The 288,358-nt window shown below is 32.9% G+C and overlaps 2 protein-coding genes across 2 annotated transcripts; both read right to left on the bottom strand.

Annotated features, from left to right (window-relative positions):
* Positions 1-82,082: 82,082 nt before the first annotated feature.
* On the bottom strand, positions 82,083-217,836 carry LOC123551385 (glutamate receptor ionotropic, kainate 1-like). The gene is made up of 13 exons (XM_053542115.1): positions 216,418-217,836; positions 103,505-103,660; positions 102,696-102,950; positions 101,691-101,869; positions 98,695-98,748; positions 97,085-97,237; positions 95,575-95,676; positions 94,902-95,003; positions 94,036-94,248; positions 90,921-91,481; positions 89,398-89,626; positions 86,977-87,236; positions 82,083-86,719 (listed from the first exon to the last, which is right to left on the bottom strand). The coding sequence occupies exons 1-13, from the start codon at positions 216,542-216,544 to the stop codon at positions 86,417-86,419; spliced, it is 2,694 nt and encodes an 897-aa protein (XP_053398090.1). The 5' UTR covers positions 216,545-217,836; the 3' UTR covers positions 82,083-86,416.
* Positions 217,837-224,582: 6,746 nt separating this feature from the next.
* LOC123524967 (DNA ligase 1-like) lies at positions 224,583-226,331 on the bottom strand. Its single transcript, XM_045303655.2, has one exon. It carries the CDS (start codon positions 226,329-226,331, stop codon positions 224,583-224,585), a length of 1,749 nt encoding a protein of 582 aa, XP_045159590.2.
* Positions 226,332-288,358: the final 62,027 nt, after the last annotated feature.

Below are 288,358 nucleotides of genomic sequence, written 5' to 3'. Positions count from 1 at the left end.
AGTAACTTACAGTTGATTACATATGATCATCTTAAATTTTCTGGAACAATTTATTTTTCAATATATGAATATTATACTGATAGATCTTTTCAAATAACGTGTCCATTCCACTTGGATGTGACAAAGGCAGATTACGAGGGTTGTTAAAAAATAACGTAGACTTTTTCTCTAGCTTTTATATACTTTAATGATCAAAACAAAAATATACCATCGTGATTTGCAATCTTTCTGCTCACTGCACTGCAAATTTGACGTGATTCTAATCATACAGTCAGGAGTTACGCCACTTCGAAAATAGTCACTTACACGAACCCAGCGCACGGTGATAATATGTTAACGCCTTCAACGAGATGCTTTCATTAGGTTTGCATTATTCAATATTTGTAAATTTATTTTATTAATTTTGATGAACAAAACCTAAGTCATAACGAGTTAATTGGAAATAGAATACTGAAAAGTATGAATACTTATGCATATCATCAACGTGAGTACTTGGTCTTTATCCAAGGCGCCATGCATTGAAGTTAACGCGGATTCACGGTGTTTTTGTTTTCTACCTTTATCTCCACTGTCTTTAAGCAAGTATGGGACAGTTGCGAATTGTTTGTACCACTTGAAAATCCAGACACAAATGAACGAACACTGTTGTTGCGTTTGCTTCATTAGTTTATAAATTTCAGTTGCTTTTTGCCAAAATTTTTACATAACTAAACAACTACCTGATTATCTATGCGAGCCGATGACGACATAACATGCATTATAAACAGTGATACTCGCTTAATTTTAATGTTGTTTACTTTCGCCTCCTACGTCCGAATGATGCCATACTCTCAGTGCATGTCGCCCTGACGTGTTGCTGCACTTTGACATATTTTCTGGCGAAAAAGTGTTCTATCAGTGCGAATATTAGCGATAATATTCAAACAATGAAAGATGAAACAGCGACTGCGCCGGTAATGCGCAGCTACGGTAGTTTAAACGTTCCACGCGCTTCACCTATCCGCAAAAATGTTACACAGAATGTATGACCAAATAAGAGAAAGATTGTGAATTACAATAATATATTTCACATTGCCATTTACACAATATGCGTCTTTTGACAACAAAAGTCTACGTTATTTTTGAACCGCCCTCGTAAAAACTTCTTTTTGAAATTTCATGCTAGTTATTTTCATGACAAGTAATCGTCACTGAGAAGTTAAATGCAAATAGTCAAGGACATAATGTTGATATACGTTTCCTTAAAAGGAAACGAAATTATAAAACATGGTGATTATCTGATAACACTGCATTAATTTTTGAACCATTGAACCACAAAACCTGCAACTTGGCAATGTGCCATTAAGTGACAGTTTCATTGACTTGTTCATTTACTGATATCATGTTTATTGTTTCTCACTATTTTAACCATGAACCGAACAGTGCTGCCCATCTAGTGTACGTTTGTTTGTTGAATATTCACATTGAGCTAGGAATAGATGATAAAACACTCGCCTCCACAGGAGTATTCCTGCTAAGATAGATAATGTTTGACATGTTATAAAATATATATAAATTGGCGAAAAACATATGTGGATCTTACAAGTAATTTCATGTACTGGAAGACTTTTATGTCAGTCTATACAATAATTTGTGTTATAAATCAGATCGAGTGATAAGGTTAATTGCATCTTTATGCTTCTTGTATAAACGATACCTTTAGAAATGATAGTTCATTAACTTGTAGGGAATTATGATACACGTAACATGCGTTAGAAAGACTGAACTGGTAATTCATGGTTCACCATTAAAAGTCACCCACTGACAACGTCAACATTAACATGATATTATAATACTTAAGACATGTTAATGAAATAAGAATTGGAGATTTCCTGCATTCTGCTGGTTCGGACTATAGAAATGTATCTTCCACAACCGTTATTGTTGCACTGATTTTCATAAACTATATACGTTATCTTCTGTAAGACAAGTATATAACAATAGAAAGCAGATGACTGTGTATTAATTCGGTGTGCTTCATCTATCATTTACGAAATAAATTTATAGCAAAACCGTGTTGGTCAATTAAAGTTCACTCACCTTCCTCTAGGTGAAATATTTTATCATTTATATTGTTCATCAAAGTTCACTCACCTTGCTCAAGAGAAGATATTTTATCATTTATACAGTTTATCAAAGTTCCCTCATCTTGTGGTGAGATATTCTATCATTTATACTGTTCTTCAAAGTTCATTCACCTTACTCAAGATGAAATATTTAATCATTTATACTGTTCATCGAAGTTCACTATCCTTGCTCAAGGTGAGATATTTTATCATTTATACTGTTCATCGAAGTTCATTCACCTTACTCAAGATGAAATATTTTATCATTTATACTGTTCATCGAAGTTCACTATCCTTACTCAAGGTGAGATATTTTATCGTTTATAATGTTCATCAAAGTTCACTCAGCTTGCTCAAGGTGAAATATTTTATCGTTTATATTGTTCATCGAAGTTCACTATCCTTGCTCAAGGTGAGATATTTCATCGTTTATACTGTTCATCGAAGTTCACTATCCTTGCTCAAGGTGAGATATTTTATCATTTATACTGTTCATCGAAGTTCACTATCCTTGCTCAAGGTGAGATATTTTATCATTTATACTGTTCATCGAAGTTCACTATCCTTGCTCAAGGTGAGATATTTTATCATTTATACTGTTCATCGAAGTTCACTATCCTTGCTCAAGGTGAGATATTTTATCGTTTATACTGTTTATCAAAGTTCACTCAGCTTACTCAAGATGAAATATTTTATCGTTTATACTGTTCATCGAAGTTCACTATCCTTGCTCAAGGTGAGATATTTTATCATTTGTACTGTTCATCGAAGTTCACTTTCCTTGCTCAAGGTGAGATATTTTATCATTTATACTGTTCATCGAAGTTCATTCAGCTTGCTCAAGGTGAAATATTTTATCGTTTATACTGTTCATCGAAGTTCACTATCCTTGCTCAAGGTGAGATATTTTATCGTTTATACTGTTCATCGAAGTTCACTATCCTTGCTCAAGGTGAGATATTTTATCGTTTATACTGTTCATCGAAGTTCACTACCTTGCTCAAGGTGAAGATATTTTATCATTTATACTGTTCATCGAAGTTCACTATCCTTGCCAAGGTGAGATATTTTATCATTTATAACTGTTCATCGAAGTTCACTATCCTTGCTCAAGGTGAATATTTATCATTTATACTGTTCATCGAAGTTCACTATCCTTGCTCAAGGTGAGATATTTTATCGTTTATACTGTTTATCAAAGTTCACTCAGCTTACTCAAGATGAAATATTTTATCGTTTATACTGTTCATCTAAGTTCACTATCCTTGCTCAAGGTGAGATATTTGATCATTTATACTGTTCATCGAAGTTCACTATCCTTGCTCAAGGTGAGATATTTTATCATTTATACTGTTCATCGAAGTTCACTCAGCTTGCTCAAGGTGAAATATTTTATCGTTTATACTGTTCATCGAAGTTCACTATCCTTGCTCAAGGTGAGATATTTTATCATTTATACTGTTCATCGAAGTTCACTATCCTTGCTCAAGGTGAGATATTTTATCATTTATACTGTTCATCGAAGTTCACTATCCTTGCTCAAGGTGAGATATTCTATCATTTATACTGTTCATCGAAGTTCACTATCCTTGCTCAAGGTGAGATATTTTATCGTTTATACTGTCCATCAAAGTTCACTCAGCTTGCTCAAGGTGAAATATTTTATCATTTATACTGTTCATCGAAGTTCACTATCCTTGCTCAAGGTGAGATATTTCATCGTGTATACTGTTCATCAAAGTTCACTCAGCTTGCTCAAGGTGAAATATTTTATCTTTTATACTGTTTATCAAAGTTCAGTCTAAAATCTCTCAATTCAGATAGGGGACGAGCAGACTACATCGAACCATATCATATCATTAACGACTACAACTTTGGCTCAAATAATACGAAAAATATAAAGTATCAGAATCATAGAAAGTCAGGAGTGTCATGAATATTGTTTTGTTTCTATATTTAAAATACTTTAAAGGCTACCGATCTGAAGACCAGTTATTGTCTCAGAGATGTAATAACTCATCTATTACTAGTATATTGTTGACTTCCGGTTGAATACGACAATAGAAGCGTGTATTATTAGTCTATCTTTTAAGAAATAAATTTATAGCAAAACAGTGTTGTAACACTACGTATATACGATGGGCGGTTATATGTCGGGCGTAATAATTTCACGAGGGCGCAGCCCGAGTGCAACCTTTTCGTACGACGTATTAGAGCCAGAGTGTATAAATAGTGTTCAAACACGGTTTTGCTATACACGCCAGGACCGGAAATGAAAATACGTCTTGCGTGGCAGTTCCAAAAGATGTTGAATTAATCTGCACAGCTAAAAACCGAATCCGCGTGTGCGTTAATTAATCAAGATAGTTGTGTTATGTGACATTTCGTTTTACACATACTTTTAATTAAAATATTTGATCAAAGTTGAAAGCTCTATTTCTTGATGCGTACATGGCGCTAAATATTACGTCGACGTGACGTCAACATAACATTGTTGCGATGATTTAATTATTGCTAATCATATGAGAATGGTATTTAGAAATACGAAGGCATGCAGATGTGAATAAACAACGTAAACGTAAATTACATGAAATCATACAGTTTATCTACTAAATTTATACATAGGTTGATACTTCTTTTATTAAAGCACAGTCCTAAGTTATAACGACTTTAAAAAAGGTAAATAAAATAAGAAATAAAAACGGTTATGGTCATGCTCTACTGACTTAAAGGGACTAACCAACACATTTTACTATATACAATAAGTGAGTTCTCTGAAAGTGACTAGTGGTACAAACGTATTGGCATATGATTTTTGTAAGATATTCTTATAAATAATAAAAAATATTGTACAAAAGGTAGTAAACAAATATGGTTCAAGTTCGTTACAACGACCGTTGCCTCAAACATCTGCACAAATACAGAATAAAGCCTTGTAAAGCCTTATATATCTGATTTTGGTACTGATAATAAAGTCAGTTAGTAATTATTGCTTTATATTAGACTACTTAGGAACATATTTAGTAAACCGTTGTAACGCTTTAGAAAAATGCAGACAATTGACATTCTTCTTACATTTTTACCAATATACAATATATAACTTTTATTTTTACTTACTTCCTTATTTCTTAGTGTCGTATTCATGCTAAACGTGGTGGAAATAAGCATGTTGAAAAATTTCCACCCAAACTGTAGGCGAGAAGCGTTTTTATGTTCCTATTTTGTCATCAAATATATAAAATGAAAAATGTCTATGTTCAAAACGCGCCAAACTGCTAATACATTTGATTACATTACATTACATCGAAATAGACAAGTTCTTCGTTTGCATTTATACTAAACAATTCAAGACAGCCCGATGACGTTTAGTTTACTGAAAACAAAAACAACAACAAAAACAACTCCATTATATCGAATAAATACCTATCTGCCTCAATAATTTATGCACACTTGATATCATAGGTAGGTAAACGTAGCCACTAATTGTTATTACGAATCTAAGTATAGAGCATTTTCCCAGTTTCTTCTTTGTTTTTTTTTCCGCATTTAAGTTATTATCCTCTTGAAGGATGGATGTGTGTATGGGAAGCTTAACGTTCTGTCCTTTAGCGTATTATCTCAATCCACTTACTATCATTGTCAGTAGTTGCAAGGTGGGTTGCAATTCATACTAAAGCATGAAATAATATAATAATAATAAAAAGTTGAAGTGAAACAGAGTTCCAAAACTGATGATGTTTGAAATATTCTGCATCTAATACATGTAATTATTATATCTGGGTTATTTAAGGACTTGAATTATAAATAATAAACTCAAATTCTGTGAAACATATGTTTTAGTTATTCAAAAATGATCCACATAAGCATATTACTTTGTGATTAATTAACAAGAATTTCTGTGAGGTCATTTAAACAAAAAGTTTGGATAATTTATAGCCACATCTTTCTGACTGAATGTCTTGCCTGAATTATGTCACATGAAATGACCCAGACCAAGACAATGTCATGAAAATTCTAACAATTGAGGACCAAAATTGCAGGCACCCTTAAGTAAACTTAAAATGCAAAAAATAGCTATATTTCTGCCGTGCACTTTACCAATACAATAATTTAGAAAGACTATAACAATATTTCTGCCGTGCCAAAATAGACCCATTCAATGAAGAATAATATTTCCGCTATACAATATGGACTATCAAAAATTCTACTGTGTACAATACACATACCACAGTTTAATAATAATTCTGCCGTGCACAATTCACGTACATTTATTAACTTAAAGCAGTATTTCTGCCCTACAATATGAACAGACAAGAACAATAGTATTTTCCCTGAACTATACCCTGACCGTATATAATTTAGCAATATTTCTGCCATATATTATGTCACGCACAATAGCAAAACACAATGTATCTGCCATGCATAATACCCGGACCATAACTTAGCAATATTTCTGCCATAGAATATGACCCGACAATAACCATTTTCCTGCCAACACTATATAAATATTCGGCAGTGGCAAGCACCCAGGAATTAATCAGGCACCAGCAATTGGTGCACAATAGCAAAAATGTTAATGGCAATAGCTATATTTGGCAGTGCAATATCCTATCCATGTAAAAAATATAATGCCAAAGAGACACTTTGGAGATACCAAGTATAGTAACAACTTGTGGGCAAATCCCAGTGCTCACAGAAAAAAACTAAATTTGAAATGTAATCAAGCATGTTCACCAGATTAAAGAATATTCTGCTAAAGCAAGACCAATAATCCAGTAAACCAATTGCTTGATTAATTATCTGACAAATGAAAGTATATGCAACAATCTGCTTCCATGAATATCCCACAAAGTATTTATAGACCACAGAAGAAGATGTTGATCAATTACACAAGCAAGACCGACCCTCGGCAGTCAGAATCTCCAATAAAGATGCGACAAGTACCTAACTTTAAACAACAGTAGAAATATGTGTTACAAATACAATATTTACAAAAAACACTCTATTTATTAAACTGTTTTTCTTTCTTTTTGTTTTTTTTTACAGTAATCAAATGCAGTAATAGAAAGTACAGTTGATAAATTTTCATTTAGTTAATGCTAGAATAGATGAAAGTATCAGCATTAAAAACAGGGTTTTCAATAAGAGCAGACCTCAACAGAAATAATAAAACACGCACATAATAAAACACAAAATAATAAACCACATGTTAAATGACTAGGCTTCAAAATAAATGTTCTCAATAGTATGTATTATGACTATCAAACTAATGAAGCACATGTTAAATGGCTAGTCCTCAAAATAAATGTTCTCGATAGTGTGTATTATGACTATCAAATGTTACATAATAAAACAAAATATGTATTGTTCATCACTCATTATCTCTCCATAATATGCCCTGATACTCTGTGTCATCTGCCGGTAACCACGCCCTGACAAGTTACCAAAGGCTGTTTCAAATCCACCAAAATGTTCACTCTCTAATGTTATGAAAACTGTTCTGCTGATGCCTCCACAAAAGGTTACGTTTACTGATATAATATGATAATTGTACTGTTAGTATCCCCAAGGAAGAAGTGATTATTTATGCCACGATCCAATATGGTATTCCAGCTAAAAAATTAGCGCTATAACGTATATGAAGTCTGTAAGATAACAATGCCCTGCGAAACTGTATCACAGGGATTCCAAATTATATGTTTATGTCCATACTGTTATGTATACTGCCGTTTAATATAGTAAAAACTGTTTTGCTGCTACAGTCCTTGAAAGAAGTTTGTTTTAAAGCTGCCATCTTATATTAAGCCTGATAAAGTTCAAATATTCTAGCTCAGAATTATCGATATAAAGCGTATGCGTAGTCTGTATTAGATGTATGTCCTCTGGAACTATATTTCTAGGATTTCGATTAGTGATCCGTGATGACCACAATTAGCTGACTGTGTGTAATTTGAAATCCAAGTCATTGAAATCGACAAGTCCCAACCAGTAGGACTGAATGTGTTCCATCAAGGTAGGGTTCATCACCAGACTACATATGACTTCACAATTTGGCAGCCTGAAAATATACAACTGACAGCAGTATCTTTGTAAAAGTAACAAGGCAGTCTGAAAGACAGCTAAATCCCCCGCCACTGCTATGGATATTGAAAGGGTAAAAGCTTTGATTTTAGCTGTGACCTTGACCTTGAACTGACATGGCTGACTCATGAATTCTGCACAACGTCTTGATGAGGTGATCATTAGACTAAAGATTCATGAAAATCCTTCAAAGGGTTTAGGAGATACAGAGCTGAAACCTTTGACCTTCAGTTGTGACCTTGACCTTGAGTTGACATGGCTGACTCATGAGTTCTTGATGAGGCGATCATATGACCCTAGTTTGATGAAAATCCTTTAAGGGGTTTAGGAGATACAGAGCTGAAACCTTTGACCTTCAGTTGTGACCTTGACCATGAACTGACATGGCTGACTCATGAATTCTGCACAACGTCTTGATGAGGTGATCATTTGACCAAAGTTTCATGAAAATCCTTCAAGGGGTTTAGGAGATACAGAGCTGAAACATTTGACCTTCAGTTGTGACCTTGACCTTGAGTTGACATGGCTGACTCATGAGTTCTTGATGAGGTGATCATTTGACCCAAGTTTGATGAAAATCCTTAAAGGGGTTAAGGAGATACAGAGTGGACACCAAATGGAAGGCTCAAACCTTCGACCCTTAGTTGTGACCTTGACCTTGAGCTGGCATGGTTGACTCATAATTTCTGCACATCGTTCTGATGAGGTAATCATTTGACCCAAGTTTTATAAAATTCCTTCAAGGGGTTTAGGAGATATAGAGCGGACACGAAATGGAAGGCTCAAACATTTGACCTTCAGTTGTGACCTTGACCTTGAGCCAACAAGGCTGACTTATAAGTTCTGCACATCGCCTTGATGAGGTGATCGTTTGACCCAAGTTTGATGAAAATCCTTTAAGGGGTTTAGGAGATATAGAGCGGACACAAAATGGAAGGTTCAAACCTTTGACCCTAAGTTGTGACCTTGACCTTGAGCCGGCATGACTGACTCATGGGTTCTGCACATCATCTTGATGAGGTGATCATTTGACCTAAGTTTTATAAAATTCCTTCAAGGGATTTAGGAGATAAAGAGCGGACACAAAATGGAAGGCTCAAACATTTGACCTTGAGTTGTGACCTTGACCTTGAGCCGGCATGGCTGACTCATGGGTTCTGCACATCGTCTTGACGAGGTGATCATTTGACCCAAGTTTTATAAAATTCCTTCAAGGGGTTTAGGAGATAAAGAGCGGACACAAAATGGCAGGCTCAAACCTTTGACCATGAGTTGTGACCTTGACTTGAACCGACAAGGCTGACTCATGGGTTCTGCACATCGTCTTGATTAGGTGATCATTTGACCCAAGTTTCATGAAAATCCTTCAAGGGGTTTAGGAGATATGGACCGGACACGATTTTGTTACGGACGGAAGGACGGACGGAAGGACGGAAAGACGGACGGAAGGACGGACGCAGACCATTTCTATAATCCCTCCGCCACGGCGGGGGATTAACAAAATCAATATATCATGTTGAAATATATAGTTATGGTTTATAAAGGTATATATACATATGTATGCACGTGAAGGGTGTGGCGGGTGGGAATTTTGTGTCTATTACACCAGCTGATCGATCAATCAATGCGAAGAACCGAAAGGACTCCGAATGATGTTATGACGTCATTGATAAAATATACAGTCGTAACCGAACGATTCCGAATAAACAATTCAGACTGTGTTACTTCCCTTGAGTTACAGCTAATTTATTTACGACTCATACAAGAGTCTGTTAAAATGACATCTACGTTAAAACCAAAATAATTCATGCCTAAATAAACACGATTTTATTTCTATTACAGAAATAATCGGTATTATTTCACAAATGAGAGTATCGGAAATAAGGAGTAATCTGAAATAATATTTTAACAAACATTTCATGCAAAAATAGGGTAAAATGTATCTAAAGTTAAGCTGTCAGGTATCATGGAAATAAATTCTTAAAGACCAACAACAACCTTGTGACCTATTTTTTCCTTCCACATGAACTTACAAGATGACAGGTGGACAATCTCTTTTCTGTATAGTTTTAAAAACATAGATGAATAACTGTCTTTCCATTTAGAAAGAAAGTGTGGTCTAAACTCAACTTAATACAACAATTACTGTACATACTGCTACATTCTTTCAATAAAATGTTTAAACATTAACCACAGAGTCTTGGCCTAATACATGTCACTGTCAATTTCTAACTACTAGATACTTGTGTTTCTCAATTTTGTCGACATGCAAATCATATATAGTTACTACCATGGAAATACAAAAGAATACAGTTATTCTGTGGAGCGTCTCTAATTTTTTTTTTCATTTTAGAAAATTACTTACACACTTCAGTGTTCTAAAATTGTAAAGTTGTAGTCTTCGAAACGAAACCGGAAACAATGAACAAAACATTTTGTATGTTGCATTAAATAAATGAAACCATGGATTTGTGTAGTAAGAATTATTTCATGCTAGCTCATCGTTACAAGACTACAAACAGGTAATTTATTAGTTTAAAAAAATATCGTTTGTCGTGATGATTCAATAACTTAGTGATACAAAACATCTAAATATGCTAAAATACATGCCTTTGCTATGACTGACGAAAGTATCTTTATTTATGCCATTTTTTAACTTATAATTAAAAAAATACTTGGATTTATAGCTAACTAGTTCCTAAAATATGAGAAACGACAAACAGAATGAGTTTAAACATCACAATGGTCTGAAGTTAGACACCTCATCGAGTCAGTTGTATTTTGACATACTAGTACTAAAATAGAATAGCATTGTCAAGGGTGTATTTTCACTTCGTATTTGTACGCATACAAGCATTCAATTTATTAGATAGCTTGTACTCAGATAGATAAAACTAAACAGTCAAACAAGTTTTCTTTTAAGACAGAGGCATAAGTTTAGTTTGATAATATTTTATTACATATCATACATCAAATTACAGCACAGGTATACATTAACATTCAATGGAATTACAGCAATAGGGTCGGGTCACAAATTCGGCGAATATTAGCAATTAAGAGGGCATAATTTCAACCATTCGAGCTCTCCTAGCAACATGCAATATTGAAACTTGCAGTAGTTTAAAGTCTGACATATTCGCTCTGATTGATTTGTTTAATTATTATAACATTTAACAAACCAGATAATTGTTATCTTAAACCTTCAATCAAACAAATATTGTCTTCATTCGAAGACTTGATATGTCATTAAAAGTGGAATTTACTTAATAACTTACAGTTCTAATACTGCAAAAATATGTTCCTAAGTAGTCTAATATAAAGCAATAATTACTAAACGACTTTAATATCAGTGCCAGAATCAGATATATTTATAGGTTATTAGCTTTGTATCGGGAAATATGCACGAGTTCTTCAGCGGAAATATTGCGCGGCTTTAGGAGCGCAATATTCTTCCGCTGAAGAACGAGTGCATATTTCCCGATGCAAAGATAATAACCTTTTTATTACATACGCATCTACACGTATAAATATAATGTAAATATCATAATTTTGTGCAACAGCCTGAATAGGATTGACAATACTGAACTAAATAGAAAAAATAGTGCAACAGCACGCACTGAATTACGTCACGCACCCGATATGAAATTCAGGCGTCAGTGTATAGAAAAATATTGACGTTTCCGGTACCAGTGTAACTTAACGGGGAAAAGAAACGAGTATGTAATAAAAGGCTTTACAGATGTTTGAGACAACGATCGTTGCAATGAACTTGAACTATATTTGTTTACTTATAAAAATTCTTTTAATGTTTGTATATTGCCCAAAATTTTACATCCTCAATGTCTTTTGTAAGAGACATAAATATATGGGGCTTCTTTGCTTGCGAAATCATGTAGTCATTGTTATAAATATTTCAACTTTATAAAACATTATGATAGATGTTTCTCTTAACTTGCATGATTTTATCATTGTTTTCTTTTCGGAATTGAATCAACATTGTTGTACCTATTTGGTAACGTTCAGGAATGATTCTACTTTATCCTACATGAGCTGTACCCTGAATTCTCTCGGGTACTATTCCAAGCAATGTGATAATGCGGATCACCAATGCATGTTCCCTTTTGTTACGTTTTATAAAGATATTCAGGGATAATGCAGCGTTTGCACTTTAAATTATTCAAATGTATTATTCTCAGAAATTGCACAGAGCAATTTACAAAAAAAGACCCCTAAAAACAAGAATTAATTCCATCTGTCAGAGTAATGTCGCATAGTAGGTGATACATTTTCATTTGTGTATAAGATTACAACAATGATTATGTGTTAAATCTGGATCATGTCTCCAGTGAATTGTGAGATATGGGAAATCCTTTGAACTCTCATTTGAAGGAAATAATTTAAGTCACGTGAATTTCATTAAACTGATAAAAGAAATAAAGTACAATTACATCTGCAATGGTTTCTTCAGATCTCTTTATATATTTTAGACAATGACCTTTTAAATGCAAATTCCTCCGTATCCTCATTATCTATGCGCTCCGCTATAATCGTTCATTAGTAGGGTGACATTCGAGTCAAAAGGGCTCTATTTTTAAAGTTACCCGGACCCCCCTGTACAACAAGATAAGTTATATACCAAAATGTTCGTAATAGACAGAAGTTTCCGAAACTACCGGCATAAATTGGCATAAATGGTGGCATTCTGAGAAATCCAAGATGGCGTCCAAGATGGCCGCCAAAAGTTAAAAATATCATTTTTTGTAATTTTGTGGACCCTTTTATAGCACATAATGATTTTGATTAATTTTATGTGTTAAATATGCAGGAATACATACTATAATGACCATTTATTGGTAAATTTTGTGAATTTTCTATCCATATTGCCCAAAAATAGACAAAATTTTGCCAAAAAATGGTTAAATTTAAGGTATGGGTGGCGTTTTTAACACCAAAACAAAGGGGTATAAGGAATTTGAATAGATTTGTGCTTGGAAGTCAACTGTAACCTTCAGGTAATAAAAATAGTTACATTACATAAGAAAAGAGGTTAAATACTTGAATCCATAAGCTTTCATAAGTGGGTGGGGTAATTTTGCATCCGTTTTAGTAATAAATGCGTACACTGGTAATTTTTATATTTTTCAACTATATAATAAACTTTACCTGTTAGCTTTGGTTGCTCTGTGTGCATAGAATATATATATGCTACATTTAGGCAAAAAGGAATGTACTATTTGAAAGCGAAAATTAAATATGGCTTCCAAAATGGCTGCCACTTACACTGAAAATGGTCCATTATATGGCTAAATTTCATTCATATGAGTGGAAAATGGACTCAATGACATAAAAGTAACGAAACATATTGTATTAAACAGAATTTATTCATATCTATTCATAATTGTTAGAAAACAGATATTTGATATCTTTCCATATGCTTTTACAACACCTGGGGTACTCTGACATGCGTTTTTACTTAACAGTACCTTACTGGTGTACCGATTTATTGATACACGCCCCTTGTGGTATTGCTAAGTTTATAAAATATATGTAACCATTCATTAATCCGAAACAATCACGGCAAGTCTATAATTGCTTAAAACAGAATAAATTCATCGAATTTTGGATATACTTCCATTATATCAGAACAATAGCCATAGCATCAAAAACAATACAGTCAGGCTCAGAAACACGTGAGACAATCAAATCAGAACCAGCAAGTTTCTCCAGCTTCTCACCAAAATCAGACTTCTTCGTTGGCATTATCCCTCCGTCATCAGAAAACAAACTAAGTGGTACAGGAGCATTTTCAAATGAAAGTACTCGTTCAAGTGGTACTTTCTTGAGAGCATTGATGGCCAACAGTCTTAAATACATTTCCTCCCCATTTATACTGACAACCTTTGAATTAACATTAACAGCATGATTTGAACTCCTAATTGTTTTAAGTTTTGACCTTGGCAGTGGGTCAAAAAACTCTTTGAAGGCTTGCAAGTGTCAGAATGAATGAGCCTTTCGCTTACAAAGTCATTCAGCATCTTTCTACCCTGGTCGTGACATGACAGTAAACTACTCTCAACAGCGTCAGGGATTTCAATACCTGTTGCAAAATTAAGCAACTTTGAGGGTGGACTGGACACAGAAAATGGGTCAATAAAGTTCTCATCAAACGTTTGAAGCATTTTGTTCACAGCCTCGTTGTATGCATTCTTGTGGAAAGGTGTATCAGTGTGATGCTTGTTGTGCAAGTTATTTCGATCATCATCAGAACTACAAGAGTATGAAACAGCATATTTTGCCGTCAATGGTCGAGACAGAAACCAGCGAACCAAAGCACTTTCAGTATGTGTGATGCAAATAATTCCGCCGGATGATTTCAAGGCTTTGTTTTCTGTTACCTCTAAAACATAGTCAAACCAAACAGCACGAACCACTTGTTAGTTTAGTTACGAACGAACCTTTCTTAAAACTCTCTGCTAACTCAATAGGGAGTCGATTCATTTGTAGGGCTAGATAAGGCATGCATGAACCTCGAGTACACTGTACGATTTGCAGCAAATAAGAATGGCAAAAGTTTTGCTTTAGAAAACTTGTGAACCTCCCAGAGTCCATGCCTTGATGACGCAAGGTAAAGTTTTAGTGGAAGGGAGACTTCTTGAAGATAATCGTCCCAAAATCTAAATAAAGGAGATACAGCTCTTCCTTCCAGTCTAAATTGCTCAACAAGAGGGAGAAGCTCAGAATCAATTGCTTCTAATATTTCTAATACAGTTTCGTCCTGAACCCTAGAAGTGACATTTGAAGCTTTTAGCTTATCAAATAAGACAGAAGGCAAAGGCTTTGAATTTGCTCCAGCCCATTTTGAAACTGATGAAAAAACTTACGATTTAGAACCTCATCAATAACTAACATTGATAGCATGGCTCTGTCAAAATCTTTTCCTGACAGAATATGTTCTGCTGTCAACCTTGCAAAAACATCAGACTCCACCATGAGGTTTTTCAAGCCAGCATCACCATACAAGTGACCAATACCAGCAAAAACAGACATCATGAAATGCATGCCGCCTTCAAGTGGGATTACCCCTTTCAATTCAGTTGGTCGGGCCCACACAATGTCAAGGGATTTTGTAAGTAACCCCATATCAAAAATAATTGGGCAAACAGATTGACCTAACGCATTGATTTGTTCTTTGGTTTGCTTTAGAATAGTGTACACAGTGTTGTAATCATTAGGTGTTGCCATTATAATGGGATTAAAAACTATTTCAGCAGTTTCACTAAAGCTGTCATTTTGTACATAAGATTGGAACACAGTCCACGGAGGTACAGTTTCTGCTCTGTCATCACAGAGATTGCCAAAGTGGCTCTTCTCATGTGGTACATTATTTCCTTCAGTCTAAGGACTTTTGCACTATGTGGTTCCGGGCAGGCGAGCTCTTCTAGTGTTACTGGCGGCTGAAGCAATGGACTAGGTCTAGTAGTAGGTTTACTGTATAATAGTGTCTGTGACAGTCCAGAACTTAAAAAAATAAACATGACGTGTAAGTAATAGAACAAGCATTGGAAACATGAGGCTATCTGATTTGTAAGATAGCTTTATATTCCAGTCACACATACGGCGCGGATAGCTATGCCACGGATAGAAACGTAGTAATCGTATTGATCCGTGCCTGAGCTGTACAGATTGGTACGGACTGATACGGATTACTACTTTAAGGTACGGCTAAGGTACGGATCGATGCGGATTACTACGTTTCTATCCGTGGCAAGGCGTATCTATCCGCACCAAATGTGTGACTTGAGTATTAGTTACCCTGCATGGCCACACTTAGGTGTACATGTACATTTTATACAGAACAAAGCTTTATTGAAAAAAGCAACCTGTGATACAGCTTTATAACATATACTATTGGAAATGGGCAGAATTGTCATCGATGAAAACTTTATAGAAAAAAGGAAGGCTCTCATCAAACTCGGATAGTGTGCATTATCTCATTATTTTGCAAGTTAAGCTACAATATGAGTTTGTAAAGAAGTACAATAACAATAAAGACAAATCTGTCTATAAAGACCACCCTTATTGGGAGGTGGTCTTTATTCACAGGTTAACATACACTGCAAATGTTAAAATGGGGAACAAAACATGTGGTCTTTAAAGCCAGGTGGTCTCTGTTCAGAGGTGGTCTATAACACAGGTTTGACTGTAATATTAAACATACCTGGAAGCAATGAAGTATCAACTGAACGATTTTGAACACGTGGGATTCTGACCGCTGTGGTTGTGTAGTAGTTGTTGAAACCAAGATACTAGTCATAGCGTGTGTCGATCTTTTACCGCTCAGTGTGTTTCGTTATGATCCCAGTTGTCTGCTGCGGCTACTAGAAGTCCTCTTGGACCATGTGTTTCAATACTGTGTACACTCAGATCAGACGGTACGATTCCTCCTGAATAAAAATATTTAGCTATTAGTCCTGTTTAAAAGTACATAACGTATACATTTGTACTTACCTGTCAGTAAACTGAATCTTAATCATCACCTTTTTATTATCATTGTAAAGTGTTTAAATTGAAACTGTTTCTTGAATATATTACTGGTATGTGTACATTTTTTTGTACATGTTGCATAACATAAAACTTTGGGAGGACATGACGTTCATAATTAGAACGAAACATCTTGATTTAAACATGAAGTGCGTAAAACAAACCTCAATAATAGGTGGAGCTGTATTACATATGTACTTATCATAAAACGAATAGAAAACAATAGCATACCTGATGGGGTCTGCTGTTGGTTAGCTGACAAATATATTGCTGCAGAAGTCAGGAAGTGTCGAACCTCAGTATAGGGCAATGTATAACCATGTGTATTTAAATCCTCTATGAGTTTCTTGCTCCCATACGAGTGATGCAAATACACTGTTAGTCCAAGATGCTTTGGTGTAATAACTGGCTTGACAAGTGTTGTTAAATCAGAACAAACAGCAATGGTCTTCTTATCAATTTCCTCATTTGCGCTATTTGTTTTACTTAACCAGGCCACAAATTTCAAAAGCAGGGGATCCAAGAAGTCTTTTTGATGTTCAATGCTTAGTTCCTGACACGAGTAGTATTCTCCCTTAAGACCCTCAGTCTTTAATAATCTGTTTCGGAGAATCATAGCAGCTTGGTGGATGACCGAAATTTCATCCTTACCCGGGTCAGTAAAAGTATTGAGCAATTCTGTGGAACACTCATCCTGCTCATTTAATTCAGTGAGAGATCTTTCAAGATCAAGATCAACATTCTTTGACAGGGCTTCAGATAGTGTATGCTGGTTTGAGCACAATAAATCTGTCAAACCAGGTCTACTAATGAACTTGACTTCTGGCCATATACGTTCTAGAGCTTTCTTTATGAATTTAGCTTTGACTTTGCTTGAACCTATTCTGTCGCCAGATGATTCACAAATTTCACTTATACGGCTTTTTAAATATGACATTTCATATACAGTTTTGTCCTCTTCAACTTGAGATTTAATTTCTGCTTTCAAAACTTCACAAGCCTTTATTAACTTACCATTATCTGCTTGACTTTTAAATGTGTTATTGTTCTTATCAGATATATAGCTAGCTAGACACCCTTTCTTCCTGTGATACCGGGCTTCAACTGCCACTAGATCGCCATTTGTAGTTAGTAACCTTGCACAGAGCTGCTCTTTATCTCCTTTCACTTTAGCTGTTTCGATTAATTTTGAGTACAATTTTGAATTTTCATTGACTGACCCCTCAACCGTTGACCACTTAGCTCTGTGCTTTGAATTACATTTTTGGCCACAGATGAAACAGTTTTCCTTCCAACTAAAATCAGGAACGTTGACTTTTGATCTGGTATATGCACTTTCTACATCAAAAAGTTTGGATTCAGTCAGGAGTCCATTATCTCTCACTTTGTTATAAAATGGATGGACATATTTTGCACGGCAAGCTTTATGATAGTAGATACATGTTTCTCCTGAACGTATTTCAGATTCAAAAGCAATGATACTAGCAGAAAATGCATCATTTCTGTCTCTGCATATTGACAGTAGAGAGTCACATTTTTCTGGGCCAAGTACTGTTTTACTGCTATTGAAACGTTTATTACAAAAACAAAATTTGTTAAAATCAAAACACAGTCTTCTTTTCTTGGGTTCAGATGTAGATGTATCCATTTTACTTACCTGGAAAAGGAAAACAATATAGGAAGAAATAGTGACAACCAAGCATGTACTCCTGTCATTATATAACAATTTACAGAATACTTAACGTAATGAAGAATTAAAAAAAGGTATGAAATGCTATTCTCTGGTCATTGGAGTGCATTAAACATGCACATTGACAGAGTCATCTCTGCACTCTGGTACGTGCTTTCAGTGCTTTGATTTTTTATCAGGCCTAAATATTAAAAGACTGCTTGCTGTGCAAAATTATGAGGGCGATGCATTTGCAATAGCATCAGTAGGCCGTTATGGTAAAATATTTTTTAGATATAAGTATTAGTGATACGGGATAATTGACACGGGGAATTATTTATATATGCACCGAATGTATTAAAATTTAATTTTATGAACAAAAACCAACAAAATCAATATCTGAATAAATTGTTCAGTTGAACAAATAATTCATGAAAGTATTTTACGCATGTCTGCTTGTTTTAATCCCATTTTTGAGACTGATTTTGATTCTTGTTTATTTATCAAATTTGACAAGGTCATGCATGCACTGTTTACATTCTGGGTTTCAATATTTTATCACATTGACATTGTGTATCATTGTAAAATCTATCAGGAACAATAATTGTAAAATATTCTATTCTCAATTTACCCTTTTTAGGCTTTATTAGTAGGTAATATTGTGTACATTGTTTACATTTATTCATTTGAACTTTCCCGCTTCCAAACTTTTACCGATGATGTGGCTATTTATACCTCAACAATTTGGTCCTACCCCAAAATACTATATGTAGCCAACAAAAATTGTTGCAGAAACAAAGTAAGTGTTAAAATGATAGTAAATGAAACAGAGGTGGACATATAAGATCAATAATACTTACCAGTGTTATCCATTCCCAGTAATCGACTATTCTTCGTCTTATTTCATAGGACAACATCCAAATGAGTTAATCTTGATCAAACAAGACACAGCACAGTTTGATCCATAAATACCGGTAGTTAAATATTCGAAGTAAAACTGATGTAATTTCTTATTAAATGTTTAATGTGTTTATGACAATAAAACATGTGTAGGTTAAGAATAGGTGACTTAAGTCAAAACAGATAACACAACATATGCTCAGTTCTCGTAACTCTAGTTATTTTCACTGAAAATGTGGCCATTTTGAAAGCAAGCATGGATTCTACATAACAGTTTACACATTCGTCTTACCCAAATATAACGTGTTTTCAACATTATATATACAAACATTGCTTGGAGCTAATAGGAAATGACATCTTGACATATAGACCATTTACATTTATTTCTAAAATTCATGTCAAATTACCCCACCCACTTATAAAAGTTTATGAATTAAGGAAAAAGAACATTTTTTGTTCTTTGTGTATTTATTTTCATTACCTGAATGTTACATTTCATATCTGAGCATAAACACTCACACTTTTTTGTCATATCCATTTACCTGCTCTTGAAAATAGCACACAATACCCTATATTTAACCAATTCTGAGGGGACAAATTTCTATTTTTTGGCAAAATTTACAGAAATATATATATAAAACAATTAAATAATGTAATTCCAATGTTTAATCGTGCATATAAAACATAATTAAAATCATAAAGTTCAACATTGGGGTCAACAAAGCTGAAAAAATAATATTTCTAATTTTGGATTTCTCAAAATGCCACTATTTATGCCGGTAGTTTCATAAACTTCAAACTTTTACGAACATTTTGGTATATAACTAAATTAAATATTTTTATACTGGGGGTCCAGGTTAATATTTTTTTAAGTCAGAAAGTCACCCTACTACATTGACACATTGCAAAAACTTCGATGTTATTTGACGTTCTAATAAAAATATAAGCAAAACATCTATTTTCAAAATTCAAAGATATCATTTTTAAACATTTTTTTTTCAATGTGTATATTAAAACAAATGCACCGGCATTTTATTAATTAGAAAATAACAAATGAGATCTTTACATTCTCTAGTAGCTCCAACATACATGTATTTCTATCTAAATAATCAATCAATTTTGATTTTCCAGCAAAGGCAGTCAAACATGGCCAAAATAAAATCCAAGTAGTATTTATTTACATTTGCAATATACCAACACTTGTTACAATTTGTCAATTAAAACAAATCTTTTTAAGGAGATATTGTATTTTTATCGGTAGACTTTACTAGATTTGACTCCAAGTGACTTCACTCTTTTCTGGTATATAAGAAATTTGCAAAAAAAAAAAAGATCCTTTGGAAGCAAAGAATGCAACCAAGAAGAATATGTGATAGAGGTAATGAAATGTGCAATACCTCTCACTCACTCCCATATATAGCACCGGCTTAAGCGGAACGATATTACACATATGGTGAATGGACTCGAGGATCCCAAAGGACAAGAAAATATAACAATACTGAATCCAGTTTAACAATTAATTGTTCGCTAGGATTTGGACGGCTACCAGTCCGCTACCGTTCAGATTGCCTTCACCCAGAAAAGAGCATATAACAACGCCTTAGACCATTCGACCAAGATGAATATTTTATACAATTATGTAGAATAGTTAAATTCTAAATTAAGTTTTGTAGATGATTCAATAGTATTGGCGCTTACGGTTCGTATGCACTGCACGTTTTTAATAAGTTCCTGATCACGTTTGAATTATTGTTTGCGAACCTTTTTAATAACTGAAATGAAAAGTGAAAAAGGGGAATATTTACAAGTTACTGTGTTAGACTTATAATTGCCAAGTATGCACTTTTTATTGCTATATCTACCTATATTGTCGGTATAAAGTTATTTTTGTAGCTTTTTGTTTTACTATTGACAAGCAAAGAATAAGAAATAATAAAAAAGTGGTATAATTAAAACCTTGTTTTCGTCAACCTGTATTCAAAATTTGAATATTTCTTGTTATGCTCCGGACAAACGGGGTAAAAGACTAGTAAATAAGGGGATAATTCGAAAGCGTTTTAGGTTTGAGTTATAAATATTGTCCACTACACTTCCCCTTGTCAGTATATACATATATACACGGTTTAAACTACATTCCTTACATTGGTTTTAAATTAAGTTTCGAACAATCGAAGTTAAGACGTACGAACATGTGCAGACTGGTGGACAGACAGACAGACAGACAGACCGACAGACAGACAGACCGATAGACCGATAGACAGATGAACGGATGGTTCGATAACTACATGCCGGCCTTTGGTCTTTGGAGATACGAAAATCAATTCTAGTCGTTCTGGTCTTCTCTTAAGCTGGGGCTTTCTAATCAAGTTCTCCAATGGTAAAATCAAATCAATAATTGTTTGCCCGCGCAACTGGGATTCAACCGATGCAGCCAGACGTTGTGTGTATTATTTATAATTACAATTAAAACTATAAAATTAGCAAATTATTGAACGTGTTCCCGCACAAAAGTGAATCAAAACATGTAGCCAGGCGCTCTGTGTATTTTAAAAGTACAAAAAAAATTTGGTTAACGTCATAAATTTCCTTCAAGAACAATCTTTCTCCATTATGCACCTGCTGTACTCTGAAATTCTCGTTTCTAAATATTTCTCAGGTGTTAGAGCAAGGCCTAATAATTGAATGCCATTGTTTTTACATAATGCGATTTGCCAGATATCTTATGACTAGTAACGTGCAATGATTCATTTAAAGAATTTTAATTTGTTTTACATTTTACGAAATATCAAGTAAAGCTGTAGCTGTGACAAATACTTTTGACAGAGTCTTTAACTTCTTAGCTTATTTATATCACACTGAAACGCTATGAAAATTAAGAACGTGTATATAAGCATGGGACTAAAGCAAGTTTTGAGAAAAATGCGAAGATAGTATCGTTAAGTAGAAATTATCCCTTGTTTCCTATTTTATAAAAAAAAGCAATTGCGATGCGAAAAGAAAGTAAATGCATTAACAATTCAGTTTGCGACACGTCGTCTCATTATCCAGAACATATGCGCCAAGTGATTTTAAAATCTCTGTTATAAACCGGGGACACGAAACAGACACTGTAAACATTTGACTCCCAAATGTGATCTAGATTTAGAAACTGGGGTTCTGGGTCTTGGACGCGATATGTCGTCTCGTTATCGGAAACATTTGTACGAATTAATTTCAAGATCACTTGGTGAAAAGTTGTTACAAACCGGACATGAAAAGACCCTGTTAACCTTTAACCATCAAGTGTAGAGCTAGGGGTCTGGATCTTACGTGGGGCACCGTCTCATTCTCGGAAGCTTTTGTACCATGTAAAAATCCCTTCATGTATGGCAGACATATGGACCGTACATGAAGTATGACGTACGTACGTAGGTACGGACGGACGGATGAACGGACGAACGCACGGAATGACGCATCCGATTTCTATGCCCATTTTGTTTTCTTCGAAAAATGGCGGGAAACAGTTAAGTGTTAAGTTTGACACCTACGTCGATCCAACAACATTTATTGATTTAAGTTTAACATTTTCTATAAAACGTATGGCCATTAAAGCCTCTTTCCAAATCATTCTATAAACAAATCAAGCTTAAAGGTAAAACTGGATGTTGTCAAAATGAATAAACTGCCTGTATATGATATTTATATAGTTCAGGCAGGTTTGTCTCCATCTGTCTGATAGTTATTCGCTCTGTACCCTTTCTTCGCTATATAACTCTTTAAAAAAGAGTCTGTAAAATTTATTTCATATATGATAAATGAAACAGGACATTATGAAATACACCCATTTTTCAAAACTGACTGGGTCATTGTTTTTGTCTATTTCATCTTATTGTGACGTTTGTTTTATATTCAAAGTCACAGCCGACCGCTGAGTGATGACGTTACGTGCAGACAGTGATGTTTGTTTTGCAATTATTTCTAGATTTGACAAGCGTGGGATAACAAATCTTATTCACACATACACAGTAATATGCTATCTTTGTAACTCATTTACAATTCTAGGTAGAAGAATGCGACCGTATTTCCGTTCTCTTTATTAAGTCCAGTGTTGCACGTTGGTATCAATTTAGACACAAAAAGTCAACATGATACCTGATATGCATATGCATTGAAATAACTGGATTTCAAAATGACAAAACTAATGACAACTTTAGGAATATTTTTGGTTTGTAATAATAGTACATTTGTAATGGTACCTGTTACATATTCAACAAATGTCCGATAACAACAATTTTTACGACTATGAGTTCCTGCTAATAACGAATTAACAGTCCAGGTTCAGATTATTTAAATGCTATAATAAGTAAATCTTATTTTCCTATCATCAAACTATTATTAACATTGTTTATTTTAAAAAAGAGACAATGAATCGTAGATTTAAAGCTAGATCACGAGAATATATCAGTGTAAGCTAGAAGCATGTGAATATATCAGAGAAACTCCGGGATTTTTAAGCTAGGAGCTAAGTTATTCCCTTCAATGTAAGGAAACTTAAAAGTCCATTTTACTACAAGCACAGGCAATGGTTTGATGCTGTCTAAAATATATGCAGTTCATAGATGGACCGTCGTATCAAAAATATTTTCCTATTATTACATATTAATTAAGACTTACTCGGCGTCGACGAGAATACTAATGATGTGTATCGGAAGACCGGATTTGACAACACTAGGCTTGTTTAAATTTTATTGCTCTTAAAAGTTTAAACGATTATAGATATATGTGTTAATGACTGCATCTATGATTCAAAGTATTTAATGAATGATATTTGAAGCTTATTTGCAAATAATTTCAAATATACAGTATAATATCATTGCATAATTTTCAACACAGCGGGAACTTCGAATAGTGTTTATGGTATTGTTGTTTATGATAAGCATTCGAATTTTCTTAATTCGTTTAAAACATAAACATCTCAAGGACCACACAAAGAGGAACACAAATCACGCTCGAATACTTCACTTTAGTAAATTTATCATTGCCAATATCATAAAAGCTCTTAAACAAAAGTTTGTAGATTTCATTATTGCAAATATCTGTAAATCCCACCCTTAGAAATGATTTAATCATCTTAACCAATTGAGGAGTTATTTGTGTGATTATCTGGAAGCTGTAAACAAAATGAATCTAAATGTGTGGAAATTGGCACAAATTAACATTATCAAGGTGAGAAACGCTCTAATTACTGTGGATTTATTCTATTTGCATTCTGAACACGCCCCTCTTAGGGGACCTTATAGCAACAACTGTCAGAACAGGTATCCTTTTAAATATAATGAAATCTTGATACTGTACAGAAAAGGTGCATATTTATTAAACTTTGTTGTTTACCTGTTAGTAATATAGCAAATAAAATGAATCATTAAATGTGTAGATAGCATATTAACAACAACTATATTGTATGTTAGGGACGTAACGACACCTTCGTTTGTGAGGTCAGTTTAAGGTTCAAAACATAGACATATTTGATAAACAAATAACATCTTTACCAACAATCAACCTGTCCATTAAATGTTCTGCCATTCTCTCTCGTATGATGGATACGTAAAATATTTTGAAAAAGTTGCCCCCCTTTAAAAATTAATGCCATTTCTTGTCAAGAAATAAAAGTATGCAACTGCTGAAAACTTCATTCAACCTAGTTTTGTGACATTTCAGCACTTGCACATTATTGCAAATGCATCAAAACTGAGATATGTAACAGTTTTTTCCCCCTAAAAATGTAAGGTTAAGCGTTCATCCTTAAAAAGGTGACAGCATATTTCAAAAGCCTGTATTGTTCCTTTTGAGTGTTAAGGTATACCTCTGGAACTTAAAAAGACGGCATAAGGGAAAACCATATTCTAGATGACAATGACTTTCTAAATTCATATTATAGTCTATTTAAAGCTTATACTTGACTCCACTCCTAGTCTTTGAATAATCATTGAAATGATAAATGACGCCCTTAATATGGACGTAAGGCTAATAACGAGACAAACCAATTCAGAATGATTTATTGTCCTTTGTATGTTATCAGATGCACCGACATTTATCTTGAGAGAGGCACTTGTTTCAGCATACAAATACATGTAAATGGAAATACAAATATGGTTTCGAAAGAGGACTTTTGTCCCTTTAGCAGATTAGACGGAAGGTTGTGACGATATTTCAGATTTCTTCAAGTTTTTTTTGCCTACATTTCGGATAAATTATTATTAAATCAAAGTGAAGCCAGTGTATATTTATAAAGAAAGATGGTGATATTGAATCATTAGAGAGTTTGAGATTTCAAACTTCGCCTTCCCCTTCAACGTCTCTCATATATATTTTGGGTAAAACGTCACCGATATGCGTGTATTTTATTTATATCACACGTTGCTACTAAAGTTTTCCATGTAATATCACGTAAGCCTAAGACTTCTCTTTATTACTATGCGAAATAAAAAGCTTAGTTTCAGGATTTCTGCTTATTAAGTTATTTGATTATCCATATATATAATTAGACTAAATTTGATGCGGAACACTATCAATAGGTATAAGAATAATAAAGTTTTGTATGGCTAATGATTTTAACTAAATACATTGAATTGAACCTGGAAGTATGAAGCTATCAACTGATTTTGAGAAACTTTGAGATTTTGTTCAAACTTTAACTTCTACGGCATATCTGTGTCCCCAGGCGGTATCGATTAAACCAGATTGGCCTTTTTGTCGTATGAAGTGAAGTTTTGAACGTCCGAAGATGTGATATCACGAAAGTCGAAACTTCATTCTTTTTACATCTACTCTGTCCACATACTCGGCATCAAAGACTGAAATCTGGATGGAGGCACATGGCATGACAGTCATTTTACTTGAAAAATAAATAATTACGCGCGAATATCATTTGGTGGAACATTTTATTTTCACATCCAAAAAAAAATCAATCTGTTTCTGTCGGACGCTTAATACGACAATTGCGTTTTAATTATAAACATAATATGGTACTAGTAAGGCGGAAAATTCTTCTTAAGTATCAGACAGTTTCAGATCTATGATATCATGATGAGAGACGTTTCCTGTTAGCCGTATGGGATAACTCCATTCTTTAAATGCACGGAACCAGAGCCTGGCAGAGGGACATTGCAGGTGAATTCCCCCTTTGATTCTTACATTTTACAAAGAAAGTCGGTCTTGAAACTCGGTGTGACCCTACTCTCCCTGCCCTGAAATGGGGAACCCGCCCTTTAATGTTGGTGTCCCTCTAACCAAAATTCCTGGATAGTATATTAAAATCATATTGTGCTGTCTGAGAGTTTGGCATTATACAGAGCCATACAGAGTGTCATTATCACGTTGATATGATCATTATAGGTTATTTACTTTGTATGTGGATATATGCACGAGTTCTGCAGCGTTAATATTGCGCGACTTTAGGAGCGCAATATTGTCCGCGAAAGAATGAGTGTATATATCCACATAAAATATTGATAACCTTTTTATTACATATCCACTGTCAAATGATTAATTTATATCTAAATTATCGTTCTGTCACGAAAGACAGGAAAAAATACGTAAAAAAATTCTCCGAAAACGCAATAAACAAATCAAACTGACGCGCATTAATATTTCTCGCGAAAATGACGTCAACTTGTTGTCGCAACGTGCGCGTGGACGCCATGGACGTCACGCAATTATTTCCATTACAACGTTAAGAAAACATTCCACGTCCTGTATTAGTCCAACTCATGACGTAATTCTAACTTTCATTTCATTTCAGTCTGATAAATTACTACGTGCCAGTATCTAATAGGTCAGATTAATCAAAATGTAAAAGTAAACAAAATGTTGCATAAATTACATATTAAACAAACACACAATACCAACAAAAATCTAAAGAAACGAGATTCACAATGGACGGACCGTCAGGGGAGGTAACTAGAATCACGGATTGGGACTAGTCCGAAATGAAAGCGTTCAACGTCATGATATGGAAAAATATTGCACGATCGCGGTCCACTGAAACCCAGTGGAAAATAATTTTATGTATGTAATAATCATTTTTATTTTTTCTCATGTATGATTTACAATCGTGCATTGTATACTGACTATACTGACATAATTTTATATAAAACCTAAATGTTTGGAGCAACACTAACGAGTTTTTATATTGTTCACATTGTTTTATCGTTTATCGTTTTTTTGTTTGTTTGTTTTTTTGTTTGTTTTTTTTATTTGGTAATCGCTCTAATATCCATGCGATGATTATATTAATTGAAATGTTTTTTATTTTATTTTCATTTTTTTATTTTTGAAAACCTCTTGTAAAATTCCTGCCCTTTCGGACGATTGGTATCAAAATGCACGAAAAAAACGATCATAATTACGGATAAATTGAATGGGCGGATTAAAAGAAGTAAGGTTCATTCTAAAGTTTGAAATCTCAAGGAATTTTAATCGAACTTCAACTTCATACGTTAACTTCGCAAGAGACGTTGAAGGGGAAGGCAAAGGTTGAAATCTCAAACTCTCTATTCATTAGATACACACCTACGGTGTTTTGTTTATATTTGTTCTCTTACTAATAAGTGAGTGACAAAAACGTTTGTCCAGGATTATATATTTTCTAAAACAGTTTGATAGCTTTTATACTTCTTCAGTATGATAGAACTGCAGATTTCACCACATGTAAATTAATGAATAGTTCCGTTATATTCCAAATGATGATATTTGCCATTGCAGTATCTTTGACTTTATATTTTTTCTATTGTTGCATCTGATGGTAAAGTTTCTTAAAAGGCAACTTTCTGCTCTTCCCTTAGAGGGCCTCTTAAGGCAAACTAAACTATTCATTTAAAAATAAATTCTATGTGAAGCTCCCTTCGAAGCAGCATAGTATGAAAAGAAGTAAAATAACCACACTGATTGGGTCTATTCGTGAGAGATAATGGAAGGTGCAATATACCACTGGTTATATTGAATTTTTTATAGTAAAACTGTATGGACTCCATCATCCAAATGAACCAGGAAATGGCTTAATTTCTTATCCCTGTTTCTTTTGTTTTGTTTCTTCATTTTTAGTCTTTTTAAGACGTTACCTTCTTGCATACAGGCATGTTGGTCCAATTAATGTTCTGAAAAAGATACTAATTCATCAATTATATCACTAGCTTCCTTTATCAGTAATTTGCATCATCAGACGTTGCCGTAAATAGGAGAATAGTTGAGTTAAATGTCATCTGTAAAAGGAAATTAAAAATCAGTGAGATGTGCGACTGTGACAACTACACAAGCATTTGAATTTACTGTAAAATCACTCACATTTAAAACCTACTACAGTAACTTTTAACAATTTTTCCATACTTTCAAACAAGGGCATTTCCCTAGAAATAAAACAAAGAAATATGAATCATACCCAAATTATATTTAAATGTATTTATTTGTATGATGTCTGAAATAAAAAAAAGGTATAACGGCAACTAACAGGGCCAAAATGTTTTTGATACTGCAAAGAGAGTTAAAATTGACCAGAAATGTTTCAATTTTTAAAAAAAAATCAAAGAAATAGTGTTACCGCTTTGTTTTATTTTTTCATTGTTTTTTTGTTTGGTTTAGAGTCACACAAACAACATTTAGGTAACATGGCGCTATTTCAAGCTTTTGGTGGCAGAAAGAGACCCTATTGTCTTCCGGCTATTGGTTCAGGCATGAAATGGGGCACAATGCTAGAATTGCTTCCCGACGTGAAGAATTCTAAATCCTAAGTGTGTTTTTAACCCACATCTCTATGTCGAATTTGGCAGTCTTAACCACTCGGCCTCGCTTCGGTTTACTCATTTACTAACAAGGATGTTTACCAAGGGTGAATGCTTAAGCTCTGATAGTTTTCATGAAAAGGAAATAACATTTTTAACCATGAAATACAGTATATATGTTATGACAGACTCTAACACGAACAAAATGAAATGTGGAATGGTTGTGTCTTGTATCTTGCTCATTTACAAAATCGCAATAATCAAGAGCGAGGTTAAAGTCTATTTCGTCGATTCAGATTTATCAAGATATTTAGAAAGGAATGAAAACTTCCATCACATTTAAAATTCTCTCTATGCGTTTAAGGACAACCATAATGTTGACTGAACACCTTCAAATGCTGAGTGGATGTGTCTGCAGGACAAATGTGTTTCTGTAGGCGGTACAGTGCCACGGACACTTAAATGTATATGCAATTTGTGGTATGCGCGGAATAATCTACGATTCTGAAAGCAAACAGTAATTTAATCTGACAGATAATTGCAAACGTAGATTGTACTAAAGTTGATTTTCAAACGCTTGAAAATTATTGAAATGTTTAATTTACTGTGTCTGTGTCTGTGATACGTCTCAATTGAGGGTAAGCAGAATTTATTAATTGTTTGAATTAAAATCTGAACAAACAATTCACACCAAAAGGGAATACAGCGAGTAAGGTAGCATTTCATCCCAAAATAAAATAAATCATTCTATTACTCATTCATTGTAAATAACTATCATGTGTCTATGCAGTTCATAAGTTACTTTTGTGACAGTGCATATTGTATTACTTCCGTTGTCTTCTATTTATCTTATTAAACTGTCAGTAGGTTCATACAGGACATTTCAGACTTGTTCTTCTTGCGCTGTATTCTTTTGTTTATTGTAAAATAATGGAGAAAAAAGTATAAAAAGCGACTCTATAATCAAGTGTTTTATAAAGCTAGCGGCCTCGATTGTTTTCCCCCCATATTTATGTGAAAAAGAAGACAAGAAACAAATCTATATGATAAAAGTACAAATGAGAAATTTTACACTAAGTTCAGTTTAAAATAAAAGTTTTGAAATATTGTGAAAAACTATCTAATGATTGAATAATTACAGTTCATTAATGAATAATTCTCCGTTAAGAAGGGTTAAAGATTTTTTCGGATATCAGTTCAGACTTTAGTGCGATTAACGACGAAATTATTAATGTAAAGTAACTTGTTAACATATGTATTTCATATATATAAAGCTAAACTGCATCATTAAAACTGTAAAAATATCTAGTAAATTCTGTGCAGCAGTTTGAAGTAATCTGGTTAAAAGATTGTAGTATTTTGTTATTTTGAACTGAAATTTAGTGAGCGCTCGATAAGCAAAAACGTATGTTTATAATTCAACGTACTTTAGAGAAAGTAACTCATTTCTACCATTATTCACATATTTTCCTTAACTAAATTTTAGTTATTTCATTACAATATGTTTAGAATAATACGTTTTTGGAATTATACAAAATGAGGCCTTTTACATTAACATCGTATTATTCAACAATAAAAAAACAGTGTTGCAGACAAAATAGCAGTTTAGTTTGCAGTTTACTGACGTAAAAGCTGGAAATATGTTTTCTGGAATTTTTACACTTATCTAATACAATGTTCTTTGAACACAGGTACTAGAGGAATACTGTCTTGAGGGTATTAAGTAAACTTTAAACAAGATGCTTTGAAAAGTATCCCTTTGAAATAGTACTAAAATAAATGGAAGGTTGAGATCCCAAATGGTTTTTACAGGGATGCATCTGCTCACACAAGTGTTCGTTAAGTTTGGAATCATGGAGTGTTTTTAATTTTACCGAAACAGAACTCCACTTACGTTAGTGCTAGAGGGCGTACGAGGTATTTATTATTTAATTTTTAGTCTGTTGTTTTACTTGGTTGCGTTTTGTGCTTTCAAAATTATCACTGCGTAACTGTGATTGCAATTGTCTACAGTCAAATGTTTAAGAGGCCGAATCGGAATATAAAGATACGTAATTCAACGTACATGTACCTATTGTGACAGGAATGGAAAGCAAAGTACTATACACTACGTACACAAGACGTCCTCACTGAAATAATAATACACTAAGTTGCGCAACAGTACTATGTGTCAATCAAGGTTGCATAGGCAACAATCAACAAAGTACAGTGACAGTAGGCTGCAACAATACCCTAGCCTTATCAAATATCAATCAACTGTAACTAGTGTTAACACTTTAGTGTAACAAATAAAACAAGTTTTATCCTAAGATAAAGTATAGGTTTAACACAACTGTGTAGCACTAAAACTTAAAAGTAGGTAAAAGTATATGCAAGTAAACAAGCTTGCTAACACACACAAATTAAAAAAGAAATACTGTATCTTGTATGTATACAGCACACTAATATATAATAGGATCACTGGGAGAAATAGGGCGACGCACAATTAAGAGTGAGTAGGATAACTATCCTTGTCAAGGGCGGTCACTCTCAGCACAGATATATGGTGGCTTAATCATAAAGTGACACAAAATAAACCCAAAAGAAAAATAAAAGGAACGAACTCACCCCAGAATCTAAGTGTCGTAAGCAACTGTCTATCAGTCTGTGACCACTAAAGCTGGTTAGCTGAAGCTATGGATCTGTCTTGTCTAGTCTGAGGTAAGCCGTCACTCTGAAAAATGAATAAAACTATTATATGTGTACCAACAGAACAAAACAAGAGGAATCTTTACAAATTATTGCTGCAGTTAAATGTGTGTTAATAATGTTCGAATAGCTACTGTGTCTGGTCGACCAATCCCACTTCTGACACCATTGTGACAGGAATGGCCGTACCGGCGACAGTAACCATCAGAACAAATCAACACCCTTTACAATATTTACAAATTTATTTACATAAGATGATTATTTACAATGAATAGATGATATGAAAAAAAACTGATTATAAGAAAAAAAATAAAAGTTCAGTATCACCAGATACAAAGTTCGTATAGTTCCATTCTAATGTGACGTGGTACAATTCTTTAATTTAATTGCGAACTTTAAGTAGCACAAACAAAACGTATCTCTAAATCCAGTCCCTTTAAACCGTGAATACGTTGATTCCGTGTTGGCTCCCTATGGTGGTAGGTGATTGCATCCCTGAGCTGACTTCAGAGGATAACAAAAATCATCGTCTTTGCGGTTTACGGCACAACCATGGGACGAAAGCTCTGCGCTGGGAATATCACATCCAGGCGAGTGAAGACAAGTGAACCTCGGGCATTGTACTTCCGGGTTATGACATCACCAGGTAAAATCGTCTGGCGGAAGAAGTTAAAATATATAACATATGGTAAGCACCATAGCAAAACAAATAAGTCAGGGCATAAAACTGCTCCTTTGGGTACACCATACATCCGTAGGCTCCCATAAATAATACGTGCTACTTATACAAAATATATGTGCTACTAAGTTCATATGTCACGTTATTAAAATACGTCACTAATTACTTCCATTATTACAAAAATTACTTACTTAAAAGACTAAAGCTAAAGTATGAAAAAGATATGAAAAGTTTATGATGAAAAATATAGAAATGGAAATGATAAACTGCAGCCATTATTTACAACTACAAATTAACAAAATTCAATGTAAATCAAACGTTATATGATAGTTGGCATCCATATAATATCTAATGCCATACACTACAACGGACATTAATTAGATGTGCTATAGACTGGCACACAATTACAAATTACAATAATATATTACATACATGGTACTAGACTTGCCATATAGATTTATACATAACAATACAATACAGTAATGGCGTTCCATAATTAACAAAATGTTTGACATATGTTTTTGAAACAGTGCTTTACAAATATCATGTTACAAGTTTCAATATAAATCTTACATCTTATATAAACGAAACGTTTAGACTCCTCTTTCGAAATAATTTACAAAAGTCTGAAAAATTTAATAAATTATCATAACATACCGAAACTAGCTAAAAATCATATGCCGAAAAGTAAATGTTACAGAATTCTGTAGAATGCACAAAAATTTACCAAATAAAAAATCGTAATGCAAAAATCATACAACAATCTAACAAATAAATTTCTTACCTCCATCGAGCATAAATTTCTAACAAGAAAATTAATCAGACATAGATTCGTCTATAATGTCGGAAGGTGGTGTGCGCAAGGCATATCTAGTCCAGTCTATTTTAAAGGGTAATGTCCCACCAAATACTAAATTTCATGGGATTCACGGCCCATGCGTAAACTCTTGACTATTTGTATTTCCACGGGATTCACGATATAGCCGGGGAATCTAACTACTTTGGCGCGGATTGAAATTGACAATTTGAGGCCCATTATAGTGGTTTTGGGGATAAAAACATAAATTACTGAAGTTAATAAAATATCAACTTCCTTATTACTGAACCGAATTTAATAAAATTCACATGGAAATTTAAGTTATGAAATACAGAAAAACATGAGAGGTATTTTATGCGTGAAATCTGAAATTTACCTCAATAACTCAAAAATTTACAAAAAGATGATGCAATACCTTCATTTACACAACAGATAAAATAAGGCCCGTATGTCAATTTGTGACACCTATAGAAGCTGGTTAAAATATTGGTAACGATGTTGTTCGTTTGGTGATATACTCCTAAACCTGAAATTCATCTTAGAAATGATTTTGAATTTGAAGTCATACATTAGTTTACATCTGTTTTGTTTATTTTATTAACATTGTAGGTTTATGCTGCATATACACATATTAGAGAACACGTGTAGTTAAATGACGACTGACCTACATTTTCACAACAACCAATCAGAATAGTTTTATAATCTAGACCAGAACTTCAACAGGGAAGTTCATCGAAGTTTCTTCTGTAACGTTGATGAAACTATAAACTACGCATTGTTTCTCTAAGATAAGAAATACTGAAGACGTGTGACAGGTACACAATGGAAGATAAATTATCACTTGTTCAATATCCATATTACCCATTTAACAAACTGCACGTTTTAATTGAGAAATGTGCGATTGAAATGGGTTAGTGTATTTTCTCGTTCATGACCATGGTTCTTATAGAATACCTAGGGGTAGGGTATTACATTTACAGAGGCACTTTCTTTCTGGTCTGGTGCCAGCGAACGAGGCTATAACTTATAAAAAGATCCAACGATAACGTGGTGTTTACAAACATAGCTTAGGGAATTACATTTTTGTAACTCACAAAAACTTCATGAAAATCATTCATATAATACAGGTAATATACAGCTATACTTCAAGTTTTCGGGTGGACAATTTAGGCCCTTCCTGAATAAATGTGTTTTCACAACTTAAATCGGCAAACTTATTTAGTCAATCACTTTTCAGAATAGTTTTGAGAATATAGACGAATATCCGTCTTACACTTTAGAATCAAAATGTGATTGAAATTTTCCTACATACACTGATTTATGTACAAATTGTTACATTAATTCAATAAAATTTTATACATTAAACACATTGTCTTGACCTAATATATGTCACTGTCAATTTAAAATTTAAAGCTTGTATATCTCATATTTTTCATGCAAATCATGTATAACTACTATCATGGAAATAGACAAAAATACAGTTATTTTTATTCATTAAACGGACATTCGTTTGAATTAATTATAAAATCACGTGATTCAGAAGAATTTCCGATCGGTTACGAAAAAACGATAAACACGAAAATAGGACAAAATGACCACCCATGTCAGTCTAACAAAATACAAAAATAATCATTCGTTTCTCTGCACATGTTTTGACTTGAAGGGAATATTGTACGGCTATCGTAATATTTAAATGTATATTTCAAAATGTGTAGTCTTATTTAAGATTAATTCTTTTTTGTTTGTCTTTATTTGGTACCTTTTAAAGACCTGCCAAGTACGTTTTTGTGCTCTGCTGAAGAAATGATGTTAGTGGTCATGTTTAAAGTTAACGGAAATGCAATGGAGACTAATAGAGAAATGAAAAAGTACCAGTCTGTCCGAAATATTGTTGAATTTAATTTATGAAAATTCCAAAACAGTCCGTTCAAAAATGGTAGGTAGGTACCAGAATGATATTGAAATAAATTTTCTATATTAAAAGAAAAGGAAATGGTCGGAATAAAATATGTAAAACATGTGTTGAAGTAAATTTTGATAAAAATAATCAAGAATAATGATCATCCGTCCGTAAATTTGACAGTCAACCATAATACTCCAACATCTACGCATCTTTCAAGTATTATAGACATGTGGTCCATGCCGAATTTTCAGGCAAGGTTAAAAAGCTGACGGGCAAGAGCATGTTAGCATGTTTTAAAAGACGTGTAGAAAATGGGAAGAAAAACTAAAAAATAAAAATGTTAGTTCCTTGTCAGTTTTCATTTATAAAATAGAATTAGAAGCATGCAATATAATGCAATTTACATTTTCCATACTATAGTCAAATTATTTCAAGATGAAATCTGAGACAAAGTGCCTTCCTGTCGCTAGACTCTATATTTATGAAATAGTTTTGAATTTGGATATCTTTATTTGGAAAAGGTAAAAATGGGTTTAAAAAAATCAGTAAGCCAGAGACTGCTTTTTTTTAATATTGCAAAATCGATAGATTAAGGGTTTTCGAAATTCGGCTGTTCCTTGACATTCTGTTTTTTTATTTCAATTTTATTATGCCTCAGGTGTTGATCCACTTAAAAAAGATGATAACTAGATAATTTACGATAGGTCATGTGCTATGATTCAGCGGATGGAATTTTTAACTAAGTGAATTACAAATTGATTTAATTTTACATTACTTTCTGTAGCTGTGTTCAATACTTTTTTCAGCAGAGCCTTTAATTCTTTATGTCTGGAAAGCAATCAAGTTTTGTATAATACATTGTTAAAGTTTACAAAAGTTAAGAACGTACATTGTTACATATTTAGAAAAAAACTGGTAAGGGTAGATAGAAAATTATATGCGAAAAGGTGAAAGAATTGCTCTTCTGATTATATTCACGTTTAATCGGAACTTGTCATCGTTTATCATAAAGTCATATATATAACGTCGAGTCCTATCTGGACACTGTTGTTCAGACGTTTCTGTAACAAAAGGAGTGTTCAAAAGAACATTAACAAAAGACATGACCCGAGTACGTTTTGAATCCGCCTTTATGCGTATGAATCTGTTTTGATATTTGGTGGTTTGGTGTTTATATAAACTGAGATGAGTTTTGTGTTGTGTAATATAAAAATCTTTCACTGGGTGAAGGTGCGGATGGAAATATCTGGCTTGAGGGTAACTGTTTTGACGGTAAAGAGGATCAACGAGGCTCTACTGAGTTACCGCAAACATTTACTAGAGCCAGATATTTTCCTAAGTACATTCAACTACTGATTCTTTTTCTTGCATACCATATATCTAAATTAATAAAAGAAAATAAAGTAAAACGAATGCCTTTCTTTTCAGCACTATTTTATTATATTAGCGAATTAATTTAATCGCATTCATTCATAAATCACTGCACGTGGGTCATCTTACACCGAGATTTTCCAGCACCAGTAAAATCACGAGAAAATCCTGTTCGGCATGCAAGAATAATAAAAAAAATTAATACCTTCGCAGAATTTCAAATTTACAAATTTCATCCTATTCTTTTTTTTTAATTTTCAGAATTTGCATATTTATCAACAGACCATAAGGTACAGTGATCTTTTCAAAATATTAGTAACAAGTGTTTAGTATTTTGTTCATTTACTGTCGAAGTAGAATTGGTATAAAATTCATATGAAATATGTAATTGTTTGACACTGTGACAGTAGATTGTATGTCCGGTTTTGTAACACGATGTTGTGTATCCAAAAAAAAAAAATCTAAAATATTTTCGGTTGCTTTTTTACGTTTAATAAGAATTTTTCGATAAAACATATTTTCATTGTTTTGCTTAATTAATTAATCCGAACGTACAATCTGCGTTTTCCATTCGATTTTGATTTCGGCATTTTCTGGTTGTTACCAGAAACAAATTTCTGTTACGACCGAACGTTTCCAAAATAGCATACGAAGAATCTAATCGAACTGACATTATCAAGTGTCATTCCGGGTCCTGTATATTAAAAATATTTATCAAAAAATGAAAACCGAAACCTTATTTATTAATTTTTTGATTTCTTCGCATTTAAAAAAAAATGTTAGAATCATTTCTTGGCAATAAGGCTGTAAAATTCTTATGAGTTAACGTTTCTTGTACAACAGTTTACGATATCCTATAGATGTAGTAAATGATAGGACTTTATGGTACATTCAAATCCCGAAACATAATCTGGTAGGAGTTTACATTGAAATCCCGAAACATATTTTAATCTAGTAGGAGTTTACAATGAAGTAAATGACAGTAAAGCCGAGAAAAAATACATGAATAAAGCACTTACATACATATAATAATGAAACCAATAGCATTGTTTCTCAATGTATGATATAAAGGTAATACGTGTTGATTCTCCTGAAATAAATTTTGATGAATTGTCGAGAAGCGTAAGGCATTGCTGTCGTTCAACAGTTTCCTGTCAAACACTGAATAACTGTTCAGGAACAAACTCATAAATTACTTCTGGCATAAAAATTAGAAGTACGTTCTTATATGGCATGTATCCGGTCAAATGAATTAGAAAACAGTTTGTTTGATACCGCGTTCATAACAAGTATATTGATCTACCATTACACTAAATACAAAGTTTAACTTGGTATTACCATAAAAGAGAATCTACTTACATGGTTATGCTATTGTTATCGAAATTGTAAATAATACTTTTAAATTGTTTTTTATGTGTGTTCTAGGTAAATATATTAGCTGAACATGAGAAAAAGGACAATTCAAGAATGTAAAGGATTCCAGTATTGCCCTTTAAACGTAAGAACAATCTCCAAGGTATGGACATTCCGTAAGAACCTAAATGTTTCACATAACAAAATCAAATAAACTTTATATGGCTTCTAGAGACTTTACTGTCTTCAAAAAGACTAAATACGAGACACAGAGGTTCCTGCCAAACATCATGATTTATTTCTTTTTTCCTCTTGTACAATGCAGAATGCAATACTGGTTCATACTATTGCGTTTTTTGAGTCCTTATTCAGATATATATCGACCTCAATTAGGAAGAAAACCTAATAACGAGAAAAGTCTATTGAGAATGATTTATTGTCCTTTGTTAACGAATTGACGGGCATTTGTCTTGAGATGGACACTTGTCTCTAACAAATATAGATTAAACAGAACTGGAGCTCTTAATGAAGACTGAATACACACATGGTACAAATAAATCTTTGTAAAGGATACTTCTTTAAGCGTGTATAATTCAAGCGCATAGGAGTCTTTGTTTATTTTGATGAATTCAAGAATCCTTCTATTACCCTTGCATACACCACCGATTAATAGAACCAATTTAATCAACAGGAAAGGTTGAACTAGTGATGCTAGTGTTAAGAAGGTTAGCTTTTTGTAAACACATATACATATATCGGTATTAGTATTATTATATATTGCAAAAGTTGGTCCAGTGCTTGCCAGTTCATTTGCAAATGCTGTCACAGAAAACAGGGAAAATGTCTCCATGGGATTCGAAAGCTATTAAGTATTTAGCGTTTCTTTGTTATGCAATCCTGAAAAAAAATGATGAATTTATAAACACTCAAACTGCTGAAAAAGTTAATGCAAGATTTTTAAACAGCCGATCAGAATCTATTAGCTATGATAGTTAGTATATATGAAATAATAATTATGTTTGCATAATTTTTGAACAGGCTGTTGATGCATAGGAATCATTCTCCTATTGCAAAGAGCCTGCAAAGAGCCGTATTAGGAAAATCAATCGCTTAGAACAAGATTTAACTGTGGATAAAGTCAGTAAAGATATACTATATACCTCATTAAAATAGTACAGTGGGCGAGCACCGGAATCACTATGAAAATCCGTAAACAAGTTTTAGGCTTCGTTATTTAATTTCATGGCGTCGTCTTACGCTAATAACTTCAGATAGACTGCCGTCGACATTGACTGTCGGGATATTGAAAAGTGTACAGCGTCATTTACTATCTGACGTTGTATTAAAGTAAGATATCACTCCATGTATTTAATAAAATAACAGATTTTCTTGCTACACTTGTACAGTATATAAAAATGAACCAAGATGTTTAGCGAATGTCTCATTAAACGTGATATAGTAAACACGTTCTTAAATTACCGACATAAATTTGTCAGAGCACGTAGAATCTCCACAAATTATTTTGTTAACTACCACGGGTATAGACATTTTGTATATGTGCATAATAAAAATACTTAACTTGGACTTTTACCTTCAAGATGTGTTCATAAACAACACCTGTATTGTTTTCGGGTTACTGTAACTTAAGATAAAAACACCATTTCCTAATTATTTTCTTATATTGAGGTTGTGGATAAGCGGACTGCATGCCTGAAATTGCCAAGTTTGCATTTTTGCGCGAAATTTCTATAAGCCTCAATGTGGTTTACACCTGTATAAACGTACAAAAATAATATTCAGTCCTTTATAAACCTCTGGAAGTATATGGGATGGCTAACATTATACTACTTTAGGATAAATGCCACAGTTGTCTATATAGGACAAAATATTTCCTACGTGCAGAATTTCTTTTAAACTTTCTCAGTCAGTACACAAAGTTTAAAGAAATTCTGCCCATAGGAAAATTTTGCCCTATCATTCATCAAAGCTTATTATACTACTACCACTTATGACTTGTACATATACTAAATAGTTTAGACTGTAAATATGGAAATCCATGCTTTCTAAATCAAATACACGTATATTCTGCTGTCAAAGCTCAAATAGCCGTGCACCGTTTTTCTATCTAATGGTATACTTAGGACGGTACAGTAACTAATTTCAATACTGACAAATTATTTCCACGATTTGTCTCGACAGAAGTGGTAATAATTCATGAAGTAGACCACTGTATTCGTTTTTCAGTATCATAATTTAAGCCATATAGAAGGAGAATGCTTGACAATGTGCCGTAAGTGCTTTATCTGCCAACACTAATTATAAATCATTAACATTGCTTTGAGCTCGTATGTGTTAACGTTGCAATATAGAAGCTGGAATGTTTCATGCATAAAGTTTTTGCTTATACGATGTGTAATTGATTTTAAGCAAACTAAGTTCTATTAACACTTTTTTTCCAAGCTTACTTATCAGGGTAATTAGTGTTTAAGTATATTTGATATCTGCTGACGCAGTTAAAATGCAAATAGTTGTATCACTACGTACTAAAATGCTAAACATCACTCTCCGTTTCATACCGCTCAGTTACAAAGCAATTTACATGCATAATGGACTGCACTGGCTTTGACAGAGACGCAAATTCTGCTTAATTAGAATAAAAGAAACATACTGAGAGTATATATAGTATACATGCACATTTGAAAACACAGCTTAGGATTCACTCAAAGGTGTTATATTTCAGAAGGTCCGGAAGTTTTGTGTAACTTTCTGCATTGTCTAATTGAAATTTATTTAATTTCTGTTTATTAATAAATTGTATAAGTAAGGAAATTTTTGCATATCAACGTTGGTGAGTACAACGTTGAAACCGTCAGATTAAAACTAAACTAAAAGAAAAACGTTTCTTATCGTTAGCCATCAGAGCCAACTAAATTTATTATAACTTTTTTCACCGAGCGGTATTATGATAAAATATATGTTAGTTTTCAAATATTACATTTCTTGAACAGACGTTGCTTAAATAAAACAGGTCTGCACTAACGATTGTCTCGAACCTAATGGTCTCAAACTCTAGTCTGAGTCGAATGTCTGAAACAAATTAAATGTATATATGAAGCTAATAACTACTTAAAAATGTATAAAACTATATATAAATTTTCCTTAAGCTACTTAGCTTTTCCTTAAAGACAAATGATTGACAAAAATGCTTGGCAATGTTTGAAAATAATTTCTGTTACATAGCTAATTATTTAACAATTTGTTTGGACCTATTAAGATATAGCCAGCGTCACGTTGCCTTTAATATTTTTTTTTAAAACACAGTCTGAGACACTCAATTATCAACCAGTCCTATTTTGAGTCTGCGACTCGAAAACACAATTAGTTTCAGATAACCCTCAACATGGAGCATACACCGTTTTTCTTGGGAGACCCTTATTGCTAATTTAACAATTTAAATTCCCAGGAATTTCCAATTGAACTAATACTTAAATTACTAATTACTTTCTGGATAACGGTAGCAGCATAAGCGCAGCAGGAGCCACACGCCGCAAAGTAGGTCTGCCACAAAAAGAAACTGTATTTGGCAAACAAGTTGCTTCAAATATCCGCCAACAAGTACATTTTAATGATATATTTTAATGATATAAAATGAGGGATGAGGATGCTGGGAGGAAGCAATACACACATGTATGCGCAAAAATCAACATGCACACCCACATATACACATACGCCCGCACACAAAGTAAAACTGATGGTGAAGTGAAAACAAACAAACACAGCGGGGCTCCGCCCATCATCACGACTGCGCCAAATTTCATCAAAAGCTTCTGTAATGTCACACTGGTTTTCATTGGACAAACTGGGAACAAAGCCTCAGGTGTTGAATAATTTTTATAGAAAAGCTTAATTAAAGGACGCCTTCGTTTTAACAGATTGTCAACTTTTAGATAACTTACGATACGAAACGAATCTTGATTCCGCGCAAATTATTGTAATAAATTACGTAATTACATTTTACGAAATCTCAAGCGTAGCAATGCTTTAACGGTGTGTAATACTCCCTGACAGAGAGTCTTTAATTTTATAACTCTGGGAAACAATCAAATATGTCTCGCGTTGTTAAAGGTTACAAAAATTAAGAAAGTGCTTATTGCAAGGAATTAAAATACATGAAATGTCCAAGAAAAAAATTTCAAAAGCAAAAATTATTTAACTGGAAGTGAAAAAGATTAACATGTAAAGAAAGTTGCCCCCCACCCCCACACCTTTATCTGCTCCAATACAAAAGCAGTTACGTAGAGAAACAAAATATCAACAGAAGACACGATAAGTCAACAATTTGGTAAAACTTAAGTTCGCTAAAGGAAAAAAGCAAGTGTTTTTAAACTGACATTTGGTATAAACTAATAAAACATATGCGTGATTGCAAGGAAGATACAGAAACAGTGAATTGACATATTGAAATGATGAACAAAGATCAGTATTCTGCAAGGATTTAGAAAAAACACGTTTTCATTAGTTTTATGTTATTCTGTAATTTCCAGACGCCTGAATGTTAATTTCAAACTAGTTGGACTTGAACGAAATATTTAAAACAAAACTTATTAAAAATTCGTTATATCGAAAATACATTATAAATAATTATATACAAATGTATTTGGAATAAATAAATAAACTGTGCCACATCAACTTCAACGGTCAATTTCCACTAGGCCAAAAGTTAACTCTAAACATAATTAAAAAGTGTGGCAATTGGTCTGCGAATGCGCAACGTGTGTGCCGTGATTTGTGCTTCACCTTCCGTTTCAGCCTCACCTGGTCTCATTGGCAAACTGGTGAACAAGGAGCCGAGTGGTTAGTCATTCTGCCAGAACATAGCCTTACTGCAGGACAAGCCCTTTTGCAGTTGCTCGAGTTTGGTCCACACGGTACTGATGCACCTTGCGCCAGGCAAACTTCAAGAGTACTCGGAGGAGTCTGCACCAGACATGTGGCATGCCAGGCCACGGTGGTGGACACGCCCTGAAGCCTATAACTAACCCAGCCTTGGGACAAATAATTCTCGGTGTTATTCCAGAATAGGTGTTTTCAAAACTCAAACTAAGGGTCAAGAAAAATTCCCGAAAGAAATCTGAGTGAGATTAAGACAGAGGTGGGGGCCATCAACTCTCTCCAAACAACACAGTACTAGCAATATCCAGACACAGCCATCGTTTTCAACAACGTTTGGTAATCTCTAGGGCCCTACAGGGCAAGTGATTATTGTCGACTCTGAGCCTCGACAGATCAACACCACAGCTATGGGGTCCCTCCATCAATTACACATGCAAAGTGAAGAAAGAACATACCAAGGATAAGAAACAATCCGCATCAATTTCGTGATGCATTGAAATCGAGCCCGATGTCTTCACAAAAGCTTGACTTGAAGAATTTAACCTTCCATGAGAAAGACATCAAAATTACTATTGCATTCAGGAAACTCACCTACAGCCAGAGAAATCCTTCAAAGTCAGAGGATACCAGTGTTTCCGCTATGACAGAATTGGCAGACGAAAAGGAGGCATCATGACATTGGTCAGGAACAACATCAGCGCTGTCCAGACCAACACGCATATGGATGACTCCGAGTTCCAAGTTTTGAGCCTCAGAAAGAACGAGTTCAATTTGAAACTTGTGAACATATACTCTCTAAATGACAAAGGTCTGTCCCTTGACAAAGTTACAACTGATGAAACCAGGTTCATCATTGTAGGAGACTTTAACAGTCACTCACAAAGCTGGGGATATGACCACCTGGATAAACGTGGAGAGAGAAGTGGAGACCGGCAAGATGATAACAAGCTAAACCTCATCACAAGCCAGATGATCCCCCAACTTTTTACTCCAGAAGCTGGCGAACAACATCAACCCCTGATCTTGCTTTATGTACTGATGACATACATGGACATGTCAAGCGGGAAGTCAATGAAACAACTAGGAGGTAGCGCCATCGCCCAGTCCAACTTACTATGGACCATATAGCCTCTACTTCACCTAACATCCCCACATGGAACTACAAGAAGGCCAGGTGGACCTTTTACCAAAGTCTGAGTGATGAGCTCTGTAAAGACATCAGAGTGGAAGGTAGAGACATCAACCGGGTTGTCAAAGACTTCAACGCCAGTATACTTAAGGCTGCTTACAGCGCCATTCCAAGGGGAGCAAGAAAGGACTATAAGCCATACTGGAGTGATGAGTTGGAGAATCTACAGGCAAAGTTATCAGAAGCCAGGGAGGAAGCAGAAAACAATCCCTCACAAGAAAATAACCTCTCTCTACAGCAAGCCAAGGCCAAATTCCTCAGGCACAAACGTGAAGCACACAGGAAGAGCTGGAGAAACAAAACAGCCTCGCTCAACCTAGAGCGGGATGGCCAAAAGCTGTGAAGATTGACGACACAGCTGAACGATGAAGAAACAGGAAGAGGCTCAGTAACTTTGGAAGAGATTGGTGAACTGTTGACGGGTAAACAAGCGGCAAACACTTTTGCCTCTAACTACAAAGATGTTTCCAACATCCCCATCAACAGGGAACGGCAAAGGGAAGCCCGAAGAGAAAAAAGGGAAAGGCAGACAAGCCAAGTGACACCAGAATGCATGAAGAAGGGTCTTAAACTGCATGAGCTACAGACAGCTCTTAGGCAGTTGAAGACAAAGAAGTCTCCTGGACCAGATGGAGTCACAAATGAAATGCTGACCCATCTAGGCACTGAAGCAATTAGCAAACTCCTGGAAATTTACAACTACAGCTGGACACAAGGACTGCTTCCACAGATATGGAAAGAGGCAGTCATGATCTCCATCCACAAGAAAAGGAAGGATCTAAAGAAGGCTGCAAGCTACCGTCCAATCAGCCTAACCAGTTGTGTTGGAAAGACCATGGAGAGGATTGTGAATGCACACCTGAAGTGGTACATGGAGACTAACAAACTATTTGCAACGCAACAAGCTGGCTTCAGACAATTCCGCTCCACTGAGGACCAGACCACTTATCTATCGCAAGAGATAGAGGACGCCTTCCAAGAGCAGATAGTCGTGCTTACAGCATGGATTGGTCTGCAGAGGGCGTTTGACAAAGTCTGGACTGATGGATTCCTCGTCAAGCTGATGAGGACTGGAGTAGGAGGTCACATGCTGAGGTGGATTAAGTCATACCTCCACAACAGGAGAGCAAGAGTCAATTTAGGACATACCAGCAGTAGGAAGTTCCTGTTGCGGTCATGGTGTCCCACAAGGTGGAGTCTTATCCCCTACACTCTTCTTGCTTTTCATCAATGATCTGGTGTCTGAATTACCGAAAGGAGTTAAGGCTGCTCTCTAAGCTGACGATCCGGTGTTATGGTAAAAGGAAGAACATGCCACTACAGCCACATACAGGATGCAAGAAGCCATCAATAAGCTTTCAGCTTGGGCTGAAGATTGGTGTGTATCGATCAATACAGAGAAATCGTCCACCACACTATTCTCCCTGTCGTCAAAGCAGAGGGCGGGTAAAATCAAGATGGGAAATACTTCGCTGATTGAAGCAGACAAGGCCAAATACCTTGGAGTGACCTTTGACAAACGGCTAACCTGGAAGCCCCACATTAGTCAAGCAGAAGGGAAGGCCCATAGAAAGCTTGCCATGATGCGCAAACTTGCTGGAACAACGTGGGGAGCGAATGAGCAAATACTCAAATACTATCAGGGAACAGTGAGACCCCATTTAGAGTATAGCTCAACTGCCTGGTCCACTACTGCCAAAACTAACCAACAGGCTTTAGAAAAGGTTCAGAACCAAGCATTGCGGATCATGACAGGTGCTACAAAGTCTACACCAATCTCCTTCATGGAGAAGCTAACAGGCACACAGCCGTTATCAAGACCATCCCACGAAAGCCAGGCTAAATGGCTACACAAAGAATCGGCTCAAACGTAGCAGCTTCGTACATGAGGCAAAGAAACTCAACCGAGAGTTCAAAACTGAGTTGAGCATACCAACGACTCCCCTAGGTAGTGAAGACATCACAAACCCGCCAGCGAATGATCTGTCCTCAGTGACTGTGAGACTTGCTGTTCCTCGTCTTGACCGCGGGAAGCAAGAGGATGAAGGCATTCGGAAGAGCCTTACACTTGCTATGATCAATGAAGACTATCCTCAGGAATCATGGACTCATTTCTATACAGACGGATCAGCCACATGCGCCGTCAAAGATCGAGGAGCAGGAGTTTTCATTCAATACCCATCTGGCAAGAGAGAAACACTACATGCAGCCACAGAAAAACACTGCAGCAATTACAAGGCAGAGACTGAAGCACTCATGAAGGCCGTCTCAATGGTTGAAGACTCGGCAGAAGAAAGCTCCTCAGTCGTCTTTCTCACAGATGCACTTTCTGTCATGGAAGCTCTGATCAACAATAAAGCTCCGCAGCTAGCCAGGAGAATGCAGAGCCTGAGTATAACCTGCAAAGTAGCACTTCAGTGGATTCCATCCCATTGTGGACTTGCAGGCAATGAAGAGGCAGACAAACTGGCTAAGCTAGGAGCTCAGTCAGAACAACCAACAGAACCTTGAGGTTACAAGGAGAAAGTCACCATCATCAAGGCACTAATTGAGACCAAGGATGGAGGAAGATGCTTTTCATCTCCTTGATCGGTCTGAACAAGTGATGATGGTCAGGCTCCGCTCAGGGCACAACAAGCTCAATGCTCACATGTACAAGAAATACAGACTGACATCATCGCCAACTTGTCCATGTGGTGAAGAAGATCAGACTGCGGAGCATATACTTCAGAGATGTAAAAGGCATGACCAGGAGCGAGCTGCGAAATGGCCGATAGATACCTCAATCCACCAGAAACTGTATGGATGCATTGAGGATCTTCGGCAAACCACAAGTTTCATCGAGGCTACTGGTCTGACAGTGTAGACGCGAACGACAAGAAGAAGAAGAAGAAGAAGAATTTAAAGAACACCTTTCGGTTTAAAACTGTAACCTTTTATTTCAGTTTATACATTTTAATGCTTCACATTCTTTCACAATGGTAATATCATTACAACTTTTTATGTTAATGTCCAAAAACCGTTTTTCTAATGGCGGTCAGTTTACATACATACCAATATGATAAAAAGTCTCACTACAACGTTACATTCAATCTTTCTAAATAGGTATCTGCTCTTAGATAATCACTATTTTCTGTTTCATGTGGCATCATGTCACCCGTATCACTGTCTTCTGTTATATTTTGCACGACGTAATGTTCCTCGATGTACCCCGAACGTAGATGTTCTCCACACGGAATGATTCAGTACCACGAACGTATAATGTAAATACACAACGGTTAGAAGCAGGTGACCATAACCACTAAGCCAAAAGGGATGTGACTGTATTGTGTCTGTTTTAACTGCTCTCGTGATTAGTTAGATCATGAACCGATCAGGAAAATCACCTTTTATTCAAACTTTGTTAGATTAGTTTTATACTTCTTTCATAACACTATAAAATTATCTAACATTACACGTAAAATAAAATCTAAACATCAATGGTAAACATCAATTTATTTTCAAAATATGAGAAATGTAAGTTTTTTGTTTTGTTGGGTTTAAAGTCACACTGACACAATCATAGGTCATATTGCAAAGTGGCTCGAACCCACATTGGTGAAGGGCAAGTGATTCAAAGTCAGCGACTTCAGCCACTCGGCCACGGAGGCCGCTAAAATATAAGGAAATATTATTGTCTGGCAATACGGACGAAAGTAAACATTTCAAATATAAAACCTTCTAATTTTAGGTTTTTGTTCAATCATATTTTCTGTAGTAAAAGAAAATATGCCAAGGACTTCGGACACTATCATATGCTTCTAGCCTACATTTTGAATACAAAATTCTCATTAAGTATTTAAACAATACACAAATTGTTTCGAGTCGATGATAAACCAATGTGTTAGTTAATTTATTACAGCAGAAACTGGTTTGTATCTGTTCCTATCAAGATGTTTTACTTATTTTATCTAGGCTAGGGTGTATTTTCTTGAAAAAATAAAATGTTTAATTTCCGTAAAAATACAATGTCATCACTTTACGGAAGTTTTAAATATATGAATTCCAGTCGAAAAAGGTGACAAAATCTGTTTATTTAAGGAAAAAATAACATTTTAAGATTAAAATCCTATAAATAAATAAAAAAGAGAACGATATTTTTGCAAATAACCTCTACGTGATTTATCTATACACTGTTCGTAATGTAAAGTTATTGATGCATTACATGTGTGAATAGGAATGCTACAGATATACATGTATAAGTGACCGGTCAGTTTTATTACAGTGGTTAAGGTATTTAAGTACATGTACATGTCTGTATAGCTCTGTTATAAGTGGTGGCAGATATTTGTGTGCTGTATAACATTAATACTAACAAAAGGCAGTCATCTTATCTAGGCCGTAGGGTGGGTTCTTGCTTGGCATAAATACTAGTGGCACAGGTAATATTTGAGCCGCGCCATGAGAAAACCAACATAGTGCAATTGCGACCAGCATGGATCAAGACCAGTCTGCGCATCTGCGCAGTCTAGTCAGGATCCATGCTGTTCGCAAACGGTTTGTCTAATTCCAATAGGCTTTGAAAGCGAACAGCATGGATCCTGACCAGATGCGCAGGCTGGTCTGGATCCATGTCGGTCGCAAAGCCATTATGTTGGTTTTCTCATGGCACGGCTCATTTGGCTTAAACATGTAGTAAAAATGTATCCGAAATGACAGTTTTTTGTGGGGCTGTACAGGAAGCTGTATCGGAAAATATTAAATCGGTATAAGTCTGACAACAACCCATTTAAAGATAATGTTTTCTAATCAGAGCTGAAGTTGTGGGCAAAACACATTCGAAATGTGTCATTTGTAGGGCTAAAGTAGAAGCAAGTCGCTGCACAAAAACTCAACCTGAAACTCGGCTGGACCTTTTAGTTCGTTTTCGCGTCTAGCCGTATTTGTATATGCCATCTGCATGGAAAGTGACTTTCATGGCATCACACTGAATGTGAAACCGCCATTGATATGGCCAGCCAAGAAGCTACTGTTTTTGACCTATGCATCACAGGCATATCAATGCCAAGCGTTATTTCTGTCGGATAGACTATAGTCAGGATCAGATTAACTACTGTGCACATATTGCCTCTTTTTTCTGGTGTTTGGACCTAGTCCGTCGCAAAAAAACAATCTTCAATTCAGTTTTCATAGAAGGAAGAGCATGAAGTAATGAATGCGTGTGGCATTTAGTATGTGTCTAAAAGAAATAAATATAAACGCACAGATGAAGATGAAAAATTAAAGAAATGAAAAGTATATAAAAAATACAAAAAATAATAAAAACAAAATGGAAAACAAATTACATCCTCATCACTAGTGGCGTGCGCGTCGCGAGGAGGGCATGCAGAAGATTATCTGATGTGTTGCTAGTATTTTACTGCAAACATTTGCCAATCTACTGCAACAAACAACCAGGATAAGAAAAATTTACCAAAAAATAAAATGATTAATTCTTCTCACCTAAATTATAACCAAAAAAAATATATTGAATTACACTGTATGTGCTTCACTTCAAAATAATAAAACATATGGTCATAATTTGAACACTGCTATTTTTTTTGTTAAGCTGTACCCCTGTCCTGTCAGAACATTGTATAGTAATTTGAGTGCAAACATTTGTTTTAGCACGGGGGGGGGGGGGGGGGGGGGGGGGGGGACAATGTTGTATAAGGCAAAATAGCTTTTATATGTATATAACAGGGTACGTAATTCTATTTAGAGCAAAAATCATCGTTTTATGAAACAAATATTGAAAATCTGACTTTAGGAAATAATCTCAAATATGTATTTTTATGGTATATGTAATTAAATACTTATTTCTTAGTGGTTTATTTTTCACTCTTGGAGTAGACAAATTCATATAGAAAGTGCCCGATAAAACTACACGTATATTTGATCGAACGCACATTTTTTGCTGAAGTTCCTCTTTTTATTGCAGAAAAAAACAGCAGACTAGGTTTAGTTGCCGAAACACAAACATACAGTTAATGCAACATATAATACCACCACTTAACGGTTAATACGAAACCGTCAGACACATTTTGAAGCAAAATGAGCGTTTGTGTGTTAACACAATAAACGTTTAACCGATATTCTTCTGTAACAGATTTGAAAGACATTTTGAGAAATGATATGAGAGAGAGATTATCTACATTCATGTAAAACAAATGGAAACAGTATATTCAACAGTTTTGATTCTATTTATTTTATGTGCCATTTCAATTTGATCAACGAGTAACAATAAATTGCCTATGACAAAGAAAATAAAGTACAATATTAAGACATAGTGTCTGGTGAGGTAAAAAAAGAGAATTTCAAACCAAGTCCGTTACAAATATATTAGACTAAGTATACTGTTACCGTTATAAAACTGGTATTACAATAACAAAGTTTCGTTATTGCTTGGTATAAATGTCATGTTGTTAGATTTCATTACATTAAAAACACTAGTTTTCTGGATCTACCTAATGTTTCTCTTATATCTTATCAATAACCAGATCAATATGATATCTTCCGACGTGAAATATCTCCCGAAATTTAGATGGAAAAATAAAGATTAATTTTTTTTTGTATTGCGAAAGTCTGTTTTACCGATACTCTACTTAATGAACAACACTATCTGAGTATATATGTATATAAATGGTAAAGTGGGTGTATATAATAAGATAGTAAAAGAATAAGTACAATTTAAGAATGTAAAAAATTCTAATGATACCCTATAAACGTAATCATTATATTTTGTGGAGCTGGCTTTATTATCTACAATTCGTGTCACAAAACAAAATTAAATATTCGTTGCCAGTAGCGCACCCATAACAAATCGATATTGTTTCTAAAGACGTTACATGTCTTTTTTAAAGGCGAATTATTAAAGCAGTTGTGTTTCCAAAAGTGCCTCAAAATGTTTAAACGCAGTACCTCGTCCGCAACAAAGATAATAAAAAATCGTCCGTCGGTTGGATTGAAACATTTAACTAACAATATCTTCCTGAAAAAGAGTTAAAAAGGTCTCGCACAAAGCTTCTATTTGGCACTTCTGTACCTGAGCATCCCGTACTTTCGTCAGTTTGTTAGGTGTCTCTCGAGTTCAAGTAGAAAATGTAACAAGAATTTCAAGATTTAAATATTTCAAAATACCTAACAACATGTAAATTAAATATTGTTTTCACATACAAAAAGTAACCCTTTAAATTTCAATGTCAAGTAGGTATTTCTTCGTTCTCCTGTTGTTTGAGGTAGTGTTTTGTGTGTGTCTTGTCAAAGCAGGCTCTTATCTTGCATCAGTTGTGTCAATTTGCTATTTTAATGCGTTTACGGTAAGCGAAAAAATGATATAAGACAGCGAACTTGATTTCAATAGCGTTGTATTCGATTTCTTTTTTTAATTTCGAGTTATCGACAGTCTAACTCTAATATATCTAAATCATGTCTTTTGAGATGCTAGTATATACATTTTTCAGGAATTTATAATATCACACATGGCTTTTCATATCACAGCGCATATAGAAAAAAGCAAAGCAATTATCGAATTTGTTCAAAGCAATTTACTAATATAACGGATCATTTTATTCAATGGATTATAGAAAATAGAAATAAATATCGGACAATATTTGATATTAAGGCCTAATAATTACTCGTTATTAACCTAAGGGTGGAACCAATGGAGTTCAATTTTTATAATTGCATAATTGTTTTGAATGGATTAAATAAAATAGAAAAAAAAGGAAAGCCTATGATCCAATGGTTGACAACAGTATTGTCTGTAATGTAAATAATATTAAAAACATAAAAGAAACATTGGAGGTCATTTATTTAACATTCCAGAATGGTATGTATAAAAAAATCATAAAACCAATTTTTTGAGCTGTTCAGTCATTTTCTGAGTGGGTATTATAAAACATTAGTTTTCGTAATATCATAAATTAAATGCGCAAAATTAATGAAGAATTTATATCAACAGCATGGTTTCGAAGTTTTGAATGATAGTAATGCTTCCTTCCGTTTGTGCGCTACTTAATTAGTTCTAAATATACAGGAATGTATTTACGTGTTGATTTACGTTGGCAAAGAATCCAGAAACAATAGATGAAAAGAATTCAGGAATTACTAGTTCTGTTATAGTTTTCAATATCAGTTGAAACGCGCTTTCTCCTCTTATAATTACTTCAGCAAACCTTAGAGCATCACACAATGCGAACACAAAAAGCTTTATCTGTGAACATTCAACAAAATGTTACGTGTACCGAGCGTTATTTTATCAAATGCTTATATGTTTACCGAGCGTTATTTTATCAAATGCATGTATGTTTAGTTTTAAATATTTGGTATAATATTTTTTTCTCAAGCTGCCTTGCTTCTGATTAGTTTGACCAATGATTCGAAAATGAATGTTTGAAACATAAATCAACAAAAACTCAAGTAGATAATTAATTCAATATTTGGTCCTTATTGTGCAGTAGCTGGTATCAAACAACCTAAATCCATGACCTTTTACCAACTATGTTTCAAACCGAACGCTTCAACACCTCGTACCGAACCACTCGTTCTAGAATGAGTATATGGATTGGAAACCCCTTCAAGTATGAGCATACACTGCAAGGATGAAGGACTGACCGTTCCAAAACCCATCTAGGTCCAAATCTTAACTCTGTTTCAAACCAAATGTCTCAAACACTTTAATCTGCTGTCTCGGACTTGAAACCTAACAACTTTCTTCCCAAACCTTTTCTCAAACACTACCAAGGTTGTTTCAAACCTTTTCTCAAACACTACCAAGGTTCAGCACTATCCTTAAACCATCAGCTTATACTGCGTCCCGGATCAATATAATAATATAGTTATCAAGAGGAGCAAGGATAAGCCGAAGCTGCAAATATAAAGGAGCATAGCCTAAATTATCTATACCAAAGTCCCAGTAATAATTATGGCTAATTATTATTTTTTTCCAGTATATCTTCGACGTGCACTCTTCGAATTCTGCCGACGATCTGCCAAAACTGGATGCGCAGTGTATATTTATATGGCCATATGACGTCACCTGCATACGAACTACATACACGTGGACCTTGTCATTTGCATCGAGGGATTTAACTGAAATGACCTTTCACCACACTATCAAGTCAAATATCGCCTATACTGATTACATGTACGAACTATTTATTGAACATCATTGTAGGTTATTTCCCCCTTTTTAATATTTTCAGTTACAAAAGGAGAGATAATAAATTATATTATCTTAACAACCGAATGTCTTAGCACGATTATCTTTTTGTATACATAACATAGAGTCGCAAACATGTGAAAGGCTGTGTTTTCCTACCAACGAATTTGTTTCAAGAGACACGACACATGATTACTAATAAATGTAATTTCCATCGAATACTTCGGCTTTAATTATGGCAGCATGACGGTATGTATTACTTGCTGAGAATTCCACAATCACCCACACGAGTATAGCAAAAATAACAGGGGACAGGTAACTCTGAAAATAACTAAATACGAACTTGAGGGCCATGTCTGTATGTCATACTTAAAAGAAGGTTGGTATAGCTACTTTAAACACTAATCGTCATGAATAGACAAGCTCAAATATACTGAGATATGAAAATAAATTTTTTATGCAAATATTCTTATTATAGAGAAGTAGTTAATGTAATATACACGACCAAACGTTGTGTTTACATTTTTATGTATAAAATGTAATTTTGTTTTAAAACCACCGTTACAGGGAATGTTGGTAGATGTTACAATATTTCCTCCGTTCTATCTTCACTGATTTTTAATACTACATATTTTCATTTACGTGTTGATTTATGTTTGCAAAACTTCCAGAAACAATAGAATAAAAGCCTTCACGTTAACTTCTTTTACAATTGTTTTAGCAAACCTCACCTGATGAAAGAAATTGTAAATTGGAAGTTGTCTCTATTAAAAACACGTACCTTTGCATTTTGCTTCCCTTTGAAAAACAACTGTGTTTTACACAACATATCAACATAGTTTCTGAAAAACGAATGTGTACTTTTAATATTATCTTAAGCTGCACAAATCTCTTGGTAAAATATGTTCAAAGATGTAGTTGTGTTGTGCAATATAAAGGGTGTAAAGAAAGTTCGTTCCGGTTAAGCAAATGACTACGTTATTTTACTAAGATGTAAGAGAAAACAGGAAAGGTTCATTCCATTCACTGAAAGACTACCAGTGACCATGTGTTGCGTTCTACTTTTGGATGAACTGTGATTAATTTATGGCATTTTGTGAAAGTTTTCCGTTACATAAATGTGTTTTGTAGAAAATGGCTTTTTTTTACTAAAACCTATGGGGGTAGGGCACTTCCATAACTAACAGTACACAATCATATATTGCTATGTATTAGGAAGTTATTTGTTTTGTTTTATATGACAGTGGTTGATGTGTATTGTAAAAATAACAACTCATATCTGACATGAAATGTTTTTGTTAGAATCATTGAAGGAAAAAACTCTTATTCGTTTTCAAAAGTTGAAAATTTTCTAACTTAGTGCATGAAACTAAATGTTTTTTTCTCCAAAAAGAAATTCTGAAATCAACAAAATTTATATAGGAGCATTATGTCAACATATCAGCATTTAATATGACATATATCTTAGTTTCCGTGTTTTCGATTATGCTGATTTACTTTTCCATTGTGGACGGACTTTGCATACACCCTTTAGATGTTTCGAGAATAAGGAAGCCACATTGTCATGTGAACTGGTCGAAAATATCATGTCAAAACGATTGTTAGAGCAAATAACCGAATATTATTTGAATTTGCTGTCATATGACTTTTGTATATGTAGCAGTGTAATAGGTGCAACGGTGACTTTCGAGCGTATTACACAGCGAAGGGAAACAGGTTGCTATTTCCACTTTCTGTTTACGCCTGCTATTGACAGTTTGTTCCAATTTAAATCTGCCGATCAAATGTAATTCGATGTTGCTACAGTACAATATTAGAAAACGCATCCTAAAGTCACTTCATTTATCAAACTCATTGCACATTTTTGCTTTGGCATTCGCTAATACACAATGCAAAAAAGTCTGGCTTAATATCAGTAATTTAGTCCAATACTATATTGTGCATGATAATGAATAAGGCTTACCTGTATTTGGCTATAAAGCAATCAAATGATCACTCTATTTTAAAATCAGATAAGTATCTTGAGCATGATAGTAAAGTTTTTATTAAAATATCTATGAATCAGATATTTGTTTTATTTTATTTCATCTCGAAAGATGAGCATGCAACATAATCGCTGACTTTCAAATATAGTTACACAATTTCAGTATTAAGTCAAAATTTGGATGCTTCAAAGTTGTTACATATTTTTTTATTTATTGTCCTCCATACATATACACATATGATAACAGACCGTAAGTGATGGATCAAAGAAATCACAGGTACACATATCAGCAAAATATATCTTCTTCAGCTATTAAATTCTATAGATGTACAAATATAGTTGAAATCCTGACTATTTCAAAATTATAACTTTCAATTATAGCGTGTTTGATTTTGCAATATATAGTATTTCAAACATCGGATAACTACATGTTAAAAATGGGTTAAGATCTTGTTCGGCCAAAGGCAAACTAATGCAAACATGATGTAAGTCAAGTCACGTCAAGACAACACTTTTCATAGTTTACATATAGTAAATACATGTGAAAAGATTTGAGCTATGAGGTTTTAATAAATGTTGTAATAGAACATAATCATGATTTAAACTGATTGTAAATTATCATTGTCAATAAGTAGAAATGATCAAAGCAACATGAAAAAAATATAAATTTGATAACAAGAAGTAGTAATTACAAGAAAAGGCTAACAAAATCGCTGCCATAAAGTCACATTCAAATGGTTGACGAAAAAAAGGCTAGCCTTAGAGCAGAATTTGAAATACCCCTCCCCCCAACACCCCACCCAAAAAACAATTGAATTTAACTGTTTAAACGTGGTTTTAGTAAAACATTACAAGCGTATACTTGCTTCTTATTGGTTGAGTTTGCATGGCGTACAACAATCCCATGGAATCCACGTGTGCAATTTATGAATCGTTATGTAGGATATAACTGAAAGGCACTTTTCATACAATATGATTATAAAATAGCAGATCAACACAGTATTTTGAACGTTCAGGATTTCAGTATGCGTGCATTTACATATTTTTGTTACATTTAGTATACCGGTATTCGTATATTTCGCAAAATTAACATGTAGTGGATACAAGAAAAGAAACGTATCTATAAAAATGAAGAAAAAAGGGTTAATTCTTACACATCATCAACTCTTAACATTTAAAAATATTTGGTCGGAAGAATATAACCGGTCACCGTGGCCCAGTGGTTAAGGCGTCCGCCTCTGGATCGGGAGGTCGAAGGTTCGAAGCCCATGGGGAGCGTTTGCCATGGGACTCGTTTCGTGAGCCGCAAGCTAGTTTAATGAATGGTCACCGACTTCTATCCGCCTGGCGCTTTGCATAGTGGTAGGATGGCAGGAGTTGGAAGGTAATTGGTACGCACAGTAAAGGTGTCTCATAAGCCAAATTGGCTGGCCCTTTAAATAGGAGTGACACTATAATAAACAAGACCTTTACCTTTACCTTTTATACTTGTTTCTTATTAAGTCGTAGAAAGGACAGATTAACAGGTAATGCATCTGGAGCATTTGCGTTCCTCATGTGCCACATAATATTTCCAGCACTGTATTCCTGAAGAAAATAGATGAGTTACTCTTATAAAATGAAAGAAATATAGTTCGAGCGTACATAGCAAAGGTATTACTAACAAATGCTTTTTTCATCAAACGGTTATCTTTAAATAAACTATACACTGTTCTTTTAGAAGATCCGTTTGAAAAGAAGCTAATCAATGCTGGCGTGTGTCAGTAAAATACGGAGTTCCGTTAGGGCCAGCGCCTGCTCCCTGTGAACGCGAAGCGCGAAGGTACGACGGTACGATGGCGAAGCGCGATAGTACGATGGTGACAACACGACAATGCGATGGCGAAGAGCGACAGTACGATGGCGAAGCGCGACAGTACGATGGTGACAGTCCTTCGTACTGTCGCGCTTCGCCATCGTAGTGTCACAATCGTACTGTCGCGCTTCACCATCGTATTGTTGCGCTTCGCCATCGTACTGTCGCACTTCACCATCGTAGTGTCACCATCGTACTATCGCGCTTCGTCATCGTGCTGTCGAGCCTCACCATCATACTGTCGCGCTTCGCCATCGCACTGTTGGCTTCACCATCGTACTGTTGCGCTTAGCCATCGTACAGTCGCGCCTCACCAAGTTTTCTTTGTTTACTTAAGGGCCGGCCTTAATAGAATTGTACAGTCAGGTGGAGGGACGTGTTTTGGATTTACTTACTAATAATCTTGTTTAACATAAATCTACATTTTTATCCAATACGTTTCTTCAATTAAAACTTCAGGGTCAGTGGTAAAAAGACAGGGACGGTCAGGTAAGCGGAAACAAACAACATGGCTTGAAATATATGAGCTGATTAATCAACATTTTCTAACAAAACAGTTAATTACATGTAAATACATTATCACTTGTTTTCACAGAGAGCTTAATTTTGAATACAGTGTTATTTTGTTCATAAATAACAATCGTTTGGATGATATTCGTTTTATTATCCCTAAAGTAAACAATGTAAAATAGCTATAGACCAACAGAGCCTATTTTGGAATAGTACATTTCAAACAATATTAAGGTATAATATCATCATGTAAGATGATACTCATTTTAGTGACACTCTGCCGGAGAATTTTCATTAGAATAAGATCAGGTCAGGTGATATTCATTTCAATAATACCCGTGCCGAAAAGCGTTCCAATTATTTGACCATTGGACAGAGTTGACAATACTATACAATACAGAGTTTAATTAAAGTTGGCCCTTAAGTAAACAGAGAAAAGACAGTACGATGGCGAAGCGCGACCGTACGAGGTGACACTACGATGGTGAAGTGCGACAGTGCGATGGCTAAGCGTGACTCTACGATGGCGAAGCGCGACAGTACGATGGTGATACTACGATGGTGAAGCGCGACATTGCGATGGCGAAGCGCGACACTGCGATGGTGAAGCGCAACAGTACGATGGCGAAGCGTGACTGTACGATGGCGAAGCGCGACAGTACGATGGTGATACTACGATGGTGAAGCGCGACAGTGCGATGGCGAAACGCAACAATACGATGGTGAAGCGCGACAGAACGATGGCGAAGCGCGACAGTACGACGGTTTGTCACCATCGTACTGTCGCGTGTCGCCATCGCACTGCCGTTTTGTCACCATCGTACTGTCGTGCTTCACCATCGTACTGTCGCGCTTCGCCATCGAACCGTCGTATCTTCGCGCTTCGCGTTCACAGGGAGCAAGCGCTGGCCCTAACGGAACACCGTAGTAAAACCCTTTTAAACAAAATATCGATACCTATGGAATTTAGTGTTGCCTGATTAAGACAGTAATAGGAGCATCCCGTAACAAGTAAAATGCTCTTCATTCTAAGTCACTGGGAAACGTTGATGCATGTAACTTATTTTCAACGAAGAAATGATGAAGTGTTAAAAAGGATGGAAAACACATAGAACTGTCTAATACTGAAAAGAAAAACGATGTCATATTCCTTTGATAATGTGTTTTATGATTTATGGGGGAATTCCTGGATGCATTAATCAAATTTTATGAAAGCTAATTTATATTTTTTGTTAATGAGAATGTAATGTATTGAATAACCTCAACAAATTATTTCCTTCAGATGGAATATATAGCAAGATAGTTTATAATGATAAGAAACTAACAGCAAAATTTCGAGGAGCCGTGTTTTCTGTTTTGGATAGATTTGCAAGTGAATCTATTAATCATTTCTATAAACGTACTATAAACAGACCTGCTATTTTTGTCTTTCTTAATAACATTTTTCTGTTGTTCAAAATTGGCAAATATATCAACAGTGAATACTTGTAAGATCTTATAGTCTTATAGTCTCGAGTAAACAATTGTAATCACTTAAAGTAATTAAATGTTATTATAAATCTACTAGCTCTTATTTCAAATATTATATATTTATATTTCGTTATCTTTATCAATTCATACCGTCTAGTGGATAATGAAATTGCTTTGAAAATAAGCTAATAAGCCAAAAAGTATCGTTTTTAATTCTTTCTTAAGTATATAATGAATTTCATCTTAGTTATAAAAAACACTTCTATCAAATCTACTCTCCAGCAAGTCATCTGCATTACATTTGATATTGAGGATAACGTCGAATGCCTTGAAGCTACAACAAAAACAACTTGAAAACGTATGTTCATTTACAATCTGATTAAGCCGTTTCACCTTTATGATCTTTCCTTATTATAAAAGATAAACATATGCTTGCCTTTCTAACATTTACCTAATATTTTACAGAAGCGTTGTAGAGAAACATTAATCATGTAATTAAAATGCACATTTTTCTGCAATGGAATTGCGCTACAAATATGCTATAATTGAAGAAAATCAATCTAGTGTTACCGTGCAAAATCTCACAGGTTTGAGAGAAATCGGAATTCTGTTAATTATCTTATTAGATTTGGAAAATGTTTCAAGGGAAATTTATTAAAAGTTTATCCATATTTTAGCAGATCAACCATGAATGGAACGCATTGTGTCTCTTCTAGCACTAGTATGTTAACGTCTAACATTTACAGAAATATCGAAGTTGAACGCTGGTTGCCATATCTATTTTCATGCTTGTGCCAAATAAATAAATATTTGCTTAGATCATATTTTCCGCTTATTTTTTTGTTTTTCGTAATGATATATTTTATGTATATAGCATCAAAACAATCTAAATACACTTTTTATTATTTAACCCTCACCTCCACCCTCCTCTCACACTACAAAAATGAAAAACAAAACACGACGGGGTTTTACGGAGAAAAGAAATTCTCAAAATCGATTTCGTATTTCATTATTTTATTCTGGTAAATCTGTAACAGAAATAAAACATGTTCAAATTTTAATCATGAAGAACTGTTCAACATTTCATATCCATACCCAATGATTTTCCAATTAAATTAACGCAAGTGAGCAACTATCTGCCGGTGAATGTTAAGATCTTGTTATCTCGTTTAATTTGATAAAAGGTTCCTTTAACATCGAAACTCCTCTGATTATCTGTCAGTAAAGCAATAATTACTACAGTTGTGACTCCCTGAAATTTCACCAATTTTAAATTACACCGAATTAGGCAGGAATTGATGACAGCTCAGATAACTTAAATTTGTCCTCGGCTAACACTTCTTATCCCACATGCTTTATATCAGTTGATCTATCAGCGTAAAAATATTCTAATTGCATCACTATTATTTATTTCGTGAACAACGATGACAGAAAATAGTCTGTTTTGTTTAAATTTCATCATTACCAGATGCCATGACTGTTCGCCTTAGATCGTGGAGGCCGGGGACAATTACCATTGACTGGATTCAAACACGAGACATTCAAACCAAAAAGTTCATTTGCGGCATCACCATGCTCATCTAAAGATACTTTCATTTAATTTTATGACTTTTTTCATGATATATATGTGGGCCTTGTATTCAGATGAGAGACCTTTTGCATTTGGCTTTTCATGCATATACGCAAATCTTTACATGTTGTGAATATTACATAGTATTACGAAGAAACGGTGATAAAACGGATAAGTGTTTAACTAACAATTGCATATTAAACAATTTACCCGAATCACTGATAAAAATATTATTTATAATGTTAAACGTTTACATAGTATTAGAAAACATATTGGTATCAGATTGTCGTTAGTCCTGCTTATACCTTTTAAATAATCAAAGCCGACCATGAAGCTAAGTTTTTCAAGATTTCCTTTCGAACCAAATAATTACATCTTGTGAATATAAATATAATTATTTCACTATAGCTTTCAGGCAAACATCGAAACTTCTATATCTGAAACGAATGTTTCGGCACAAAACAATACATATTAGCATATAATACTGCATATATACATACAATACCTCAGTAGTAATGTAGAAAATCTATGAAAAAATCCAGACATCAATTATTGTTACAATATTGTTTTGCTGAAAATTCTTACATATCATAAAATTTTAATATAGATACAGAAGAATTTCTCAAGATTTCATTTTGTCAATATTTACAGAAAAGCATTACGCGAAATAACATTCGTCTGCTTTTATGAATAAAGTATACGAGTTATGTATTTATTGCCAGACAAAGGTTGCATAACCCAACTTCCAATATTTTCTTTGACATAAAAGCCTACCGCCTGTCTTTTATTTCGGCAAAATCCATTTTGTAGTTTGCATTGCGTGATGCAACCTATACAACATCATGATAAATGAGTTTTTGGAGAAAATGTCACTATGTTATTAACAAAAATAATCTTTTTATGGCGCATTAACTGTGGTGAAAATGGACTCATTATTATGTTTTGTTGCATTATCTTCTTTTCATTTATTTTGCTAATACAACTTCTCTGTTTCAATAACTACGAAGAAAGGTTACACAGTATATACTCGAAACAAGAGAAGTTATTTTTCATGAGGTTGAGAATTAAACACTAAAACGGCATATTTTGTATATTGTGACTTATCCTGTAAGGTCTATAACATGATTTATGATGTAATGAAGTTATTGTAAGGGGTAAATATCTGCACAAGCAGATTTTTTTGGCGCACAAATGATATACAATGATTATATCATCAATGTCTTTGTAGATACGAAATTACTACATTATCAACCAATATCACAAGCATATTTGACTGCCTTAAAAATGTGTATCCTTTTGAAAACCGTTATTTGTTGCCACTACTTTTATCGCTACTTCGTACGTTACCTTACATTGCTATAATATTTTTGAACGTCCTAACTAAATTAAGCACGGTATCGTCATAATACTTTAGACTACTATAAAATAATCTTCCTTCTGCGGTATTCATTTAAAAGTGGATCATGCCAGCATATTCATGACACTGTTATAGGATATTTGTTTTGGTTGCGTTGAGTTCAAACTAATATACAAAGCTAAGGTTCAGTAGTAATATTCCAGCCTATGGGCCTCCCCTGGTAGTATTTAAGTTATTAATGAACAAAGGCCATCCATAAGCCGAGTGGATGGCTTCTTGCCATGAAAACAATCAGAGTCAGGCGTTGTTTAAACTATCAGAGACAAGCTTTCAGGTGGGTGCGTGTGTATGTGGTGAGAATGGCGGAGTACGTGTTTCGACACTAGCATACCTATTCACTCAGCAAAAAGATTCATGGTATGAAATAAAGAGCTTTTTCAGACAGAAACATCAGACATTGTATTTATGTATCTATTGCATTAAAGCGGGAATAAACGTGATATTCTGACGTCAGAATGTATGCTTTTCTGGTAATATTGTGACATTTAAATAAGATACAGCATAAGTAGTCTGCAGTCTATTGACTTCAGTCTTGTGCCACACAATAGCTCCAATAAGACACACGTGATTGGTAAGATATTTACAAAGACGTCGGCGGGCATATTAATCAATGATGTATCCCCCAATTGAAGATTTTGAAATCAAATTATTAGCCAAAAAATATAGTGGTTTGTGTCAAATAAACTCGATTTTTTCTTGCATCAGGGAACTGAACTCTAATTAACAAGAAGAACAATATGACCTATGACTTCTCAATGCAGTACAGTATTCAGTTATTGCCAAATTAATTTGCAATGAGCAAAAGTGTTTAAAATTCTAAATAAAACTTACTTCCCTATAAACAATATTTCAGGTTTAAACAAAATATAAGTAGTCAGAATAAATTTGGCTGGTAAGTAATATCATACAAATTAAAACGTCAGATGTCAAGCCAAGATGGTATATCTGAGACAATATTGCGAAACATAGGCATTTTAACATTCTTGATATATAAGCTATTGTGTTTACAAAATAGGTTTCTAATATATTGCATCATGTCTTCGAAGTTAAGAATGAGAAGAATGAGATGCTAATTAAGTTTAGAATTGACTGTCAAATTTCTAACAGATAAATTTTTTTGCCAGGTGGTCTCGTAAAAGGTGACATATAAATATATCTGCACCTAGACATTCTATCTAAAATCAGTCGCGCTATTTTGTAACTAGCAAATATTTATAACGAACGATGAATTGTATGAAAAACTCCTGCGAAAGCACTTCATGCAACCAAATAAAATAATAACAGACTCGCTTTGATCAAGTCTGTTTATGAGTGGTAATGGAATGTGCAACACCCCTCACATCGCGTAGCACCACCTTAAGCGGACTTCCTTTATTGGAAAAATGTACTCCGTGATCTCAAAAAGAGCAGAAAATATAACTACACTGAGTCCAAATATAGATATAGATTTCACACAATAAACACATCGGAAATTCGTTCTAAAATATACGTCAATAAAGTTGTAAATAAATACCTACACTGACTTAAAGAAATATACTTCACCATACTAACACACAAAAGAAATCTAAACACTCGAAGCTATCTAGCAATACAATGAGTCTTCGTGAAATTGGGACGTCATGGCTCAATTTCCGAGTGACTTTGTGCGGGCAAAATGGGTATAACTAAGTTTAAACCGATTCAAATACATGTTACAAAAGAAAATGTTAAAGAAGTGATTTAAGACACGCTTCCGAAATAGATACAATCAGTACTGTGTACAAAACTAATCCATTTCCAAACATATTTTTTGTATACAAAAATTATTCGAAACGATATCACAATTTTCGAGAAACAAATTAAAAGACGAAAAACAAATTTCAGTCTTTAAAACACATTTTCTTGACGCGTTTTGCTAAGTACCATGTTCTCGAAATATTCAAATTAATTTCGCAGATTGCAATGTGCTGCACGAACTGTGCATTTTCAGAAAATATTCATGACATTACGTTGAAACATACAGATACACTGACACTTTTTTGTATGTGTGTGTGTGAGGGGAGGGGTTAACGTCGTGCACCGGCAAAATTACAAGTCATACGGCGACATTCCAGCTTTGATGGTGGAGAGAGACCTAGGTATTGGCGAATGGAGTTTTTATTTTCGTTAAAATTATTGGGATTTAGTAAAGTCATTAAACGTTTTATTAAAAGAGGTTATGACCCAACTGTTTTGAGACACACCGCATGTTTGGTGTTCAGCCCTTTTACAGTTGGACGCTACGCTTTCCTCTTTGATTGTGTCTGTCGGAACAGGTGGAGGACTCTATGATAAGTAGTTCTTAAATCCCAACAGAACTGTGTCATTTTGATTTCAGTTTTCTGGCCTGTTTCATCGGGCCCTTAAGGAAGTTTCCCTTGTTGCTCTGATTTTTTGCAAAGGCATTGAGTACATGCGTTTTAGGTTCTTAAGGATTGCATTTATATATATATATATACATACACACAAGAGCATTTTTGTGTTTTACAATTTACATGCCTCCTGTTGCCTTTTTCACCTGGCGGGGATAACTTTGGAACATGGTGGGGGTAAGAGTGAGGTTAGGTGCACCTTAAACCGGTTTAAGCTCCCCAGTGGTGGTTTTGCCACTGACCGTTCCAAGAGGGTGCCCCACTGTGTTCCTTTGTTTTTTTGTTCTGTCCTTGTCTGTGTGGTGTGCGTGTGTGTGTATGTGTTGATCGTGTGTGCGTTTGGGGAGGCTACGTTTTTAGAACGTGGCTTTCCTTGTTGGATATCCTTCCTTGTTTTTAGCGTCAGGTTGAGATTATTGTTAAGTCATATGGCGGTTTTTTAACTTTTGATGGCGGAGGAAGTCCTGAGCTGCCTCTCCAGGCATTATTTCATCACGGGCGGGCATCTGTGTAGAACCACCAACCTTCCGCAAGCAAATTAGATGGCTTTCTCCTATGAAAAGTTGTAAACACAAAGCCGAACGTTAAGTAACCTATCTAAAATAACCTGGGGGTTTAAACGCGTTTTGGGCATGCAAACCTTTCATTTACCCTATTTTCAACAAGTATGACAAGGCTGTCAAAAATATTTCATTCCCTAACATTGTAATATATCATTTGTATTGATATTGAACTCTGTATGTATCACCAACACCGATACCCCACACATTGTTAATATCAATGGAACTATTATCATTGTCTCTGACTGAAATAAAAACGGACATAGAGGGAGTCGTTTTGAATCGTTTGCAGTAGGAATTTCTTGCATCTATCCCTTTCAAAGGGTCTACTTCTTTTAATTTATCTTAACATGACATTCTTGTGGAAACAGACTTTCAAATCAGCTGAGGATACCAACCTTCGAACAGAATTCTCCCTAACGTGAGCAATTGGTTCTTGATAATTGAATTTCACATCGTAAAATGAAGTTTCCAAGATGCGGTTGAAACACAAATGTCAATTTTTCCCCAGACAATATTCCCAATAAGTAGAGTCATCGTCAAGTATTTATAAATTTTAAGTATGATTACTTCCGTTGTTTGTATGTAAAGTAAGGTGACTCAAGTCTTGCAGATAATCTTGCGACATATTTATCTGTTTTTTTCTTTCGTTACATGGAAAAAGGATCGTTAATGATTTCAGAATTATTTCTTTATCCTAACACTGTGGTACTATCGCTAAAATGATGGGCAGCGATAATTTTTTTCATAGAATGAAATTATCCCAGATTTACACTGGTGGGAAAACGCGTTAAATAAATACATATCAAAGGTTCCACTTTCTGTTATAATGTATCCACAGCAGAAGAGGTTAAGTTTTGAAAAATCATTTCTTGTGTGTATTTACATAACTGACCAATCCTTCTTCCAAAGAAAATGCCTACATAATTTCTAGTACCGTAGTTCTCGTTTCTGTGTTAATATCTCTTTAGGTTGATGATGTCTAGTTGGACTCATTGTTTGTACAATAGAATAGTGTATCCAAACATACACGCACAATATCTTTGATATATATGTGCGTTTCGTTATTCATGTACTTATTCATCCTTTTTTGTGTGTTTGCCACTATCTTGAACTACTTAAATGAATATATCTGTTAAATGTAAGCGCTGCATGAACTCTAATGGTTATAACAATGTTGTAGATATTTAGCAAATCCAAAACGCTTGAACACTAATTACTAATCGAGCATGAAATTAGAAATGGAGCATTTCTGTCAAATGTCGTCCAAAAGTATATACACGAACTTGCAAATCTTCTATTTGATATGACATAACTAAAATTAAGCATGCATCTTTGACTGTAGTCTATTTTAATCGCAACAGAAATAGGGACAGTCACTGCGGTGTATATTGTGGTATTTTTGTCACTGCTGTAACTTAGAGTGTGTTGGATTTTACAGCGAATCGACACAAAATGGCCATGTATCGCTGACTGTAACTTAGAAGAACGTGTTGTTAGTGAAATATGTAAGTGTTTCATTCTCGATGTTTCTCGCGGAATCTATAATATATCACAAGCGCACAAGATCTGTTTTAGTCACAGACTTTCATTCTCTCACAAGGTGTTACATACTTGTAAAGAAATCAGTATTAATCGTGTATCGTAAATTTGACGAAGCTTGTAAATAAACATAAAGTAAATTGTACGGTTTAGGAAATAATATAAACGATAGGCATAATATCAAAATCTAAGTTCATTTTTATACAAAAGCATACACATGCACATACTATTCTAATGAAATGTATTTACTCCTGCCTTAAAAGCAAACAAATGGAAGAGATGGTTTTGCATTTAATTAAATATTTTTAAGTAAAACATAATTAAACAAATGTAATGTTACCAAGTAAAAGTCACTTTGTATTGACAATCAGATAAGACAAATAGGCGTTTGCAACCTATTTACCAAACCTATTGATCGTAATATATCCCATATATGACACACTTGACTGAGTATGTATTTACCAAGGCCGTCGGCGGGATGAATAATCAAGATAGTATATCCCTAACTGAATATTTCAAGGAGAATAAGTACGTCCAGCTAATGGATTAAGCAACGTTAAACGAACCGAATTTCTCTTGCATTAGTGGAGTTGCCATTTTACGAAAAGAAAAGCAATAGCACTGAAATCGTGAACAGAAAATAAAATGATGGGGGATCACATTGTAGTAAAGCTTTATGTAATCGTACGACCGGTAAGAATAATGCGATTTCACATTGCAGTAAATAAGTCTGTAACGGTATGAACAGTAAGAATAATTGGATTTCACATTGCAGTAAACAAATCTGTAATGGTATGAACAGTAAGAATAATGCGATTTCACATTGCAGTAAACAAGTCTGTAATGGTATGAATAGTAAGAATAATGCGATTTCACATTGCAGTAAATAAGTCTGTAATGGTATGAACAGTAAAAATTATGTGAATTCAAAAATTGGTCTGTAAGCAAAATTCTTTCTTTTATGAAACAGAACTATTGTTGTTGCAAAATTGTGTTCTGATCTTTATAAATGTTTTTTATATGCAATCTGTACTGCTTATAATTGTATTCAATGTACAAGAGATTATTTTAAATGGAATGTAGCGAGTTATCTAACCTTAAAAGACTTCTCAAAATAATACACAATCAGTCATGTCTTAGCTCAATCCGCATAATATGAAAGCACACTACAGATATGGCATCTTATACAAAGTTGAACATGTTACCCGACTTGGGCAAGATTTCCAAAAACTAATATGGCATCAACAGAAGATCCGTTTCCTGACACAGTAAAGTTAATCGCGTCATTTAACTGAATGCAATTTTTATTTTGTGAGCTCAGTAAACTGTAATTTGCTGATATTTCTAGCCATGTCAAAAGGTCAATGCATTCTTATACGGACAGAAAGAGCGAGATATTTGGTGTAAATAAATGTATGTTGTATCACAAAGTATATGTCTAAATGAATCCTCATCATTGCATAAAATCTTAAATCATTAAGTACATTTCACATTTTTATCAATTCTTATATTATCTAAAGTATATTATAATGCGTAAAGTCTTACAAATGATAAAGATTTCTTTTACTTCTTTAACATATTATACTGGAAATGCCCAAAAAGTAATGCAGTATTTGAGTGAAATAAAGAGATTAAGGGCAAAATGTCAGACAAAACCAGTAGCATAGTTTCATGACTTCAAGACTAACCAAGTCATTAAGAAGCAGAATTACATATATTTATTTAAAGGTCCATTACTAAGGGAAAGTGAGTTGGCAATTTTTTTCATAGCCAGTGCATAGACTTCTGCAAGACACTAAATAATGAAGATTGGCAGGTCAAAATTTACAGAAGGTCTTTGAAACTCAAAGAAATGTATGTGTATTATGTTAAAATTTCAATGAATCAACAGAATGACCCCCCAGGTCTTTTTAACTTTCTTCATACTTCATAGAAAAAAAATTGTACATATACTGCGATTTATTTCGAATTTCTACATACCAACTTTCATTTTCCAATAAAATGAAATAGTTTCTGTGCTTTTTAAAAGAAATTAAAATGTTCACTTTCCTTAGTATTGGACCTTTAATATCAATTAAAATGTTGATAATATCGATAATGGACGCAGCGTTAGTCAAGAATGTTACATTTTTGTCGGACAAAAATATTCTTCTGAAGTGGAATGAAAATCAACAATTAAAACTCATATGCAACTATCACCACAGGTCCAGTAAGAGTATTACTTTTTCATACACCTTAACACTTCAGTTAATTAATACCCCAGTCACACATACGGTGCGGATAGCTACGTCTTGCCACGGATAGAAACGTAGTAATCCGAATCGATCCGTACCTGAACCGTACTGATTGGTACGGACTGATACGGATTACTGCTACGTTTCTATCCATGGCCAGACGTAGCTATCTGCGCCCGTATGTGTGACTGGGGTATTAATTAACTGAAGTGTTAAGGTGTATGGAAAAGTAATACTGTTACTAGACCTGTTGTGACAGTCGTTATCTTTGTCATATTTTCCAAATGGTCCCTATATCGTATGTGTTTATATCATTATACGCCTACAAGCCTTGTGATACGAGAGAGAGAGAGAGAGAGGGAGAGAGAGAGAGAGAGAGAGAGAGAGCATCTGTGCCAAACCGCTTTTTCTTGTACTAAGTGGTTGTGTTTACCAGCAAACAAAGTTACCGCTGTCATATACAACTATATATCATTTTTTTCAGAGATAATATGGGCAAAATAATTTGTTTTTAAAAACTTATCTACAATATTTCGCGAAAGAACATTTGTATTTTCACTTGTATTTCGTTTATCTTAATCAAGTGGATAAAGATGAAGTCTGAAAATTCATAAGAACTGCGTTTTCCGAAGCTGGCCTTACTTTTGGGTGGGTAGAATTCGAGTGTTGAAAAAAACATCACACTTTAATCCTTACATTATAGAATGCCATCTTAGAGTCTCGGAAAATTTATAAGAACTGTGTTTTCAGAAGTCTGGGTAGAATTCGAGTGTTGAGAAAAAAGCAAAATATAATCCTTAGAATGCCATCTTAGTGTCTCGGTACGAGCTTACACATTTCATCCTGACAAATCATGATCATGCGATTCTTTCACGGTGCAAACTTAAAAATTTTCATGATATAAAAGTTTTATTATATTTAGGTAATATTTACGTTCATAAACAGAACAATCAAAGTAATTTGCATTAAGCTTGTTTTGGCTAAAAGACAAACACCAGCTTAGAGTTTTGCATTATATAGTGTAACTTTGCATGTAAAACAGAAACACAACCTTTCTTGATCTACAAATACCTCAACAAAATAAAGGGCAAATATATAATTTATGTTTAAACTTTGCCCACTTCTAGTAAATAAGCTACTCCGGGATGCAGCTGGCAAATTATTAGACCAGAAGATTACATTTCCGTTGGCTAGCATCAGTAAATGTTGTATAATAATAACTTCTACGTAGATATCTGTAAAGCACCACAGCATGAGAAAAATTAAAGAAAAGGACACCAAATCAGGGATAAGCCATATTACTTGTAATTCCAATGAGAATACGCAGGAGGATATTTGATATGGTAAATCTTCTGAGCTTGATGAATAAGTGAGGTGACAACATTCGGTATCAACATGATTGTGCACCGGCATTATAAGAACTTGGCACGATGTTTTTTTTTGTTTTGTTTTGGGTTTAACGCCGTTTTTCAACAGTATTTCAGTCATGTAACGGCGGGCAGTTAACCTAACCAGTGTTCCTGGATTCTGTACCAGTACAAACCTGTTCTCCTGGCACGATGTATGTATAAAGAGGATATTTGTTTGTTTCGGTATCTTTTACGAGTGAACACCAAATACAATATTTTCAGAAATAGCATAGCCATAAGTCAAAATGTAAGGTATGATGTTTATAATTAAAATATATTTTGAATTTACATGTAAAACAAACAAATTTTATTTTTATGTCATGCTTTGACTAAAATTACCTACCTTATATTTTCTTACCCGTGATTTTTCACTGTGAAAATACCAGAAACATTTCATTCCAGTATTTCGATAAGTCAGTGAAAAACATGTAATAAAAAGAGATGGTCAAATGAGGATTGAGTTTTAACAGTTACCAATAGTGTTGTTTCATGCTTCACTTCGAATTGTAACGCCTATTTTTGTTTTAAAGTTGATTAAAATACTGCTCAATTTGTCAGCATATACATGCAGAACTTTAGATACATTTGTCAGGAACATGAAATTGATTAAAAATGGACGCTAGCCGTTTAAGAGAATAATAACGAATACTACATACATTTAAAATATAACTGAAACGCAACACTTGAGGTAGTTAATTGTTTGGCCTAAAGTCAATTTCTTTGAAAATTAGAAAGTACAGTTTCATCTCTAAGTATTTTAGGTGGAATAGTAGTGTTTAACATGAGTCAGACCCAATTTTAGATCACCGTGCCACCCTTAAATTATAGAAGACGGCCCCGAATCTTCTTCATGCCTTATCTTAAACCAGCCGGACGGCTTCCTATCATAAGTTATAATTCTTCACCATATGCTAAGAGCGAGGTTTCGAACCCGCATTGGAGATGGGTAAGTGAGTGGAAGTCACCTTAAAACACAAAGTCCTCCTTATGAAATTGTTAGTTAAAAGCAGTACAATGCGGTACATTTCCGACATATATACAATGTTTCAATTGTTACCTTGCTTAACTTGATAAGGAACTTCTTAACGTTTTCTTCCCACGACGTAATTTGTTTCTGTATTACGGCTTTTGATAAGATGTTTTTGTTTCAAACATACTGTTGTAGAGTAACCAGGCTTAGATACGACCATTATCAGATTTGTATCTTTATAGTTCATACATGATCGACAGAGTATCGATGCCAACATCAATCATGGTTTCTTTTCCTGTTTGTCTGAGACTTAATAAGCCTGTCACAAAAGTTAGTACGAGCGATCACGCAGACCATATCTTCTTAAGACAAGGTCAAAGTGACAGCGGCACAAATATCTTCAAAACAAAGTTATTCTAGCCTCCCGAACCGTATCCGATGTCTGTTTTATTGACAACTCTGACCTATAAACGAATATTAGCCTAATATAAACTAAGGATTGTACTTTTAAGGACAACATTCCTTTATCATTTATATGCTTAAATTTGACTTCCAGTATTTCAACACATGTCCAGTAAATCGAGGATACAATTCCATATAGGATTTACAGCTTTATGTAGCATTTCCGAATGTAAACAATTTACATAGAACATTCCTTTGCTTGTTCCACTAATAACATTTATATGTCAGCTCAGCTTCACAGAAAATGACCTTCACTGATCCGTTTACTCCTTGGAAGTGTTTCTCATTTTCGTGTAGATTTTATTACATCTTCAGTCCACAAGCGTCACATAAATTCTCATAAAAGGGTGATCCTGTTTCTGTAATGATACACTGAGGATTATACATATGTAAATGACATAAGCGTTATGTATTACTTATCATGTAATCATGCTTCAGGATGATTCTAAATTTTGGAAAATGTTTGCACTTTAACACAGCAGACACAAAACAGATAACGTGAATACACAATTGAAAAATAAACGAAATGTAAAGATGCGATTTCTATTAAATCCCCGTGGTAATTATACTTTCTCGGTTAACATATTTCATGTTGCGTGCGACATTAACGTTTTTTGGCGAAATGTCCTGCTCATTATATTCATAAATTCAACAGGAAACGTCATAATCAGAGAGGTCAGTTGAATATGGGCTAGTAAAACATATAGTTAAAATTATGGAGAATGAAGAAAAAATGTTACATGAGTGCGTATTTTATCACAAAATTTCCCTGACTGAGATTTGCTTGTGTCCATCCATTCGTCTTTCTAAATGAAAAATTTTTGTCCGTACATATGTAAAAAATGATATGGTTTTAAATGTTCTTCTTTGTTTTATGTTTTGTCATATAACTATTTTCTCTGTAATGTTGAATATGCAAAAATTGTTTTTTTTGTGTAACCATTATTTCAAAATATGTATTATTTATTTCAAAATATGTCTCATTTCTATTATTAAAACATGCATTTACTCTATACATCCATATGGCTTATATGTCAGAGGGAGCAATAAGAAATAAGCGGTTTTTTTAAATTATTAATCGACTATTAAATATCTGACATAATACTGCACTAATTATTGAACTTATACGAGGTCAAAGCCGAAAAGATATTGTTTCAGCAATATAGGATTGCTTTAGTTTGATTGGCCAACTCGGCCGAAGACGATACAACTTCTGACAGGTTCAGTTACCTTGTCCAATATCAGGATCCTTAAGTTTACTGACAGGTGAATAGATGCCGCCTTAATTGTTAAAGCCTCATCAACATCTGAAGAACTTTATTACTTTTTTTTAATTAAGAATGCAGATTATATTTGTTTAGTTCACTATACCCTACAGTAATTTGTATTAAAATTAATGACAAACGGAATAATGTACAATGGCGTCGGTTAAAGAAATTGCTTCCGACATTGTATTATATTGGCATGTTTATTAAGAACTATCAAAAATGATTATAAAGAGAATAATTATTCTCAGTTTTGATTCTATTGATACTATTACAGTGACCTAAGTAAAGTTTTCGTGCCCTAAACAGAACTATTACCAGATGTACTATCTAGTGTTTAACATTTCGTTTTGGACAGTGCACGCCAAACATTTTACCCTGAATAGATAACATTAAAAATTATACTATACACACTTTAATATGTATTTTAGCGAAGTGTCATTTCTGCGCTATAACGTGCTAGCTTGGATAATTTTTCATTTCTGTTTCTCTACAGGCATTTAATTACATTGACTTACGGTTACAATTATAGTAGATATGTTTATTATACAAGTTACAAATTATGTTTTAGTGTTACTTTCTGGCAACGCAGCACAAACACGCTTTATTTTCCATCTAAAAACGATGCAAGGATACCTAGATATTATTTATACTTTATGTGATTGTAAAGTGTCTATGAAATATTAACAGTATCAGACCTGCCAAAAACATGTGCTAACATGTAGGGTTAACGTTGCAAAGCATTTATCATATAAAGAATTTCTCAAGTGAAACATACTGATAGAAACAGTAATTGCCCTGATTTTTTATTATAAAAAGTCTAGGAGAACAGTATGAAACTAATGTCTTTCTGATTAGGGAAACAGCATTTGGCTGACATGTCTACATCTTATATCATAATAATTTAAAAAAAGAAAAAAAACCCAGATATTTCCACATTTTTTTGTCTTTTTAACAAAAACATTGTGTATAAAGAGCCACTGCATTTACCTTAAATTACTATTATTGACTATGGTGTGGTATTTACAAGAGGATTGCAGTAAATATCATGGCAATACCAGCTGCAGTTCTATTTTTAGACCTTTAATACCACAAGGACTAAAAGCTAAATAACATTGAATATAATACACATTTAGCGTATTTATCTGGCCGTTGCAAATAAGCTTTTCCATAGGTACAAAAATAAAGCACATTATAAGTTTTTCAGTAACTTATATATGTTTACAGTTTTACATTGTAATGATAAAACGCGACGAAAAACATACAACTGACGTCACAAATGACATCACGATATGTAATGTATGAAATTGGTATAATAATATGGAAAATATTGACGTTTCAGGTTCCACTGTAGCTTAACGGAGTCTGTAATTTTTGTAATTGATTATTTTCAATTTAACTTATGCTGTTGAACACCTTTATATCAGCTGTACAATAGTTGTTAGTTTAGATGCGTATGTGATAAAAAAAGGTTATTAGAATTTTCATCGAGAGATATCCACTGTACTACTGCGCGCCTGAAGTCGCATATTACTCCTGCATATTTCTCGATACAAATCTAATTATGTAAAATATTATATCTCGTAAATTGACGTCAAGCCGAGGAAACATGTTGTGTTAATGCTGATTTTCTTTTCTACCTGTTATGTCATTAGCATTCATTAACCTACTTAATTTACTTGAAAGATGTTTTAATTCCAACACAACTCATACACTTTATTTTTGCAATTAGAAAGATATTCTATTTAAGTATTTAAGTATTTAAGTTTTTACTTTAAATTTTCTTTTGCAAATAAGAATAGCGTACGTACCAAATGTTTAATAAAATGTCTGCACAATTATACACACCAAAAAAAATTAGGTTTATAAACAATAATGCAGCCGTGAATAATGATCACGAGCCAAATGTTTTTACCATGAGAATACTTAAATTACCATTATATCAAATCCTTTATTAAAATGTGTAACATAAATAAGTTTCCAACATGTTCAGTACGGAATTCTTAGGAGGAACTTGGGGTAAATTGCGGGTAGGCCTTAAGTGTGGCCGCTTCGAGTTCTTTTAAAACCATATGACCAAATAAAATCGATCTGCAGTAAAAACTTATAATATGTATTTCAAGAGCGGCAGCCTTAAAATTGTTAACTTTGCTGATTTCAGTATTATTTGAGTATATAATTCCAGCTTCCTTTACAAATGAAATTGTGCACTAATATTCATACTAAATCTTTATTAAGATGCCTTCCGAAATTGATTAGGTTTGTAAACGTGTTTTAAACGATAGCCGCGAATACTGATATCGAGCCAATATTTTACTCTGTTCAATGTTTGTGTCTGTTGAGTTATTTTATCCCATGTGTTAAGATAGTACTGTAAGTGTGAGTATTCGGTCATTAATTTGATATTATGCAAGTGGTCTAACACTTCAGATGTGAAGCTCATGAACAGACTACTAACAGTTACAATACAGTTCATTTAGTTATGTTAAATTGTTATAGTAATTTTAATGACGAAAAACAGATATTGCAATATAACAAACGTTACCAAAGCAAATACTCTAATGCATTTTACCTAATAAAATTAACCTAGTATTAAGAAAAACTTATGTGTGTGTATAATTTCTAATAAACATAAAATATTGCTTCATTTGTTCATATTAAATGATCTTAATATATGGAAATATTAGTTGGAGAGTGAACAAAAAATCTGTAACTTAATTTCAAGTTCCGTTGAAAGTCACCAAAATGCCAATACGCACAATTTCTCACGAAGATGAAACGCAAGGGATGTTCAAAAATTATGTATGCCAGATTATGCTATCACATTGAAATTATTAATAATAAAAATGCCACATTTTGTGTCAAATGTTCTTCTGCCCACTTCTAAAACTGAAAATTAGAAATTTAGCATCAGATTATTTATGGGATGATATGTCACATATTGCCAGATAACAGATTTTTCCTTGGTTTTTCAACAGTATTTAAGTTATATAACGGTGGACAGTTTACCTGATTCTGTACCAGCACTGTATTTGAACGTATGAATTAGAACTGGAGGAAGAATCATTTCAGACACAATGTTTTTATCAATCGACAAGCCGGTGATCCATAGATCTGGGTTATCCCTATTGAGCTAAGCGAGCGGAGTCCAATTTAAATGACAGCATTTCATCAAGATCATTTAAGGTATTAGGCCCCTAATAGCAATGTTTAAAAAATGGCATTTGCTTTGTATATTTTTACAGTTGACCGTGCTTCGCACTGTGTTGCAAATTTTTAAAGACTTTTACCGTGCCATTTTTTTTATAAATTTTGTGTAATTTATGGTATTTCCTGAAGCTCAAGTAGAGACAAATTTCAAAGTGATGGCCTTTATCCAAAACGTTTGTTTGCAGAAAATTCATTATACCATTATTTTTTTATGAAAGAAACATCAAACTATTGGACAACAACTATAAAACTTAAAATAAAACTGTCAATATCATTTTTTTCTAGGGTGCCTAAAGTAAACGGATTTAATGAGACAGAGAAAAATGAAGGTCGAATCCTGCGGGTCTGTTTTGAATTTTGCTCACTTCATTCATAAATAACCTTGGGGCAGAAGTAAAACTTCTACTTACTTTTCTTCCACAATATGTATTCTAAAGAATGAAGGCAAAATATAGAACTTTTACCGCATGTTACTCAGTATTTTTAAAGATGTCTAACTCTACCCGTTCTGTTTCAGAGGCAAAATTACTTTGAACAGCAAGGAATAAACTATCAAATGATTTTTTTCCACTTTTGTACAATAAATGAATAACAAGTCTTGAAAGAAGTAAAAACTTACTAGAAAAAGGGAAAATAAAGAGAAAAAAATTGGTCCCAGTGGGGCTTGAACCTACGCCCCCACTGAGAATTGCAGTCAAAGTAGGTTTATGGTAGGATTTGAATACTCTTGAAAAAGGAGGTACTCTATTATTGGCCTAATACCTTAAGAGACCAAATTTGTGTATAGACTAAGAAGTGAGTTATATATTTATTTTATTTAAAACTATCTTAATGTGTGTGCATTTTTACAATGATTAAGACAAATTCCGAATAATTTCTGGTCATAAAGACCAGTTTTCAAAGAGCACATAATTGCTGGAAGTTGCCCGTTTCCGTGCAATAAATCTGTCTTTGTTTCTTCAAGTTAATATCTACTTTATCGCACTCATTTCCTTTCCTGTTTCTGTTATGTCAATAATGTTTAGCATTATGTCTAGCTTGTTACTTTCGATGTCTTGTAGAGAAGGCAGAAACATAAACCACAAATGCATCGCATTGATATACAAGAGAGAAACCGAGAGGTCCTTGAAATTTGCTAAAAGATTACATTTGGTAATGGCTTGAGTTTTAACAAATGCTCTAAAACGGCCACGTACTTTTTTTATATCGTTGTATAAAGTGTTCATGTCTGTTAAAGCATATGAGTAGGTAACCTGCAGAATCTACGACATAGTTATATGGCAATATTTTGAAATTATTATGTATTCAGAAAATCAGCTGAGGTTTAATTATGATTCAATGTATTCAAAGTGTGACATGTGGTATTATAGATTTTTCCCGGAAGTATGATCATGCATTTGTTTGAGAGAGAAACCGGTCCGTTCCTGGACTTAGTGCTCATGAAACTGTATAGAATGTTACATATGTTCTGCTTATAGGTTAAATTGCGGATGAATAATCAAAACATTTAAAGTCATTGTAAAACATTTCTTACATTTTACCGACATGCTTAATTAAAATAGATGTATACATGTACGATGTCGCATTTTGGATATGAGGATGTGCATGTTTCATGTTTTGGCTAAACTGACCCACGTATGGTTAGGATAACACCAAATATGCATAAAATGTCACGTTCCACCTTTCACTCTTAAGCTACAGATAAGGTAAGATCATTATAGTCTGATGATCAAACACTTGATTGGACGAGTTTTCATATGTCACATTCTGTGACTTCACATACATTTGAGCCGCACCATGAGAAAACCAACATAGTGCATTTTCGACCAGCATGGATCCAGACCAGTCTCGCAGCTGGTCAGGATCCATGCTGTTCGCTTTCAAACCCTATTGAAATTAGAGAAACCGTTAGCGAACAGCATGGATCCTGACCAGACTGCGCGGAGGCGCAGGCTGGTCTGGATCCAAGCTGGTCGCAAATGCACTATGTTGGTTTTCTCATGGTGCGGCTCATGTATAGTCATACAGCAACCTTATGCTACAACACGGCATCATTCTGTTTCCTTTAATTACTTAAGACATAAAAAGATTCTGAAGAGTGTCTGACATAGTTTATGAAGCATTGAAACAATACCCAAGTATTCATTTCGCCTAAGGTAGGGGTATGAGAATGATGTACATTTGTACATATTAAATTCCCTCTCTCAAAAAGACCCAACCTTGTTTGCCACTGCCGAGTTTGGTTACATTTCAGTTTTGATTTTTCTACTGTAACAGTATAGTCTTCATGTCGCCTCGTATTTGGAAATAGTGTTACTTTTGTTTGTTTGTTGGATTATCCTTTTATAGCTTCGATGACTTAAATATAACCAAATGTATTTCAAAACACCCGCTGAGGTTTTATAATGTATAATTACAGCAGAATTTTTGTTTATAACAGTTTTAGGTATAAAAATGTAACAAAGCGATTTCACAGATATCCAGCGCAGTTGTTACAAAAGACGACAGGCATAAGAAGAGTTTCTTATCATTATATTTTTAAAACCCAATGCAATATGTCTGCTAATTTTTTAGATCTTGAGATTCAATTCCATACACGATTGAACGCTTAAATACTCTTTCGATAGGGCTTACTGGTGCTTGGTTTTGTATTATCAATTATTTTCTAAATTGCGTTTCGAAATGCATTGAAGCCCTTTAAATTTTCATGTAAGTATCTAGCTCCTACAAATTCCTACCTTGAAATGAGTTCTCCAGACAAACATCACTTCAAATGAAATGAAAATAATTTCTCAAACATAGCCTAATCAACACTTGTTGCAAACAGATTACCTCACCAAATAACTATATAACTGTAGTACCCTCTCATTCGGTTCAGAGATGCACTGTCTGAAAAGCTGTGAGATATAATAGTAAATTATTGGAAAGCGAATCAGGAATTGTCTGGGTGGCCATCGTTTCCTTTCCTCTCAGTGGAATGTAGAAATTCGTGGTGGACAAGTAAATAGCAAGCCACTGTGTCCTGTATTTGCATAGCTATTTTTTTCTCCAAATGTAAGCAAAACAGTAATGGTTCCACGACAGGAATTCTATATTTGATTATTGTTTAATAGTGATAATGCCAGCCAGAGTAATATGACGTTTGTATGTTCGCTGTTAGCGTCTTTTTTCAACATTTTTTCAGTCATCGACGGTTTCTACTTGTAGCAGTGAGTAAAATTACCAAATTTATAGAGCTGCCTCGGTGAAATGTCACGTCGTAGACATGATACGCAATACAGGCACATACTCACTATACTTGTCAGTCCCAGAACTATCGGCCAAGCGAGGAAGTTACTAGTAACATTAGTATCATTTTTTACGTCATTGGTATGACGCTGCCAGGGAGCGAACCCACAATCTCCCACACTAGAAGCGGGCTTTCTACCATTAGGCATTCCTTTCAACGACCCCATTTTATATATCTCTTCGTACGAAAAAGTATCTAACATAAACCATACTACACTGTAACTTAAAGCTGTTTCATTCGTTATACGCCTTTGGAACGTCATAACGTCCTTTTTGTTTATGTACTTTGACCTTGCTTTCCCGCGCGTGGTACTTTTATACTTATTAATACAACAGACTAATAAATTGTTTACAATCATTTAGAAAATAATGTCATTAGCAATAATTTGCAATTTTATATTAGAAGCAACGTGATGGGAAATCTTTAAGGCTCCCTTGAACTACTTGTAGAATCGGGTTATGAATATTAATGAATGTAAAAGGTGTCCGGATACATGCATAAAACGGAATTGGATTTCAACATTGTACAATACGAAACATGTTTTCTGACTCTTTCTGTCCTTGTTGCTCATTTGACTGAGTTCTGTGCCTCCATATATTTACTATATGAATCACCGCATACAGCACAAGTATTTGCTGCTCAATCACTGGTAAGAATGAAGCAATTGTTGAGCGTTTACCACATTTATACAGCACTTTTTACATGCCTAAATACTTTCAAAGTTGCTTTACAGTAGACATTTAAAAAGAATACAAACAAATACAAGTTTATCAGTAAAGACATGATACCGAGAGGCGTGTATTTAACAAACAAGAAAGTCGGTCAGTTTATGAAATGTTCTAAATCTATTAAACGCTTAAAAGAACGCCCGAGCATTAGTTTGGAGCCAATACTCTAGTCTTGTAGCTGTATAAACAAAGTTCTGCTTACGATATATTACGGTCCGAGTTGTTCCAAGTGTATTTGTTCTTAGGGTCTTGAGAGGCCTATTTCTGTGTCATGCCCTGTATATAGAATCAGTATTTACCCTGTAGAGGGAATATTCCATGGTTGAGTGCTTGAGGACGCTCACTTCAAATTACTTAACCCTCACCGATGTCAGTTTGAGCCTTATCTGGGGTTTAGAATTCGTCGTGTGAGGAAGCCATCTAGCTGGCTTACGGAAGGTAGGTTGTTCTACCCAGGTGTCCGTCCGTGAGAAAATAATGCCCGGATTGGGCACCTGGGGTTTACCTCCACCACGAAAAGCTGGAAGTCTATATAACCTATAATTGTGTCGGTGTGACGTTAAACCCAGCACAAATTGTGAAACCTAGTAGATGTCGGTCACTATTTCATACTATAGTCAATCAAGAAAATTCTATAGTAACTGCAATGTTTAAACAAAGTATATTGCCGAGAGCGCGATATTACATTAAACGTAATGCTACAACTACACTATTATATTTGCTTTTTTATATGTTTGAACTGAAAATAGTCAGATTTTAACACCATTCCCCGTACATTAAGTCAGGATTGTTCGTGTTGTATGGATGCATTCTCGTAAATTCAAAATTTATTAAATCATAAAACGGTTACACAATTCACTTTAGAGAAATTCTCCTTTCATTAACTGTAATGGGACATAAAACTAAATTATTTAATACATCCCCAGGGATAGACTGTGGAAAATAACTTTACATTTGCACATTTGTAGATCGTCTAATTCTATCTTACAAGTTTTATTTACGTGCAAGCGGAAGCATTTCAAACCGTAACTGCTGTTTATTTTGCTAGAAAGATAGCAGTAAGTTCTGTCATTGAATCCTTTTTAAGTCTTAATTGCACAGACAATAACATTTTACTTTTTGTTTATTATAAAACATGTTAAGAAAGATACAGTCTCCGTTTAAACTGAATACATTATGTTTATAGATAAGGCTATAGTTCACAAAGTTGCTGTGACTTAACCTAAGGCATTCTGTTTATGGTTATCCACAGTGTCATGGGCAACATATAAAATTTTAAAAGTCTCCACGAGTTTTACAAACACAAATATTGTAGAATACTTGATTTTAAATTCTTTCTTCGATTAATTCCGGTATTTTGAGTACGGGTCTAGCAAAAACACTGGCAGTAAACGGGAACAAGAAGATTAAATAAATCTATCAATCAAACAGCAAATAATGTCCCATTCCTATAATCTCCTTCAAAACTGATCTACACAAATTGAAGTTATAGCACAATTTTGTGAGTTTTTCTGTATAATATACCGTAAATAGAACTTTAGTATCTGGTCTACAAATAAGCAAGGTCTATAGAACAGTGTTATCAAAATATATCAAAATATTGATGCCTGGTAAGCTCATATAAGTTTTTCTATCATTTGAAAGTGTATTGCATACTGAAAAAGAAAATACATAGTAAATTACATGACAAAATATGTTATAGAATTTTTATTTTTTTACTTCATAGTCTTCAATGATACTTCAACAGAAATGCAGTTATAACAGTGTAAGATTTATCACTTTGCAGTAAAAAAAACGTGACTATAATGATCCTTGCATACTATTTATGGTCATTCTATTTACTAACTCTTGTTCAACAGACACAACTCTTTCAAATACCGCCCCCACGCACCTCCACAAAAAAAAACAAAAACAAAAATATCATAGGATCACCAGGTATTGAAATGTTACCTATTTGAGGATCGGATACCTTAAATGAAATATAGCAAATAAATACACACTGTCAGATGGGTCTTCTCATTTGATAAGGGTTGTGGAACAAGGGTAAAACATAAAAACACTTGCACATCATTAAAATTGTATTATCATTTAATTGTACAAACGTGACATATTTCAACAAATCAATGAAGACATTTTTAAATACAGTTTTATCCACATTATATACAAAATAAAAACGATTTTAATGAACGAAGTAATGCTGATGTAAATAAATACAATAAGGATGTGTTTTGTTCCCGATTTACTTCTTTTGATAATGAGAGAGTAACATGTACATGCAATGCTCAAAACTTATATCAATTTTATATAAATGACTGATTGAATAAAAGAATGTCCATACATTTGACATTTACCATGTTGGCTATCATTCGTCACGACCCGCTCCTGTTAAACTAATAAAAAAGTTAACATGATACATTCTGATTTAGAATTCATTAGATATCATTGTGATGTAACTTAGAATGGTTAAGAAATATAAGCAATGATTATTTATAATTTAGCACGTATAAATCATATCATACTCGAATAAGCTTAATAATAGACTGCTCATAATATAAAAAGCATTTCAGATATCCATACTGCTAAGAGAAACGACAAAATATTTCTGTTGTAATTATAAGGAACAAACACATGACGAAGATGCCGAGTTTTTTGTTCAATGTCAAGATATCTTCTAGACCAGAGGTCATTCAAAGCAATTAACAGTAACCAAAATCAAATTTTTTTCTTGAAGAATATGTATACGTTATTATTTCTGTTATATGCTGTTATCTTAACGACGTTTTACTAAATGCAAAAATTAACAATAAATTACAGAAAGATTTTTTTCACATGGCAATACGCACCCTTATAATAAACTCAAGAACAAATGTTTATTTGAAAATTTAAGAAATATCAAATGCCTGATGGTTTTACTGAAAAACAAGTTCACATTAAAGTCCATTTTATTTTTGCAAAAGAGTGTAAAGTACAATTTAAAAGTTATAGAATTAGGCAATGTAGTATAAATTTACGACAATTACATGACAATGTATTTCTTTTTCACAATATAAGACTACATTCAAATGTTACGAAAAAGAACCAAGTGTTTTACAATAATGTATTTCACAAAATAATATTTAAGTCGTGACGAGTGAAGTTAAGAAAAGACACCAAAGAAACAATATTGACATAACTGTATAAAACAACATTTGTTCTTTAGAAAATATAGGTTTATATATGTGTTTATGTGGCTTACGTCAAAGAATAAATCAGTTAAATGCCGTCATCAAAATAACAAGGTAATACTCTACATAACTGAACATCTTTGTTTGCAATATATAGAGACAATTCCTGCTTTTTCAAAACAAAAGAATGTATATAAAATGCAATGTCCCCAATGTCAAAGTGGTTAACTTTTTGTTACAATAAGCCTTTTGTTTAAAAAGTATGAATCGAACATAAACTGCATTAGATTAAAAAATTACAAAATAAAACGTTTTGTCCTGACATTCTTTCTATGTAAGTGACAACACGCTCTTTAAATTAGCATAAATGTAAGTAATCATCTGCATTTTTAACCAGCAGTCTATATAATTCAGATTTTTATATACATTCCCTAGATCTTCTATCAATAAACAGATTCCACAAAAAGACAATCAATATACAAAAACTTTCGCTAATAGATTTTCACTGATTAAGATTACGCATTTGGAGAAAACAGAGAAAGTCGTCCAAATTCTAACGAATTACATAGGGCATTATTTCCTGATGAACACTCATGATATATCAAACAGTTCAGATTTTTATATACATTCCCTAGATTTTCCATCAATAAACAGATCCCACAAAAAGACAATCAATATACAAAACCTTTCGCTAATAGATTTTCACTGATTAAGATTACGCATTTGGAGAAAACAGAGAAAGTCGTCCAAATTCTAACGAATTACATAGGACATTATTTCCTGATGAACACTCATGATATATCAAACAGTTGCACAAGGCTGTGCTCCCTGTCGATCCTACGCCCACATCAACTCATTGATTAATATATATTGCACGATATTCACACAAATGCACATTAGTCTTTAATCGGTAATGCCTTTAAATAGTGGCTCCATATTCTGAACGCTCTTCAACATATGTTTGAATTAATGACAACGTAAAGGAAAATTGGCATATGCTAGTTTAAACAATGTAAAACAGATTTTGCGCTCGGGTATATATTTTCACTCCTAAATATTAAACCGAAAATCGTTTTCTATTCAAGTTGTCGTTAAGATAATGAAAAATCGTATTTGCATTAAACTGAGAATCTGAAAATAACATAACTAAACAATTACCATAATTCATATCAAAACATAAAGAAGTTTTAAAAAAGATAAAAGGTGATTAGTGTACAAAACTTATACATTCGTTTTCAGTATATTTCAAATAAAATAACAATTTAAATGATAAATAATATTTAAACTACAATATATGAAATTCATAAACACGAGTATAAAAATGTTTAAAATGACATGAGATGATTCGGCGAGAAACTATCGCAATTGTCAGTTTTGCACTAATAATGATTTTCCATGAAATATAGATACGGTAATATTCGCGAGAGATTCATGGTAGCGAGAGATTCATGGCAGCGAGAGATTCATGGTAGCGCGAGAGATTCATGGTAGCGAGAGATTCATGGTAGCGAGAGATTCATGGTAGCGAGAGATTCATGGTAGCGAGAGATTCATGGAAGCGAGAGATTCATGGTAGCGAGAGATTCATGGAAGCGAGAGATTCATGGTAGCGAGAGATTCATGGTAGCGAGGGATTCATGGTAGCGAGAGATTCATGGTAGCGAGGGATTCATGGTAGCGAGAGATTCATGGTAGCGAGAGATTCATGGTGGCGAGAGATTCATGGTAGCGAGATATTCATGGTAGCGAGAGATTCATGGTGAATATTCAATTATTATGCTGTTTCATAATTCCCCTTAGGGGTGCAAAGGGACGTGAGGGGAGTTGCATATTTCTTGAACCCTCGTGAAAAGACTCAGTCAAACGGAGTCTGCAATAATGTTGCTTGGTTGCCTTCTAAAGGGTTTTGACAGATTTATTAACCTTTACAACAGCGGCTTTTAACTGCCGTGGGTTGACCGGTACTTGGACCAAGTACTGTTAAATTTCCTTGTCCTATTGGATCATAGAGAACATTCCTCTTTACCGTAATAAAATTCCGCTTAAGCCGATTCTGGTAGTGGGAGTGGGGGCGTGATGGAAGTTGCACATTTAATTACTTATTATCAATAGACTCAATCCAACCAAGGTTGCATGTATGTTGCTTAGTTGTGTTAAATATTCCAAAGAAACTTTTCACAGAGTTTTAGCTGAAGACGCGAGATTTTCAAATTGCCTTGAATGATAAAAAAAGTATTTTCAAGTAGGAAAATGCATCTACGAGGCCTCGTTTGTTAATAAAGATAAAAAGTTTCTTGTCTATCAAATCGTGAAAAGAGAGCAACGCAAAAGTTACCCAATCTATAGTGGACTGTTTTCACATTATGTTCTATGAGCAACACACTAATAATAAAAAAGCCTATATATAATCTTCCCAGAACTATTATAGGTCATTAATGTTATATTATTTTCGGATAAATGGAAAAACAATGATTATTTATATAAAACTGTTTTAGGAAATTGTAGTTTTAGATTTAGTTTACAACTTTTATTGAATTTACATTTCTAAGAAATAGACATCACAAATGTAAATAATCTAGACCATATAAACGTGTAGGTTATTTTCCAGGATCAGCGTACGTACCGCAAATAAAATAATAATTCTAGTGATCGGTTAAGCAAATGGTATGAACGAATCTGTGAATTAAACATATAATGAATAAACTGGTATATACAACATTCCAAAGATAGTAAAACGATTGCTGTGATTTAGTCAATATTGGCCCCATGAAAAATTATATTAACTCCATCTGGGACAGTAAGATTTATCATTGCGTCCTAGTATTTCAGGAAAAGTTTTATGTGAATTCTTTAGACAGACGCCATGGCCATATTCTGAAAATCTGGTTAAAGAGCACCGAACATCTGCCTCGCTGAAAACTGTTTGTATATCTCATTTCTATGGCTACCAGAATAACTTTGGTCGGCTCATTTCTCCAATCTACATCACATGTAATGCAAAAACACGAAAATTGTATTGTCTGTCCAAGTGCATTTTAGACTTGTAGTATAAACTTAAGGTTTGAAATTTTGTAGGTTTAATCCGGCGGTAAGTGTAAGTAAAATTCACTCTGGAGTTATAATATACGTTATATCGTTGTTGGCTTCCAAGGCTAATTTTGAAAGTCACACGAAGTTGTGGACAATCCGTCTTTATTGAGATAATACATCACTTTCTGAACAAATTAAAATATATCAAATTTAACAAAAAAATCTATCACATTCAGCTGTCAGTATCACTATATTCAACGTGTAAATAGCCACCTGCGCCAAAATCACATTTATCGTGTAGATAGTCCAATTCATAATCACCCGTATGTATAACCTCGCGAGAGTGTCTTCTATCCTTCATATGCACGACACCGTTCACAGATTCACTGCGTATCACTTTTAAGGGACAGTCAGAATTGTGAGTGATAGATTTACAATGTAGGCACATTTTTTTCTTCGACTTGTGTTTCTTAGAAGATCCAGGACATCGAATTGCAAATCGAAGTTCTTCCGCCATTTCCGAACACAGAGATTGCTGAAAATATATTTGGAAGGAAATTTGGTCAACGAACTTGATCATACAACTTAAAACATTTCAAGCTAACCAACATCTGCATTATTTAATCAGCTAGAAGAATTTTGTTGGACTTGTTTTTTGTGTGTTTTCATCATTGATTTAATGGTCTTCTGCTTGTTTTTATCCATAGACTAAATTGTTCTTAAAATTTCTACTAGGATTGTCCTTTTCATCTCGCGAAGTGAAAAAGCTAAACAAACAAACAAAAAGCTAACCTTGTCCTCATTGGCGTTTGTTTTTGAGTTCCAAACAAACTCAATGAATGCTATTACGACGGCCAAAGATAATCCACCGATAAGGAAAACGAATATTCCGCCGACGTTCTCAACACCGAGAGAGCTAGCTTTAGATTCTTTTTTGTCATTGACGTTGCACTGCCCAGTACTCTTCCACCATTTGTTATACAGCATTTGAATTTTTCCATCCTCTTGTAGGTTAAGTATTGCCATGGAAAGTTTGTCTTTTAAAGGCGAATCTTCAAAATTAAAACAAAATATTTAAACATGTTAATTGTAATGCATGTGTGTTGTGTCAGTGTTCACAATTCACAGTTGAACTGAAAGTCAAGTTTTCATTAAATATAATTACTTTCTACATAGCAAAATTAAATTCAATCAAGACACATTTCTGGAGGCTAAATGGTAACTAATTATTATTATAAATGATTTCATGCAAATTAATTGCAATCTAAAACGTCATGTCAGTCTTAAAACTATCAATTAAGATAAGGTTATCGCAGTCTATAACTAAGGAATACATTTTAGAGGTATACTAAATACGTCATATAGAAAATGTCAAAAGAAAGTTCAGATACAGCTGTGACAATTTACTAATACAACCCTTGATATTTCGAAATTAGTCGCACACATCGACCATTTTCTACCAGCGATAAATCACAAGAAGTCAAATGAATTAAATAATAATTTCTTGTCATACGATATAAAGGTGTTTAACTTAAGTCAAAAATATTTGTTTTAATGGACATAAACAAAACGAACATTCAAGTTTACTCTCTTGGCGGATTGATCAAAGTTGTAAATATGTTTCCATTTCTTAAATGTTGAAATATCAACGTTGTTTAAATGTATTTTCTATTCATATTTGATAATGACTGATTTGACAAGCCGTAGTGCTAACAAATATTTCATCTGGAAAGCATTCTGTACTGTTTTTATATTTGTTATACAGAATATTCTAAAGTTATGTTACGTTGCGGTGGTCAAATCAATAAAACGGCATAATGCATTCACCTATAGATAGTCTCCAAGAGGCAGGGGCATTAAGTTTCTATGTCATATTATCACTGCTTCACGGAAATGGTAGATGGATTTCTACATTGTAATCACAAATATATTAATAATAAGGACGTTCTAAAATCTCACAAATGAAACGGTATTAATTTAAGTAAGCTAATATATAACAAACAAACTGCTCGGAACGTCTGAAACACTAAAATTTTCAAATATAATCATGAAGTTAGACACATTTCTTGTATGATTATTGGAAATACTAACAAACGCCGTTGGTGTTTTAATAGTACAGACATTATAGTTTACAGACATACTTTTTGTTATATATTTACAACATTGCTAATCATTGCAAGGGTATAAAGTTGAATATTCACTTTATTCATGGTAACCAAAACCAAACATTTTTGCTATTAAAAAGCAATTATTTCCAAATATACATCATATACAAACATAGAGTAATGTCTCTGGATTGAGGAGTAAGCTACAACAGTTCCGTTCCTTTTTGCGTAACCTCCAAGCATTTTTGACAGGCTTTTATGCCCTATCGACATATCGACATTCAGTATATTATTTTAAAATGGTAGTTAGTATTTGCGTGATGTATTAAGTATGTACAAATAACGAACATTAAGCGTTTACTTTTTCCGTTCTAAAGTTACTTCTCTTAAAAAGTAGCCGTTGTGTTCAACTTATTTCAAAATTGTACAGAAATATACTAATACGCTGGCGCAGCTGTATTAAATGACATTCCTTTTAATTTATATGAATTAAAGATGAAGGCAATTAATAAAGCAGACTACAAATTATGTTTCAGACACAAAATTCCTTGTAAATTGAAAGCTTTGTTTTAATTTGTTTTAAATCAATGTCATACACGACGGAACTAGAGCATCAGTACTCAGAGAACACAGTGTTTTGTACAGTACAATTATTATCAAGTTGCCTACTGCCGTTCAAGTCATTGCAAAAAAGGCTATCCTCGGAAACGATGGATTCTCCTCGACAGGACTTTGTCATGTGATCCTAAGTATTATGTGAAAATAGTCTACCAAATAATGAGGATTGATATTAAAATATTAAACTTATATTTCTGATAAAAAAGTCAGTAAGTGCTTGCGGCACATTTTCTTAAAATGTGTTTGCTGTTTGAACAAAAATCCTTCTAGCTCTTTACAGTAATGGTCCGAAAACTAAATGTAATAAAGGAAGATCATTCAATATGCGATTTCTCTCAATATATGCTGTCATTGTATAAATATTTAATAAAACCTTTTGAATACTTTTAAAGACGGGCTACTGCGAAGGGGCTGATCTTAACAGCTAAAACGCTAAGGCAAACAGTAACTTATTAAGTAATAGTTACAAAATTGGCACATTATATCTTACCCATGGGAGTCGCTATTCCATAACCTTTCGAATCCAACAAGCCGCCCACTTGCATTAGATTGCAGTTCCTTTGCGTGATGTATTGAATAGTGGTGGACTCCATTAAGAAGGCGTATCCTCCCTTCATCACGCGAGTAACCCCTTCTTGTACGTCCTTTGTAAATGGACTTGGGTCATCTTTGTTTTCCATGTAGTTCCACATTCTCTGATATGTTTCGATATTGGAATCCTGTAAAAGCAGTATGAATATTTAACAGAAAGTTCTTCGGCCTTGCAAACAAAACAATCAACCTGCTGAACTTCGTAGAAAAAGTTATTCACAATCCTTTAGAAATCAAAAAAGTGGAATCTAACACATTTTAAAAAGATTGTTACACGTCAGATGTGTTCCTCTTTGTTATGTGCAAAATGTGTTTAATGCGTTACATGCACGCTGACAGAACAATCATTCCTTGTCACAATTGTTAAAATGTCAGATTTCACATTGTAATTGAAAAGTTATGCATCTGAAATTATTCATTTATACTGCCTTTAGCTGTACCATACAGATGTTGCATGATTGTTTTCTATGTAAATTCATCGGTAATTATATCGAATACTAATGTATTTGAAAACCTATCAAGCCCGTAAAGCACACAAATGTATTTCTAAATATTTGCAATTCAAATATTAAAAAATCATTGACATTGAACGTGTTTTACACACAACTGGAAGCTACTTCTCTATATTCGTAGTAAGGGGTACCTGAGATTTGAAAGAACAAAATTATTACCAAAAGTAAATGAATCTAGGAGGATCTTTCTGAAGCCAGAAACGTTACCAAGTAACTTTATAATGATTTCTTAGAGTCTGCGCACTAGAGCTAATACTAAATGTAACACCCAACACTCATCACAGCTCTGATAACTTAAGCGAAATTCTGTTATATGTTCATACCCATTAAAAGGACTAATACTTTAAAGAGTGTAAAATTAGGTCTACCCCAGTTTCGAAATAAAAACATTCCGCTGGACCAGCCAGATTCAAAATAGTGTTCGTTAGAAAGAGATCTAAATTGAATATCTACTTATGTCTGTAAAAGTCGAAAATGTGTGACGGATTTGCTTAAAGTCAATGAACTGAACAATAGAAAGCATGCGGAAAACTTGAAGTGGACGGCCACGTATTGTGTTGAATACTCAAATTTCCTCTACAGAAATGCAGAAAAAGCTAAGCATTAGATAGAAGTTGTTTTGTTTTCAGCGACGCATTACAACTTTTTGCATATAAAAGCTCTTTTCTTTTGTCTTTGTTTGGGGGTTTTAGGTTAGGGGTTGGCTTTGGAGGGCGGAGAATAGGAAAAAGGTAAATATTTACAAAAAACAAGTTTTGTGTTGCAAACACATGCAAAATAACCAAACATAAATACTACTACTACTACTACTTCTACTACTACTGATAATAATAATAATAATAATAATACAAATGTAATAATAATAATAATCATCATTATAATAACAATAATTATAACAATAAGTAATTACCCTAAAGAAAGACATTGTAGACCCTCCGGACAGTGTCCCATATGATATATCTGTTTGTTTAGCGAGATCTTCTGCACTTTCTATAGGCGAAACCATTCTTTCTACTGTCAAGAATGCTGCAAGATTTGCAGTGTATGATGATATGATGATAAGAGTGAAAAGCCACCACGTGCTTCCCACAATCCTCGTGGAAACAGCTCGCGGATTGATATCTGATCCTTGCTGCATTAAAGTCCCCACACAAAACCAAAGACTGTTGGATAACGTAAACGTGTTCTCTACAGTGTCTGTTTCTGGGTTACACGGATGTGGATTGTACCATTCATACGGACTAAATCTAGCGAGTACGAATATAGTCACACTGACAATGAAATATGCGGCAACTATGTATATCCATATTTCTATGGCTAATGGATTCATGAAAGAAAATAATCCGGGCTTTTCGCGTTTTGGCATTTTGAAAAGTATACTTATACCAAGATTAAGGAATGGTTTTGTGAAGTCAATATATTGTTCCCTCTCATAACTTATCGTAAGCGCAGCTACTGCCAAATCGACTTTCTGCAAAAGAAAAAAATATACATTTGGTAACTGGACATGTTAAGAGACGGTCAGTTTCAAAAGAAAGATAGACGTTGCAAGTAACAATTTATTTATAAGAAGGAATTTAGTAAGTCTTGAGGAGTGTTCCAAATCAGCTCTCTATAGAATAAACATATCTATCACAACAGAAACTGGCATAAGCTGATTTGGAGAGAGAATAGCTATATATAGTTAATTTGAAACACTCATCAAGTACATTTCTCCCTGTTTTTATCCATGTTTCTGATCATTTTACATTCTGGATATAGCTAAGTATTGCAACAATACAATCACATATTTTAAGTATTGAAATGCGTGCATGCAGGCAAAACTTTAACTTGAATATTTTACTTATTTATGCAGTGGACTAAATGGCCGAGTGGTTAAAGTCGCTGACTTCAAACCGGGCGAAGAATTCTTTATGTGAACCAAACAAAACCCCCAATAATTATTTATACGAGGGTGGGATCAAAAGTAATGCAACCAATGGAATTAAATGGCAACTAAAGGTTGGATTAAGAAAATCTTTATTTCAAACCTTCAAAGTAATCTCCTTTGACAGATACACAACGTCTCAATCTTTTAATCCAATCCTTAAAAGCTTTCTGATAGTCTTTTTCAGGTATATCACTAAACAGGTTAAATATGGGGGCCCCCAACTTTTGGCGGGATGTATATTTTCTGCCTGCAAGCTTTCTCTTGAGACGAGGGAAAAGGAAAAGTCACAGTGGGCTAGATCCGGAGAATAGAGTGGGTGTTCTAGAACATATACTCCCTGTTCATTCAAAAAACGACGTCACAATCCCAGCCTTGTGACTCGAGGCGTTGTCATGTAACAAATGGATGCCTCGGATACCCGTCTTTGGTCGACGTTTCTGGAAATACTTGAGAAGCTTTTTAAGAACATTTTTTCTTATAAAACTTGGCATTCATTGACTTGCCTTTAGGTACAGGAACCTGGATGGCGAGACCTTTAGCAGCGAAAAATATGGCATACATAACCTTTTTCACACTTGCAATCCTTTTGGCAATGCAAGGCCTTCTGACATTTTTGGTGAGCCATACTCGGTTACTAATTTTTCGATGCGGTTCGAAGAAATGTATCCGAGTCTCATCACCTGTTACTACATTCATAAATGTTTTTTGATCGTATCTTGGAAACCTTTTCAAAAGCTTGCGTGCCATCTTAACGCGCGTGCGTTTTTTGCTCATCAGTGAGCAAATGCGGGACCCACCTAGCACTTTTCTTCTTCAATTTCAAAATATTTCGCAGAATGCGCAACACAGATGCTTTTGAAATGCCAATCATGTCCGCAATCTGCTGAGAAGTATATCTTGCGTCAGAAAGTATTATTTGTTTGATTTTTTCAACAATCTTTGGTCTACTTGCAGACTTAGGTCGACCAGTTTAAGGCGCATTTTTGACAGACTCCACGCCTGCACAAAAATTCCTAACCCATCTGCAAACTGTGGAAAAGGACATTTCATTACAACATAAACAGCACATATGTCAGCTTAAATGTCCATTGAACCTCTTCCGAGTGAAACGCAAGTCTTAATGTAAGACCTAATTTCATTCGCATTTTTTACACTTTTACCAACCTTTTTGCCTAACCGCCTACGAGTAGGGTTTGTGCAAATGTGAATTGTGAGCGAGATATTGTGTCTACATGTATAGTTTATACGTCGATTGAAAGCTATTACAGCGGGGAACACGTGCCAGGCGTGAATTTTGTACTGGCGCTGAAATTAGCGGTTGTCAATAGCCAGTGGCATTACTTTTGATCCCATCCTCGTATTTCATCTTTATACCCTTACATGTATAATTTTAGTTTCAAGTTTAGTACAACCGTAACAAACTTCCCTCTAAACATTTCATTATCGCTTGAAAATGAATATGGGCTATTTTAAAAGTTTCGACTGTTTGAAAAAAATTTGTAAAATCAAGTAAATTAAAGCGTCTACGTTTACTGAAAGATTTGTCTCATTCTATGTCGAATTTTTCAAGTTAAAGCACAAAATTACATAACTGATATATTGGTTGTTGGCATGAGTCAAATGACATAGGAAATTCTACTATATTGATTTCAACATCTACAATTAAACTTAACATGAAATATTGTCCATGAAATGTTCCCTGTAATTAAGTTTTATTCTCATTTGGCTGCCGAAGGCCAATATTTCAGGTATCTTGTCTGTGGTATTGGGACATTAACAGTTTTAGCGATTTTACTTTATTACATGTATTATTTTGTTTACACAAGGACAGGTTAATAGGTTTTGAAATATACTTTTACAATCGTAGATGTAAGAGAAACAAAGGTCATTTTAAGCTTAAAACCAAAATGTATATACTTTACTCTGGCAACGTCGTTACCTGCATCCTCTAAATGTCACGGTTGTTATCTTCAGAAACGTAAAACAACAAATACAAAAAAATTGTAACATCATTCTTTAAAATGTTTACATCTTGACATTCGTTTCATTTCAGTCTTCCCACAGTTACTCTGTAAATGTAAGAAATGTGACTTACCCGATCTATAAGCTGTCTTACGATACCGTCCCAATGTCCGTCCTCGCTTCTAACTCCATAACGCCCGTCCGGTACGGGAACTATTGTATATTCAAATCCGACAATCGCTGCTAATTCACTAAGAAGATCTATACAGAAACCTTCGTATCGGTCATTACCGGACAATGGCTTTCCTTTTACGGTTTCTTTGCGTAACATTGCATATGGAGGTTCCTGAAAAAAAAAACATTGACGATTAAGGTACAGTAACCAGTTAATATACGAAAACGGCAACAAATTTCGTATTTTGTTATATAAATATGTTTGCACTGTGTTAATCTCAACATCTCAACGTTCAATCGATCCATCTTACTTCCAATCTTGCTAAATATTCCTTCCTGTTTTGATGAAGTTTACAGCTAATTAACAGACTGCGCTTTTTCTGTAATCAGAGACAATATTTTCAATATCTGGACAAAATAGAACAGACTATCAGAAAAAATATACCCTTTTGGTGTCATAGTGTATCCAATGAATGGTCACACTCTGAAAGGCGTACGTTAGAGTCTCTGTATATGAGATGGGCGAAATTTTTCACAATAACAGAATTTCTTTAAACTTTGGATACTGAAGGACAATAATCTAAGAAACAAAGATATGCAATAAAAGTCATAGGTCACCAGTACTGAAAAAGAGTTATCTGCCCTTGAAAACGGCATTTCCCCCAAAATGCTAAACGCTATGTTCATTAACAATGGTTCTGTTTCCTTAAGCAAAGATTCATCATATAAACCAGCATTACAACGGCAGCATTACAAATGCAATGAGTCATAAAGGACTCATAAAATGTCATTTTCTTATTTTATGCAAAATATAAAGCGCCATACCAGTAATGTAGATACATTTAAAGTTTTGTTCCCAAAAACTCCAGGAGACTGAAAACGCCTTAATGTAATATTAGCTCCGTAACTCGGTGCCCATGTTCCTGTCTAAACAGAAAGAAAACACAATTGAACATTAAACTGAAACAGGTCTGCCTCGTTTCATGTCTGACTAGATTATCAATTATTGTCAGATTTATAAATTTCGTGAAAAAAATATAGCGGTTTCCTTCTATTCATGTCTCATTTTGTACTAACTAATTTAAAAATAAACGTTGGTTTACTGGAAACGTTTTGCTTGAAATGTACCTTATATTCTGCGATAGACAATTTTAATTCCACAAATGAAAATATCAAGTACTATGAACGAACTAAAGATAAACCATTGCTTTCGCAAATTACCTTACAGGCTGAAGTTTCTAGTTAGTTATCTAAACTGACACATTAAAATCATATTATTTAGAAAATACATGTACAATACTGTGTGTTAATCAAATCAGCAATTTATTATAAGCATAAAGTACGGTTTGCTTTGACTATCTTTGCCTATGTACAGCAAGAGAAACCTTTTGTTTTATACATCTTTATTCTTTTTTCAACAAAACCACATTTTCTTCAAGATGACTTATTTGCTATCTTTCCTATCAAATTTGCTAATAATACAAATTTGAAGCATTACCTTCTGCAAGCCTTCCTCTCCTAGCTCCATGATATCCAGTTTAAAGTTCAGTCTCCGTCCATGGTTTAATCTTATTGGCCCCGTTAAACCGTTTACCTGAACCTAATTAATAATGTTCATATAATTTATATTATGTAATATGAGATATATATATATATATAACTTTTATGAAATCATGATAATTATATTTAGCTAGAGATGTTTTTGGGAAAAGCGCATGTCTCCCACAACTGCCTAATCATCTAAATAGTAAGTCAGTCTGCACTTTCTTGGACCCAAAATGTACCCTATACTACTTGTGCATGCGCTTTCTTGCATCCAAAACGTACCCTATACTACTAATAAAAGTAATATAAGGTACGGTTTGGGTGCACGAAAACGCATGCGCTCTGAGGATTTTTCGGTAATTCAAAGGGTCATAATTTCGAAGTGCCTGGGCCGATTTGGCTAGTTATCGAACTTGGCCGAGGTCTTATGGTCAGACACATTTTGTTCAAGTTTGGTGAAGATCGGGTGAGAAATGTTTGACTTAGAGTGCGGACAAGCTTTGTGACAGACAGACAGACAGACAGACACACACACACACACACACACACACACAGACTGGAGTAAATCAATATGTCTCCCACACCACTGGGTGGTGGGAGACATAATTAACCTACATGTCAAATGCCTTACACATTTTCTACGATATATTTTGATATTTGTTACAAAAACACAGAAAGTTCTGAACATGAAACTTGAACTATTGGAATATATTAAGAGACAAACAAATATGCCACGACGCCGGCCATGCCTTTCATTAATCATGTTTAATACATGAATAATCTTTAATTGTAGCTTGACAAGCATAGTAAATTTCTTTACTTAATGTTAAAAAGATTTAAGGAATGGGTTTCATATTGAGCCGCTTTACTTTCTAGCAGCTGTGTAAATGTATTGTCTAAAGTTTGCTTTATTTCAGGAATCCGATCTTACTAACATTTTTGAAATGACAAAGTGAATATACCATGCCCTCTAGTTGTAGAAAAGACAATCACAATTGAGGTTGAGATTTGTCCAAATACGAAGTGGCATGGTAAATTTATTTTGTTACCGTTTCTTCCAGAGTGTGTAGCTAATTTCCCATTGTGAGAAACATATACCACTGTTACAGTGACGTCATATAACAGTGATGTCATCAAATGTACCGCTCCTATCTCACACAACGTATAAAATACTTAATACATTTGGCATAAAATAGCGTAAATAAGGCAGACACACCATAAAGGCGTAGTAAATTAAAGGAGTCCTTGACCGGGGTCAAACACACGGTGCGAGATTATCTCACACTGTGTTTTATTGTTAAACCCCGTTCCATTGGCAACAAAATATCTACTGCTTCGTCTAAGAGATAAAAATTACAAGGAAAGCGAGTAAAAGTCTCCGCATTAAGTTCTTTTCTAATTTATACTGCTAATAAAATGACTTTAGAAAGAAATCTCTCTGCGCTGAAATGTTTGCTACGTACGGCATTAAGAAAATTGTACAACGTCCGTCCTTCTTTCCATGGGTTAACCTCATCACATGTGCTGTTTGGTGGCGTAATACTCATACCCTTTTCAAGTTCCTTCAAAGCATGGGCGAATAAATAAACCGCATCGAATATTAGTGCACACTGGAACTGAAAAAATATGTGTACTCATCTGTATAAGAAGTATAAAAAGATCATTCAAAAGACTAGCAAATTAGATTTGACAAAACTGTGGATATTAAGTAACAAAATACGCAACGCCTACATGTAATATTTCCATTAGCACCAGTTATAGACATTTATTATAAACATGATAAACTGAAAGACAAATCGTTTATTACAATATAAACAGAAGAAAGCGAACAAAGGTGCTTTGTTTGTTGGTTTGCAATTTCTATATACAATTACTAGAATTTTAAGTCCATAATCATACAAATAAGCTTGGAAGCAATATTCTTACTCAATTTAACTTATAACAATGGCAAAAAAGACGTAATATATTCACTACTAAAAATTATTGTATTACTTAAGACCAATTATGCTAATTACCAAACTTCGTAAATACAAAAAAATCGCCGATGTCCTACAACATAATCATTTAAATTTTCTAAACTCAAGGCGTGTGCTTAATATCAATTATAGTTGAAGAAAGGACAATTTCTTTTCTAAGTTCTATTGTATATCCTAATTGATTAATATTACATAAATCCATATAATTTTCAAGTTTATCATAAAAAGCCTACCTCTTACCGATAAAGAACACCCTAATATTCTGAGTCTGTGTTTTTTCTCTAAATCGTCCTATCTTCAGAAGATTATGTCGAGTTAAAATTCGTTGTTGAACCTCACTAATCAAAACCTGTCCGTTCTACAAAATTGTGTCTGTAGTCTACAAGGTCTTAATAACTCAATGTCCTACAGTATGGAATGAGAAACATATAATAGCATGACGTATAAAGTCATCAAAGTAATGCTTAAAAACAATTGACTAAGACTTCGAGTAGATTAAGTTTACTTTGAGTACTTAAGCCCCCGGAGACCGTGTAAAATTCACTGGTTTTATCTTAATCGCAATTCAGAATGGATGAGTAAATCGGGAAGCCCATCAATCTAAAAACTACTTTACAAATTGTCTGAGTGACTTGCAACAATGGTCCTCACATAACTATATCCATACAGATCAATGAAAATAAGGATAACACGATATATTCATTTAAGTAGTATACTTAGTAGATTTGGAAGTCTTATTGTACGAAAATATGCTATTATAATCATGACGTATGATTAAATTATAGATACGCAATCTCCAACTTTTATGTGTACTTCATGCAGTTATTGAAAATCCATCCACGATACAAAGTTAAAAAAATCAATAAGAGGAACTAAAACTATATGTCCGATAAAAATGAAGCTCAGTACTATTTGCATTATAACACTTTTAAAATTATAGAACGCATATTTGTATTCTGCTTTTTGATAAGCGACAAGTAAAATATTAAGAGGAACATATGTCAATTAATATTATTCATTATTGCTTAACAATCATACCATGATAAGTCAAACATATATATCCATAATGCACATTTTAATATTAATATGTAACTTACCATGTTGTTTATGACGATGTGGTGATAAGAATCGATCATTCCTTCCTGCAATGCCTGCAGAAGAGATTAACTAACATCAATTTTATTTAGGTCTTTGCTACAGGGTATCGGGTGTGTCAATATCTAGTAGCGATTACTTTTTCAATTTTTTTTTGTCTGTATACATTAAGCCGCATTTGATTAAACGAGTTTCTGTCTTGTACTTTGTATTTGTTTTATATATAAGAGATTAAATTTATTTGAATGATCGACAGACTTAATGTATATTTTCAAATCAATAGATCAGATCATTTTGATTAAATTATTATTAATAACTCTGACTGGTAGATCTACATATATAAAACTCACAGTATGTGCTTTATTTTTAGACTAATTTTTAAATTTGGTGCTTGATGCATGCAGTTGATTACAAAGTTACTATTCTTTGATACTCCCGGTGATTTTTCATGTTATGAAATATCAGGAATTTTATTCGAAAAGAACATATTTATACATTTAAATCATTTAAAAGCATACTTTCGACATTGCAATTGAACTGACTACTTTGTTTTTATCTATCAAATTGCCTAATCATTTATGTACAAATTTAAATACACTGATTTACATCTGCAGTGTAATTCTTACTAAACTACAATTTCTATATTTCATTTTTCTTGTTAACTTGACTTTCAAAATAGTTTTGTAGCACTCTACTATATTATTCATCAGGTAAACTTAACACCCGAGTACACACTTTTTGACACACAGAATACACAATTAAGTACAAAATTCACAAATTAACTATGGTCTTTAATGGACCTTTGACCAATATCCAAAGTGCATTAATTTAGTAATATTCATTGTGTTTGACTGACACACATGATTCATGCATATAAATTTATTACTGCCAGCGTGTTTACTAGTATCTGCATATTTTAATAATAAAATTTAAAAACAAAATGGATATATTTGAGCATGTTTGGTTTTACAAATCCGTCAGAACGCTTAAAACACATGCATTATCGGCCATAATTTATTTGGTATGACATATGTGTTACACATATGATATCAAAGCGTTCACCGACATGACAAGATGGCAAACTTTAACTGAAAAGACATTTTCCAAGTTTCCATTTTTAAATAGACAGTATTAGTAAATCCTTTGTATTTACATTATCCAAAAGCCAGAATGAAATTTTTATAGCCGTTTATGATTTTCATCACTGCTAAACTAAGTTATCCTTCTACCTACATGTAAAAAGCTAAAACACGAAAAAACGTTGTGACTACAGAAAAATTACTAAGGTACTATAATGTTGGTTATATTTTCACATAATTGTATACCTCATTCGTCTTTATGAAAAGAACAGAAATGTAAACACAATATAAACTGCGACATGTATTTTATATAAAACAATAGTATTTAATCATCCAGATAAAATTAAACCTTTCAATGATATTCCAGAGGTAAGTTTGATCGTTACATAAACAAAATTGAACGCTTTGATACTAGACACAAATACTTATTATTGAAAAAGTAGTGACAGAAAAATACAACCAATAATTTCATTTTTCCATTTGATTTTAAACCTGCTGCAAAGATATCATGACTAGTCACGTTCTAAAACTGGTATCTACATACATTTAGAAATAAGGACAATACACACACATAGAAAAGCATTGCTACAGAAAGGTAAGTAACAAAACGTCCATTAGGGACTTTAATCCTACGCACACATACCCTCACTATGTTATAAATTTGAAAGACTCATCCAACTACTAGTCAAATTGTGACTGACCTTGTTGTAGAAGTGTAATACAGTATTCAAATTACGCATTTATGATAGCGACATTTTGTAATTATACACGCAGCTTAGGGTAAATAGGACAATGACCTTCTTGCATGTGTTAAGTCTTCAATATTCACATGTGGCATATACAGTATAGAAATAACGTTACTAACTAAAGCCCAGTTGTTTCATAAGGACCTTTTTAACATATTTTGTTACAAGTTTGAATTACTTATTTCTTGATTTTCAGACTTGACGTGAGCAGTTATATAAGTAGTTTTACATAAATTAAGCTTGAAATAGCTATGAAACGTGCTTCTTATGTAACATTTTGTCACTTTTGAATCCTATAAATGACCATGATGGGAATTATATTCTCTTTCCGTCTACATAAATGAAAAATTAGAATATTGAGGGAATAAATGAGTATCTAAATTCTACTTAATATTAGTTATCAAACTGTAGACTTAAGTACAATTTAAACGTATTTTACGCTGTACATTAAACCTACATCATGTTCTTTGGACATCAACCAGAATTGATAACAGTAATATACTATTAACCAGTCAAATGTGTTATTATAACTTGATGTGAAGATCCTTTGGAATGTTTGTATATAATTTGCATACAATTTACTATTAAGTTTTTCTTAACGTTAGCGTATATTTATTCTTGTTATACATGCACAACTTAGAACGGCCTAAATGAAAATACTCAACTTAACCTGATTTCAATTTTATAAATAACACTTTATATCAACAAAAGATGTCCGTAATACACTACTAGTAAGGACTCCTCTAAAGTTTATTTAGGATTTCAAACTGCACACAACCACGTTTACCACATTCACATTGCCTTTCGGTAGCAGTTACAATATATCTATTTAAGGTACAAATCAAAGGCTTTGACTACGTCGTGTTAAAGTCTGCTCTGTTGAGATCATGGAGTCCATTCAATGTGTTTGTATAATAGAATTCCCCTTAAGCCGATGTTAGGGCTATGTGGGGTGTGGCAGATTTCTTTCCCGCTCATAAACATATTTTTTCCAAACGAGTCTGCTATCAGTTTACTTGGTTGAGTTCTATTCTCCCAAAGGATCTTGTTACAGAAGTTATTAAATATTATATAACTTCTATTGTTACTGAATATTTTCTAAGCCAATCTGACGCGTGTGTAAGTAGTATTTTACCGTTAAAATAAATCGCAATTTAAAACATAAAATATTACCATCTTTAAGAAGACTGTAGTTTCTGTGATGTTAAGTTCTGCAATGATATGACGCCAGTGCTTCTTTTTGGCTTCTTTCAGAACTGCCCGCATGTTCCGAAGATCTGCCTGTCGGACAATTACGGACATGTCCGATGTCTCATTTGTAGCACGAATTAAAGACTGAACTTTTAATAAACCTGAAAAAATTAAATTCCATACAGTATGCTTGATAAATCATCGCATGGTTGTAAATTTTATTTATATGACAAAATTTCTACTATAAATTTATCAAATATAGCATTTCAGTTGGGTTCTTCTTATTGTGTAAGTAACTGTTCTATAAAAACTGGAAAATTAACACAATAAAGGAATAATTGGTTCTGAGCTAATGATTAAATATATTGGTATGCATCCTTCTTGAAAATTGGAACTAGTCCACGTACTTTTATTTGAAATACTGTTGACAGGCACGAAAGAGTGATCTGCGTGAACAAAGGATAAGATTTAATTTTTCAGTCTTAAAATGCAATCATATAGTTGTAATAAATTATTTTTTAATGATACAGATTGCTACATTTGTTTGTCCTTCTGAAAACATGTAAATAACGTTTAACCGCTTAACAACTTGCATAGACTATATTTCATCTACGAAATTTATACATTTTAGAAGAAATACAATAACTGAGGAAGATTCTCTTACATTAGATATATTCTCCTGGCATCGGTGGTTTCCACTGAATACGTTTCATGCATTATTAGACAATAACTAAATATCCAAAAGGCCTGTCTTATTGACAATATAGTTACTACTTAAATTTTGTAAATACAAAAACATTTTTAAAATCTATGCGGTATATCAATCGAACTCATTCAGGCCCTCTGACTTTTGAGCGAAGTCTTTCACTTGTCAGATACATGTAGCCGCCATAAGGAATGACCTTCTCAGCTGTTCAGTTAACCTTGTATATTTCACCGAAAGCTATGTCTAGGAAAAGTTCAATTGAACAACCAGAAGATACTTACCTATATGACTGCTGTAAAGAATGAGCATTTCGGTCCAGCCGAAACCTTTGATGACATCCAGAACGGCTCTCGAGAGCAGCTCTGTATCTGGATGAATGTTGATTGTATATGGCGATGGTGGAATGGTGCTTGCGTCTACCCGCGTCTCGATGTGTGGAATATGGAGGCTCGAACAAGCCGAGCCTGTAAAAGCAGCAACGTCTTGATTCAATGGGCCAAATGTGCATATAATGTGTTGTGCTAGCTGATCACAGACTGAAAGTATGCAAAACAATCATCATTACTTCATTGTTTTGCATTTATTAATCCTTTCGAGCCCTGGTTTGGTCTTTTATTGCTTTACGATTTTCTACTGATGGACTTTGTGTCCAGGCATACAAGAAACACCTTATGCAAAACAATAAGATATCATTACTGGACAATAATTGATAAGTATGAATTTATAAATGTAGGCAGATTTAACTTTGATGGTGCGCAAATGAAAAGAAAGGACCGTTACTTTTAACGAGCTACTTCTTGAATAAACAGCACAAATTCTGTCATATCCCATTTCTGCCGGAATTGTATCCATATTTGGTTAAATCAATCAAATATTGAAGTGTATGAGAAAATAAAAGGAATGTGTACGATCTCAATTATTTTAAGATTAAATGAAGATCAGCATTATTCTATAAAAATACTGTTGGACCTGTTTATCTCGTTTAGATATTGACTGTCTTCAATATTAATCAGAACTCTTTATTTTTCTTCAAACTCAGAGTAAGATTATCTGGAATTAAATAAGGTAAATATGAACATATTGGGCTTACCTTTTCTTGAAGCTTCAAATCTATTATTTACAGGAAGGCGTTGGATATCATCAAGCAGCTGAAGCTTTGGAAGAAGTCGCTCATGAGTGACCTTGTATACACCGTACTTAAAGGCATTGATAAGATTCTCCTGCTCATCGTCCCCAAAAAGACCACCTGAAAAGAAATCATTGTTATCATTAGAAACAAATGGAAACTATCATTAACTATTACTTAACTCTCTATCTAAACCGCCGGCAAATTCATTAAGTATTACATAACTCTCTTATCTAAACCGCCGGCAAACATTAACTATTACATAACTCTCTTATCTAAACCGCCGGCAAATATATGTTTTTTTTTCATAAACCGGTCATAAACCGTGTATTGGACTTGTAAGGCAAAAATAAAAAATGAAAATTATGTTTTGACGTCATGTTATAACACTCTTATTTAATGGCTTGCCAGTCAATAATGGTCAAAACTATATAATTAGCCGAAAAGTCATTTAGTAACTGTATACAAAAATGTAGTGTAAGCTTACTCGTTTTATATAAAACAAAGGATATTAACAGCAGGAAGATATTCGCATCCGCCCGAAAAGTTATTGGGGAGCCAATTTGTTAAAAAGACCGATCTATTCCTGTTCATAAGCTACCCAGCTGGGGTTTAGAAGATATTTCTGAATATGTTCCTCCTAGACCGAGGTAAACAGCATGCTAATATATTTGAGAATAGGCTTCAATTGCTAATAGAAAATGTGTAAATATTTTGCACCCTAACTGATACTAAAAAGACGATCAAACTTGCTAAACAATCTATCAACGAAATACAAATATTGCACAAATTATTCATTTTTTATGTTTTTATACTTTCTAGGATTTTGACAATATGCATTATTGAACTAATACATGTAACGTATTATGATTGCAAACAGAATAGACCCATTTCTTGTAGAAATACACAGCCATGCTATACAACAACATTGCTATCATGTCAAATGATATCATACAGCTTAAAGGTTCCGTTATGTTGTCTGCCTTCGATCACTCATTAAATAATGCCTTAAAATTAAAGTGTGCTCTTTGGTAAGTGATTGGCAATTTTACAGCATGCCTAACTAAATACCTACATCGAAAAAATACTAAATTTGCAGTAAACATTCGATTGTCTGTTTTGTCATACAAATAAATATATACCTAATGCAGATGTCTAAAAGTGTTATTCTTGTGTCTATATCGGTATAAGAGTTTTTAAAAGGGCAAGATTAAAGGATTGATTAAACTACGACGTATCGTGCACAGAATGCATTGGAATTCCAGTACTATCAACATTTGTTTCAAAGTATCGAACGGCAAGTTCTAGGTATTTGACACACTTAAACTGCCTGCATGTGAGGGTCTGACCATTCGAGCGGCTGATAACTTTGGCTATAGACACTGTGTGATTTAACGCATCATTTTAAATCTCAAGACTCAAACATAGCTTCTCTCGATTTGGTTCCATACATCTCTTTATATACGATTTGCTGATCTACACGGTTTAAAGAAATAATTGTTGAGTATTATGGCATAAAGTCGCATAGACATCAATCTGAAGTTGTATGACGCAATTATAAAACAACATACCTCAAACATTATGTTTATATCGGTTTAATGTATGCACTGGCTAGAGTTTAAATTGAGTAAAATGAGAACCACATCAGTTACATATCTGTAAATTTTCTACAAAAGTATACAATGTTAAGCTGAGCAAATTTTGTTTGTACGATCTCCTTCCATAGCTATGTATACACATTCTGAACAGTATCCAACTACAGTGAACGAAAAGTTCTCTAGAAAGAGGTAATTTTGTCATTTAAATTTGATTACCATCAGTTTTATTTGTGTGTATTTAGGTATCCGGGAAACTTTAACTGAATTACACTTGGACTGGTCTGGAGGATGTCCTAATCACTTTAGACATGGAACAAATATAGCGGTTTTATAATGCATGTTTCTTTTGCAATCTCAATGCAACAATAGAAGCTCAATATGTGCTGTATTTCGTGCAGACTTTAAATTACCTCTCATTTTTGTCCCCGTTGATTATAGACTTTGCAGTTTCCGAAATTGGTATTATCTTTTTCTTGAAAAGTAATTAAATGTTGGCATTTAGACTATTGCATCAATTTACCAAATAAGGCAGCTGTTTATTTTTAAACATTATAACACAATGAAACCGTCACTGATTCTAGTAAATCTATTGTACTTTATTTTGTATCTTCTTATTTGTCTCAGAACTTTCTATGGTAACTATAAATATATTACGCTACCGATTTTTCCAAACTTGCGTTCAATGCGAGAATGACAAAAATGAATTGTTCCACAACCCAAAGTATTGACTTACTTTATGTAGACAATACAAATGTCGCTGTAAGGCCAACTTAATACACATTTTGAACCATCTTGTCACACAGAATTACCCAATAAACTTTATCATGCATCTGGAAATGCGGTATTAGATGCAGGATTTTCTGAATGTTTTAGCAATAACGATTGATTGAGTTTAACTAAGTAATTCCTTAAGACTGATCAGATCAAAATAAAAGTCAGCGTTTCTCCGATATGAATTTTAGATATGAAATACAAAATGTAGCTACAGACTGAAGTTGCCTAACAACAAGTAAACTTTGCTAGTTATCAAGAAACGCTCAATGACAGCTTCTTGTCTTGTTTTTATTCTATTCTCCCAGAGGATCTTTTTATAGATGCGAATACGAAAACTAGAGCGTAAGAATAAGCATCTGCTGGCCGCAGATTAAAATAAAAAGATTTTGCCTTTGTCTTTAACAATAATTGTTGGTATGATTTAAAGGAGAGACAGAGAGAGTGTAAAACTTACCAGTTATACAATATTTAAGGTTATTCCGTTGTATTACGATGTCTATCTATCAAACCCGTTTAAGATTTATTTCTTTTACCTGCATTCACACAAAGTATGAGTGCCGCCAATGGATCTTTAAGTAGGATTGCCATTGTGTAAACATATACAGTGTTACCCTGTATTCGCGTAATCAATCTTAAAGGTGTCTTTTCAATACACTGTACGTTTTCGACCAGACTGTTCATTTCCGATTTCAGAAAATAGATTAAATAAGAGCCATAGACGGGAACTCTTGGCGTAATAACCTGAACTCTTTCGGGATTGTTCATTTCAACACTTCACTAGAGAGTAAATAATATTTATAGATCTAATAATTTCTAATAATTTCTGGTATGAATTTGTGTTGCATCGGCTGAATAATTCAATGTATTATGTTTGTATTTTTTGATTGGAGAATAAAGTATTAAGCCAAAAAAGTGTCGTTTATGTAATATCAGAATCACACACAGTTCCACAATAGTCAGTGCGAGTAAACAGATGTTCCATTGTTTTGACAGCACTCAAAGCAAACAAAATACTATTTTAAATCCTCAAAATAATACAATTTACAGATTTTTGAATATTTTCATATATGAGGGGAACAAATTCAAAAGTATGATTTAATTTTTTTTCATTATTGACAGAAAAAAAAAACGAAAAAAAAAATTAAATGAACTTTTTAAAATATCCATAAAAATAAACTTTAATCATTGTAAATTTAGCAGAAGATACTTCTATGTCAAAGTACATTTTTGTAATTGTAAAATATATTCTAATTCTAATTATATTATTATTATTATTATTATTACTATTATTATTATCAATTTATCATTCTTTCAGATTTTTATAGCACATTTTTCACAATACACACGTTGAAAGATGCTTTACATTCAAGGGTAGTCACTTAGGGTGCCAATCCATCCTCTGCCAGTACAGACACAGAGCAATCTAACCAGAGATTCACAGAGAAAGCAACAGAATAGTAAAAAAGAGAGAAATCTGTTAGATACACTGTCTGCACCAGTACTGATATTGTTTTGAGCAGAAATAATTCATTTTAGATGTTCTTGTTATATTGCAATCTTCCAAGCAGTTTAAAAGATATGGAGCGGATACGAATACAGACGAACGTACAGATATGCGTGGTTCAAATATAGCCCCCATAAACCCCTACCAAAAATCCAAAATCGCGTAAGACTACAAAATCCGCTAAAATAAATAATGTATCTCGGTAGACGCCACATGAGGCATTTTACTATTATCAACTGGCATTGACTGTGTTAGGTTGCAGTCAGTTAGACAGGCAGCATAATTAATTTATGTTTTGTAAACCGAAACGCTATTACCGTCCAAGTGCTGTTTTCGCCGTGATTCCAAAATGCCTTAAATATAGTCTGCCAATGATTGAACTATTCTCAAGGGCAATACAGATACCGTACATGAAAGTATTACAATGCATTTGCAAATGTCCATAATTGCGTTTCTTGGCAGAGTAAAACTTTATTATTGTTGTCTGTTATGATCGAAGTTACTTATGTCAAATTTCATTACCACGTAAATGAATTACATAATTTTCACAGATTATACACCATTCACTGTTAAGGAAAATTTTGAAAACAATTTTGATGTTTTAAAGTTCAATTTCCACGTATTATATCAAACCAGAAGAGTTCAGATTAAGCGATATATTTACCAGCAACTATTTAATTTTTGTTCCAATAATGTATTTATCTTTCATTTTAGGAATACATAATTTTCTCTTAATAACTGTCTATGGAATTGCAAAAACTTTTAACATTTAAAAACTCTGAACACCAATGGTAGATAGTATTGCGCCCAAAAACGTTCGCATATTATTAAATCTATTGTGAAGAAGCTTATTTCTTTCTTTTTGTACTCCCAGATCAATCTGTCGAAACATTTGTGATAGATATTTCCGACAAGAAAGTGAAACTGCGTTTGTTTACGTCTCCCATAACACGTGAACAAAGAAACATCTAATGCTTTATGCCAAAAGATACATTTATAGCTCTGAATATTTATCATAAGAATAGGTACTTGCAGTAACAAAATAAAGTGAAATGAAACAAGTCAATGAAATTATGAAATACGTCGAGATGCAATTTGTCCCAAAATAACAGGTTTCCTAAAACTCATTTTGTCATAAATATCATATGGAATAGGGGATATGTTTAGTGCCTGTAAAAAACAAATCGGTATTTTTAAATAACGATGTGAAATGCAATTTTATTATATAATTTAAGAGACAACACGTGAACAGTAAAACATGTAAATTCACATTTTACACATTTCTGATGGATGCTCAATACATCCCGATGGAAGACATTTTATTTCTTTTTCGCGAATTCATCCACTAGTCTTCTTAGTCTTCTTGTCTCCCTTGAATATTTTCGGACCTGTATAGTACTTAACTAATGATATCTATGCTGTATTGATTCAACATGAATGATTTTTCAATTTGAAAATTATGTAATGGAAAAATAGGTAATGAGTCAATTTAGTATGACAGCGGAATGCCATCGGTTACATGTTATTTAATTCATACGATTCCGAATTATATTGCAATATTACACCTGACAATATTTATGACAATATCAAACTCTTTTTGTTCGAAAAATTACATATTTTTGCTATATTGAAATTGAAAAAATAGCAAGAAACATGACTGTATAGACGTTGTTTCGCAATCGTCTATAAAACAATTCAACAAGTTACTCTAAGTCTCAAATCAAACCTGAAATGAATTGCTAGGATAGTAGATAGGATGTTCTGTACTCGGTACTAAAGTCGTTGAAACATTACCATATACGGTTACTAGATGTTTGGGCATTGTACTTGCAATGTTCTTTTATAGTTTTTATAGATAGAATCTGCGAGAAGACCCTTTAGAAACACAGACCGCAGCAAAGTAACATAATAGCAATCTCCGTTCATGAGAGATAATGAGGTGTGCAACATCCCTCACAGCCCGTGCACAAGCTTAGGCGGACTTCTGTTATAGAATAATTGAATGTTCTCACGACCAAAAACAACTATTCTAAAGACCGAATTCACAATAAAACATTAGAACTAGATTGAACTACGTGGGAGTAATATTGTGCACCTATTCATTCTCATTCTTTAAAATTGTTTCTTAGACATAGTGTAATTGTATAACTTCTGGAGAAATAGATAAAATCAATTCATCAAATAAAATATTGCTATATAAGTTGTTATCAAAATATTGTTGATGGGGTAAAAATGTATACCTTATTGTCAAATGAAAAGACTGAACAAATTGTGTCTACATAGTCGGAAATGTAAAAGAGAAATATGTTAAATGTCATAATACAACATTTTCAGGTCATTGTCAATTTCTTTCGTGATACATTTACAAACATCTACCAGTATTTAATAGCAATTGTTATTTCTCATATTAGATAATTTACTAGGAACGTGTCTGAACTATTGACAAGTTTATTTAGCGTTGCTCTTAACTATAATGTCTACTTTGTCCGTAAGGTATAGCCAAAATACATTTTAACGTTTATGTTTGTGTTTCGCCATCAGACGTTTAAGTAAAAGGATTGACTTATAAAGCACATACAGTGAGTGCTAATTGTTTAACATTTTCATACTCATCTATTGTCATAATCAAGCTTCTTTTATGATCCTAATTTCATGATGGTCATAATCAATGATAAATCACAAATCATAAACAAATGATCGCAGTCGTTATATTACCTAAATGCTAAGTCTATTTGACATTTTACAGGTAAATATGATAGATATATATAATGTATCAGCAGATTATACACAGCAGACTGTTTTTAGACATTTTGTTTGCTATATTAGCTAACTGATGCATGCTCTTGTTCTAATCGTCATAACAAAATGACGGATTACCTCTATAATCATAAATTCATTATAAAACATGCAGATTGCAATTAAATATAAAAGGCCGAGCTGAAGTCTAGATCCGTCAGTTTGCATTGAACATTAGCTTTTTCTTAGTATTTTCGAAATCGGGTAGACTTTTTTTTGAAATACATTATTATTTGTATACTTCATCCTATATGCTGCGTGATGGAATTTTGTGTTTGCATTTACATGTACTTACATGTATTGACTTGAATAATGTTAACAATAATGCGGTAGCGCAAAAGGTTGAAGAGTCAAAATGGTCTAAAAGCAATATCAATTTTGTTTATGAAGAAAAAGCATATTTTGTGAGATATCATTTATTTGTCTCGATAATAAAGCGATGCAGTACAACTCCTCAACGTGTGCTAAAATAAGCAATCGGCTAGGTGCCATGTAATAAAGATCTAGCGGGACAATTTACGATAGCGTTTGGCAGTTAAATGGCCTTCTATGAAGGATGTTTCCGAAATTGCTTCAAGTTTTCCTGCATTCTAAATGACTTCCTGTGACGGATTATTTCTTGCAATAATGAGATATCATAGACACTTTTATACTGTATTTTATGAAATGACGTCATAGCACACTTAATACAGTCATATTGCAACGTCTTCAAACACGCGATTTAAAATCAATACGTTTAAATTTAGTCGAAAGTTGCGAGTATATAACAAGTGCATTTGGAACCATTCATAACTTTTGTTCAACTTTGTCAAACTAACGGTCATTTTAAATTTAGAGTACCCATGCATACAGTCTTACGTCAAATAACTATTCGGATAATTGTTAGAGGAGAAAGATGCTTTTCATCTGTAAAATCATTCAAGCTTAAGTTGACACTCGCTTGATACTATAAGACGACTTACATTGTAGAAACAATAACTAATGACCTAAGTCTATTAAAATCTCTGGTAACACTGAGCGAAGATTTTGAGATTTATTAACAAATATCTAACATAAAAACAAATTGTATTAATTCTGATTATAACCAACACGAGGTAGAACAAAGTTCCTCTTGAATATTGGCATAATGAAAAAAAAGTAACGTTCCATGATGCAGTGCATCTCGTACCAACATAAGTACATGATTGACGATAATTATTTACGTATCTTTTTAGATAAATTTTGCAAAATAAAATTTATATATCTACTATAGACAGAATCGGTGTAGACACCAAAATGTATATTTAAAGGAGTAGATACCAATTTTCACATAGATTAATATATAATAAACGTAGCCAATTTATTGTATTAAAATACGTGTAATTAATAATGTTTTAAAGCTTAAAATCAAAAATTCCTTATCTCGTCCCTTCAAGTAAAGCATTTTGACCCAGGTTTGGTAAGAACATGACCCTCCACAGTAATATTCATATTGCTAAAGACGAAGGAAATACGGATATTTAAACACTCTTCTAGTGTATTTCAGTTTCACGTTTCATGCCAATAGGTAGGTATATATTACGTAACTGTGATAAAATATATTATTAGCCATGTCGCTTTTAGTCTGATCTAATGTTAAATGCTTAAATATCTATATGTCGCGAGTGGTGTATCCATGAGTTAATCGCCAAAAATTTGTACTCTGTGATTAGAAACAACTTGGTAGTATAACGTCTATTTTTCGTTGGCTTAATGCGATCTTTACCATAAAATTGAATATTCGGATAAATTACTACGGAAAATATTTAAATTATCTTTAACTTGGAGAACCTATTCATCCAAACCTTTAGTAACATGACAACTTGGATGTTTGAACAATCCTGTATAATCTTGCTTTGTTATTTACTTCGTAGAAAACTTATTAAATAAATGTTACCTTAAAGTTTTTATCTAATGTATTAAGTAATCAAAAATAAGTAGATATGTTCGATTTATTTTGATTTAGTAAACAATATCTAGCGTAACACGCATTAACAGTTACTTCCTAGTTGACTATCCAATTCATGATACAAAAATCATTGGTGATTGCCTGCATAAATTAGTTCCCTCATTGGATAGAACTATAGATTACAGATTAAACAAGCTGAAAATGTGTTTCCCTTTTACAATAGATGAATGTCAACGCCTTAGAATTCAATAGCTAGTAAAGTACTGAATTTCTTTGCCATGGTAGACATAAATTTAATTTATTAGAAATATCACTACTATTTCACTGAATATGAGCAAATATATAAGTATAGTTAAACTGTCTTATGGATAACGGTATCCAAATGTATCATTTGAAAACGAATGGGAAAACAGGTATTACAGATACAAACTGCCAAATGTTTAATTGAAAACGGCCGTAAGGAAATTCATTGCAACACCCAACATTAATCCCTAATAACATCAGGAATCAATATAACGTAACATAATAGCCGCAATGTTTTATCATTATTAAAACCAAAATTTAAATCATAAAATATTTCGGGACAAATAAGATAAGTTTTAAAATGTGATGTAAAATAAAAAATGCTGCTACAGTAATAATCGTACTTTAAGTATAAAAGTCATATAATTTGCGCGATAACATTTTTCATAGTAAACACATCAATGACGTCAATGCTATTTAAATAACGCATTTACTCGTTAATTTAATGCATTATGTCAGCATAAGTAAACTATAAGCAGGATCAGAGGAAGTTATATGAGACTATTGGACAATTTGATGTTGTCGTTAAACTGCTTGTAAATCCACGTTAAATTCGGTTTGGCATGCGCACATATTACAGTTTTAAGTGTATGACTAACTCCTATAAATAGAAAAATAACTTCATATCGTGTGCTATAAAATTATTATTTAGTGCTAGATTTTCATTGCAAAGCAAGTATCACAAATGCTCTATTACTTCAGGTAACAACGTAAAGCATTAAATGTTTAAGAGTCGCTTCACAAAACGGAACATTCCACTTAAGGCATCCTCTTAACAAGGTAGGATTTGCCGTTAGATACAATTTTACACATTCACGCCACAAAAAATAATAAGTTTTGTTACAACCATTGAAATGCTTAGACAAAAGGGCAAACTGCGTACATCATCTAAATATTTCTTGATGTAGTGAATTGCATTACCATAAAAAATTGAAAGTTAACTAAATGGAACGCAAACAAAACACTTTGATTCACAAAGAAATCTAAGCTCCCGTTTCTGAATTTGGAGAATTTTCCAAAGAAGTTTGTCAAATGCCGAAACATTGTGGGAATCAAATGCGCGCGTGTAATAACTTTAACTTTAAGTTCATACAGGATTATGTTTATAATCAAGTACAAACTGTAATGGTACGAAATTTGTATTTGATGAAATATTTGTTACATGCTATAAGTATGTCAATCAAAATGACGAAAACATACGCAGAGACAGTTTCCTATGATTTATAAAGTAATACCTAACAACGTGAATAATTGTATTTTGCTGTATACAAGCTGTCATTCAAAACAGCTTGACTGTATCCAATATGTTACATACAAGTCTGCAAAAAGTATGCTACCTGATACAATAATTGTAGAGGGTAGTATTTGAATATCGGCAAAAGTTAAAATTAATGTTCCCTGATCCCCATATTTCAAAGATCTGACACCCTGATATCTCTTTCCAGCTTAAACTGAAAGCTAAATATTCCTAGATGGACGCAGTAAACTGCTCTATGATTTTGATATTTCTACGTTATCATCATTGAAGCTTCGTACGCGACGCGTATAATTTAGGAAAAAATTAAAGATTAAAAATCTGCATAAGCGAGATTTTAGTTATAATCTGTAAAGAGTTTTAAGTTAGGACTTATCAACTTTCCATTACAGTAAAAACGTTTGTCACTTAGATTGTCACGTTTCAATATTTGCTTCGGGACTTTCTTCAAATATTGTTTTAAAAATCCCTTTTTACAATCAAAAATATTCTTACGAATCATGTAACTTCATGTAATACATTAGAATTTCTTATGCCTTGTTATGACATAACATTTGATTATCTCCACTTTGAAGAAATAGTACACGTTAAATACGTAAATCATTGTCATGATTATATTAGTACAAATAATATAAAACACGAGTGCTTAAACTGATTTTTCTCTGAACTTGCAATAAAACTAGGATTATAAATTATTGAGATGTGCTATAAACAAAACGGAGTCTGTGTCATCGAATGTTACTCAGACCGAAACTGTTTGAAGAAGCATGGCATTATATATATTTGACATTAAAACAGAAACCGCTTAGCACGGCAGATTCAATTGTCTACAATTCTCATGTGGACCCAATTTAAAAATCTCTGAGTCATTTGCATGGAAACCAATAAAACTAACGAAATGTATCACTTTGGTAAATTATGCATATAATTGATAACGCTGTCAATACGCCGGTTCAGCTGATACATTTCAAATTACCAACACTTATTTTTTTAAAATAAGGTTTGAAAACTACTTCTTTGAACCGTGTAAGTACAGTCCTGACGATAAGAAAGTTTTTGAAACCAAACGGGTAGAATGTTCTCGAGGGTGGTAATACATATTTTAAACAATACAAATGGCCAGCGGCTGAAAAACCATAAAAATAGTTATCCTACACTAAACTTTATTATGTACATGTCATACGGAAATTTCTCGAAAATTTTATTCTTTTTAATTTTAATGAAAAGTATAATACAATCAAATAAGCATAACTGTTACTAACATCTAAATAAAAAGTTAATTTGTTTTTGATATTAGAGGTCCATAGATTCGCAATATAGTCATTATTAGCAAAGCGAAAAAATAATTAAGAAAGGTATATTCAATGAATGCATTATTTTAGGAGAAACTATTTTAAAAGAACAGAAAAAATACTTTATGATAATTAAGTGACTGTAAATGTCGTATGTTTTGCCTTAATTAAAAGTTCTTATGGATACTAAACAGTATGGAACCATTATTTCAATTAAGTTTTAGAAAATGGTATAGAGATAATCTAACTAATAAGTTGGAAGTTAACATTCTATAATTTTATCATGTTACTGGTCATAGAAGATTGCAGAAACAGATAATTAATTTTGTGTCACTGAGTTTTCATCAATCAAGCTGATAAAGGCATAGTATTATGCTACTTATAAAAGTTTATGCTTGCTATGACATAATTTTTTTTTTTCCTATTATGCTATTCAAGTAAAAACAAATCATTTACTGTTTTATGAAAAGGGTACATTCTCCGGTATACATTCTTTTATTAGGACATTCTGTAGTAAATTAATGAGGTACTTTGCAGCTTTAGACTATGCATCAAATGTGTTCACAACAATACCATATAACAAAGAGACTAAATACAGCTTATTTAACGGGTACTAATTTCCATGATCAAACATACGTGAGTAATTGTACTGAACAAAAATCGTGCATCCAAAACGGTTACAAAATGATTTTAACACTGATATTCGCTTATCATTGTAGTACCTTGATTACTAATTTATAAAATAAAAAAGTTTGAAACTCCACAGATCGCACAACGAGGATTACAAAACTAAAGATATGTTGCAGATCGGTTATGATTAGACCTAATCAAGAGATTTGAAATGATTAAACGTATCCACTTCCTACACCGACTTAGAGCAGAACTAAACATAATATCATCGTTTTAAAGTACCAAACAACCACAACATTAGACATATGTGTTTCAAATCGCGGTGTACATGGAACTTTCATTATTTTAAGTTTGTGAAATCTTTATGTAACACCGGCTTTAATAGATCCCGCTTTGTGTAAAGTAATGGGCAAAGAACTAAACTGGTACCACGTCACAATATTTACTGTCACATATATGGATTTTCTGGCTGATTACAACCGCGGTCATCAAGAAATGCTACATTAGACATCAAAAAATCTATACGGCATTATGTCCCAGTTTCCATAGTAGATTTTCACAAATATGAATAATTATTCTGCCAGTGCTCCAATCAGTGGTCCATGTGTTTATTTCTGTAAACTTATCAATTACCACCATGAATTCGTGTCATAGTCAAAATATCTACTCTTAGTAGTGATTCAGTCTACATGAGTGCTAAAAAATTCAAGGAAGTCTTGCAAAAAATTAAGTTAAGCTGATTCTGCGCTTACAGAAAATTTAGAGGCACAGAAATTCTTATTAGTAAGTGTTTCATTTGGCAACATCCATGTATAATTTCGTTCTTAGATATATTTTTTGTAAAACGAAATATGATATGCTATACCCCAGCTAATGCGTTAAAATCAATGCCATGCATTATAAACGTGCATGACAGCTAAATTATTTTGATAGTCAATGAGATAAAATAGCACATTTATATTTGTTGTTGCTTTATGCATATATACGAAGCCTTCATGAAAAATTCCGAGCACCAAGGTATTATTTACAAGACAGAAAAAATACATCACCTTTAAACACCTGGACATACTAATGCGATGCATTTTTGTTATAACCTTAACTTGTATATTTCCCTGTGTTTTAATTTGGAGGAGAACTTAATCAACAATATTCCAGACAGAAAAAGCAGGTTTCACTTAGTTTGTCAGTTTTAGATACTGCATTTGCTTCCCACTTAGTTTATTATATTGATTTCAAAGTAATCTTAGGAGCATCGGAATAATTTTTAGAATCCGATGGTTGGTAACATTCAAATTAAATAACATTAGAATGTCTCATGCATTTCAAGGAGTAGATTGTTTTAATGGTCAGCAATCTACGTTTCCATAGACGTACTCTCTCAACTTTAAATTATCACTGTTAAACCGTCTGCTTAAATCTTCTGTTGTCTTTGATATTCACTGCTACAACTCACTACTCACTACTTCAAAATCTCATCGCATGTGCGCATCTATGCCTGATTTTTTTTCTCTCAAAAATTGCAAATTCTTTAAATGACTTCTACAGGATAAAAAGTCATTGAACCAAAAAAAAATGCCGGCGTATAAACGTATAAACAAAGTCTGTCGTCAACACTGAAATGTTAACTAACACGCAAAAATGTCTGCAAGGAATCGCATGAACGACATTTATCGTTGTATGTGAGATGCTTTTAAAAAGGAACGCGCCATAGAAGCCATATATTTGTTACATGTCTGCTTTGATTAGGCGAACCTTTCAAATCAGTCCTAAAAATCCCTCTAAATCTTTCTTCATGTCGAAATGATGTCCCATAAAACTGAAGCGGAAATGTTATGTTCACTTTCGGTAGACTAAAATATACATTGTAAACGTGCTGTCGTAAATGATAGGTAGTTGAAAATACATTTCAAATTTACCAACATTTATTTCTTTATAAAATGTACAAATAAATAATTACTGTGGCAGTATTTCTCGCTGCTAAGCTTCAGTTGACTTCTATCTAATTGACAAGGTTACTTAGCACGAAAGAGGAAATATTCTGCCGAGGTGTCATGTTGACATGATTGTAAACAAATTCAATATACACAACAGTGTATCCATCAATTATAGCTTTATCCTAATATTTTTTGTTGTAACGAATGTATACCGCGAAAAGTGTTACAGAGCACTTTGCTGTATGTTCTTTTTACATTGAACTGATACAATGAATATAAGTTAATTATGAAATGTGTAGACTCATTAGATATCTTACTCAACGTATGTCTAAGTTGGTATATACAAAGTTAAATCTGTTTTTGATTTGAGGTACATGTCTCTGCAATTATTTAAGGAGATATTACAAAACAAACGAGTATAAAAGAGATTATTTAACGAAATGCACTTCGTACTATTTACAAATGTATATGTCTGAATTATTTTAGCCCGGGATAAAGCTTTAATAAACCTTTTAAACAGAACTAAAATAACATAAACTTTTAATTAAATAAATTAAAAGGAAATGTATTTATTTGTTGGTTGGTTTTGAAACCCAGTTGGATATTAAAAGTTACTTTGCGATGACATAAAACACAGACTATCGGAACCATTATTTCAATGTGTTTCAGCATAACATCAGGTTATTTACCGAGCTATTAATCTTAAAACTACGAATATCAGGTTAGTAGCAGACAGCATTTCCATTCTAACTTTCAAATTGATTGCAAAACTGTTTACATGATAATAGCAACGCATGTACTTTCACCCTAGATAATATAATAGTGAGATCACTTGACTTGTGCATCAATACAAGTCCCTGATGAATTTATAAGGATACCAATTATGTATTATAAAAAGATATCGTCTTGGCTAAATGACACTGGACACATACATAGTGCCTATCGATTTCTTGTCCGCTGGTGACTGTTATAGCTATTCAAGAAATATATTTGCATGAGATATAATACGATTCTGCATGATTGTATAACATTGCTTTTCATTTAGACATTTACATACAGGGTTAACGTATGTAATGCAGATGTAACTTGTGCGTTTGATTCTTTTATCGCATAAAATGTAAGCACCCAGTATAAAACAATAGTACCCAACACCCCTAACGTAACTAAGAGGAAACTGACACACACAACTATACATTGTACACCAGTCGTAATCTAATCCTTTTAATGGAAAAATATCGTATATTCAGCTAAGTGATAATTTGTACTGACCATTTTCCAATCGCAATGTGACTCCAAATTGTTCTTAAAACAAGGAAAACCTGATGATGATTATGAAACTGAGCGTGTCAGATATCAGCGAGATAGCCTTTGTTCTAAGTTTGCTAAATAAAATCAGTCTGGAACTCTAGCAGTTACGAAAAAGTGTTAGGTATTATACTTTAATACTTTAAAGATATCCTTCAGAGGTCTATGCAGTTATGTACTAGTACCTTCAAGAATCTTAATATTTAAAAAGATATTCACTTGCTGACCTTGCTAATTAGAGCCTAGTAGTGATAAAATCTAGTTAATATGCTTCTGCTTTTGTAATCACTTATTTTTTAGATACGCAAACATGCACAGTGTATTACATACCGCTGTTATATGCTTGAACTTTCAGTCACTGACTTTTATCAGTTTTGTCTGATTCATTTTATTCTTTATTTGTTAACAAGTTTCGCGTTTAATTCAGATTCACTGCTTGGTGTCGGATAAAGCTTTGAAGAATAAATTGGTAGACGGCAGATATTTAATTAGAATATAAGATATTATCTTCTAACAAAGATCCCCCCGGTATTACGATGAAAGCTAATTATGTATATAAGATAACTGAATTCGACGTGACTGGGATTATTGATCCTGCAGACGTTTACTGAAACCTTTATGAGATAGGTTAAGTTTTTTCCAAACAAATGATTCGCAATAAATTAATTACTATGCACAATACTGCTCTCAGTGGACAGACATGTTTTGTTTTCTTAAACTTGCATTCGTATTTAATAGACATATAAACATTAAAGTAGCATACTAACAGAAATATTCTTACTTCTCTATACAGTGCATTTTATGTCCTAATGATTTATGTTGCTAAATGCAAATCTAAGGGAATCTTTTAAAAAAATACAAGGTTCAAGTTAGTGACTTTCCTTACCTTTCAAACTCTTTCATACATAGTTTCCAATTATAAAAAAAATCTATTATAAATTTCGTTTTAATAGTCACACAATACAGTATTTAATGCAGCCTCAACAAATACAAATGTGTAGAGGAAAATGAATGGTTTTTGGAGCGTTACTGGATACATTAAACGCATGAGCTGTTACAACTGAGTTTTTTTCTCACGTATTTCAAACATAAACATCACCAAGACAACACAAGGAAGATTACAAATCACCCTTAAACAATTCACTTAAATGTTGACTGAAAATCTAATGAAACGCTCCAACTATCGATATTTATGTCACATTAATCTGTAAAGTCGACCCTTGAAATGATTTTCGTCATATTTTAAAACTTTACAGCCTCTTGATATGCTGGCTGTGCATCAAAATATATCATTTTAAATTTGATTGATATACACTTATTAAATGACAATAGCGTGCAATAACATATTATTGGTACGACCTCGCCTTTAAAGGCTCGTGTGCTTATTTAGAATTTGACCTTTGGCACGCTATGGCCGTTTAATAGATATTTATTATATAAATATTAACTTCAGTTTATTGGCATGGCTAGCCACGTGCAAATAATTGGTTGTTATGCACGATTCCGTATTAAAACGAGATACTGTATTCATGTTTTGTTGAATAACGTTACTTTTCATTGTGGTATAGATATGAATTGTGTTACACATTTGGAACAAACATGTTGATAGACATTAGCCAAAGTACTAAAATAAGCAGTTACAACAATGCCAAACTTTACTAAATTGAATCACTGTGTTTTTAGGGAATCCATATATAAATGTAGTTGAATATGCTATAAAAGAATACTGAACAATCACGCATGCAGCTTTACATGCATAATGTTGCAAGAAATAAAAAAGCATTATCCAATACTTTTTACTAAAGTTCTTAAGTATTTCGTGGGAAATAAATGCACGGCAGCTTAGGTACTCATACTAAGTTGGACATGTTTAAATAAATTTCATATCTGAACAAATGCGCAGTATCTGAAACACTAAAACAAATCTGTATGTAATCAAATTAAATACTTTATATTTGGAGTTTCTGCATATACATTTTGTAGTATAAATATCTAACTTTGTGTATAACAATAGCTGCTTGCCAACGAATTGTATTTAATACAAGTTACCCGTTTATAACATTATTGGTAATGATTATGTTAGGAAATTAAACATGGAAGGTCATGACGCCCCAAACATCTGCCGATCCTGCATGAAGTGCATTAAGGACATAGCAAATAGCCGTTGTTACGTTACATACACGTGGTCCAGTTTTCATACTATTTTGCCACTTCCATGTTTTCAAAAGCTCTACCTTATAAGAATACTTTAAAATGTTGCAAATTCCCGTTTGAAGTACAAAATGTATAATGTGATTTATATTTAGGTATGTAACTCATAAAATCTAACCGAATTCTTGTAGAAAACGCTCTAGTTAATGTTGATTTATAACTGCATGCATCTAAGCAGTCGGCAACTGTTGAGTAGGCTTGAAAATAATAATAGTCAGTAGGTATTCTTTCAAATATAAAGATACATTAATGTTGTATATGAGAAAGAAGAGATTAACCAATTTTGTTTTGCGTTCGTTTATCATTATATCAATCCATAAAAGTGATACAATTAATTAAAACGTTTTAACTGTGCGTTAATTAATGATAAAAGGAATACAATTAGGATTCCTCGCCTGCACAAACGTTTATTGAAATGATATTGTAAAATCAGATATTTACTTGTAATCATATGAAAGCGTGAACGAGTTAAAGAAAGAAGAAAATGTATTAAACTATTTTGTTGTTCATGCAAGAAAAAAAAAACGTGTATCTTACGCCAGAGAGTATAGGTTCATTTTAAAACAATGACAGCACATTTTAATGTTTGGTCATTTGATGATATCGTTTGCACAAACAGAATGAGAACGTTGAGTAACGGCATTATAATGAAACGATGCGACATTCAAGGAAGCAATGACTTTCCAGTTTGCTGGAAATAAAAATTAAAATGTTTACAGTACAATATGAGGTACAGAGACACATTTTTATATTATTTCTAAACGTTTGCCTCTTGCAAAATATATCCCGTGTTATCTGCCGAATATTTCTTGTCTCCGCTCTTTGACTCCTCGTAAATATATAAAACGACCTCATTTAGGATAGAAAACTAATAATAAAAGCAGCCTACAAAGAGCGATTTATCGTCCTATGTTTATGAACAGATGGACACTGAAATAATTCGACTAAAATAGATGCTGACTACTTTTGCTAGTGTAAAGTTAATCATGAATGAAAACAATTTGGGAAAATCCGTACGTGTGTTTTTTTTTTCTTTGTTTTCATTGATAGAACTGAAATATAAAATTACTTATTTTCAGGGTCTCACTTCTTTTGGAAAGACTTATAAACACTCTGTCATTTTGCAGGTTTCAGGGATTTTAATAGGTTGATGATTCCATTAGTTTTCATTAATTTCCAACTAGTAATTTTGTTAATTGAAAACAGTAGTATTTCCATTTATATGATGCTTGCACATTTTTATGAATATGTATGTATATCACATAAACATTTGCTCTTTGTTGTGTGTGTGCGTGCGTGCGTGCGTGCGTGCGTGCGTGATGGTGTCTACTTTTAGCAGTCAGCGCAACGTTCAACTTAATAGTGCTGCCTCACTAGAATATCACGTCGTAGACAAGTAACATGATACCCCACTCAGCAATATTATATCGACATCGGTCTGACCAGTCCTAGTACTATCCTCTTAGTGCTGAGCGCCAAGCGAGGACGCTACTTGTACCATTTTTCACGTCTTTGGTGTGACGCGGCGAGGGATCGAACCCATGTCCTCCCGCACTCGAAACGGGCGCTCTACCACTAGGCTACCGAGGCGTTTTCTTTGTTATGAACTTGTAGCACTGAAAACGTAAAAGCATGTGTAATGGTAGCAATTTTGGAACAACCAAACATGTCTGTCAGTAATGACTTAAAAACAAAATGTTTACAACCCATTGTTGAATACATACAGCTATAATTGCCAAGGTATTTTGGCATGACACGTTGGCATAGTTTTTAACCAAGCTGTTGAAGCATAAAAGTCACGCTTCGTTTCAACAAAGCAGTACAAAGCACATCTCCCACTTCGTAAACGATAAAACATTATATATTTCCATCCTGTATTCTCTTCAAGTAATCAACCGCTGAGACTTTGACTGTAGACATACATTTTCAAACTAATTTTGTAAACACAGGAAAAGTAATAGTCTATTAAAATTAAGGGTAACCACCAAAGTAAGTTATTTCATTTCGCAACGCTCATATCGGGTTTAGTTCGTTGTACTGTAACTCTCTATTTGCAATATAACTAACACGGTACTAATCTGAATACTGGCATATTACTTCCGGGATTGTCACGACAGAAGTAGCAATAATTCACAAATTATATCACTGCATATGCAGAAGGAGAATGTCTGTTCCGGAAGAGCTTCATTTGCCAATGCCAATTATATATCAATAAATTCGCGTCGAGAATATGATAAAATTTAAGTCTAATTAGCACTGGAATGGATTCTGCACTTCACTGTTATTTTGTATATTTACATAACATTGCTTTTCAGCAATCAAAGTGTTCATAAACATTTAGCAATTTTGTATTCCACACTTACTAATTAGAGTTAATTAGTACTAAAGTGTGTTTTAAATGCCTGCTTTACCGATTTGAAAGGATTTTGTTAAGAAAGCAAAGACTCTTTCATAACTAAAATAAAGTTGAACCAAAATAAAAAAAAAATGGTTCATACCGCTCGATTTCAAAAGAGTTGGCATAGATATTTGATTGCATTGCCTTTAATTTAGCGGCAAACGTTCTGTATAACAATTAAATGTCAATATGCAACAGGGGTGTGCGGAAAACGTTAACGATTTAAGTTTCATTGCAAACATCTGAAAACAGGCGCTTCGGCAGATCTAAAATAGAAACTGGAGATATTGATGTCGGTAACAATAAGATGTCATTATAAATGAATTTATTGTACATTATTCAACATAATTTTTTTTATATCAATTCAAATGCGTCATTAGAAAGCATGCGTACACGAATTGAAAAGTTTTTACAGTGTGCCAGTACGTATACATGTACAATCAAAAGTAAAACATTCTTTAGTCAATTTTCTGCATGTTTTCTTCAGATGCATATAAATAGTTGAAAGAAAATAATTAACAATCAAATTGTATCTAGTTTAAAACTCGTATTTACATATCCGCGTCTATAAATTTTGTTAAAGATTTTAGATGAAAATGGTGTGCTATCAAAACTTGGCAGCGTCACTGCCAAAAGTATAATCGCTTTGTATAATATGGTAAAGTAACAATTTGCCATAATTTCAAAAAGTGTTAGAGAGTTATGCCAAAGCTAACATTATGAAAAATATAAAATGAAACGGCGATAGCTCTTGTAGTTTACATTAAATTTTGACGTAAACAATGTAGGCTTGACTTTTATCTTATGTTTTATGTATATATATTATATTGTATCTTTAAGTTAATTCCTAAGAGAGACGCAATTTTGATGTGTATTTTGCGAACCTCGCACGGATTTGTCAAACTCGCGATTTATCAAAACTTTTAAACGTTTCATTGTTAGAGGCAACATCGTTTTCATCTAGCCACTGGGCTCTCCCCTTTGGTTGCGCGATGGCGTTACAATTGAAGGACTTCGTGACACACCAATCTATGGGATCAGATTGTTCCATTTCCTTCTTCGCTGTGCCCTTAAAAACGGAAACTATTTCACTCATTAGGTGCCAAGATATTCGGGTACGATTTGGGAGTTTTTTCTTTACAAGAGAATGTTTGTGTTTCAGAATATGATTGTGTAATAGCTGTTACGTAAGGCATACAATATTGTTTATTCACATGTTTGTCATTACAGATACTCAGAAAGACAAAATATATCTGAATATGCTTATTGATGGCAACAATATTGAAAACAGTGTATGAGTTTCCAGTTAGATTTATGAAATACACAAATTCTTAATAAATATTTACTTCGTAACAAATATCTTTATTTAGTTTGAAGACCACGTGAATATTCTCAAATACGCAGACTAATGTCATATTTATCTCTGAGAACGATAAGTTTGCTCAGGTAACACTAATTTGTGTCATAAATGTTAAAAATAATCATAAAGAAAACTTTATAAGCCCGAAACGTCACATCTAAGACAAAAAGGTGGCACCCCAGCAGGGAAAGCCACATTCAAAGAACGCAGCCGCCCATATTATTATTATCATTATTATACCAGATTTATATAGCGCCCTTTTCATGATAAACACGTTCAAAGGCGCTTTACATATAGCAAACGCAGCCACACATGGCGCAAAATTCATCCTCTACTGGTAAAGACACAGAGCGGTCTGACCAGAGGGTCAGAGTGAGATAAAGCGCCAAGAACAGATAGAGAAAAATCCTTTTTAGATACAAGCCGTCCGGCTAACTTAGCCTAGCTCTTTGCGAATAGACAGTATGGTTCTTTAACGTGCCCGGTGTATAGCACCGATACACACGAAGCCGTCTTTGTACTTTTTACTTAGATAAGAGACACTCATGAGCATCTCAGAAATTTCCCGTGCCTGGACCGGGATTCGAACCCCGGACCTTTGGACTGACAATCAAACGTGTTACCACTAGACCACCGACCCACCAATACAGCTATCGACTTGGTAAAGGGATACTTGTCCATGTATAAACGTGCACAGCAACTGAGCATATGTACTCAAGTGATGAAGAGACGCAAACATACATAGAAACGGAGTACTGCAGGGCCAGCATTGGAGCGGTCAATAGCAAAAATACCATTAAGGTGTTTAATCAAATGCTCTGATGCCATTACCACACGTACCCCCTCCCCCCCCCCCTCCTCCCCCACCACCACCGGGTTTCTCTGTTACAAGACACTGTAAATAAAATTACTCTCTACTAGGTACCAACCTTACACTTAAGTGATACTAAACACGTTATCGATTTTAATACTGCCACATTTGTCAAATCAACTGCCCTAATATGTTAAATAATTCATGAAGTATATCACTGAGATCCTTGATCACTGCATTTGCAACCTAAAATATTACCGTTAATAGGAAAATAATCTTGAAATAAATGCGTTTCTGCTGTCATTGGGAATTAGAGATTGATAATGTGTGCAAATTGAAGAAATGACAAAAAATAAAAAGAAAACAAAACTGCAAACGTTATTAAGAATAATGCAAGTGGGAACTATAGCTTATGACGCCTTTTACATTAACATCGCATTACATTACAGTAAAATCATTTATCAAACAGCGGTGAAGACGTAATGCAGTTTTAACCATGCAGTCTTGTGCAGAAGACTGATCAGATGGAAAGAAAGAAACGTTATCTAGTGTTTTACAATTCTCAGTAATATTGTTTTAATCACAGGAATAAGAAACGTGGATACTATTTGAACAACGCATTTATAGAAAAAGTATCATTTCTCATATGGTTGATTAAATAACTTAGGATGTTAAATTCCCAAAACGTGTACATGACATATATGTTGACAAGAATCCTCTGAAATATCCTGATCAATTAAATATAAATGTTCAACAGAACAGCAACTGTCATTTCCCAACAGACTGGCAGCTAAAATGAGTCGATATCTTTTACATAATTATAGATAATCCGACTGCTACATAAATCCAATAAAACAAACTAATTCATCATTCCGAGCTCTACAAGCCACAAGAGGAAAAAGAACACATTCAAAGAATGCATACATCATCGATTTATTCATTTTTTTTTCAGAATAAAGGTAATACAGTTTGAATAACTATTCAATAAAATTTAAACCAACCATTTTCCTGAAAGTTGCTGTGGAAAAAAATAGATATCATTTTGATTAAATTTTGAAAACTGTTCTAAATTTCTCATTTCCAAGTCAACGTTTAATCTACTTTCCTTACGTTACTGCAGTAAATGTTTTAGACAGAAAAAAAGAAAACATACAAACAACGTTGTTTTTCCGTTTATTTGCAAGAACACTTGCAAAGTACACAAATTAACATGAGATGACCTACTACTATTTGAAACGACATTTCACATAAAATTATATAATCAAAATAACATGAGATGACCAGCTACTATTTGCAATGGCATTTTACATAAAATTGTATAATCAAATAATAGCTCTCATTTCTTCTAAGTCAAGAATGTCAAAAATCTCACTAAAATTAAAGCTAAACAAAACTCTCTCTTACACGTACTTCAGTGCCTATCTAAGGTGACAAAAATAGTGTCCTATATATAAATGTTCCCTGCGTTTGGTTCTATAACTCATTAGATCTAAATTATAACCATCCAGTATGTACTTCCGCAGCATTACACTAGACGCTACCAAAACCGAAGTAAACGTTCAGTCAGATCTACTGAGATTATAGTAATGTATCAAATATCTGTTTAAAATTCCAAATGGGAACATGCCATTCTTTTATTTTAAAGGATGATGCATTAACAACTTAGAGAAAACATATTGTCAGTATATATTGTACGGCTGACACTTAAATAGCGTAGGTTTTCCCGATGGAAATAACCTTTCATTAAAACCTAGGAAAGACATTTCAGAGGGCGTTAATCTATCGCATTTCAGTGACAGAGACAAAGGTAAAGGTAGAGAATCACCAGATTTAACTAAGAAACTTAAATTACGAAGATCTGACACATACAAAAAATAACGTCCGAAATTTAAATTTATTCGACTGAAAAGAAATATTTCAGAAGTCTGGTGCAGACTGGTGATTATATTACAAGAAGGAGGTAGTATACTTTGTCACCAGTTTAGACCGGTATTTCGTGTAATTTAATGTTTTAGCTGATACAATCTCAAGTTCGTTTATTTAGGTCTCTTCAAGTAAAGAATCTATCGAAGTTTGAAACATATGACCCTCTAAAGATATTTTATATTGAAAGAAGGAAAATACGGATATTTATCACTTTTCAATATATTTCGGTTTCACCTCCAGCTTAGCTGATAATCGTTTTTGTATGCACGTTAGCTTTCTAATATAACCTTAAAAATGTATATGTCGCGGGTCACGTGTTTCCATGGTAACGCATTTTTTCTCATTTTTTAAACAATTATGTATGATAACGTTTTTTTCGACGGCTTCAGTACCATTATCTTTATGACCAAATGGAATATTTGGGTTATTTAATTTGCAGAATATCAAATACTTTACATGTTATCCTATTTATCTTTACGTTTAATGTAACCATGGCAACAGAGATGTTTGAAATATCTTATATCTTGTTGTTTTTTTATCGTGATTTCGTAGAAAATTATTCAATAATTTTATCTTTCTTGTTTAATGAAGCTTCAAAACATTTTATTTCTAAAGAAAGTAATATGTTCGTTTTATTTGCATTTAATTAAACAAATATCAAAACTTCAGATACTTACAGCAGTACGCCTTTTATAGAAAAATCATTGTGCTTGCAATTTTTATCCTCAAGGATAGTGTTGAAATACAGATAAAAGCTTAAACTATGTACCTGTGTCTACACCTTTGACATTTACGTTTAGATATATAATGTCACGGAGTTCGTTTGTAATTGTAGAAGCAAACTTGGATAAAACTAGTATTTCCCGCAAAACCGACATATACGATGTACATATTTGGCATTTTCGGAAATATCTCTGAAAGTGATTAAGATCAATTAAGTACCCAAATGCCTAATTTGTTGAATAACTTTCAGGGCAAAGCTTAATTAAAAAACTCATTTTTACGAAGTGTCAATTTCTAGATAAGGAAACATTCCAAGATTCAGCACAACTGCTTTTTAAATGAATTACATAATTGAATTTCAGGAAATCTCTAATATAACCATGATAACAATATGTTGAAGCTGTGAGATGGGGCCCTATAGTTCCTCACACTAGAAAGTAATCGGATTTGTGTTGCAATGTTCAAGGCTACAAAAATAAAAGTTAAGAAATTGCATATTTGCATGGAAATAAAATGAAAACTTCGAGAACAAAACAAGCAAGCTTTTAATAACTGAGAATAAAAAACATTGATTGTTATGATGGAGGTTACTCTTGTTCTTTATATATATATTTTTGAAAGCAATGCCGAAGTGCGTAAAGAAACGAATCGTCTAAACACAGTTTTGCTGAGGGTGAACGCTGAACCTGACAATATATTGCTGAGTCCGACTCATAACATTTACATTTGAATACCACCAACCAATATTATCATTGTCATCACAAAATAGAGTGATTACATTGTATAAAGCCGCCATAGTATGAAAATATTGAAATATAAGTTCCAGCTTTATGTGTCAAATGTTGCCCATCTGACAGTTTTGTTTCTTTATTGTATTTTCATGTATCAATTTTCTAATATACAGAATATGAACATTTGTTAGATATGGTTGTAAAATCGTTTCCTTTTGTGTATAATAGATCTATTTCTTATACAACTTGTGAAAACTCGATCCAGTCTTATGTAGAATGATATCATTACAAGATATATGTATATCACAATTTCCAAGAATATTTATTTGAATAAGCCTCACTTGATCTCTACAATATTCATGTCATATATGAATTATTGTGTATATAAACGTCTTTTGACTCGAGTGTTTACGGCTAGACATAACTGAAATGTTACAGCTCATTTTAATTAAACAAGATTATATAAATACACTAAGTACATATAAAAACATCATTTTTGATCTACGCTATCTTTTATATTAAAGAATCATGTTGTTGTCTGTTGCAACTGATGTTCTAATTTTGTAATTTCATTATGTAACTAAGTATCGCGTACAACTTGAGTACTCATGCAATAAATGTGACACAAAGCTTATTTCTTGTATCTTTCCATGTTATCCAATGGAATAGATTAAAGCTATAAGTGTGATTCTAAACGTAGTATGTACTGTGTATTTTACAGTAATTTAGCAACTTCAAGTATCTTTGAATAAGCTTAAAAGAATGACATGCACTTTGACGATATCGGACAGTTTTTAATTGACTTCAAAATACCGAAAAAGAAAATCTACAGAACCATGAACATGTTATTGAATTAACGAAAATTGTTTGTAAAATATTGATATGATTCAGCATAATGTCTCACATATCAATTTCAGTATAGGGTCTCCAAATACAAGCGTGCATGCGTTGGCTACCGTTGTTCAGTTTTGGTTAAACACCTACATTTGAATAGTATGTAACATTTCGCAAAAGAAGATGAAAATGATCATCAAAAAGAGTTGGCGAGTTCTATTCCTAGCTAAGAGTCTGACATGATGACAATATAACATGATTGTTGACAAGATACAACATGTCTGCTGACAAGATACAACATGTCCTACGTCATTATTCATCTATTCATTTGAGAACACTTCATTGTCAAATACTTGCACAAAGTACTACGTAAACAAGTACAGAATCCAGGAGTGTTTGTTTTCTGTTAATTAACCACAATAACATAAAAAAGCCGATAAACGCCTAGTTTACAAAATACCAAAGAGACAGGACAGTCAAGGAATAACACCGAGTTGTCGGGTATCCGCTTTCAATAATAAATCAATGTAAAAGCGCACCATTGCTTCTAGTGATTGACAGTTATATATAGATTGTATGAAATATATGATATAACTTCTGCTACAGAGATATGTCTAGATCCAGTGGTGTGTTTATAGTTGGATTTCGACCAGCAATCGATTCGTTTATCATGTCATTAGTAACGTAAACATCATATGCATTAATCGAAGACATTTATGTAAGTTTGCACGGTAATTTCTAATGCTACGGATGTTGCAATGATTCCTTGACTTAAGGATATGTTATGTAGTAGGCTTTAAATAATTAGATTTTAAAAAGGTTACAGTGCCGTGGCATAGCAATTAGGTTTTTGTACCCTGTTAGATACTTTCAGGTAGTCGCTGACTTTGAAGTTTGCTTTTTATTTATTCAATTTGTAAACTTTATAGCTATAGCATGCAAGCTTTATCATATTTCATATATATCACAAACGATAAGCATCGAAGACAATTTTTTTTTTGTATTTCATTAACAAAAATGCATTGCTGTCCCATAAGCAGGTTTTATATCCAATATTACATGTAATATAAATATATTTTCTGTTATAGTTCTAATATAACTTAAACCCTGAAAAATGTACAATTTTTACAATCTGTGATGTTGATTCCATAAGAATTAGGAGACAATAGGAACCAAATAGATTTTACATTGATTTTACAAAGTCCCATTCATACAATTATGTCTATTACTTACTGTTGACAAATACAAACCTGTAATTTCTCTTTAATATTTTGAAGAAATTTTAAGAAGTCAAAGTAAACACAACATCTACATAAGGCATTGTCAGTAGAGTGACTGACACAGTATATATACGGATGCCAGTCAAGTGCGAAATTTAGTGTGCTGATGCTATAAAACAGTCATGGTTGGATTTATAAAATGCTGTCAAAGAAAGACCATACAAATTACAAATTACATTTGCGTGAGAAAATAAAAGTACGTCATGCTTTAAGTTAAACGTATCCAATCTTTCGGTCATAACAAGTATATTGGCCTAACATTATCTGTTACAAATAGCGTGTATTATTATATTATACCAGTTTTATATATATCATGCCATGTCTTTATATGTATTATAATCACATAGTTCAGTTAATACTAGGTATAAAGTCATATATTGTAGAAGTATATTACATTATAAATACCAGTTGTGTTGTAATTATAACTGTATCAAATGTTTCCTTTCTCAAATATCTCCGTTAAAAGCTAGTTTATACAGTCTTCCAACGTTTAGATAATCAAAAAGTACGAAAATAAAAAATGTATGAGTTTTTGTTTTACGTACATCTCATATTAGACTCTGTACGTGTATAGTAAAGACATCAGCGTAGCAAAAGTACATAACAATTTCATTTTGTCTATTTGTATACGCGTGAAGACAGTGCTGCATTACATGTAGCTAGGAATAACGCATTTTTTTCGTGTGAAAATCCCGAGTGATTGCAATGTTAGCATAAAACATGTGAAACTAATAAATGACTATGTTGTCCTTCAACGTCAATTAATTACCAAGTAAAACGTAGAAATGTCTCCGTTCTTTAATCATGTTGACGTCATTTCTTTTTGTCGTCATCCGTTTGTGGGTCGTAACGCGTTTACGTTTTTACGGAACGCATATTTTAACAGCACGTAAGCGCGAAAGTCTCTCTGTTAACACATGTTTTAATACTCTCATGTTATAACACCCACGAAATGTGACAAGAACAGCAGTTTTATGCTAGAATATGCTCAATAGATATAAAATAGTGTTCATTCCATTTACTCAGTATTTATAACAAAATGAGTTTAAGAATAAGATCAGTTTTGCACTTTTGAGAATTCAAGTAATGCTCTATAAACGTAAGAACAATTTTCATGTTAATATCAAAATGTATTCTTTATCTTTAACGTATACCACAAAACAAAATCAAATACTGGTTTCTCACTGCACATCCACAGTTAGATTGAATCATTTTCTGTAGCTGTTATATGTCCTTATGGTATAAATATTACGAAAGCGAGGAAACAAGCAGATGTTGTCACGCAAAGAGCCTCAGAATGTCTTAATAAATTAATACAGTAGATCTTATCCTGCAAACATAACCACAACTCTAGTCTTTTAAGTTGATATTGTCTAGACTGGAAAAAATATCAAAACAACTGCAATTCATATCTTGATCTGCAAGTTATTTTTGATCACACGCATGCCAGGTTTCCTTGCACTTTATTTGCACGGTGCATTTTGAAAAGCTCAACATGAGAAATTCATTTTGATAACCTTGGAACAATATTCAATGTTTAAAAATGATTTGCAACTTGATTGACTGTACGAATGAAGTTTTTAGTTCATGTTTTCCAATCAGGATTACATCCATGAGCTTGGGCCTCCGTGGCCAAGTGGTTAAGATCGCTAACTTCAAATCACTTGCCCCTTATCGATGTGGGTTTGAGCCTCAATCGGGGCGTTGAATTCTTCATGTGAGGAAGCCATCCAGCTGGCTTACGGAAGGTCGGTTGTTCTACTCAGGTGCCCGCTCGGGATTACATAATGCACGGAGGGACACCTGGGCTCTTCCTCCACCACCAAAGCTGGGAAGTCGCCATATAATTGTGTCGGTGCGAGGTTAAACCAACAGAAAAGAAACATCCATGAGTTTCAACTGAAAACAAAAACTGTTGTTTTTTATTTTTACAATCTTGGACGTATATTTAAATACAAATCATAAATATTATGCGAAGTAACACAATCATAAATTCACACTGTAAAGACACAATAAATGTAACAAAATAAAACAAGAGCATCGTTCGCAAAGAGAACATTAACCTTCGAAATTATATGCCAATTAGCTCATCTTTCAAACAATAATTGATGTTTCCGACTTTTTTTTGTAGCAAGCACTGTTTACCTGTGTTGTTTTAAATTATTGTTTTGTGTGTATGTTGTCAGAATATGCTCTTATCTTGTATCAGTTGAAACTTTCAGGTATTTAAATGCGTTTGCCATAAGCCAATGATGAAAGAATACAATAAACTTTATTTCAGTAGGTTTGTATTTTGATATTTTTTACTTTGTGATTGACAGTCTTATCTAGATACTTACAAATATATCGTAAGAGGTCATGTGAATTGTACTCACAATAATTTATGTAATAATGCCGGGAATTTAATAAAAGGAGCCGCATAAGTAATGATAAAAGTAGAATGAATGTATTTTGTAATATAAATATACATACTAATAGAAAACATAGGGGAGGGTGATTCAATTGTCTTGTAATTTAAGAGTAGGAGACCATTCCATCCAGACAGTAAATATCAATATACGTTGTAATGTTAAAACATTTTTGCGTATATCTTAAATATGCTGAAAAACGACAAGGAATTCACAATGTCAATGGTGCACAATTTCGAGTAAAATAAGTGCTTCTCGTCGTTTTGACATTCCTGATTTCTAACAAACCTGAAATGTATTCACGTGTGTTGATTTGTATTGGCAAACATTCCAGAAACAATAGATGAAAAGAATTCAGGAATTAGTGGTTCTGTTAAAGTTTTCAACATCAGTTAAAACACATACCATATATCATTCTGCTATAATTACTTCCGCAAATCTCATCTCCAATAACTGACTTCACTGACGGTCTAGGTTATCTATTATAGCATAACAACATATGATTGGCATAAAATAATAACAATCTATCTGCAAAAAATATGTCATTAAGCGATCAAAGGCGGCCGTAAAGATTTATTTACAATCTTTAATAGTAAGTATGAAAAGAGTATGACAATAAAATTTAGATTCAACATTTTTTAAAAAGATAATATATTAATAGATTCAAAATCAGATAAGGATGTGGAAAAAGAAAGTTGGAATAACACCGACCTTGTCAACAATCTAATAAGATATTTCCAATTCTCTTAAACTTAAACTTGTATTTAGTATTATTATATCGATATATTATCGTAATAATCGAAAGCCCCGAAAATATTTATCAATATTTCTAAAGGCTGATTTAACAAAATCACAGAATGGAAAGAGTCACTCCTCCTTATAACTGATGTTTTCTTTTCATGATTTATAGTTAACTAAAGAAGCTTTAATAATAAAGTGATTCGGTGATTTTTTATACCAGATAGTTTTGTTTTAAAATAACACTCGTACGTGTACTTCTCTATAATTTTATATTTAAACTGTAGATAAGCATTACTCTGCCGTCAGAAAACTTCAAAATCTAATAGCTATTTCTTTTGCCGAAAGAAAATTTGATATGAATTAATTAAACAAATTATTTATTAATCGCATACATGTATTACAACACTTTACATAGGTGAGAAAATAACAGTATCATGCTATCTGTCTAGTAAAGTTATGCAAGCGGGTTCTAGATTTATTAAATCAGTCCTGCGGACGTGCAGTAATTTAAAGATTAATGAACAAAGCAGTAACTCTCCTCTTTTCCTGTACTTTTTGTTAAATTAGCATTTACACAACAGCCCATATGTATGGTGGTTGATTTCTGCCATTTCGTGTGTTCGTGTCGGCGAGGCGAAATGTCGAAGTCGAAGTAACGAAAACACGAAAGATCGAAATTTGGCTTTCGTTTCTTTGTGCAATCGCCTCGAAAGGCGAAAGGCGAACACACGACAATTGAACTGTTTTCGACCTTTTTTACATCAAACCCACCGACACGAACACACGACAACTGTTTCCTGTAGGGTCTGCCTTAATACAGTAATGTACAGTAATGTAGCTAAATGATGTGCAATAAAAGAGTGACATGTTTTATTGCATATGAAATATTTCTATCATAATTTGAGATTTTTTTTTGTATAAATGGTAAAATACATTATCTAGATAGCATTCAAAGCTCAGGGCGGCGTAATGATATGCCCCGTAAAACTGATAAAAGCTAAATATAAGTACAAATTTAATACTTGTGATAAAATATGTATACAATGACATCTTTATGGAATATAAATCATTACGTTTTATAAATTTAGGAAAACAATATTTCATAAATTGTAAAACACTTTATTTAGATAGCATTCAAAGCTCAGGGCGGCGTAATGATGCCCAGTAAGACTGGTAGAACGTAATGTATGTACAAATACCAGCTAAAACTGCATCATTAAATGTAATTGTTATGCGCATGCCTAACGGAGGGCGAATACATGAAAGGACGAAATTGCACATCTGTCGTGTGTTCGTGTTGCCGGTCGAAGACACGAAAATACGAAAGTTCAAAAACTGCTTCTTTTTCGTGTGTTCGCCTTTCGACTTTCAAAAAAAGAAGGGCGGCAACAGAAAGTTTTTACACGAACACACGAAATGGCAAAAAGCAGTCACCATATATATGGACTTTCTGCGTACACTTTTGTACCATGTAAATAGTTCGTTTACATTTACATTTATGACTGTTGAAAGTTGTACTTCTTGCACTACTTTGAAATTAGCATGTCATATATATGGCATCTTCGTCACATCTCCGACGATATGGGAATTCGTGCTGTAGTGACTTCAAAATCAACTAATTTCTCAGAAAGAAATCAGTTTTATTCTTTATTCTGGTATGTCTGCTGATACAAAAACTAGTATATGCAACAGACCGTTTAGCGACATAATAAATGTAAATTGAAATAATGTTCAAATCACGGTCTGAGATATATTATTTTGCTTGTCTAACTCGACCTCATGGATTTTGATCTACATCAAGATTGTATCTGAAAATATTTGCCTGTTTTTTTTTTTTTTCAGTACGCCGTTCTATTTGATGTTCTGAAGTAATCTATCTAGCTTCCGTTTAGGTGAAACCCCTCGTGAGGACGTAGACCTTACACACGTCAACCGACACGTTATATATGAAACATAAAAAGTCGCTGGTCTATGCGGCGAAGGTCAAGACGTCTCCATTTTAGGGAGGGCAGCATATCAGTGACACTGGACAGTCTGGAGTAATCATGCATGGCCCACCGAGCTGCCTTGCGCTGCACCGACTCGGCTGATCAGTGCAAGTACCTGTATACGGGGACCAATCTGTAGAACTGTACTCCAGCTGGGGCCTGACCAGTGTCTTGTATGCCGTTGATTGAGTGCTTGCGAGTGGACTTTGATGTTACGTCTGAGGAAGCCAAGTGTCTGCTTTGTTTTTGTGGTGATGTTGTCAATGTGGTTGTTAAAGGGTAAGTCATTTGATATTGTAACGCAAAGGTATTTGGCAGATGGAACTGATTCGAGGATAATGTAGTGAAGTATGTATCGAGTTGGATGACTATACTATACGTAATGAAAATGATTTCTATTGAAATAATTGAATGTAATACTTTTTGGATGGAGTAATAATCGAAACATTTGCTTCCAGTTTGTATGTTTATTTCACGTTACAAAGAAATAATATGATTACTTGTGGAACGTATTTAACGTTTAAACAGGTAAGAACTTCTAAAATCAATTACTTCTATTGTGCTACCTACAGCAAGTTCTAAGAAGAAGAAAATGCATGTTATTAGGAACATTAGGAATTTATTACCGCAGAAAGAATAGATAAAATAAATCATATTTATTAATCTGGTGCTAGGTTAATTATCTTGAATCAATCGCACCTTGTTTCAAAATAATATGTTTTGGGGTATTGGAATTGAAACCACGCCCACATTTACATGTATTCCTTTCAAGAGATACAGTTTATTAAAGTTTCCTTTTAATTATCCGATTTACTGTTTGGATGCTATTGATGAAATGAATTGTGTTTTTTAACATATCTACCATATGCAACATCCGGAAGCACTAGTATCATGTTTGTTACAGCAATAAGTACAACATATGTCTGTCTCTTCTTTTCAAAGAAATCAGTTTCATTAATTATTATCCATCAAGAATTATTATTGTTAACGATCTGTGGTAATTAAGGAGAAAGTATCAAAGATGTTATATAACAAAGCATTGTGATTAAAAAACAAACTCAAATAACAATAAGTACAAGCTTCGAACGAGAACTAATATGCACTGAGGTTGCCTCCGTCCAATTTACCAAGTAATTAAACAATGTAGAGACCGTACCATAGCTCTTCGCATACTTTTATTTTTCAAACTAAAGTGATTTTTACAAGTGCACCGGTTACGATAAAAATGTAAACAACGGACTCTGTCTATGAAACTTTGAAACTGAATGAATGACAGTCGATCTTAGTCATAATACTGATTGACAGTGAATGCTAATGACTCCATGTGTTGCAGAAAGGTATTTAGTTTGTAACTGTAATTTCTCATCAATTGAAATCCTCTCAAAACTGGTAAAATAATTACTTATATTTGGACAAAACTCACCGTCTTTGCCGTTCGACAGCTGCAAAAAGGGCACATATAAAAGATTCAGTGTAAGTAATATTTCACTGGTACTGCCAGTTAGTAAGTTCATACTCTGAACAACACGTCAGAGTAATTTGGGCAGATTTGACCGATTATGACGTTGGCAGCTTCAGATTATATTTTTCTTTACACAAAAATTGCCGTTAGGTAACAAAGCGAGTACGCCGATAATCCGGAGTTCACCGATTATTGTTCCAGTTCACGCAGTGTAATCCTGCAATTAAACTGCATAGCTATTAGCTACTGCTGTTATAGGGAAGTGGTAGAGTGTCTGCCTTAGGTGTGAGAGGTCCTGGGTTCGAGTCCCAGTTAGAGCTTAACTATTTAGATTCTGCTAAAGCATAGTTTTGCTGTTAATAGACTGTTCCAGATGTTCTAAATTTTTAGCACACAGTATCATGGATCATTATTTAGCAATCCAGATCGAAGTTGAATGTTAAATCAAATGCACCCAATTAGAAAATATTTACTATATTATGTCCCTTTGATGTTTATGCTCTCCATGTTCAAGAAGAGTTACATTTCCTTGATCACAAAATTTTCGTTAACATGAAAATATTAAATGCTCATAAGTCCGCACTTCTGGTGAAAATATTGTCTATATTTCTGTTTTTGAGAAATATATGGACATTTGTCTTCATTTCAAAGCTTTTTAACTTCAAACCTATGATATGAAAAACTTAGGTACTATCTCTAAACAATGCAATAGCGTACTTGCATCTTTCTTTCCTAAACTCATAAAAAGAAACTGCAGTAATTCTTAGATGTTAAAGTGACTAATAAGAGGAATGAACGTAAAATATTTTATGAAGTGTTAAAACGTAGAGAAGCTGTTGTTGATCGTGTGAATAAAATCTGCTTAAAAACGTCACCTAAAACGCATTTACTAGATCAGTACTACGCGCCAAAAACTGTTCTCTGACGAAAACTAACAGCAAAATAACAGCAACATATTCTTTCAAATTATTCAGATACATATAATACATTAAGGAGGTAGGTTACCTTCATATTTGTATGTGCGCATGTCCAACCGGAAGCTAACGTGACGATTTACGACGACGTTTACGACAAACTAAATGTGTTTGTATATTCATTCTTCTGAAAACAAATCATGAACCTGTTTTCGATCTGATGCTTTATGGTTTAATAATTCAGAAATAATGAATAAATTGCCGCAGAAACGCTTCAAAACAATGTTGCCTTAAAATGACGTCACTGACGTCATGACGTTACGTGTCAGTTACCGCGCAAAATTAATAGTTTTATCTTGAAAGTACGTAATTCTGTGCATTTTTTTTTATTTTAACTATTTTCAAATAACCATTATCTGCTGAAATATTTTTATGAGTCTTTTGCTCTGAATAAAAATCAATATTTTGCTTCTTTTTTGTAGTTATATTGAAATGTTATGCGGAATGTAAGAAAATGGATGATGGTAACCAATGTTATTTGGAATATAGTTGGGTGAAGGTTACTTGTTACGGCCATTTTCAAATAAAAAATCTAGCAGTTTGATTTGTAATACCTATTTTTCAGGTTCCGTTGATAATTTGTTACTTATATACAAAAACTAAGATCTAAAATTGTTCAAATTTCGGTAGAAAAATGTGGTTTCTTGAATTGAATTGATGTTACCATGGAAACGAAGCCCGTGACCTATGTATCTAAATGTAAAATTTAAAAGCGTTGACACTGGTCTATTTAAGAAACACAGCTTCGGCCTTTTATTTTCATTTCAACAATATCCATGAGAATAATAGCAGCATACTGAACGATTTTTCCATGAAAAATGCCAGACGAGGGGTACTGCTGTAAGTATTCTAAGCTGTGAAATTTGTTTTAATAAATGCAAATAACACGAAAATATAACTTACGTTAGAAATAATATGATTATAGCTACATTAACTAGAAAGATAATCTTATTCAATATTTTTTATAAGAAACTACGACAAAAAGCAAGATATAAGCTATTTTAAACATCTCTGTTGCCATGGCTACTTCAAACTTTAAGAAAAATAGGTACCATGTAAAGTGCTTGGTATTTTGCTAATAATATTACCCAAATATTCCATGATGGTCATTAACAGAATGACCCTGAAGCCGTCGAAAACCCCTATTTTTATTCATAGTTGTTTAAAAATGAGAGAAAATGCGTTACCATGGAAACATGAGCCCCGCGACATATACATTTTAAGCTCATATTAGAAAGATAACGTGCATACTAGTAAAATTATCAATTATGCAGACTTCAACGGATATCAATGTAACTAAAATACACTGAAAAGTGTTAAATATCCGTATTTTCCTTCTTCTTTCAATATGAAATACCTTTGGAGGGTCATGTTCTTCAAACCTGGATAAAAATTGAACTTGAAGGGACAGAGACAAACGAAATTGAGATTGTAGCAGTTAAAACTTCATATTACACGAAATACAAAAATGTGCTGCGGTTCAACTAATTTGAATTTACCCTTGTAACAAGGTATCCTACCTCCTTAACTCTGGTTAAAATATCGGCGACGTTTTTTTCTATTCTCGTCAGAAATACAAGTCTTAGTATAGACACCTATAAAGATGGAGACTCACAGCACATTTGATAAACAAATTTTATGAGGAGAAGGTATTTTCTTTGTGCAACAACAAAAGAATAATGTTATTGGCGTCTGAAATATGCGGTCTAGATGATAATTATTCTGTGTGTAAATTGAGAAATAACCTCAAATATGCTAGTGATAAAACGAAAAAAATATATGTTCTTTTTTTTTTCAACAATAGAATAATTTTTTCTTCCGCTGTCCCTAGGTTAAAGCCCTACCTATACTATACAGCGCATTGTTACGTTAAAATTGTATGCAGCAAACGCGATACGCTGACTTTCGATGATAAATAGCAAAATACTCAATAATGAATAGATCTAGTAATACTTGAACTCCAGAAAATTTCGTGTTCAGATTCTAGTTTTGCGTTCGTCCGTTACATTTTACATATTATATTTGTTGTCTTCTCTGTTGGTGGTGTTTTCTCCATTTTTTATGCACCTTCCGCTTTTTATGCCTCCAATAGTTACTTATCTTTCTCGCTCCAGTTTCACCCCAACACCGTTTTTAACATATTTCGTTAAAATGTACTCGTTGATGGATATTTGAAGTAATCCGTCTACTATAGTTTTTTCTACTGTAGTACTATGTCTATTGGGCTTAAATGGAGCTAAAACCATTTCAACTTATATGCAATTGAAGTATTTTCAAACTTGGCACAATCCTCTTGCAACAGCTTTGATTTAATATCTTGAGGCTCTTGGTTATATTGATGTTCAATGTAAAATATGTATCCTCCGGAAACATCAATAACAGGAGAATGACAAGAACAAGTATGATTAATATTTATCCATTTGAACAAAACATCATTAAACCACGTTGATTATCACTCTGAATTTTTACAGCTGCATATCGTCAAAAAAAGAAAATATAATATTTAAGAAGATATAGGCGAAATTGAGATCAAAACTTCCCTGGTGTCTATTTCATGAGTAAGACAATAAATTCGTTCTCTGTTTATTCCTCAAATTCTTTACAGGAATTTGTGTTAACATTGTATTAATTCTGCTAGATTTGTATCTAACATTTAATTCTTTAGAAAAATATTGAATACAAATTTCTTGCCATGAAAAGTGTCAATTAAAAACACACATTATTTCCAGAATAGTTTTCAAGAAATAAAATCAAATCGTTTTTAAAAATGACAAAAATATAATATCAAACTGATATTCTGAAGATACTTCAAAATGATTTAGATAATTCAAAAAGTAACACCATTGCCCTTTGACGTTTTTCTAGAACAGTGTTTAACATGAATGGTTATGTGTCATATTTTAAAATGAATCAAGTAAAATCGGTGCTAAGGAAAAGGTGAACCAATCAGTGCTTGTATATGGAAATTTGTAATACACTTTTAGCATTTACTGGGTTTTTTTTCTAAAGATAAGGGTTAATAGGCTGCTGAGACCTGTTCTCCATGCCTTTTTTTTAAAACCCTTTCATTCACAATGCAGAAATAAATAACAGTAAAGCTTCTTTCCCTTAATCCCTAGGTAAGTAAGCAAATGAATAAATTTATTGGTGCAGTAGTGTTAGAAATATTAGCGAAAAATAGAATTTTCGTGATTAATTGGGCGACGTACCGGGTGTTGCACATTTCATTAATTCTCATAAACAGACTCAATCAGACCGAGTTGGTTACATTCTATGCTTCAGAAGGATTATCAAGAGTAATCACTAATTTAAAAAGCTTTAATCATTTACAAGAAGAAACAGGTGAATGTTCTTCAATGCAGTTTACACTTGCTGTTCACAAAACCATTTATATATTTATGAATTTTCTCCGTAATTAAGTACATAAATACTGGATCGCGGCTTTCAGCAAACAGTTAATAAGCTATTTCTATACGATTGTTTTGGCACAAACCTACCCATAGCAATTAAATTCTGCAGTGGAATTACAGGAAACATATTAAATACTAATTTATTTCTACTATGATTGTTCTTCTAAATATCGTTTGTATTGTTATATTTTAAAAGGAATCCATAAATTTAAGTATAATGATATAACCAGAGGTATGTTTATCATTAGCTTGGGGCCTTAACACTGTTATTTTTATTATCAAACCCAGGAAAATACATAAAGGAATAACAACATTTAGCGCGCAGTTCACTCAACATGATACACTGCATTAGAGTATCTACAGAGCGGTATTTGAAGAATATGTAAGTAAGATTACAAACAAAGTTAAACAAATTAGAAAGCATATCGAACTATCACAAAAAGTAACACAATAGTACCTTACATTAGAACCGTCAGCGGATAACACAGTCGGAGAGCTAAAACCGGAAAATAGGAACAAAGTTAGGTTTACTAACCCCATACCCCCTACCACCCACTCACGTCTTATTCCGAAGTTAAGAAATAGTCTAAATATACAAGTTATCCTAGCCATTTCTTGCGTATTTGTAGCAAAAAAACAACATAAAAAACACAGACAGGGAAATATTGATAAGGTCCCCTAAAGAACTTAACTCATTTACTAAATGACTTTGCGAAAGCCAGCACGTGAACCACTGAAGAAAGCAAATGACAAAGCAGCTGAAACCAACTTTTAGCTTATACATAATTTATTTTAGGTCGATTGTGAAGGAAGTTCTACAACTTATATTAATCACTCTCGACACATCATTCCTGATGAAATCCATCGCCACGCGGGTATGAGAGAAGAGGCTAGTTTCCCTTTTAATGCTGAGCGCCAAGCAAGGGTGCTATTGGTACCATTTTTCACGCCTTGAACTGTACTTTTAACTGCGTATCATTGAGCATTCCACCTGTCCCGTCATACAAAATCAAATGGGAAGTTGTATCATCCTGAATACCACAAATGTGGTACATCAAAACAGTCGAGTCATTTTAATAAAGCCCGAATACAATGTATTTGCCAGAAACTTGAATCTTACGAAGTTTGTATTATCACTCCAAAAAAGAGTTGGGTTTTAAACCAAACAGGCATTTCGATAATTCAATTTAGTAAGTATTCGATCATGTTATCTCTTACAGCGGCAGCCCTGGAAAACGAGTTTAAACTTTACCCTGCTAAATTTCTACAAGTTCGCTATTCCGTCAGTAAATTTTCAATAGACACCCTTTCGAGTAAGAAATGGTATTGCCCAAATTGACTGATAGACCAGTCCATTTTAGAAATTTAGCAGGGTAAAGGTTGAATAACGTAAGACAGGCGTCATATGAGAATACGGTCGTAACCTCAACGGGGTTCAAACCAAATAGGTCCGGGGTAAGCGGCCGACACTTAACGACTATACAACCACTACACTTGTCACTACGACAAAAAACAGTACTTGAATAAAAATATTTGTACAAGGTATTTATTTCCTTAAAAGTAAAAACACAAAGCAATCGTTTGTACTTTAATAAACTTTAATAACACGTGTTCAAGTTACAAATCGAATGCGCAGTGCGCCATCAATTTCTGCTAAATTAATCGAAAATTTCCATTACAAATTAAATGTTTGTATTAAATATTTATTCATATCAACACATGTTTTAATTTTAATAACAACAACAGAAGAAAGTTTTTACATTGTAATTAAATTACGTTCCAGATAAAACAGGGTTTCTTTTATAATTCTGTGTTAAAACTACATAAACTTATAATTATTTGTATTACGTTATGCTAGTATAAACTATCATACTTTTAAGAAACGATTAAGCATTTGATGTATTGACGAAAATGCTTATATTTGATTATTTTACAGAACATGGTGCGTATTCGCCAATTATAGTACCCTAAATATTTTGTCTGTAATTGGATATGCATATTGCCTAGACAAATGCATTCTCACTTTCGTATGAAGTAATCATCTATCCTGCAATCAAATCATAGTCGAACACAACTGTTGGCGATTCTAAAATAATTAGATATGTATAGAATCAACAATCTTCTTGAGAATCCCGACGCCGAAAAACTTTATATACGAGGGGTGTTAAAATACGTACTGTGTGTAACATCGGTTCTACAACTTTGTTAATATTATAAAAAATTATGCAGTATGATAAAAATTGTATCATGTACTTATGAAAATGTATAACAATGTATAACAATACGTAGAACAAAAGAGGCTATCTAATATAACGTCATCTGTTTATCTTACCTAATGCAAAATTATTAAAGTGCTTATTAAATGTGCGTGAGCGATGACACTTTGCCAAAAGATACTGATTTCACACTTCTCAAGAAGCTGTAATTCGTGCCGAATGGTACTTCACAATGAATGGATAAACTTTATAATTATATGGAAGCCGGACTCGAAAGATATTTCATGCAAATTTCCGAGACATTATGAGCCTAAGTCTATTTATTTTAGTTATTTCGTTTTTACTTGTGCAGCAATTCGATGTTATTATAAGTCTGTTCCACCCATAGCAATATATTTTAATGTTATAAGTCAGAGTCAATATCATGAAAATGAAACCTATGATATTTATGACTAGTATATAATTTTGTATTCTGAAATTTCGCCATATCCATACAAAAGGTCATCTGGAATTTTTGTATTTGTTTACAAATGTTCTTTCTGATAAAACGTACATTTGAATGAATACTCATAAATTATGAAACATTTTAGAATTTTTCAAGTGATCGTACTAGCACACAACGCTAAATAAAAAGTAATTTCATAAATTATTAATTAATATATTAAAGATAAAAATCAAATTCCATTTTGTTTTGCTACAAATCTACAAATGCACTTCAAAATTACACAAACTCAAGAGGATCCTTTACCGCTTCTGTAATCTGGAAACCGAAATTAGATACACTGTGCTTTTAATGTTTGATTTATTGCTTCTTTTTAATGAGACTTTTAGAAATGGTGCAGTATTCGAAGTGGCAAGCACCATGTTCTATCGACTGCTTTCTAAATAATTTCTACGTTAATAAAATCTATAATAATTGCTAATTGAATACAAACATAAAATATGCATTCAGCGTAACAGATTTACGAAGTTAAATGGAATTCGTTTTACTGAAAAAAGACGATATAATAGAGTTATTATAACAGTAGTTCGATCTGGGATGCTGTATTCGGCTCGAGTGGATTTTTACCAGATCGGATCTCACGAGGCGCGCAAGCGCCGAGTGTGATCCGACCTTGCAAAATCCACGAGAGCCGAATACAAAATCCCAGATCTGGCTACTGTTATAATGACCCTTTTATTATATGCCTCTACCTTTTTGTTTGTGTTTTGTTATTGAACGATATCTTCAATGTTTATCGATATCAAAGTGGAACTAAGGGAAGCTTTTATGTGCGCTATTTATAGAACTTTGTCAGGTCATGCATATTAATGAAAGTAGTCCGGCAGCAAACAATACGGAAGGTATAATACGGAATTTAAACGGTACAATACGGATTTCTTTTCTGCCTGTTCATATTTATTTGTGAAATACAAGCCGATTTATTTTTTACAGAATTTGTATAGGTATATAATAAACATGTATATTCATCTTTGGTCATTTAGCCAGTTATAATTGAAAATTCGAATACAATGCATTCAAAAGAACGCTACTATAAACGTATGACAACTACTGTAATGCTAGGATCAGCTGTCAGTGATTAAAGAATACTTCACGATACGAAATATATTTAGCAATATACTAAAACCTGTACATGTGAAAGGTCGAAAACACCATGTCAAAAGTTGTAAAGTTTGTTGTTTGTGCAATGTTTGTAATATATTTGAGATTAAGATTACAAGCATTTAAAAAAAACGTTTTCATTTGCCATCTGCTTTATCTAACAATTAGTATTTTATTTCCAGAATCTCAAAGAAAAAAGATATAATTATTCAAATTGAGTAATCAATAATGAATATAATAGATCTATTTGTATTTACTTCACTAAAAATTAAGTTAAAAGTTAAGTTAAATGACTAGAGAAAATATAACAATAAATATTTTTTATGTGTATGGCTATATATACATGTATTATGCTTGTGTACACTCTCTCGTCTTTCACGCATGCTTGTATTTGTATGTATGACGATGAACTTTTATTTTCAAGTCTATTGTAAATAAATTTCTATTCTATTCTGCTCAAATGCATTAAATTATTTTTGTACTTATTATTGTTACAATGAATCCGTTAGTATAGAGATGCGACATAATTTATTGATCTGCTATAATAATGTGGTGCTTACCTGAATTTTTGTGTGTGAATGCTTTTATCTGACAACATATAATATGTTGTGTGCTTCGTTTCACGCAATTTAAGGCAACTTCAAATTATATGCATTCCTGTAAATTGGATGAAAGTGAGATCGCCGAAATATAAGAGTACACTATTGTCAAACCTATTATACGAGTCACTTCAGCCAATATAACATTAAAGAAACAATTGCAAAACGTAGACAAAGAACATTCCAACACCTGATCAAACGACTTTTTTCCCCTCGCAAAACAGACAAAAAGTAGTCCGCTAAGTGATATGTAATGTTTTACTACACAGGAGTGCTAATGAAGAGTTGTTTGATATATTTCTGTTTCATTCATTTATTATATCTCGACCAGAATTTAGTCAACTTGAATAGTGTGAAAAGTATTTATGTTACATCGATCAAAATTCTATTATTTAATGCTTATGTACAACATTGTGTGGCGATAACCATTAATATAGTCAAGTACTTTGCTGGAATAATGAACGTTTTCTAATTATAAATGAAAACCAGTTTTGTTTTGGTACTTCTTATTTAATTATATTAAACATGCTGAAATGCGACTTTTAATTAAGTTAAATTAACTGACTGAGGTTAAAACTCAATTTGCATGTACCAACTGATCATGAAAGAAGTTAAAAAAAGAACAAACAAAAAAATAAATAAATAAAATAAAAAAATAAATAAAACGTTCAAAGTTACAGTCCATAAAACAAACAAACGTGTTTGTAAACATGGACGGATCCAAACGGAAGGGGAAGAAGCATTTTATAAAAATATTTTGATGGCAAAATGCAATACATATCAGTGGCCCTGACCAACCTATAAACTGGGCCAGTCTATTTTTTGAAGTGCAACAACACGGTTGACCCATTTAAACGAACTGTACCAACTAATAGACGAGTAAAGCTTTTTGTTTATTGCAGGCTGTCACTAAACGCACATTTTATGGTTAGATACACTCAATCAATTTCCAGAATGTCTCGCAATTGTATGCTATAAATTGTATATTTCATAAGTGACTTCCTGGCGCTGTATTTTGAAAATATTATAGTTTTATATAAACACAAGCGTCATTCATGCTTAGTACTGATTTCAGTACCTTAAACATTTCGCATATACATTGGTTATGCTCACACAATGTATGTTAAACTAATGCATCCGGTTTCTACACCACAACTGCAGAAATATTGTACGAACCAATAATTTGCCTTATGGTTTCAGCGTCAGGTGCAAAAGTTGTTGTTCATTCCTGTGTCAGCTTATTTGAGGCTATCTTTCGTTTGAGTTGTTTGGCTCATATGTGCTCACCTTGTATAAATTAACTGCAGCATGACATAAGTGCATGCTATTTCATTTAATGAGAGTGCAAGCGAGTTTGACATGTTTTTTGTCAAAGAATAGTAATTCCATACTTATCATATGCTGCGTGGACGCAATGCCATACTTTAGTGCCAATATGTATTTTTTCTAAGGGAAAATGCTACATGTACCTCAATGATAGTGCCAGTCTGCTTATCTCAAAAGGGAGAGCGCAGATATAAGAATCATGGAGTCATGAATTCAATTCTCGGGCGATGCGTGTGTTCTCTACGACAATTTTATGAAAGACATTGTGTCTTAAGTCAATTGTCTTCCATCTCTAATTCATGTGGGAAAGTTGTCACTTATTTTTGGAAAACGTACAGTAGTACAAAAATGAACTGGTACATTTTCTAGAAACACTGGTCAGGTTAACATCCCGCCGTTACATGACAGATAAATTGTTGGGAAACGGTGCTAAACACACAACAAATAAAGAAAATCAAGTGATAGAACCTAGAAGCTTTCTAAGATACATTAACGACAAGTAATAAGATGTTGTCGATCGATTTCTTGTAAACAAAATTAAGACAAAATGTATGCTTACATGTATTTACAAGAAAAAACTCCTCTAATGTTAATGCAGATTTTCATTGTTTTTATTCACTTCCTTATACAGCATTATAAATATATCTATCTTAAACAGCAATACTTCCTATTGTTATTCTAAAGTCCGATAGCAAGATGCCTAACAATTCGTCTTTATCTAGTTGGGCATATGACAAAAAAGTAGTTAAACAATGTACAGTTCGTTGGACCAGCCACTTGACAATGTGTAACGAAAGTGGACATTTAATTTCCTAAGTCCAATAAGATATATAATTTATGCAAACGTCAAGACCATCAGTGTAATTAAAATGCTACACCTGTATGTACCATTCAAAACGTATTTAAAGCATAATTATAATTAATGATTTGATTTGCCATAAATACATTTATTCATTTTAAAAACGGCATCTTGTCTTGTGTTGAAATGCCTTATACTTTAAGAATATTGAATAGGTCAGCTTGCTTTGAAATGGTTAGAAATTTATACAAACGATATAAAAGAAGAAAATAAACGTCTTACAATTACTTGTTCAGCTTACCACCACATTACTAAATAAGGGAATTGCAAATTAAAGTCAATTAAGTAGTAGACTAAAACAAAATTTGTTTAATTTGTTGAAGTATAATCTACTGGCCTAATTTGCATTCCTATGGGTCCTGTTAGATTTCATTTATTTTCATTTTGACATGTGTGATATTTTTGTTTTTCCCCAGGTTCTCCTCGTGAAATGCATTTCTACTGTTACAGTTACCCACTCTGTTACTAGAGTTTTTGCTTTTAAATGTGTACAATAACTCTAATTTTAAAGGTCTCCAGGGTGTAGTTTAAGCACATAAATGAATTTCTATTTACATTTCAGATACCGACAGAAATTTCAAAGGCATCTTAGAAGCAATAAAAATCTGACATAATTTTGTAAAATTCGAGTGGATTTGGTAACTTTTTGTCATAAAATCAAGATGTTTTCAAAATATCAAAGATTTAACTAAAGGCATCCGGCTTCTGATTGCCCGCAAACTTGGTATATACTTTGTCAATGGTTCTTAAATGGAAAAAGTGGAAACCCCACAGGTCGCTCAACACGGCAAAAATGAAAATGTTGCAGGCTCGATTTGATTCTAGCCCCTCAACAGTTACACATGTAACGAGTACAAAAACAATTTAGAGACGATCGCACATGTGTTCATACGGCGGTGCACATGAAACATTCAATGATACACTAGTGTGTAATTCCGTGAAAAGCGGCGTATGGTCCCCAGTTAAAATAATTGGCTTGCCCTAAACAAGAACACAATGGACAGGCCTAAAGTAACTGGATTTACATAATTACTTATTTTTTATAATCTACCTACCAGGAGATATACTTTACATATATGTAACCTATTTCTTTTTATCACCTTTTTCACGATACCAGAAGACAAAGTGACATGCCTTTGCGTATTAAGTGTGCTACAGAGTTTTGGGATGGTATTTATTCACAGAATGGCAATTTTTGTATGTTTAAAGATGCTGTTTAGACAAATACAAGATATTCGTGCCAAATATTATCTGGCAATGAAAAAAATACAACAACCCTAGATATGACAAAAGGTAGTTCTTATAAAAGTAATGTAAAGAGAAATACAAGTACAAACAATGATCTGAATACATTCACCTTGAAATATAAGCTACAGCATTGTAAAGTTGGTGTTAACCCCTAAAACATACAATATTTTGGGCAAAACCAAAAACAAACAAAAAGATGAAGAGGACAAAGTAGAATAATAAATACCAATTTGGTATCGCGTTGGAAAAAATCCGTGACAATGCAAACCCAATTGTTTTTATACAAAACCTCGCTCACAATGTCCTATTTGTTCCAAAAATATCCGGATAATATAAATAATAGTTACTCAAGCAAGATGAAACCCTGGTGAAACCCTAACATTTATAATGGAGACTATATTCTATACTATGTAACCCATAGAACTGCTTTTGAAAATGCACATTTAACACGATACCCTAACAAATTATATACACATGTGAAAAATAACTGTACAGAAGGCAGATCGATACGACAAACATATTTTGTTGTCCATAATAGTACAGAAGACAAATTTAAAAGCTACGTCGATCCATGGATGTGTACGAAAATCATATAGTCAGAGTTACCTTTTATGTAAAAGCTAATAAGGGGCTCATTTGTTATGCTTATGTAAGAATAGTAAAGTACATATACTGGTGGTATATAATTGACCTGTCACGCAAAAAGGAAACAATTATCATTTAGAAGAGTCTCTGTGGGTTTATAAATATTGCGGTTTGACATTTGGAGTTGCTCGTACAGAAAACAAGGTATAACAAAGCCTCCATCGGATTCAAAAACTTCTGTCTATTCCGTTGTTTTAAAACAAAAATCATGTCGTTATATTGACTCGTTGAGACGGGCAGGAATAATGTTCACATAAAGGAGTTATTTAGATGTCTGATTGATTTACGTTTTACACCTATTTGTTTAATTAATCTAATAAAATTTGGTCCTCTACTATATCGAGCAGGAAGTACCATTTAACCTTATGAAGAAAAGCAATATAAAACATTCCGTGTGCCACATATTAGTTTTCATATCTTTATAGTTATTTTATGTTATGTTGTTATGCTAAAATAAGTAACACAATCACGAAAATAATACTTGAATAAGTTATATGACTTATGCCAGCTTTTTTTTATTTATTTAAAACGTTTTCATAAAAAAGCATATAAATAAAATACTTGTAGGAAATTAACTTTATGATAGTTTTTCGTAATCGATGAAATAGCTATGCTTATATATTTTTTTTTTTGGCACTAAATAACGATAAAACACTGCCGTTGCAATGTAGGGAAAGTACATAAAACAACATTTATTCCTTGTACGATAATTCTTGTAAATAACATTTCATCTTTCTAACATAAGTATCTGATAATATCATTTATAACTGAAAAATATTCAAAGCGTTATAACGCGCTGCACTCTACCTTAAGCAGCTAGCCAGTTAATTTCACAAACTGATGCTATGTTCTAATATTAATCTGTCTTAGGCGGCCACCTTCCTTTGGCAGCAATATTGTGTCGATCCCTTGGAGGTCTGCTTAATGCAAGTTTGACTGTAATTTAGTTACTAGCATTTAATGTTTACTATCTGATTTTCTGTGGTTATAAATTATGTGGATTTTCAATTATCACATTACATTATGGAATGTAACACATATAACATACGTAACGGAAACAGCAATAACATGCTAAACTGCATTAATGAGTATGAGTAATATCCGTTCATCTTTTTGAACAAAAGTTCTTTTAAGTATCCTGTAATAATAATTTAGTCTTAATCATAAGGGTGGACCTGTGCAGCTGTATACCACGATAAAGGATTAATGTTGAAACATTCTGGCTTACTAATCGTAATATGTAAGAATTCATAGTCCATATGTACCTCTATGTTGAATAATGATTATTTACACTGCGATCTACAGCTGAACGAGTATACCGGCACTACTCTTTGCACTTAGAAATAATATTTAGAGTATGACATAACGCTATGATAATTGGACTAATGGCTAATTAATTTAAAATAAAGAGCATTTTCTTCAATCAGTATAGATGCAGATATGACAACTGCTGAAGAAATTCCACAGCAATTAATCAGCAACAATAACATTATAAATACATCATTCGCATTGCTTTGAAATACCTGTTTAGATTTGTTCTTTGTAACACGAATGTGTTTTTGCTTTACTGTATTTGTAACAGAATATGTAGATATTGCTGACTGTGTAATAATAATAACTTTGCCAATGTAACATTCTTCCTCCTCTTTTGATGACAGTCAAGCTATGCTTGAAATGTATCAAGCAACTGGTATAGTTAGCAATACACAGCTGCTAAAATTGCTAGTGCGTTGCAAGTTTCATTTGAGAGTAAATAGTATGTTAAATATGTTTAGTAAAGGCACAAAGTCTCTGAATGGATGATTCCTCCGAATACAAAAATAAACAGTGTTTTAAAACATACATACAAGTAATTTGAAAATTTGTGTCTGTTTGGCGTTATCATGAAACCAGTTAATTTTCATACAATTCGTTAATATCTTTAAATGAGTACTTGTATATAGATACGAAAGAACAAATGATAGATAATCGACTATCCATTTTTATTTATATTTTCTGTAAAATAAGCATACTTTTTAGAGGTAAAAGGCAAGATAATGATTGAGAAATTGATTCTTTACTTCATATAGCTTATATTGTTTACTTGTCAAATTTTGGCTACATTCATTATCAATGTATACAATAGCAAACTGATAACAATACATTCTCATTTGATATGTGTACTCTTATTAAATAACATACTTAATATCTTTTTGTTCACATTGTCTTGTGAATCAGCTGCATATAGCTGCATATTCTTTTGTTCTTCCGTCGTTTATATGACTAAAAAGATGTTGAAAAAGACGTTAAACCCGAACACGCACGCACGCACGCACGCACGCACGCACGCACGCACACACACACACACACACACACACACATACTTTTGTTCTTATTTACACGAACTAACATTGCAATCTGCAAGATAGAAATCTTATTGATATAAATACTCTGTTCCATTCCCTCTCCCAGACATTAATCATGCACTGCGGTATATTTGCTTTGCAAATCATTACATCTGATTGAATATAACTGCTTTCAATTAAATGTGGATTTGAAAACTATGCTTACATCTAGAACAGAAATAAAATATCGCTGAACTTCTACTGCTAGAAACGTGAATGGCTTTTCTCTGTGAGATTTATAACATAAAACAATATTCATGCATTTCTATTTCATCTTCATGCCATGATGTCCCGATCGAGAAGAGGAAGGGATCGGAAGAGTGGTTAAGATGGGTCCAAACACAGCTCGAGATAATCTTGCCTCATTACAACAAAACCGAATACTGTTAATACTATGGAGGTCAGTTTTCGACCAATGTACCCGCTCGTGCCATCGATAATGGACTTTCTCTATAATTAAATGAAGCTATAAAAATTGTATATGACCTCTAACAAACATAACAGAGCAAACACATACTTATTTAATCTTTTCTGCGATACTTATTTACTGATTGATGTTTCAGGTAAATTGTGACATTCCATTAAAAGAGTAATACATATCAGACTTAAAAATTAAAAGGTAAGATTAAACTCCGTGAAAGCTTTTAAAAATTTAACGCTTAGCCTGTACTGCTGGCGGCAAGTGATTCTGCCTTGGCGACCAGTTCATACCAAGATCAGCCTGCACATCCGTGATCATGGTCTGCACTGTTCGCCATTTAATCAGTATCTTTTTGGTAAGCACCCATTTTAACAATTAATGGTACTGTCCAAATTGAAAGATGGACAAGTTCATTATAGAATTTAGCAGGATAAGGGTTAAAACAAACAGAACCAGAGCACTAGTTGAATAAGACATATAAAATATTACACTTATCTGTCATTTCTGCAGATATGACATCCGGCACATGAACATTTCTTTAAACGCGTATTAATTTACATCAACGAATACATAAATGAATATTTGCAATACATTGTATTTTCAAATCCAAAAAAACGGTGACCGAGAAAATAAGCATGAATTATTTGTATTTTTTCAAAACAAGAAATAACAACCGCAAAAATGGAAAATATGTTTAATTTTCACGATTGCATTGCATTTCTTTGATTGAAATTATGGTTTGCATGGATATAACACATTTCGATAAAATTACGCATGCTGCAATTAGTTTGTTCATTCAATAAAACTTGATCATCTATAACTGCATTAAAACCACAGCTTTTCTAATTAACTTTTCCAGATCTATTGATGATAGCACGCATGAAAACATAACTTGATACATTTATTATTGATTTTTTGGTGAGAAAGGTATGTCAAATGTGTCAATAAATGCTTTTTTCTTTGCTCACAATGACGCTTTACAGATAACACAACAAGCTCTGGGTTCTGAACTGAAAATTAATTAACAATACCGTAGCTTTAGAAATAAAGTAGCCGCATAAATTCCGTCTATCATTGAATTACATTGAACTCCATGACTACAATATTGTGCTATTTTATCTTTTTTCTTTCGGTTGAAATATGGAATTTTATCTTTGTTTGTTTATACCAAATTTCAGTAAATTAAGCTGATTCTGTCTCCATCTTTTACAGCAATAAAGTTTTGTAATTGCTTGAAATGTTCTGATTTCTAATTCACTTTCCCCATATTACAGGAAAAAAAATAGACTGGCATCAGTCGTTAGAGTCATTAACTGTAAAGCACTTAGCCATAAAATCAATCCTTTCTGATAGCACTTTCTGGAAAAATTTACAATATCTCTTGCCTCTGTCCCTAACGACAGGACAAATGCGATTCTGAACCGGACAGATTTCATACCCGCTAGTTATCACCATCTCATTAGCAATCATTGCAAAATGTGTTCAAGATGTAATGTAACCCTTGGTCGACTGCCCCAAGAGTTCAATAAAAAGTGCTATGGTTTTATGACTTGTTGAAAAGACAAAGAGAGAAATTAATTTTCACTAACTGTAAAAGATCCCAGTAAGTGTAAATAAAACACACTGTCAATTTAAATTTGAAATATATAGAAAATGAATTTATCAAAATACTATCAATTTATTTCTATTTTTGAGTCGTTTGAATCCTTGATAAGAAAAAATAGAGGGAAGAGATTGGAAATTGAAAAAAAAGTATTTCAAAATATTTTTTTCAAGATACCTTCAAATAATTTTTGTGAATGAATTAAAAACAAATTTTTCTAAATACCTTCCAAAACTTTTTTACTTATGCTAGAGGGTAATACTTATGCAAGAGGGTAATGTCTGCAATAAACCACAAAAAATATTTTCCTATAATTTCATATCTGATTGCAGATTCATGTTAATTAGACTGTAGTGGTGCCTGTGAATGGCATGGTGCAATGTATTACATCAATTATGATTCTAATTAGAAAGTAAAGACATGCTGTGCACCAGGGTGCGAATTAATAAAATGTAAACTATGGTTTGAAAACTGACCAACGTAATTGTAGGTGGCAACTTTAGAAAAATCATATAAATCTGAAAGTTTATATATCATGTGTGCTCAGAAATGTTTCAATCATAGTTACGGTAATCAAACTTAAACCTATTTAAACAATTAGGTTGTTAAGGGAAAAAACATTTCATGAAGAAAGCATTTTTATGTTGTATGTATTATGGAATAACATTATAAATTGTGTAAGGAAAGTTTGTTCCAAGTGGAAAAGTAAATCAAGACAAAGTGACCTGCATAGTTTTCAGTCATACTACATGCTGACTAATGCTGCCACAGAATTTGGTTAATTTCAGTTTATGTACCCCCCTCACAACGAAGTTGTAAGTTTCAGGTTGTCTGTCTGGTCGTCTGTCCGTCAGTAAACACAATCTTGTGTGCACCAACTCTCCTCATTCTCTTGACACAATTAAATGAGATCAGTAACAACTGTAGCTGTGTATGGTGCATGTTAGGTTCTTTCAGAAAAAAATTGCAGAGTTACGGTACTTTGTTTTTTGTTACTATACTAGAGTTTGCATATGCAATCTTGTGCGCGCCTAATCTCCCGAACCCATGCACACAATTGAATCAAACTTTACAAAAGTGATAAGTAGTAACCTTAGTTGTGCATGGTGCATGTTAGGTTCTTTCAGAAAAAAAAATCGGCAAAGTTATGGAACTTTGTGGGTGTTTTTTTTTTTGCTAATATACTATATAAAACATTGTAGTATATTCAAAAATATTCAAACCTTTGACAAATGTTACATTTCTAAAGTAATTATCAGAAATAGGATTTAACAAGAAGTTAATGTATTTCATGTTCATAACGGAGAATGTTGAATGTTGCAGTCACTGTATTTTACACAACGGCATTATGAGCCTATAATTAATTTATTAATTTTTTACTAACTGTTAAAGGCAGAATTTGTTAATGGCAGCCTTGATAGTATGCATCATTATTTTTTTGAAAAAGTGCTTTTCATTTATAAAGATTTCATAAAGTCAAACTAGCGATTTTTAAAGCAATTTTAATATTTTAATGATATATAATATAATATTATATTGAAAACATAAACTTCTGTCATATTATCTACAATAATGTAAATAATTAAAAAAAAAACTTTTCGAAAGATGTGAATGTTAAAAACAGGTTCAGCAGCAGCTATTCAGCAAATATAAACGCCTAACCATACTTCTGCAGGAAATTTACAATGTGGTAAAGGCTAGAGAAAAATCAAACATCTGGTAGAGGTAATTTGAAATAGTTCAATTAACCGTGTTGCGGGTCAGTTTGGGTGGCTATTGACAGGTGCTACTAATGGCTCTTCATGACATTATATAACCTCAGAATCGCATTTTATAGGTCTGTTGAGATGAGCCTAGAGAGAAAACAGTTTTCTGAGAAAATATCAATGCCAGTATGAAGAAAGAAATTAATATTATGACAGATTATTTGATCTCAACAGATTTTGTAAGTCTAAGGAAAAAAACAACTGTGAAATTACTGATTGCTTATTCGATGTCTGAATTCGAAGTATGCTTACTGTTATGGTAATTTATTTACAAATAAAACGTCTTTCCACTTACGAAAATTTATTACAGTTTCCAGCAAATTTAATTATAATGGAAGATATGCCATCGGATGCTTCCTTTGTCTGTGTTTTGTTTTAAGTCTCATGGACACCACTGCGGTCACAGTTTAGATCACATGGCTCGCACAGGCAAGCATTTAGAGTTAAGGAGATAAATAGTGTCAGCCAATTCTGTACCCCAAAAGCGCTCAAACGTACATATACAAGGCCAAGTAATCCCCAATCCAATGACCACTTACCATAGAGACCGTATGGATAAACGATTTCTAAAATCTATCCAAGTTACATGCATTTTTTTTCTTTTTCTCGGTATGCAATTTACATTAGATGAAGAGCAGAATTATGTTACATGAGTCTTAATGAAGACAATCTTTTTTACTTCAGTGATGGTTTATATTTCAAAAACCTATTCAATCTTTCGTTAGACGGTTAACATTGTACTTCTTTGTTATCAAAACTCTATAGCACCCATTTCTCCTCCGGGGAGTTTCGGCATTACTTGGAATGACAATGTTGCATGCAACTGTACTTATTAAGTTTGCATTTAGGTTTTAACAATGCATTTACTTAAAGAATAGTGTTTTATATCATGTCTCAAAATGTTGTACAGAAAGGATGCCAAATGTTTCGTGCCAAACGTTGTTTGGCAGAGTGACTTATATCATCAGCAAAAGCCAACATGTTTTCTTAATACAGTGTTTACATGACAAGTAATAAACTACTGTCAACTCAATGAAACGTTGTGAATAGCAATAATGACAATTTTTATTGTTCCGCAGTTTGTAAAATCTTTAATGACACTGTGAATATAGATCACCTTTAAGATAGAGAGGACGAAGGACGCTATCACAATTAATTAAATTGTTTGTTTGTTTTGGGTTTAACGCCGTTTTTCAATAGTATTTCAGTCATGTAACGGCGGGCAGTTAACCTAACCAGTGTTCCTGGATTCTGTACCAGTACAAACCTGTTCTCCGCAAGTAACTGCAAATTGCCAATCTTCCCCAAATGAATTTGAAGTGGAGGACTAATGATTTTAGACACAATGTCGTTTATCAAATAGTCACGGAGAACATACGCTCCGCCCGAGTATCGAACTCACGACCCCGCGATCCGTAGACCAACGCTCTACCTACTGAGCTAAGCGGACGGGCATGTATGCAACACACGATTCAAGTAGGAGTTAAAAGTTCAAAACTGCAATAAGTGTAAAACATAGCCATTCTATAACGTAAAATATCATTACCTATAAAGTCACGATGTTACGTTTTAGGCCGTCAATGGTAAATGTTCTCCTACCTCATATTTCCATAAGAAAATACACCTACTCGTCAACTTGATAAAATACAAATATTTATTTTACATAGTGTAAACAAGGTGGACTAAAATATCTAGTAAACTTGTTAATCAAAAAACAATTTACATGTTTTGAGTCCACAGTTTAAGCCTTTGTATGTTACTAGCCTACATTTTATCCGAATCTGATACATTTATTCATTTCTATCATTTTCATAAATGACAATCACATAAATGCTAGTAAACAACACATTAAAGCAAATCTTCAAAGTTTTACATAGACTTACATATTAATAGATAATTCCTGACTTAATCTGCAACAGTAGTTTTACATTTCTTGGAATGTTTTTGCGAAATCAGATCAAATTCGTCTAAGAACATAAATATTGCAATTAACTTTATGATCTGATAAATGCCTTCGAATTAAGAACAAAGTAAGAAAATAGGGTAATTCTATATCAAGCTTATGAATTTATAGATGTTACATCTACAGAATCAGAAGTCCTTTTGATTAAAGAAATAATTCCGAGGAAATCGTCCTTATCATTTCCCGCTGAAATCCGCAATTTTCGTAGTATAAAGTAATCCACGAGTAATCCAGATGAGATTACTGCAGGGTTTATAGGGGATGACTAATTAACTCGGCATCAAGACCGTACGGTCACACATTGCTCTAAACGGTTCCCTGACAAACTCAATAACAAATATCATTTTCTTATTTTCTTATTTAAAAGAGATTACATGCGTCCTCCATTTACACACAGCTGCGATCTGCAGTGGTCTGATGGATAAGGCACTTGCCCCGCAATCAGGAGTTCGATGGTCCGAGCCCTGCCAGAGGCAGGTCCTGTTACTGAAGAGAGACCGGTTGGTGAGCCGCTAGCTAGATAAATAATGGTTACCGATTGCCTACCTGCCTGGTGCCTGGCATTAAAAATAGGAATCGGGAAGTAATGCTGTTCAATGTATTTAGGTGTTTCATAAGCCAAACTGGCTGGCCCTTTCAGTAGGGGTGACACTATAATAAACAAACGCTTTATTTACTTTACTTTTACAGTGCATTAGCAGGCTTTTCATAAGTGGTTATAAATCTAAATAATCGATCGCCATTTATAGTTTTACATTCAAAGTTTGAAAACAAAAATGTTGTTCTGAAGTATCTTTCCAACCAGAGAGGAAAGTGATGTTAATAGACTATTGTCTCTCTTTTATTCTTTCTTTTTTCAAGACGTAAACGAAGTTCGGCTTGAATTTCTGCAATAAATGTAAAGAGTCTTCTGCTGAGGAAATGCCTGTATGATATAGGTATACAAAGTACGTCATGACAATTTCTTAATGTTATGTGTCTTCGACCTATTTCATACTCTAAACTGTAATGTAGTGGGAAAAAAACGCACACACAACAGAGATACAAAACGTTTAACTATAACTTACTGTACTAAAACACACATTAGTATTATGTCAAAACAAATTTCAGTTTTGAATTTAGCTGTAATTAGGAATGCAATGTTACGTTATGTTTACTGAAATACGTAAATTTAGAACAATCACTATGTTATAATTTCATTGAAGATGATGATCCAGTTAACGTTTCGTCCTATATAAGGAAGAGCGTTCAAAAACATTACGATGTAATTAAATAACTTGAGCAAAATCAAATTAACGGCTTTAAAAAAATATTGAAATACTTAAATGAATCATAACGTATTTCTAATGACAGGTTGGACAAATATTAGCTTCACAATTGTATGTAATCAATAGGACAATTGATTTCCATATACATGTATCTAATATTCATTTGAAAATTTACAATTTTTCAGGAAACAATAAAGGAATAAATGATAGAGCTTTTTCATTTAAAAGTAACTGTATTTGTATGTGTCTTGAAAGCCCGCCCGCTTAGATCAATAGGGAGAGTGCAAATCTACGGATCGCGGGGTCGCGGGTTCGAGCCCTGGGCGAAGCGTATGTTCTCCGTGACGTTTGATAAAAGACATCGTGTCTCAAATCATTCGTCTGCCACCGCTTATTCATGTGGAGAAGTTGGCAGTTACTTGCGGAGAACAGGGTTGTACTGGTACAGAATCCAGGAACACTGGTTAGGTTAACTGCCCGCCGTTACATAACTGAAATACTGTTGAAAAACGGCGTTAATCCAAAACAAACAAATGTGTCTTGAATTCTGAAGTCAATACAACTGTCCTATCTCTGAAGTCAATACAACTGTCCTATCTCTGAAGTCAACACAACTGTCCTATCTCTGAAGTACAACTGTCCTATCTCTGAAGTCAATACAACTGTCCTATCGAATACTAACGTTCAGTAATAAAATACAAAATGTGTTAAAGCATTAATTTCAACCCATCGATTAGCTTCGTTAAACCTTCTTCTTGTAGTACTTAGTATTTATCTCCCCCAAAATATCACTTAAACAAGCCTTTGAATAGCAAGATATTGATTCTGACACTAAGACCCTCTATCAATATTTGCAGAGAAGCATTACGCGAAATAACATTGGCCTGTTTTTATGAATGCAGTATACAATTTATGTCTTTATTGCCAGACAAAGGTTGCATAACGCAACGTCCAATATTTTCTCTGACTTAAAAGCGTATCGCTTGTCTTTTATTTCGGCAAAATCCATTTTGAATCTTGCATTGCGTGATTCAGCCTATACAACATCATGATTTATGAGCTCTTGCAGTAAATGTCTCTATGTTATTAGAAAAAAATTATTTCTTTTTAGCGCATTTTATTGTGGTAGAAAGGGACCCATTATATTGTTTTGTTGCATTTTCGTCTTTTTCAAAAATTCAGTTTTTAGGAAATGATTAAATTGCAGTCACTTTATTCCAAAAAACACGTCACGAGAGAAGTTATTTTTGATAAATGGTGCTGTTACCACAGCATCATTTGTTCGACGTCATTGTTTTCCTTAACACTTTAACATAAAATGTGATAGTTTAAACTTTTACAGAAAATTTCATAAAATAATGTATTATTTCTAACTCTACAAAAGCCAATTGATTACTGGTAAAGGGGAGAGCAATTTAGATCTGGATAATCATTGCGCAATATGCATATTGCTTGGATGTAATATGATTGTCAAGATGGAATGACGAAACAAAATTTTACATCATCTACATAAGACTCATACTCTAAAAGAAGATATTAGTAGGGGTAATACCTCTAAAGCTACGTTAAATTAAGGAAGAGTGATCACTTTGTCTTTTTATATGCAATATTTTTAATTACACACGCAATATGCATGTATTATAAATTGCAATATTGATACAATGTTATGAATCAATATTTAACAACCTCCAACATGTCCAAGATTCCTAGGCTTATAGATCTGTTATTGGTAGTAACTAGATATATTTGATATTATTTATGGGTAATTCTTATGAAACTTGATTTTGTTACGATATTTTGAGACATCCTAATTAAATTAGGCACGGTATCCGTCACAATGTTTAGGACGACTAGGAAATAATCTTCCTTGATTAATCTGAACCTACAGTCAATAGTGACAAGTATGTCTTGCCAGTTTATTAAGGATAAGATTTGAGGAGATTTGCTTAAGGTTGTGTTGTAATCAAACAGACACGTAAAACTAAGATCTGCTAGTATTTTTTTTGTCTTAGGACGGAAGAACTTTGTATCTGCCCTGGGTGTAGCCTATTAGGATATAATAAGCCGATCTGATGATTTTCTATCATGACAGGGTCCGGCTGCAGTTGCTTCTTGAACTACCCGAAGCAAACTTAGACTATTGCTTGGGGTGTCGGAGGAACGGCAGGTGTTTTGGCGTCAGCGAAATTATTCCCTCAGTAACAGAAGCGTCCGAGTATATTATGATGAACCTATTCAGTCGTATTGAAGAAGTATGCAGTTATGACTTTCGAACTTTTGAAAATATCATATCATAAAAATATACTTGAAGGTAATGTTTCAAAAGAAAATTTCCACAATAATCGTGTTAAAAGTTGTTTTAGGCTGTACCAATCGCATTAAGACTTAAATGTAATATCATGACGTCAGATTTTTTTTGCTTTTTGTGATAAATATAACGTTAACAGAAGACCCAAAACAAGTCGTCTGCCACATATTGACTTATGTTCTTAGATGTGATACAGCACTCATATGACACGTGTGATTAATTAGGTATTTACAAAGGCCGTCGGCGGGCAGATTAATCAGGAAATTTATCCCCTACAGATTATTTGGAAAAAATCATTATATAAAGTTAATGGGATATGTAAGATTAAATTAATTGTTTTTCTTGCATCAGGGAGATTGCATTCTAATTAACAGTCATAATAATGAGAATTCGCATTGCAGTAAACTATTATTATATAACTAGATCATAAATTGAAGAGAAAGAATTTAGTATTTTCGTACTGAACATTATCTGGGGAGGAAGGGAAGTTGGAGTGGGGGGGTCGATATATATATATATCTTGATTAATAAACGAAACAAACATTGACCACTGGCTTAAAATTGGCATTATGATTACAAAGTATCTTTATCTCAGACATAAAATGCTTGGTTTACTTCTTCATTTGTTGATAATGGTAATTAGCAATACAACACGTTTAAGTGTAAGTGTAAATTTCTTAACGTAAAATGCATTAAAATAAAGGATTTTATGCTTAGGCAAACTACATCCTTTTGGTAAATATAATTGGAAGTAATAAGGACATATGTAGAAAGCAATCTCAAATTGAAATGATAGAAATCAAGCTAAGAAGGAACACCTATATAACTATATACAGTGTATACACACATAGTTGCGGTATATGTACATGTAATTGGAAAAAAATGTATGTATGTAGTAAATAATCACAAATAAGCAATGGGATATTAGAGAAAAATATCTACATTAAAGGTACATCTGTACAAATCATAATATATGGGAAAATATTTTCTCTAATTAATTGAAAATCGCTAATGGATGTAGTAAGTCATCCTTAAACATTTTTAAACTATGTATGTATTCCGGATTGAATCTGACGGTACTTGAAATATAATCTAGTGTGGTTAAAATTGTGTCTCTAATGTATTTAGTGCATACTTACTGTATATTGTATTCATGCTGTAATAGATAATGTGAACTGCTGAACATGTTTAACAGAAGCATACAAATACAAAAAATTGTGTACCTACATTATTACAATATTTGAGAATTATTTAACAGATACAAAATGTACAAGGACAATACCAGAAAAAAGGTACATAGATTCAGGAAAACCATTTAGGAATATACTGCACACGTCAGTATCATTCGACATTAATGACAAAACATACGCAGACACCGTCGCATAAATAAGTCTCTTCCTAATAACTGGAACTTTTTATCTGTTTTATAAAAACATACGAAAAAGTCTTGGTGCAATGTTTTAAAATGGTATGCAACAGAATGTAAAAAACATTATAATACGACCTTCAACAAGAATGATATTAAATAGTGTCAAGAAAATTTTAGTTAAAGCTTTCATATTACATTTTGCGATATATTCAATCGCCTTCTTTTAGTTGAATTTAAAAATGAAGTTCTTATGAAAATTAGATTTCAATTTCTGGTTTCAAACACATATGTATGCAGACATCTCCAAAATATGAGCAACCAGTTCTTAATAATTGGACTTCACATACAAAAATGAAGTTTCCATGGTGATGTTAAAACACAACATGTTTCCCCCAGACAATATTGTCAATAAGCATATTCATTGCCAAGTATTTATATAATGCTATTACTTCCGTTGTTTCTATCAAAGGTTTGGCGTCTTTATAGCGTTGTGAAGTCTTGCAGATGATGTTGCAAATAGGCATTGGTCTGCGAAATAATTAACTGATCTGCCTCTTTTGTCATCCGACAATAGATGGTTTCAATCGGGGATAAAAAATGTTTTGTATTCTGAATTGCCTGACAGCTGGTGGTAGATTTTCAACGCCTTTGCCTTAAACAGTAAAGCCATTTGGTAATAACTGTACTTGCAACCATTACAGTTTAACAAAATAACTCATACAGCTCCAGTAATTGCAACATTGCAATGTCCATTACTAAATATTAATATATGGAAAAAATACAGAATATTTTGGAGAAATGCTTTCGGCACAGTGAAGTAAGAAACATATTAAACATTCTCCATCGTTGACTTTTATCTGAACTTATGAACTATAACAAGTATTTTTGTCCAGCGTCTATCTAAGTCATTTTATTTTCAAAGAGACAAATTAAAATTGCGCCCTCTGGTAATGCAGTACTTGAGTGGCATTTAAGAGACAGGCCGCAAAATGCCAGACAAAAGTTGCAACATAATTTCAGGACTTTCAGACAAATGAAGTTATTAAGGAATAGGGCTACATTATATTTTTATTATCCATTTAAGTTTTGTCTTACATGATTCTATCTGGCTTTTATCAAGAGAGTTACTTTCACACAACCTCTTAAATAGTTTGTCCTCTTTGATTTTAATTAGTTATCATACTAATGGTATACCAATATATGCTGAAAATGTCAACATAGCGTTTGTGATTTTCAGTGGAAAAACGCATCGTATGTAGTAAAAGTACTTACATGGCTTAAAGTACATACGCCATCGAGACAATCTATAACGAAGGAGAACGAAGCAATAGCTTTTACTTCTTTTACTACTACTGTTTTACACATTTTGCACTCATTTTGCTGCTAACTACTACTTCTGTTTATGAGGATGAACATAATAATTATAATAATGCAAATAATTTCAGTAATAATAATGAATAATGAATGATAATAATAGTAATAATGATAGCAAATTTGATAATAATCATTATAATAGATTGACATTCTTATCAAACTAATACATTTGTTTTGCATTTTACAAAATATACTCAAATGATAACTTGAATTAGGGATTGAACTATAAGAAAAAACAATGTGAATTCACTGGAGGGTAAAATAGTCTTTCATCGTGTATACAAAACAAATGTTACAGATAAAAGAGAGAGATCAAACAATATCTTAGTAAGCACTATTTGTCGACAAATATCTCTTTGGGTGAGCTTCATCTGTATAACCTAAAGTGCCGACTTTGGCTTAATAAAGACAAATAAGACACTGGCTGCTTATGTAAACCGTTTATTGTTACTTTCCTGGGCAGAAAGATAATAAATGTTCAACACAACTTTATATCTTCTTCTGTATCTCCTATATATCTCAAATTAACAAAAATAAAGTACATTTAGAATGAGAAATTACGATTTTAATTAACTAAGAATGTTCAATTTCAATAAAATGTTGTTTTGCCAGATGGTCCAGTTTAATTTGATAACAGTTTTACTCAAAAATGTTTGCGTTCCTCCTTAAACCGAGACTTTACTTTTCAAACACACTTTATTTTGTAACTGGAAAATGTACTTAAAATTACGACAGTATAATTATGTACAATAAAAAGATGTGTGTTTAAATAATGTAGCTTATTATGTACTGAGAAGGAATTAAAATTCTGCATTTATATTTCTGATATTTGTGCCAGTTATTTATATCCTTAAGACAAAATGTACATGATTATGGAAGTGACAGAAACATTTACGTAATTACTATAAACGGGCATGACTAGAAATAGGAAAAGTTCCTTACAGCTGTTTGCACAGGTTTTCGTAAAATAATTGCAGTGCTTCTTACATTTCACTCAAGTCTTGAGCATTCTCTGCAATCTTAAAATTAACTAGACTCCATTTTAGCGGAACGGAGACTGCAGCAGACTGTTCTAGCCTAATGAAAACAAATACGGAAGAAGAAAAAATATGGAATATATATTGACTTTTAACATGCAATGTCTTTGTAGATGTGTAGATCTGATATAGGTTCGGCCGGTGAGAGACAAATAAGATTTTTAGTTTAATATGTTTATTTATGCTTGCTAATATACAATATGTCATTATCACCTGAGTGGTTTCAATTATATTTCTCTACATTAAGAGTTAACTTTACCAATACATTATTAAAAGATACCTTATTAATTGCAAATATTGTTAATATTAGAGGATGAAAACTTGTAAATATTATATACCTCAAACAAGTGTTTCAGTAAAGATTTGCAAAACAGTTTGCTTCGTCTGTATGTAACTAAACTTGTTAATGAATTACTGACAAAGAGGATAGGATCTATATCGCGTTGTAAGGTTAATCATCTGCTACTAATGTACACGTCAATTAGAATTATATAAGAGTATTTAGAATTAAAGATCACGACAAAATATAATTGTAAAATATAATGCAAACTGGAATTTTACAAAATCATCTGAAAGTCTATTTTTTATGCGAAACTTCAAATAAAGTCTTTGATAAAGAAATTACTCTCATTAAAACCTAAAAAAAAACAGAAAAAGAAAACATTTGGTCGCTGACAGGATACCAGATAAAACACAAGAGTTATATACTTCATTTGTTTTACACCATTCAACATTGCTTTGTAACATTACCATTATCGTGTTGCTTTGGAATGAAATGCGCAAACTCCGTGCAAGCGGTTTAAGCGGTACGCTGTTTTATCTAACTTGAATGGACTCCATGATCCTAAAGAAACCTAAAATATAGCAACACGGAGTCCATGCACAAGGAGATCTGTATCTGCACTTACAAACATTTGTTTCTGTTTTGTGGCCCGTGATTATACGACTGTGTTGTGTAGCAAGTGGTTCTTCCAAGTATGTTTTACCCACAGGTTTTGTTCCAGACATTTATGTGCTAAGTCAGATCCATGATATATTTTCCGCAAAATATGCACGCGATATCAACTTAGAAAAAGTCGGGGATAGCTTCATAATTAATCTACAGAACTTTGCTTTTGTAATGTTTACTAATGCACAAGTCAATCAACGATGTGCATGTACAGTATTATTTACAATGTTGGCTAGATAATCAGATATCATTGCGTAAAGATACTTCGAAGAGCCCTTTAAAATGCTGCTATTGCCTTCATCACTTGTTTTAGTTCAACTGTTGAAGTTTGTCTGATGTAGATTCTATGCCTCATTTCAAAGGATTTTTAATTGGCACAAATTACATGCATATATTACAGTTATAAAGATTTGTGAATTTGATTTTTTTTCTCTATCAAGAATGTGTCTATCATATTTCTTTTCTTCAGATAGCGCTTCAAGAAAAAGATGATATTCACTGACCCGTTGTATGGAAGTATTTTGCATTTTCCGTAGCTGTAATTGCTTTGTTCCGAACGTAAATGTGCTCCTTTCTGAGACACATAAAGGTGTTAATGTCAACTCCATCTAGTTACAAACTTAAATATCTATCTAGCATTTTGCTATTAAATATTATGTTAACACTTTCAAATGTTCATATTGATATGAAATTTGTGCAATATGATGAAATAACAACAACAATAATAGCAATAAGAATAAATGACCCCATTTAGCTTATCATAATTATTGAATCCCGTATTGGTGCTGCTTTCTCTTATTGGCCCACTAGCCCTGATTTTTCACAATTAAGCTTGGTTTTAGCTCGTTCATATGATATGCACATCTAATACTTGCACAGTTAAATAATAATATAACTTACAAACAATACACAATTCCGCTTAAAGGTCCATTACTAAGGGAAAGTGAGTTGGCAATTTTTTTCATAGCCAGTGCATAGACTTCTGCAAGACACTAAATAATGAAGATTGGCAGGTCAAAATTTACAGAAGGTCTTTGGAACTCAAAGAAATGTATGTGTATTATGTTGAAATTTCAATGAATCGACAGAATGACCCCCCAGGTCTTTTTAACTTTCTTCATACTTCATAGAAAAATAATTGTACATATACTGCGATTTATTTCGAATTTCTACATACCAACTTTCATTTTCCAATAAAATAGTTTCTGTGCTTTTTAAAAGAAATTAATATGTTCACTTTCCTTAGTATTGGACCTTTAAATGAATTTCAGAATGAAAAGCTTGAAATAACAAGTATTCAACATTTGAATACAGTAGTGTTAGTATTTCGGTTACGTAGGATCATGGAATCCACTGAATCTTTCTATATTATTGACACTCACTTTCGCCGGAACTAGGGGAGTATGGGAAGATGAAATTTTCTTTATATATTCATTAACAAACTCCAAACCGAAAAAGTCTTGTTTTTATATATTAATTAATTGCGATGTAAGCTTCCAAAAGATTTTCTTTAGATTTTATTACTTAGTTTAGTTCTAATTTCTGATGACACTTGATTTATTTGCGATATTTTTGGATGTTTACGGTCTATATCACAAGTGGTATCTACTACAGTTTAAGAAGAACATGTAAATAAAATATGATTTTCTTGCAAAAACAATCGCTTTATTGCTCAATAAACTAATTTAGCGGCAATGCAGTTTTTTTTTTAATAAAAACGGATTCATATCATATTGAATGAAAAGAAGCCAGCTATTTCCAGTTTAATTATTGGAATATTAGCAAAGAATATGATGTCATAACAATGATTTCAATCAATGCTTGCGCAGACAATTTTCCAGAGGATAAAAAAACATCTGATATAAAAACATATACAACTGTATTTAAATTTTATGTAACCTCCGTTTAAATGCATATGCGATTATCAATAACAGTTTTGCATTTTGCGGGCGTTACTTAAACTTCAGTTTAATATCTCTTAGTTCGCTTTCCTTCAATAATGTGACATTCAGAAAAGACAAATAAACGTCTGCAACATACTGACTATACTCCCGTTTCGTAATATAGCCCTAATACGACACACATGATTGATTATATATTTACCAACGCCGTCGGCGGACAGATTAATCAGGATAATATATCCCCCACTGAATATTACGAGAAGAAACAATTACATATAGCTAATGAGCTGTGTAAGATTAAATGAACTGAATTTCTCTTGCATCAGGGGAAACGCAGTCTAATGAAAAGTAAGAAGAATGTGAATTCACATGGCGGTAAACGATTCTGTAATTATGTAATCGAAATTACTTCATTAATAAAAGAGGATTGCTGTTTTTGTGAAATCACCTTAATATATCAATTATATGAAATCTACATCGCTTATATATTAAGGTTAATAGAGATTAGTTAAGATGGTGATGTAGCAAGATACGTAACATACTCTGCCGCTTACGACAAAAATACATTTATTTTAATAAGTGTAAGATTGAATGTAAATCGAAGAAATAACCCCTCTGAATCCACGCACATCTTTATTTGAATAAAGGAAAACTCTCTATCATGTTAAGCTTATGTCCAGTTTCTTGTCCATCAACTTTTCCGCGGATTTCTTGACATTTTACAGCATGTAAGTAATTAGGTCAGACGATTGCTTCTTATGTCATCTTGCAGTAGCAAATGTTGTATAATAATAAAACAAAATCCCTGTTGGCATTAGCAAAGCACTGTAGCATGAGAAACAATCAACTAGAAGGACACAAAATCAAGGATAACTGAAACTATATAACTTGTAATTCCTTTGAGGATTAGCAGACAGATACAAGATATGGTAAATTGTTGAAGCTTGATGAATAATAGAACGAGGCTAGTGACAAGACAGGGCACTGACATATGCATCGTCATAAATTATATAAACATTTTATGATGAGCTTGTATAACTTACTAACATGCCTATATGTTTAAATTTAAAGTAAAATGACATTTTATTGCTAGATCTTTGAATGTTTTTGTTAAATGCTTCCCTAGCTACATGCCTTAACTCAGTTTTGTTTTTGCAGTTGTTTATATTACTTGTCCATTCATTTTCAACTGCATATGCATTAATTTCGTACAAGTTTAGGAAGTTGTAAGAATCTTTCACTTGTAGAAGGTGTGAATAAAAATATTAGGCTTTCGGGTAACTCTTGCAGTAACACAGCAGAGCCTTGTGACCACCAAGCAGTTATGGCAATGGTAACGAATACCGCGAAACAGTTATCTGAGAGTAAGATATTTCCATCCGCACCTTCAACAAGTGACAGATTCTTTTCAATGCATACGGTATTCTTAAATAGAATAAATGAAATAACACGAATGATTTTCTTTTAAGTACTTTTTTATTATAGCAGACTATAAATTTACGCATTCATTCATAAATTACAGCACGATAGTCATCGTACACTCCACCGGAAAAAAAACGGAGAAACCCTGTGTGGCATTCAAGAAACAACTTACTATTAATAAATTTTATTCGGTTACAATCGACTTACATTTGGCTGTAAAGTATTAGAAAGAACAGATCTATATAATTCAAGTATGGTGTAAAGTACAGCTAATGTACAGCTTTATCTATCGTACCTAATGCTTTTCACAGATTTTTGCTACATATTTTTTTCAGATTACATTTGAATTCTAATAAATGATTTCTTGCAAATACCTTGCCTAATCACCTTTTTTTTTCTTGAACATCTAACAATTGGAAGTATATCATTATTTACACGTATAAACCTCTATGCGCATGCTCAGAATATCCATCTAATCTTTATCTAGGTAAACTGCCTCAGTCTTAATAAAATCATAGAACTAGTACACACGCTTTTGTGATATCCCTGGCATTAAAAAATAGGAATCGGGAATTAATGCTGTTCAATATATGTAGGTGTCTCATAAGCCAACTTGGCTGTCCCTTTCAGTAGGGGTGACACTATAATAAACAAACACTTTACTTTACTTATAACAGTACGTGTTTCAGTATTATAGATATGGATACATGTCCGGAGTAACAGATCAATGTGAAAGCTGACGGATTCTATATAGATTTGAAATATAAACGTGAATCTTCGAAGGTGCATACTTCTATAGTAAAGTCAGTTACATCGATCGTTTATGATTACTCTTATCTTTCTAATTAATTGCTTTAAATGGTAAGTAAAACCAGAAACTGAGGAATAAATAAGATCGTATTTAAGATAGCAATGAGTTACTAAACAACCTGTTTACCCGGCCTTTGATGAATTTATAAGAATATTATTTAAAGTTGAACACAACTATATTATAATCATGCAATGACAAAACGTTGAATGAACTTCGTGATCCAACATGTCCAGAACTAATGAGTCACAGAACGAGATAACATTATTACAGTTACAACTCGGCACTTAGAGACTGTTGGAATAATTGTCCAATAAATCTATATGAAGATCATTTTGAAGCAGATAACGCATCCAAGCGTTGGTTTGTTTAAGCTATTAGAGATACTTATAGCAGCAGACCGTATTACGCTTCTATGGCCTCTGAAATAAAACCGTGATTTCATACTCATGGGTTTGATAACCACAAACATATGTAGTACAGTATTTTACGATTTCCCGTTGAAAGCGTGCATCAGATTCCAAGAAAGGAATAGATATTGCTGAAAAGGAACACTGTACAGATATGTTTTTAGGTATGACATTGAATGCAACAATGTTTTCATATGTTGTCAAGATGTTAAATCAATACAAGTTTTGACATTACTCGTGGTTTTATGGTCTCCAAACCTCATTTACTAACTACGGGGTTGTAGCTTAAAAGCTACGCAGACATTAACATAATGCTTATTTTAATAAAATATTTGTAAATCTCTTAGAACATTTATCAAAACAGTACACAATGCAACAAGTGTAAAGTGCAGTGCATGTTCGATGCTTTCAACATCTCCAACTTTAAGAATTCTTCTCATTTACTGAAATGTTTCCAATGCGAACAAAAATATATTTTTTTACAAAAAGTGAAGCATTTCCATCTTAAGGTATTAGATCACTAATAGTCATGTTAACAACATAGCCTTTGCTTGGTATATTCTAAAAGGTAACCGTGTTTTGCACTATTTTGCAATTTTTATACAACTTTTACCGTGCCGTTTTTTTTTCTAAATTTTGTATAACTTATTGTATCTCCTCAAGCTCAAGAAGAGACAAATTTCAAAGTGATAGTCACTATCCAAAACGTTTGCAGAGAACTCATTTCACCATTAATTTTAATAAAAGAAACATCAAACTATTGGTAAACTATTATAAAACACAAAATAAAAATGTCAATATCATTTTTTCTATGGTGCCTCAAGTAAACGGATTTAATGAGACAGAATTCATACTTCAACATTGAAAAATTAACTTAAAGGATGAATGCTTTGTTTCTGTTTTGAATTTTGCTTACTCCATTTAAAAATAACCTTAGGGCAGACGTAAAACCTACCTAAATTTCTTCCACAATATATAATCTTAGTGAAAACAAAATAGAGAACTTTCACCGCGTGTAACTCAATATTTTTAAGGATGTGTAACTCTACCATTTTTGTTTAAGTAGTAAATTCACTTTGAACACCAAGAAATCGCTTATAAGATTCATCTTTTTCCATTTTTGTACAAGAAATCAATAATAGGTCTTGAAAGAAGTAAACACTTACTAGAAAAAAGGAAAATAAGGGAAAAAACATTTGGTCCCAGTAGGGCTTGAACCTATGTCCCCCTAAGAATTGCAGTAAAAGTAGGTTTATGGTAGGAATTGAATACTCTTCAAAAAGGAGGTTCTCTATTAGTGATCTAATACCTTAAGACAAACACCATTTAACTGCTGTGTCATCTACTTTTCGTACTTTAACAAAAACTTGCTAAAGGTGTATTGTTAATTTATGAAGTTATTCTAATGTGGAGTTGATCGAGACCTCGGAAATAAATTCAGGTTTCATACCTTGTTTTACTTTTACTGCACAAGAACATTCCATAACCTTTTAATAGCGAGCTCGAAGAGCAGGCCCGAAGGGCCTGCTCGAGAATCGAGCTTTACGGTAACACAAGTATACTTTCACACTTGGTGATGGATTTGAAAAGTTTCGTCGAAAGTTTTAAAAAAGCGCACCCTAGCGGACTGGTGCTCACAGGAAGTACTTCTTTCCGGAGTGAATACAGAACTTCATTCAATTGCTAAAAATTATTCATCACTTAACAATAATGAAAAAAATGATTTCCAGTTGTTTGAAAAAAATATTGTTTTCATTTAAAAGATCAAGCATCGGCCAGAAAATGGAAAAAATGTCATAATAAGCAAAAAGAAACGGGAACGCTGTAATGACGTCACCGTGACACCGGCTTCACATAAATTTTGCAACGTATGATATTCACTGTTATAGGTATGGTGACACTAAATGTAGACTTTTTCAGTGAATAGGTTCTCCTGAGTTCTTGTGACTAGTGAATAGTTTCTTTATGACAAATAAATGATGCATAATATTTTTAGATAAATCCGATTTCTTTGAGCTCGCTTTGAGGCTTTGCCTTATTTCATATTACTTTACGAAAATTTGTTTCTGCATAATGACAGCAGCTTGTGTTTCAGACATATTGCTGTCGTGTAATCAGGCTATATTGCCAATCTTATCACATTTAAATATTTGTAATTCGCACTTAACTGACAGAGCATCGATGCCAATACCAGACTGTCTGAAAAAAAATCCCGACTATATGAGCCTGTTACAAACCTTAAAATCTTGTGCGCGACGGATCATGCAGACCATATCGACTTATAACAAAAAGCACAAATTTCTAAGTATAGAACACAGTGAATGCATCTCAAGACTTAGAACTATCCAGTCTGTAGAACTCTGCACAGTATCTGTTCTACTGACCAGTCTGGTCTGTTGACGGATATCATAAAATATATTTTTGCCTTATATAAATTTCTGAGGAGTTTTAGGGAGCTTTTTTCCATTCATTTATGTATAATTCATGTTTTAATATTACTTTGCAAAATTTTATTGAGGAAAATTTCCATGTATTTTAACGTTTTTAAATTTTGACTAAATCAATCGATGTCTCTTTAGGATATATTTCTAATTTAGTATAAAAATGTGCTATTTACCCATGCATATACATCTAAATATCATCTTAACTTCGCAGAAATTTATGAGCTCCATTGATCCGTAGACTACATGGATTGAAGTGTTTCTAATTTTCTTGTAGATTTTATGACACTATCTGTACTAAAACGATATAATTCTCATAAATGGCTGCACCCGCTTCTGTATTACAAAACACTGAAGGCTATAAATGTCATTTCTGTTTTGTATAATCTATCATAAAGTTGTGCTCTATGAAGGTCCTAAATTACAATATTTGCAATTTTAGAGATGCAAAACTAACTGTGAATACACAATCACACGAATAACATCTGTAGATGTTATGTCTACCATGTCCTTACGGTCATTATACTTTTCTGTGGAAAGAGATTGTATACTGCGTGCGACACATTGACGGCGGACACTACTGTTGTATTTTTAACCGAAAATCCTGCTCACAAAGCTGACGGACACATCATGCTCATTAGATAGGGGCTAGAAATTGCTAAAAAGTAGCATGACAAAATATCAAAATTTATGCATTTATTATTTTCCCTGTTGTGGATCTAAAATAGATGATCTGTTGTTTTGCAGCAAAACATATGTTAACTAATGCCTGTATAATAATGAATGAAGTTTAACCAATATATTTTTGAAGATATATCTAATATTCATTCTAATCTAGATTAAACAAATATTTTTATTTAAACAACATTTATTTAAAAATATACACTATACAAACATATAACAAATATTTTCTGACTGAATAGTAAGCTGTAAGCTCTGTTCGGTCAATATCAGACAAAACGCTTTATATAAATATTCGTTCCCGAGAATAAATTGATATTGTTCAGCAAACGGTTTTGTGTTTTTTTTTCCACATTAACCGAAATTATAGATGAGGACAATATGTTTTAGTGCAGCTGCAATTCATTTGTTCGTTATTTGTCTTTGCAGGGCAGTATCAAATTAATTCATGTTCAATTTCTTAGCAAACATAAGCTCGAAATATGCTACAGAATAGCAAATAAGCTGTTACAAAAGGACACTGGCGTACAGATACTAGCGTACAGACACTGGCGTACAGATAATGAGATTAACGTATGCTCATTATGTTTTCTTTTTGTGATTTAAGTAAAGCTTGATAATAATGAGTGTCTCAGTAAGACTTGGTACAAGATCTAAAGCTAAGTTTTACATAACTTTCTTACTTAATTGTTTTGTACACATAGTACAGCTACATCATACTATATATGTACATTTGTATATAACACATATATATATATATATATATATATATATATATATATATATATATATATATATATATATATATATATATATATATATATAATACTTAATTGTTTACTCAGTATGCGCACAAACACGAATTCATTTGAAGAAAAGGTATTGAGCTTTGTTTTTTCACTTGTTCAAAGCCATTTCATGTACATCAGCTAACAGGTACATGGATTATTAACAGATGTATGTTCTAAGGTTTGATTCTTGAAAAGAAGCACTAAATCCTGCGTTAGTTAGTTTCCATCTGAGAAGACAATATAGTGTAAATAAAATGTTTACAGTATTACATGTGCCAAATCAAATCCTGCTGACACATTTAGTTAACGTTTTAAGGTATTTCTCTCGTAAAGAATTCTCCAAGTGCTACACAGTGATAAAAATAGTGTTTGCGTTGCTATTTTGTTATAAAAGAAACAATAAAATGCCATGGAACTAATGTCTTTCTGATTAGCGTAACAACATGTGGTTAACTTGCTTACATCTTACATCAGCATTGTTCTTCTAAGAAATAATTCCATAATGTTGTTGTTTTTAATATTACAAATCATCTCGTCATAAATCATAAAATGTTCAAAGCGTTTTACAATTTTATCACACAGCTACTATGGAAACTGTCCCATACATAATTATGTAACACTTGCCTAATTTTTTGTGGTTATCACGTCAATGACATGATAACAAAAATTAACCCGCCCATATTGACGGATTAGGTTTTACGTCAGTTCAATTTTATCAAAGAGTCTATTTTTTGTGATATGGTATTTTTCAAAAAGAGATTCTTTAACCTCAACCAGCAATTTCCTCAACTCTACCTATCTCCATTTTTTGAACAGACAATATTACCATCATGAAATCAAAATGTTTACATGCATCGATTCTTGGAAAAGTTTATATACGTACTAAGACAATATATATCTTCATTTATGCTTAATTTAAGTCATTTATTTTTGATTAAGTAGATGCAAAATGTATTTATTCTTATTATCTGTGGAACAGTGTAAATTTAGAGATTCGCGTCTCTATGACTGAGTGTGGGATTAGAAATTCCAGGTCTTGAGCCATGTAGCTGTCTGATTTAAATGTTTGGATTTACTCAAGCGAATGGCATTTTTTAATTTAGGCAGGGATATATCTTATTGTTAGTTTTTGATAAGAATAATTATCAGAAAGCCAATAAAAATTGTCCAAGTTGAACTCAACATGAGTGCCATATTGTTTCGTTCAGATATTTCAGGAGTAGGGGAATTTTCAAACCAGTAAAATTAGTACAAATAATCAATATTTATGAAATTTGTCGGAAATATGTCGTTCTAGGCAAAATATACGAATTTCGTGATCAAAAGAAAAACAGATTCTAGCTTTTGATAGACTCGGCAGATATGGGCAGGAGAGGTTCGGTACAAGCACCGACCTGGTGGCGGTTGTCAAGAATTTTTCACGTTGTTCCAAATTCTCGACATGTGGCGGTTAGGTCAGCCTCCACCAGTATATCTTAACGTTGTGTAATAAGAAGTTTGTTTGTTTCAAGTATACTGTATTAGGCCTCTGTTCACAGGGCCTCCACATCTGCATTTTAAACATATACTTTATATCATATGTATTTGTATATTGACATTTATGTGAAGCTGTGACCAATTTCTGCCAACCATTAATTTAAACGAATTTAGATATTAATTGCTTGCTTTAGTAAAATTGTTAATAGTAAAAGTAATGTATTCATATAACTGTCTTGGGTTGTTCTTTTTAGTATTATTATTTCTGTGCCAAGCAATCTTCAGTAATGTGTTTTTAATGATTACCATTCAAAACCTGTTACTGAAGGAGCTCTTATCCTGTTGTAAGGGCCCGTTTTAGCTTATATCTTGTTGGTATATTAATATACTTGTTGCGATTTAATCTCCTTTTGGGTCCTTTCAGTTCTGCACATGGAAGAAGAAGGTCGTTTGCAAACAGATGCCGGGGTTTGATTTTGCTTCTTATTGAAGGAATCCTAGATTGTTTATACTTGCTGATGTTTAATATCCCACCCTCCACTCTCCTTATTTTGCTTGTGTTCTCCTTTTTCTGTATAATTTCAGGTACATCTTATGTGTTCAAGTTCAGCCTACACCTTCCTTGCCTTCAGTCGTTACAGCTTCACATGGAATATTGGCAGTTTTCACATGTTGATGTATGAACATGACAGTGTTTGTTTTCCAGAACTGTGAAATGTGTATGTGTCATATATAAACGTTTAACGTAGTTACTGATTCTGTATGTCTGATTTTATACACCTGATCTCCGTTGAATTCTGATCCCAGGTTCGGCGGTTAGGTCAGCCTCCACCAGTATATCTTAACGTTGTGTAATAAGAAGTTTGTTTGTTTCAAGTATACTGTATTAGGCCTCTGTTCACAGGGCCTCCACATCTGCATTTTAAACATATACTTTATATCATATGTATTTGTATATTGACATTTATGTGAAGCTGTGACCAATTTCTGCCAACCATTAATTTAAACGAATTTAGATATTAATTGCTTGCTTTAGTAAAATTGTTAATAGTAAAAGTAATGTATTCATATAACTGTCTTGGGTTGTTCTTTTTAGTATTATTATTTCTGTGCCAAGCTATCTTCAGTAACATATCAAAATACAGTAACCTGTACGTCTCTACTTTGACTCTTGGGCAACTGAAATTTATTCTACAAGGTCATGAATAAGTTATGAAAATATCAAATGCTCTCTTATATTCCACCGTTATATTGCTTTAGTGTTAGAGATTACATTTCGGTTCCTTAGAAGAAAACAGCTAAGCTCAACTATCATACTATAATAAATCGAAATATATGTGTTGGGCAGGGACTAAAATATAAACAAAAATTTCTGCTTACTTTTTAAAGCTTACAATCGTCATTCTACATTCATGTACAATAAAGTCTATCACTTCACGCATGTGTTACTTTAACTGTTTTACTAGCCTGAGCAACTATTATTATGTTAGTCTATTACATGTTAAGTGTTTTATTATAAGCTCTATTTTTATCATTTTGTTCTGACGACTTGATTATTATATTTAGAATCAGATTATTAAGATTAGTAAAACAACGGTATGTCCCATATATTTGAGCTTTTGCATATTGTTAGATAGCGGTAGGCATAGCAAATAATTATATCATAAAATGTTTTTTTTTTTTGTTTTATTTCTTTGAATGAGTAACATTTCACGATACAATGTTCCACAACTGTTTTTGAAATTGTTTTTGTTATTTACTGTCTAATATCTAGAATAATTTAGCCTGGCTCCCCGGCTGCATTGTTATGTTTCTTTTGCAAATACTTCAAACACGTTTTTTAAATAGCACCTTTTTATCTCATGGCAAAATTCGGAGCCAGAGGCAATAAAAAGACAATAAAGAAAGCACCTGCTGGAGTTACTTACACTGTATTGAAGAAAACTTATATATGAGAAACATGACAGAGCAAACATAGTGACGGGAGCCAGTCTAAGAATAATTATGTATTTTATAACGGCAGTATTCAATGAGCTCTTAACTGCTGACTCAAGAATTATATAGATGTTGTCCGTTCCGAGGCAATAAAGCTGTCTTTTGTCTTCAAGTTTATATCTACTTTATCGTGCTCTTCTGCTTTTCTGTTTCTGTTATGTCAATAATGTTTAACATTACGTCTAGCTGGTTACTTTCAATACATTGAGTTGTACATAGAACGTTCGTTTACATGAAAAGAACAGCTATTTAATCGTGTTGATATATAACAAAGAAGTCGAAAGACAAACGATATTTGCTAAAAAAATTAACTATTGTTACAGTATTTATATAATTTAATACGGCTTTTGAGACGAACTTGCAAAAACAAAAATAACCGTATTGTCCTTGCAATTTTGAACTTAGGTGGCGTTGCAATTATTCTTTATGAAATAGTGTTCGCTAAACTTTTCAAATGCCTTTTATATAAACAACGTATATAAACTTATATAATTTTGAAGTGTTTCTTTTAAATCTGTAAGGATGTGGATAAACCTGACCACATCGTTAATGATTACATAAAGCAGTGATGATATACTTACAATGTATGCTGAGATCAAGTAATCTGTAATCATACATTGTAATGTTTATTTTTTCTTGTTATTTTCTCAGAAAAAAAACATTTTATGACACCACTACATTTAGCATACACATAGTGAAAAAGATTTCTACCTTACACTGACACAAACGAATTGCCTACATATAATCTGGCAGACGAATGTGATACATGTGTAATTAGCTTATGCGATAATGTATATAAACTAAATATGTGCATGTGAAATACGCCTAATGTCATTTGTATTCTGGCTGTATAATTGAAGTAGACTTTTGGTAACACTGCAGGATGCAAGCATGCAAAAGAACAACTGTACCTAATAAATTTGATCAACAAAGTACTGCAGAAGTTTGTAACTAAAAGGGAATATTTTTTTTGCGTGACCCGGGAAATTAGACCTGCCATTTATGCAATTACCTACATCAAATGCAACAAATGCAAAAAAAGTGGAAAAACAGGGAAATTTTTTTAATAAATTCATATCAAGCTCGATTCTGTTTTGTATAAAAGGATTGAATTTTTGTTTTGTTTTTGCTTTGCTGGATTTCATGCTTAATTTGAAAAATGTGTGCAAAATTAAGTGCAAATTGAACAATGAATACGAACACTCTGGTTTTGTGTGTTATTTTGATTACGTTATTACATGTATGCCGTTCCAAATGCAATAGATTAACACAGAGTTCAATAACAACGAGAAAATTTTTTTAAATAAAAATGAAAATAGACGTATATCAGTGACATTTGCCTTGATATCAATCTGACTAAAGTACATCTCCTATTACGCTACGCATAGGATCTGAAAACGACCTATTCATTGCCTCGTTCTGACGGCCCTTTCACTAGCCAATCAGAGCCTAGCTTACAACATCTTGCAAATCTACCTCTAGCATTGACTTTTGATATTTACAATTCTTATGTCGTAATGTATCAGATAGCCGGTTAGCTCAGTCGGTAGGCCACTTGCTTTGTAAGCGAGGTGTCCCGGGTTCGAGTCCTGGAATAACTGCATATTTTTCTTACTCTTTGACAATCGAACAATTCGCCTGATTGGATAACATAAAAATAGCAAAAATGGAAATCTAAAATATACAGAAGACGAATGTGAATGGGTCGTTCTCAGATCTTCGTTTAGAAGATCAAGTACTTTAGTCAGATTGCCTTGATATTAACCCTAGTCACAACATTTATTCATTGCAGACAAATAGAGTTGGAGCTATTGTATGGTAAGAATGTAAATTGACAAAATCGTCAAAATGGTGTTACACTGAATACACTGAAGGCGATAACAATATTATGTAAGTAAATTACCTAACTCCTACCTATAGACTGAATCCATCAGACAGAGAACAATTATATGTTGATAACTGGATTAGGCAAACGCAAGAAACTTCTTATATTATTGTGAAGAATGTCTACTGGATTATACCCCAATAGATTCTCAATACAAGTATAATTCTTCAATAATGCACAAGTAATTGCAGTATACCCTCAATTGTTTTCTTTCAGAGGTGCGCTGTCTCAATAGCTCTATTAATTATAGGAAATAGTTGTGAGAATTCACGACAGGTCTGCAAACTAATATGAGCCGCGTCATGAGAAAACCAACATAGTGCGTTTGTGACCAGCATGGATCCTGACCAGCCTGCGCATCCGCGCAGTCTGGTCAGGATCCATGCTGTTCTCTAATGGTTTCTCTAATTGCAATAGTTTTGAAAGCGAACAGCATGAATCCTGACCAGACTGCGCGGGCTGGTCTGGATCCATGCTGGTTGCAACAAACGCACTATGTTGGTTTTGTCATGGTGCGGCTCATATTCTAATTTCTGCCCTAGTAGAAGCGTAAAAAGAAAAAGAAGCGTAATGTTTATGATTTGCGGGTGCAATTATTTAGTACTTAAAAGTTGTATAATCTGAACAGGCGTTGTGTATACAAAAACAAATGTCACCTAAAAGAACACCGGAAAGCCTTGAAATGTATGATAAGGAAGTTAAACACCATTATTGAAAAGTTCAAAAAGTACAATATTACCTACATAAACTCGAACTGAATCAATGGTTTAATATATTTCATTTTAACTAAAAATAAAAACAACGCATTTCTTACATTCTGGAAATCAGCTATAATCCCGAGCCTTAATCAGGTTTTTCCAAAATATACATTTTAGCAAGGTCAACATAAAAAGAGATATATTACATGTTCGTCTTTTTTAAGCGCTGGACGATAAGATAAAAACTGTTACATTCTCGTTTTGGTATCACTTTAAATGATAGGTTCCCCACAAAACTATGTTTTTTATAATTATTATCCTAAGCTTGTAATATCTCGCAAGGGTTCACTGGAAGATGTCAAGTTTAATCTAGTAACATCAGTTATATTTTGAACTTGGGTATTCCCACTGATTTTGCTCCTTAAGTAAACAAGTTGCTATAGAAGGATAAATAGAACAAAATTAAGTATCTGGTTAAATTCTGTGAACAATTGTTTGGAATATATACGGTAAAACACTGTAAAGACTAAAATATCTATTCTTTCTTGCGGCAGGATTTTATAAAATAAAAAATATGGAAACACCATTTGCGGTCTAACACGACAAAAATGAAAACGCTGCAATCTCTGTATAAACCTGTTCATCGACGGTAGTTGAAATTCACCGTCCGCACCAACTGCCCAAGGTTGAGCAGAATGCAACATTTGCAAACGTTATAAGTACCAAAATTCAAGCTAAAAGTAGCCGCAGATGTGTTCATACGGCGGTGTACATGGAACCTTCAATGATAAAAGCGGCGTATAGTCCCCAGTAAGAGAAAAATAATACTCTTAAAAACAATAGGCGGCAGATCTAAATAAACTAGAGGGTATACGAGGTTATGGAGCTTGCGTATCACAATATCTGTCAAAAGACAAAATAACACAGTAGGCACCAAATCCAAAGGGTAATCAAACACTACCAAAAACTATGAAAAAGGAAGTCTCGAAACCAATAAAGCCGAAATGTTGAAACTGAAAAACTAAACAGCACCTCTAACACAACATAAATGACCACCCTAACACAAAAGGTTAGAAAGGCCCCTCCTTTTATCAAACTGTATCAAGAATCATGTGTTAGAAGTTTATCTTATTTCGTACAATCATAAAAAGTCATGATAAATGAAGGACACCAAATCCTTTGTAAATAAAACTATATAATTAAAGTGTAATTTCGCAGCAAACACGCAGAAGGATATTAAATGTAGTAAATCATCGAAGCTGGATGAATAATAGAATATGTCTGGCGACATTAATCGGCGCCAGTGGGGAATGCCACTGCTATAAAATTCGAAGAAACAACATTTCATTTCTATATTTTATGATGCGCTTCTGTGTATGCACTCCTATCACGTATAAAAAAATAAACATCTTACGTTTTGAAAAACAATGATCTTTATTGTAATGTGCATTTTTCTATACTTCATATCAGTCTTCGTACATATATAGCAACTTCAGCAGGAATTGATATCAAACGTCATGCAATATAAATGCTACCGAAGTCGGACTAGAGAATTAATTAATTAGAAAAAAAACTTGAGATCCTGTGTGGTTTTAATTCTATTTATAGTTTGCGATGTATAGATGTAAAGGCGTCATGTAACAAATGCAGCCAGTTTGCTTCCCTAACTTACTTCCATTATATTGAAATTATATATGCCATTATCAGTCAAAGTCGCTTTCCTCGACTGCACTGCTAAAAAGCAATCATTGTGAATAATAGATGTAATGAAAATAGTATGCTCTAACCTTGTAGACAACTTTCAATTGGAACAGTGTAATACAATACAAAGTACCAAATGCTATTTAGAACTGATGCTTTATGGAGAATGACGTCTCTTTGTCTGTTTTACTGTATAGTCAATATACGTCAACATGTATTAGCAGAATTTGCGCAACCTGTTTATGAGCGGTAGTGATAAATCGGTTGAAAGTGTTGACAGATGTGTTGGTGTACAAGTTGTTTTCGCTACATGCAGATAATTAAAATCAACATAAACTCTAAAATCCTGGTTACATAATGGTGTGTATTGTGTTTTAACGTTTTTGTTTAAATTTTTGAAAAATCTGTCACACATAATTAAACTTATGAAAATCTCCTATCACATCTTACTTATTTTCATCTGAATGAACTGCAATTATATCTCTCGGATAATTTAATATTGTCTAACTAAACTAAACAACTTTTAGTACTGTTTAATTTTTTGACTCGATGTAAACCCTTAAGACATTATCAAACTTAAAATAATGTCTCTGTGCTTTTAACAAAACATGACTGCAGAAATTTCATTTCATGGGTTTGTAGACTGCATCGACATATCCACAATTAGTTTAAGATATACGCCATTATTAGTCGCCGGAAGACATATAAATTCTCATAAAATTGTGCACCCATTGCTACGGCACAGACATTAAATGTTGTAAATGTCAACTTGTGTTTTCTATGATACAGTAATACAATTGACTATCACATTAAAGTGTTTGGTATTTCACAGTTTAAATTGTGTGAATACAAAATTACAATATAAACATTTATTAAACATGCGATGTTTAGCCTTTTGCCTGCTGTAGGAAATTAAATCACTACCTAATTAAGGTAACGTTTAAAAACACTCTTCTTCTCTGTATTGAATAATAAAATTACTCTTTTTCAAAAGACTACCTTCTTTCATTTTCACAAAATTTCTGATGATCTGCCCAATTAAAGAATCAGATATATTTTGAATCTCGGTACTCCAAGGGATCGAACGTTTAACGTTTAGGCAACCGAAATTAGATAGAAGGTAGTTAATTCTTCTGTAAATATTATGTAAGCAATAAAACATTTGCCAACATTTTTAATCGATTTCTATGATGTGCAGACACATAAATCATAAATATGGTACAATGTAAACATCCTAGCACATTTGTTTTGATGAAGTATAAGCAAGGATTATAGTTTTGGTGTAACCTGATCCGGAATCACCTGCCCTAAGTTCGTTGTAGTAAAAATGACAATAAAATGGTCTATTGAATGTTTCATAAAATTATGTTATTTCACTATAGGAATATAATTTTAAGACACCCTCCTACATAGCAATTTAGGACTGTAGTAAGTTCTACAGTGTGGTAGCCAATGTAAAATACGGTATACAGTAAATTTTCACGTGACATCCCGCGTGAAATCAACGTAAATTTTTGTTAACATATACTGAGCTGATTAGATTCCATTTAAGACTCCATATCAAACCTCTTTACAACAGAGCTAGAGAAAATTCGACAGATATGTTTCTTGTTAAAGGTTTTTACATGTATTACATATACAGCACAGACAGAAAGAAGACATGTTTTAATTTGTTCTCCTATGATGTTATTACAACATGTTACAAACATCGTTTAAATCATTGTCCTATTTTCAGCAGGAGCATCCTCATTTGCAGCTATACACTAGAAACTATTCCTAAGTATTCTGTCATGTTAAATCAACTGAAAATAATGTAATCCCACACAAATAGTGATATTTCAAGAAAGGATTTACAATCATATAATAAAATTATCAAGCTGAATTAAGGAAATGTGGATATATAAATTGATAAAAGTCGAACGTATAAAACCATTTATTCAATGCGGCAATGGAATCTCGTCAAACGTGTTAAATTAGATTATACAAATGCACAAAAGCAATTAGTTTGCACATAGATAAGACGTTTAGTGTCATTATTTTGCAAATCTTCCAAACTGAATACCCGAACAATGGTTCTACTAATCACAGGATATGTGTAAAATACCTACGGCATGAAAAAAATGTAAAGTGTAGCAATTAGTCAGACATCGAGTTATGCTACATTGATTTACTTTCGCCCGATTACAATTTTTTTTTCCACACTTTCTATGTGTGTCGAAAGCTATAGCAACCATGTTGTGACTTCTAAACTTGTGCTTGAAGTTAGCAAAGGTCTAGTTTCATTTTAGACACTTGCTTTTTCATGCGGTCGACTGATAATTTAAATCCAACAAAAAAGCTCTAGAAGCATATAACGCAGAAGCTAACTGACAGCAGACTATGAGCCGCACCATGAGAAAACCAACATAGTGCATTTGCGACCAGCATTGATCCAGACCAGCTGCTCATCCAGACTGCTGTTCGCTTTCAAAGCCTTTTGCAATTAGAGAAATCGTTAGCGAACAGCATGGGTCCTGACCAGACTGCACGGATGCGCAGGCTGGTCTGGATCCATGCTGGTCGCAAATGCACTGGATCCATGCTGGTCGCAAATGCACTATGTTGGTTTTCTCATTGTTCGGCTAAATTATACTATTGCTATAGTAGGTACAGATATTTGAGTCTAAAATTCTAATGTCGTTTTAAAACTTTCACTGAGACTTTGATATTGGAAAGTCATGCATACGATATAGGAAAATGAGGCCAAACAAATTTTTCTCATCCCTTACGCTTTTGTTTTCAATTTAATTTCCGGTTGATACTTCCTGTTTCATTTCCTTATTGGGTAGCAAATAGTTAATTGTTAAAAAGAGAAATGTAGAAAGATTCGTGCTGAAGTGACCGATATTTATAAAGATATTTTTTCACAAACATTTTGATGTTTTCCATTTCGTGCATTTAACTACCATCGGGAAAGAATGTAGGGACTTACCTGGCCGAAATATTGTTTTTTTTACCATGTCCTCTAACATTAAAAATATGCTGGAAATTCCTGTTTAAAGAATGTGAGTGTTTATACAGCCAATCGTTTTAAACTCCCCAGTGGTGTCTTTCAAGGAATATACCCCAACGTTTTCTTTTGCAAGCTTTAACCAATTACTTTGTGCACATATCAATCATGTATATATGTTTAAGACCCCTAACGCCTACAGCACTGGTGATTTGAACAGACCACATGATCTTAAAGGACTAAAATAAAAAGTTAATTAAAACGTTCTTCAACATGTTGTTTGATATCATTAACAACAGAATGAACTTGTTATATGTTAAATAGCATGTCGTGGAGCTTATGCAGAAACGAGACATCTGCATATGAATAAAGAAGGCACTTGTCTCCTTTCTGCATAAACCCCACGATGTGCTGCACAAGATTGATTTTGTCACCCTGTTCCAATTTTGTAGGAAAATGTCTATTTAGCCGCATAATGTTTATTATTCAAAACATACCTTGTGTTTTACAGGCGCCACAAAGTAAGTATGATTTAATATATACTTCAGAATTAAACACACAGATGCATCTTGTCATTAATTTCTAAGGCATATATTTTAAACAGCTGTATCCTGTTAAATGTTTTTAATAACGCATGTGTTTTTCAAACCTGCCTACTCTTGTACAAATCATAAGTAGAAATGAATACATAACATATTCTCGGTTATGATATAAACCTATTTTCAGTCGTAATAAAATGCGATGTACTTACTATACTTTACATTTATTGTTTTGCTGTATTGCATTCTGCAGTTAACTACAAAATCCACCTTGGGAATGTAAAAGTATGTGTGTAGCCGCGTAAAGAGGAACGACCTTACAGAACGCCGTGTACAAATCAAAGAAGTAACGAATGAGTTATGATAGAGAACCTATTTTCAATGGTAATAAAATGAAATACTTATGTACACTTTACGTTACTGCATTCAGCGGTATACTACAAAAGTCCGCGTAAGGGAATGTGGAGACATGTGTGTCATCGTGAAACGAGAATGCCATGTTTTTTCGTAGCAATGTACAATATAATATGTTCTGTCGCAAGTTTTCAAGCGTAACACAATTATAAAGAATCAATTGCAAATATATATTATGGTTATGAATCGTTTCATAATCAGACAACATGTGATTTATAGAAATAATAATTCAAAATACACTGAAAAGAAATTAGAATTTCCTTTTTGCAGGAAAACTTGATCCGCATCTATTCAATTTCGCGTGATGTATCGATCATTTAAAATCAAGATAAGTTTTGTGATTAAATTTTAATGTCATGATTGTAAGTTGTCTTTACGAAAAAATAAGAGTTAGCGGTTTAATTTGTTTGTTTCTTTAAAGCTACGGTAAAGCATCAAACTTTTTAGGTGGCCGTGAATGTCGCCAGGTTACTTTGAAATCATGGCGTGCATTCAAATTCATTAATATTAGTGATCAGGTCCCATTTTCACGAAAAAAACTTAAATTATTGCTTAGCTATGTCTTTTATTTCAAATGCGTGTCTTGTTCATGTGCTTTCAATGTTGACTTTTTTCATATATATCAGAACCGTATATGACTACTTCATAGATCAAGACACAACAATTCTGAAGTTTACAGAAAACAAAGTATAGAAATAAGAAATATATGCGTGGCTCTGAGGCTATGTTTGTGGTGCTCTGTGCTTCCGAGTTTGTGTGACTGAAATAAGCACTGCAGACAATCACTACTGACCACAGTATAATTTAGCTATAAATACATTGTTATAGAAAAAATCAACGTTAAATAACAATAACTTAGTAAGCAATAGCATGATTTTAAAATTACAGACTTGGCTAAGTAAACGTGAAATTGGGGCCAGATTAAGCCGGTGCTAGCGGGATGGATGTAGGGGGCGTTGCATTTCATTGCCTCTAACGAACAAACTAAATCAAACTTTCGTAGCTGCGCCCTTTGCTTCTTATAGATAGCACGGAACATTTCTAAGCAAAGATCTGGTATAGATATACATGTAAATCCCAAACAAACAGTCAATGGCCATTTATCTACCGGGAATAATTGCTCTGTCAGTTCTCATCTTATAGATCAGTTAATATTACATAGTCCATTGATCTGTACACTTACGCCGTTAGTGCAAAGTGTGTGGTAGAGATATAGTTTTCTTTTTTTGATCAGTATCGCCTTAACGACTACGAATGTTTCTAGTGATAGCAAATAGTTCGAATATAGGTTTATTTTATACTTTCGGCATTTGAGTTGGACAGTTTACTATGAAGTGGTCGGCTTTTTCTATTACTGCAGATAAAATTAGTTAACAATTCGCGAAATACATCAGATTAATGACTGTGGCTAAAGTATTTTATATTGTTGTAAGTGAAAACTCAGTTTCAGACCTTTTAAGGTGGCAGGGGAGTGCAGATTTGCGAATTCCACATTGACGTGTGGGTACCAGTGTTGAAATATCCATAGAAATCTCGTTTTTGCTTATTTTTCTTTGAAACTACTATGGACCATTGCAGATACTATAGACTACATAAAGAAGACTCTCCGGTCCTATGCACCTGTCGCTTTCCATGCCAGATGTAGTGAAAATTGGCCAAATCACCCAAATTTTATAGACCAAAATTAGCCTAACCGGGCCTCACTTTGAACTCTGCCATTCATCCATTTTATATTTTTAAATCCAATTTCGTAGCATATATGTATAATGCGAACATAGATGCATACCCAGGTGATGTGGAATTTGTCTCCCAACCACCACTTTATTTCCCTAATTTTCACCTGAAAAAAAGTGGATGGATGACAGCCGAATGTCTGGTCGACTTTTTATTCTGATGTTTATGTTTTAGCCTCAACCGGAAGTACGGAGCTAGGAATTTTAAAACACCCGCCATGTAGAATCATTAATCGTTCCTCATTCCCCAGATATATTAAAGAATTAATAATGATAAATAACCAGTAAGATAGATATGCCTTTATATCTACCCTGTCCTGTTTATACAGAAAATCGACCGGGGCCAAACTACGAAACCGCTCCCCTGCCACCTTAACATTATGTATCTTTAACAAACCAGACTTTATGGTAGATTAGATATGCCCGTCGCTGCTAATAACTTATGTGACATGTATTTCGGTGCAAGAGATTTTGAGAATGTTCTAAATTCATGTTTGATCGCAGAAAATTAATTTCAAAAAAGATGGAATGCGGTTTATGTGCTTGGTAATGAAAACAAGTGTTTATGATAGTCCAATTCCTGACTTTTATGCCTATAAATACTTATCTCTAGTATGACTTTTTTATGCGAATCACATTCCTATCTAAGAAATTTAATCTGACTATTTTATAAATAAAATTACTATTATCAGCAGCGCTAGTTATCGACCAAAATGTCTTCTCTAAAAACAACCACCTGCAGAAACTCTACAATACCTATTCTTAAAAGGAGCTTTTGTGACAAATACCAAATCAAAAATTATACTCAAAGCCTAAAGCAGTGATACAATGGGTAATAAATCTTTAAAGCATTTAGCAATGACATTTTAATGGAACAACTTAAGAAATATGAAAGACCTAGTAAGACATCGATTTTATATAACTTGAACTGAAATACCTAAAATATCATCAAGCAAAATGATGTTCTCGATTTGACAGAGAGATATTTACAATTGTCATTTTAGTTCATATTCATTCCTACATGGCGGATCCAGAGTTAAAAAATATAGAACAATGTTACTTAAAACTAGCCTAATACTTAAATCCAAAATGCAGTCTAGTACAATACGCACTATGTATCTGATTATAACGTCTTAATTTCAAGGTTTCTGAAGTTTTAGGATAATTGAACATGCACGTCCAATTCTTATCGTAAAATACTTCAGTTTAATTCCCATCTGTTCGTTTTCATACTGGTGTTAACCTGCATACTTGTCTTAAATTGTTAAAGGTGTTCTACCGCATTACTTACAGTTGTTCAAACTGGAGCTTGAATACTTTCTGTATAAAAAGGAACACATTGGCAAATCTAGAAATCTAGATACTACAATAGCAATTTGTACATTGTTCTTGAATTTGCTTTCAGAATGTGTGTATATTAAAAGAAAGTGTTTGGTTTGTACAATTGATTGACTTTGTGGAAACAAACTACTGTGATCGGTAAAATTATATTTTTTTACGATGAAACTAGAATTCTTTTCGTAACTCAGTCCACCTTTCCATTTAAATACAAATTCGGTCTATTACTTCCTCTTACACACTTTCAGTACACATGATCAATTATTTCTTACATTGTGCATTAACAGAACATTTTTAAAACACATATATTGTTAGAACACATTGAATAAAACAAATCGTTCTTTATCTCAATTTTCCCATGTGTAACAGTAGCGGAAAGTTGTCAATAGATAATATATAATTGATTCTGAAGAGTAAACAGCAAATAAGATAGTTCGGTTAAAGGAAAACGTGTTTACATGCAGCTAAACTAAAATTATGCTAAAAACTTTGCAAGTTATAAATTATTCTAATATGCTACTCTCTGTTAAAACACTCTTACGCTAGAATGATGTCACGTTAACGTGCGGTGACATCAAAGTTCTTGTTGCGACCAAGAAAGAGCGCTTCTATATTTCTGTTTTATATTAAGGGCATATTAGAATCGAAATGATTTATAGCAAAAGAGTGTTTTAACACTATTTATACACTCGGGCGGTAAATAATTTCACTCGGGCTGCGCCCTCGTGCAATTATTACGCCCGACCTATAACCGCCCATCGTGCATAGATAGTATTAAAGCACTCTTTTGCTATAAATTATTTCTTAAATTTATTATGAAGATTTAGCAGCAAAAAAGTAGTTCCGCTTTGGGAAAACGTGTATACATGTAGCTAAAATCATGCGAAAAACTTTGCAACTTGCAGCTGATCATGAACCTTTGCAGAAAATCCATCAACACAGTCAGTCAAATCAAGAATCCTACTATTCTGCTTGGTTATACTATATCCTTCTAATGTATCTTCTTATATATTAGATTCATTTTCTTTTGTTATTCATGCTGACATTGTCTCTTTTGCAACTAATTGTATTGACAAATTCAACCGCTTTCTTTAATGAAATTTCACATTTTAAAGTTAAAGACATAATTTTAGTTGAAAGATAATGTTAAATGTGCATCAACTTGTCTCCTCTGCTTAGAAAAGCACGAAATAAAGCACACGCAACAGAATTTCTGTAACAATCAGTTTACAAAAGGAAACTCGCTTTAATGCTGTAATTTTCCCGATGTTATTTTCAAGCATAAAATTGAAAGTGTCTTTTAAATCACAAAATAAAGAACGCAAACACAAAATTAAAGCAATAACTTTTTAAATATCTAGAGGAAACTGTAAACAAAGCTCTCAGTGGAATCTAACTTACGATTATAAATTTTATGTATAGAAAAATATCAAGTACTCGTATATTTCATTTTTTTAAAGAATGCTATTGACTATTCTATCTCACAACAATTCCCGCTCACAACAAGACGACTTTAAAAAAGTTAAGACATATAATTATCTAAATAATTTTTATATCTGCACTGGTAAAACTGATAAAGCTTGGATAAAATGGTATATAAAATGGTTGCTGAAATTATGAGTAGATAGTTCTTATGATGAAAATTATTGTAAATGGTTCCATGTTTGTTCCGTTTCTCGAGGGATATATATATATATATATATATATATGATAACTGTCAAATAAACGATACCAATATAATATATCAAAACGAGGAGAAATCTCCAAAAAGAACGACCAAAACACCTGTCAGACAATCAAATATGTAAGCATTCATTTTTCAAAAATAACTGCTCATAAATATTTAAGAAAAAGTAAGGATAGCAAGAAAGGTTATCGGTTTTAATATCTTACGAGATAAAATCGGATTTCGTTATGAAATAATTGATATATTGTGACAAGCACAGTGCTACGTTGAGTGTTAACTTCCCCAGCCATTAACGGAGTAACTTTATCTAAGACGATTGTCTTGTAACAGAGGCAGATGCATTTTTCTTGCAAAGTAGGGCATAAACAGTTCTGAAAATGGAAGATAAATTGTGCGTGGGTTTCAGCTACTTTGATCGTTTGACAAAAATGTCGTACATAAACACGGCACCATTTTTTTGACAAGAGCTTTTAGGATAATTCATACCTATATTATACATGTCAAAGGCTGTGATACGTATTATGACATATGTTTTAAGAGCTAAGCAGTGACATTTTAATGGAATTATACTCATAGGAATGACAAAATGACTTGAGCAACTACAGACCTGATTTGCAGCCATATTTATGTAGAAACTCTTTCTCGGTGAGTATAATCGTAACACAAACAATCAGGCACCGCTTGTATCATAGGGTTTTTATTGCATGAAATAAAAAAGCACTAAACTGATAGCGCTTGTCGAACTAATGTAAGCGCTCATGTGTTATCTGACATTACCAATCTAATAAGTAAAGACTCTTTTCATATTCTAAAGAATACCTACATTTGTGGGAAGCAAAATAAATCAGCGCGCATGAAATACTGAAATTCAGCTGTAATGATACAATTACCCACACTGAGCCGTAATATCTCCAAGGTGGGTCACTATCAAGCTATGAAACCAAAAAATTATTAATATTCTTATGGAAAACAATCGATACTTTGCATCATAATTCAAGAATTCCGTGCTAGACACTAGCAGTTTTCATATCTGGAAAGCTATCAAAAGTAGAACTAAATGATCACTTGTATGCCGCGGCTATTGGCTATTTTCTTGAATTGAACGAATGAAGTACAGTGATCAGTGAAACAGTGTATATTGACTGTATGTAGGTATGTGCAATTTTGTAACTTTTGTAACAAAGTATCTATGCGAGTTAAAATGTCATGCGATTTCTCTTCTATTTTATAGATATTTTCCTATATTTATTGAAAATGGATTTTTGTCTGTGTCACTGTGGTCGTTCATCACTCACTTCCTTTTACAGTTTGCGTCAGCATGTACCTGTCTTACATCTTTTTAAATGAGTTTTAATAACTATAAAAATGAACTAAATTTCAATAGATTTAATTAATGCACATAAAAACCGGTTTATCGAATTTCGTGTATCTCGTGACACACGAACGAAATTACGAAGTCTGTCGAAATAGCGCTTAATCATAAGTTTACAACTAGAATCAGGCTTAATGGATTTTAAAGTACGAATTTACGTGGGATCATTTAGTACCCATAAAATACGAAATATCTTTTAAAGCACGCAATCCAAAACCCGCTGAATGAGGGCAATGACTTTTGCATATATGATTTTATTTCTTCACACTGATATAGTTCTTGAATCAGCCTTTTGTTTGTTGGAAAATGTATCATATTTTCACTTTGAACACTGACAGAAACTCTTGAAGTACATTAGCATATTTTTGTAGATTAAGAAATAATCTAATTGATTATCAAAAATGTCGTTAACAAGGTTGACCTTATGAATACGTCGTTGACGCGGGTCTCTATGCATACTCCTTATGTCAACAAATGGCTACAAAATAAACAAATATAATACAACGCTCCAGTTGTACATTTGGTACATTTGTAGCAGATGCAATATGTTTTAAGACGATACAAATTTAAGAAGTATTTGTTGGATAGTTTTGAACCTAAGACTGTCACATCAGTCTACGTATTTTGTGAACAACTCTCGTACATCCGTGCTACTATGGCCGCTGTTTGTATGCGCATCAAAAACAACAATAACACATATTTGTATATTTCCATTTATCATTGACAACTCTCTTCCTAGAACAGTGTCAGCTTACGCTGAGAAAGGTATTACGATTTGCATTGTTTATTTACAATTTTGTAATAACTGAACATCTCCTAATAAGTTTCAAATATCATATTATTGACAGTTGCATAATGAGTTTTGTAGTTGCTTATACAATCTTTCCTTTCGGCAGGGTTTCTTAATATAGTAACTGATTTATAGTCCGACAGATGCTTCTGTTCAAGAGAAGAAATGTTCATAATATAACTGCCAAGTTCTTCCTAACAATTCTATTATATATTAATAAGAATTCAATTATATGTACGGAGTCAGTCTTTTCACTTATCATACAGAATTTGTAGATACCAGCCAAATTTATCAACGATATTATAATAATACTAAATTCATCCTACCCATATCCCCTCATTTTGCTAAAGTCGATCAGGGGCCGTATTCATAAAGCATCTTAAGTATAATTTTTGACTTAAATTGAAGATTTTACTTAAGTTTGTGGTGATTTGAGCTTAAGTCTAAGTAAAAAACTTAAGTCCTATTCATGAAATAGCTTAAACTTAAGATACGTAAGAAATGACTTAAGTCAGAAAACAAAATGGCGTCGTGAGTACGATTAAAGTGTTGTTTTTCAGATAAAAGCACTTTAAACATAATTGTGCATGTCGTATCTGTCTGAAATTAATGTTGTTTTCTTAATGTTTTCAACCACAATAAAAGCCAAGAATTACTTATTAAGTTGTTTTATGAATAACAAATATACTTAAGTAAAATCAATTTCTTACCTAAGTAATACTTAAGTAAATAATAAATTTTTATACTTAAAATGCTTTATGAATACGGCCCCTGGCGGGTAAACCTATACCCTGTCTTGAACATCAGGTGCTGATAGACAACAATCAGTTCTTTAATTATTTTTAATTGGAAGATTCCCTGATATCCGTTAGTGTTTTAAATATCATTTACCAAACATAAAGAAAAAGAATTTCAATAATAACACATTTCTTGTTTTCTTTTATAAACAGTCAACAAAGCATTGTCCATGCGTTATAAAAATGATAATATGTCAGTACAGGGGTTTAGATAGTTTGAAAATCACTTTTGAGGCAAAACCAAGATAAAAAACACCGGGCTATTGTCTTTTTAAACTTAAATTTACCTCGCAATGCCTCGTCCATACAGACTTTTTCACACTGGCCTGATTTAAAAATAAAGTTTGTAATGGTTAATCAAAATAAAATAATTCCATATAATAATTTCATTTTCTCATTCTCTGTGCACGATACGGAGAGTATTCACTTGACACACATGTATTTTGTGTGTTAATATGTAAATAAAGCCTTATGTACAATTACTGAAAATCAAAATGTTAGCCTCATTAAGTATACTAAATTTATATTACAAAAGACTATCTAAAGTTTTTGTTCCTTTACATTCACATACTTTACTCAACAAACGCGATTAATTAGGAATCTTTTAATGAAAACGACTTTGCGTATAAATATTCTATGGAAATATTATAACTCAGTATAAAGAAAGGAAAGAAAGTATAAAAGAAGGAAATAATTTAGTATGAATATATGAGATTTTATACAGACGACAGTAAGTCGTAAACATTTGTCAACATTCTTCATTATCATTGCTCTTAACATCATCTACGGAAGAAAAGTGCGTTATGGAGGTGTCATCTCTAGTGACAAGCGGGCTTGATGGCGTTTACCTCTTTTTCTGTATCTGTGTAATCTAGACCATGACGAACTTTGTAAAACAAAAGGTTTCATATAAATATATACAATAGATTGCTTTTTGATTGACAGCCCCCACTTAGTCTCAAATCTTACAAATTCATTGTATAGGATTGCACTTTAATTTGAAATGTTGAAGTCTAGCAAAATCTCAACGAAACAACTTGAAATACACTTTTACTCCATTTCTTTATAATACAGTATAAATTCCTCGTAAGTCGGTATATAAGTATTAAAAGTAGTCAAAACTACAAAAACTTTTTAAAAACAAGTCACTTTATTTTTAACCAACGTTTCGGCTACATCAGCCTTCTTCAGGGTTCAAAATAAACATAACAAAGGAAGTGACGTCAACGTCAAACGACGTCGATGACGACAACGTCAAAATTAAACAAAGAGTTTGGCGTAAAAATCATAAACAGGATCATAGTATGATACATAAAAACTGGTGAAAAAATGCAGTATAAGTGCAATGATTAAGGAATGGCACCAGTAAAAACTGATTATTAACAAGTCGTAAGTCGGTAGACATATTTGCAGAGTGCATATCAAAACAAATATTCCAAAACGTAGGATGTATTGAAAAAAAGTTCCTTTTACCACCTTTTGAGATATTTAGAGTGGTGTCAGGTATAACTGGTTGGTCTCACAATGTTTGGGAAATAAGGTTATACATAAATACAAGGACACGTTTTGAAAACGCAAACCTGACATATTTCAGAATAACCCCAACTTGAAGCTTTGGTTTAAATTAAATTTTAGGAACTAGCGCTGTAAGTCCATCTTATTTTCGTATAATTTCGTAGAGGTGAAACGCACAAGTACGCTTGTGTATTCGTCAGAAGTCACCCAGGACAGAAATAAGATAAAAGAAGTCATTATGATTGTGGCTTTAACCTGATACGTGTAGCAGATCAGCAGAATCCAACGGTCAAAATAATTAATTTTTTTTTGGTAATTATTGATGCCTATTAAACAGTTCAAGGTCGTTGCAGTCTAAACTCTTACATTTTAGCTGTTAATCAAAAAGCTCTTCGTTAGCCTCTGTTGATACCAGTTTTGTGGATGAAGCTAGAATTGCAGGTACGTTGAATTAATTTACAAAGAGCGTTTTAAACATACAAAATGTACAAGATAAAGATCGACCATTTTGAATAAAATACTTCGAAAATTCAAGTGTTTTATAATCGCTTTTCGTGAACTTTGACCCATTAAAAAGGTTATATCGATTAAATGAAAAGTGTATATAAGTTGGCTGAAAGAGGATACATTTTCATCACTGTAACCTTGCCGAGAGATTTCAATTATAAGTTAGAAATCAAACGCAATAAACTTAAACTTAGAATATCCCAATACTTTTTGGCAGAACCTCAAACAGTGCGTATTCAAAGCGTCTCAGCGTAGGAGAATAAAGAATAAAAGCACTATATGCACATTAAAATGGCTTTTATTTCAGCCAGGATAATATCATTGTAAAAGGATGTTCCAAATATATGTGCATTAAATTCGCGGTTGTAATATTTTCAAACTCTGTTTTGAAAGCGTTGCCAGGAGCAGCATTAAAATTTCAAACATGAAAAAACTTATTAATTTTAAACGCAATGCATAAAATAACAATAAAATGAGCGACTGATCTTTTAAATTTTTAAAAGTCTGGCACCAGTTAGATATTTTGTAAGAATGTATCATCACTTTATTAGGTACAGTACCGATATACAGATCCATAACTGGAACAACATATACAGAATTTATTCAGTGGAAAAGAAAATAATCTTGAGAAATAGCTTAAATTATGCATTTTACTGTATTTTATTGTATTACTTACAAATGAATAGAATCTTTCAGGAATATGCAGACAACGTGGTGCTATTCCTTGTAAAAGATACAGAAACTATCAACACAAGCAACACATGACGGTGAAAACCTCAAAAGTTAGTGTTATCAAATTAATTTGTTTGAAATTACATCTTCGGTAAACTTTACTCAGTAATAACTTACATAAACAAATTACGTTTTGGCACCTTCCGAGAAAACAAGTTTCATATATATTGTGGAATTATCGGTACCGTTAACCTCGCTGAATGGAGCCTATTTTCGTTTATGTGATCATTATTTGTTGTTGTTTTTTTTTACAATTAGACAGGTAATTAGTGAAAACAAACTGACATTTATTTCCAAAGTAAGGGTTTCTGAAAACATACAAATTAGCAGTTTATTTGCTTTGGAAGTCAATTCACGTGGTTTTAAGTGGGAATTGACAACCATGGTTGTTTGCTGAAGTTCAGTTGTGCTCAAGGACAAACACTTCAGGTGTTCCTCTGACAATGATAACATGATTTTGCGGGTGGCTCGATTATCCTATATGCAAACAAAACTGAATAGATTACTTATTACACAGAAAAACTCAACAAAACTATCGCAGTGTCAACACAAATATTTAACAACTGATTTTGATGCTATGTCCTTTACTGCTGGATGAAATACATGAATTCTCAAAATAAAGCCAAAACTGTTTGTGGAAACCTCTTAGAAAGTATCAAGTAAATTTTTCTGTTTTATATACCCAACGGTGTTTTGATTTTGATATATGATTGCCCTTATAGTTTATATTATCACATGCCTCCTAATACAAATTGTCGGTCTAATTATTGAATGACTTCAGACCTAAGACAATAAATTTGACGACTGATAAGCCATTCAATCAGTGTACACTGTTCATTGTTAGCTATGGTCATTAGACAAAATATACCATCACACCATATCATCCTAAATACCGAAATTATTAATCACATAGTTTACATAGCATTGTACTAGTGGTAACATGTTCGTTAAATTATATCAACCATAGCTCACAAATAACCAAACAAAGTTGGTTTGATATCAGAATACACAAAGAGTTCCGCTACGATCAAACTGAAAGTTTCCAATATTGCCAGCTTCCCGTTTTGTTGTTTTTTGATTGATTAAAACGCATGCAACAGTCAAGTGCGGGCAATAATATTTACTTTCACCTTCTATCTGACATTTGCCCCGTCAATAAAACATACACATACATCAACATTTAATGAGGGTTTTATGAAATACCATATTCTTACTCGTTTTTGATATGCAGCAATATGCAGAGCATGTTTTCGTTTTGAAGTAAGTTTTAATGATGAGTATATAATTTACATAAATCAAATCAAATGCCCGCATTAAACCCACAGATATACTCTTCCTGCTTAATACAAATTACAAATTCTATTCATTTTCTTTTTAATTATTTTATTGCTTAAAAAAAGATATAGTGGAACATTAAACCAAATAATTTAACATTAGTATAAACACCTTAGTGTTCCAGTATAACAATGAATTATGTAGCATACGCAGAATGTAAACTTTCTCAGGTAAGGCCACCTTATTTTCAAGCATGCGCGTTGAAGCAAAAACAAATCGAGCATACAACTATTCATTTAATCAAAATTTGAAGAAGTTACTATTTATTATTTATTAATAGTTTGGCTCTACATTTCCTGAGTGCAAAAAAGCAAAGAAATATCTTCAAACAACACTCTTTTACGTTGAAAAATATGAATACCGCACGCATATTTTGCAGACAGTCGTCACTAGAAACAGTAATAACAACATTCATAACTGTCAATGACACTTAGAAGAAACATGAAACAACCACAAGATAGGTTTGTAAATTGTAGATAACATACCTGACGATAATGTATGTTCTAAGTTATTATAGACATGCTATTTGTTATTAGTTGATCTGATATTACTGTAAAACTGTGTATGTGTTACAATAAAATCACTGCTTTTTACAAAACAGAAAACTAAACAAACATTTGTTGCAGAGGGAGACAAAAGCCAGCTTCAGTGGTAGGGGAATGCCTTTGGAGTTTTCCTGAACATCGTATCACACTGAGAAAAGAGCTGATATCTTCACTTGAAATTATTGTTTCAAGACTAGAGACCGATTTGAAAGTAATGACTATAGCGGCATCATTTATCATTTACACAGATTCTGTAATGAGAAGAGAATCTGTTTTTGTTCTGAATCCTCAAAATGAACATGTTGAAAATGTTTGTACCAAACGTTACAAAATAAAAGTTTTTGTAACCTACAGTACATGTATAAACAAGCCGACTTGTTGGGTTTTTTTTTAATGATACAAAGTAAAGGTTTTACATACATGTATATGATTGTCAGTAATACGCAAACAGTAACAGTAGTGAATTTGATATCTCACAAAAGATAGTGTAAAAATATAAAAAAAATGATATAATTCATGTGGTATTATGTGTGATACCTGACACGGAACAGATCACAATAAGGTCTTTAGAAAACTGTTCAATATCACTATTACGATCCGTGCATTTAAAGTAACGTTTGTCTTCAATCTCTTTATGTAGGATCTTGTATTTGTCTTCAACAACTTTATGTTTGCAGTAAAACGTTTATACCCATCTGTAATACTGTATTTTATCTCGCCTCCTACAAGATTCTTGCATTTCTATTGGTCAACAGACGTCACGTGGAGACAGGATATATTCCATATCCTGCTAGTACATTACAGATATGAATTTTGATTAAAAACAAAATGGCTGCCGCATCGCTAGGGTAATTAAAACAAGTCAGATTATAAGCCCAAGCTATAGATATCATTTCCGAGAGATAAAATAAAATTTAGTGTTTTCTTGCCGTTCTTATTTTTCCTATCTGATTTAGGTTCGTGAAGTGAGTGGAAATTATATAGAAGAACAGTAACTCTGTATGGCACGGCCGCGATTGACCTTGACCGTTGACAGGTTGAAATTTTGTTTTAGTAAACTCATCGGAAAACAAAGGAATTAAGACATTTGTAAGACAGCAGTTTGTTGTAGGATCATTTAATCTACCTGCAAGATAAAGGAATTAACAGGAAACGGGACTAAATTTTCTAAAGCGGAAGTTTTAAGTCATCTCTGACATCGTCTAATCTGATGACTTTTCGAAAGGATGGAACGTAAAAGTTTTTCAAAACCAGTTCATAACCTGTATAAATGAGCTTCTGTGTTTTGTGATTCTGTCAAAATACAGTTCATTTTTCATTTTATGGCTGTTGTTAATCAATTATAATCAAAGCATGAAAACCAGGAAAGATTTCAGGATTCCAGTCTGCACTGTAAGTAGCTGTATTAATATAAAAATTGTGTCAATCAGTACAGCGAGGATGTAAAAGGTAGTCGGCAAGATAAAATCGTTACACTGCTTGTTGGTGACAGGATACGGGATATACGCTTCGCTCTCGCCTGATATGGATTTCCTCGACAGCGTATATCCCGTATCCTGTCACCAACAAGCAGTGTAACTAATAGTATTTGTTTTATACTTCTTTCAAAATATAAATTCGTTCTGATAGAAACATTATTGCAAGCTTTAATTTGAAAGAACATTCATTGACCTCTTGTACAAAAGTACTAGCATTCTACTAGGAAGAATAAGGAAAATTACGAACATCAAAACCTTACAAAAAACAACAACAAAAAAACAACAACTAACAAGTAGATATAATTTTTGATAAAAATACTGACAGGCAAACAGAAAATTTCTATTTTAACAGCAAAAATATTTAACAGTGTAAACATATGATTGTCTGAAAGCACTTCCACGGAGGCTGTCTGTTTACTATTTTTGAATTAAACGACACAGGTCACTACAAATTGCGTAATGGCATGTTATATTTTAAAGCTATAATAACGATGAGATGAAAGGAAAAAATAACGCCCAAAAATACTTATTTCTTTTAGCGTGAAATATGTCTAAGAATATGAGTTTCATCAATATCGCAGAAGTTGGTTAGAGTATGCAAAAATTAGCATTTCCATTTCTAGTTTACAGAAGTATGTAAGGTCTCTGGTGACAAAAGCGTCTGATGACAATAGAAAATGAGACATCTGTTTCTTGTAGAGGCTTGACTGCAAGGGACATTTTTTCTAGAACAAAATATAGTGACAGACACTTCAAATTTCGGTTTAACAAAATGAAGTTTCCATTGGGGAATAATGTAAACCGTGCGAAAATTCAGATGAGTTTTCCCGCAGACAATTTTTTTTTTCAAAATTGCGTTGCCCTCAAATACAGATTGTGTAACAGACAATATGTATAGATTGTTTTCTAAATTATGTTTAGATTTAAAAGTAGTAATACGACCTTTTAAGGAAGAAAAATAGTTGCCATGAATATGAGGGCTTTAATAAGCCTGTTCAATCATTAGCATAAAATTGCAAGGGAATGCCTTTTCTTTCAGGTTTTTTTATACCTGTATTTGCTTTAAGCGAGACATTCAACACATGACAGGCTTGATATTTTGTAAAATAATGTGTTACGGAACAGTTCAAATCCAATTTCTTTGGAGATAACATGATGCTACCGATATAATACTTTCTCCTTATTTGTACCTCAACATTGACTTGTTAGATACTGAAAGCATATGGCTGATTTAGTTACATACATACCGACTTTAATACACAGTAATAAACCGGAACAAGGAAATATCAAATATCGGATAAATGATAGATGACAGCATAAATATAGTCATACTTAAACAGCCTGTCTCCCCTCTCATTAAAACTGTTATCTGTCTAAGACCCTTACCTTATTTCAGAACATGCTTTTTGTGCAAACCAGTAAAAACAAGTACACTGTTTGGTCATTGTATGAAAGTTTATAATCATATATTTTGCAAAATTATGTCCAGAGGTAGTCTTCATATACTTCCGTATATCAGTGAAAGATACATATACTGAGATGCAGCAGGTATGGAAACATTTATCTAAGGATTTACCCATAAACAAACATGTCTCATACCATATTCATAGTTTAACTAACTTTAACATGTGTACTTATCATTACTCCCACCATTCATATTTTACTTAGCGTAAACATTACTTCCAGCAAAAAGTGTTGTTACATTCAAAAACATGACGCCTGCATAATTATATCGAAGACATAACACTAGAAACAATGATAACAACTGTCACAGATACATACTAAACAGATACATCAAATGCAAGGTAGCAGATTTGGAAAGTGTACCAACCTTTCATCAGATAGCTTACCTGATGATAATTCATGTTCTAAGTAATTAAAGCTAGACGCGTTATTTGTAATTTGTAGATGTTGTACACGTGTAATACCATATTATCTTTGCAATAAATCAGTCACGTTGTAATAAATTAGTAACAGGTTTAACACAGACTGTTACTTACTAGATATGTCTGTTTTTAGAAAACAGAGGATTGGTTGTTTTGTGAGGAAGAAAGCGTCTTCAGAGCTGGTTATATTGTTACGTTTTATTATGTATTTGTGGAGATATAAATCCTACATGGTTCTTTTGCCTGATTGATGGTTGGTTTGGACTATCCTATGTCCGTAAGTCAACGAAGCTACGTTCTGAAACGGACATATCAGGTAATTGCAAAGCAATGATGCGATAGGATCAATCGTCAATTGTACCACATATATATGGCCAATATATGGTTAAGGATATAATTAAAATAAGCACAACATGACCAAGTAATGTAACATACATATGAAACCTCATTCCATAGATTAAAAATTTCCATATTCTTTGTTTTATTTGTTTAACCCATGACAGTTTTATTCCGAAAAGGCCTTTGACACCCTCACCACCTCGCCAATCTCCCCGCAAACTAGATCAGTGATCACTGATCAGTGTCAAGAAGATTATCAAGCTTCTCAAGTTATTCGCGGTCTCGAACTATCCAAATAGAAAATGTAAGGAAAAATGCCGAGGAAAAAAAGAATTGCTCGAGTCATCCCTAAAGAACAAATGACGCTCCAATACAGATGTTTCACTATACTTTCTAATTTGGATTCTACTTTTGTTTTAAATAAAAGATTTTGCGAGATTAAATCAGAAAAATTTTGTTTCATGTATAGACAATGGTAAATTCACATTTATCTTGCCTCCTACAAGTTTCTTGCATTTCTATTGGTCAACAGACGTCACGTGGAGACAGGATATATTCCATATCCTGCTAGTATATTTCAGATATGAATTTTGATTAAAACAAAATGGCTGCCACACTTCTGGCATAATTAAATCAAGTCAGATTATTTATTAGCTCCAGCGATAGTATCGTTTCCGAGAGTAAATTTTCTGTTTTCTTGCCGATATCATTCTATTTAAGTTGAGGCTCATGAAGTTTGACAAAAAGTTATAATTTAAAGTTGTAATCGTTAGCCGTAAAAGCGGAATAACTCTGTATGGGATACACGGAAGTTGAAATCTTGTTTTGGAAGTTAAACAGTTAAATCACCGTGAAATAAAGGAATTGACAGTATTTGTTACTCAGCTCATTTAATCTACGTGCAAGATAAATGATTTAACAGGAAACGGGATGAAAGCCGAAGTATCAAGACATTTATGACATCGTGAAATCCGGTAACTTTCGAAGGGATGGAACAAGAAGTTTTTTAGTGTTTCTGATCTAAACCAGTTCATAACCTGTGTAAATGAGCTTTTGTGTTTTGTGATTTAACCAAAACACAGGTCATTGTGCATTTTATGGCTGGTGTAAGTCATCTATAAACAAAACGTGATGACCAAACAAATGATTGTAGGATTCCAGTCTGCACAGTAAGTAGCTTTGTTAATTTACAAAATATGTTGATTATAGCATGTAAGTAAAGGGTAGTCGGCAAGATAAAATCGTTACACTGCTTGTTGGTGACAGGATACGGGATATACGCTGTCTCGAAAATCCATATCACGGATATACGGATTTCCTCGACAGCGTATATCCCGTATCCTGTCACCAACAAGCAGTGTAACTAATAATATCAACATTCCTCACTTTATATGTTTCCTTTTATTCTGTGAATGTATGGGAGATTTGTTTGAGGTCATAGCAATTAATATACATGCAAAATAACTTATTAGTGTGAATAGGAGTGGTATATTTTGTCTGCATACACGAAATATGAGTAGATCCACTTGAAAATAATAATGATACCAGTTTTTACACATGTCGCTTGATTACCAGTTAATTAAGATAGTTCTGCACGTTTGATAAACCGGAAGTGATGGCGTAACGTCATTTATCCGGACAACGTAGAATAAAGCCTGTATTCGGCGTACGGAAATGGAAATCATTTTATGAATTAATGGCAACCTGTGAGTAAATTTATCAAAATGGTACTATACTATACATGTACAAGTCAGAGTATGATATTAAAACATATGCCACGTTAAAATAATTCAAAATTACGTCTTAAAATCTGCGTGAAATATTCGGTTCACTTTAATCATGGTCAAATATCTCAAAAATAAGTCTGGTCAGGATCCATGATGTTCGCTTTCAGAGCCTATAGCAATTAGAAAAACTGTTTGCGAACAGCATGGATCCTGACCAGACTGCGCGGATGCGCAGGCTGGTCTGGATCCATGCTGGTCGCAAACCCACTATGTTGGTTTTCTCATGGCACGGCTCATATAAAGAAGAACATCAGGCAGCCAATGATGCAACAAAGCAAACTACTAGAGACACGTGTAATAATAAAGTACGGGTGAGCAATATGTATACCTCAACCAGTTTCCGACATATGTTTCATCTATTAAATATACACAAACATCAACGCCAGCAGTGAATTTTCAGCTTGGTTTATGAAACAAATGAGTGTGTCTCTTATATCCGACAAGTCATTAAGTCTGTCTTTGTTGCATACTTCTTTATCTTCATTGACTGCAATCTTCATTTACCGCATTGTTCTAGTAGACTATTAGTACTCAGTCAAACTGCAGTATATTTATTGCTTTTTTTTTCAAAGAACCGTTCATAGAAGATTATTTTATTTTTAATTTGTATGAACTCAATTTGGAAGTTCTAGTTTTGTTCTCCTGACACGAATAAAGAACAATGTGAACATCGGTACTTGAATAGAAGATATACACAAATAAACAGATACCGACCGACTGAAAACAGAAACCTTCCTAAATAACACCAAGTACATCCCATGTTATTGTAGCTCATGCCAGCGAATAGGTAATACTGTATTATCACTGAGACTGGCTGACTATTATTGCCGAGATCGACTGATTCTATAAAATTTCTTGAAAAGACTTGAGCAAGGTCAAGAACATTTTGAAATACGTAAGACAAAATAATCATATGATACGGCTGAAAAGATGATACATGACATTAAACATTTTAATTTTCAAACCATATACATTTAGTAACTATGAGTTACATTAATAACACAAGCGACCTAAAGGGCCAAAAACATATTTCGAGCTGAACAAAAGAGTTTAAGTCTTACAGTGGCGGAACTGTTGATGGACAGTAGGAAAAGTCTGGCTGCAAACGGATACTGTTCTTGGGGAAAAAAGTTTTTGACAGGCTTTTCAATTTTGATTTAACAAACTACGCTGTCATCAGGAAAATACAGTGTATATATTGATACAGCTTTTCTTTAGCAAAAACCGTACAAAAGCGCGTCGCCATCATTAAGACAGTTTAATATTGAATGATTTACCGATCAATTGTCAAAACTACTGTTCAACGTCCGAATAACAGAGGACCAATTGTTTTGACTATCAAATAGCAAGCATTACGACTTGAAATCAGACATAAATTTTAATATTTTTGTCCGCGACATTTTTAGTTTATTCCGGAGAAATTAGTATTGAACTATAGACCGGCAAATGTCAATTAGTCATATAATAATTATAGACAATAAATATCATTTCGCTCCTTGGAGAGTGGCTCTAATTGCTTATGCGTTTGCAATGGCCATATATTACGCTTAAAAGCGGAAGGATAATTGTCATTAACTATAAGAGTCTTAAAACATAATCCTTGCAAATCATTTGCATAAAACTGCAAAATAATGAATCGATTTATCCCTTGGAGTTTTAGACAGAAACTCAAAAGTCTGGCACCGGCTTGGTATTTTGCATGAATATATTATCACCGCATTAGGTACGGAACTGTTATTTAGATGCATAATTGAACCAACACGTATAGCAATTTTTCACAGCTTGAATTCCCTCAGTTGTTTCAGAAATAACTCAAAAGAAGCCTTTTAGTGAAAATATAGAAACTATAGAATGCATAATAGCACAATGATATATTCAACAATCAGCAAAAAAAGATAAGGTCGTTTGTCTGATGTTTACCTCGACTTATTTGTCGAACAGGTTTTTGCACAAAAGGATTCTTTTGTGTACAAAAAATATCCAATAATGTTTTCGCATTTAAAATCTGACCATATGGTCAAATAGACGATAAAATGCCACGTGCTTCATTGTGGAATATTTTTCAATGATTAAAAATAATTTCCACAATTTGAAGCTGGATGCACGACATTAGTATGAACAATTTATGTGCAAAGACATGTAGTTCTGTTACTAATATCGTAACCGCTCGAACGATAACTAACGCTGCTACTTAAAATGTAGTTTTTACCAGTTTACATAAACAGTTATTAAGAGTTGCCATTCTGTTGTGTCATTTTGCTTCTTTGTCACTTTGTTTTTGTAAGTCTTCTAGATTAATGACATTTGACCATGACTTCAGGTATTAGAAAACTTACAGAACTTTATAACACACATAAAACAGATGATTGGCATTTGATAACCAGAAAAGAACTGAAATTACTACATTTCGTTATTTGCTCATTATGAAGTATCAATATTATGTAAACCGTTATATTTTATCAATTGGATGATATGGACAAAAGGTTCATTTCATCTTTATTTCAATACACGGAAGAGAGATTGTTTGTTTTCGTTCTTGCGAGCTCTGGTTATTTTTTTATAGTACATCTATTACATATCAATGGAATCATCACTACACTAACTTTTGTTCATATCATGAAAACTGACAATGTATCAGTAAATCTAACTATTAAGTTAGTTTTTATTTCCATCATTTCACACTGACATATTTCATTAAACATAATCTTTTTCAAAGACTGATGCATTATAATCACTGTATATCTCCCATTTACTAGGGTTTTATTAATTTGTGTCTCAGCTTTAGAGTCAATTATCTAGTTCCAACCGATTACAGAATAGACGATTGAAAACATACGAGTTAACAAGAACAAACAACGATTGATCGACGGTGGATAAATTACTTCATACATAAACAGCCACAAGGGCAAAACATTTTCCAAACATCACTACCGTTTCTAAGAGACTTAGAAACTTTTGCATTAGTCTGGATGGATGTTTAGAGGCCAAGAGGCAATAAATGACACAATATTTTAATATTTTGAAAAATATTTGTGTGCGTACTTTCGACTGTCTCATCGATTGTTTTAAATGTAACATACTTTACAACGCTTAAAGCCTATTCTTCGTTTCAGAATTTAAAATGTCACTTGTCTGAGACTTAATTACACTTTTTAAACTGAAATGCGTATCTAGAGCAGTCTGGTACGTATTGGTGTTTAACTGTTTTTTTTAAAGATATAGATATAGATTTAAAATCAATTACAGTAACTTTAAACATAAACTTCACGGGCCAATTTTTGTTTCTCCAACCTCGGTACTACACAATGACATGAGACAGTTTTTGTGAAATGCTATATGTAACTTATATTTCTGTTTGATTGTGCGAATGAATATAAACATTTATCCCCTACAGGAATTAATTGAAATTTACATGTACCTTAAAAACTGCATAGTGCGACGAAAAGCCCTACATCTTAATTTTGAAATTTATCTAAAAGGCAAAATTGGAATTAATTAAGAAATGATATATCTCATCGGTGATTTGTCGCTGAATAAATCACCGTTTGGAGTTCAGATGCGAAGGAATTATATCACGAGGGCGCAGCCCGAGTGATGTAATACTACGCATCTGAACGACAAATAATGATTTATTCAAGAGCAAATCACTAAATGAGATCTATTATTTCGATTCTAACACGTTACCAAGGACTTTAAAGTACATCCTTGGTGGCATTCATTAAATACTTGCCCATTTTCAATCGGTTCTTTTTCCAGCGCGCCGCTACGCCGTTTCACGCTATGACGTAATAATTGTGACGTCAGAACAGTGAAATGTTGTTTAATAATTCACTATTTCCAGCCTTCTTTGTTTAGTAGGAAAATGAATCGGATCGTGTTAGAATTTTAATTTGATAAATACTATAGATAAATTATTAAACTAATGGAATGATTACATATCAACATTACTTTTATAAATTTGTTCTTAAACCCTATTATTTGTACATTGTAACAGAAAAACAAATGCAATTATACATGTAACAACAGTAGACAGTTTGTATATCTTTAACCTACAAAATTTACCAGGATTTCGCGGTGATTGCTGGTGGTTCACCGCGATCCATCGCAATTCACCGCGACCCGCTGGGATTATTCCTCGAGACTCGCCGCGGGCATTTATTGATACTTTAATTGCGATGTTTTATAAAATCATCGCGAATTTTCGCTTTTGTGAACAGCCGTTCAATGTGAAAAAAATCATCGCAATTTTCCACTCAAGGCAAATATTTGTGCCGGTGGTAACGCGGAAAAAGCAAAATCCGCGAGTCAGGGACTGTACAATGCTACGTATTTCCCTTTGTTTTTTGTTTTTGGTATTTAGCCAAGTTCAGTCAAGGAAATAGCATAACATTTAATTGAAGTTGTTCAAGTGCGCATTATTACATACCGAAATACAATGCGAGAAGGTACATAACACATATAATGGTGTTAAAGTTTCATTACAAGGATAGTGGTGTCAAAAATACTTTTTATAATAAAATAGAGAAAAATATTCATATCAAAATTAAGATCAACATAAAATAAAAAAAAAATCATAAAAAAAAAAAAAAAAATCCAGTAATGTGAAGTTTGGAAAAGCTTTTTTTTTTGATTCACATAATAGTTTGGACTGCAATTAATTTTTTGAGTAGTGTATTCATATTAGACATATTTAAATTTCTATAACTTGGGTTTTGCAGGGCGCACGAAGGTCATGGAATCTACGTGTACAATATATGAATAGAGGCTTTATCGTACCCTGTAATAGCATTCGAATGTTCCTTTACTGATATAAAATTTTCCATGATTTCGGAATGCACGGACTTTCACGGGTATGTTGAATCATATTAAGTTCACCTAGTATGTTTAGTTTTTATATCATAATTGACAAAAAGTGGGCACACTATAAAAAAGGTATTTTAAAAAAGATAAAATTACTTAAATGCTCGCTTTAGAATTTTAGCAAATAATCATAATTTTTTTAATATTCTATACGAAGAAGCGCCGTGGCAGGGTGGTTAAGGTAGCTGACTTCAACTCACTTGCCCCTCATCGATGTGGGTTCGAGCCTCACTCGGGATGTTGAATTCTTTATGTGAGGAAGCCATCCAGCTGGCTTACGGAAGGTCGATGGTTCTATCTAGGTGCCCGCTCGTGATGAAATAATGCATGGAGGGGCACCTGGGGTCTTCCTTCACCATCAAAGCTGGAAGGTCGCCATATGACCTATAATTGTATCGGTGCGACGTTAACACTTAGCCTTACCTTTCGAGAGAAAAATCAAACAACACCAAATCATAGAAAATGAAAATTGAACAGCGTGTAAAACATGTACATTACTCTGCGAAACAAGTGTCAGTATACTGGTATAAACATTGAATTCCGGAAAAGGACTGCCTAAAGGGACACAACCTCCGGACAGTTAAACGCCTTTAAAAACTCACCATTTCCAAAGAACTGTTACATATGTTCATTTTGATGCATTTGCAATAGGATAGGTTCAGATTTCAATAAGGTAACGTTTACTTCTTTATTCTATTCTTAGCAGTTGTCGTTATTTAAAACACTCCTTGAGCAAATAAAATATCCCAGAAAATAGGCGAAAGAACGGCAGGAAAATTGGAAGATCGAATTGTCTTTATCAAACTATCCTAGTGTTTGAATGAATTTATATTAAAGAAATAGGAAACGAAATTGTCAGAACTATCCATGAATTAAATAAAACCTGTTTAAAGCACTTGTTAAATTAGTACGATGCGCTCAAATCTAATACATTACGATCATCAAACCAAAAATCTGAAGCAATTGACTTGTAACATTTTTACTTCAAAAACATACCTGGCAAGCTCGATATATTCGCAACATCAATACTTGCACAATAACACAACCATAAAATACAATTACAATTAATCCTTCAAGTAAAAAGTTTATGCAATGTTTAACTTTATCAATACTACCTGAATATAATATAGTTTCTAATTAAATTACATTACACAACGTATTGTATTATTTTAGATTTTTTAGGACAGCATATTACCTGTGCTAAAATACCAGGTTACCAACCTAATTATTCCAAAACACTATTTTTAAAAAATCAGTTAAAATGAATTTTCGCGAATGAGAGAAAGATATTATTTCTCTATAATATTTGATATTCACAACTAGCTTAGACATTCGGTGAATCGTGAGAGAACTAGATGGAAATAGCGCTCTAGTAAAAGTTTAACAAACAGAACCCAATCGATCGGTCCAATGGTTGATTGTAAGTAACTGGAGAATGTCAAAATAGGACTGGATGGATTAGCTCAGGATTCAGAGCAAATAGTCTTTCAAAAATGGTGACTGAAAAATATCGTTTTTGTTGTCACTTTCAAAAGCCGTAATCGACTGAAGTATGGGGAAAATGTCATTAATAAAAGAGAAAAATATCGCAAATTCTTATATTTCAGTCTATGTAAAAATAACTAATTTGTATACCATCCTGTACAACCACATTAACCTGCTACATCACATATAATTTTTGGCAGCGTATGGATAAATGCCATTTTCAAAATTACTAGGGGGTTTCCAAGACGAGTGCATATTGAGAAGATATGACTTTTTAATATATACCATACATCGTATAATAATTTTAAGGGAAAATATAAATGTCATGTCAAATGAGGTTCAAACTAACACTGAAATAGAAACATGGCAAACAACGCTGAATCACGTTCCACCTATGAAACAAAGGTCGTTCTGAAATATTGACATTTACTCCGTTGAACATTTCGTGAATGAACGAGTAATGCAACACAGTTCAAGTTATATTTTTCCTTCATTCAAAAACTTAATGCAACAATTACCGTTTTTTAAATTAAACGTAATTAAACATTATCATTGAATCAACGAAAATATCAATTTAAACTGAAACATCAAGTATCTGCTCTGTAAGTCTGTAATACTTTGAAATATTTAAGAGGAAATCCGCACATCGCTTCACTTTTTAACAATGTTTGGCATTTATTTCAACTTCTTTAAAAATGGTCTTTCTCAATATCAGCTATACATGTATTTAATGAAATTTTGTTTCGAATAACATCGGTAAGGCTTAGAACTTTGTTTCAGATCTTGCATAAAACTTGGATATCAGGACACTCATGATTTCAATTATTTAATATTACAGTCAAAGTAACAGAATTTCTCACATAATTGATAATTCAAGATTAGACCAGATGACATGCTGTTTACACTTTTATCAATTATTATATAAACATGATAAATATTCAATTTCTGTCAACAGATTGTTATCAGCAATTTGTTACATATGCAAATTCGGTTAATTATGTTTGCTCCCAATTATTGAGAATGTATGCTGATCTTATCTTTTAGCACTGAAGAGTTCACAAGGGGAGTAATAAATCAGGGGAGATAACAACCCTTATTGAACAGGACTATAGCGTACGAGTGTTGAGATTTCACAGAACTAGGTGAAACAGTTTTCAGCAATTCTTTATTTCTATTTCTTTACAGATGACATTCATTTTCAAAGGGACACCTTGTTCAGAATATTTTAAATATCCGTCGTACGGTATAGTACGGCAGAACATGTAACGGTCAGGTAAAATATTGGTAAAGATGTTGAATGTTCGTTTATCAAATATTTCTGTGTTTTGATGATATACTCCTATATCATAAAATAATTAGGACAAACGGAAATATGTAAGACTATCAAATGATATGTAACAGGTATGAAAACCATTACGTTTTCAAGCACTTACGTTTAATCACATGCAGCTCAAATGTAATACTCTTTACCTTTCTATCATATATCCAAAATATTTTCTGATTAGCAAATAAATGACTTGTAACATTTGTTACGTTCAAAACATGCTGGATGCTCGATTATTTCGCAGACATTCAACACTAGAAACAATAATAACAACTGTCATACACACATACAATACAAATACATCAACTACAAGAAAGAAGTTTAGCAAAGTGTATTAACATTTTATCAGATAGCATACCTGATGATAATATATGTTCTAAGTAATTACAGTTACACACGTTATTTGTAATTATTTGTGGATGTTGTTTAAGTGATACAGCATATTACCTTTGCTATAAATCAGTCACAGGTTTTAAACCAACTGATTATTTCTAAACATATCTGCTTTTTGAAAACAAGACAGTTAAATAATGAATTTTTGCGATGTATTGGTAGAGAAAGATAATTCTTCTTCGATAGTCTAAGTGATATTCGAATAGAAAAAAATCAAACGTCTGTTAGACAGGGTGAGGGGAGCGGGGCAAGAACTAAGAGATGGGGCAATCAGCCGCCTGCCTAACGTCCGCACAAAGGTTCTAACAATGTACAGTATAGCCAGACAAGTCTGGATTGTTCGGGGATTCAGCAGCCATTCTTGTTTGATGTAAGGTAATGGGGTATTGAAAATCGTTTTTCAAAAATATGTGATGTTGATGGCATGTTCAGGGATTCAGCAGCAAATACTCGTTTCATTGTAATTGGTGTACTAAAAATCGTTGTTGCTGATAGCATGTCAGGGGTTTCAACTCAGCTTCTAATTTGAAGTAAGGTATGGGGGATAATTGTATTTAAAGTATAAAGTTACGTATCAAATATTGACCAATTGTGCTTTTATTTCATGTGCGTATGGTAGAAAATTAACTAAGGGAAGTGGAATGTATACCATTATCTGTGAGCAAGCCTATCAGAATTTACTCTGTCTGTCTGTATCAACAATATTTAATATTTATAGGTTATTAGCTTTGTATCGGGAAATATGCACGAGTTCTTCAGCGAAAATATTGCGCGACTTTAGGAGCGCAATATTCTTCCGCTGAAGAACGAGTGCATATTTCCCGATGCAAAGATAATAACCTTTTTATTATATACGCATCCACACGTATAAATATTAAGTAAATATCATAAATATGTTCAATAGCCAGAATAGGATTGACAATACAAAACTAAATAGAAAGATAGTGCAAAAACACACACTGAATTACGTTACGCACCCGATATGAAATTCAGGCGTCAGTGTATGGAAAAATATTGACGTTTCCGGTACCAGTGTAACTTAACGGGGAATAGAAACGAGTATGTAATAAGTCAAGTTATTATTATTGTTATGCAAGGCTTCAGGTTTAAAAACATATGCCAACTAATTACCGAGTTTGCTTAATAAAATAGTAATTGAACCTGATCATTTTATACTTGAATAATGCGAAATAAAGCAAGCTAGTACATATTGTTTCAAACGAATTCGTCAATACATGTATTTATGAAAATGAAGAGAATAATCAGCCAGTTTTCGTAACAATAGTTCGGCGTAGGACATGATGTACAAACTCAAAAGAATCAAGTAAAGTATAAAATAGCAACCATCAATATCTATATTAATTTCAGACCGTTTCAAATGATATTAACAACTAAACATTGCAAATATCTTTATTTAACTGCATTGGACAGGTGAAGCAACATTTTTCAAAATTATCCCAAATATACAAATGTAGATATTTTGGTTCATTGAAACAGATTTTATACACGTCCATGAAGTCGATTGTTTACTTGCAAGATTATCAGAAATCATTTACACTGTCATGCATATGTAATGTACAAATGTGTACATTTACGCATAGCAACAGACACGCGTTTAAACAAAATAATTTGATTGGGTTCTCTTAAAATAATGATTATTATGTACAATTATTGCAATTCCATGATTAAATGTTATTATGATTTCATATCCGCTGCCAAGGGCTATCATTTGTGAAATATCGACTGATAAAATAAACAAAAACGACATGACATCAAAATATTTGTAAGTTCGACGTTCCAAATTACAATCATACATGAATATTTGATATCAAAGGCCCGCTGTAATTGTCGGTATTGGTGTTTGATTACTAGGTACACGCGTGATAGTCAAGTGTGGGCAATAATACTTACTTTCCTCTTTGTCCCACATTTCATGCGTTTATTTGATATGCATTAGCTTCGCCGTGGACTAGATTATTACAGGGAATTTATCTTTAAGATTTATAACATAGAACGATATTAGACTAAAAAGTAAGATTTTAGAGAGAAAAATGCATGCAGTCTCACTTTGCAGCTTTATTTTGTTGTCTTCAGTTATTATCTAAAGCATATCACATTGCTGAAGTGGAAATTTACAAAGGTTATGCTAAGACATTCCCAGCACGTGTGTGTGAAAGCTGTTTTTGACAATGTCAACAAATGTACACGAGTTCCAATAACAGGAATACATAAGATAAGAAAATGATTAATTCATATATAAAAAAGAAGAATTACTCTCTTCAAATAAAGATATATGTTGGAACGGTTAACATTTTTAGTATCACCCAATCTGTTCCGGTTCATACAAGCTGATGAACCACTTGATGTGTTTCATTCATCAGTCCACCTTCAATCGCCGAGGCCGGCTTGCGTTAACCATTGTTAACCTTTACCCTGCTAAATTTCTGAAATGGACTGGTCTTTCATTCAATTTGGGCAGTACCACTTATTATTCAAAGGGGTTGCAACTGAAAATTTACTGACTGAGTAGCGAACAGATGTTCAGGCTGATCTTGGTCTGCACTGGTCGCAAAGGCAAAACCATTTGCCGCTAGCAGGCTGAAGGTTAAATATTATATATATCGTCACAGAATTTTAATGTTTTCCTCATACAGCATATTGGTGGTGCGAGTAGTATTATAATATTTGATTTACATAATCGTGAACAATTATTGCATTTATAAAAACTGAACAAAGCGCAATTCTTTTTTTTATACAGTCATATTTTTCAAAGACCAAAAATATGCAAAGTCATACATAACTTGACGGGTATAACGGAGATATACACTGTATTGCACAAGACATTATTATCTGTCACATCCTGTGATGTTTAATGCTTAAATCTTATACAGGTTGTATTTTTTAATTTTAAGTGATAAGATAATATTCACACGACCAACGAACTGTCGTCACTTCCGGTAGCTGTACCTTGCGAATGTGAACATAATCACTTTGACAGTATTATATATCATTAAAGTGAATAACACCACGAAAGCGTTAAATTTTCGAGTATAAATCTGATATGTAACGATATTACCGTTAACTCAGAAAAGGCTTGTGAGGACTTTTTAATAATACATATGTTATAATTGCATATATTTTTGGTACTACTGGACCTCCGCTACGAATAAAAACAGCTGTATGTAAAATATCGCATAAAAGACAGACAGGGAGAATACAGAAATCTGCAAAAAGACAATAGTCATATATGAAATAAGTGATTTTTTATAAAGGCGATATGGCCAAAAGTAATTAGCAAACAATTACTTACCTATGACCATCTGTCGACTTCCCGCCAAAACGCTAACCATTTGAATCAGAACCAACGCGAGCAGATAATAGGATGTTAGACGCTTCCTGTGCTTCCAGTTCATAATTTTCACGCTCATGCTGAGCATGCAAAATGTAAACTATTACACACAATCATTTAGATTAAATATCTTCCACAATATTTCTTTAAAAACACAATGATATTAACTCCTATTCATGGTGCTATTTCGGAAAATCAGCTTACTCCTGTTTGTTCATGCATTAAATATTCGGATCAGATCTTCACTTTGTAATTCCTCAATGCATGTCTACACACTCATTCATTTAGAAAAACCGCAGGAATTGACAAAATTAATTCACTTCGGGGGCTCCAACAATTTCCAATCGTAACAGAGAATTATTTTATAATACTTCTCCTAGAATGAAATTTCTGTATGTAACACATAAAATTGAAATCACATTTCAAAAACACGGCATATTTTTATATAATATACTGAATGTTCACCTCATTTCAATTCGTTTTTTTTTTTTTGCGATTAAAAAAAAATGTCGGTATTTAAGACTTAGATGAAATGAATATACATTATAACAAATATACTAGTAGTACGCATTTAACAAAACGCTTAACATTCCCTCTTATTTTTGAAAAAGATTGTTTATTATTCTATTTAAGTAAATAAAATCCGCACACACAAGAGTAAAACAATTGATAAAGCATTAAATACTTGCATATTAAGCTTAATCGCTAGAAAATTGAAATAGTTTGCTTATTACTGGAATTTAGCAGGTTTTCCATAAAAAACCCATTTTTTTTCACCTTTTTTTCTTTGTTAATCTTATATCACTTATCTTCAATTTTTGATTTTCTTAAAAAGAAAAAAAACACACTTTTATTAATTAAGTGCCTTTCACCATGAAAGTACACTGTATCATGAAAAACAAATCAACACTAAGTCTTGATTAATTCCTGTAAAATACGAATTAAATAATCCAAACACTAAAAATTAATTATATATATTCATCACATTTAAATCCATTGCTATGGTTTGCTCAATTGCATCCATTCATCTTCATTCCCGTTTAATCGAATAAAATACGTTGCATCGAAAAAAATGTTTGGTAGAGCATTTATTTCCGCTTAATAGTTCCACTGCAATATCCCTACTGAATTTACATCACAAATATATTGGTTCCGTACCATTTACAAGTGCTGTGTGTCCATGAAAATAGACAGACAACTATCTGTCGCGTAGCAGATATTCCTCCAAAAACAACGTGAAATCAACTAACAACAGATCGATTCAGAAATTTCGGTGGTTATGAATTGGTAGAAACCGCCGCATTCACTTCATACCACGCTTTGCATTTATAACACAATCATAAGTTCTTTCTCTGACTAAATAACAAAGGTACTCATGTTTAAATGCTGTTAAATTGTATTGTAACAATGCTGAGCAACAAAACACGGTATCAGAAGTTTTCCCAAGTAATTATCTGGAAACGTTTCATTATTTTGCTACTAATACAGATCGGGATTTCAGAGGAGGGTAAGCAAGAGACGCTGCATAGTGCCTTCTGTTCACGCCTATGCCATCAAACCATATCACGCGATTTTTTGCTATTTCATTCTGTAATAGAATAGTATTGATATCTTACGCTTAAGTTGAGAAAGCAAATCAAGCTGCAGAGTTTATATCTTTATGGACTAGACCCAACATCCCGCGAGACTGGAACTCTACATATACGGCGCTTTAATATTGTCAGTTAATTAGATCCGGGACAAACCGGGTGTGATAAATGTACGCTATATGGACATATAAGTTAATAGCTCAAAATAAGCATCACAATCCTGTCCTAAAATGAGGATTTCTCTTGACAAAACGGTCGATTTCTAGGCAATTTCATTTTAATGCTAACGCGTGATGTTTTCTGCCTTTAAACGAGTTACTCTAGAGTATAAAATTGTAATTTAAGATATTTACAAGTAAAATTGTTATAATAGAAAAACAACTGTGAAATGTATAGGACCAAATGCTTACATCGGTAACCTTCTGAAGCGTTATGTCACTGGTACTATTAGCGCAGATGGGAAGAATGTTGAAAAAAACAAACAATTAAGATAGTCCTATAAGTCTCACAAATACATCAAAGATATATCATTAAGATCTATAATATGTAAAGAGAATGGTTCAAAGAGATACGGCGGGAAAAACCTATATTTTGCATGGCATTTTAATACCACTGAATTTTTGCGGCATTATATAACGGAAAATTGTGAACGTAATTTTATTTGTTTTGATAGGTATTTAATATGTTTTAGACAGTTGTTTAACGGCGACACAATTTCTGTTTCAGCGCAAGAACTGAAAGCAACTAAATCTTCCCTATGTAAATAATATAATATGTGGTTAAGTAATATGTTAAATTACAGAAAATCATTGCAGCATTTAAGCAAACATTTTGTGCATTTCTTCTTTACTTTTAATGTAATAAGAAATGCAGATTGATTAAATGTGCAGCAACATCTGCATTTTTTAAAATAAGTCCGTATCTATAGTTTCAATAGATATCTTTTTCCTGAAATCGAAAGATAAAAGAATAAAAAATTAAAAATATGACAGATTCCCAAATATATCTTGATGTAATTATTTCTATCATATAAATTTTCTATGCAGACCGAGGTGTTTATGGATAGTACATATCGATCAATTAAATTGGGGCTATTTACACTTTGCTTTTGAACGAGTGTGATGTTTTCGTTGCTGTCTCACACAATGACACTGTCTATATTTCCGACGTCATTTATCTAACTTAAGCACGCAACAACAAATGCTATCAAATTGAATGTAACTGCAGCATGTTGTAACGGGACAATTTCTATAGCGAAAACCTTTCACGTCAATTATTTAATGTAATGTTAAAATGTCATCAATATTTTTTATGTTATAAATAAATATTAGATAAATATAATTTTATACCACAGTCTCAATGTTTAAAAATTTATGATGATATGCATATATACTGTAGTCGTAAGGGACTTTTTACATTGTGTTACAGGAAAGGTAGTTGGCTGCCTAATTATGTATGCATAGTTTATCTACAGACAGTCGTATTATGCGGGCCTAATATAAGACTATGACTTAAACATAAATGAATTTAAGCGACATAAAATAATTAAACATAACGTTAAGGTTCTTACTCTTTTTAGTACAATAATGTAACCCCCGGCCTGATGTTTCAAATCCAGGGCCCGTATTCATTAACGTTTAGCGTGTAAAAACTTCAATCTGATTACAATCATTTCTTCTTAACGCGTACATTAGGAGGATCGAGTACTTTAGTAAGATTAGTAAAACTTAGGTTTTAAAAAGATAAATTTTCACTTTCCTCTTGAGTTTTCCTCTCTTCATTCTGCGGCTATTGATAGCCCAGAAAAAATGCAGGAGTATGGACGTACTATAGAAAACAAAGTTATGGCAAAAAAAAATTTCGACGTTCTTAAGTCTTTGCCTATACAGGCCCAAATTCCTGTTTAAAAACGCTTTGCCAGTGGTTGAAGTATCTCCTTTCCATAATTTTAAGCGGGAAGGTTGCCGTATGACCGAAACTGCGCGAAGCTTGAACCAAATGAAATTATTAAGTTTAAGGTAATGGACCCGTAATGAATATCGGTTATTTCCGTGCGATTACGTATTCCCCGTATAGGACTTCGGCATTCTCCGTCTGGTTGCTCAGACAAGCTACATCAGCAGCCAGGAAATGCCGAAGTAGTATCGGGATTTTACGTAATGTCACGTAAGTTGCCGATTGTCATTACGGGACCATTACCTTATTATATAAATAAGTTACTTTTTATATAACAATCTATATGCTATATTTAACGAATTGTCATCAAATATTTAAAAAATGTCACTGTGACAATTATGCTTTATTTTACATATATGGAATATAAATGTCAAAGTAATTCAGATATGAATAAAATAGCCATGCAGTTCTGAAACTCACTGAGATATTAACCACATGGGACCTCCTTACTAATGTACCCCAGTTTCTTATCTGTACTTAGACAATTTCCTGTTTCCCGGGAATAATCAGAGCTGGAGAAAAGAAATACTTGTATACATTTAAGGATTTGGATTTAACGTTGCGGGTTAAAACCAAATTATTGTGTTTCATTAATATTCTGACCGCAACAACATAACACCGACACAATTCGAAACAAAATATTATCGAATTTCAGCGGTATTCGGTTGCGGCTTTTAATGTTTCAAATACGGCGACCGTCAACGAAAAGTGAGAACGGTAACTAACAAATATTTTAACTTAAAGGTAATCCTATGTAACTTTTGTTTTCATTGGACACCGTACGATAACGTCAATATTATTGTTATCAATATCTCAAATCAATAAACATGTGAATACTTACAATTTGTTATAATAACAGAAGACATTTTGTATTCAAATTGTTACTACGAGTGCGTTACCAGTATTTGTATACATTGTACAGTCAAATTATGTGCTTAACACAAACTCTGAACAGAGACCACTGGTTTTGTTTCGTATTTAACATAAACAGTATTTCAACCTTTGAGTAAACCACCTGCCAATAACGAGCACTTTTTGTCAGTCTAAAGGACAGGTTTGACTGCATGCAAAATTAAAGGCACGGACCTCCAGATCATACGACAAAGAAACTTTTAGATATCAGAAAATTATTACTTTGTTTCTTTAAGAAGGCTTTGAAACGTAGTTACTGACAGATCATATTTCAGGGAAACATATATTAATTAGTAGATTTTACATTTTTTTCCTTTCAAAAATTGAAAAGCGTTTACAACGGGGCTTTATATTTAACGGCCGTTAAGAACGTATTCTTGCGTGGTGTTTTTGTCCAGAACGCAGGAAAATATTTATTGGCGCAGCGACCCGGGTTCGATTCCCGACTCAGACATGCTTTTTCTGTCTTGATTTTGCATCTTTTCAAATAATTAAAAAACCAAACTTCATGCTGTAAAGTTTATAATATTACCAAACTTGAATTTTAAAGAATTTATCATTTTAGCCAAGATCTTGAGGTCAGTGCCTGAAAAATCACTTTGATCATTAACTCATTGTTTCTAACGTAAATGAATTAATTAAAAATGTTCAAAGCATAAAATTTAAAAGCATAGAAACCTCGTTGCGTTATTATGTTCAGCTTATTTTACACTTTCAGCATGTTTTAGAATATGGTTATCTTTCCCGGTATTTCAGCTTGAAATCATACATTCTTACTGGTCATTCAGAGAGAAGCTTGTTAAGATATTGTCACGAAAATTGAGTACATTTTCAGCATTTTCTAACAATTTGAAAATACCTGTGATTTAGCACGACATGTCAGTTTTTCATCTACGAAACAGATTTGAACTCGGAATAAAGACAAATACCACAGGGGTCCGTAACGGAGCAAGGGTATATGGAGATTTTTGGAACTTCGTCAAATCGTTCAAAAGGTCCTTTTTGATGTTGTCATGAAAGTGTCATTATATGTCTGTACTAGTAGAGGATGAATTATGCGCCCTGTGTGGCTGCATTTGAACTATGTAAAGCGTCTTTGAACGTGAAATTGATCACGAAAAGGGCGCTATATAAATCTAGTATAATAATAATAATATGCATCGGATGTAAGATATTTCCATATTTGAGAGCTACAGACCTAGACATTTCAAAAATATTTTCAAAATGAATTTCGCATAATAAATGTTGATTACACGGAAGCGTGAAAGAGCCATCAGACGCTAATACGTTTGAGGATTATGGGTAGTGGACATGGCGGTCATGTATTTGATTCGCTCCAACTGAAAATTCTAAAAATTGGACTTATATAGTTTATTTTGGCCTCTTGGAACAGTGTTTTGTATTTCAAAATGTTTTCTGGACAGTACGATGGTAAATATGCTCCACTGAGCGATGAATTTGTGGCACAAAATTCGAGAAAGAGAGCACGTCGCTCATCTAGCGCCACGTCATCACCGGACTTACCCCACCCACACGGAGAACAGTTGTGTTTTGCACCGTCAAAAGATCAATTTATAAATATGTCAATGGATGAGAAAATGACTAGTATATTTGATATGACTGTGCATCTTGGACCAATTACTCAAAAATTTGATTTGATAAATAGAAATCTGTATTATTCGTCAGCTGTTCAGGGTGTAAACGAGGCTAGGATACGTCTGCTTGAATACAAGAGTATTGACAATGAGGCCCGTATGCTGAAAAACAATTTGCTGTTCACTGGTCACCCCGAAATGATTGGAGACGATTGCATGTCGATTGTGAGTAATTTATTGAAGAATCGCCTCAAGCTGGATACCAGTGATATACATATTACCAAGGCCTATCGTGTAGGTAAAAAACAGATTGGTCGTTTCCGTGCAGGGGTCAAGCCCTACCACCGGGCAATCTTAGTATCGTTCAGCGACCCATTTGTTACCGATGCTATCATTGAAAAAGCATTGCTCTTGAAGAACACGACGTTTGGTATCTCACGGGATTATCCCAGAGAAATTCGAGAGGCCAGGCAGGAACTTTGGTCGGACTTTAAAAGTGCCAGGGACAAGTACGGCAAAGGAAACGTTAAGCTAAAATTCCCAGCGGCATTGGTAGTTAATGATAAAACGATGAGGGACCTCTTTCCTAATTGGTTCGAAGTATTGCGTGGTTCTCGCAATTCCGATGTCAAGGCATGCATCCATGAGAAATTTAAGCGATCTGTATGGGAGGCATCGCTTGCGAGCTCATTTTCTCACGAACCTGACATCCCTGAGGAGGATTTAAGCGACAGCGAACCGGAGCCTAGTAAGGAGACGACTTCGAATCCGAAGACAGGTCTGCCGTCACCAAACTCAGCCAATTCACGGCAAAATGCTGAAGCACTTTGCGAGGACATCCCACCTTCGCATGCAGGGTACCTGTTGAATGTACATCCTCCTCTTAACCAGCTTGAAATGTCTACTCTCAACGAGGACGAGCCGGCGCCGACGGACAGTGGTAAATAGGGAGGTGCGGGTATTGTGTACTTACGTGACGAATGCCTAAACTTACCAAGTTGTTCTTCGTATACTGTTTGTAAACATATAAATTTAAAAGTAATTGCCAGAATAAACGAAAATGTCGAAAACCTCCGGCGCCAATAATAATAATAATATCAATGCCTGATAAGTGACTGCCTATTAAAGGAGAATACGGAGTTTTAACCCCCGGCCCACCGGCGTTGTCAAACAACCACATGTAAAGTGTGGGAAAATAGGGTACATGTAAAGGGTGTACAGGCGCGTAATATGTGTGCCCGCAGGGCCTCCAATCTATCATTTCAAATCACCGGGCATAACGAGAACCCTGCAAATGGCTCGAGCTAGAATATAGACAGGCTAAAAGGAAAGTCAGCAATGGTGTAGACCTAAAATAATAAGTCTCCCATTAATAATACCATCATCTCATTGTAGTATCAAAAATAATGTGGTGCTGACAATAATTGATTAAGATATTATAGAAAAGTTTGTGCAATACTGTAGCTTAGTGCTAATAATTAATAATCTCATATCCTGACCGTACGGAACCTTTTGTCAGTTAATAATAATGGTGTCATATACCTCCAATAATAACTTAATAATATAGTAATATCTATGTCAAGAATACCATTTAAGTAATAGTTTTCACATATTATTTCACCTCTAATAATATAGTATTTACTATTTAAATAATTCTCCAAACATTATTCAATATCTAAATATTTATAATACACATCATAATTTTCTAGGTAAAGAAGAATGATTGAAATGTCATATCCGGGCAAGTGTCGCATGGGAATATCGATCACTACTTCTATTATAAGGTAAGATTTCTCTGAGAATCACTGTTTAAATTACTTTAAATAACTTATTACACAAATTCCACTCACTGATAGTAATTGATAACACTACAGATAGTCAAAAATCTTTTATATCTTAGGGTCTGATGTGTCCCCTCCCCCTCTTATAAAATGGGTTAAAGGCTAGATATGGAAAGTGTTTTAAAATTTTGAAATATTGAATTTGGAGCATTATAAAAAAATTTTGACTATAACATTTTCATTTTAATCACTGTAATATAATCTCAGATTTATTTTTATTACGTTCATTTTCTTCAGTAGTAGTATTGTCCGGTGGGGTAGTTTGATGTTCTGTTGTTTTTCTGTTGCCAGTCAAGGAGCCACTGTTCTTTTGCTTTTTCAATCGCCCTGAGTACTGGTTTATGGTTTTCTAGAATTTTTGAAATTTCATTTATTTTGTAATAATTTGCTTCGCGGAGTACTTCCTCCAGTGTTACCATGTCCTTGGGTAGTAAGCCTTCTGGCATTTTACAATTGTCCGCCAAGAAATCGAGAATGTACTGGAAGTGTTTGGCGTTCCTTAAAATTAATATTGTGTTGTTTTGTATGGGCATTCTTCCATCATCCAGTTTGGCCAGGGCTGATTCTGGGGAATTCTTCAGAGTTTTGAAAGATGTTTGGAACAGGGTGCCGCTTACATTTAGGATTACAAAAGAACCAACTTCTTGTACCATTTTATCAACCTGTTCGTCTGCCGTCGTTGTCTGGTAACTTTCATCGTCCTCATTTTCAGAAAATTCAGCCTGATCTGTAATTATGTCGTCGTAGCTAACTATTTTGCGTATGTCTGATAGGTTGATATTTTCCCGGTCTGGTATTTTGTTTGCTTCGGGATATAACACAGAGTCATTGAGTGGTGAAAATGCCTTTTTCTGGGTAGAGTTTTTGTTTTGTGGAATCTTGAATGTTACGTTTCGTGAGTCACAATTTTCCTTGTTAAGTTCAGTGTCCTCCTTGTTACTTTCTTTGTTTTCATTTTCTTTCTTTCTGTCTTTTTGTTCTTTCTCATTGTTACGTTTCTCAGGTTCATTGTCTTTCTTCTCACTTTCTTTGTGTTTCTCCCTTTTCTTACTCTCTTTTTGTTCTTTTTCATTACCAATTTTCTTGTGTTCAGTGTCTTTCTTTTCACTTTCTTTTGTCCTAGGTTCAGTGTCTTTCTTGTTACTTTCTTTGTTTTCATTTTCTTTCTTTCTGTGTTTTTGTTCTTTCTCATTGTTACTTTTCTCATGTTCGTTGTCTTTCTTCTCACTCTCTTTGTGTTTCTCCCTTTTCTTACTTTCTTTTTGTTCTTTGTCCTTCTTATCACTATGTTTGTGTTCATTTCCTCGCATATTCTCTTTTTGTTCTTGTTTATTACCAATTTTCTTGTGTTCAGTGTCTTTCTTTTCACTTTCTTTGTGTTCCTTTTCTCTTGTACTGTCTTTCTTTTCACTCTCTTTCCCACTTTTCTTAATGTCATTGTCTTTCCTATCACTTTCTTTATGTTCTTTTCCTTTCGTGCTATCTTTCTGTTCCTTCTCATTTCCACTTTCCTTGATGTCAGTGTCTTTCTTGTTACTTATTTTCTGTTCCTTTTCTTTCGTGCTATCTTTCTGTTCCTTCTCATTTCCTCTTTTCTTCAGTTCAGTTTCATTCTTTGCATTTACGTTGGTGTCTTTCTCTTTCTTCATGTTACTTTCTTTCTTATTTGTTTCATATTTGTGGTGGTTTATCGTGTTCCATTCATTTTCTTTGTTTCGGTTTACTGGGTTATCAGGATTTTCACTTTTTTCTGTTTCTGTAGTTGCTTCAGTTAATTTAATGGAAGAAACTGAGATGCTGTCCAAGTCCATCGACATTCCCATGGTGTCTTCGTCATCAGATGAATCTTCAGACAGGAACAAGTCCTCATATAGCCAGTCTCTTTTTTGTTTCTTTTTTGGTGGAATTTTGGTTTCGGACAGAGGGATTCTGTTGCTTCCAGGTACGGGTTTGCATAATTTTATGTAATTTTGTTGTTCCATTGGTCTCTTTTTGGGTTTTACTACTTTTGGTTCAACCTTTTCTAACACTTTGTCTATGCCCTTTTATTTACTGAGTCCTCGGCTTCCTTCCCAATCTTCTTAGTTTCAGAATTCATTAATGTGAGTTTGGCCTTCTTTTCCACCACACACCGATGCCTGTAATCTTTCGCATAAAGCCATCCGCCACACACGCTACACACATACCGGAAGGCCATGTGGGCTACCATAACATGTCTCACGGCATTTGCTTTCTTGGTGAATGTTGATTCCTCATCTGTCTTATGTGGGCATAGTATGCACCTCCAAGAAGCTTCCTACAATATACAATTGGGGAAGTCCATTATAAATAAGGCTTACACCGTTTCATAGACAAGGTACATAATATTTACATATTAACTGGAAATATCAATAGTCTCAGATGTGGAAACCCTCAATGATTCTCTTTTAACATCACTGGTTCTCAGAAGGAATTTAAGTAATAACTTTTTATCATTGATTTTGCAGATATCAAGAAGTTTGACGTCTAGATGAACGTTTATGTTTCTTGGTAATGATATGGTCAAAGGCTTGGTACTGTGGTCTCCAATATTTATGGTGTGTTCGGTAAGAATAATGTGGTAACATCATAAACAAAGATTGATTTTTTTTTTATTTGTAAATAAGTAACATCTCAAAGTACAATCATCAATTCATGAAGTACACAGATTCTATACTGTTGAGGTTGAGTATATCAAAGTTGATACTTGATACGGATGCGTCAAATGTTGCGGTTGTTTCCTCGGTTTTGGGTAATACGCCCCTGATGTCTGGCGTTTAAAATTGCGAAATTCTTGGATCAAGGTATTCAAAGTTTCGGTCAATGGCTCTAATTTTTGGTCTTTGGTGGGTTGTGGTGGCTCTATTTGTTTTTGTGAGGTTGCTACATTTACTGTCATGTTTCTTTGCTTCTCTGCAATTCTATATGCTTCCCATCTTGTAGCCGTCTGTTCTGCATCAGAGAGTGATCTTAATTCTGCTTCTCTTAGTCTAAGTCTCAAGTCTGAGTCTGAGAGGGAATCAATAAAATAGTCCATTGCCATTGATTCTATGACATCTGCGGGTACTTTGGGGTAAGCTAATTGGGTCATTTTCTTTATGCTCTGTGCAATTTCGGATATAGATTCATCATGCTTTTGTCTACGATTACGAAGTTTTACCTTAAATACCTCTGTTTGATTTACAGACCCATATCTCTCAGTTAATTTCTGTACTAGAACTCTATAGTTAGTTTTCTCTATTTCTGGGAGTTCTGCAAGGACTGAACGAGCATTGCCTACTAAACTACTAGCTAAGTATAAGTCTTTGGCAGTCATATTCCATTTATTTATTTCTGAACATATTTTAAATGATTCTAGGAATTCATAGATATCTTCTCTACTATCATATTTTGGTGGCTTTAATTTTATATTACAGGAAGTGTCATTGGAGAAGTTATCCCCATGTTCAAGTTTGAAAAATCAATCTCTGGATCTGGGCTTGCATTTGGAATTCTCCTATACAGGTGACTTTCGCGATTATGCGTGTGTAAATCTGAGTCTCTGTGATTTCTCATGATACCATTGTTATTCTGAGATTCTTGTCTGAGATTCTTGTCTGAGTCTCTTGACTTCTTGTTCAAGTGAAATCATCTTTTCAAAAAGTTCTTGTTTCTCTTGTGATGATTCTTGGTAATTATGTGTGATTTTGTCTCTAATGTTCTCTAATTGTCTCTCTATTCTTCCCTCCATCTCTTCTCTTTCATCATGGTCATGTACATCATCTCTGTCTCTAGCACTAGTGACTAAGTCATGGTTATTGTTTTGTCCGTTTGCTTGTATTTCAACGTCTTCTCCATCCATACTCATTTTCAAATGACTTTTTTTTATGTCTTAGTTTAATACTGAAATTGAAACAATATTCAGTTGTCAATGTGTTCATATGATTATAATACACATGTTTATTTTATCTCTTCAGCTTTGGGCAGGACTTGTGACCTGTAAGAGAACGTCTACAGTCTATGGGTGTAAAGATGGGTACCGGTGTACACCAAGGGAGGTCATTAGGTCCAATGGAACCAGCCATTAAACCTGTTGAGCTGAAATCCAGTATCCAGGGATTGCGCGCTAATCGTGGTTACCAGATGGCCAATCAAAATCCCCTCGTAGCATAGACTGCAGTTTCCTTCCTGAAATTATCTTTTCCTGAATCTATTATTTGCAATAAAATCTTTGGCTCTGTTTATTCATTTCCCCCTAAATAAAATGTTCTGGCCTGTTGTGTTCTCCCAAATGTGTTGTTTTCTATTATTTTATTTTTATTGGTACATAAATATATGTATTATTACTATAGCACTGGACTATTGTACCTGAACACATCAGAGGAATATAATCATTAAAGATCTCTCAGGATTCGAAATGTCTGTCAGGAAGTCTGCTTAATTATTGAAATGAAATTGAAAACAGCAGTATTGTGAACATCATATTGCATCATATTGGTATTCTCTTGTAAATACTCTGTGAAAACATGTCTGGTTCCTACAGACAGTCTCTACATAAATATTAATTTGTATAACGTATAATCAGTTGATTTGATATCATCAGGAGGGAGAATCAAAGAAGTCTAGAAGTTATGGTTTTATGAAATAATATCATCATGGTCCATAACAATCAAGTTTCTGGAAGGTCTCATCAAATTAAATATTTGTACAGTTTATAAATCTAAGTATCAGTGAAGAGACGTTTTGGGGGAGCTGTATAATGAAGAGCTGTTATAAATATGTAATTCCAAATGTGGTAATCATTCCTTTTAAAGTTCAAAGAGTTCTCTAGGTCACATATACATCATCATCATCATCCCACTTCTGACACCAGTTGTTCTGCCCGTGCACCTGCCCTTGCACGCGAACATTTAGGGTTCGTTTCTAGGCGCTAGCTGTTATATCTAAGGGACCGAGCTGTACATGCTCTCCATGAGTCTATAGCTCTACCTATGTATGTCAGGATATATATAGAAATAGAAACTTTAAGAGGCCGGATGGCTCATTCAGGAGTCTCTATCATGTACTCTATTAAACAATTGGCCCTGGGTTCGATTCCAGGTCAGACTCCATTTCTATAACACAGCTCCTTCATACTGGGGACCTCTTCGGGTTTGTAATAAGTCTATGGTTACTACACTACATAACACAACACAACACCAGCTCAAGGTTATTAGTTTTAATGAGGTGATATATATATCTCTTCATATACAAGACTAAGTCCAACGTATTATGTATATATATAATATAGGCTCTTCGTAGTAGCTCTACATAGTGTACCGTAGAGAAAAGATTCTATAACCGTAGAGTATATTTATTAATAAGAATATATTTGTATATGTTAATAGTGTTCTTGCACAATATGGTGGTCTAAGTCGTGTAGATCTTAGTAGATAGTGTAAATTCTATATAGGGATTATCCGTAGTTCTCTGGGTGGGGTAATTTTGGGGGAGACCACAAGTACCAGTTCGTATAGACCAGGGCTACTCATTGTAGAGCTTTATTGCTGTAGAAATGTAGAGACAAACCTCGTTCTTCGGTCTAGGCATAAGTACTAAGCTCTTCTAGATCTAAAGATAGAATGTAAACAATGTAGAGCTAAATATTCGAATGACCTCCAGTAAGGGTCACCTACACTTTAGGAGGAGATTTGATTGGCCAAGAAGAGACGGAAACCGGGGTATTTATACCCGGCATAGATGTTCTGCCTACGTCATCAACATGATGACGCAGAAGAGCTCCGATAAAGCATTTCAAGTGTTTCCGTGGACATCGAACTCGATTTATTTGGTTTCGTGAAGAATCGAGCACAACCGGAAACAACCGAAGTAAACAACAAAGATGACGTCTGACCTAGATAGAGCAATGTAGAGATGAATATGATTTAAAGGACAAATAAGGGTCTAGGGGCTAAATTGTAAGGAATACCCAGGCTAGTTGGGTAAGGAAGTTGATAACCAATTGAAACAGATAGGGTTGACCACCGACAGCCATGGATAAGCTGGGAAAACGAGGAGGGGCGGGCTGGCACTGGTCTCCTGGTGAGATCTAAAATCTTGGACGCAAAAGTAAACGGTAAGTAACATCAAGTTCTGACAAGGCGGGTTGCCTAACATTATTTATCGTGAATGGGAGAATTGGAAATGATAAATTTATTGGAAAACTGACATTCAGGGATAGCTCAGTAATTAATTACTCTCTTTGTTCATTAAATGTATTGCCTTTGATATCTAATTTTTGAATTATAGAAGTAGACCCACTTTTTTCTGATGGTCACTCTCTTTTATCAATGACAGTAACATGCTCTCAGTGCTTACCAAAGCCCGTTGAGCAAAATGAACCTATTCAGTTCCAGCCGTATAATAAACCCCCAAAATGGCGCAAGCCTAATAAAGAAGCCCTTATAAATAATTTGAACATGCAAATGGTAAATAACATTGATACAATGCTTAGAAATCCACCAGAATCTGATTTGAAGTCATATATTAATGATGTAACTAAAAAAAATTCTGAAGTCTTCTCTAAATCGGCTAATATGAGTTTCCCGGTTCGCAAAGACGTCCCCCACTGAAGCCCAGCACCACAAACGGAAAGTTACCCTGGTACGGGCCTCAATGTAAGAAAGCCCGTAACAGGTAAAATACTGCTCGTAAAACTTATCAGTTACATAAGAATGACATAAATAAATCTAGACTGAAAGCTGCTAGCAGGTTTTATAAACAGACTATGAATACATATTTAAATAAACATCGCTTTAGAAATGAACGAAATTGCGTGCAATGTGTTCAAATAAACCGAAGGATTATTGGAGATTTCTCAATAGTATTTCACGCACGAAATCCGAAAAAAACACCGAGTATTTCAGATTTTTTTACTTTTTTTAAAGACTCAAATGCGTCAAACCTCGACGAGAACGATTGCGGTGTGTCTGTAGGTGGTCATGATATTAAGATTAATAATAATTCTATTTTAGATAATTCGTGTCTCAATCGGTCAATTACTGAGGCAGAAATAAATAAAGTTATTCTTAAAACTAATAATGATAAAGCTGTTTCCCAATTTGATTCTATTAGTAATGAGTACCTAAAAACTACACGTAATATAATGGTCCCGTTGTATTGCTCATTGTTTAATATTATTCTGAACTCTGGTATGCTGCCCGACACTTGGTTAATAGGTTCAGTTAAACCAATATACAAAAATAAGGGCTCTCCTCTTGACCCTGCAAATTACAGACCTATAACTATACTGAGTTGTCTTGGAAAAGTCTTTACAGCAATATTAATTAATAGAATATCTGAGTTTTTATCTGATAATAATCTGCTACATGAAAATCAGGCGAGCTTCCGTGCAAAATACTCTACGACTGATCATATATTTACTCTTCATTTTCTCATAGAAAAATTGCGTTCTTAAAAGAGAAAGCTGCTCTGCTCGTTCATTGATTTTTCTTCAGCTTTCGACTCCTTATGGCGTGTGGGTCTCTGGAGAAAATTGTTCGAAATCGGCGTCACTGGTAAAATTTTTAATGTCATTCAAAGTATGTACTCTGATATCAAATCTTGTGTAACAGTGAATGGACAAACATCAGCTTTTTTTCAAAGCTTCAAAGGGGTACGTCAAGGGGAAAATTTGTCTCCTGTACTTTTTTCCATTTATTTAAACGATTTGGAATCTTTTCTCTTAAGACCTTACAATGGTATCTTAATTGATATACATGAAAACGACGCCGTCCGTTTCCTTAAAATTCTTATTTTGCTTTATGCAGACGATACAGTCATTTTAGTTTTTTTCCAATCATGTCTTGATAATTTTTACCTGTACTGCCAAACTTGGAAACTTAATATAAATTTCTCAAAGACAAAGATAATAGTTTTCGGTACAAATAAACCTAGCAGATATTCTTTTAGCATAAATGGTCAAACTATAGAGGTAGTTAAGGAATACAAATATTTAGGGGTAGTTTTTTCTGCTTCTGGGAGTTTTTTGTCTTGCAAAAAAACATATTGTCACACAGGCGAATAAGGCTATGCACCTGTTATACATGAGAATAAACAACCTTGACCTCCCCATTGATCTCCAAATAAAGTTTTTTGATCATACTGTCCTACCTATTCTTACATACGGAAGTGAAATTTGGGGCTATGAGAACATAGACTTAAGTGAGCAAATACACGTTAATTGTTTACGTAAAATTACAAAAACGAGAAGTACTCCCCGGTATATGTTATATGCGGAGCTAGGTCGTTACCCCATAGATATTATTATTAAGTCCCGAATGGTTAAATTCTGGAATAAGTTAATCTTGTCTAATGAAAAAAAGATATCAAATATATGTTATAGATATATGATACAGTCTGACCATGTTTTTAAGTGGACTTGTTTCATAAAAACTGTTTTAAACAAAACGGGTAATTCATATCTCTGGCATACTCAGGAAAATATACGGGGATGTAATGTCCATAAACTTGTCAAATCAACGTTAACGGATCAATTTAAACAGGAGTGGTCCTCAAAATTAGAAACTTCTAATAAAGGTAAAATGTACAATTGTTATAAAGACTCTGTTGACCAGGAGAAATATCTTACTTCGTTACCTAGTTTATTAAGACTGTCCCTCATGCATTTTCGTACCGCAACCATAGGTTCCCTATTGAAATCGGCCGCTGGGCCCAGTCATTTGTCCCACATGAAGAGCGCAAGTGTCGATATGTCACTTTAACAGTCTTGGTGATGAAATGCACTACTTATTAGAATGTCCCTTCTTTTTTGATAAAAGATCAAAGCTTATACCAAAAAGATACTATCAAAGGCCGAATATTATCAAGTTTAAGGATTTATTATCAAGTACAAGGGGATCTACTTTGACAAATCTTGCTTACTTTGTTAAAGATCTGATTGAACATTTTAGAAGGTTTTAACAAATTGCGTTAACTCACGTTCTTTTTAAATCCATTATCCATAGTAAATGTGTATCGCATTTTCATGAATTAAATCATTCTGAAATAGTATTTTTAGCCAATCAAATCGCGCGACTGTAATTCATTCATATAAGTAGATCGTCTAATACAAAGAAATTCTCGTGCGAAAGTTCTTCTGTAGTCACTCTGTATTGAACTTAAGAAAACATTGTAAATAGTATAACACTCTTCTCTTTTGTTAAAGGATTAATTATCTACAACAATACCCATATGACATGTTAATTGATAAAGTGAAAATGTTTTTATCACGTATTACTATTTAGATATTCCACAACCGATTGTTCATACCCATAATATATATTGTTTTTCTATAATACTTATTTGCTCACATGTTATTGCAGAATACTTGTATTTTGTAATCTGTGTCTTCAAAATAAAGAAAATGTTCTGTTCTGTTCACTACGTTACGGTAGCGGAAAAGATATGCTATAATGAATATTTTTAAAACTCAACAAAAGCTAATCGATGCATATCACATTCTAGAATTAATCTCTTCTTTTTTGCTAAAACTTGCACACATGTAATTATGAACATTATAGGACAGTAAACGCAGAAATACTCATAGTCTGAGACTGTCACTATTATCCTAAATGCAAATTGCGCGTTACGTGACAGTTGTCTCCGCACCTATCTGGCTCTGCCTTGCGAGGTTTTACAAGTTTATAAGTTATCAGATTTGAATCTGAATCTTAGAACAAAAACGTTTCGTCAATTTTTCATACACAGAAAATTATATGGTATACAATCATTGCAATGTCTTCGAATGTGGTCGAAAAGTCAGAAAAGTAAACGATTCGTGTACGGAATTAAAGAATACAAAACCTGTATTCATTTTGCTTTAAGTTAAATATTACAATAACGGTTTACAATGGTACTAAAATATTACTACATTTTATAGTTTTGGTGATAAAATTATGCACTTATAACTTGGATAAATGACAAACCAGACACAATGTTTTTTTTCGCAAGAGACGTACTTGACTGGACGCGGCGTAAATAACGTGTCAAATTTTCTGATGATCTTACTTTATAATCAAATGTTCCTACAAAAGCTATTTAACATGCCGTTATAATTTTAGAAAAGATGAATTTAGAAATATCTTATTACTAGTGTTTTAGGTGTCGACATTTTTATGTCAAACATCGTGATCATTGATAAGAACAGACTGAAGTTAAAGTAGAAAGGCACAGCCATTGCTGAAGACGGATTTTAATGTTTTGTTTTCAGAATCATAGAAAAGTACACTCAATCAGTTTTCTATCAATGCCAGTCTAACTAATATTCAATGTGACAAAACCTCGCATTCACAATATGCATCATTAGTTGTTACCGCAGGGTGATCAACAAGGGTCGATTTAAAGTCGGTGTAATTAATATTTATATTGTTATAAGCTTAGAAAATCAATAACATAACAAAACTTGTATAAATAAATTGTGAAAGTTTAACACGTTTTATTGATGACTGAAGGCTTTCTTTTAAAAGATACATGGGCCTTTGCCGAGTCTTTTATTTGTTTTGTTCCATTCTAGCTATAATTCAAAAGAGTTAATCAACAGAAAATAAGGACATGTACTTCTAAAGAACGAGTATTTTCAAGTTGTTATGATTATTTATTTTGTTTATTTTATGAAACAAAAATCAATTAATGAATTACGATTCTCAATATGTACAAGTTCAGGCGTTGACGCATGGTTTTATTGCATCCCAAAGTAGTAAGGCAGTTGTACTTAAAGTCGGGATGGTCACAGGGTGTTTAGAAAATGAATATGAAGACTAAGCAGAATGATATCTTTGAAATAACTCTACTTATAATAAACATGAATTGCTCTATACTAATATAACCATATGTTTTCTTTTGTTGACGAAAGATCAATTAGATATGTCAGAGAACGAATAGATAAGATAAGAAAGGAACGAAAACAACGGCAATCGAAAGTTGCTCTCAGTGATCACATGACTTGACAAAAATGGGATCGGACTAGTTGTAAGCTCAGTTGCACGATTCCTTTCAATTGATGTCCATGTAAGCTGTGTAATACATTTAATCACAATTTTCCTGTTAGTATTTAACGTGGAAATTATTCAACAATTTAAAATGTAATTAAAAGTAAATGTGGCTATTTATATATAGTAATTCACAAAGCTGGTTTAAACAAATGCTCAGTGTAAAATATGGCATTTGTCTAGTGGATTCGAGCTGTTCCTGAAATATTTAACTGCTTGCATAAAATCATCATTTAGATACATAATGTCTTAGTGTCAAAATGTCACTGATATTTACCTTTAATGAAAAAATAATAGTTCGATCTTTCACGCTTCTCATTGACAAGTAATAATAACGTAATTTCTTTCATTCGACTGAATTCATTTATTTATGGAAGAAAATTTTGCACCTGAAAAAAGTCCAAAACGTTCTGCAAATAATCAAGCCCTTTTATCAAAATTAAATCACGTTTTGACTCTTTTCTGTCTTTTGTCAGACTTTATGCCATTTTACGTAAAGTAAATTTAAGTTTATGAAATATTGAAATGATAACTGGTTTTACTTTTACATGTAAAAGAAAGTCGTCTTGGAGATTACAAAAGGCTGTTTTGTACTTCGGATCATATATCACGATACATGCAATTCCCGTAGGATTAATTTATTTCCCGATTTCAAGAGTGTCGAAGTTTTAGAGGCTGTTATTGGTAGTTAGTTTTTGCTTCTCATATTTGCCGGTCCGCCTCGGCGAGAGGATATTACAATATGATATTAAAAGTTTTACAATTTACAAACATAGGAAGTGCATTACGTGCAGTTATAACTTGGACCTCTAACACTGGTTTCACAACCCTTTAGACATCGGAACTGGGCAATACTAGCTGTATCTAGGTTTGTGGTCTTATTGCAATTTGGTGATTTGCCTCTGCACCTGACGTCCTATTTTTTTTATTTTACCGGACGTCTTTATTGAGCCAAACTCCTTTTATTTGAACCCGCAGAACCGTCGTTTTAAATTTCCTCATCTCCCTGCAATGCTTTCCTCGTTGCTCAGTACTTTCGTCATTCTGCTCTACTATTTCCCGTCTGTACAAATTTGACTATGTATTATACAGCTTCGTCTATCGTTCCCGCTAAAGATTATTGTAGGGAACACACCGCTCCACAATGTAGTGTGTTTTTTTCGGGCTGTTCACCATTTTCAAGGCGAACATATCTTTATTCACTAAAGTCATTATACTTTATACTATATATACGTGGAGCATATAAACGCCACCTTGTCCGTCCGTCCGTCTGTCCAACCGTCCGTCTGTCGAACTTCCTTTCCGGAAGATGACTCAGAGAGTATTGAAGGTACAAAGTTGTAACGTTATACAATGATAGTGCTCACTGAGAGGAAGTGCAGTGACAAAGAATCACAACACTAGGTGGTCCCAACTTTTAATTATCTGTCTTTTTTGAAAACCTTGTCAGGGGCATAACTTGAATACTCTGTAAGATATTGACTTCATACTTTACATACTGATAGAGGTCAGTGAGAGGGAAGTGCAGTGATGAGGAACCATAACTCTATGTGGTCTCATTTTTTAATAAATTTCCCTTTTTTGTAAACCTTATCTGGGATATAACTCAAATACTTTGTAAGGTATTGACTTGACACTTTATATATTCATAGAGGTCAGTAAGAGAAAATGCAGTAACATTGAACGATAACTCTAGGTGCTCCCATTTTAGAATTATCTTCTTTTTTTTTTGAAAACCTTGTCCGGCACATAACTTAAATACTTTGTAAGGTATTTACTTGATACTTTACATATTCATAGAGGTTAGTAAGAGGGAGTGCATTGTTAAAGAACCACAACTCTTGCTGACCACCTTCCTCCTTTACACAACCTCCGTGACTGAAAACCCCTTTATGCTATAATAATTTCGTGGAGCATCCATCGGGGCTACCGATCGCCTTGTTTACTATTTAGCAGATACTTTTTTACTTGCTCAAACTTATTTATTAATAGGAAAATGAACAAAAGAACAAGAGTTCGTAGACACAGAGAGGTTTTATTGAGTACTTTACTTTGACATTCTGAAATTGTGTTTTAGACAAGTAAGTGAGAAAAATGCATAGACGTATAGGAACAAATATAGTAACAAGTATTCCGGCATGATTAGATTGCATCTTGCACAGTATTTCATCTTTGGAAATATTTATGTTGGAGTTTAACCGTAAAATCTAGTGTTCCAAGGTAAGTCATTCCTATGTACAGAGGCAGGACATTTGAACAACAGACATATGCCAGCGTAATAGCCATGTTCGACATTCGGAAAATCACATTTGTAGTCTCTGTCAGTCAGTTGGACACGTTGGCCAGTCAGCATGGTCGTTTTGAGTCACGTCAAGCAGCCAACAGAACTCCACACTTGCGTGTCAACAGGGGTATGATGAGTCACGCAGGCCAATCAAGACAGCATAACTTAGTCACGTCGGTCAGCCAAGCACTATACTACGAGAAGGCAAGAGTTCACGTTGAACAACATTAATGGAATCCAGAAGTCACAACGGCAAGTGGAATTGTGAAATTACCGAAATGTATAACATTTAGAACCAATTTAACCTTTACCGTCTCGTATTTATACTCATACGCACACGCTTCTACCAGAATTGTTCTATAGCTGAAAAATGTATCGGCTTTCTGTCTGTTTTCGGACCCAGACTTTCAAATTGTGTCGTAAATAACCAGACCAGAGAACTTCGTTTTGTGTTTATGGCCTAATTCATCTGCGATGATCTTCCAGTTTTAGTGAATATCAATATATCATGTTTTTACTGTTGCAAGTGTGTGTAGTTGTGGGCGTCCTGTAAAAATTGTTGTTTTTGTTGGAAAAGGAAAGGATATTTAGGAGAGGAAATTAAGAGTGTTTAGGTACTCCAACTCAATACATTAACTATATGTATGATAACGCAAAATCAGTACATTTTTATAAAGTACCCATATATATATAAATCATATACAAAAAGTTTATTGGAGACAAGTTTCAATGCGAATGTCACAGTAATTCAGATATCACATCACCAGTTTCAATAAAAAATCTGTATTTAGAGCCATATAACATTTTTTTTCTATGTGTAACGCTGTGAGAAAATCAAGCTTTGGGCTTTGCGACCAGTATGGATCCTGAGATAAACGAACAATGCGGATTTGGAAAGAAAGGAGCAGTATGGATGTGCACTGATCAGGATCATTGCTTGTCGCAAAGCCTAAACGGTGGCGCTCATTTGTTCTTTTTATACGTTAAGGTTATCAAAATTAATGTGTTAACGTAACTTATCTTCCGAACGCTTGATAAACCTTTCTGCGACAAGAATTTTTCTGCAGTTCTCCTTGAATATAAGAACGACAGTTTCAATTTACATTATACATCATTTTAAAGAACTCCGTTTTTAAGCTTTCAAAATATCTTTATTAATTTTGAATTTAACATCAAAATAACAATTTTCTAGGTATTTTCCATTGTCAGTTTCATTAGTTTCGGACAATAACGATTTAGAAATTGCAATTTTGATTTCAATTATTATTAGCATACTACAAACCTTGCTATGAGAAGAAATTGTAGTATCAGAAATTTCAAAATTATTTAATGTGGAGCACTAATTTATACTAGCGAGAAACACGTAATATTTACGATTAAATTGGCATGGTTAAAGATATCTTAAAATTCGAAATCTTTCTACTGCTACTTTGCTATCTAATATAGGCGAAATTCACGAAAAACCTCATTATATATTTGCTGGATAAAACGGTTGATCTTGTACAAGTATTTATCTGTTCTCTGCAAGGAAACCAATAACTGTAACTTCTGCCTCCGAATTGTATAGGTAGGAATGCTGACTTCTAATCGCTTGCCCCTCGCCAATGTGCTCGCTTGAAACCGAAACATTTTGTAGGTATGACGTTAAACAATTATATTATAGAAAAATGAAAGCAAACAATAAACCACCATCTTCCGATGCTGCAGGTTGCGAGTTTGTGAATGATCAATTATTTGAATTGGTGTTTAAAAGCTAAAGTCAGTATTCATGAATGTACACAGATTTTAACTCTGCAGAGTTAAAAGTGATTCAGGTGGCACCGCTTTTACTTCTGTGGAAACATAATATCATAGAAATTAAAAACTATGGTGGCTGATTTTATGCAATTTCGTTATTTCGTTCTGTCGCAGGGACACAATCACAAACGCCTTTATGGCGCACCGCCGAACCTCCCGCTCCACTAAACGTCGCCTCGACGAATGTTGCCTCGCCGAACGTAGCCCCCACCAGCAGGGCGATGTTTATCGGGGCGGCCTTCGGCGGTACGACCTTTGGCGGGGAGCCATAAAGATGACCTACCAGCGAATATTGATTGCATGAGACTTTTCACTTTATTCTTTTTGAGAATATCTATGTAAACAAAATAAACCTAACCAACATTAATATATCTTGATTAATCAGTTCTTGTGTTTTTGTTGGGTTTAACGTCACGCCGACACACTTATAGGTCATATGGCGACTTTCCAGCTTTGATGGTGGAGGACGACTCCAGGTGAACCTCCGTGCATTATTTCATCACAGGCGGGTACCTGGGTAGAACCACCGACCTTCCGTAAGCCAGCTGGTAGGCTTCCTCACATGAAGAATTCAACGCCCCGAGTGAGACTCGAACCCACATATATTAGGAGCAATTGCTTTAAAGTCAGCGACCTTAACCACTCGGCCATGGAGGCCCCCAGATCGTAATATAAGACAAACAAGTGAGTCAAACTATTCTTTCTGTTTCATTAATGATAAAAGTTGAAACACTTTTAAATTAAAAAACACATAAAGCGTCCAATTACTTTGATATTTACAGATATGTTCTGCTTTTTTAAAACTTCATAAGGGCAGACACTCACTTTTCTCGATGTCATGCATATTGTCTGGCTTATCAGGGAATGGCAATTCAAGGTACATATCCCCTGTTTTGTAAAAAACAGTTTTACTTTCAGAATAACGGGTGTCATCTAGGGTACACGTCATTATAATTTAGAAATCGAATTCTTTTTTGATTTACAATCTCTAAAGTTCCAGTTTACAATTTAATATTCTGTTGATTAATTCTATATATTTCATGAGTTTTTGACGGTAAAGGATTATATCTGGATGAATTCACTTGCTAAAAAGTTATTGTGTATTGTTGAGACAAATCTCTTAAGTAAATGTGGCTTAGAACCTCCAAAGTAATCCGAATGTTACTCAAAACAGCTTAATCTTAATTAATTTACTTCAAGGAAAGGAATGACTTAACGCAGATACAATGACAGAAGTTGCCATTTTCCTGGTAAAGGGTTTTGAAAATATGTTGAAACAACAGTAAATAAATTGAATGCATTTTCCATTTATTTTCAATAATTTGGTATAATTTTTGTATAGTCTTTGAACGCGAAAACATAAATTGTATTTCATTTTTGGCTGGAAACCACAAAAAGAAACATAAACGACCTTTAAACTACCCATATTGTATCAGGCAACTGTTAGAATTAAAACATTAATCAAAAACAACATTTAAAGGGACATGTCTTTAGATTTATGTTTTCTCGTTCGATATTTAGACAGCAGTTTCAACTGAGAGCAGCATAACAACATGTTTTAGTTTGTTCAAGGCAACGTTTGCTTTTCTTTCAAAATGTGTTCCGACTTTTCTTGCTAATTCCTCCATAATATGCCATTACAGCGTAAAGCGCTAGTTTAAATTCGGATGGAATATATTAAAAGAGACATTATTTAGTTATTGTTATTTAAATTAGACTTCTACAAAAGCTTGAGGCACTTTTACGCATTTCATTATTTCCTATAAATAAACACAAACAAGCCGAATTCGATGAATTTATTCCCTTCAAACATATTTGATTAAAAAGGATAGAGATAAAAATCGGTAAAGAAACGATGTATCGTATATTGGCAGTACAACGAATTTGTTTTCGTGTTGTATCAACATTGCAATGGAGAAACACTGAGGAGATTATGATCGTTTTCAATATACGTAATTATTCTTCAAGATAATTGTAAGGCTGATATTGTTAATAAAATAAATAACAAATATAAACTTAAGAAATATGCATTTTCTCCTATTGAGACCACAGAATCAATTTGATATTATTCTATTAATAAAATTCCGTTCCATACGACGTGGCACGATGATTGTTCCATCACACCTCGTGGACAAAAAAAAATCAAACCAAGTATGCTGTTTGGTTTCGTTCTATGCTTCCAAAACATATTCCTTAAGATTTCATCACTGTCACAACAACATGCTCTATGTCTTGCTTCTGACGGCCGTGAAAATTTAGAAGTACTTTTGGATCATAGCGTCCATTTTATATTTATTTACCATAACAGTTTGTTTTTGTTTTGGGTTTAACGTCGTTTTTCAACAGTATTTCAGTAATGTAACGGCGGGCAGTTAACATAACCAGTGTTCCTGGATTCTGTACCAGTACAAACCTGTTCTCCGCAAGTAACTGCCAACTTCCCCAGATGAATCAGAGGTGGAAGACTAATGATTTCAGACACAATGTCGTTTATCAAATAGTCACGGAGAACATACGCCCCGCCCGAGGATCGAACGCACGACCCCGAGATCCGTCGACCAACGCTCTTACCTACTGAGCTAAGCGGGCGGGCTTACCATAACAGTAGTCAGTTTAAGCCTGAGCTAGGAGGCGAGAAGTATTGTATTTCGAATAACCCGTCCTGAACAGACGCAGTCAAACATAATCTGCTCTTATTTGCCTTGTCGGGCCTTATGCGTCCAAATAAAAGTGCTTATTGAATATCAAAACAGCAGTCGTTAATTACCCTGTAACAACCGTTCATGAAATAATGAAGTCTCCACGATACTGCTTTTGTGTTGCCAGGTTGCGTTTAATTCTTCCGCAGGGTCGTTAACTCAATCGATTTAAACAAAAGTACGGTGTTTAATGTCAATAGGGTTATAATTGTCTAGCATATCCAAGTTGTTGATTACTTTGCATTTAGTCATAATAAAGAAATCATTGTGATATATCGAGTTATTGGTTGATACCTTAAATCTTTTACCTTCTTCATTGACATATAACATTTTACACAATTTCTTTCTTTCATTCTGAAAGTAAGCAGATTGTGTACTTTCAAAATATTGATAAAAAGATCAGATACAGAAGTCCTGCAAATTGTTATTTTTTTCTTATCAATTTTTCTTTCACTTTATATCAGATTTCGTGCTATTTTAACGTAAAACAGGGCAAAGTTTATGTAACGTTAAAATGATATCCGGTTTTCACGTTTACTCATTGTGATAAGAAAAGAAGACAAGTCTTGGTAGGGTGGACACATTACAATATTACAACATACCAGCAAATCAAATAGACAGCCTCGGTTTAATAAGGTTTGTTTATGACATGTCATGGAAAGTGCAACATCCTAGCCCCGGCCGGGTTGGATCTGCTATTAATTTGCCTGGTTGTGTTTAATGATTCAAAACTATAATGTTCTTCTAGGTTGACTAAACTATCAAACTAGCAGTCATTCATCCCGTGCGGCGTCCGTAATGTCACTCCGCTCATGGACTCAGCATTATTAGTAAGTCTGACCCGTTTTCATTATGATGCTCATACAATATAATTTTTAAAGTGTGTAAGGGGGACATAAAGGATGCTGCTGATTTCAAAACCTCTTATTTAGACTCAGTCAAACCGAATCTGTCATCAATAATTTTGGTTGCAGTTTTTGATTTTTAAGGATATTCTTGCAGATTATTTTTTCTGCATTTCCTTTGAAGTAATAGTCTAATGGTTGTGCCTATGTCAAATATTTTAGTTACTACATATAGTAAATATAAAATTCACAAGCTTATTGTGTATTCACTGTACTCTGCATTAGTATTAAAATACAGTGTAGTACACTGCATACGTATAGCTAAAACAGCACAATTTTTTTAACAACCGACTGTTACTGCATGACATTTAATTTCAAATGTAGCATTTCTACTAAAATTGAATACATTTTATCAGGATTTTCTACATTTTAAGTAAATACCTAAATATAAAATACTTTAGTGAACGATTGGATATCTTCAATAAACTTCATTCAACAAGTACATCATTAATAATTCATTATTAATTGTCTGCTCAACTTCATTTATACCTTATTATACACCCACACATTTATGTGGGGATATATAGCGTTGCTGCTGTCCGTACATACGTACGTCCGTCCGTACGTCTCAAAAACTTGTATTTTCAAATCCTCCCACATTATTAGCCTGATGGTCTTAAAACTTTCACTGATAAACAAGCTTGATGTGCAGAAGGTTTTTTCTGTGAATATTTGTAACGCAGTTGTGGCCCTTTAATAGTTTTGTTATAAAGAATATAGAGAAAAATCTTGTTTGTCCAACTCGAAAGTTTCAAAGATAAAGGACCTACATGTGAAGATGACTGGAAATAATGTACCTTTTTTCTGTGGCTTATTTTTCTAGAATTATGGCCATTTCTTAATATAAACTTTGCTATTAAGAGGAAGGCGCAGTATTTTGGGGCATCCATGTGCTATGGACACAGTTCTAGTTTAATTTATAAGTTGCCATGGAACTTGCATGTTCTCCACTGCAAGGAAGTATCAAGTCTTCGTCCGGGAAACTGAATATATACGGAGGAATTCATATACCTCTCACGATATTCGGGTTGATGTAGCATTAATTATAAACATTGATAGTAAAAGAGAGTTTATCTGCTAATGAACCGTGGTATGTGTTTTGAACTGTTCCGTTTCGTAATTAACTTGTTCATATACACATAAAATGCCGGTAATGGACATTAAACAGTCATGAAAGTAGTATCATTGGTAAACAATCAATAAACTGACCAAGACATTAACAATGAACGGAAGAGTTGATGCTGACACTATCATTAGGTGATACTAAAGTAATAAAAATATTGGCGTTTTGGGACATGGAGTATTACCCGGTGTGCTCTGATTGTGATATTGTGCAAGAAAATGGGTCTAATCGAATTGTTCGAGAATACCTTATTAGTAGCCTGGCTCTCTTGATGCATGATTATTTTTATATAAATACTGGAAACATTTTATAAGAAAATTTTATGCCTCTAACATAGCACAATTTTATCTGATGGCTAAACCATACATGTTTGGAGCCAGGAGTAATAAAAATGTCAGTGTAGAAACAGCCTTCTGGAGTTACTTTCCTCTTAAAGAAGAAAACTAATATAGGTAAATAAGAACAAACGTAGGGACGGGACCCAGTCTACCTCGTTAGCAGCAGTGTAATTTTGTCTGAAATGTTTTGGAATTTCATACTAAAGAGATTCCAAATCACAGATGATTTTTTTCAGTCATATTTATATCTAACCTTAGAAAAGTACATCACGTGACTTGTAAGAACAATGAAAGAACGTGTTAGAATTATTTGCATAAAATTGATAAAATATTCGATCTGTTTTCATTAGGTGAATTGGGTATGTCAAGTCGCTTAAAAAATCATATGCATATTAAAAGAAAAAAAAATACAAGTGAAGGTTTTAATAGTGTTTTTTTATCTGACAAAATAGTTACATTATAATGAAACCAATTAAACTATTCTTGTCAGTTTCTTGTACATGGTGTGAAAATTGCAGATCCTGTGTCAGATAATAACACGCACATTGTAACTAAATTATGTACTTAGGAGGTTATTGTGAAAATGAAATGCAAAGTAAACATCCGTACATACGCACACACACTGTCATGTCACTGATTCGTTAAGAAATATTGTGATATTAAGTTTATTTATTGTTGCATTATTGTTGCATTATCGAACAATATGATACTTAGAATCAATTCAATTTTCACCCTCGCATTCATACTTATACGCACTATATGTTGCGTGTGTGCTTGTGTACCAAAAACTGCGTGTGTGCTTGTGTACCAAAAACAATAATTGTTGTAAATTGCTCAAAATAAGAAAGAATACAGTGCCTTCAAATTTGGTAACAAAATTATCCATTTAATTCCATTCCTCTGGGATGTATTAAGTTTATTGAAGTAGAAGAAAGCTTTCACATTTAATATTGCTGATTCGCTGGATTTCATTCTCACATTCTCTTTTGCATACTCGCTACCTTTAGGGAATACTTTTCTTCAACTTTGATATTTTGTAATAGATTTTATCATACATTAGAGAGCACATTTCACACTTAAAATCCCGGAGAAATAAGTAGTAAAATTCTAATGGTTGTTTTAAATTAGTTTGGAACGTTTTTAAAGTACAGCTAAATGTGTTGAGATACAGAGCAAATTTACTAATTAAATAAAACATAATGAAATTATTGAGTGAATTCAAGAACGTAGTATATTGAAATAAAATTCTACTGACGGAAACTCAAAAGGTCTAGAAATACCAAATTGACTAAATTGTACTTTCGATACAAAACATTACTTTTAAATCATTAATAAATCTACTTGAATTCATTCAAAGATAAACCAAAATTTTGTATTCCCAAAAATGCCTAGAATTATTTGATTTTTTTTAAATCATCACAAAGATCTTTGTAAAAAATAATAAGTCATTACGTTAATACAATAAATCACTTCGGCAAAACATATACAACTCATTAAACAATTAATAAAAACGTTATTTTCTTAACAAATTGTAAACGAGTTAATTTTCTTTGATGCCGATATGTATACACATACTTGAAATTGTCTTCAGATACAATGTATCGTATGTGTTCTTAAACTCGTCGCCAGACTATCTTAATTATTTCTTATTAGGAAGAAGCTAGATCACCACGCGGATCGCTTTGTAAATTACACAGTCTAACATTAATTTCTTGTAGGAACTAGATATCACCGACCGCCTTGCAGCACATAGTCATTAAATATTTACAGCTTTGCAAAGACACTGAAACGCAGCAATATTGAAGGACATTTTATGTGGAAACTTTATGGATTCTGTACAAGGGCTTAAAATTGCGAAAATTTTATTTGATTGTTATTAGAGTGAAATGTATTGGTATTTTAATAGTGAGAAATATCAAATATATATTTCACTGTTCGTTTTACATGGAAGATCGAAATAACTTTCACAGTAGTATTAAATATAGCGTTTTTGAAACATCTGACCCCACTTAACCTTTTGACCACTTCTAAAAAACCGACCAATACCTGCCAATTTAAAAAATAAGAAAAAAAAAAACAGGTTTTCATAGTACTTTAAGTAAATTATGATTAAACACTTCTGCCAAATTTTTGCCAAAATCCTGCCACGAAGGCAGCAAAGTGACAGTTGCTGCCACCTTGGCAAACTTTTAGTAAAACTTTGGCAGGTTGCTTTAACTTGACAAAACCTTACCAATTAACAAAAATGAGAACAAAATCTAAAAATATTAAAAATAATTAACTATAAATACTTTCGAATTTCTTATTTATGTACTAACTATTATACCGCAGTTAAACAGACGATTTATTATCACATTCCTTTTATCAGCTGTTATTGTTGATTTTGACAAACTTGAAAATGACACCGGTGTCGATAAATAGATTTTTGTTTAGACTGGTAATTGAGAATTACACTGTAATTCATGAACCTTTAAACGTATAGATTATATCTTTGTAATTTGTTTGACGCAAAGCGTTTACAAATGGTATTATAAGTTAAACAGCGATTTATTGCATTCCTTTTAAGATAAACATTTATGTCGGTTTTTTTGAAACATCTGATTGAGAATTACGCTGTAATCCGTTTGAAACGTATTGACTTCGAACGTTGCCAGATCGTTTACCACCCGAGTTCTGTGCATATTTCCTTCACTGCTTTCATATTTGCATGATTGAATTATTTATTATGTTTTACTTTGTTTACTCTCAGTGTTTTATACAAAATCATAAATTTTTTATACCATTTTGTAACATTTTAATGAAAAATAAACAATAATAACCACAAATGTGTTTGTTTTGTTTTGTATTGTATGTTATTAAGCTTTTAATCCAAAAGTTTGTTTCCATCATAAGATACAGGTTCATCTGATATGTAGAATTTGATGTAACTACCCATCAAAAGCATAAATGTTACTTCTGTAGATGCTGAATCGTCATAAGGATGAATATCAAACATTGTCCCTTGTTTTAGATAAATTTTAATTTTTTTCTTATACATAGATATTAACCTATCAGTGTCAAAGTCCTCAGCTGTCTCAGCTGTTATATTTACATTATCAAATATATCAAAAAATAAAACATCATCCTGAGGCCTATAATTCCGCCACCTAAATATAAAATGTGATATTGGACTTTTATCGGTTTATACGGTTCCCCTATAGGGCTCGCACCCTTTAATAAAATCTTAATATCTATTATTTTAAGTTCCGGTTTTTCTGACTATAAAACACACCACTCAAAAGCATATCTAGTACATCTATTTTATATTTTGGTCTATGAGTATAAAATCTTTATAATCTACGATAATTCCAGGTCTTATTTCAAATATATTTAAATAGTTCAGATCGGCCATATTTTTATATGTTGAATATATCCAGGCACCACGACGGTCAAAATACTTTTCATTTGTATGTAATCAAAAGTATGATTATAATAGTATTCAAAGAGAAACACTTCACGTCCCATTTCCCTCCAGCCTTTTTTCTATTTTCCTGTCTTTCTTTTTAAGTTTAAGAATTATTTCAGCTAATCATCAAGTCGTTTTGTTGTAGCTACTTCAGAAGCAGATAAATTGTCAACAGTATTCTTTGTTCTAGCTAATTGTGTTTCTTGTTTTAAAAAAACATTTTTTACTTTTGTAATTTCTTGAGTATTAGTGGTAATTTCTTCGACATTAGCGGTTATTGCTTTAGTATTAGCAGTAATTACTTGGGTATTAGCAGTGATTGATTCTCCTTGTTTATCTGATATTTTAACTACAGAGTCCAAATCATTTATTATTTTTTTAATTTTATCATTAAATTTATCATTTAATTCATTAATATCTTTTTGTAATAAACCTTAAAGTTTACTTAAACTGTTCGTACTTTATATTGTGACTTTGCATCAACATTATTAATCAGGTCTACAAGTTGTTTCTTCAAATTTTCTAGCTGATTATTAACTGTGTTAATTGCTTCAGTATTAGCAGTAATTAACTCTCCTTTTTTAACTGAGTTTTCAACTACAAGTCCAGTTCATTTTTATGTTCTTCAACTTTAGCATTAAGCTGCGTCATATCTTCTTGTAATTTTTTTGTAATATTACTTAAGTCTGCATACTTTAAATTATGACGGGTTGTCAACAATACTAATCCAATTTCGAATTTGTTTTTAAAGTCATCTATTTTAGAATTAATTCTTCTTTAAAATCCTCTAATGCTGTGTCATGATCATCACCTCTTTGTGAAGCTGCCTTTTCCAATTCAGATTTATATTCTGCAAGTTTATTTGAAATTAATTCTATAATCTTTATGCTTTTTTTCAGTTTCAGTATTTAGTTTATTTATTTCTGTTCTAATTTCTAACTGATACATATTTTGTAACTTTTTTTCAGCTTCAATAATCTTGTCTTTTAGTTCTTCATGTTTATCATACTATCTTTAATTCTTAAACTTGAGTGTATAACTTTTCAAAATTGGTTCTAAATACTTTTTTTATATTGTCATCTGTCAAATCAGATTTCTCTTCAAGTTCTTTAATAGAATCAGTCATAGCTTTCATTTCTTCTTCAATTTTACCTTGTAATTCAACTATCAATAATGATTCTTTTAAAATCTTTTGTTAATTCTCAATATTCTTTACTTCTGCTTCTAGTGTTTGTTTTATACTTTTGACATCTTCAAGTTTATAGTTATCTATTACACTTTGAACTTTTTTAAACATAAATTGTCTTGAAACTACATCGGTGGATTTATCTGGATTTCCTAGGTTGATTATTTTATTACCTCCCATATCTAATGCTCTGTTCATTGTGTTATCAAGTTCCTTATTTCTGTGAAGATATGATTCCATGTCCTTTCTAAGCTTTTTGTATTGTTTTTTAGTAGCATAATCACTTAAATCAATATCAAATTTAACTTTACTTATACTGTCAGATTCACTTATTTGTTTTACATCATTAAAAACTCCCATTATATATTACCAGTAAAGTTTTTTCTTAAAAACTTCCTTGGTTTGTCAATATATAAGAAATCATATTTTTGATTTGTTGCATTAGCAAATGAATCACGATCTACATTTTGTTCATTACAAATCATATCATTTTCTCGTTTACCTGGACTTTCAAATAAAATATAATGTGAACAGTTAATTCGAATATCTTTTGGTGTTTTATAGTAAGACTGACTTAAATAAATAACACAACAGTTTTTGTGACGTCCTTGAATAAAGTATTTTGTTATTTCATTTTGAACTTTTTTTATCTTTACATACAAAATCATCAAATATTACTACTTTTTGTTTTTCTGATTCAAGATCATTAACATCAATTATTTCATTATTAGAACATTCAAGTATTTCATTTGGATCTACTTTAATTTTTTTTGCAATTTGACTTAAGTTGTTAATTAAATCTTGATATTTAGATTGTTCTAAGTTTTTAGCATACAAGTATAATTTATCATAATATATAAGAGGTTTTCGAAGTATATGCATTAATGTATTTGTTTTTCCAGATCCAGAAGATCCACATATTAACATTCTAAAACATGAATCTGGCATAAAAGGATAAAATTGTGTAAAGTTATTGGATTTATCACTTTTTGTATCATAATTTGGAATTTCCATTTATATAATATTACATTATTTTACATTATTTTACAATATCTTACATTATTTTACAATATCTTACATTATCTTACATTATTATATAATGCAATCAAAACTTAATGAAATAAGAATAAGAAAAAAATTAGTCGGGCAAAAGATGAGAGATCTTAGAGAAGAAATAATGAGAGAAAAAGTTAAGAAAGCTACAAATCGGGATATGTATACTGAAATTTATAAGCCAATTACTGAAGGAATAGAAAGTCAAAAAGAACAATTATCAAGTCAGTTAAAAGCATTACCTGGAATTAAGGAGCAATTAGCGTTACTTCCAAAAAGTATATCAGAAGATCTGACACAAGGTATTGCTGATGAACTTAAGAGATTAGAAGATTATGGAAGAAAAAAGATGGGAATAACTGAAACAACTGATGATACAACTGAAGAATCAGAAGAAGAAGAGTTGGGAGCAAGACCAAAAGAATTTGATCCGGAGGTATTAAATAAAGAAATTGATTTAGATCTTTTAGATGCAAAACAATATTGGACACCGCAAGAAGTGTTTGAATTTTTTCACACTGAATCTGAAAATCCTGATGAAAAAATGACTAGGGAAGAAGTAGAGGATATCATAGAAAAGGTAACAAAGAAAATAAAAATATTGGGTAATGAATCTGGTGCAATAACCAGAATGAAAAATCCCACAGATCTTGATTTAAAGCAACAGGAAGCAATTATAGCTAAGTCGGATAATTATAAAAAATATAGAGAAGTAATCAATGATATTCTAAAACAAGGAAAATATATGGGAAAAGGAATAAGATATCATAACCCATATAAAGTTTCACCAAATGGACAATATGGTAATTTAATTATTAACTTAAATAAACTTTATGGTCAAAATAAGTTAATTGCTAAGGATAGAATAACTGGAAAAGAAGTAATTAATACTGAAGTAGATAATGATTTGGTTGATTTGATTAATAAAAGATATAACAATAAAAAAAAATATTCAATTAATTCAGGAAAAATATTTAAAGAATTAACAGAAAAGTCAGGATTACCTATCAATAAAAGATCTATGAAATTTAAAAATGTAATTAGAGGTGAAGGTTATGACGTTTGTCCATGTAATCCAAAAGAATTGGTTAATGACTTGGAGTTAATTTGTGGTTCAATTGATCCTGGAAATAATAATGAAGAACTAAAAAATGAAGGTATTAGAATAATTGATGAACTATTAAAAATGAATTCACTTTTACCAGAACAACATGAAATGTTATATAAAAAATATTTTTCTTGAATTTAAATTTTAGTTGTATATAAATGGAACAAAAAATAGTATTAAGTTCTGAAACAGTTAAAAATGATAAAAATAAACCAAGTGATTTTACAATCAGATTTAGTCGTTCTTTAATTTTAGATAAAAATAAAACTTATGTTGTTGGTTTGGATAGTATTAACACTATGACTTACTCTTGGCATAATATTAGTGATGAATATGACAATAAAAGAATTCGTTACAATAATGGTAAAGAATGGAAAGATATTATATTTACAAATGGTTCTTACAGTTACACAGATATTAATAATTATATTAGGGAAACATTAATAAGTAATGATGATTTTGAATTTAATAAATCAGAAATTGCTCCAATAAGTTTGGAATTTGATTTAAGTAGTTTTAAGATTTTGATTTCAATTACAGATAATTTTATGTTGGATTTAAGAATGTCAAATTTTCATACATTGCTTGGATTTGAGAAAAAAGCATTGAGAAATACTGAATGGGGAACTACAACACCAAATATAACTAACTTTGTGGATACAATTTACATTCATTGTGATCTTATTGATAATTCACTTGTTGATGGTAATTTCAGTGATATTATCTATGCTTTAAGTACTGCAGATTTAACAAGGGCTTATCCATTTACAAAAGAACCACAAAGAGTTGGATATTCTGAAATTGATAAATATATTATAAATTCAATTAGAATATATATTACAGATGTATTTGGTAGAATAATTAATTTTAATGAGGTTGAAACAAGTTTTACACTAATTTTAAAAGAAATATGAAATTATAAATTTTAGTTTTATATAATGTACAAAAAAGTTTATGACAAAAATAAAGGAATATTTATTTATGTTGATGCTCACACAGGAAAAGAAATCACAGGTATCTTTGACACTTTAACGAAATTGTTTTCAAGCGGAGTTGCATCTTCAATTAGCACAGCTGGAAAAAAAGCTTTGGAAACAGCAGGAAAAGCAGCACTTGAAAGTGGAACAAAAAAGGTTGGCACAGAAGTTGGAAATTTAGCTGCTGATAAAATTGTTGAAAAACTTAAAAAGAAACCTGCTCCGGCAGTTGGTAATTTAATTGCTAAGGAATTACAAGAAAAGAATAACAGTAAAAATAATAATAAAAATAATAATGATAAAGAGGAGGATATTCATATGAGAATAAATTGAATATTGTCAGGATCTGGGACACGTAAACGTATTAACAGATTAATTTATAAAAAATAAAGTTTTAACTTTAATAAAAAAATAATAAAATAATATATAATATATACATGTTTAGAACAAAACAATATTGCGAAAGATATGAATTAACTCCTATTCAATTAGATACAGCTTTAATATCTGTCCCGGGAAATAATGTTAAGCAACAAAAAAACGGTTATCACTTTACAATTAATGATAGAAGCTCATATTTTGATTGGTTTAATGGTTATTTTGAAGTAAGTTTTAAAGTAAATAAGCTTGCTGATGGTGCTGAGTATGATGGAGCCCAAATTGCTCTAATTAATAATGCAGCTTCATTAATTGATCAGTTAGTGGTTAAACAAAATGGAAAAATTGTTTATGATTGTAATAATTTATACAAAGTAATAAATGTAAAGAGTTTGGTTGAACTATCTAAAGATTATGTAAAATCAACTGGAACAAATGACTTTATCTATTTAGATACTACTGCTGTTGCTGAAAGTAGGGATGGCCAAGCTGGATATAATAGTTGTTTCGCTATTAGAAAGGATTTAATCAATAAAAATAATGAGGTAAATGCTAAAATTCCATTAAATAATTATTCATTTTTTCAAGGTTTAGAAACTAATATTATACCTCCAAGTCAAATTCAAATAACACTGCAGCTGACAGATGATGATGAATTAATTTTTAGAGCTAATGCTGCTGATCCAGGTAGGGTAATTGTAACAAAATTAATTCTATGGGTTCCACGTTTAATTTTCAATGAATTTGGACTTAATTTAATTTCTGAAAGATTTACAAAAGCAAGATGGTCATACCTTCGGGAAATGATAACACAATCAACTGATACACAACAAACTAATATAACCTTTAGAATAACAGCTGGTGTAACAAAACCACAACATGTATTTGTTTATTTACAACGACCTGATAAAAGTAATTCACAAGAACATAACCCACATTTATTAGATACATTTAAAATTGATGCAGCAGCTGATAGTACTTGTACTTTGAGCTCCTGTCGTCTTGAAGTTGGTAATGGTGTTTTTTTATCCAGAAACAGAATATACAAGTATATCAAGAATATATGATGATGTAATTAATTATTATTATAAACAAAATAACAAAACTACTGGAAGTCTCTTAAATCGATCAAATTTTAAAAAATTGTTTGGATTTATTCATTTTAACTTGGAATATAAAAAGGAAGTAATTACAGAAGATCCTAAGCATATTACATTAACAGCTAAATTAAATATTCCACCAGCAGCTAATATTCGTATTTACGCAATTGTATTATATGAGGAAACAGTTGAAATAAATACTATTGGAAATGAACTTGATATTGTTTAAATGAACTTGTCATTGTTTAAATAAAATAAATATAAATTAAATAAAATAAATATAAATTATATATAATGACATCAAATTATATTGAATATAAAGTTAACCTTACAGATGGACAAAAGAAAAATTTAGCCCGAGCCTACAACAACAAATTCCACATACTTTTAGATTAAAACATGAACAATTACGTGGAAACTTCCCTTTACTTTTAACAAAAACACAAATTAATCAAATTTAAAAAAGCTGTTGCAAATAATAAGGATTAGAAATTACAATTTCAAAAAGCCAAATGTCCAGTCAAGGTCAAAATGGTGGATTTTTAGGAGCTTTGGCTGGTTTGTTAGGAAAAACAATTCTTCCAATGGCAGCAAAAATAGCTCCAAAAATATTAGCCCCTCTAGGCATTGGTGCTTTGTCTGGGCTAGCCAGTACTGGTGTAAGTAAAATACTTGGAAATGGTATGATTTCAGTAGCTAATGATAAGAAAAATATGATATCACCATATCTTACACCTAATCAAAAAAAGCAACTAGTAGGATCTGGAGTGATTAAATTAACACAAAAACAAAAACAAGACGGTGGGTTTTTAGGTATGTTGGCTGCTAGTCTAGGAATACCTTTGATTACATCTTTGTTAAGTGGTAAGGGACATGGCCAGGGTATACAGATTGATTCTCAACGAAGACCTTACAGACGAATTCCTATAGTAAAAAAAAAATAAAATTTAGTAAAAAAATAAAATTTATAAACAAACCAATTTCTAACTTTGAAATCGAACAATGGGTAAAACAATTAAAAATTAAAAACTTTAGGGGTGTATTTAGTAGAAATAATTTATTAAAATTAAAAGAAAAGGTTGAATGTGGAATTATAAATTTGGACGATTCTATTGGTCCTGGAACACATTGGGTTTGTTACTTGAATACTTTGTACTTTGACCCATTTGGACTTCCTCCGCCGAAAGAAGTAATTAATTATATACCAAATGTAAAATACAACAATGTTCAATATCAAGACAAAACAAGTATGCTTTGCGGATATTATTGTTTATTTTTCATTAAAATGTTACAAGACAGAGTACCGTTGTATGATTTATTGTATAAAATGCTAAAAATTAATAATGTAAAACAAAATGAACAAACTATTATAAATTATTTTAACCAATAAGGACATGTAAATTAACTGGAATAATTAATATAATGGGAATATTTAATAATATAAATGAAAAAGTAAATAAAATAGAAAGACAATTAATAAGAAAACCTCCATTGTTTTTAACATGTTATACCCAAGATACCGATGGTGGATTATTTCAATGGAAAACTGTAAATGCTAGTCCTGGTTTAGTTCAAAATGGTAATAATGTAAGAATTAATTTTAATTGCATTTTAATTATTCTTGTTGATGCAATTAAATTAGATAAAGGAGAAGCTAAATTACAAATAAAGAATAAAGAAAATGTAATTCTTCAAAGTTATCATGTAAAAAATAACAGAAAAAATGAATCTATTTCTATTAATTATGCAAATGAATTTAAAATAAATGATGTTATTTATATCAATTCTTTAAATGTTATGAATATTCAGTTAACAATTTATGGTTCTATAATTTAAGTTTTAATTTAAGTTTTAATTTAAGAGTTAATTTAAGTTTTAATTTAAGAATAAGCTAATGTATCAATACCATTATCAAGAATATATCTTTTATCATCATAACATGATAAAGATGTTTTATTTATAACATAACTGGAAAGATTGTGTTTATCAGAACGAATAACTTTAAAGGTGTGATTACTTTGGGTTGAATTAAACAAAGTATCTTTATAATTTTTATGAACTATTGTTTTCTTAACAACAAGTTTTTTAATTCCTTTACATTTTTTAACATTTACTTCATTTTCTAATAAATAAGAATACATTTTACTTCTTAATCCAACAAATTCAACAATGGGAATGCCAGCAGCTTCATCTTTAAATTTTCCAATTACTTTTTTATTATTATCAAAATAAAATTTTGAATTACTATCATAATCACTATTATCAAATAAATCTTTGTCCTTATAAAAATCCTCATATGCATCTTTGGTTTTTATTTCATAACATAATGAATCAGTGTCAGTGAATAATAATTTACAATTACCCTCGTACTTTTCCTTAATATAATTATAATGAAAATCATACATTAAATATTTTGATAAATCTAGAATGCACATTCCAACATAACAAGGTCTGTTTAATAACAAACTTTCTTTTATTCTATGAATACCAAACAATCTCTTGTTAAACATCGTTGAACTAACAAATGAAGGTTTGGCTATGTATTTTAATAAAATATTTTCATCATGATTAATTTAATATTAACCCTTTTGCGTAAATTCTCCATCGTCTTACCGAATACAGAATTGTTCATTAACTTAAAAAAGTCCTTTTCAAATGAATTTTTGCTTTAGATCTTTTTTGAGTATTAAAATCAATATACTTTTTTAACCAAGGAGATGAATCAAAAGTTAATATTTTGTGTATTTTTGTTACTTTTAACCCTAATTGTATATAATAGTTCAAGATTTTTAAAATGAACTACATAATTTTGTTTTTTCATTAAAGTTGGAACTAATTTTTTTACATTACTTTTTCCTATTTCAAATTCTGTTTTAATATTTTTTTCTATAATCAGAAAGCCATTGATCTGGTATTTTAATTTTTTCAGGAGCTAAAGGATAATCATTGTGGGTTTTATATAATTCTTTTGGATATTCAAGATCACATTCAACTATAAAGTTAGTTTTACCTTTTGCAATTAATTTCTTAAATTGTTTTTCGGATATAAATTTAAAGTTTCCAGAGGGTAAAGGTTGACACATGGCCCAACCGTAAAGATTATTGGCGTCGAGGTACATAATGTATTTGCTTTCTTCTTTTGAATTATAATCTTTCATATATTTATTGTTTGCTTTACTGTATCTGTTTGAAATATAACTTATTCCTCCTCTCAGTCCCTTTTCAATAAAAAGATACATATCAATATCAGTTATTAAATCTAACTTAATTCCAGTCATTTTTAACATTGCATCCCAAGCTAACCCAGGACTACTAAAATAATGACAAGGATCTAATTTGTAGTACTCTAAACATAGTTTTCTAAAATTTTCGAATACATCAGCTAAAAGTAATACGTCAGTTTTTAAATGTAGATCATGATATTCTCCCATTGTTTTAATTTTAAATTTATTCCAAACATTTTTAGCATGTTCGTATTCATTATCAGATATGTGTGTTTCATTTAAAATTGAATAAAAATCTTCTTTAGAAGGTAATTTTGTTTCTTTGAATTTTTTAAATGAATCCATGTAATCATATGGATAAACACCTTTTGTTTTTAATAATTCTATATTTTTATTAAATTCTTGAGATAAATATTTAAATTCTGGAATATTTTTTACTAAGTTATCCAATGACTGAGACATAAATTGGAATGAATCAATAAAGACCAAGTCGGAAGTCATAAATGCCATATATCTTTCCATATTGTTAGGAATAACATTAATTTCTTTTTTAAATTTTCCTATTTGTTGCATAATAAAATGACCGTCATAACCTCTTAAATATGGAAAAATAACAGGAATTTTGTGTGTTAGTTTAAAATTATATACATTCTGAGTGAGCACTTCCTCTGAATTTTCCTGTTATATGACAGTGATCCCGGACAGGATTTTCATTTTCCTTATATTCTTTTTCACAGATATGACAAAATTTTTGTTTTTTAAATTCAATTTCATCTTTTTTAGACATTCTTAGTTCTTTGTTAAAGTGCTCTTTAAATATTTCTTTACAATATTCCTCTTCCTCAAGCATTTTTTTCAATAAACTTATAAACTGCATTAGGACCTCTTAAATCTGGGTTGGTTTAGTATATTTATCGTCATAAAAAACAAACAACTTTATAGCCGTAACCACAATCTATATGATTTTGATATGGTTCAGTAAATGAAGATTCAGTTGATGGTAAAGCAGTTAAAACTTTTTTTGTTATTGATTCAAAATCAGCATAAATTACAAAAGGTACTGCTAAAACCTTATGATAATTTTAAATTGTACTTTACTTCCCTCTTTTGGATTTTTACACCTTGGGTACCATTAATAGCTAAACAATTTGGAATATGTTCATTTAATATTCTTTCTTGAGAAAAATGTTGCAGACAGCTTTTACAGAAGTGTTTTTTATGTTGATATTTTGTTTTTTGAAACATTAATCTATTAAAGTCTTTTATCCAAACATAATGTTGGACTACAGTTCTTGGGGGGTTTACAGTCATCATCAGTTATTTTTATTTATTTTATCATTAGTAATTAGCAACATGTCACAGTGTTCTTCGAATTGATATTTTGATATGTACAATGGATAAATACTATTTTCTTCATATCCAAATATATTAAATGATATTTCATTTAAAACTTCTATTTTAGGTATTTGATTTAATGTAACAGGAAATTTAATTCCAGTATAATCAAGATCGTTTATATGTTTTTTGTATTTTGAAACTCTATGAGGGTTTTCTTTAACAGGAAATTTGTAAGCTAAATGACACCATCTGAAACATTCATTATCATCATTCTTTATATTTATTAATCCTTTCATTGGATGTTGTAATGGTTTTGGTAATTCTAAATAACTTGAAGCAGCCAATGGACTATATTTTATATCTATTTATAAAATGAGTATCAACTGACTCTATTCTCCAGCACTTCCTTCAGAAATCCAATTACCAATTCTATTTATTATTTTCATCAAAAGCTTGATGTAAGTTTTTTTATTTCGTTTGTGTTAATAATTTCTAAAGCCTTTGATTGAAAATAAGCTGATTTATATATTGTATCAGTTTTATCCATTTTTGCAAAAGTTATTTTTAAAACAACGTTTATTTTTATACCTTTTAAAGTTTTAAGTTCAGATTTAAGTATTTCATAAGAGTCGTTTATAGTTAAATATAATTGATTCTTTGGATCTTGTCTATATGTAATTTTAATTTCAAATTTCTTATAATATTGTTTTGTGGATCTCTCGATTTCCATATATATATTATATTTAGAAAATAAAATTCGTTAAGCAAAAAAGGATTAAAAAAATAATTAAAAAAATAATTAAAAAAAAATAATAAAATAAATAAAGTTTTAAATTATCTTTAAGAAGAATTAAAATATTTAAATTTATATCTTTTTTCCATTAGTTTTTGATATTCCACTTTTTACTCTGTTTTTCCCTTCGCAGCACATTTTTATTAATCCAGAATTAATATCAAGGTCTTTAAATGCTGCGTAAGTGCTTCTATATATTTTTTCTTCATTAGTGTCACAATCGGTTGCAATAACTCTTTTAGGGTTGTTTCGATGATTATTTGGTCTGGGACAATCACATAACCTTTCGGCATTTTCTTCTTCAGTTAATAGACAACCACAGTTCCATTCAAATAAATTATTTTTTAAAAGATAAGGATCTATAACATTTTGTAATTTATCAATAACGTGATTTTTATATTCATCGCTAACTATTTGATCAAGTTTTGATTTAATAACATTTCTTCTTTTAAGAACTTTCTTATATGAATTTTTATCTGGATTCATTATTTCTCCTAAAGTGCTAGATAATTTTGGCATAATCATTCTATCTACCTTTCTATTAACCATCTATATATAATATACTTATAGAAAAAAATCTCTAAAAAACGCATCTAAAGAACATTTAAAAAATAGGTAATATTATCTATATCTTTTGAATAAGATTTTAAAGTCATTTTTTCTAAATTGTTATCAACTGTTAAAATTTTAATACCTTCTTGAGACATTCTGTTTAACCATTGTTCGTGTAATTTGTGTAGTTTTTCTAAATAATCTAAACCAACTTTGTTTTCTTCCGTTCTGTTTCTTTTTTGGAGTCTTTTAAAACATATTTCTGGGTTGGTTTTAACATAAACAAATCCATCAATAGGGTTTTTTCCGTATGGTTTTATAATATAATCAGTTGAGAAAAGATTGTATACTGCCCACTCGGGGTTATTTATAACACCATTGTCGTGATGTTGTTTTGTAAAAACGTTACTGTTAGTTAAATAACAACGTTCAAGGACAGAAACACCATCAAACTGTTTAGCAGAAGATAACATTTTTATATGACTGTTTAAAGTTGTTAGCTGAAAAGGAAATAAATATTTGGAAGGTTCTTGAGCAGCAAGTTCAAAAAGGTTATATGAATTATAATCAAAGTCCATAACATTTTGCCATTCGTGAATTGGTTCTGGAATTATATTAAAATTAGGATTATATTCTTTAATAATATCTAAAAACGTACTTTTTCCTGATGCAATATTACCTTCAACTGATATAATTTTTCTCATTTATATAAAATACTTATAGAAAAAATCTTTAATTAAAGTTAATACAACTCTTCTTCTTTTTTACTTTTATATCCGTTAAGTTTAAATTCCTTCATATACGTTTCAAAAGGCATTGAATATTTTTTTCTTCCTGCATTTCTAATAGTATTGTAAAAATATCCTGAATAACTTGTTTCTCTTCTTCTTTATTTACTTTTCCGATCCGTGCTTTTGTTATTAGTTGTTTTATTTTGTGATGATGTGCTTTTAAAATAAATTTCTTGTCGTCAAGTTTTAGTCTGTTAGTAAATATGGTAATTACTGATGGAACAGCGCCAGCAACTGCTACAAATATAGGAATAGCTGGAACAAGTGCTAATGCAGCTGAGCAACCAAAGACACCTGCTGTAATATATAATCCGGTACTTACTCTCCCACAAAATTTATAACTTTTTCTGTAAGCAGCAGCTAGTTTGGTTAAGTGAATGATTAACTGATCTATTGTTTCTATTCCATTATTAGAAATTAAATTTTTATGGACCATTTATATAATATATATTTTAAATTAAATTTCTTTCAATTCACTAAATGGTACCCAACTATTAAATTTTTCATTGTAACCTTTCCATTTTACTAAAGCTTGTTTTTTCTTATAGTCTCGTCTAATAACTTTTTCTATTCTAAAACATCTTGTGTAGTAGGTAAAAGTTCTTGTTCATAAAATGAACCTTGAATTATTTCATCATTTAAATCTTTAATAGTGTATGTTCTGGGATTTGTATTATTAATTTTATAAATTATAAATATTTCCTCTGTCCAGTTTGGTGTATATCCTTTTTCAAAATGTCTTTTAAGTTTGCTTAAACGAACTCGATCACCAATTTTAAATTTTGTTTTACTCTTTGGTATCTTTAATCACCATATAAATTAAAGTAAACAGTACCTTTATTTAAGTTTTTACTAGCTTCGGTTGGTGTCATTTTTATACTAGAATGTTTTGTTTTGTTATATTTATCAACCATATCCTGCAAATTATCTAAATAGTATAAGTATTATTTGCTGTAAAATATTTCCACATTATTCTTTTTAAACTTCTATTAAATCTTTCTATTACTACAGCCTTTCCTTCATTAAATGTATGGTACATATTAATCTTATTTTTATCAAAAATGATTCAAACTTTTTATTATAAAATTCTTTTCCTTCATCTACCCATAAATTTACTGGTAATCGTCCTTCTAAAATTATTTTTTCAAATGCTTCAGTAACAGATTCTCCAGTTTTATTCTTTAATGGAATAACCCAAGCATATTTACTAAATATATCAATAACGGTTAACAAGTACTTTACTCCTTTATTATATTTTGAAAAAGCTTGCATGTCAACTAAATCAGCTGACCAAGTAGCATCAATATCATTAACAATCACTCTTCGTTTCCTAAATTTTCTTTTAATTGGTTTGTGTAATTCTTCTGCTAATTCATCGCTCCATGTGATTCCGGGGGTATACTCTACCCCCTTTTCCCGTTTTTTAACTTTTGTTTTTGTCTGGGCGTTAAGCCCATAGGGAACTGTTGTTCCTGTCCCAACCCAAGTGTGTATTTCGTTTTGATAGCTGGTTTTACAACTAAATGTTTTGCAATCTTTTCTCCAAATGTTTTTGATTTAGTTTTATTTAAATTGGAAAGCATTTTTTTATCGCATGTACCCTTTTTTACACCACTGTCATAACAAAAGTCATGGTCCATACATACTGCATCTAGTTCGTTAACAGGGGGTCCATTTTCTAGGGGGTTCCCCGGCCCACAATAATTATATCCTGGAAGTGTTAAACCTTTCTTAGGTAATAAAGGTAACATTGCTTTGTGAATATCTAAATTACCCCCTGTACTTTTAACAAACTTTGATTTCATTTTTCCACAAGATGAACAAGTAGCCTTTATCATTTTTCTCCCGTTTTTTGTTATAACATAATGAGGATTTATATTATCAGTAAATCTTCTTTCTTTCAAACAATATATTTTATTCTGTAAACTCATCTATATCATATGTATTTAAAACTTTTTTAGTTGGTTTTTACTGGGTTTGAAACCTGTGGATTTTAAATTGTCCGGCATTGGTCGGTTTTTTAGAAGTGGTCAAAAGGTTAAGTGGGGTCAGATGTTTCAAAAACGCTATATTTAATACTATTTTTCACTCATGAACACCATATCTTACATTTTAAGTGGTGGTATGCCATTCGTGAATTTTTTTATCCGGTGATCAATATTTCAATGACAGTAATACAAAACCACATAAATGAATTGAATTTCTTTTCCTTACTTGGAATGAACTGACATCACTGACATTATGTATTAGCTTAAAACGAATGTTTTGTTACATGGTGATGCAATCACCAAACAAAGCTCATAAAAACAATGACGCAATCGACTGCATCCCTTGGCAAAATGCGATAAAAGTAGCGACAATAGTACTGTGCCTTATATAAACATTTTGAGCATACACTAATTCAGTAACACGCAATTTTTTACAATTTTACATTTTATTAAGAGATTAACTTTATCGATTTCTCTGAACAAGATTTAAGTGTATTTGGTAAATTTTATTGATATAGAAATATCAAGAAAAGTAAAGACTGTAGTGCGTTTTAATTTGTTTGACTAGATTTTAAATGCCGCATTGTTTTTACATCTGCAGTACGCATTGTACATCAATAACTAGAAGCCACAAGACAACATGCTCGTATATTTTGTTCCAATTATTTTGTGAGGAGTGTGCTATACGCATTAAATATTTATGGATTTGTGGTGAAAACTAATCTATTCAGATTGTGTCTTCGAAGACTTTGCCATTATGAGGAAAAGGTACAGTGTTGCAAGATATTTTGCGAGGAGAATACCACTGTAAATACCAATCATTTCATTTGTTTATAAGAAGTGTTTTGTCAAGAAACTAAAAAATCAGAAATATCAAGTCGTCTTTTCTCTTGTTGATCTTATTTTCGATTTATTTATTACTAGCCAAAATGTTAAGAATCGTTGTTGTCACTGAAATCCGTATAACGGAAATAATTACCTGAAGAAAACAAATGAAACCTCACACATCAATGTACATTTTCGCTTAATATCCGAAAGAAAGTCAAGTGTCACCGGTTGTTTACTAAGCTTAGCAATGTATACAAAGCTTGCATTACTATCTTAAATTGTTTTGATAAAATTTAAACCAAGTTTTGATATACATTAACTTTACAATCTAAAAATAAAAAGGAATTTTATCAATTCCAAAAAGCGATAAATGTTAAAGAAAGAAAGTGAATGTTAGGCTTCCATAAGGTATGACCAAGATTACATCAAATACTGTTATAGGTTTCATAATGACATTATATAACGGTTTTGTATTTACACGAAAAAATACAATGATTGACAATAATTTATTACTTGTAGTATGTTTTGTAAGGTTTTTTTTAAAGGAAAGAATTGTTGGCCTACTACTTGTGGTGTGACTTTTATTGCAAAGTACAATTTGGCACAACAGTTTGGCATTGTGTCTGAACAACGTCTTTAGACATATGAAAATACTTTGATTTGAATAAATGCCATGTCAAAACCTTATTGCACACTTACTAAGCACTATAACATGAAATTTGTCATTCTTCATTAAGGACAACACATATCAACTAAACAACTCGTACAAAAGACTCAGCGAATATACATGTTCAGAAATGAATCCTCGCAGTGAAGTAGATGGTAGCAAATAATCTTAAATATATATTGTATCTATTTCACATTTCGCCTCTGGCGGTAGGTTGTACCAAAAATTTTTTTGAGGCTGTGGCAGCAGTGTTAATGTCTGAAAACATTTATGATTGCTCCAGAGCTGATAATACAATATTATAAGAGACTGCAGATAATGATGATACGTGAGGGAAGGAATTTGTTTGTTTAGCGCATATTTTTGGTACATATTTCAAAAACAAACCGTACATAAGTTTTGTCTTTAGTATTTAATCACAACATATTGGCTTTTATTGATATTGATATTTATCGCGATAAAGGGCATGCTAATGTAAACAGCGGTAGAGACGTAAAACCAAACGGTGAAAAAGACATTAAATACAATACCGAAATGTATATGCATTCATTTTATTAGGTACTATCACAAATTCATTTCACATGAGATGAACAAAGCTCAACAGTTCATCGTGTAAGTAAATAACAACGCATCAGACAGAATTGTTCGGTTCAATTCCATTCTTGTCTGACCAGTGTACATGCAGGGATATAAATTGTGCTTCGACCAGTTAAACGAAATCAATTTTGTATAGTGTGGAATTTACTCATTTAAAACTTTGTGCACGATAAACATGCTTCAATAATATTTTTTTCTCATAAACAGAAGACAAAATGTTCTTGGTATTGCAATTCATCTTTGGTTATTTACACAAAACTTCGTATAAAAGTTTTAAAAGTGATTGGATCATTGAAAGCATAAATAGTCGCAGACTTTTAACATTATTTGAATATGACTGAAATGCACTTTCTCTTTCTTTAGCATTTTTTTCGTTGATAATTTTTGTTGAAGCGGCCCATATATATAATTGGTAATATGCCTCAGTCTCAATTTCAACCAAGAGCTGAGTGATGAAGCAGCAAAACACAAAGTAATAAATGTACGATGTAATAACCGTCTCTGCATTGTATAATCATTGATAGTTTGTTATATTGAATAAATACAGTGGGTAAATTGAAATGTTTTGTGGAAACGCTAAGTCAATACTTTTATTGCATTGCTCTTAATTGTAATTGAAACCTCCCTTTTACCATGCGCCCAGAGGAGTCATTTTGCTACTGACTTGGGACCACAATGTTAAAGCAGTGTTTGCACTAAAAATTTTCATTATCCTATACCGTGTCAGTTGTAGTAAAGACCGGAATCTATTTTCCAATTTTGGCCATATTTAGAACATTTCATTTCTACAGTTTGTCTTTCATCACAAAACAATCTAAAGAAAAGATTAATGATGCTGATAACACCACCACGAACAACAACAAAAATAATAACCATAAGTTAATAATAATTATTATTTCCTTTCGTGCATGTAATAACAATAATAATAATAGTAATAATAATGATAACAACATCAGTAATATTATTATATTAATTAAGATATCTGTGATAAAATTGAATAGTAATCTTATCCTACGATTGTTTAAGGTTAAAATTGACATGGTACCAATCTAGTCAGCTATTTCAGTGGTATTCTATTTAATCACTAATAACATTATTAAGTATTTCAAGCATCGAGTGTTAGAAAGCGACGCTTTTCTACCTTTTTTCTGCACTTGAATGGAATCTTATTACTGTAACAATGCAAATTAGTTTTATTTCTGCTATTATCTTAAAATATGTGCTGCATTCAATAAATATTTAATGTTTCTATTAAATTGCTTGAAGTGCGGGAGGTCGTGGGTTCGATCCTCGGCCGCGTCATACAAAAGGCTTGAAAAATGGTACCAGTAGCTCCCTTGCTTGGCGCCAAGCATTAAAAGGGAAACTGGCCTCTTCTCTCATACCCTCGTTGCGATGGTTTCTATCAGGAATGAGGTGTCGAGAGTGATTAATATAAATTGTAGAACTTGCTTCACAATCGACCTAAAAATGTAATAAACTAATTTTGCAATGGTTCTGTTCTATTACTTTAATTTTGAAATATTAGATAGATCTATGTGCTTTTCATAACTGAACGGGAATGGCAAAAAGCTGACTTGTGTTAAAAAGATATATTTTGATCTTAGTGTATTTCCAACAAAACAGCAACACTATTTTGCATTTGACGAGTAGCTTTCATTTTTGACAAAAGAAAGTTCAAAAGATGCTGACAAACAAAATACATTTGGATTGATTTACATTTTAAATCCAATTTTATTGACGATGACTAATTAATAAGCAACTAACTACATACTGTACACAAAACAAATATTTTCTAATGTGACTGCTTGCCAAACACTTCCGTCACCAAACAGAAAATCAGACAAATTCTTACGGACGAATAAACTTGCAACAGTGACCTGTCGGGAGATACACGTTTATCTGGTGGTGAGATCACTACTCACACATGTTTTGGAAAACCGTCGTGTTAAGGTAACCGTTCTGAGAGAACAGTTTTGTACAAGCAATTGGTTAATGACTTTATTGAATTCACTGTATATAAATGTATCATTAATGTGTTGTTTTATGTCTTTTATACGGAAAATGTGATTTGCACCGTTTTACAACAATAACGGTGAATAATAGTTTAGAAAGCTATCTTTCTGGAGTAAAAATGATGGTTTTTGCTTTATACATTGTAAATAACATTTGTCGTGTTCGGTAAATTGTTTAATCTCAGTATAGTATATGTGAATTGAAACAAAACCGTAACCCCGATTTAAGTTAATGCTATTGTTTTCACATACTAAAACCATAGTTTCAAAGCCGAAGTATTAAGAGATAAGCGCTCATGATATGTCGTAGGCGTTTTGTTCACATCATACTACAGAATTAATTTCTCAAGTCAATTCGTAATATTATTGCATGTCCCTAAGTGCTGTCCATTTTTTTTAATTTTCCTCGTTTATAACATGTTAAATTTCTTTATGTATTTTCATGTAAATATTCTTTACTGTATGGTAGTGCAAACTGTAGCAACAGTTGATGATGCGTATTTAAATTATTCAATACATTACTACTGTCGTATTTGATTGCTATGTTGTGTCTTGTGCCAAAATAATCATCCAAACATAGCTTTTTCACTGTTTGCAGAAAACCATTATAAAACTAATTTCCTTGGAGTATTACAGCGATTAAATAAAGAGAACTTTGTAATTTATCCACAAGCAGTGTAAACTAAATTCAAGTTCATTTCAGATCGCTTAAATTTTTTCTGTATTAAAAATTATTCATTTTGAATATTCAAATTCATTTGACGTTAATACCTTACTTTAGATTTGATATATATCACTGAAAGCGTGCTGTTTTCAAATAATTAAAACGTGTTTTATTTATCACCGATGATCCTGCATGATTGGGTAAATGTTTAATGTTAGTGAGAAGTTAATCTTATGTGTTTTTTTCTGTCTGAACATATGTCTACAAAGTAAGGTATCAAAAAAGCTATGAGAAGTCTTTTAGCATATCTCACTATCGTGAAACCTAGGCAAATGTTGTATCTTATCCAGTCAATACAGTTTGATGAATATAGTTATGTACCATGAAAGAAACTTTAAAAACAATATTATAAATCATTCATTTCCTGAAATTCGAAGTTCTTCCGTTATTTTCATTGATAATATTTAATTGTTTTCAGATTTCGTGCATCATGTAAATTTTGTTTGTGGTTTGCTTTTATGAATTGCTTTTGTAATATTACTTGATAGACTGACACGAACGAACAATTCTGTCGCTTTGCTAATTCTATCAATCTGAACTGTTGTCACCTTGCGTAATTTACTAAAGACTACTTTGATTCTACCCATATTGCTGGTAGACAATGCTTTCTTTAATTTTTTCTTAAATTGTCGGTAATGAAATACAATATCTTATTAAATTTCCACTAGAGATATTACTTTTATATGCTGGGTCCAAACATTGATTTACATATTTTATTTATAAAACTTGTCTCTCATCGCATAATCAGTGCTTTAAAACTTCTAATTGATTTTAAAATTGCATAATCACTGATTTATAAATGGCATCTTTGCCTTATCTGATTTTTCGAAACGCCATACAAATATACAGTCTACAGAATAAATATGAGCTCGGAATCAGTTTTTCATTGATATTCCGTTCAACTGCAGAAACTAAAATGACTTTGATAATAAAGAAATTAGATTTTGAAAATGGATTGCATTGTTAAGAAGACATTCTTAAAACATTCAAATTATTTAAATCGAATGTTTAACTTAAAGCTATAATAGTATACCTATAAAATACATTTAAAATAACAACAAATTAAAACGATACAAATTACAAAATCAAATCAATATTTTGTTTTGTTTGCGCCAGCTATTTCATTGGTGAGCATGGCGATGTCTTGATTTAATTAACTTTTTTGTTTTGTTTTTTTTTCTGTTGGGTTTTATATCACACCGACATAACTATATGTCATATGGCGACGTTCGAGCTTTTCATAATGGAGGAAGACCCGTGGTGCCCCTCCGGGCATAACTTCGCCACGGGCATGGATAAAACCACCGTTCTTCCGTAAGCCAGCTGGATGGCTTCCTAATGAAGATTTCTACGCCCCAAAGGTGTTCTACCCCACATCGGTGAGAGGCAAGTGATTTTGGAACGCTACGCATAGGATCTAGAGACAACCTATAGAGGGACATGTTGAGACGACCTTTCCAATAGCCAATCAGAACCTTTCTTTTAACATTTTGAAAGTGAAAGTAGAAGTTTAATAAATCTATATTTAGTCTGGGGTTCCAATTTGCGATATTTGATTATCACTGGTATATAATTATTATGACGGCCACATCTCGTAATTGTATTTTTAAACTGTGACTTAATAAAGTTATAAAATAAAAAGAAGACAGATAATAATGATGGAATCTACGCCTAGGAAACAACCCGTTGTGGTAGATAAATGTATTTTGTGCAGTTTGGAGGTCTGTGCCATTTTGAAGGTTAAACCAATCGTTTGTTGATACTAGTTTTCTGATTGGTTCAAATAAGAATAGATTGGTGAAAATAGAAATAGCGATACTGGAAATCCGATTACATAATTATGAAGATAAATTTGAATGGGCAGCCATCAGATCTAACATTTATAAAGATGGAGTACTTTACTACACGAAGACACTTTTGATTAACTGTACCAAAAGGAGATATATATATTAGCGAATGTACACTATGTATAAGCACTTAGCTCGGATATGAGTTAAACGTTATTTGCTTTTTATGTCCTTTATTGAACTATTCAAGTTAAATTTTGCTGCATGATATCCATTCATATTGCAGCGTTATTTATATTAACATGTTAAGAGGACTGGAATTTAAACATACAGCCATATGTTTTGACACTAAAACCAATATAAATGATAATTTGTGGAAGAGAAATCCAAAGTATGATTTTCTGTGGCGGCCTTGGGAGACTAAATTGCAGCTTGAGTGGTATTGCGCATGACCTGGCTCATTCTCCTACCCTGACATCGTTCAATACATGCAGGGCTCATTATGCCTCCAGATTAAAGGGGAGGCCCAGGGCGGGGCATTAACACTAGGGACTGGCTTTTGTGATACGGTTTACAGTCCATCCTCAAGTTGCGCAGTCGGTCGAACATCTGGGTCATAACACTGTGTTTTAACACTAGTCGCAAATAAAGGTATTCTGGGAGATTTTTCAAATGGTTCTGCTGCCGGTTAATAACTCAACATGTTTGCTATTTTCTTTGTTATGAATGTATTTAGATAAATAACATAAAAAGTTGACATTTTAGTTTATATGAGTATATACTCGATCATTACAGTGAACATTTGTGTAAAAAGTATCTAAAAATCTTCCATGGTTTTTAAAGTAGTGTTTGCCAGCTAAATGTTTAAGGTAGCATGTCCAGTGGTAGAGACAAAGGAGCACTGTGATATGTTTGTATATACACTTTATTCGTCTCCAATTTAGATATGTGTCTTGTGGCAGATGCGAGACGAGAATTCATTTAAATGAACCGCCGAAAACAAGTTTAGTATGAAAAAGGACTGCATAATACTATGTGTTATATACTTAAATAACGTATACCTCCGTTTCGATATTTTTACTACATATTTCATATGGAAATGCTGAAAACTGATACATAAACTAACTTTAACTACAATGTATATGTGTGTTTTCTTGACGGACAGCATGCATAATCCGTACTTTTTAGATGGAAATCATTTAGATTCAATGAGATGTAATGGTTTGCAGAAAATGCAAACAGCTCTACATTGATTTAATTCATGAAGGTCAGTGATATGAATATTGCATGGATATTGCGTTACAAGATTTCCATTTGCAGTCTAGAGAAACATCTGAGAAAGTCCAAACTGTTGCACACCATGCAGTTCACAACATATGGATTTAAGATGTATTTGCCATATTCAACAGTCTCAAGTTTCAAAGAAATGAAACAAAAACATCAAATTTTTAATGATTGTTTTACATTCTCTTTAACTAATATGTAAAACTTCTTAATTCATAAAAAATTGATACGGCCAATGAATATTATGCTGACTAGCCAGAGGCTGATGTCAAATTTCAATGAATATTTTTGTTGTTTTGTATATTTTTCTATCTATAAATCTTGAGAGCAATCCCTTTGTCACTGGACCTAGCCTTGAATAATTAATGTGTGATTTTCATAGAATGATTTCATTATCTCATATTTACATCCATATTCATCGGTACATGTAAGACCGAAAATTACCTGTCTTTGCCACAATGTAACAGTTTGACTGTTAACAATGTTCTTGCATGAATGTCTTGTCTACATTACTTATCTAACCTAAATATCAAATGCATTTGTTCAGACAAAACAATGCAAGGGATAGAGACACAATAGAAAGAATAATATACTAAAAGGGTATATTAATGTTATTGCTATTGTTAATTGGCAGCAATTTACAGATATATAAACAACGAGTGATTTCTGAAATAATCTGATATAGAGATACAATTTTGTAAATATGTTTTTATTTTATGTTTTTAAGTGAAATACTGGAATATATCAGTGACATAAAAGTTGATATTTCACTGTTTCAAAGCGGAGAAAATATAAATTTTATTTTTCACTGGTACTGAACTTCACTCTAATGCGAAATAATATGAATTATAAATAATCGGAAATTGCTTGCAAAATGTACTTCAATAAGATATACATGTATTATTCTATATCTGTTTTATTTATCCGATCATGAACGTTTATTTGCAACACGTGACCGTACAATATATTACCTTATTGGGCGCAAGTGCGTACAAAAAACCTGTATTTTTTCCGTATTTGGACGGTTCATCAGTCCCATGTTAAACATTCGATAAAGCCCGAAACGCGTGGAAATGTTCCGAATGTAAATCGGGTGAAGTAGGCACTCTATGTACAGAGATTGATTATGCGTCTGTATAATATATATTTGTAATCACACCAAGACAATATTCAGTTAATAATTTTTATTTAAAGTGAAATAAAATAGATATAGAATAAAAAGGTTATTTAACATTGTACTGTACAATACGAGACATATTTGGACTCGTACCCAGTTGGGAAAACCATATTGGACTCGCCTGGCGGCTCGTCCAAAATAGTTTTCTCAGATGGGTACTTATCCAAATATATCTCCGTATTGTACAGAACAATGTTAAATAACCTAAGAATATTAGGTAATTTAACATTGTTCTGTATTTCTGCCTTTTCTGTATTTTCAAGACGCATAATCAAACGCTGTACATAGAGCGCTTGCTTCACCCGGTTTACATTCGGAATTTTTCACGTGTTTCGAGCTTTATCGTATGTTTTGAAATGGGACTGTTGAATCGTCCAAATACGGAAAAATACAGGGTTTTTTGTACGCACGTGCGTCCAATACTGTAATATATTGTACGGTCACGTGTTGCAAATAAACGTTCACGATTGGATAAATAAAATAGATATAGAAATACTTCATACATCTATTTCACATTTTTTTCAACATAGACATCATGACGTCGCGACTTTGTGAAGTCCTGACGCAATTCACGTGACGTTGCGCGGGGTAAATATGCATAATTTGGTTAAAAATCATAGAAAATCGTAAAATATAATTTAAAAGAAAAATTGTTTGTTTTACATGCAAGATCGAGATACATTTCATTCGTGAAAACTTTATTTTACATTTTCACTCGTGGCGTAGCCACTTGTTCTTACATTGAAACAAACAAGTATCCTCTATATATGAATTCTGTTATACAAGTGAAAAAAAAATCATAGTAATTTTAGGTTGACATGTTTTTACTGTAACAGTGTTATGTACAAAACTATTAAGTTAATCATAACAAATGCACTATTAAGAGAGTAATTATTCTGCGTGCAAATTAGATAATAGCTTTGAAAATGCTTCAATATCCATTTTACGACAATATAATGGAACATGGTGATATAAAAAGTTGATGGAATAGGATATGCATGCTTGTGCTTCCGAGATTAACACCTGCATTTCCTATTCTAACAAAACGTTGACATGTTGAGGAGTGTGTGTGCAATTAGTATGTTACTTGCCGGGGTTAAGAACCGGTATGATAACTATGGTCCATTTGTATGGGTGTAGCTGATGAGGTCTTAAAGAATTATAATTCAGTAATTAAATCACGATACATACCACAAAGCATAACGATGTCATTCAATTTGATATTTAGTAAGAAAAAAAAAACAACCAAAAACAAGCATTACTGAATACTTTTCCTTCAACCACAATGTTTTTTTTTGTGTGTTGTTTTATCCAACATTTATTTCATAATTTACAATTGATGCTTTTCAACTGCTGTTAGTACGTTATTATTGTTAAAGGGTGTTGCATATGTTTTATTCATTAGCAGACATAAAAAATCCATATATTCAAGTGCCATGAAACATTTAATTAGAATATAAAAGAAATATACTATTATCTAAAAGAGTTTGTAATGGAACTTAGTAAGGAGGGAAGAATACTTATGACAGACTTTGCTCCAATTAACCTTATGAACATTCATTAAACATTATTTTCGCTTAATTGTTTCAAGATGAATATAAAACTAAAACAAATAGTACTTTGTTGTCTCTTCAATAAACTCCAAGCAATTTTCTTTTCTCTGTGATTGTAAATTTAAAATGTTATTAATAACCTATTACTAATATCATTTCTTCACCACAGAAGTGAAAAGTTTGAATATTACTCTGTCATAAGACCACATAAAATCTGATTTTCCTGATAAAACAATGAGGCGGCGAAAATAAATTGAAACATTTGTCTTATGAACTAGGACAGAGCATATTATTCTTGCTCTTGGCTTTTTGTTATAATTCTAACACGATCAGCAAATAACCTATATACATGTAGAACAAAATCTATCTCGGGTTATTCAGCAATAAACCACTCGCGTGTAATGACGCCATCCGATCCAGGTGCGTAGCACGGTCGTAAAAAGTAGTTACCATTTATTCTAACACTTTTGATACTAGTAGGCCGTGTTAGAATCGAAATAATAAGTTCCCAAGTGTGATTTATCGTAGAATAACCCGAATATTTCGTTCTTATGCGAAACAATATATCACTCAGGCCTACGGCTTTCGTGATATATTCTTACGCATAAGAACGCAAAACTCGGGTTATTCTACGATAAACCACGTTTGGGAACTTATTATTTCTTAATTAAATAGAACATCTGAGGTTGGTAGGACTATCATACAACCTTTACAGGTTAACCTTGTTTACGACACCAGGTAAAACGTGCTGCTGTTACTATTATCCAAACAATAAAACCAGTTTCAAAATTCAACAAGCACTAAGGCAATACAACTCAACCATCAACTCAATGTCAGTTATTTGATGGGAAGTTATTACTTACCCAGTACGTTTAACAGGAAAGCCAATTAAAAAGGGCTAGTACCGATATTGCATTATTAGAAATAAAATGGAACTTACGAGGTATAAACTTACAACAACAGAAAACCTTGCAGACCAAACACTCAAATGGTGTAGTGATTAAAACAAATTATACCATATGTTCTTTGAATTAGTCTTGAATTGAAACAAATATGTCATATGAGGTTTCTTGTGTAATACAAGATTGATAAGTTGTTTTGAAGAGCACTCGTTACAAGAATAAACGAGTAATTAACAATGTTTCTACAAAAACAATACAAGGAACAGTAGCGTTTCTAGAACGCATTCTCCCAATACAAAACAAATAAGAATTATCTATTTATTTGTAAATGATAATGGCATAGATAAAGTAAAATAAACAAGAATGCCATTACGGAATATCTTTACTATTATATTGTGTTTTGTGCCAAAACAATCGCTTACTGTTTGCTGAACGCTGTAGTAAGTATTTAAAATCCTATATGCGAAAAAATAGACAAAGGATGCAAATTTGTCACAGACGATCAAACGGAGACATGTCTCCAAATACATTAATGTATGACATGGACAGAAGTAGGTTTAATACATCAAAACTTTTATGCAAATGCGTTTTTGTGAAGTCAATGCAGCTATCATATTGCTACATATATAAATAAGCTTTAAAAAGTTAAATATAAGATTCTTTTAATGGCTGTAAATGTAGGTATGAATATCAGGCTCGAGGGTAACTATTAGGCGGTAACGCAGTCAGCTCGGTACGGGAGATATCTCACATCTCTGGATAGATGAAAGATGGAATTTTCAAGCACTGGTCAAAACACCTGAAATACCCGACCGATATGCAAGATACCTTTCGATCAGGGATAAAAGCATGTGATTTTGTGCTCATCTTGTCTTGATGAAAATTAATGAAGTTACGACTTTTCACTGACAAAAAATTAGAAGTGTTTCATTGTTGAGGAAGTATTGTATTATTATCAAACGGGATATCAAGGGATTTAGTTGATCGGCGAATTTCTGCTCACATGTGTTGATTTAGGACTAATATGACAATCATCAGATGGGGATCTGACATGTCTGTCAGTCTCTCACTTTAAGATTAAAATTTAAATATGTTACTCTTTCATGCTGAATAAACCGAGTGGCATTTTTGAACATTTTCTGCGGATATTTTTATTACATCTTTATGTGTATTAATATAATTGCAGATACATGTACAACCATTTGATGTGTTATGTGAAAACAAATGTAATTTAAATTCAGTTTTTTTATTAGTACGAAAGAAAGACTCAAGTAGGTAATGACAGGAACAAATATTCATTTTCGAATCAACATAGAAATTTATTTGTTGAATCTGGAAATGCACTTGTGGGGCAATATGCGGGTTAACTAACTCTTAGACGTAACAAGGACTGCTGAAGTTTTTTCAACATTTATTGCTCAACTCATATACGTTTATAAAATGACATAGAGATTTCACGCTCGTATTCGCGTAATTTACGTCAAATACATGACGAAGCGCTATTTCCCACAGTACTTCCGGAAATATATTACTAAAAGAAATAGCAAACAAACGAATAGCTTTGACATTTTCGTTTAATTATTGTTTCACATACAACTGCCTATAGACGCGGTCTTTAAGAAATAACAAATAAAGTTATGAAATACGTTTCTTCAAAGCAAATAATAAGACTCAGTTAAAAGCAACTAACATCAGAAATTAAGATGCACCATCGGAGAAAAAAAAACATTGGCAGCTCCAAAAAGATGCCTCACGATGTTCTTGTATTTATTTTTTTTTCATTCATGTTTTTCAAGATTGTTAATAGATGCAATTGTTATAGATACCATTGAACGTTCCAAGATGTCAAAGGTAGTTAACATTAGCGCAACAGTGCATCCTGTCCTTTCAAAATTCTCCAAATAGCCTTTGACGGTATTAGCAATTCTAATAACTGAACTAATTTTGTAACAGTTAAATCAAGTGTGAAAAGTCTGAAGAAGTACACCTAAAGAAATCGGTTTCAAATGCTACAGGCTGTACTGTTATATTATAATTGCTTTGTTGCAAGTTCACTGTACCCGTATGTAACTAACATAATGGTTTTTTTAAACAAATTTAACAAAATTAGGTTAACTCATTTGAACAATCTCATTTCAGATTATTCTTATTTGACACTAATTTGCAACGTACGGTTACAGTTGTGTACAGATAATCCAGATTATCAGTAGGCGTCTTTTCTGATATTGTCTTTGATGTCAGCTTCCCGCACTTGTTGACGACTAAAAACGTTTTCTCATATTTTAACTCCCTTTAGTTTTCTTAGGCGGTGCATATAACATATATGTTTATGTCAAGCTTTATACGGATTTGGAACTGTTAACAGAATGAAGCTGGACTTAGTCTATCAGATAATCAACAACAGCTTGACAGAAAGAAATGTGTCAGAGGTGGTAATGCTCATTAATTGTGTAAATCAATATTGGACGATATGGCCCTTGTAACTGATTTTAATATACATAATGTTTTTTTTCGCCGTTTCTTTTCTGTTTACAAGTTGTTTTGAGATACTGGTAAGATATTTAACAGAACGTTTGTTCTGTCTGTGCTCTAATTGCATAACAAGTGCTTAATATTTAGCTGAAATTGCTGATGAACTGTATGTTGTATCGATTTGCAAGTTGATCCTCCCTGGATAATGGAATGTAAATCTCAAGTGGATCACCCATAATGCAACGCTCAGTTCCCAATTAGTCTTAATCACATCTATTGGAAAACTCAAGCTCCTTAATGTTTGAATAATTGTTGATCGTATGCATCATACACCTCAATTGAAAATAATCCTTAAGTCAAGAAGCATATTATTGATAGTTGCTGTGTACGTGAGACAAAAATAATTTAATTCAGATTTTAAAAAAGTAAGTTGATTGTCATAATTATAATTTATTTGTTTTTAAAGTATGCAAATATGTGCTTGACACATCAGTCCATTTGAATATGACATCGCCTTAAAATGTTACTATAAAAGAGAAGACTTGAAAATAATAATAGAGCCGCACCATGAGAAAACCAACATAATGCGTTTGCGAACAGCATGGATCCAGACTAGCCTGCACATCCGCGAAGTCTGGTCAGGATCCATGCTGTTCGCTAACAGTTTCTCTAATTACAATAGGATTTGAAAGCGAACAGCATGGATCCTGACCAGACTGCGCACAGGCTGGTCTGGATCCATGCTGGTCGCAAACGCACTATGTTGGTTTTCTCATGGCGCGGCTCATATGTTTTGCATGGTTTCTGCTGAAATTAAATTTGCTAAATGCGCACGTTGAAAAGTGACGTCATACGGCGTTTTATTAACTTATCTGTAAATTTTCTCAACAGACAACTTACAAATCTGAATGAGTTAGTTATTGTTAAATGAAAATCAATAGGATTCAATGAGATGTTATGATTCATGTAAAAACAGCTCGGTACTTGATTAAAATCTCAGAGAAGCGTTGAGATGGATAAAATGGTTGCACTTGATTTCCCTTTTTTATTTAGTGCATGTAAGGAGAAATGGTACGAGAACTGCAGTGCCTTCTCACATGAAGGTCTTGCACAACATTTGGTAATTTAACAGAATGTAATACATTTTGTTTACAATTATTATATATTTTTCGTTGCTTAATGCACGAGTCCGTTATTACCCGTCACGTATCCTTAGGGATAACACTTCACAAACATGCTTCAATGCTATTTTTACATAAAACATGAAACGCATTAGATAAATATTTTGCCGATACGCATTAATTTACTTTCAAATTTGTTTAAATAACGCATTATTTGCACGCACTACATTTGTGTTCCGACATGGAATGCACATAATAAACGCGTGTTAATAGCACGTTTTCTTGTTAAAAAAAGTTTAGACTCTTGTTAAAACACCAAATTAAAATGGGGAAAAAACGGGTATTTTATGCTAGAATAAGCGGTTATAAAGTGAATTACATGTGAGCATTAAAATAAAGCTTTGTTAAGGGGAACATACATACAGGTAAAAGCTGAAATTGCCGAAGACAGTGTCATTTCGTTTAACTCGTTTCAGCATGGAACTGAATTTTATTCGTGTATCTCAAATTGCTTCACGTTAGAAGCATACTTTATTTTTGTGATCTTGCTTCTAGCTTAGTTAACTCAATAGACTGAATATCTCTCACTGAATGAACATAGGATGAAGTATTTTCACAAATACCGTAGCCACATGTTAAGATATAAGGATGTTCTTACAAGTATGGTCTTTAATATAGATTTGAATATAAGTGGGCAAATATTATCTGATAATAAAAGAAAAAGAAAAAGCAAACTATCAAGTGCGGTGCTACAAAGATAAACATTGCATTTAACAGTGATATGCATGATGCGCAACAATACTGCAAATTTTAATATAGTGGCATAACACAGAAACTGTAGGTCAGAATGCAGACATTATTATAATTATATTATCTTTGATTTAATGTTCTGACCAGGAAGAAGTAAACACTATCGAAAAGATCTTTGTTAGCTATAAATAAATCATGTCTACATTCCATTTGTTTTATTTGTTTCTTGCATGCGCATAAGAGGAATGTGAACTAAAACAGAATATCTAACTTAACCAATTAAAGTTCTAATGCCATGATGCTCAATTGATTTAAATTTGCAATTTCCAGATACAGCTGCTCTTCATATGCAACAAGAAACGTACACTGACAGTCAATCGATAACAACGCTATTTTCTAATATTAAAAAAGACATTTAATTATCGCCATCATGTTCGTTTGCTTTAAAGACAAATTGTGCGAGTACAAATGATGTGAATATATGGAATATATGCTGTATTAGGGAATTCTGAACCACTTAATTCAATGAACGTCTTACATTATTAAAAATAATCTGAATTGACCATCATTTGGTCCAAATGTTTGAATGTTAAAAAAAGAACAATACTCATTTTTAGCTCGTCTGAGTTTTGAAAAGAAATCTACGAGGTAATGTCGGCACTTGATCGTCGTCGTCGGCGTCGGCGTCGGCGTCGGTGTTGGCGTTGGTTTTTGTTTAGGTCTACCTATTCTACAAAAACGTACAAGCTACAGCTTTGAAACTTTGCACACTTATTTTTCATCATTAGGTGACTTGGTAGGCCAAAAGTCATAACTCTGATAAGCATTTTGTCAAAATTATGGCTCTTTTTGTACTTAGAAATTCTGAACTAGGACTCTTTTCTTAGATACGTATACAGATCAGCACTTTGCAGACGAGCGATTTGAGTTTCTTGGTTAAAATTCTTGTTTAGGTCCGCCTTTTCTCAAAAACTATAAGAGTTACAGCTTGGAAACTTTGCACACTTACTTATCATCATTAGAGAACTATTTAGGACAAGAACCATAACTCTAACCTGCATTTTGTCAAAATTACGGCCCTTTTTGTACTTAGAAATTACTCTGAACTAGAACTCTTTTCTTATATACTGACCAGCACTTGCAGACGAGCGCTGGCACCCGAAGATGGTGCTCTTGTTGTTTCTGTAGTCGTGTTTTCTGACTTTCGTCAAAGACCGAAGTTGTACATCTAAAAGTTGAAATTTTATTTCGTTTTATTGTAGTTCCTATGTTTCGTAATGTATTTTATATTTACAATTAATGAAAGTCAAACGTCTTAGGCTTACACTCTTTGAACTCCAGACTAGGAGACAAAGTTATAACATAAGTTAAGAAGAACAATGCAGTATTTCAGCGTCTAAATTTTAGCTCGAATGTCACGTGGTTTAATCTGGTCAATGGCTACTGTTTCTTGTCTCCACAATCTAATGTACTACTAGATGTCCATGAAACACTGGTCTGACAGAGACGAAATTAAATAGAAATAGGCAATTTTAAATGAAATGTGTTTAATCCAGTAAGACAAATTGCAAGCATTGTAATGTATCATGCAGATTGATCAACTAATATAACTTAAAGGCAATTTAGGTTTTTTGGAACTTTCATTCAGTTTGCTTCATCGCTGGTAAACTAATCACACGATCACATAAAATAGGGGAAGAATATCGTTGTATGGGTTTGTACCTATTTCTTCCATATCTGGTAAGATTTTTAGTTGATGAAATTTTGAGAAGTCTCGATTGAAGTAGACAGGAAGATCAAGAAATTCAGTGATGAGAAAACCTTTAAATGAATTAAACGGAATAACTAAGGCTTGACATTACCGGTGGGTGGATAGCTGCTCATATGCATTAATTTGAATTGGGAATGGAGACTGACATTCGTTATTTTTAAAATGTAAAAATACAATTTCGGGACGAATTAACCAATTTATAATATGTAATGATCCTGACACGCTCTTGCCCACTTAAAAGAGCTTGGTGGTCGATCTATATTTTCTATTTGGCAATAAGCACATGCATATTTATATGTTTAATCTATAAACGATTATTTTGTTCTTTTAAGATATAAATGTAAGGTTATAACATTATATTTACATGAACGGCAAATTATAAACCAACAATAAAATAATTTTAGAGAACACACAAAAAATAAAATTATTCATAATTATCTTATTCTCAGATTTTTTAAACATCGTACCAAAGGAAAAGACACACACAGGTAAACATTTTTAACTCTCATTCGGACCTTGGATATGATTCGTTTAAATACATTTATTTGGCCAGTACACATATAAACATCAACTGCAAAACCAGTCAATTGATTTATACTGAGTGATTGCCGTTGCTTTTTTTAAAATCGATATGAAGAGACCCTGTAGATGGAAACTACAACGTTTGAAATGTACAGAATATCTACCATTTTTATGTGGTAATTATCAGCCTTAAATATGCTTTACATTATACACATGCATAGGCAATGTCAAGGTTTACGGATTTGGAAACTTTGTCCAGTAACAAATACTTTTTATCAATTGTACGTAATTTCGTTAACGATAACATCAGTCATTTCATTTAGTTTTTTTTTCAAACATATGTCTTTTGTATAAACAATAAATATGGTCTTGTTCAAAGAACGCAAAAAGTTCAAAGTACAACAAAACACCTATTCGTTTGAGTATTGATAATTTCAACAAAATAAAGTTACTGCCAGACAGGATGGATAAAACTCAGATGTGTACATGTAATCCTTGTTTTTTAATAGTAAAATTCATTTGTAATCTGACGAACGGTTCCAATAAGTTCCGATATACTTAATTTGTATAAATTATGTGTTGACATTCCATTCATGTGTCTTTTTGGACCCCAGACCGAATTTCTTTCCCTTTTCGGAATATTTCAAGAAAATTAATCCTGCATCATATTCTGCCCACTTACCGTTCGGTTGTGCAATAATTTTTATTATTTATTCGGCAAATACTGAAGTAAAATACCTCTTTTAAACTGCTGTTGAAAACTGTGGAAGTGAATGGTAGTAGGCAATATTTCACGGCTTGTTTGTGACCAGATACGGGATTTATGCTGTCTCCATAATCCATATCAGGCTCGGGCCCCATATATGGTCACCAACAAGCTGTGTTACTGATAATACAAATTATCAAGTTACGACGTCTGATCTCTTCTCAGACCTAACAGTTAGACGTCGCTAAGTACAATTAATAGGGCAACAACCAATATTCTAGATTTGCATGTGTTTTATGGAATTATCTCATGAAAAGTGTGGCCTATCATAACATAATCAATATTTTCCACCATGCATATGTAAATATATCAATGATATATTTATAACGAGAGCTAACATATAACTTTGTACGATACTGATGTAATGTGAACAGGCTAATTAGTTTTTGTTAATTTTATATTTGTCTTATGTTATGGCGTCCAGATATTCAAAATCATTCTTAATATCGAATATAATGTAGCTGGAGTTTTGACTTCATTATCTGCGTAAGAAATATGCATGCAGATATAATTTCTTCGGAGCAATTTACAGTTTAGACAAACCAAACTGATAATTATTTTTTTCTTTTGAAATAGGTTTAGCGTTATTTCTGTATTGTCAAGATTTTATATTTTATTGATATTTATATGCAGGGTCTAATGTTTTCTTCCCTGTAAGAGGGTATAACTGTATAAAGATATCAAAGCAATCCGTATTCATTCGAAAGTTGTGCAAGTATATTAATTTTCAACGGTGTTATATGTGAACCGTTTACTGGAGAGGAATTTTGAAATCTAATAAGTACACGCTGTCGATATATTTACCAGTTTTACAACAGATAAAAATGTAAGGTTGGTGCAAAATAACAGTTTTACAATTAAATGTACGTTTATAGGTATGATTAATAGAATCACTTGCAAAACTAGTGAAGACAGATAGCATGTTTCCTCTAAATTTTTGCTGGTATTTTCACATCAATGTAAAATATGGAGCTATATATTCTATCTGAAGGAAGTGTGGCTCATAAATAATAGTTTATTTATACTTTACTCTCATTAACAAAAATTGAAACCAGAAATATTGCCATTAATCATAAAACACATCATCAATGAAATATAACTTTGCTTTTTCTTGACATTCTAAACGTTTTTCAGATCACCTTCTTAAAACAGTTTAATTGTGTAGATAAATTATCATTGTTTTCTGAGAGCATAACCAATATCTACGAGCAATTTGATGTGTGTTTTACAGCAGTTTTGCCGAACAAAAAAAACGACAAAAAATTAAAGCATGCAGTTAAATCTTAGACAGAATATACTAAATGAAGACAGTCTGTTTTTTTTATATACTCATCAACGATTTATGATATTGTTACAGTAACAGGCAAGTGTGTTTGATCTTATTCCAGCTGAAAATGAACGAAAAAGCACAGGTGGTTGCTTATGCCTGCTGGTGTAGGTGTTTGCATGTTATTATTCATGTAAAGACACTGTAAGTAAAGCGTTGATGATTTGTCCGATTCGCGTGTTTTCCTTACACTTATATGGTATATTCGATTTTAAATGCAAAGTCATACAATATCACGGGATTTCTTTTGTTAATGATAATTAAACAGTCGCTTTCTTTTTTTGTGTGTGTATTTAATTGTTTTGGTCATCACCAGCCTCTGTCTTTCACTGCAGTAGATACTGTTTATTCATCGTGAATTATATAGAATTGAAATTATTTGATCTTAATTTAAAGCCAATTCATTAAACATATTTACATTTGTAGCCCTTAACATATGATGATATTGAGGAATATATGTGTCCTTAATAATTCATAAATAGGACATATTAACACACACTGATATTCATTTTCAATTTCATTATATTGACAAAATTTACCTTTTTAATGGTTCCTGTATACATATTTCTATGTCTACTTGTTTCAATAGAAATATGGTGCAACGATAAACATAATCGAGCTGGAAAATTGCTTACACTATAGCACGACATTTTGCTAACATTTTTAGATTTTGTTTTAGATCTAAATATATCATGTCTCCATTTAATTTCATGGATCTTTATAAAAGACGGTGCGAAATATCCAGTCTTCATGTAACATGCGTTTTGAATATAATCCCTAAGTGACCATAACAGCACCATAACATTTACTGCACTTGATCACATATTATTTTTGTCTCACCATATATCTTTAAAAACAATTTATTATTCTGACATGTCTAACTAGAATATAGTGGGTATCAGATCTATTCCCTGTACGCTAGTAATGCATAATTTGATTTAGACATAACAGTATATTTAGTATCCATTTCATGTATTTTCTATTTTATCGTATAGGAATTCCTGCTTTTCCAAACTGCATACATGTGCCTCACAAAAATATAGATGCTACATATGCATCAAAATGATATTTACAGGAACTTCGAACTGTTTTGCTTTAGAGAGTAAGACCCCATACTTTTTTAATCCTTAGCTGCTCAAGCTTTAGCTGCGATAACTGAAAATCTGCCTTTGGAAAACAGTATATCTTTTTAGTTAGTAATAAAAATATATATATTAAATTCCAGTACTCTCCATCGTAGTCTATTTGTACATTTCCAGACAGCTTCAGAGTTAAACCATTTCGCTTTGAGGAATTGTTCGCTGAAGTAATTAAAAGTGAAGGATATGCGTTTCGTTTAACTTAAGACAGAGCGAGTGGTATCACCAGTTTCTGCCGAAAGTGTGAATTCAACAGATTTAGAATTGTTTGTTTTACACAGTGTGCAAACAAGCTAAAATAATTCTCACAAAGCAGACAAGTGGGGTTTACTAGTGTAACAGAAAGTGACATGATGCTTTGTATTAACTAGAATTAAAATTTCTGTTTGGTTAATTGATGGTAAATGCAGCTCTGACCACAATACTTATTTGACACAATGCAAGCTTCATCTGACGTAAACAAGTCTCACATGACACTAAACAAGACTCATCAGACACAAGACAAGCATTATCTGACACATATCAGGCTCATCGGATACAAATTAAAGAAGTCACATCTGACACCAGAAAAGCTTCAACTGACATGGGTTAAGTCTCATCAGACACAGAGAAGCCTAAACTGATCCATGGCAAACTGACCCATTGGCAAACCATATCTGACACAAGACACGTGTCAATTGACATCAGAAAAGCATCTATTTCATTGCGGGAACACATACACAATAATTCAAGATTACACACGCAAACGTTTACTCCTTGTAACAATATGAAACACCAAAATTATGTTTTTTTTACTGGAGGTAAACAGAATAGAAAAGTGTATTGTTATTTTCAGAAATATCACTGTGTCTTTAAATTTGTAAGGCATGTACCTAAGAACATACAAAGTTAGTATCTTTTATCTCATTATATAAGGTTTGACATCCTTGAAATAAATAAGCTTTTATTAGAGGCAAAAAAGGGGGACATTTTGTTGTGTAATAACACGAATAAATTTGAGATAATTAAGAAAAATCATTTGTGTGTGTGTGCGTGCGTGCGTGCGTGCGTGTGTGTTCGGGTTTAACGTCTTTTTCAACAATTTTTCAGTCATATAACCGACGGTTTCTACTTGTAGCAGTGAGCACAATGGCCAACGTTATAGTGCTGCTTCACTGGAATATCACGCCATAGACACGTGGCATGAAACCCACCCAGTCACATTATACTGACACCGGGCTGACCAGTCCTATCACTACCCTATTAATGCTGAGCGCCAAGCGAGGAAGCTATTAGTACCATTTTTACGTCTTCGGTATGACGCGACCAGGGATCGAACCCATGACCACCCGCGCTCGAAGCGGACGCTCTACCACTAGGCTACCAAGGCGGTGGCAAATCATTTACGCATTGATGAATACACGCTTCTTTCGCTTTGTTTCTGCAGTAGTTTCTAAAGCATTGAATTTACAGAACTAACTGTCCTTATTTATGTTTACTCTTTTACATGTTTTAGTTCTTTTACACCATTTGATCCTAAGTGTTCTTAGACCGCCACTCAGTCATCCAGTTCAAATGGTCAAATTTCAACAAATAAATACAATCATTATTCTTCCATTGCTTCCATTGCTTTTTTCTCGACATTAAGACCATTTTGAAAAGACTGACATGACAATGATTGTTCCATGTTTTTTATTTGTGTGATTTTATTTATGATATTGTGTTAAAAGAATATTAAAATAAATATGTCATTGAAAATGTAAATGAAATGGACTACCATTTTACGTTAATCTGCTTTTTGCAGTCATAATTTTTGAAGTGTATAATATTACAAGCTAGTTTTAATTAGTTTTATAATGCCTTATTGCTATTATATACATTATATACATAATAATTTGAACTTTGTAAAGCGCCTTTGAACGTGAAATTAATCATGAAAAGGGCGCTATATAAATCTGGTATAATAATTATAATAATAATAGACAAAAAAGAAACAAACAAAAAAAACAGCTTTTCTAAAGTTGAATGACAGCAGGTAATACCTTTCCCATTACAAACTGTAAGAAGGCAGCTATCTTCCTAAGGATTAGATATCTAAATTCTATAAAGAACCCCTGTAGCTTTTTACTAGCAATTATGTTCACTTTATTATCTTAAAACACCCACACCTAATTTGGTGTGTGTTTTATTACCTTTTTGCTGATTACAACATAAAAATGTTATAAAAAGATTTGCTTTGATATAAATTAACCTTGTACAAGTTATCCGGAATATTTTTTCTGTAATGTTCGTCAACAGCACATGATTTTTAAAACTACTGGGCTAGAAAACGGATTTTATCGTTTGAACACATTCAAGCTACGCACAGTTGGTTGCATTTTACCTACATGTCATCATGTGACTTGATAGTAAAATCTCATTCAGTTAAATCCAATTTTGTCTTGACATATATTTGCCTCAGTGTACTGACCTTTATTTTTATAAAGGCATCTGCCATACTTCTGTATGTTGGTTTAAAAGAAGAAACCATATCGGGTGCAACATCTCTATCTGTAAGGTGCCTTTCTAGTATTCTGCTGACTAAGCACAGATTCATGCATGTTATACATTTTTGTATTATCATACAATGTATTCTGACAGATATCGATAATAGGTTAATTCGTTTTACCAAACACCATGCTTAAAAGTTAAGAAAAGCAAATTCTCTTTTCTCATACTCTACACGTAAAATGATACAAGGATGTGTTTATTCTGGTTGTTGTTTATTTTTTCTGCAGAAAAATAAAACAGGTTTAATTGCATGACCTTATGTAAATCAACCATTTGCTTTGGTAGAAAAGAATGCCTAAAAGTTACTGAAGTTACACCAGGTATCCCTTGGTTGCTTTTTTGAGTTGAGGTTTGCTAAAGTAATCATAAGACAAGAATGCGTGTTTCATTTGATGTTGTCAGCTTTAACAGAACTTCTAATTTCTGAATTGTTTACATCTATTGTTTCTGGACATTTTGCCAACACAAATCAACAAGTAAATACTTTCCTGTTGGTTTAGAAATTACTGAAGAAGAATCAGTTGGAAGCACCATTCCTCGCTTTGAACATCGTGATATGTAACCGGCAAGACAATAGTTACCCGAAACAGAAAACACGGGAATGAGCAACCATCAGATAATATTTACTGTTTCCATGTATTAAAAGAAGTCTTACCAGTCTAGAATGTACATGTAATATATTAATTGGAAACTGGATCCCCAAAATTTCTCCTAGGGTTTTGAAATCCAGAAAATAAGTTAACGTTAGGTTGAAGTTACCAAAACATTCTCTTTTAACTTAAATCATTATTATACATTTTGTAGCAAATGCTAATCATTTTAACCGAAAAGGGCCATAATTTATAATTATTTCATATTTACATAAATTATAGACAAATATGCACGGTTTTCTTTTATTTCAATTAATAAGAAAGTGACAAGAGTTATGACTGCCCAGCTATTTTTCAGACTTAACTTTGTTGTTGTTGTTGTTGTTGTTTTGTCGTTGTTGTTGTTTTTTCCAGTAAATTGGTAGCTTAAATTGACACCGGCTAATTCTTGGGTCCCTATTATGTTTGACATTTCAGAGTATTTACATTACAAACTACATTTATTTCAATTTAATAATACACTAAAAATGAGTAATTATTTTATTAAGACGTGAAAATAATCTATTCGATGAATCATGAGTAAAATAATACATAATGATAAATGAATCCCTGAATATGATCTGATCTTTATATGTATCAAAATAGCACAACACTGAAACAACTCTGTCCAATTAAATTATTGTATTGTTTCATCCTTCGCATACTGTAAACGCATTAAAATACGCGAATGTCTCAACTGATACAAGATAAGAGCTATTTTGACAAGATGCACACAAAACAATAATTCAAAACGTCACAAACAAACACTTCATGTAGCAAAAACCTTGAATACATTAATCATTGTTTGAAAGAATAGTTAATTGGCATACAATGATTCTGAATGGTAATTTTCTCTATGTGAACAGTTTTCTTGTTTTATTTTGTGAAGTATATTGGGTTTTCTCTTTCGGTTCTTCAGGGAAGTATCGCTTTTGTAAACTATTATCATGAAATATTGTCTGCACACAAATTGTCCAAAATCGTTCTATACCCAACTGAAACTTGGATATATATGTATACAAAACAGTATGTACGACTCATTAATTCGTTGTAAGGCCGTTCTGGAAAAATTATTATACTTGTTTGGTTTCTTTGCTTGCTCTATCTTTGACACTTGAAGGCAAATAGTACGTCGAAAATAACAACTCCAATGTTACTGTAATTTAACCGTTGGAAAGTGCTTCTTTAGTTTGTTTTGCGAGACGTATTAGAAATCCATAAAATCACGATTGTTCTTACATTTATAGGGCATTGTTAAGATTCTTAACATTCATGACTTATGTTTATACTAATACTCACCTAAAAATATCCTATAAACCCTGTCAACCCAATAAAACAGTATTAAC

The sequence above is a fragment of the Mercenaria mercenaria genome, chromosome 4 (genome assembly GCF_021730395.1).
Source record: "Mercenaria mercenaria strain notata chromosome 4, MADL_Memer_1, whole genome shotgun sequence".
In the NCBI taxonomy this organism is placed as follows: Eukaryota; Metazoa; Mollusca; class Bivalvia; order Venerida; family Veneridae; genus Mercenaria; species Mercenaria mercenaria.
This window is presented reverse-complemented; position numbering and strand designations above follow the sequence as displayed.

Bases quoted from the DNA above. Each gene is read 5' to 3' on its own strand.
- LOC123551385 (XM_053542115.1), bottom strand. From the start codon at position 216,544: ATGCTCAGCATGAGCGTGAAAATTATGAACTGGAAGCACAGGAAGCGT. The intron at 103,661-216,417 runs GTAAGTAATTGT...ATTTCTTTTCAG, and splicing joins AAGTCGACAGATGGTCATAG to GTGGTCTTTTTGGGGACGAT. The intron at 89,627-90,920 runs GTAATTACTTAT...CTGCTTTTACAG, and splicing joins CTACAATGTCTTTCTTTAGG to GATTCCAATATCGAAACATA.
- LOC123524967 (XM_045303655.2), bottom strand. From the start codon at position 226,331: ATGGAACAACAAAATTACATAAAATTATGCAAACCCGTACCTGGAAGC.